At 43.8% G+C, this 287,740-nt stretch overlaps 7 protein-coding genes across 10 annotated transcripts in view; 4 read left to right on the forward strand and 3 right to left on the reverse strand.

The window, feature by feature from the left end:
- Nucleotides 1–80,291: 80,291 nt before the first annotated feature.
- Nucleotides 80,292–89,320, reverse strand: CDNF (cerebral dopamine neurotrophic factor). The gene is made up of 4 exons (XM_083366370.1): nt 88,996–89,320; nt 83,537–83,664; nt 82,259–82,400; nt 80,292–81,285 (listed from the first exon to the last, which is right to left on the reverse strand). Exons 1-4 carry the CDS (start codon nt 89,129–89,131, stop codon nt 81,107–81,109), a joined length of 585 nt encoding a protein of 194 aa, XP_083222496.1. The 5' UTR covers nt 89,132–89,320; the 3' UTR covers nt 80,292–81,106.
- On the forward strand, nt 89,234–104,183 carry HSPA14 (heat shock protein family A (Hsp70) member 14). Its single transcript, XM_083366303.1, has 14 exons — nt 89,234–89,404; nt 90,660–90,740; nt 90,828–90,910; nt 91,265–91,313; nt 92,606–92,699; nt 92,787–92,877; nt 94,027–94,131; nt 94,822–94,983; nt 96,889–97,044; nt 99,268–99,370; nt 100,624–100,836; nt 102,030–102,206; nt 102,995–103,065; nt 103,854–104,183. The coding sequence occupies exons 1-14, from the start codon at nt 89,348–89,350 to the stop codon at nt 103,936–103,938; spliced, it is 1,527 nt and encodes a 508-aa protein (XP_083222429.1). The 5' UTR covers nt 89,234–89,347; the 3' UTR covers nt 103,939–104,183.
- A 1,457-nt stretch (nt 104,184–105,640) lies between these two features.
- DCLRE1C (DNA cross-link repair 1C) lies at nt 105,641–125,524 on the reverse strand. Of its 2 annotated transcripts, none has more exons than XM_083366275.1 (14): nt 125,401–125,524; nt 123,486–123,537; nt 121,862–121,946; nt 121,631–121,690; nt 120,711–120,766; nt 118,852–118,953; nt 116,642–116,714; nt 115,745–115,885; nt 113,554–113,655; nt 112,403–112,539; nt 109,935–109,989; nt 108,648–108,736; nt 107,722–107,822; nt 105,641–106,862 (listed from the first exon to the last, which is right to left on the reverse strand). In XM_083366275.1, exons 1-14 carry the CDS (start codon nt 125,507–125,509, stop codon nt 105,883–105,885), a joined length of 2,142 nt encoding a protein of 713 aa, XP_083222401.1. In that variant the 5' UTR covers nt 125,510–125,524; the 3' UTR covers nt 105,641–105,882. The 2 variants fall into 2 exon arrangements, with proteins under 2 accessions (XP_083222401.1, XP_083222402.1); XM_083366276.1 differs by having other exon boundaries at nt 105,642–106,862; nt 125,255–125,479.
- Nucleotides 125,525–126,345: 821 nt separating this feature from the next.
- Nucleotides 126,346–135,811, forward strand: MEIG1 (meiosis/spermiogenesis associated 1). The gene is made up of 4 exons (XM_083366374.1): nt 126,346–126,473; nt 129,953–130,088; nt 130,941–131,106; nt 135,508–135,811. The coding sequence occupies exons 2-4, from the start codon at nt 129,961–129,963 to the stop codon at nt 135,634–135,636; spliced, it is 423 nt and encodes a 140-aa protein (XP_083222500.1). The 5' UTR covers nt 126,346–126,473; nt 129,953–129,960; the 3' UTR covers nt 135,637–135,811.
- Nucleotides 135,812–150,277: 14,466 nt separating this feature from the next.
- Nucleotides 150,278–164,027, forward strand: TMEM243 (transmembrane protein 243). The gene is made up of 5 exons (XM_083366375.1): nt 150,278–150,379; nt 153,032–153,341; nt 160,484–160,534; nt 162,933–163,037; nt 163,789–164,027. The coding sequence occupies exons 2-5, from the start codon at nt 153,264–153,266 to the stop codon at nt 163,909–163,911; spliced, it is 357 nt and encodes a 118-aa protein (XP_083222501.1). The 5' UTR covers nt 150,278–150,379; nt 153,032–153,263; the 3' UTR covers nt 163,912–164,027.
- Nucleotides 164,028–165,176: 1,149 nt separating this feature from the next.
- Nucleotides 165,177–199,508, reverse strand: DMTF1 (cyclin D binding myb like transcription factor 1). 2 transcript variants are annotated; one of them, XM_083366269.1, is made up of 17 exons: nt 198,991–199,508; nt 192,783–192,923; nt 190,923–191,045; nt 189,936–190,030; nt 189,642–189,756; nt 188,273–188,349; nt 186,372–186,529; nt 185,041–185,073; nt 182,981–183,090; nt 180,086–180,314; nt 179,610–179,761; nt 177,282–177,497; nt 174,908–174,993; nt 174,428–174,586; nt 168,623–169,000; nt 167,135–167,276; nt 165,177–165,392 (listed from the first exon to the last, which is right to left on the reverse strand). In XM_083366269.1, the coding sequence occupies exons 4-17, from the start codon at nt 189,996–189,998 to the stop codon at nt 165,283–165,285; spliced, it is 2,028 nt and encodes a 675-aa protein (XP_083222395.1). In that variant the 5' UTR covers nt 189,999–190,030; nt 190,923–191,045; nt 192,783–192,923; nt 198,991–199,508; the 3' UTR covers nt 165,177–165,282. The 2 variants fall into 2 exon arrangements, with proteins under 2 accessions (XP_083222395.1, XP_083222394.1); XM_083366268.1 differs by having other exon boundaries at nt 192,807–192,923; nt 198,991–199,079.
- Nucleotides 199,509–232,213: 32,705 nt separating this feature from the next.
- Nucleotides 232,214–287,740, forward strand: part of ELAPOR2 (endosome-lysosome associated apoptosis and autophagy regulator family member 2) — a 102,825-nt gene continuing 47,298 nt past the window's right edge. For both annotated transcript variants that reach the window (XM_083366243.1, XM_083366244.1), the window contains exons 1-4: nt 232,214–232,528; nt 274,592–274,712; nt 283,471–283,666; nt 285,428–285,575. In XM_083366243.1, the coding sequence (XP_083222369.1) occupies nt 232,421–232,528; nt 274,592–274,712; nt 283,471–283,666; nt 285,428–285,575 (573 nt within the window). In that variant the 5' untranslated portion in view covers nt 232,214–232,420. The remainder of the gene's footprint in view (nt 232,529–274,591; nt 274,713–283,470; nt 283,667–285,427; nt 285,576–287,740) is intronic.

Consider the following 287,740-nt stretch of genomic DNA (forward strand, 5'->3'; position numbering starts at 1 on the left):
GCTGAGGAATTTTGGGAGTTGAAGTCCACAAGTCATAAAAGGGCCAAGTTTGAAGACCCCAGTCCTAGATGCTCAGTCAGTCAGTTGTAACTCAACGTGTTATTTTATTCATCATGTTGCTTCACTTTTAGTTTTTGAACTTTTAGTTTGAACTAGTTCCACTGAGGCAGCTTTCTTTCCTTCAGGACCAGAATCTGCCAGTTCTCCTTGGAAAAAAAAAGCCTTGGGAGTCGATCGGCACCATCAAAGGAAGGATCGATCATCAAAGTAAACAAAGAAGGACAGACAGACCATCCTCAAAAGAGAAGCTGGATGCCAGTGACATGATGCCCAAATTTATTTTATTAAATGTGGAAGGTCAACCAACTCCCAAATGACTCTGGGAAACTTACTTTTAAAAAAAAAGAAGAAAACAATTAAAAAGAAAAGCACACACACACACACGCAGAAACTGTGTGCGGTTTCCAGGAACTCAACCAACCAGCCAAAACTACAAGCGCAGCTAAATTTTTAACCATTTGCAGGAGAGTTGTGCAACTATCCAGAGGGATCACAAATATCCAGAAGGCAGGTGCAACTAGAGGAAAGGTGCAAGTGAAAGGTCACACTAAACAACATTGTTCACTGGAAGGATACCAGAGCATTCCCATTTCTGGGAATGCTTTCTGGGTTAGCAAAAACGTGATCTGGTGCTAAGCAGAAGCCTTTAGTAGAAAACTGCTCCATGCTAAGCAAAACATGAAAGTATATTCGATTGTGTGATAGCAGTCGGTACTCTGGTGTTTCTCAACTGGGATACTGGTGTGATGTGACCAGTGATGGGATTCAAATATGTAAACAACCGGTTCTCTTAATGGATGCAGGCCTGGGCCTCCGAGGCCTAGAACATACTTCCAGAAGTGGCATCCATGCACTTTCAGCAGGCCATTCTAGGCCTGGGAGGCCTCCTCCAGGCCTCTGAGGCCTAGAACGGACTTCTGAAAGTGGGATCCATGCAGTCCAGTGGGCTGTTCTAGACCTGGGAGGCCTCCTCCAGGCCTCCGAGGCCTACAATGGACTTCCAGAAGCAGTGTGCCTTCAGCCAGTTCTCCAAACTCAGCAAAATGTAGCTACCGGTTCTGCCGATCCGGTGCAAACCGGCTGAATCCCACCACTGGATATGACTCATTGCCTGAATCTATATATGAAAAAAGGCCAAAATACAAGAAGGGAGCAAGGCAGCTGTGTGCTGAGGCTGGTTAATTTGTGAACCATGGCTGCAGTAGTAGGCAAAACCACAATACAGGAAGTCCTCAACTTACGACCACACAATCAAGCCCAGAATTTCTGTTGCTCAGCGAGACAGCTGTTAAGTGAGTTTTGCCCCCATTGTATAACCTTTCTTGTCACAGTTGTTAAACAACTTACTGCAGTTGTTAAATTAGTTACACATCTGTTAAGCGAATCTGGCTCCCCCATTGACTTGGCTTGTCAGATGATTGCAAAAGGGAACATGTGACCCCGAGACATTGCAACTGTCATCAGTACATGCCAGTTGCCAAGCTTTCGAGTCTTGATCACATGACGAGGATGGCGAAAAATGGTCACTCACTTTTTTCAGTGCTGTTGTAACTTTGAATGGTCACTAAGCAAATGGCTGTAGAGTAGTACAGAAGTCCCCAAACTTTTGGGCATCAGGGACCGGTTCCATGGAGAGAGGTTTTTCCACAGACCGGAGGGTGTGTAGTTTTGTGTAATGCCTGCATCCCGCGGATGGGGCTTTGTTTGCTTGTGCGGACTAGCTGCTGGCAGGCCGTGGCCCGGTACTGGTCCAGGGGTTGGGGACCCCTGGTATAGTGTTTTTTGCTGTAGCAACTGGGAAAAATCTCTTAGAAGAAGAATAAGGAGGAGGAGGAGGAGGAGAAGGAGAAGGAGAAGGAGAAGGAGAAGAAGCAGGAGAAGGAGAAGAAGGAGGAGGAGTTGTTGGAAGGGACCTTGGAGGTAATCTAGTCCAACTCCCTGCTCAGGCAGGAAACCCTATACCATTTCAGACAAATGGCTGTCCAGTCTCTTCTTAAAAACTTCCAGTGTTGGAGCATTCACTGCTTCTGGAGGCAGGTTGTTCCACTGGTTAATTGTTTTAACTGTCAGGAAGTTTCTCCTTAGTTCTAGGTTGCTTCTCTCCTTGACTAGTTTCCATCCGTTGCTTCTTGTCCTGCTTTCAGGTGCTGTGGAGAATAGCTTGACTCCCTCTTCTTTGTGGCAGCCCCTGAGACATTGGAACACAGCTATCAGGTCCCCCCCTCGTCCTTCTCTTCATTAAACTAGACATACCCAATTCCAGCAACCGTTCCCTGAATGTTTTAGCCTCCAGTCCCCCGATCATCTTTGTTGCTCTTCTCTGCACTCTTTCTAGAGTCGCAGCATCCTTTTTACATTGTGGTGACCAAAACTGGATGCAGTATTCCAAGTGTGGCCTTACAAATGCTACCACTCTTAGTTTGGATAGCTTTCAAGGAAGAACGTGAAATTATTCTAGCCCGTTTGCTCATTTTCATAGCTCCCCCCCTTTTTTAAATTTTTGTATGGCTTTATAGATGCAGATTTTCTGTAATGGGAAAAGGTTTGTGGCGTTTTGGATACTGCCCTCAGAATGCCATAATTTGGAATAAAGGCTGAATAGTCTATTGCAGACATGTCGAACACAACGCTCGTGGGCCAAATCCGGCCCGCGAAGTGGTTTCATGTGGCCCGCGAAGGCATCCTGGAAACAGTGAGGGAACGGCCCCCACTGCCTTGGCCCTGGCCCAGAGACCCTCCTCCTGCCAGAGACCCTCAGATCTGTCCCACTCCTGCCCAGGACCCCATAGGCACCCTTGATGAGAATGATGTAGAGTTGGCCACGCCCACCCAGTAGGCCATACGCACTTTAGCCACGCCCACACAGTAGGCCACGCCCACCCAGGCCATACCCACCCAGCCCCCTGAGGGCAACCCCAATGCTGATGCAGCCCTCAATGAAATTGATTTTGACACCCCTGGTCTACTGTTTCCCAAAATCTCCTGATCTGCACATTTCTGGCGGTTAAGTAAGAACTGAAAAAGGATTTAATTTTGACTAAGAAAAATGCACATGTCATGTATTATGTTCCTCTGGTACAGTGAGATTTTTTTCTTTTCTCTTAAGGAAAACGCTTCTGGGCACTGAGCTATTTTAAAATAGTCAAATATATATATATATATATATATATATATATATATATATATATATATATATATATATATATATATATATATATATATATATATATATATATATATATATATATATATATATATATATATATATATATATATATATATATTCACTGAGATTCTACTTGGTGAAAGACAACCCCAAACATCTCCCTATGAAGCTTGGATTATTTTCACATCTCTCCTTGAGAATATTCCATAGCTTTGTGTTTTATAGTCAGTAAAATTACTGCCAGCAGTATTTTTTAGATACTTAAAGCCAGCAGCAAGCAAAACACTTATCGGAAAGCCTGTAAACTTACGAGTGCTCTTTATTTTCTAATATCCTTGTGGATCAAAATCTGCTTTTTCATTCTGTCCTTACAGATTCCAGGATTATATATATTTTTTAACAGAGGAATTGGTGAGGCTTCAGAAACAAAGAGGCTGAAGCCATAATGTGACAGCTTAGAAAACTATCTCAGCGAACAATGTTTGAAGCATATCATTATTAATTCTGTAAAATGGATATAGTCAGGCTAATAATACATTGTGTGGGTTTATAACAAACTCAAAAAAAATGACTGCAGAGAGATTGTAGCATTAAACTCAGCAGGGCCGATAGAAATATTTGGCCAGCATTTCCTGGCCAAAGGAATTCCAGAGGTTTGAAAGCCAACTCTTCCAACATCTGTAATACCCTGAAAGTAGAAGTGAACATCCCATGGAAAACTCAGTCCAGAAGGCTAACTGAACCTCTGCAAAAGGGCTGAGTCACTAGGACTCTTTTCGAAATTCATCAAAAGGGATTTGCAAAAGCCACCTGTCTCCTCAAAGAAATTAAAACAACAGTCAAGAAGCTATTTTTTTTCAAGCTCAGCATTACCATGCAAGAATGAATTCATGAATTACACCTCAAGAATAACAAGCATCCATATTGTTGATTAAACCAATATTGCAATGCTTAATACAATAACCCAGGATGGTCAGGCAGAGGAAGCTGACAATCCCCTCAATAATACATACAGGAAAACTTCTGGTCAACATTTATGGATGTGCTGTTACCTTTAGAACCAGTAGGAAAGGGGAAAAAATATCCCAGAAGAATTACAAGCCCAGCTGTCAATGGAGATTCTCAATCGCCCAAGTCACGGTTGTCCCAAAGGTACTTTTTCAAGAGGCAACTGGACTTCCTTGTTTTTCTTTGAAGGCATTTCGCTTCTCATCCAAGAAGCTTCTTCGGTTCTTTTTTATTTTTTTTTAAATTCCATTTATATCCCGCCCTTCTCCGAAGACTCAGGGCGGCTTACAAGCTTAGCAGTAGCCTTCATTCTATGTATATGCCTGCTTGTTAGGGCTTTCACACACACACCCCAGCGGCATTATTACAAAGTCAGCTTAATTGCCCCCAACAATCTGGGTCCTCATTTTACCTACCTCGGAAGGATGGAAGGCTGAGTCAACCTTGAGCCTGGTGGGACTCGAACCTGCACTAATTGCAGGCAGCTGGTGTTACTTAAGGAGGCATTAGCCCACTGCTCCACCAAGGCTCTTAGCCAAAAGACATTCATTTGACCCCTTATTCTGAATGTGATCTGCTTGTCTGGATCATCCTTGTTGCACGTATGGTTTGCGTGGGATCAGGGAGAGAGAATTACAGCACCTTTGGGGCAAGCCGAGCTAACATTTCTCATGCCAATGAATCACCCCATTTGGCTTTGTTAAGTAGAAAGCAACATCTTAGAAGAAAGTGAAGAATAGCTGCAGAAACATGCCACATTACGAAAGCCAATGATGTCTCTGATTCTATCCTGATGTCTAGGATTCTATTCCTACACCCCAGCGCCATTCATTCATTCATTCATTCATTCATTCATTCATTCACTCATTCACTCCCTCATTCATTCAGTTCATCAAGCAAAATGTTCAAATTTGAGCAAACAAAATGAGAAGACGAAAATGTGACAGGGGGTTAATGCATCTATGCACGCCCACTTAGGAACCTCTTAGGCATGGGATGAGGTCCACAGAAGCTAAGTTGGCATTAGAACTGTGAAAGTTAAGTAGTCCATACTCTGACAGCTCTGTTAAAAAACAATCAAATTCTTTTACAACCGAGTTTAAAGCAATTTACATTCAGTTTCAAGCAGCTATTCGCACATGTTACATTACGATTAAAACTAAAAAAAAATCATTTACAGGTAAGATGTTGGCATGAAACATTATTACTCTGCCAACTGCACGAACTGTCAAAGAAGGTCTCATGCATTCCAGAAACTCAAGTTTCGGCTACCCGCTAATTGTATGAAACAAGAATGCTTTGCGAGTTTTCAGAGTCTGTGCAAGACTTTAGAACTGGTTCACGCCTACATCCTGCTCAATGAAACATTTGCATGGAAGTCTCTGCATCTCCAGACTTCCACTTTAATCCTGAAGTGCTCTGCAGTTACCAAGTGCCATTGTCTATCTTCATGAGCTTGGAATGGCAGAAAAAAAAGAGGTTCCTAATCCTGACCTTTGTCCTATTAAACTTGAGCATTATCTACAAACATGTGCGAGAAAAGCTACAAAAGATCAGCTACAAAATTCATGTTGTAGTTTAAATTCAATTGGACAGAAGGCTTCATAGCTCCATTACTCTGTGTAATTATTGAGTTTATTATTATTATTTCATTTGCAGACTACGTCCTACTATCTCACACGAAGTGCCTTTGTTTACTGTACGTGTGCTTGTAATTATTTAAAACGTTTTGTAAAAATGTAACCCCGAGTAAAGAAAATAATCAGAATGAACTTTTCCCAGTTCTACCCAAACTGTGATTTAGAAGTTAATCCCACGGAGCAGATGGTTACGAGCAAAGAAATGTCCCCTTCTGAAACAACAAAATCATTTTTCTTCAAAACAAGGCAAGCCTTGAACAACCTTTAGACCTGTGCACTTATCTGTGGATCTTTATTATTTATTCAAAACAGAGAAAAAAAATATAAAGCTGAAAGGCAGACATGAGCATATGCAAAGCTATTAGGGAAAAATATATTCTTTCTAACTGCTGGTTTTCTGCTTACAGGGAATTATACTATCCAGAGCAAACTAATGGAAATTCAACAAAAGAATTTCCCTTTGCAAGTTTAGACGCTGAGGATTTTTGGATCCCCTTCTCCAGTTAGTACTTTCATTTTTTTTTTGCAGGGACCAGATTAAAAAAGTTACAAAGAAGACTACCAAACAGTATTGAAGTTTCTTTCAAGACATATCTGAGACCATCTGTCCAATAATATGGGGTAAATTCATTCCAGAAAACAATAATCAAACATAACTGCACAGAAAGTGGGACTTTGACAGGTTAGGATCCAACTCCAGCATCCAGAACATAGCAAAAACGTAGCTTTCCAAAGCAGTTCTGCCTTAGCTAACCCAGGCAGCTATTTCAAGCCTATTACATATTTGGTAGTGATCCCTGCCCTATCATTACAGGCACAGAATGTCCAAAATTATGACCACAAGTGGGAAATATTTTCATATTTATCAACTTAATATAGAACAAAAAGGGCTCTAAAATAGAAGGCATAGAGACCAAGGGCAATGTTCCAGACATTCAGGAAGAATGTCAAAAAAATAGCAGCGGTTCTCAAAAGCAGAGGTCAACTAAAGAAGCTGATTTTTGCACTGGGGTGGAAGGCCTAGTAGTCATTCTAGGGAAATAATTCAAACTTATTGCACGGATGAGAAATGGTGGAAAATGCATAGAAATATTCAGAAATGTGTGATCACAGTGTGATCAGTCGGTCACATAACCAGCCAAAGTGACATTGCCACCAGATGACCCTCACAGGGCGTGACCAGTCGGTTGGTTACATGACCAACTTGCCACATAAGATCTATAAAAGCAGAAGAGAATCTAGTCTGATGATGAAATGTTCCTAAACTACATAACCAGCACGGAGAACAAACTACTAGCAGCGTTATTACAGAGATGCTGGACCTAAGCACAGGAGGCTTTTAAGAAGAGGTTGGATAACCATTGGTATGCAGGGATAGGCAACCTTGGCTCTTTTACGCCTCGTGGACTTCAACTCCCAGAATTCCTGAGCTTGGAAACCTCTCCCTTTTCCCTCAGCGTGGCTGGCTCAGGAATTCTGGGAGTTGAAGTCCACGAGTCATGAAGGGGCCATAGTTCCCCCATGCTGGCTCAGGAATTCTGGGAGTTGAAGTCCACGAGTTGTAAAAGATCCAAGGTTGCCTACCCCTGATATAGGCTCTCCTGCTTATGCAGAGCATTGGACTAGACCAGAGATCCCCAACCTTTTGGGCACCAGGGACCAGTTACGTGGAGAGAAGTTTTTCCATGGACCAGAGGGGGCGTATTTTCGTGTGCTGCCTGTATCTCACAAAAGGGGCTTTGCTTGTTTGCAGACCAGTTACTGGCATGCCGCGGCCTGGTACTGGTCCACAGACTGGGGGTTGGGGACCCCTGGACTAGAAGACCTCCATGGGGTCCCTTCCAACTCTGTTAATCTGTTAGTGACAGCCTGGGTTTTAAGGCATGCAGGCCCTAGAAAATAGGTGTATTTGTTAATTTGAAGTCCCAGCTTATGTCTCTGATTGTATAAACTGCTCCTTGGATCATAGATACTTAGCCAGGATTTCATAGTTGGAAAATACAAATTTGCATCCATTGTGCTGCAGAATGAACAAAGAATGCACTGCAAGGAAACCTATTCTATATGAACTTGGAAATGACCGAACCGGTAGTACTTCTGAGTGACAAGTCCTGAAGCGCCAAAGGATGACACATCTCAGGATGAGCAAGACCGAGTAGTTTCAACTCCGGCGAGCAAGCTGAATGAATCATTCTCCGAAAAGATTTTGCTGCTGTCACAGCAAACACTTCAGTGTGGATGGAAGATTATAGAGCACAACAGGCTGAAAAACACACTTTCCTCGCCATCATGGCTACAAATAGTCCTCGATTCACAGCAGTTCGTTTAGTGACCGTGCTATGTTACAACTGCCCTGAAAAAAGTGACTTATGAATTTTTGTCACACTTATAACCGTTGCAGCATCCCCATGGCGAGATGATCAAACTTTGGATGCTTGGGGACTGATTCATTTTTAGGACAGTTGCAGGGTGCAGGGTTCGTGTGATCATTAAGAGCCCTGGTGGCGCAGTGGTTGGAATGCAGGATTGCAGGCTAACTCACTGCCCACAGCCAGCAGATCGATCCTGACCAGCTCAAGGTCAACTCATCTTTCCAGGGTCACTAAAATGAGGACCCAGATTGTTGGTGGCAATAGGCTGGCATTCGCTTAGAGAGGGCTGTAGAGCATTATGAAGCAATATGTAAGGCACTATTGCTATTCTTTTGTGACCCTCTGACCAGCAAAGTCAATGGGGAAGCCAGATTCACTTAACCATGTTACTCACTTAACAACTGCAGTGATTCACTTAACAACAGTGGCAAGAAAAGTCGTAAAAGGGGACAAAATTGACTAAATAACTCTCCTACGTAGCAACTGATCAGGGGAGTGGAGGCTAAAATATATAAAGAACGGTTGCTGGAATTGGGTATGTCTAGTTTAATGGAGAGAAGGACAAGGGGGGACATGATAGCAGTCTTCCAATATCTCAAGGGCTGCACCAAAGAAGAGGGAGTCAAGCTATTCTCCAAAGCACCTGAAGGCAGGACAAAAAGCAACGGATGGAAACTAACCAAGGAGAGAAGCAACCTGAAACTACGGAGAAATTTCCTGACAGTCAGAGCAATTAACCAGTGGAACAACCTGCCTCCAGAAGTTGTGAATGAACCAACATTGGAAGTTTTTTAAGAAGTGACTGGACAACCATTTGTCTGAAATGGTATAGGGTTTCCTGCCTGAGCAGGGGGCTGGACTAGATGACCTCCAAAGTCCCAACATTACTATTATTATTGTTATTATTAACTGAAATGTTGGGCTGAATTGTAGTTGTAAGTTGTAAGTACAGGACGACCTGTATAAGAAACACAGCACTGGATTGTGTTAGCAAATTTATTATTATTAAAGGAAACACATCCTTAAATGAAACAAATGCCTGAACTGAATCAAAGTCCAGAGAGATGAAACTTGCTTCTCCCAAATACCTTACGCAAGGCTGCGTGGTGACTTTTGAATGTGGGATGCGAGCCACTCTTTACGCAAGGGACCTGTTGCTGTTTTGCACACACCTTCACAGTTGTTGCTAATCCAAGAAGGGAACAAAATATGGCTGGCCTCCTCTGAAGTCATCTTACTCCACCCTCCTTCCAATCTACCTGTCTGAGTTCAATAATAGTTAGCTGTTCCTCGGAACTTAGCAATTACATTACAATAAGGAAATGTGAGGAAATGTCAGCCCTCTGTATACATATTTCTCAAAGGTGTGGCAATTCTCACTTATCTGCCTTCCTGGCTGACTTCTACACTTCCTTTCCAGGGAGGTGAACATTTTGCATACTGAGAAAAACAACAGTTTGCCAGAAAGAAAAAAAAGAAAAAGATCCACAATTCGAGCAGCTGTTGTCTACAATATTGGAGAACGCACTGTAAAGGAACCAGAAAGTTATGGGACTCATGAGACAACACAGGCTTAAATCAACTTTGGGCACCTGCTGTTCAGCACTAAATATTTAATGACAAACCACATTTCTTTAGAAACCTTTTCCAGCTCAGGGCTCAGTCTAAATTAAAGCACGCCCCATTTCTGTTGCATAGTCTCTGCCAGCCACCAATCTCCTTCCTTTTTCTGGACTGCTGATTCACTTCTGTTTTGCAGTCCAGCAAGAAAACCCAACAAACAATCTTAAAAGGAAAAAAAATAAGTGGGTGTATTTCTCTTAGTGTTCTTGGGACACGGCATCAAGGAACATTTTTATTTAAACAGTATTACCGAGAGCAGAAAGTTAACACGCGAGTGACTTCAAGCCAGCACACTTAAATCATGATTCTTTAGGCTTCCTATTGGGGTTAAGGACAAAGCTAACCTGTTGTGAGAATCTCCTCAAGCAGGACAGAAGGAGTGTCAGGACCCACCTCAATCCACATCTTAGGAAATAAGAACTCTTGGATGCAAGTTTAGTCCAAAAGGAAAATGTTTACTAGGATGGAATCGATTGTGGCAATACAAGACGGAATCTAACAAAGTTACATTTCAATCCTATATAAAGCATTCCCATTTCATCCCCTCCCCTCATCCATTTGGTCAAGCTCTCATCATTTGCTTAGGTGTCAGGCCCTTCCGTGGGAAAGGGAAACTCTCCTTGGTTTTATGGTTATTGCTTTCCTTTTCAGTTGTAAATGAAGATGCAATCCAGATCTGTCTCTCCCCCTCCCTCCCCCAGTTCAAATGTTCCCTGTTGTTAGAAGATCACCTTAAGTCTATCCTCTCCCCCCCCCCTTCGGAGAGATGGCAGAATCCCCAGAATAAGCACATTGTTCTACCTATATATTTATGAAATGTGATATAAATGGATTCTGACAAGGAGTCTCTGGGCCAGGCTCCCACATAAAATGATAGCCAATGTGCATCCCTCTTAAAAATGAACAAGAAAGAACATTCGGATGAAATAAGGAAGCAAACATATATTAAAAAAATAATTCAGTGAAGTCCTTGGCGCTCTCCGAGTACGGTGGTTTTCTTACAGACATTTCATGACCCAAGTAGGTAACATCTTCAGTGCTACAACGGAGAAGGGGTTGGCATAAAGGAAGAGGAGGACGAGGACTGCACGATCCTTGGTGCGCTCCAAGCTTGGTTGTTTTCTTACAGACATTTCATGGCCTAACTAGAGAACATCATCAGTGCTAAAAGGCAGCAAGGTGTGCAGAGAGGAAGAATAGGACTAGGGGGTCCTAGGTGCTCTCCGAGTTTGGTGGTTTTCTTGCAGGCGTTTCATAACCAACTAGGTAACATTATCAGTTTTTAAATGTAGGGTTTTTCAAACTTGGCACTTTAACCTCCGTACATCCAGTCCTCTTCAGTGAGCAACTGAGCTACCAAATTAATGTTGTGTCGACATTTTGCAAAGGTGGTTCCTTTTCCTGGTCCTACCCTCTCCACCTTTATTGTAACGATGACTTCAGGTTCAAATATTGTAAAATATGAAGAGAGATCTCCATAGCGTGTTTGTGTATCTGCATCAAGTCTTCTCAGACTAACCTCTCTCCTAAAAGCTTAAGACGGGAGCACATTTCATCAGTAAGAAGCTGCTCTTGATCATTTGGGCTTTGCATCTTCTCCAGATGCAAATATATATAAAATATCTCAGGAGGCTTTCAAATGCCTCAAGGAAGCTGTGGGAAGCAGCTTGACTGCACAAAAAGGTGCAGCAGCAGCAGACAGTAAAACGGCAACTGAAAAACTTGGGAAGAACTTTTGAAGAATTTCTAAAGCATATAGTCAAGGCCATGGTCTTCCCAGTTGCAATGTATGGCAGTGAAAGCTGGACCATAAGAAAGGCTGAGCGCCAAAGCATTGAAGCCTTTGAACTATGGTGCTGGAGAAGACTCCTGCGAGTCCCTTGGACTGCAAGGCGATCAAACCGGTCAGTCCTAGAGGAGATCAACCCTGACTGCTCTTTAGAAGGCCAGATCGTGAAGCTAAAACTCAAGTACTTTGGCCACCTAATGAGAAGGAAGGACTCCCTGGAGAAGAGCCTCATGCTGGGAAAGGTTGAGGGCAAGAGAAGAAGGGGACGACAGAGAATGAGGTGGCTGGATGGAGTCACTGAAGCAGTAGGCGTGAGCTTAAATGGACTCCATAAGATGGTAGAGGACAGGAAGGCCTGGAGGAACATTGTCCATAGGGTCGCGATGGGTCGGACACGACTTCGCAACTAACAACAACAACAACAAAGCATCCTAAGAGAGAGAAATACAGACGGGGGGGGAGGCCCGTTTCATCTGGAATTTCTTGATGACACAATGTTAGTGCAAACATGGGATAGGTTTGGCTGAGATCTAGAATCACCGATCTGTGGATTAGGAAGGAAAGGCAAAGGTCACCTAGGTCCACTTCCTTTCGAAAATTATTTTGAATAAAAGAAGAACCTTACGGCAGCTTGGAAAAAGCAACTCTATTTTCAAGGGAAAAATCTACCGCAGTTCATCGCTATGGAAACTTTCCCCTCTGCTTGAGAATGCTTGGGCGGCACTATTTCTGTAACTGACACAATCTAAAAATGAACTCATCAATTAAGAGTGGATGGCAGAAGTGGATGAAACCCTGGAACTAAATCTCAGTCCTCAAACTAAAAAAAAAAAAGAAGTGAAAAATTAAGTTCAGATGATCAAACATCTGGGCAGGGGCGGGGCGCCCACAAAGAGTGGTCAGAATCTCCTAGGTGATAGATGGGAGATCATGACTGGTGCTAGATACAGGTAGTCCTTGACTTATGGACTGCAAGGTGATCAAACCGGTCAGTCCTAGAGGAGATCAACCCTGACTGCTCTTTAGAAGGCCAGATCCTGAAGCTAAAACTCAAATACTTTGGCCACCTAATAAGAAGGAAGGACTCACTGGAGAAGAGCCTAATGCTGGGAAAGTTTGAGGGCAAGAGAAGAAAGGGACGACAGAGAATGAGGTGGCTGGATGGAGTCACTGAAGCAGTAGGCATCAGCTTAACTGGACTCCAGAAGATGGTAGAGGACAGGAAGGCCTGGAGGAACGTTGTCCATGGGGTTGCAATGGGTCGGACACAACTTTGCAGCTAACAACAACAAATAACCCAGTTCCTAAGTTCCAATGGTTGCATCTTCCTCACGCAGTCATGGAAAAGTATTTTGGGCACTCCGCACCCCAGAATCAGGTTGGTCATGTGGGTGACCCGCTTAATGAGCATAATGAGCAGACTCCATTACTGTCATATTTTGAGGACTCCCTGTATACAAAGAGGCGGGGCTTCCATTGGAAATCCAGACCCACTTTCTGGCATACGTGGACACCCTGTTTGGATAGCCCCAGGTACTGACCCAAAAGGAAACCTGCAACACAACCTACTTTATGCAGGGTGTTGGACTAGAAGACCTCCAAGGTCCCTTCCAACTCTGGCTGAGGAATTCTGGGAGATGAAGTCCACAAGTCATAAAAGGGCCAGGATTGAAGACCCCTGACCTATAGTACACCTGTGCATTTGGTTTTTCTTGCCTAAATGTAGAAGAAAGGTAGAAGAGTGTGTCTTCCTCAAATGCGGCCCTCGTTCTATTAATCTCCAACATTCAGCAAGCTGGGAGAGTAGCAAGACTCCTAATTTCAAGACATGCTTGAGTTTAATTTTAACCTCAAGGAATTAAATCTACTTAACTATTTGGTGCTTTTTAAAGAAATTCCCCCAAGTATTATTTTTGCCCCCCTCTGAAAAACCTCTAGAGGCCTGGGGGCCGGATCCGGCCCGCGAAGTGGTTTCATGTGGCCGGCAAAGCCATCCTGGAAACAGTGAGGGAACGGCCCCCACTGCCTTGGCCCTGGCCCAGAGACCCTCCTCCTGCCAGAGACCCTCAGATCTGTCCCACTCCTGCCCAGGCACCCCATAGGCATCCTTGATGCGAACAATGTAGAGCTGGCCACGCCCACCCAGGCCATACGCACTCTAGCCACGCCCACCCAGTAGGCCACGCCCACCCAGTAGGCCACACCCACCTGGCCCCTTGAGGGCAACCGCAATGCTGATGCGGCCCTCAATGAAATTGAGTTTGACACCCCTGCTCTAGAGTCTCAGCTATTACCCCAGAGTGAAAGAAACAAAGATTTTAGCAATCTTATTCACAGACCAAGCGGCCCTTCTACCAAAAGATAATAAAGACAACGGGTAAATAAGTTTGAGATGAGAAGGTCACCTGGCTGTGTGTCTCCATGTTCTCCTCCTATTGGGGCTAAAGTGATTGTGGGGATGAAGGCAGGAATATCAATGAATCAGAAAGCAGATGAAAGGGAACTAAGAAAGACAGGCCAAGCTATCTGCCAAATTTATCAGCAATGAGGAAGATCAGCCCAAAGTTTAATTTCGTCTCCCACAGGGAACTTTCCCTCTGAAGGGTCCTTGGTGCTCTCTTGAGCTTGGTGGCTTTCTTGCAGACGTTTCATTACCCAAACTAGGTAACATCGTCAGTGCTAGGCTAGTTTGCGTTATGAAATATCTGCAAGAAAACCATCAAGCTCAGAGAGCACCAAGGATCCCAGTCATCCTCCTCCTGCAAACACCACTCGCTTCTAGCACTGATGCTATTTCCTAGTTGGGTCATGAAACGTCTGCAAGAAAACAACCAAGCACAGAGAGCACCAAGGACCCCACAGTTCAAATCTCTGAGCAAATTCCCCTCCCTTCTAGCACTGATGGTGTTACTTAGTTGGATAATGAAACATCTGCAAGAAAACAACCAAGGTCAGAGAGCACCAAGGACTTCACAGTTCAACCCTAACTACAAATATTCTCCTTCATTGGTATCTATATTTTTATTTTTATATCTATGTCCAAATCTATATCTATATCTAATCTATCTCGATAGATAGATAGATAGATAGATAGATAGATAGATAGATAGATAGATAGATAGATAGATAGATAGATAGATAGATAGATAGATAGATAGATGGATGGAGACAGACATAGAGAGATGGATAGATGAATGAAGTAATGGATAGATGGATGGATGGATGGAGATAGATAGATAGATAGATAGATAGATAGATAGATAGACAGAGAGATATGGATGGAGATAGAGATAGATAGATAGATAGATAGATAGATAGATAGATAGATAGATAGATAGATAGATAGATAGATAGATACCCAAACTACTCTAGCACTAATGTTATGATGATGATGGACCATATTTATATATATTTCTCTCTCTCTCTCTCTCTCTCTCTCTCTCTCTCTCTCTCTCTCTCTCTCTCTCTCACACACACACACACACACACACACACACAAGATTGTTCTTGTATAGGTTTCCCATGGAAAATCACAGTCTGAAGCATTTTTCCCAGGCTGTTGGCCAAATAGTAGCTGGCATAAGATGTCTTGACAGGCAGACACTATCCCAAAGGGAGCAACTGATCTCTAATCTGAGGTTATCAATTTCCCAGGGTTTATTATTTACCGGTATTTATTTTCCCTGGGATTCTTTGTAGCCTTTTACTTTCACGGTGCCTCTGTCAGGCAGTCCTCATTCATGCAATTCATAAACATTTCTGTAGCTAAGTGAGACATTTGCTACGTGAGTTTTGCCCCATTTTACAACCTTTCCTGCCACAGTTTTCTGCAGTTCTTAAGGTCGTAACACGGTTGTTAAGAGAATCTGGCTTCCCCACTGATTTTTCTCGTCAGAAGCTTACAAAAGGGGATCGCGTGACCTTGGGACACCATGACAGTCGTAAATGTGAATCAGTTGTCAAGCACCTGAATTTTGTTCATATGATCATGGGGATGCCCCAATGGTCATAAGTGTGAAAAATGGTCATAGGTCCCTTTTTCCAGTGCTGTTGTAACTTCGAACAGTCAGTAAATAAACCGTTGCAAGTCAAGGACTTACCTATAAATTGTTAAAATGAAATGAAAGCTTAGATAAGCAAGCCAGAGGGAGTATTGTCCCCAAATGCTTGACCTCAGCTACAACTCTAGTTAATTTTTAATAGTGCTTTGGGGCAAAATGATTAGAGGAACGACTTTTATCCTTATGCACAAGCACTCATGAAGTTGACGTCCCCTCCAGAAGACAAACTCATGCACACAACCCTCTCACATTGTCGTTCCACGACTGAGCTGAGAAATAATCAAGGAAACTAATCAAGGAGAGAAGCAACCTAGAACTAAGGAGAAATTTCCTGACAGTTAGAACAACTAACCAGTGGAACAACCTGCCTCCAGAAGCGGTGAGTGCTTCAACACTGGAACTTTTTAAGAAGAGACTGGACAGCCATTTGTTCGAAATAGTATTTCCTGAGCAGGTGGTTGGACTAGATGACCTCCAAGGTCCCTTCCAACTCTGTTATTCTATTCTAATTTTTATTAAACTTTTATTCATTAAACATGAATCTGTCAACTGAACACTCAAATTGACTGGCGCTGATGGTTGACACGGGTTGCTGCCAGCATCCTAGGTATCAACCAGGTATCTCCTTAAAATGTAAGATGTTCCGAGTAGCGCAGTTTTTTGTAGCTTTGCTGGAGTTATTGCAGGAAGCTGCAGTTTCTTGATGTATTTTTGCAAAGTTTTTGGACATAGTTCCCAGTGCCCCGATGACAATGGGTATCATTATTACACGTTTCATCCATCATCATCATCATCATCATTATTACTATTATTATTATTATTGCATTGACAATATGAATTCAGGCCATCACCTGCCTCTGAGTGACTCCTCAGCCATCACTGGGGTCTCTATTCTTCCTCAGCACACATTTTTGCACCAAAGAATGACGTGTTTTTTCCCCATCCTGTATCTCATCATTTCCTTCCCAAAATCAACTGTCTTTGAAATCACAGTGATTTCTGGTCAAACAGCCATTCTTAGCTTCGGCCTCTATTAAAACACAACAGGACTTTACTTCACGCAAGTCTGTTTATGTACGAGACTGCTTATTAAATGCTCTAAGTATTTGTGACAAGGAAATTTAAAAACCGCTTTTGCTAAAATTAATAGGCCCATTAACGGCCAAGGTGTCCGTTAGCAAGCATGTAGAGTAATCCCATTCTTTGGCCCAGAATCCCATTGTTTTAACCTAGCACAATGTTTGGAAAACTGTAATGCAATAGAAAAATTGTACTGTAGGCCCCGAAGGAAGATTGTCTGTGGCAAAAAAAAGTGAAGCTGAATGAACTGCCATGGCAAAGGCAAGCTGCATTTGAAATTCTGAGTGTCCCAAAGGTGCTTTTTTCAAAAGGCAACTAACTGGATGTTCTTATTTTTTTTTCCCCTTGAAGAGGTTTCACTTCTCATCCAAGAAGCTTCTTCAGTTCTTCAAGATCATCTTTAAGAACTTCTTGGATGAGAAGCGAATCCTCTTCAAGGAAAAATATATATATATATATATAAGAAAGTCAAGTTGCCTTTCGAAAAGCACCTTTGGGACAACTATGACCTGGATGATTGAGAATCTCCATAGAAATTGTAATAAATAAACAAATGCAATTTTCTAATGCCAGACAACTGCCTAATTTTATTCACAACTTACTTTAATTAGTGTATTTATCCCAAACCTTTCTGTAAATGTTTAAGCATTGTGCCAGCTTGAGGCTACAGATGGATATTGTTCAACATATACAGTGAGGACTTCTCCTACCCATGTCTATTTTCAGGATAAAAACAATACTGTAAGCAAATAGTGTTGTACTATATTATACAAAAGGCATTGTAAAAAGATTGTGCCATGCATATAGTTTATATACCATATTGAGCTGGGCCAGTCAATGGCTATTTTCACGAATGACTTCCAGAATGTCTAGTAAGTGGATCTACTATCTATTATCCTCAGATACTCACTGACTTACAACTACAAGTAGTCCTTGACTTATAATTACAGTTGGGAGCAGAATTTTCATTGCTAAGTCTCTCGCCCAATTTTATGACCGTTGGGCCACTGTTGTTAAGCGAATCACTGCAGCGTTAAGTAATCATGTGCTCATTAAGCAAATCAAGCTTTCTCCATTGACTTTGTCGGATTTCACCTGGGAAAGGTTGCAAATGTGATCACATGACCAAGAACACAGCAATCACCTCTAATTGCACGGAAGTTGCCAAGCATTTGAATTTTGATCAGATGGTCATGGAGAATTCTGCAATGATAATAATAATAATAATAATAATAATAATAATAATAATAATAATAATAATAATAATAATAATAATGAAGTTGGAAGGGAGCTTGGACGTCACCTAGTCCAAACCATTGCTTGGGCAGGAAACCCTATACCATTTTGGACAAATGGCTGTCCAGTCTCTTCTTAAAAACCTCCAGTGTTGGAGCATTCACCGCTTCTGGAGGCAGGTTGTTCCACTGGTTAATTGTTCTAACTCTCAGGAAGTTTCTCCTTAGTTCTAGGTTGCTTCTCCCCTTGGTTAGTTTCCATCCGTTGCTTCTTGTCCTGCCTTCAGGTGCTTTGGAGAATAGCTTGGCTCCCTCTTCTTTGTGGCAGCCCCTGAGATATTGGAACACTGCTATCATGTCCCCCCTATCCTTCTCTTCATTAAATGAGTGGTTATAAGTGAAGGGCTACTTGCAATAAATACAGTTAATACCATAAAGCAGATTAGAAGCCAAGAGTATCATATTTCTGGACTGTAATGCTTTAGGTCCACCTGGGAGAATTCCGTTCCAAGGTTACTTGATTTGAAAAACCTAAAGTGAAAATAGGAAAGACTTATGCATGTAGCTTCCTGCAGCTTTCGGAAAATCCTTCTATTTTTTTTAATCTCTATTTGTAAATAAATGATTCTTAATTCAAGAACTCTAGGAAATAAGTTAACATTTGTATCGCATTTGTAACTTCAGGCACAGATTATTTCTGAAAAGCCTTTTTTTACTTCTGTTACAAACTAGCTTTATTCTGCTTACGTTGTTACAAGCTGCATTTAAAGAAATTAACTGTTTTTCATTCCTTTCCCTTGCTGTTTTTTCTCTAGGATGGTATAAGGCAGGCATCTCAAACTGCTGGCCTGCAGGCCGGATGCGTCACGCCAAAACCGCGCCCACCCCATTGCCGGCAATGGGGGAAAAGTCCCAATATGTTGAGCGACGTCACGTGACGTTGTGAGTTTGACATGCCTGGTATAGGGAAAGGATACCTTCAGGAAATCTCTATGAAAATGCTAAGTCTAGCAGAGACGTCTGAAGAGACACCAAAAAAGACACGAGGGCATCTCCAGTTGTAATCTTGACATTTTTCCCCACTTCCTCTCTTTTCTGGTGGACATCCATGCTTCCATAATTTGTCTTCTTTCAGATATGTTGGGACTGTAGTTGCCAATTGCACAAAATTGTTTGCAATGTGTTAGTTGGGTTTTTGCTTCCTGGCATGATCCAGATTGAAACTGCTTTTGTGTATACAGTACAGCTTTTCAGTGAACAGAAACTGCTGCTTAGGTATAGTCTGCATACGTTTTGTATGGGAAAATAATGCACCTTGCATCAAAACCTAAAGAAATTGTGGGTTCCAATCTTATTTAAAGCTCACCCCAGAAGGTAGAAAACCGCCTGCTGAGAATGCTTTAATGTGCATTCCTTTCCTGAACTGGAAATTGGGCTGGATGACTAAATAAAAGAAGATGGCTTGAAGATCCTGTTTAGATTTGTACAATTTAGGGATTAGCACAAATATTGAATATTCCCTAAGGGAAAAGTGAGCCAGGTGAGCTAGAAGAAGCCTGCTTTTTCTGTTGGGGATCTGCTTGTGAAGATAAAGCAAAGACGGAAGATCAGAAAGTTTCTAATCCTCAGTTGCTTAAAAGAGCCTCAACTACATATTAGGTTGTACGTAACAAAGGAGGCCAAATATTTGAGGCAAGATGAGTGGCAGACCAATTTAACAAATAAAACTAAATAAATATTTTCAGATATTTTGAAAAGACTGGAGCTCAAGATGAGCTAAGAGAGAAGGGAGATGGTTTAAGAGAAGAACATTTTGGCTAGGAATTCAGTGAACAGAAACTACTGCTTAGGTATAGTCTGCATACGTTTTGTATGGGAAAATAATGCACCTTGCATCAAAACCTAAAGAAATTGTGGGTTCCAATCTTATTTAAAGCTCACCCCAGAAGGTAGAAAACCGCCTGCTGAGAATGCTTTAATGTGCATTCCTTTCCTGAACTGGAAATTGGGCTGGATGACTAAATAAAAGAAGATGGCTTGAAGATCCTGTTTAGATTTGTACAATTTAGGGATTAGCACAAATATTGAATATTCCCTAAGGGAAAAGTGAGCCAGGAGAGCTAGAAGAAGCCTGCTTTTTCTGTTGGGGATCTGCTTGTGAAGATAAAGCAAAGACGGAAGATCAGAAAGTTTCTGATCCTCAGTTGCTTAAAAGAGCCTCAACTACATATTAGGTTGTACGTAACAAAGGAGGCCAAATATTTGAGGCAAGATGAGTGGCAGACCAATTTAACAAATAAAACTAAATAAATATTTTCAGATATTTTGAAAAGACTGGAGCTCAAGATGAGCTAAGAAAGAAGGGAGATGGTTTAAGAGAAGAACATTTTGGCTAGGAATTCAGAACAGGAAGAAAAGTCTCTGTCCCTCACTTCTTTACAAAGGATTTGTACCTTTCTTGGACTTTGCCACTCCACTCTCACACAATTGTAGTGGGGCTGCAAATGCTTTTAAAGAAGTCTTTTGGCACTTGCATGAAGAAACACCCCTCTCTGCTACTCATTAAAGCAGCTGTGTCCTTTTTTTCAGGTTTACCCATGAGCCTGAAGAAAACGTATCTGCTTTAGCGAGTCCACTAACGCAACTGTTAAAGTAGCTGCCTTGTCAGGCTCACACAGAATCCTGAACAAAAGTCACAACTGCTTTAAGAGCAGCGGTCAAAAGCTGGACCCACCATACCAGTTCAGAAGTATTTCTCCTAAAGGATTTTCAAAGTATGTACCATCGTAATTGGTAATCTCATTCCTAATCTGCATTGTTTCAACCAGGATAATGCTGCAGTACTTGAATATTGGCTCCTCGATTAAGGGTACAACATATCCAAAAGGCAACCATTATCAAGGAGATGGCAGCAAAGGAATCAAACATGAAAACCCATGAAGCACACATGTAGCATGTCTCATTTAGAGATGGGTAGTATATTTATCTCCATTTTTTTCCACGAAGACTCTCACTTAAGGCCTCTAATACGTACCCTCCAACATATTGTCTTCCCAAGGGGATGCATCACAAATTTACTACAACTGAGATTCCAGAATTCTCTGCTCCTGATAATTGTTTCCACCATCCCAATCGGAATTCCAGAACATCTCGAGAACACAATTTGGTGCAAGACTGCACTCAAGTTATCCATTCACTTAGACCTATTGCTGCTCAATAAATCTGCCCTAAACCTTGAATTGAGTTTCTTCTGCCTAGTAGATTTGTTCATTCTCAGGTCCAAAACTGATCTTATTAAACTCAAACTCAAGCACTGATTTTCCTATAAAGTGCCCACAGGTTTTAGTGTAGGTTTTAACCGCAAGCTCACACAGGAGCAGAACAAGTATTTTACCACCGTTAGAGATTTTATACCACAATTCCAATACCAAAAAAAGAGACCATTTTCCAACTGTGATCAATCTAATGGATCTTCCCGACACTCTGTTTTTCAAGAACCTTCAAAGAAACTCTTTTAAATCAAATCATTTATGGTGCGGTTGAATATCAAAGAAGAATGAGAATCGAAAAGGGAATGTTGGATTCAAAATCAATGGTCGCAAGCCTAAACTAGGATGAACTTTATAAAACCCTCAGCTTTTGTCAATAATAGCCTATCAATGCAGTAAATCGTCATTTAACTTGTTTTGCATCTCTTGTTTTAGCCAGCCAATTGGCAGATCAGCATTTCTAATTGCATCCCTAAAATGTTTCCTCCATTCTAAGTTTGAACATCCACTCGATATAAGCCTGTATGACATCTATGTAAGATAATGCCACCTCTCACAAACACTGGATACCTTATTTGCATGATACTAAAAATAAAAACATGGCCGATGTTTGCGGCAAACAGCCATGCTACGCTCGGGGCAACTGAATTAGACAAAAATGTAAGTGTAAAAAAGATGTTGAGACTCTAGAAAGAGTACAGAGAAGACCAACAAAGATGATCAGGGGACTGGAGGCTAAAACATATAAGGAACGCTTGCTGGAATTGGGTGTGTCTAGTTTAATGAAGAGAAGGACCAGAGGTGACCTGATATTAGTGTTCTAATATCTCAGGGGCTGCCACAAAGAAGAGGGAGTCAAGCTATTCTCTAAAGCGCTCGAAGACAGGACAAGAAGCAACAGATGGAAACTAATCAAGGAGAGAAGCAACCTAGAACTAAGAAGTTTCCTGACAATTAGAACAATTAATCAGTGGAACAACCTGCTTCCAGAAGCTGTGAATGCTCCAACACTGGAAGTTTTTAAGAAGAGACTGGACAACCATTTGTCTGAAATGGTATAGGATTTCCTGTTGGAGCCTGGGGTTGGACTAGATGACCACCAAGATCCCTTCCAACATTATTATTATTATATAAAAATTTTATTCATAAAACATGAAACTCAACTGAACATTCAAATTGACTGGCACTAATGGCTGACACAGGTTGCTGCCAGCATCCTAGGCATCAACCAGGCATCTCCTTAAAATGTAAGATGTTCCGAGTAGCCATCTTGGCTTTACGTGGGAATCCTCAATTATATTATTATTATTATTATTATTATTATTATTATTATTATTATTATTATTATTATTATTATTATTATTATTATATAAAGCACCTGTATGGGCCAGAGTTAACTTCAGTTGAAAGGCAGAGCTTCCAATTCAGCAAAATACATTCAAGCTGTTAGGAAGGAAAATTTGCCAGCGAATTGAAGAAGTGGGTATTCAAAAGAGCTGATGGTTTAGCCTCTATAGCTCTTGCTTCAGAAGTTCCGGTTGGTTCTCTGCTTGCACAGTATACCACATATATATTAATTCATTTCCTGTCTGCACATCTGCTTCCTCTAAGCAATCATGCTTGCCGTTTTAAAATACCCTTTGCAACTTAAAGAGGCCACAATGATGAACCACCCTGTGCCTAGCAGTTCTGATTCTTCCATAGATAACTTTGCTTCCCTGTAGCTCTTTTGTGCGTACACAACTACAATTCACAGTTTCTCCCATCAAGATCAACCAAAGGGTGTGGCTGGATGGTGTCAAAGCCCCAAGCTTTGAACAAGCCTCTTTGCAATAAAGTGAATACAGAAAGGTTTCTCCAGCGGTCGTTAATATATATATTCTTCCATCCTTTTTTTTAATTTGAACAGGCACAGGCTGGAACAAAATCATTGCAACTATTAATAATAATGATAAAGTTACGAAGGAGGAATAATTGATAGCTTTTGCTTCCCAAAGGACAAACTGACTTGTCATTTTTGACTTTCGGCTAATTAAAGCTTATTTTACTTTGGGGAGAGGAAAATAGGGAACAGAAGACAGGGACAGAAACCACAAGAGGCTTATTTGTTTGAAAGTGAAAGAAATACAGAATCATTTTACTATGACTGATCTGCACCAGCTCCTGATAAAAAGGCAAAATGCTATTTCATGTCATGGCCAACTAACAGCCCATTAGCTCAGCCTGGCCCCCGTTGAGTTCATGGCTACAATATGCAAACAGCTTTTTTTCCCTTTCTCAGGGATGTTCATTGTAACTACAGATAGTCCTCAACTTACAACCATTCATTTAGCAGCCAGTTATGACAGCAGTGAAAAAAAAGTAACTTACCATCCTTGAAAATTACAAGGTCATAGCATCCCCACGGTCATGGGATCAAAATTTGGGGGTTTTTTTGCAGACTCCTGGGGGGGGGGGTCACGTGATCCCCTTTTGCAAACTTCCCAGCTGTTTTATGACCAAGTCAACAGAGGAAGCCAATTTTGCTTAACGGCTGCTGTGATTCACTTAACAACGGTAGAAAAAAGATCGCGAAATTGGGCACAGCTCATTTAGCAACAACCTTGCCTAGCAATGGGAATCTGGTCCTAAATGAAGTCATAGGTACTCAGTCCAGCTTACGAACAGTCTAGCATTTCCTGGTGGTCTCCTTTCTAAATACAAGCTAGGTCTGTTCCCGTCCAGCTTTTTGAGCCTACAATGTTGGAAAGTGCAAGGACACTTCAGTCAGGCAGATCACGATCACCAAATGCAATGATGAACAACTTTCACAGGGGGGGGGACCCCAGACTAGTGCTAGATTACTTGGAAGTTGTGGGTCCGTATTATTTCAAACAAGAGCTACAAAATACAGGTAGTCCTTGACTTACAACCACAATGGAGCCCAAAATTTCTGTTGCTAAGTGAGACATTTGTTAAGTGACTTTTGCCCCATTTTACCACCTTGCCACAGTTAATTGAATCACGGCCGTTGATAGGTTAGTAAACACAGTTGTTAAATGAATCTGGCTTCCCCACTGACTTGATCAGAAAGCCGCAAAGGGGGATCACGTGACCCCGGGACATACAACCGTCATAAATTTGAGCCAGTTGCCAGGCTTCTGAATTTTGATCACGTGGCCACCGGGATGCTTCAACGGTCGTAAATGTGAAAAATGGTTATAAGTCACTTTTTTAAGCGCCGTTGTAACTTTGAATGGTCACTAAATGATCTGTTGCTAAGTCAAGGACTAGCTGTGGTTGGAGCCTTCAGAGCACAGTCATCTTCTGATGCAAATCTCCTGCAAGCAGGAACCAGCGGAACGTACAAATCTGCCATCATGAAAATATTAGAACAGTCCACAATCTACAGATCCAGAGACAAAGGAAAATCCAGACGCAGCCTGACTTCCAGGATGGGAGAAGCAACTGGATTAAGGGACAGTGTTCTGCCGCGCTTGGCTCCTGCTGTCCATATGCTCAACACATGTAGCAATTAATCGCTTCATATTTGGAGTCCATATATACACACACCCACAACTCGTCACATCCAAAGTCCAAATTAAGTTCAAATGTCTTTGATTAAAGGGGGGAGGGGGAGGAGGGACAGGGAATAAGTTCCATTTAAGATTTTACATTTGGGACCCAGTGCAGAACCACCGACTCCTTTTTCAATGAATGCTCTTTTTTCTGTTGTTGTTAAAAAACAACAACCAAAAACCTCCAAAGCAGTCAACGAAGGAAACCCAGAAAAACATGTAAGGTTCAGAAGTTAAAAAAAAAAACAAACAAACCTCGATGGATGATGGCCAAGAGAACAAGAAGACTCTGCTCACAGGTGGTCTTTGCCAAATGAGGACAAAAAAAACGGGGGGGGGGGAGAATGCGAGATTGGGAGAAATAATGCATTGGGGGGGGTTGTAGGGAAAGCAGCCTCTCACCCCACCCCAGAGCCTCAAAGGATCCGCGCTCCTGACCGTTGGGATCTCTCCTAAGGTTCTTGGATCTTTCCAGTGCGTAAAAGCGCAGCTCCCGTCTGAAGTTTTTGTTGTTGGTTTTTTTTTCCAAAAGGGTGAAAGGATGAAGGGTCCAGCTCCGAATTGGAGGATTGAGGAGTGTGTGCGTGTGTCGGGGGGGGGGGAAATATTTGAGCGCCTAAAAAGGCTCTTTAAACTGGCGAGGGAGCAGGAGCCACAAGAGGCAGGGAGGAAAGAGAACTTCGCCCCGGAGGGCTGGCAAAAGGGATCGAGGAAGCCAGCCGTTTTTGTTTTTTTTTTTTTTTTTCGTTCAGACGCGCCCCAAAGCCAAGCTAGGAAACTCGCCACGTTTGGCGCAGGGCCCCGCCGGCCGGCACCCCTCGCCTTTGTCTCCACCGGCTTATATATCGGGGGGGTACCCTCCCCCACCCCATAAGAGGCGCCCCCCCCGCCGACAAAGCCCGGGGAGCGGCGGGTCCCCTGGCCCCGCAGCCGGTGCGCCTGGGCTGGGGAGGAGGGGGTTGGGTTTGAAGGAATCCGAGGGATTCGGAAAAGCAGCGACCACCGATTTTCCTCCCACCCACCCCCCAAATCCGGGCTGGTCCGTTCCCATCTCTGGCCAGCCTCGAGTCCCTTCCCCAGCCGCCCCCCCCCGGTTCCAGCCGAGCGCCAGCCTTTGTGCGCAAAGGGAGAGAGAAAGACCCCCCCTACACACACACACACACACCGGGCCGCCCCCTCCCGCCAGCCCCCCTCCTCAATTCGCAGCAGCTCAGCCCTACCGGGAAGCAGAAGGAGAAAAAAAAGGCAGGGAGGGCAAAACTTCTCCTCCTCCCCCCGAAGCGAGCCGCTGCTCCTGCTCCTGCGGCCCGGCTGGGGACTCGCTCGTGGGTGGGTGGGTGGGTGGGTTAGCTTCTCCTGGCCGCTGCCAGCCAACCAGCCTACCTTCCTCCTCCTCCTCCTACCCGGCCGAGACGCGCCTTGTAAGGGCTGCGGGGCGGAGCAGCGCCGCCCCCCCCAGCTGAGTCACGGGCCAGGGACCTCCCCTTTCTTTCCCACCCCCCTCCCACCCCCCCACCCCCCCACCCCCAAGCGGGCAGCCTCCCACTCATGCCTTCCTCCACTCGCTCGGCGGCTCCGGAGGTTTTGTGTGTGTGTCGAGCCGGGGGCGCCTTTTGTTTCCGCGGGCGCTGGGGAGCAAGAAGGGGGGTGGGGTGTGGGGGGGCTCCTGGGGTTTAATTAATGGGAGGTGGCCAGCTGCCGCCGACCACCCCTTCCCCTGTGACGCGTGGGAAGCCCACGCGGAGGCTCCGACCGAGGCAGCGGCTGCAAGGAGGTCCCCCTTTGAGTTGCACGCGTGGAGCCCGGGAACAAAGGCCCACGCAGATCGGGGTGGGGGTGGGCAGGCTTGGCAGGACCCCCCCCCTTCCCTCCCCGCACGCCAAGTCCCGACGACGGCGATTGGCACCTTCCTCTGCTGGAACCTGTCCTACTCCCGAGGAAGCCTGCTTTCCCCGTCCCTGTTGTTCCTTGGGCGACCACGTGTCCGTGAATTCTTAAAGGGCGCTTCAATTATTGGGGCTACCCAAGAACCAATTTTATTTCCCCCCACCCCCAGTGTTTGAATGTCATGAAACGCAGCTGGATTCACGTCTTGTAAGCATCTGGAAAGTGGTGGTTGTTTTTTTTTCCCCCTCCCCTGAATGCAACCTGGCTGCTTGCTGGGTGATGGGGCTTGTTTTAACAAGCCATGGTTAGTCCTGGTCTAGCATGATGGGTGAGCCTAGCCCAGGGGTCGGCAACCTCGGCTCTTTTATGACTCGTGGACTTCAACTCCCAGAATTCCTGAGCCAGCTATGCTGGCTCAGGAATTCTGGGAGTTGAAGTCCACGAGTCATAAAAGAGCCGAGGTTGCCGACCCCTGGCCTAGCCACTGTGGTTGGCTTTTCAGCCCTCACACGTGAGTCGGATTGGATGGAGACGCCTTTTTTTCTTTTTTTGAAGAGCCCAGAGGATGCCATGATGAAGATATTAAATAATTCCCTCCTTAACAAAAGGGCTTGGGTAGGCCTCTGCATGATCTCACGACGGTATTATTTTATTTGCAAACCAGTGATGGGTAACACAGTCGTTCTTGTGATCTAATCCAGTTTTTCGTTAGATAATGGGATTAAGGAAGGGAAGGAAATTGCTGACCAGTTTGGAATACAGGTAGTCCTCGGCTTATGACCATAACAGCCCCAAAATTATGTCACTAAGTGAGAAATCTGCTAAGTGAGTTTTGCCCCATTTTATGTCTCTTCTCACCACATTTGTTAAGTGAATACTGCAGTTAGTAACGGTTGTTAAGTGAATCTGGCTTTCCTCCTTGACTGCTTGAAGGTTGCAAAAAGGGATCACACACACACACACACACACAACATTGTAACTTGTCATAAATATGAGTCAGTTGCCAAGTGTATGAATTTTGATCCTATGACCATGGGGCTGCTGCAGTGGTCACAACTCTGAAAAATGGTCATAAATCACTTTTTTCAGTGCTGTTGTAACTTTGGTCCCTAAATGAACTATTGTAAGCCAGGCTTAGCAATTTTTAACTTACCGGTATATAAGTTTCATTTATGGCTCAATTTACACTCATTGACTAAAAGAATAGTAACGGCTTAGCTCTATGTTTTTCAACCTTGGCCATTTTAAGATAGGTGGACTTCCCAGCCAGCTGTGCTGTGCTGACTGGGGGATTCTGGGAGTTGAAGTCCACCCATCTTAAAGTGGCCAAGGTTGAGAAATACAGGTTAAATACTCAGGCTACCTTCCTAGTAAATCCTGGTGGTCGCCCATCTAAACACAAACCTATCCCTATTCCAGAGGTCTTCAAACTTGGCCCTTTTATGACTTGTGGACTTCAACTCCCAGAATTCCATGCCTGGCTGAGGAATTCTGGGCGTTGAAGTCCACAAGTCATAAAAGGGCCAAGTTTGAAGACCCCTGCCTGTTCCCTACTTAGCTTCCGAAGGGGCTTTTTGAAAAGGCAACTGGACTTTCTTGGTTTTTCCTTTAAGACAGGGGTGTCAAACTCAATTTCATTTAGGGCCGCATCAGCATTGGGGTTGCCCTCAGGGGGCCGGGTGGGTATGGCCAGGGTGGGCGTGGCCTACTGGGTGGGCATGGTTAGTGCGTATGGCCTACTGGGTGGGCATGGCCAGCTCTACATTGTTCGCATCAAGGGTGCCTATGGGGGCCTGGGCAGGAGTGGGACAGATCTGAGGGTCTCTGGCAGGAGGAGGGTCTCTGGGCCAGGGCCAAGGCAGTGGGGGCTGTTCCACACTGTTTCCAGGATGGCTTCGCGGGCCACATGAAACCATTTCACGGGCCGCATCCGGCCCCCGGGCCTTGTGTTTGACATGTCTGCTTTAAGATGTTTCGCTTCTCATTCAAGAAGCTTCTTCAGTTCCTCAGTTCAGAACTGAAGAGGCTTCTTGGATGAGAAGCGAAATGTCTTCAAGGAAAACCAAAAGTCCAGTTGCCTTTTCAAAAAGCACCTTTGGACAACCATCACCTAGATCAGGGGTAGGCAGCCTCGGCTCTTTTATGACTCATGGACTTCAACTCCCAGAATCCTGAGGCAGCATAGCTGCCTCAGGAATTCTGGGAGTTGGAGTCCATGAGTCATAAAAGAGCCGAGGTTGCCTACCCCTGACCTAGATGATTGAAAATCTCCATTGACAGCTTTCAGGGGTTTTTCCTCACCTATTTTGCCACTGTTTAGAGGTAAAATAACAATTCTTTTCCTTCATCATTCTCTAGAGTATCCTACTTTATAATTGATGTTTTGTCTTGGGCAACGAGAGAATATCGACTTCTCTAATGAGTAAGATTTCCTTTGAGATGGTGAGGCTGGTGCTGGAAAGGGGTCCTTTTAAGCTAGCAGATCTATGTGGGCAAAGAAAAAAACAGACTGGCTTTTTAATTAAGATTAGTTGGCTGATATACACGGAGTAAGGAATTCTCTGTAATGGCCCCCAGAGTTAGCGGTTCAGTTTGGAGAGTGGCCTTAGGGAGAAAGAGCCGGTTTGGTCTCGTGGCTATGGCAGCAGGCTAGAAAGCGGAAAATGGTGAGTTCTCCTTAGCCATGAAAGCCAGCTAGGTGACTTTGGGCCAATTGCCAGGAGTTCTACTCCCCATGAAACCAGGGGCGCAGAGTTCTAGTCCCACCATAGGCATGTACAACAGCTGGGTGGCTTGGGCCAATCACCAGGAGACACCAAGTTCTAGTCCCCATGAAACCAGGGGCGCAGAGTTCTAGTCCCACCATAGGCATGAACACCAGCTGGGTGACTTGGGCTAACCACCAGGAGATGGTGAGTTCTAGTCCTGCCTTAGCCATGAAAGCTTCCTGGGTGACTTGGGCCAATCACCAGGAGACACCAAGTTCTAGTCCCCATGAAACCAGGGGCGCAGAGTTCTAGTCCCACCATAGGCATGAACACCAGCTGGGTGACTTGGGCTAACCACCAGGAGATGGTGAGTTCTAGTCCTGCCTTAGCCATGAAAGCTTCCTGGGTGACTTGGGCCAATCACCAGGAGAGACCAAGTTCTAGTCCCCATGAAACCAGGGGCGCAGAGCTCTAGTCCCACCATAGGCATGCACTCCAGCTGGGTGACTTGGGCTAACCACCAGGAGATGGTAAGTTTTAGTCCTGCCTTAGCCATGAAAGCTTCCTGGGTAACTTGGGCCAATCACCAGGAGACACCAAGTTCTAGTCCCCATGAAACCAGGGGTGCAGAGTTCTAGTCTCACCATAGGCATGTACAACAGCTGGGTGGCTTGGGCCAATCACCAGGAGACACCAAGTTCTAGTCCCCATGAAACCAGGGGCGCAGAGTTCTAGTCCCACCATAGGCATGAACACCAGCTGGGTGACTTGGGCTAACCACCAGGAGATGGTGAGTTCTAGTCCTGCCTTAGCCATGAAAGCTTCCTGGGTGACTTGGGCCAATCACCAGGAGACACCAAGTTCTAGTCCCCATGAAACCAGGGGCGCAGAGCTCTAGTCCCACCATAGGCATGCACTCCAGCTGGGTGACTTGGGCTAACCACCAGGAGATGGTAAGTTTTAGTCCTGCCTTAGCCATGAAAGCTTCCTGGGTAACTTGGGCCAATCACCAGGAGACACCAAGTTCTAGTCCCCATGAAACCAGGGGTGCAGAGTTCTAGTCTCACCATAGGCATGTACAACAGCTGGGTGGCTTGGGCCAATCACCAGGAGACACCAAGTTCTAGTCCCCATGAAACCAGGGGCGCAGAGTTCTAGTCCCACCATAGGCATGAACACCAGCTGGGTGACTTGGGCTAACCACCAGGAGATGGTGAGTTCTAGTCCTGCCTTAGCCATGAAAGCTTCCTGGGTGACTTGGGCCAATCACCAGGAGACACCAAGTTCTAGTCCCCATGAAACCAGGGGCGCAGAGCTCTAGTCCCACCATAGGCATGCACTCCAGCTGGGTGACTTGGGCTAACCACCAGGAGATGGTAAGTTTTAGTCCTGCCTTAGCCATGAAAGCTTCCTGGGTAACTTGGGCCAATCACCAGGAGACACCAAGTTCTAGTCCCCATGAAACCAGGGGTGCAGAGTTCTAGTCTCACCATAGGCATGTACAACAGCTGGGTGGCTTGGGCCAATCACCAGGAGACACCAAGTTCTAGTCCCCATGAAACCAGGGGCGCAGAGTTCTAGTCCCACCATAGGCATGTACAACAGCTGGGTGGCTTGGGCCAATCACAGGAGACACCAAGTTCTAGTCCCCATGAAACCAGGGATGCAGAGTTCTAGTCTCACCTTAGGCATGAACACCAGCTGGGTGACTTGGGCTAACCACTAGGAGATGGTGAGTTCTAGTCCTGCCTTAGCCATGAAAGCTTCCTGGGTGACTTGAGCCAATCACCAGGAGACACCAAGTTCTAGTCCCCATGAAACCAGGAGACAGTGAGTTCTAGTCCCACCTTAGGCATGAACACCAGCTGGGTGGCTTGGGCCAATCACCAGGAAACAATGAGTTTAGTCTCCATGAAATCAGGAGATGGTGAGTTCTAGTGCTGCCTTAGATATGAAAGCTGTCTGGATAACTTTGGACCAATCCCTCTCTCTCAGCCCAACCCACCTCACAGGGTTGTTGTGGTGGTGGTGGTGGTGGGGAAAATAGGAGGAGGAAGGTGTGTTGGATCTGTTCACCACCTTGAGTTGTTTTCAAAAATAATAAGCGTGGGATACAAATAAATAAACAGGGGCAAGACTCATTATGGATATCATCTGGCAGGTGTGTTTGGGGTTCTGAGTCCGTTTTTTGACGCTTAGAGGCTGCCTGTATAAAGTGCCTGGAGTTTTCTTGGCCAGGTTTGTTTGTTTAGAAGTGGGTTGCCTCCTCTTGACAGGCCTTAGTTCACCTGGATGGCTTCATGCCTGAGGTGGGACTAGAACTCTCGGCCTCCCAGCTTCTAGCTTGGTGCCTTAACCAACAACACCCAATCACCTCTCATTCCGTATCAAATTATGCAAATGTTTGGATGGGTGCAGTGATATCACAATGCACACAAGGTGATGGCGGCTTGCCCTAAACGCGGATGGAGTGAGCCCTGACTGCTAAGCCATTTCCTTCTGTTATGGAGACAGCCTAATCAAGATTTCTTCCATCTTTTCCTAATTACTCCTTTCTGCTCTTATTGTCTTGTTTAGACTTTACTCTGGTTGCAGTCATGCGACGGATTCCTTCTGTGCATTGCAAAGAAAGTAAAAACAAAGAACTCGGAGATCCTGTTAGATAAATTATTAGTACAACTGTAGCAGATGTTGATTTTATTTTTTTATTTTTTTGGAGAAGAATTTAGTCATAAAATGCTATTGTGCAATCAGCAAGGTTTTTCTTTTTACTTGCTAATTGCACAACAGCATTTTATGGGTAAATATCTTGCTTTATTTATTCTCTTCTAAATTATATCTTCCCCTGTGAGTTTAGGCTATTCACAGTCCATAGTATTCAGATAAAAACCACAAGTTAAGTCCTTCAACTTCCCAAACAAGAGCCTCTAATCAGAACGGTGAACAATTAGTGGGAAAATATATGTAAAAAACAATTACACCAAGTTTCTATTTTTTTCTCCCCATTCATTATGATGATATTTAAAAAGGAGAAGAAACAATACTGATGCAGTCCCTGATTTAAAACACTAGAAAATATAGTAAGGAAGGAGAAAATACAGTATCAATAAAATCCAAGTGGATAACCAACAAATCTTGAATAATCAACTTATTATTATTATAATCAGCAGCTGTAAAATATCACATGGCTAATATATTCTACTCTCTTAACAGAACATCATAAGGTGCTTCATCACCCCATTTCTAGCCAAGAGACATCTCTATTAAGCTGTAAAATCATTTGATGAGCAAAACTCAATTCAATGAAGGAGAGAAGGAAAGCTATAAATAGAATATATATATTGTTTGGGTAGTTGGTTGGTTGGTTGGTTGTTTGCTTGGGTGGGTGGGTGGGTAGTTGGGTAGTTGATTGGATGGTTGATTGGGTGAGTGGGTGGCTGATTGTTAGGGTAGTTGTTTGGTTGGTTGGTTGTGTAGTTGGGTGGGTGGGTGGGTAGTTGGGTAGTTGGTTGGATGGTTGATTGGGTGGGTGGGTGGATGATTATTAGGGTAGTTGGTTGTTTGCTTGGTTGTGTAGTTGGGTGAATGGGTGATTGGATGGTTGTGTGGGTGGGTGGGTGGATGATTGTTAGGATAGGTGGTTGGTTGGTTATTTGGATGTTTGGTTGTTTGGGTGGCTGGGTAGTTGGGTAGTTGGTTGATTGGGTGGGTAGGTGGGTAGTTGGTTGGATGGTTGACTGGGTGGCTGGGTGGATAGTTGGTTGGGTGGTTTGTTTATTTACCTACTTATTAGACTTGTGTGCCACCCATCTTACCTGGAGGTGACTTTGGGCAGCTTACAAACATTCATAGCCAATAAAAAGGAATGGAATCCAAACCCTGCTCAAATTTAATTCATAAATTCATGGAAAGCATCATTTTGATTTTCCTAATTTTTAAAGACGATCCCTTATTTTCTTTTTTATGTTTTCAAAAAGTAATTTTGTGCAAGCAAACAGCCAAGCTCAGAGAGCACCAGGACTCCACATTTATCTTTTGAATGAAAGATGTCTCAGCTAAGATGTGATGCAAATAATTATCTATCTATCTATCTATCTATCTATCTATCTATCTATCTATCTATCTATCTATCTCTATACCTATCTATTATCTATCTATTATCTACATATCTATCTGTTCATCCATCTATCTACCTATCTACCATCTATTAATCATCTATCATCTATCAATCAATCATTATCATTTATCCAGTGCTTTTTTTGTAAAAGAAAAAGGTGCCGGAACTCACACATGTCATACAACCCGCCTTGCCTACCCTACAAGGTTCCATCCAAAAAAGGTGCCGGAACTCCGTTCTGAGCGTTCTATGACAAAAAAAGCCCTGCATTTATCTGTCTGTCTGTTGGTCTATCTATCTATCTATCTATCTATCTATCTATCTATCTATCTATCCATCTGCTTATCTATCTGTAACTTATCTATCTTTTCTTCATGTTCTTAGCTGATAGAGGCAAAAGGCCGTTTTGACACCCCTTCAAAGTTTAACATCCACCTTCCTTGGTGTAAATCGCTGGCAATCTACATTAAAGCTTTCACTGTAACCTCCATTGAAAGCATCTGCTGTGCTACAACCTCATTAGAAAACTGACCTAATCTTTCATGCCTCATGCAATTATCCACCATTGCCATCGAAAACACGGGCTCCTGAGTGTGCATGACTAAGATTCCTACAAGTGTAAGAAACAGGAAACACTCAGGAGTCTGGTAAAAAAAATCTCTCCAAGCCAAGGAAGCCACATACGTTGCTCTCTGATATGACTCATCACTGCAACTGTCATTACCTAACTTTCTTTTTCTTTTTTGTTGTAGCACAAATCTACCCCGAGTTCAGGACATCACGAATAATTCTCAGTGCCAAGGAACAAGCATTCCCAAAATAGATCAATATGTGGATGTAAGCCAAGGGAGTCCATTAAGAATGTTTCCTTGATTCGTGACTCCAAGTGAGACAATCAAAGTCAATCAATCAATCAGGCATAAAGAGTTGCTGGACACAGTAAAAACGATCACATGTGTGTCATTTGCACAGATGGACAGACATCACCTCTCGATGACTTGCCTCCAGAAGTTGTGGGTGCTCCAAAACTGGAAGTTTTTAAGAAGAGACTGGACATCCATGTGTCTGAAATGGTATAGGGTTTCCTGCCTGAGCAGGGGGTTGGACTAGATGACCTCCAAGGTCCCTTCCAACTCTGTTATTCTGTTATTCTCTTCAGCATCATCCTATTTCAAGCTTTGGAATTTATGGATAATGTTTGGTGTTAGGAAGTGATTCTATTATGCAGGTAGTCCTCTAGTTACAACAGTTCATTTCGTGACTGTTCAAAGTTACAACGGCACTGAAAAAAGTGACTTGTTTTCACACTTACAACTGTTGCAGCATACCCGTGGTCGCATGATCAAAATTCGGATGCTTGACTCATATTTATGATGGTTGCAGCGTCCCATGGCCTTGTGATCCCCTTTTGCGACCTTCTGACAAGCAAAATCAATGGGGGAAGCCAGAATCACTTAACAACCATGTTACTAATTTTTAACAACCGCAGTGATTCACTTAACAACCGTGGTAAGACAGGTCGTAAAATGGGGCAAAACTCACTTAAGAAATGTCTCACTTAACAACAGAAAATTTGGGCTAAACTGGGGCCATAAGCCAAGGATTACCTGTCTTAGCTTAAGAGGAGCATCCATCGGATGCATCTATCATTTGGTCCTTAAAAAGAAGAAAAAACCTGTTATTTTATAGGGCTGGCTATCACTCTATAAATCAAACCAAATTTCAAAGGGGCTTTGCATCTGCCAATAGGCAGCTTCCTCTCTCAATGAAAAGCTTTACCTATTTAACTAACATTTTATTTATTGGGTTTGTGACCTGCTTTTCCATTTCAAAAGAGTCAATTGAAACCGATAGCGACAACAGAGAAAAATAAATTAGAAGCACAATTAAAAGGTGATTTAATCGGGAGATAACCAATATGTTTCATCAGTAAAATTAGACAGCTAAATTGAAGCAACTGATGGTTCAGTCATCTGCTCTAAACGCTACCACTGTTTTACGAGCCGTGGCTTCATTTTCTATATGCACTTACATTAGAAACAATATTCTGCAGGGAGATTTCATATTTCCCAGTAATTGCTAGCAAGGAAACGGCCATAATGAATGTGTCGTGTACTGGGTTTCTTGCAAGCAGGAGAAGAGGCGAGAGAGTTCAGGCAGGAACATTGCTTTATTGAATAACAGGAACTGAGCTAGTAACCAAGGCTTCTACGCAGCTATTTACACAGCTGGCCACTAGGTGGTGGCCAATAGGTTTGAAGGAAACTATTCCCGCCCTAGAGCCAACCAATGGTGGTCCTGGAGACTGCATGTCTGGGCAGCCAGCGACCGTTACACAGACTCCCTGATTAAGCAGTCTCAAACAGCATTCAAAGACAGGTGGAAAAAAAGTTCAAGTAAAAAAGGCCCAATACCTTACAGAATGTTTTGTGGGAATTTTATTATTTATTACATTTATATTACATTTATATCCTGCCCTTCTCCGAAGACTCAGGGCGGCTTACAAGCTTAGCAGTACAGAGTCTACTGGTGTTCTTTTGTTGTTGTTAGCTGCGAAGTCATGTCCGACCCATCGCGACCCCCATGGACAATGTTCCTCCAGGCCTTCCTGTCCTCTACCAGAAGATATTGCAAAGCAAACGGTTTCGTGGAAATGCATATTGATGACACTGCAGCTCAATTATTATCACCGTCACTTATAAACCATTGAAATGAGTCTTGGTTTGGTGAAACTTTTAGCTGCCGTGCTCTGGAGACTTTGGGGAGCATTTAGACTTTCCCACAAAGTGGTGTGGGCTGAAAGGCAAAGTCTTTCTCAAGATTTTTTGATTTGAGTCGAGTCGTTCCACAGTCCTTCCACCATAACTCATGCCATAAAATTTTCCAGTTCTGTCCTAATTGAAGTGCCTATCCTTCTCATGAACCAATGAGGTATAATCTCCTGATCGATCAGGTGGTTGGACTAGAAGGAAGACCTCCATGATCCCTTTCAGCCCTGTTATTTCTACGAGGGCGATTCGGAAATAAACCTCCGTTTGGTTATCGATGACAGACACTCGCAGATGAAGAACTTTTATTATGCACATTAGAAGACTACAACATGACATTACTTTTTGACATAATCGCCTTTCAAACTGAGGCACTTGTCACAATGTCTTAGACTTACAAGGTTTGAAATTCCTTAGTCATCATCGCTTGGCACCAAATCTGGGCTATGGGGGTGGGGTGTGATCAAAAACATCCCAACGGAACGACTTCAAAAGTTCTTGGGTGCATCTATTGGTGTGCAGACGAGCATGATCGTGAAGCAACACCACACGAAGTCAGCATGCCCCGATGCTTGTTATGGATGGCTTGTCTGAGTTTTTGTAATGTTTCACAGTTGTGGTCTGGATTGATGGTCGAACCATACTCCATGAACTTCACTAGCAGTTACTCCTTTGGCATTCCAGAATACTGTTGCCATAACCTTTCTGACAGACAATGTTTGCCGAGCTTTTTGGGGTTTCTTTACTGAGTGTGTATGACACCACACCATTGATTGCTCTTTGCTTTCAGGGTTCACGTACAGCACCCAGGTGTTCTGTACCAGCCTGCTACCGGCCCTGCAGAAAAGGCAGGGACAACCCCTTTTACAAGAAGGCAAGAGGCTGGAACTAAGCCTGCCAAATTTATGGATACAAAAGCAAACAGAACAAGACACGAACCATGAAACAGGAGCTATTCAAGTGGTTGCCTTCAGGAAACCAGCCCTCCCACGCATTCCCCTTTTATACAGTTCAGGGCGTGGCTTCTCTCTGCCTCCTTCCGAGGTGCCCCATTGCCTTCCTCTGTTTACTCCTGATTGACTGCCTCCTGCGTCGGGCATCCTTGAACAGGGCCAGCTGTGGGTCATCTTCATCCACGCTGTCAGGCTCACACAGCTGGGTCTGCGTCGTGACTAGGTGGGAGGGGCCTGGCTGAGGGCTCTCATCAGCAAGCTCTCCAACCCCCTCAGCAACCTCTCCAACACCCCCCTCCTTCTCCTCTGAGTCGTCCGACCCAAATGCCGAACCCACAGGCTGACCCTGAATCACAACACCAGGTCTCATCGCCAGTCTGTTAAGAAATTGTCCTCCTCCCTAGGCACAATGTGTGAGAAAGTCCAAAGCAGGACCCAGATTTGGCGCTGAACAACTGCCACTTCATTTCAAACCTTGTAAGACGTGATGACAAGTGCCTCAGTTTGAATGGCGATTATGTCAAAAAGCAATGTAACGTTGTAGTTTTCTAATGTGCATAATAAACATTCAGTATCTGCAAGTGTCTGCTATTGATCACCAAACGGAAGTTTATTTCCGAATTGCCCTCGTATGTTCCAGTCTATGTTCTCTAAGCCAGACGACCCAATTCTCAACTTTCTTAGGAAATAATAATCTTTAGGAAATAAGGATGCTGTGAAGCAAAACGTGAAGTTCTAGCATTATCTTTATCTACCAGAATGCTCAAGAAATTCTATTTTCTAGGAGCGACAGATGGTGATTGACTGTGGCTTTGTCTGGAACATATCTATTTGCCAAGAAAAGAAGCACCAAGACCATCCAGGGCGCTTACAGGGAACAATATGACCAGGCGATGGGTGCCAGCCATTTTTCTTATGGTACCTATAATATCTTATATTCCAGATACATTCACCATTCCGAAAATATTGTCCTCCTTTGTTCAAAGGCCAGGTTGGCATACGTTCACTCAGAGGAACTCCAAGAAGTAAAGGAGAGGATAATTCAAATATAAAGATTTAAGAAACGGCCACTGATTTTTTTCTTAATCATCAGATGCAAGTAAACACAAGTTTCTTGAACTATCAACTGTATAAACATATATAAAGCTAGATTTAGGTTTTGAGGGGGAGGGAAAAAAAATCACTTGAGCTTCTTCCCGTTTCTGGACTTCCAAAATAAACTTGGACCATGGCCTGGAATAAGAGTGATACATATTCTTCAAAATATTTACGCCATAAGTTCATCATAGATCAAAAGACAGAGAAGACAGGCTCTTGAATTAAGCAATTCCCAAATACAGTAGAAGAAACAGACTTCCCCCCCCCCGCTCTTTTTCCTAATCAGGACTATCATTACATTTGCATCTATGGTTACTGCTCATGTACAGGCTCTTACAGATTCAGAATAAGAAAACGGCACGTGAGGTTGGAACACCCTCCAACTGATTTAACGTTTCTTCAATTTTATGTGCAACAAACTTATTAATAAAGATGACTGATTCATTAGCCTTCCTGTAAAATAAGCCAGGTGAAAGCAATTCCATAGGTCAATAAATGCTCTCAGCCAACCTTCTCATCTCTCAGGTTGATGCTTGTTGCTGCGACTGTATTCAACAAGCAAAGGTGCCTCTCTCCAAGCATCCGAAAACTAGGATAATTCTCTCTCGTCAAGGCAGGACAGGCTTAACAAAATATCTGAAAGCTTGAACACTTGAACGCTTTCAACGTTGAGAAACGTGGTTAAGGAATCACATGGCCTGGCTCTCTTGAAGTCAAGGTAAGAGCCAGAAGACCGGAAAAAAACCAACAAAAAAAACCTAGAACTAGCCTCAGATGCAGAACTTACACATCACTGCCAAATAACAACCAGCTGCCGTGCATCAATGTGTACATATACACAGTCCTTTTTCAGAGACCATTTACAACGTGGACCGACTGAAAGTCTTCAGTGTTCAATAGCGGGGTAACAGGTTAGCAATCAAGAATATCTCCAGAGAATGTTCCAAAAATTCGAGATAATCATCCCAATTTTGCAATCAAAACTTTTGACTGTTTTTTTATGTGCCACACGCATAAAAATGGGAAAGCTCCCATCGTACCAGGGGGGCTACCACCTTCACATTTTGGACTACCCCTGCAGACACCCCTCTTAATAGCTTTAAGGTTTGAGAATCTGTTGAACTGAAGCAAGAGAGCAAGAGGAAGGTGACCAACTGTCCCAAAGATGTTTTTTCAGGAGGCCACTGGAGTTTCTTGTTTTTCTTTGAAGACGTTTCGCTTCTCATCCAAGAAGCTTCTTCGGCTCTGACTGGATGGTGGGGAATGGAAGGATTTACACTCCTTGCAGACAGCTGGTCATTTGACTTCTTTTAGAGAGTCGTTGAGCCACGTGGGGCTTTGTCTGTCTCTGTTTCTTGAAAAATAAGGAAGTCCAGTTGCCTCTTGAAAAAGCACCTTTGGGACAACCATGACTTGGATGACTGAGAATCTCCATAGATATTGAGCTATGCCCTTTGGGATGAACACCCTTCAAATGGTGCGGGAGTATGAACAGATTTGCAGAAAAATTGCAGACTACAGAAACCATTTGCGCTTCAGTTTGAGATACAGACAACACAGTCTCCTCCCCAACAGCCTGCGCCAGTCTTCAACCATAAAGGGACGCAAAGCAGAAAACATCCTGCAGAAAACACAGCTCTACAATACTGTCCTTTCATCAATTTTATTATTTATTGGGTTCTGGAAGCAGGAAGGACGCCGAGATGATGAGTACAGCATGGCAGATCTTTATTGGGGGGAAGTGACTGTACTGGGAGGTTAGGGGGTACTTGCACTCTTTATATACCTTTCTGAGTAAACAGCCAAACAATCAGATTGAACCTAAATCTCCCGCCATAAATGACTGCCGCCAAAACGGTTACAATTCAAATGCATACTGGTAGCGGCTGTGTACAATGCTTGGGTGTTTCTTTAAATGTCAATACACAACAAGTTCCAAGAAGGCTCCATCCACACCCATTTGCATTACTCAGGTGATCCTGAGGACACAGACAAACCTCCAAGTGGCCTCAACGACTCTTCGGAAAGAAGGCAAATGACCAACTGTCTGCAAGGAATATGAATCCTTCCATTCCCCCACCATCCGGTCAAAGCTGAAGAAGCTTCTTGGAAGAGAAGCGAAATGTCTTCAAAGAAAAAGAAGAAAGTCCAGTTGCCTCCTGAAAAATCACACCTTTGGGACAACCATGACCTGGATGGACTGAGAATCTCCATAGATATAAAGGTGACGAACTGTGTAAGGAAAAATCCAGGACTTCTAGCAGGTGGGAGGTAGGGGAAAAAGAGAGATAAATGTTGCTGAAAACTGAAATAAAAAACATTTGGACCAAAAAAAACCCCACACACCGTGCAATAAAATTTGAAGTGGTCTCCCACAGGCATGTGCCAAATAATTAAAAAGGACCTGGTTGCACCGAATGCTTTGCAATTACTGGAAAGGGAGCTAAATGCCTCTTATAAATTCAACATTATTTAAATCAAATTAAAAGAAAGCATCCAGCCCCCTCTTTTTCCAACATAATACCTCCTACTGGAAAGGACCTCACAGGGAAGCTTGCAAACTCTGTTTTCCCAGATCCAGAGCGCAATCAAGATTTAGAAACATCCTATCACATCTGGCTGGAGCTGTTCATTATGTGTGAAAAACTCCCACACATGAAGGTGGGAGGAATAGAAAAGGCTTGAGATTTTTTTCAGAGCTGGTTGCTGCAACGGATTAAAAATTTGGCTGTAGCTGCCCGTTTCAGCAACACTGGATCCGACAAGTATGATTCATATCAATTTAAAGAGTCATCCCTCCTGAGGTCAAAGGTCCAAAGCAGAGCGGTGCCATCATGACACCACGTTCATCATGTTGCATGCACATATAAAAGAGGCAGAGTTTGCACTGAATGCCACAAATGCTTTTGACATTTTAATAGAAAAGCAGAATAACAGAGTTAGAAGGGACCTTTGAGGTCTTCTAGTCCAACCCCCTGCTCAGGTCGGAAACCCTATACCATTTCAGACAAATGGTTTGTCCAGCCTCTTCTTAAAAACATCCAGTGTTAGAGCATCCTGGAGGCAAGTGGTTCCACTGATTAATTGTTCTAACTCAGGAAGTTTCTCCTTAGTTCTAGGTTGCTTCTCCCCTTGATTAGTTTCCATCCGTTGCTTCTTGTCTTGCCTTCAGGTGCTTTGGAGAATAGTTTGACTCCCTCCTCTTTGGGCCAACCGCTGAGATATTGGAACACTGCTGAAATGTCACCCCTAGTCCTTCTCTTCGTTAAACTAGACATACCCAATTCCAGCAACCGTTCCTTGTATGTTTTAGTCTCCAGTCCCTTAATTATCTTTGTTGCTCTTCTCTGTACTCTTTCTAGAGTCTCAACATCTTTTTTATACTGTGGCGACCAAAACTGGATGCAGTATTCCAAGTTCGGCCTTACCGAGGCCTTGTAAAGTGGTATTAACACTTCACGTGATCTTGATTCTATCCCTCTGTTAATGCAGCTTAGTACCGTGTTAGCTTTTTTTGACAGCTGCAGCACATGGCTGGCTCTTATTTAAGTGATTGTCCACTAAGACTCCAAAATCCCTCTCATAGTTACTGCTATTGAGCTATTTTTGATGACAGCTTTGGATCTTGGGAACCCCTCTGTCAATTTCCCTCTTTCCTACATGTTTTGTGTTTATTTGGGGCTGCGGGGGACATGGTTAAAATAGTAAAATTGGCTTTATGCCTATTTTGAAGGCCTGGTTTCAGCAAAATTCAGGCACTGGGAGGCAGAAGGAGGGGGAAAGATCTCTCAGCTCCCTGGCCACAGGAAAAAAAAATAGTTTGGGTTCAAATGAAAAAGAAAAGGCGAATATGAAAGTGAAGCGGTGAAGAGGCCATCTCTTGAATTCTTATTATATTTAGATATGTTTTTAAATAGAATCAATAATAGAAACAAATAATTGCACTGTTTTTTGTTTCAGCCTGTCATTAACATCCATTCTAGGTAGTCCTCGGGTTATTGGATGCAGTTATAAAGTGTGACATGAAACCTTGGTAAGGCCCAAAGGTTCTTTTTCAAGAGGTAACTGGACTTCATTTTTCTTTGGTTCGAAGAAAAACAAGGAAGTCCAGTTGCCTCTTGAAAAAGAACCTTTGGGACAACCGTGACCTGGATGACTAAGAAGCTCCACAGACACGTAGATAGAGGCCACACCTGGAACACTGCATCCAGTTTTGTTCAGCGCATTACAAAAAAGATGTTGAGACTTTGGAAAAAGTGCAGAGAAGAGCAGCTAAGGCGATTAAAAGTCTGGAGGCAAAAACATATGAAGAACGGTTGCAGGAATTGGTATGTCTAGCTTCATGAAAAGAAGGACTACGGTGACTTGATGAGAGTCTTAAAATATTTGAAGGGCTGCCACAAAGAAGAGGGAGTCAGGCTCTTCTCCAAAGCACCTGAAGGCAAGACAAGAAACGATGGGTGGAAATTAACCAAGGAGAGAAGCAACCTGGAACTAAGGAGAAATTTCCTGACTGTGAAAACAATCAACCATTGGAACAGAAGTTGCCTCCAGATGTTGTGAGTGCTCCATCACTGGAGGCTTTTAAGTCTTGTCCGGAATGTCCAGAATGGCACAGGGTCCTCTGCTATAGCTTCCAGCTCTATTCTGAATTGAATTGAACACCATGTAACAAGATCGCTTTGCACTCCTGGTACTCCATCAACACTGAGGCCAGGTAAAGTGTCCTGTCCTGTCCTGCCCAGCCATGTTCTGCTCTGTTCTAACCAGGGACTATGTGCATCTTCATACAGGAAGAGGCGGGACTCTCAGACACCTGGGCCAGTAGGTGAGAACTGTGCATGAGAGCTACTGGCGGGTGATGGGTGCTTCTGGGCCTGGATTCATCCTCAAACATTTTCCTTGGCACCCGTCAGGTTTTATGCACCCCTTGATTTCTTAGAGATTAATTTTTAAAAAATGAATTGAAATATGCATTTCCGGAACTGCTTCGGGCGCTCTTTTTTCACTCGATGTGTTAAGACACGAGGGCTGCAAGGCAGGGCAATGTTTTCTTGGGAGTGTTCGTACTTGCCCAGAAAACTCAACATGAAATACAAATGGGGATTTGCAAGATGTTTGTGTGAATCAGTATTTAGTGAGCTTGGCAGTCCCTTGTGAGAGTGCCTGTAACATGATCTCAAAAGTCCAGATGTGCTCAGCAACAGCTTTGATTTATTTATTTTTTTAATCCCATTTATATCCCACCCTTCTCCGAAGACTCAGGGCGGCTTACAATCTAAGAAGCACAAATCAATGTGCTTAGCAATAGCCTTCATTCTATGTATATGCCTGCTTATTAGGGCTTTCTTCCCCCCCCCCCAACAGCATTATTACAAAGTCAGCTTATTGCCCCCAACAATCTGGGTCCTCATTTTACCTACCTCGGAAGGATGGAAGGCTGAGTCAACCTTGAGCCTGGTGGGACTCGAACCTGCACTAATTGCAGGCAGCTGGTGTTATTTTGGTGGGTAACAGCTTGAATGGGATGCTAAGGAACACTCCAGCCTTCGTATCTATCAGCCTTGATCGCCTTTACATCAAATGCACACCCTCAGTGGGTCCTTCTTCATCAGAGGAGTGGGAACACATCATCCTTGAGAGATTGGTGCACAAGTGCTTCTCAGCAGAGTCCCCTGTTGTGCAGGCTGCCAAGAACTGTAGCTTAGCAACATCTGGAAGACCAAAGCTTTCCTGTTTCTACAGAATATTGTGGGGATTATTTTATGTAAAATATTTAGATTCCTCTTTTTGTTTATATAAATGCCTAAGTCCACATTTCTTACAAGTGCCTATTCCAAACACATCGAAGGAAGGAAGGAAGGAGAGGGAAAGAGAGGGGAGAGGAGGAGAGGAGAGGAGGGGATGAAGAAAGAAGGGAAGGACAGGTAGTTGTTTTTTAAAAAAAAAACAACCCCAACAAACATTTTAATAAGTAAGCTCTTGTAGCCAGATGCCTAAAAGACAATATTGAGGAATCCTAGAAAGAATGTCCTACAGAAAGACCACACAACAGCATTCTTTTTGAGGGGGAAGACTGGGCCTTGAGGCACGATTTGGAAATGAGCAGACGTATGTACAAATTCAGGTACCCCTTACTATTTTAGAGAAAATACTTGCACTCCTATTTGATTATGGTTTCGAGTCTACCATACACTAGAATGTGGTGAAAAGTAAACTCCAGGATCCGAAATTATTCCAACTGCAGCAGCCTTAAAGGTGCCCTTGACTTTGACATGCTACAGAATTTTTGATAAAGGAAAAATCAACCACCATGCTCATTCATTTAACACCTCCATAAATCATTTCCCTTGTCTTAAAATAACAAGAGTGGACCTTTGACCGTGATCAGGTAAATTGCAGGCTCAACGCTGCCCGGCCTGAATTCATTTCTAGAAAACTATATGTTCCATTGAGGCCACTTTGTGTTTGTATAACCAGGGAACTCACTGCAAATGGGGACTGTAGCCAAGAAATTAAAAGACGCTTGCTCCTGGGGAGGAAAGCCATAGCAAATCTAGACAACACACTAAAAAGCAGAAACATCACCCTGTCAACAAAAGTGCATGTAGTCAAGGCTATGGTCTTCCCAGTTGCAATGTATGGCAGTGAAAGTTGGACCATAAGAAAAGCTGAGCGCCAAAGAATTGAGGCCTTTGAACTCTGGTGCTGGAGAAGACTCCTGCGAGTCCCTTGGACTGCGAGGCGATCAAACCGGTCAGTTCTAGAGGAGATCAACCCTGACTGCTCTTTAGAAGGCCAGATCCTGAAGCTAAAACCCAAATACTTTGGCCACCTAATGAGAAGGAAGGACTCACTGGAGAAGAGCCTCATGCTGGGAAAGGTTGAGGGCAATAGAAGAAGGGGATGACAGAGAATGATGTGGCTGGATGGAGTCACTGAAGCAGTAGGCGTGAGCTTAAATGGACTCCAGAAGATGGTAGAGGACAGGAAGGCCTGGAGGAACATTGTCCATAGGGTCGCGATGGGTCGGACACGACTTCGCAACTAACAACAACAAACCAGGGAACCCAAATAGACAAAAAGTCAGAGCTCTATTTCGCTTCAGAAAACAACAACAACCAACTCAGCAGAACAACAACTGATCAAAATCGTAGTATTTGAGGAGTAGTGAACTCTGCCCAGAATTTATTTTTGCCAGAAAGATCCCACCTAGTGGTCTAAACTTTTAAAAATAATTTGTTTTTTTTTTACAGAGAAGCAGAGTTTGTTTTTTTTACAGAGAAAAACACTTGGACCAAGAAAGTTACATCCATTGCCAAGGGGGTTTGCTTTAAAGAAATTGAAAACTGCTAGTTGATAGAGATAATTCACTCACACAATGCTGACAGCCAATCCATGCTTTAAGATGTGTGGACTTCAACTCCCAGAATTCCCCTGGCTAGGGAATTTGTGGGAGTTGTACTCCACACATCTTAAAGTTGCCAAGTTTGGAAAAAAACACTGATGTAGACCATTAAAATGTCCCTTTGCTCAGTTCATCAGTCAAGGAGATCAAAAAATCAAGAGGGCAGCACGATCACCCAACTCAGGGGTAGGCAACCTTGGCTCTTTTATGACTTCTGGACTTCAACTCCCAGAATTCCTCAGCCAGCCATGCTGAGGGGAACAGGAGAGGTTTCCAAGCTGAGCCATGCTGGCTCAGGAATTCTGGGAGTTGAAGTCCACGAGTCATAAAAGAGCCAAGGTTGCCTGCCCCTGACCCAAATGAAGCTTATGCAGGTTAAAAAGGGGTGGAGCTTTGATCACACAATTGCATCCACCATCACGATTTATTTATTTATTTATTTTGGACGCTCCTGGCAATAGTCACACCTCAGGTGGCTGTCTAGTTCCTACTGAAACACATTCACCAGTTCTCCAAATAATTGGTTCCAATACCAAACTGGAAGCAAGTTTAATCACTCAGTGAAAAATGCATGGAAAATAAGATATTCTAAGAATCCAGTGTAGAAAATGTTGAATGTTGGACCCATCTAATATCTCAGTTAGCTTTCAACTGAAGACCCACTGAGCTACATTATAGCAGTGACGGTGGTCTTAAACCCACATATTCTCTCTCTCTCTCCACGTATCTGTCTTTCTCTCTCTCTCTCCTTCTCTCTCTTCCTCCTTCTCTCTTTCTCTCACACCCTCACTGGATGTTTGTAATTTGATTATTTGGGGATTTGCAAAAGGGCCTGATGCCGCTGATTTCGTTAATGAAACTACTTCCTAAAAGTCATTTATTCCACTGAAGCCTCACACATTGAAAGCAATACAGTACGTTGTCTGATCTTTAAGGAATTTAAGTGGGGCGCTACAGGTTTCTCCCTTTGCATCTGGACCCGCTTTTAATGCAGTGAAATTCCCTGGCTGATCTAAGCCAACCGCGTTGGAAATTGGTCACCAGCCGTAGCAAAGGACACCATCAGCATCTTTCAAGGGTTGAGAACAGGCATTCCTTGCAATGTGTGCATGATATAATTGCCGAACAATAAATATTTAATAGATCGTACCTGTGGATAGATCATCGTCGGAGGATGGGAAGCTGGAAAGCTTGAATAATTCCACTTGTTTTCTATCTTGCTTTTCCTCTCATATAGTTACCAATGGTAACAAGGAAGAGAGAGAGAGAGAGAGAGAGAGAGAGAGAGAGAGAGAGAGAGAGAGAGTTAAAAAAAGCAACATGTTAACATAATTGTTAAACAATTAAGAAAGGCAATCAACATTGTTCTTGACTTCAGGAATTAATATATTTTCAATATACGGTAACCTTTTAACATCTTCTCTCCTTTTAAGCTTGAAGAGCGTAAAAATATTGTACTTTTTAAAGTTTTAGAGCCACGGGGTGTATACTTTTTTCCTCTTATGCATGTGAGCTAAATTTCTTCAGGAATGATCTGAGTGCAAAGTGAAGAGAACCATTGGGGCGTGAACCAGTTACATTTGTTGGGAGATGTTATCATTCAAATTTATTAGACAAATAATGCAGGCCATCTGCAACCTACACCTACAAATGGAATCAGAATTTCCAATGCTAAGCAAAGTGGATGCTCAGTGAGACACCCCTGATTTTATGACCTTTTTTTGCCATGCTTGTCAAGCAAATCACTGCAGTTATTAAGCGAATTATGAGGTCGTTAACGCAATCCGGCTTCTCCGATTGACTTTGCTTAGTGTACAACTTTGCGGCTGGGAAGATCGTAGATGGCAATCGTTGACCTCAGGATGCTGCAACCATTGTAAACAAATGTTAGCTGCCAAGCATTCAAATTTTGATCACGTGACAGACACACACACACAGCCAGATGTGACAGCCTTAAGTGTGAGAACTGATTGTAAGTCACTTTTTCCAGTGCCTTTGTAATTTCAGGTGATTGCTGTAAACCACGGGTGTCAAACTTACCGCGTCACGTGACGTGTCGTCACGTATCACGCCTTTTTTTGCATTGCCTGCGGGCTGGCGGCTTGACACCCCAGCTACAAACAAAAAATTGTAAGTCAAGAACAGTATGTAATGTTCTCCACACTGGCAAAACAGTGTTGTTGTTGTTTTGTTTCATCACTAAAAATAGGGAATTTAGCTGACACCATTTAATTCTTTGTTGGGTATGTCTAGTTTAATGAAGAGAAGTGCAAGTATTCCAATATCTCAGGGACTGCCACAAAAAAGAGGGAATCAAGCTATTCTCAAAAGCGCCTGAGGGCAGGACAAGAAGCAACGGATGGAAACCAATCAAGGAGAGAAGCAACCTAGAACTAAGGAGAAACTTCCTGACAGTGAGAACAAATTAACCAGTGGAACAACCTGCCTCCAGAGGTGGTGAATGCTCCAACACTGGAAGTTTTTAAGAAGAGACTGGACAGCCATTCATCTGAAATGGTATAGGGTTTCCTGCCTGAGCAGGGGGTTGGACTAGAAGACCTCCAAGGGCCCTTCCAACATCATCATCATTATTGAAAAAGTTGTTATGTATCTCATTCATTGTACCAAGGGTTTGTTATGTTTTGCCTGGTATCAGAATGTATGCTTATATACAATGCTATTGCTTTGCACAAGGCAATAAAAGGGATGAATCCTATACAAATTCCCAGAGGCCGAAGCCCTTGGAATCAATAGGGTGTGATTAAGCATGGATTTGCTGTCCAAAATGATCTATTTTATTATGTCATTTCTCTTATGAGTAAGTTCATCATATGAATACTGTGGCATGATAATCTGACCTGCTCCATTTCCAATCCTGGTCAGTTCGCCCCTCTCCATTGGGAATCATCATTGATTGATGGCAAACTTAATGCAAACAACAACTAGGTCCTGGACCATAAATAAAATACAATTTAAAAAAAGCAAAATCCTATGAACTCTGATTTGAGTTAATTCAGTCTTCCGACCTAGATCTATTAGGATTTACCTTCTGATTTCCCTTTTCCTGAATCTACTAAAAAAAAATAATACGACCCCCAATAGAAAATCAATCCTCCTTCTTTGCTTTTTGTTTCCATATAAGCACAGTTTCAGTTTTCTGTTTGTTCATGTAACTGATAAGCACCTACTACTGATACGATAATGATCACAGTATCCTATGTTCAAGTTATTTGGAATACCGTATATACTTGAGTATAAGCCGAATTTTTCAGCCCACTTTTTGGGCTGAAAAACTCCACTTCGGCTTATACTCCAGTCAACAAAAAAAAAGAACTGTCCCTTCGTTCGGAACAGGCTGCTGAGAGAAGCTGCCTCGCCTGCTGCGCCCCCAACAACCGCCGCTGCCGCTTTCCCCCCCCATCGCTCACCCGCTGTCCCCGAAAATGCCGCTGCCGCTTCCCCCCCATCGCTCACCCGCTGCCCCCAAAAATGCCGCTGCCGCTTTTTCCCCCCCATCGCTCACCCGCTGCTCCTGAAAATGCCGCTGCCGCTTTTCCCCCCCCATCGCTCACCCGCTGCTCCCGAAAATGCCGCTGCCGCTTTTCCCCCCCCATCGCTCACCCGCTGCTCCCGAAAATGCCGCTGCCGCTTTCCCCCCCATCGCTCATCCGCTGCTCCCGAAAATGCCGCTGCCGCTTTTCCCCCCCCCATCGCTCACCCGCTGCTCCCGAAAATGCCGCTGCCGCTTTTCCCCCCCATCGCTCACCCGCTGCTCCCGAAAATGCCGCTGCCGCTTTTCCCCCCCATCGCTCACCCGCTGCTCCCAAAAATGCCGCTGCCGCTTTTCCCCCCCATCGCTCACCCGCTGCTCCCGAAAATGCCGCTGCCGCTTTCCACCCCCATCGCTCACCCGTGCTTTCCCCCATCGCTCACCCGCTGCCCCCGAAAATGCCGCTGCCGCTTTCCACCCCCATCGCTCACCCGTGCTTTCCCCCCCCATCGCTCACCCGCTGCCCCTGAAAATGCCGCTGCCGCTTTCCACCCCCATCGCTCACCCGTGCCGCCTCGAAAATGCCGCTGCCGCTTTTCCCCCCCATCGCTCACCCATGCTTTCCCCCCATCGCTCACCCGTGCTTTCCCCCCATCGCTCACCTGTGCTTTCTCTCCCCATCGCTCACCCGTGCTCTCTCCCCATCGCTCACCCGTGCTCTCTCCCCATCGCTCACCCGTGCTTTCTCTCCCCATCGCTCACCCGTGCTTTCTCTCCCCATCGCTCACCCGTGCTTTCTCTCCCCATCGCTCACCCGTGCTTTCTCTCCCCATCGCTCACCCGTGCTTTCTCTCCCCATCGCTCACCCGTGCTTTCTCTCCCCATCGCTCACCCGTGCTTTCTCTCCCCATCGCTCACCCGTGCTTTCTCTCCCCATCGCTCACCCGTGCCGCCCCGAAAATGCCGCTGCCGCTCGCCCACTTGCTCGCTTCCTCGCCCGGGGACCAGCACCAGCCAGCCAGCCCGCCGGCGAGAAGCCCGGCCCGGAGGTGAGGGGAGGGAGCGGAGTCGCTCACCCGTGCTTTCCCCCCCATCGCTCACCCGTGCTTTCTCTCCCCATCGCTCACCCATGCTTTCTCTCCCCATCAAAGATCCTTGGAAGTAATGGTTGGAAAAGTTTGCAAGTCTTTGGGAAAGTTCAAGAAGTGAAAGGAATACCCTCCTCTTGAAAGACCAGATAAGGCAGACAGGGAGATGAAGAGTTCAACCGAGTTTCCTCTTTTGTTCAGGCATCTGCACCCGCTGCTTTTAAACTCGCCGGGCGCTGCAACGGCACCCGTTTTCCCCGGCGAGTTTTCCCTACCTGGCCCCTGCAGAATCGCGGCGGCGCCCCCGGAGAAGCCTACCCCGAGGCTGCGGCCGATTTTTCTTTCTCCAAGACTCTGCCGCCCAGAGCGTTGTTTCTCCCCCTCGTGCGTGCGTGGGATGAGGCGAGAAACCAACAGCCTGCGTCCGTCTCTCTTTATGTATATTTCTGTATATATCTTATCTCGGGATCTAGACCTTTCGAAGGAGAAGGGGCGGCTGGAGTTCGTGAGTTGCTGTGGGACCCAAGGGTTGGGGGAAGAGAGATGGGAGGGAAAAGGGGAGAAACCTGCCGCTGGCTAGTTCTTTGTCTGATCGGGGAGCCTGAACAAAAGAGGAAACTCGGTTGAACTCTTCATCTCCCTGTCTGCCTTATCTGGCTTTTTGAAACGCACCACCGGCTGCTCCGTCCAGAAGCCCAGATTCGGGAGGGCTGCTTGGCTTCCACTTGAGCCCATCTATGTCCGCGGGCCCCCCCCACTACCCCTAGACCTCCGCCGCCGGCGGAGGCTGGATCCGCGCTCCGCAGCGGCAGGGCGCGGATCCAGCCAGCAGCAGAGGCTTGTGGAGCACGGATCCAGCCTCCGCCGGCATGCAGGCAAATCCTGCTAAAGGGCTTTCCCCCCCCACTGGATCCGCGCTCCGCAAGCCTCTGCCGGTGGCAGGGCGCGGATCCAGCCGGCGGCAGAGGCTTGCGGAGCGCGGATCCAGCCGCCGGCGACAGAGGCCTGCCTGCTTCTTTCCGCTGCGGAACGAAGCAGCCTGCCTGCTTCTTTCCGCTGCGGAACGAAGCAGCCTGCCTGCTTCTTTCCGCAGCGGAAAGAAGCAGGCAGGCAGGGCGCGGAGGTCCGGAGACCTGCCGACGTTTGGGGAGGTTTGGGGAGGTGCGCGCGCACCTCCCCAAACCTCCCCAAACTTCGGCAGGTCTCCGGACGGCGACGGCTTGGGAGAGGTGCGCGCGATCCTGGAAGCACCGAAGCCTCGGCCGCGCGCAAGTCCTTGGTAAGCTCCGGGCGGTCACTTGCTTCGCGTCTCCTGAGGGAAGGGGGGTCGACTGGAGCGGGCGTGTTTCCTCGCCTGCTGGGCGCCGCGATTTGCCCGGGGAACGCGCGGGCCCCAAATGGCAGCGTGGAGCGAGGAAGCGGACAGCCAGGGCTTCCCCGAGAGCCGCGGCCACACAGGGTATTCCTGTGTATTCAGGCTTGCAAAATGGCGGATCGAGCCTCTGCTGGCGGCGGAGGCTTGCAGAGCGCGGATCCAGCCTCCGGCGGCGGCAGAGGCTTGCAGAACAGCGGATCGGCTTATACTCGAGTCAACAACTTTTCCCAGTTTTTGGGGGTGAAATTGGGGGTCTCGGCTTATACTCGAGTCGGCTTATACTCAAGTATATACGGTATGTGAAACGCACATGCCTGCATTTTTATCTGGGACTCATCCTGTTCTGAATCAAATACCTCTTTGCGTTTTCACCACCGAGATCTCTTCTGAGGGTTAAAAAAAAACAAAGGAGGAATAAAGTTTCTCTCTTCTACTTGAGTTCTTGAATCTTCCTCAACTATCCATTGTTCTGAAATGTGGGATTTTGCTGAAAATTGAATTGTCTCTGATGGTTTGATCAATCTCCAGGGAGGTGTAGGATTCTAAGATCTTAGTTTTATCATAACACAATTCTCTTCTCTTTCCTTCAATCTATGAAAAGTGTGAGTGTGTGTGTGGGGGGGGAGCGTGTTGTCTTCTTTCACACAACAGCCTGGTATCCATAATACGAATCCTTCTTCCCTGTATTGGATAATCAATACCTAATTGGTATTGAGACTGGTAATTTATTTATTTTCATTAAATTTATATGCTGCCCATTTCGCTGTCAAGTGACTCAGAATGGCTTACAACAATATGAAAGCACAATGTACAGTGATAAGAAGCATTAAAAACATGAAAAAGCTTCAACATTAAAATTAACCAAGAACAAGATCAAAAGGGACTGATACGAAAATAGGGTGGAGATGGGATAGTCTCCTAATCTACTCATGATATTGGAATGGTGCAATAGTGTTATAATAACACAATTGCATGGTGTTATTCCTAGCAGTACTGTTGGGAAAATCCTGACCATTTCTAAAAATTATTTCAAGTTTGAGACTGTCCCCAAGGGTGGATATCCACAGGCTAGTCAACATGACAGCTGTGGCTGCATGATCAAAGTCACATTCCGTTTTGACCTGCAACAAGTCATGTGCTAAGGTTTATTTATTTTCGTTTAGCGTTCTGTGAAAAACCATCCATTGTGTCAGGCCCCAAGGATCAGGGCCACATATTAAGTTGCAATTCAAAAGGTTTATTGCTCAAGCCTATACACAAGGATCTAGTCAAGTAAAATTCAGTATTCAATTGGTGCCCAGTAAGGGTCAGTGGAATTCAAGAGGGGTTAGATTTGGATCGTTTGTGGCAACATGAGGATTCCAAACTGATGGCCTACTTAACTCCACCCACTCCAGCTCTCCTGCTCTTCTTCTACACATTGCACTTTATTTGTAGTACATTCTGGACTACAGTTGTTCATTATTAACTAGGGACAAACATATCATGAAATCTTGAGATGTGCAAACCCTCCTTAAGTCTGAATCCAGCGTGATGCCTAGAATTTAGTGCCTGGAGTCATTTTTACCCACCCTACTAGCCTCTAGATATCTATATAGGCATTCTTAGCATCCCAAGCCAGATGGGACTTGTAGACAACTGCAGAAAATTGGTCCAAATCCGATGAAAAAAATTATTGTACAGATGGAAGAATAACCAAACAACATTGGGTTCTCATATATCCTTAACACTTTAAATGCCCTTGTGATGGTTCAGCAATGAAGCAAAATTAATACCAGAGATTGACAAAAAAAATGGAGCTAGCACTGTTGTTTTTAGTCCAAGTCAAAGGAAAAGAAAGAACTCCATCTTCCACCACAAGGCATGTCTTGTATATTTAGCATTTTTCAAGTCTTTTTCCCATGTCGTTCATTTCCTGTCTTCACAGGGAAATATGACGTCTGTGGAAAACGTGGTATGGCTGAAGAAAAGAACTGAAGTCGGATAGAATTTTAAAAATATTGCTGGATTCCCACTTCTTTTTTTTAACTGGAGAATGTTCTAGGGCTGGCTGTCCAACTTTGGCAACTTTAAGACTTGTGGACCTTAACTCCCAGAATTCCCCAGCCAGCCTCAAGTCTTAAAGTTGCCAGAGTTGAACACCTCTGTTTTAGGCAAATAAAGAGAGACAGCAAGAGAGTATATGTATAATTCTGTATCTACCTTTGCTTGCAAAATGATTTCCTGAACAAAACAACTTTTAAAATCCAGTTAGTTCAGTATTATCAGGGCAGCAGTTCTGGCCAAACAAGCCTACGCCTCTCACTGTTTGTGTGTGTGTGTGTGTGTGTGTGTGTGTGCGCGCGCGCGTGCGTGCGCATGCACACAGAGTTCCAGGGAGGCATTTTGTCTGACAAAGCTTTGCTTGGAGTTGAGGTTGAAAAGAAACAGCTGAATCGATAGGAACTGGGGATTTGAAGCATTGCATTCAGTTCCGGAAATGCAAAGAGCTCGTCCATGTTTGTGAGTAAAAATGTGAGCACAAATGTACAAAACAGCAGGCTAAATGGAAGAGGCGGGATGCAAACTTCCAAATGTCTGCTTTGATCGGCATCAAAGCAATGCTTCAGACTGGATTTCAGCCAATCGATGGGCCTGCACTAGATTTTGGCCAGGATGGTTCCCTTGAAAGAAAGACGACCAGGTCATTTCCTAGTAGCCATGCTCCATGCATTAGATGAAGTGAGATATCAGTGCACAGAAGTGTAGGTCCTTCAAGAACACGTATGTATCTGAAAAGTTGCTATTTGTAACCCAAGGGTGCTTTTTCAAGAGGCAACTGGATTTTCTTATTTTTCTTTGAAAATGTTTCCCTTCTCATCCAAAAAACTTTTTCAGCTGATTGGATGGTGGGGAATGGAAGGATTTATATTCCTTGCAGACGGCTGGTTAGTTGCCTTCTTTTTGAAAGTCTTTTAGACGAATCCTGGTAGATTTGATTCCCAGGAAAGGCTTACATAATAGTGACATTTAATCAGAGTTCTTCTGCCTGGAACGGAAATAAATTTGGGATGGGAAGAGTTTAGAACAGTTTGTGGAATGGAAATTCCTGCTTCTTGGAATATTGCTTCAGGCCACACACCATAAAGAAGTTATTTTCTATTGATATTTTGGTACTCTAACACAAAGGCTGTTGTCTTTTTGTGGCTCTTGGTCTGAATAAAGCAAACACAAACTAAGAAAGCTGCTCTAAAAATATTGTACGGCATTTCTGTACGCTGCACATCTGCCTTGATTCTTGATCAAGATGTGTGTGAGTTTTTCTCAACATGGATGCAGCTGTAATTAATCTCCCAACTTGTCAGTAACTTTAAAGATACTCGAGAATCTAAAAAAATATTGAGTTCTGACTTTGGGGATTCTACAATGCTGCGAACATGCTTTATACTTGTCAAACACAAATAAATCTGCAATGAAATGAGTTCATAAGTTTGTTCCTACATCACTATACACAGTGCTTTTCCAGGATATCTACACTTCTGGAGTCCCTTAATACATTTGCAGGGAAAACAAAAGATACGCTAAACAAAATAGCTGGAAATGACAGGTATGTTGAATTAACTAGTCTTCCACTGGAGTGGTAACCCCCAAATGTCAAACTTTTAGCCAATTGCATTGCATATGAAGGAGAAAGAAATACAGAGATGAGATTTAAGAAGTCATTGCTACATATTTGCACACGCACACAAAAAAAAGCCTGCTAAAAGACACAGTGGTAAATATTGTATCAATGTGTACGTGTCACAACGTGTTTGTTTAACACGTTGAAATGGCCATATTAAAGAGCCTTGGTGGAGCAGTGGGCTAATGCCTCCTTAAGTAACACCAGCTGCCTGCAATTATTGCAGGTTCGCATCCCACCAGGCTCAAGGTTGACTCAGCCTTCCATCCTTCCGAGGTAGGTGAAATGAGGACCCAGATTGTTGGGGGCAATAAGCTGACTTTGTAATAATGCCGCTTGGGGGGGGGCGAAAGCCCTAATAAGCAGGCATAGACATAGAATGAAGGCTATTGCTAAGCACATTTGATTTGTGCTTAGATTGTAAGCCGCCCTGCATCTTCGGAGAAGGGCGGGATATAAATGGGATTAAAATAAAAAAAAATAAAAATATTCTTTATTGTGACATCTGCAAGTGGTTTTGAGGACTTGCCATTTTTTTTCTTTTTCAAAAATATTTTCTCTGTGTTTTACATTATCGTTCCCCCGCTAGCTAACAATATCCAAAGCCTGTCTTTCCTCTATTTCTTCTGCAGGCAGCAGATTCTTTTGTTCAACTCCTGTCAAGAAGACAACCCATCCTCTCTTCCTGTCCCATCTGCAAAGTATTCCCAACACAATTGAAACCCAGTTCATGTTTTTCTGATTCTGCCCTCCGCAAATGGAAGACGTCTCCAGCCTGGGGCTGGTATTATGCACGGAGGCCTGGAATTCGCAAAGAGAACCAGGCCCGAGCTTTAGCTAGCAAAGAACATCTTCAGAAAATGCAAACCAGAGGTTGTCTTCTCCACTCGAAATGTCTCCCAGTTCCTGAGATCTCTTTGTTTAAGGTTTTACTTTGAGATGAAATTACAAGAACAGATAGTCCACGACTTAACGACCATAAGTGAGCCCAATGTTTTTGTTGCTAAATGAGACATTTGTTAAGTGAGCTTTGCCTCATTTCACGACTGTCCTTGCCACAGTTGTTAAGTAAAATCCTGCAGTTGTTAGGTTAGTATAGCTCCGTGGTGGCGAACCTATGGCACGCGTGCCACAGGTGGCATGCAGAGCCCTCTCTGTGGGCACGCGTGCTGTCGCCCCAGTCCTAGGCCTTTAGCTGGGTTTTATAAAACCTTTTTGAATAGGCCTCCACTGCCGTCTGCAAAAAAAAAAAAAAAAGTTCAATCAATCAATCAGTTTCAACTTCTCATGGGAAAAAAAAAGATCTCACAAAGTTGGAATTGATTGATTGAACTTTTTAGTCCCACCCAGTCTGCCGTTACCACCGCAGCCACGCCCACCAAATGAGTCACATCCACCCAATGGGCCACACCCACCCAATGGGCCATGCCCACCCGGCACCTGACAATACATAAGTGGGTTTTGGGTTGCAGTTTGGGCACTCGGACTCTAAAAGGTTCACCATCACTGGTATAGGTGGCACCTTGCTCAAAAGTAGTAACTGTGAAGCCCTAGTGGACAATCACTTAAATATGAGTCAGCAGAATGCTGCAGCTACCAAAAAAAGTCAACACAGTGCTAGGCTGCATAAACAGAGGGATAGAATCAAGATCCCATGAAGTGTTAATACCAATTTACAATGCCTTGGTAAGGCCACACTTGGAATACTGCATCCAGTTTGGGTCGCCACAATGTAAAAAAGACATTGCTTAGACTGATTTATAGATCTTTTAAGTTCAGAGTACAGAGAAGAGCAACAAAGATGATCAGGGGACGAGGTTAAAACATATAAGACATGGTTGGTGGAATTGGGTATGTCTAGTTTAATGAAGAGAAGGACGAGGGGGGACACGATAGCAGTCTTCCAATATCTCAGGGGCTGCCACAAAGAAGAGGGAGTCAAACTATTGTCCAAAGCAGCTGAAGGCAGGACAAGAAGCAACGGATGGAAACTAATCAAGGAGAGAATCAACCTAGAACTAAGGAGAAACTTCCTGACAGTGAGAACAATTAACCAGTGGAGCAACCTTCTAAAGTATTATAATTAAAATCAAAAGAGATGGTAGCACGGAGCCACACTTGGCTGATCTTAAAAAAATTAAGCAGGCTTGCAGCCGTTGATACTTGTATGAAGAGTCCATCAGCAGACAATCTCAGAATTGTAGATTGGAACATATATTTTAAAACATCCCCAAATAAGTCAATAGTAAACTATTTCTGCATTAGTTGTATCCAAAACCACACCAAGAGACAAGCTGAAGCTAAAGGAAGGATGATCCACTTTTGACACTGTCCACATATGGGTCAAATAAAAAGAGACATTATCTCAACATCAGTCCAGGAAAAAGTCACAGTTCCTTTGGCAGGAGAAATCTCTGCAAAAAGGAAGAAAGAGATAAAGCCAGACTGGGACATATTCAACCTGGGGAAGGCTGGCAGGAAGGAAACTGACGTATGTGCTCAGTTCATTTTGAAGGCATGAAGATTTAAAAGGTAAGCGGCAGAACATTTTGTTGGTAGAAAACCATTTAGTCATTTGTCAACGTTACAGCACAATGTATTGGAGCAGAAGACTGGTTAAACCCAGCCAAAAAATTACATTGAATTTTCCACATTAGATGTTGTTTTAACCAGTTCTGAGTATACAACAGCCTCTAGTATGGATGCAAGCTTTCTTATATGATCTCTTGAACTGCTTCAAATAGAGCAGGGACTTCCACCCTTGGCAATTTTGAGCCTTGTGGACTTCAGCTCCCAGAATTCAGCTGGAGAATTGGCTGAGAAAGTCCACAGTTCTTAAAACTGCCAAGGTTGGACATACCCGAACTAGGTTCTTGCTACAATCAGACCCAATCAGCAGGATTCAGTAAAGAATCAGCAGCAGCAGCAGCCAACAACTAGACGCAGGGGTGTCAAACTCAATTTCATTGAGGGCCACATCAGCATTGCGGTTGCCCTCAGAGGGATGGGTGGGTGTGGCCAGGGTGGGTGTGGCTACTGGATGGGTGTGGCTAGAGTACACATGGCCTACTGGGTGGGCGTGGCCAGCTCTACATCGTTGGCATCAAGGGTGCCTATGGGGGCCTGGGCCGGAGTGGGACAGATCTGAGGGTCTCTGGCAGAAGGAGGGTCTCTGGGCCAGGGCCAAGGCAGTGGGGGCCATTCCCTCACTGTTTCTAGGATGGCTTCGTGGCCCGCATGAAACCACTTTGCGAGCCGGATCTGGCCCCCGGGCCTTGTGTTTGACATGTCTGAACTAGAGTCCTTTCTTGCCTCTTCCTGCTTCTTCTGCTTCTTCAAAAAACCTCTTCAAGTTCTTGTTTAGTGTTCCTTGCTTTGGAGTTTCTTTGAAGGGTTGAACTCTAAGGATCTACAGTATAAAGCAGTCTAAGCAAGAGACTTGGGTTGCTCCATCTCATACAAGCCTGAAAGGAATGTGTGATACGGGATCATTCAAGTCTATCCCATGATGTCTTGGTTCAAACTAGGGCAGTGATGGCGAACCTTTTAGAGACCGGGTGCCCAAACTGCAAACCAAAACCCACTTACTTATCGCCGGGTGCCGGGTGGGCGTGGCTGTGGTGGTCATGGCAGATTGGGTGGGTGTGGCATGGTCACCTCAATGTTGCTCGTGGGGAGGGACACCTGTGGGGAGTGGGCAGGGATGGAGAAGATCCAGGGGGTCTCTGGCAGGTGGGGCGGTAGGCAGGAGGCTCGTCCTGCAGGGTGAGGCGAGGCAGGGCGGGGGCGCCATTGCCATGGGGCAAGGCAAGGGCCGGGGCGGCTGCTGCCTGATACTATTGGCCCCCGCACGCAGAGGCCAGCGAGCGCACGGGGGCCGACGGTGTCTGTCAGTAGCCACAGCCTGCTGGCCCCTCGACCAGCACACTCTAGGGCTCCGCAGCCCACTGCCAGCAGTTCAAAGAAGCCGCCTCTGAGCTGGGTGGCCAGCCAACAGCTGAGGAGGCGATGCAGTGGGTCGTGCCCAGGAAAAGGAGAGCATTTGAGGCCAGGAGGGACGGTACAGGGGGGAAGGAAACCAGCCGTGCCGGGATGCATCTGGCCACATGGGACTTTGGTGAGTTAGCGGGCGGCTGCTTGAAGAGGGATGGTTGCCATCTCCGCGGCATGGCGAGTGTGCCCACAGAGAGGGCTCTGAGTGTCACCACTGGCACGCGTGCCATAGGTTCGCCACCACTGACCTAGGGTCTAGTGAGGTCCTAAGTAGAAATATAATTCTTCCACAACAGCGACTGATCTTGTTGCAAGCTTGCTTGCAAGGAAATGCTCCAAAAATCTGCAATTGTAAAAGTCTGTAATTGAAATCCTGTTCCTGAGAGAAGGTTAGTTCCATTAAAACCTCTTGAAACGAATCCAAGTACGTATATCGTGATGTTATTTCATGACTGAGCCAGGGATTATGCAATGCTCTTAAATCATCCCGGGTCACGAATCAGAATGATACTAAAAATAAGGAAAGCAATAGAAGGAAAGTAATTATTCAAGTGAAAGATAATGTTCATTTGTTTGGGAAGGCAACGTGATGTGTGAAGTATAAGGATATGCGTGTCATTTTCATAAAACATTATACAATGTGTTTCCAGATGCTGAGCACCAGCTAGTGAGGAAAACAGCTAATACAGGTAACACACATTTAGTGACCATTCAAAGTTACAACAGCACTAAAAAAAGTGACTTGTGTTTTTCAGTTACGACTTTGCAGCATCCCCATGATCATGTGATCAAAATTCATTTTACCAATGGCTAGAAAAACGGGATAGAGAGTAGGAATTTAAGATGCATTATCAAGTTTAATATGTGAACCCAGACAACACATTGTTTACTAAGCACTAAATATTTGTAATTATAAAAAAATTAATAAAATATTGTTTTTTTTAAAAAAAATCAAATGCTTGGCAACTGGTCCATATTTATGACTGTTGCTGTGTCCCAAGATCAGGGGATCCCCTTTTGTGACCTTCTGACAAGCAAAATAAATGGGGAAGTTTCATTTAACAACCAGGTTACTCATTTATCAACTGCGGTGACTCACTTAAAAAATGGTGGGAAGAAAGATCATAAAATGGGGCTAAACTCACTTAACAAATGTCTCACTTAACAATAGAAATTTGGGGCTCAACTGTGGTCATAATTCGAGGAAAACCTGTACTCCTGATTATATATTAGAATTCTAGTGTTTAGCTCAGAACACTGCTTTTATCGTTCCTCAATATTTTTCTCAAGAATCGAGTTTCTGTTCATCTATCTTCTTGCTTTTCCTCCAGATAATACTTTGCATTGCTTTTATCTGGCTGTTCAGTCTAATAGGACTCTGTATGGATTATCCTGACAATATATTTGAGCAAAGTCAATTAGAACAACAACAAAAAAATAAAAGACATTCATTGTGAACTCATGTGAACCTGTGGGGTTTTGCCATAACGTTTTCATTAGTGAAAGTAATCATATTAGGCAATAGTGCTATATGTCAACTCTTTCATCCAGTGCCAGGAGATTATCCACCTTGAGGTACAAATGTTATAAAGCAAAATACTGTTTTTCCAGTCTCTGGATGGATGTATGTTCATTTTTGCATGTGTCTCTCTGGTGAATAGATTTTTTATTTATTTATTTATTTATTTATTTATTTATTTATTTATTTATTTATTTATTTATTTATTTATTTGGATTTGTATACCGCCCTATTTCCGTAGGACTCAGGGCGGTTTACAGGGCAGTTAAAACCATGAATAGAAAAAATTAAAAACAAATAAAACAATTAAATTAAATTCAAGCCCCAAGAGTAAATCTAAAACCCCATCGAAATTAACAACCCCACAGTCTGGACCAAACAGATCGAAGAGCCAAGTTTTCAGGTCCCGGCGAAATGAGCGAAGGTCATATATATTCAGAATTTGGCTGAGGCATGTGGTCCTCAACTTACGATTGTAATGGAGCCTGACCATTACAGTCATAAGTTGTAAGGGTCTTATCTTAAAACAGATTATCCACGTGATTGACCTGTTTTGTGGAACTTTTTTTGCAGTGGTGGTTTAAGCAAACGCAGTAGTCCTAAAGTGAATGCTATGGGCATTAAGAGAATACCATGGTATTTAAGCGAATCTCTTGTGTGCTGCAGGACATTTTTACCAAAAAACAGAAATAAATGTTGGTTTTCAGCAAAAAAAATTTCATAAATCATGGACACATGACCAAAGGATGCTGCAAACACGTATAAAAAAGCAGGCTGGTTACTGAGCATCCAATGTCACGTCATGTGACCGGGGGGGGGGGAGAGGTCCAGCTATTGAAATTTCAGAAATGGGTTGTAAACAGCACTGGGGAGGTTTCTCCTAAGTTTAAACAATCATTAAGCAACCAGTCTTAAGCTGAGAACAACCTATACTTAAACAACCCACATCTTTAATAAAGATAGCATTATTTCTGTGTCTTCTATGTAGAGGTCTCAACCAGAGGAAACTAGAGGCTCTAGAGGCCCTTTCAAAGCTGGAAAGGGGCCAAAATGCTCAAATTGACATTTTGATGAACTTTTTTCTTTTAGTACCCTTGGAGTGAATCCCAACTCAGGAATGAGATTCTCAATGGAGCATCTTTCTGATCACTTCCCTGCATTGATTCCACCTTCAGGCGGTGTGCAAAACTTCAAAAAGTCTTCTCTCTAATTTTTCAAAATGAGACCCGCCTTTGATGTAGTCTCTGCTGTATTTGCCATTTGTCCACCAAGGAATTAATTCTTTAGTATATAAATGCCTTCTCTTTAATTAAAGGGCTTACTATATAACATGAATGAAAATTATAGTCAATCATCTTGATGGTAATTTCTACACATGGAGACCTGATTGCTGCTTATTACGTGCTAGCAAAAGGCCCGTAATGATGGGATGTGAAACGGAGGGTGGCCTTCCTCTTTCAGACCACCCACTATTTCAGAATAAGTGGCGTGTTGTGCACTCAGAAAGTCTCCTAATTCTATGAATCACAAGATATAAGCAGCTACCTGCCTTTCCTTCCCACCCTCTGCCTCTGAAACAGGATGGACGAAATGTTAGAAAAACAGCTCAGTTTCATGTGGAGAAGAACCAGTTTTGACTAGAGATGAAGGCTAAAAACCAGAATATTCTGAGTTCTAGCTTACCTTAGGCAAGAGAGACAGCTGGGTGACTTTGGGTCAGTCCCTCAGTCATAAAGATAAGGCTGTAGGATCTCACTCAGTACACAGCTGTAGCACAGCTGTCACACTAGCCTTGGTGGAGCAGTGGGCTAATGCCTCCTTAAGTAACACCAGCTGCCTGCAATTAGTGCAGGTTCGCGTCCCACCAGGCTCAAGGTTGACTCAGCCTTCCATCCTTCCCAGGTAGGTAAAATGAGGACCCAGATTGTTGGGGGCAATTAAGCTGACTTTGTAATAATGCCGCTTGGGGGTGGGCGAAAGCCCTAATAAGCAGGCATATACATAGAATGAAGGCTATTGCTAAGCACATTGGTTTGTGCTTAAATTGTAAGCTGCCCTGAGACTTCGGAGAAGGGCGGAAAATAAATGGGATTAAAATAAAAATAAATAAATAAAAATACACCATATTTCGAATCTCATTCAGCGCTGAAAAAAATCTGTAGATATCACACAAGAGACAAACTTCACCATATCCTGGTTAATCATCGATACGGGGAGCTATTTTTTAGGGAACTATCTTCCAGTTGCGGAGTTTATGAGAACTGCAATCTCTAGCAGTTAATATTTCCTACTGCAATTAATCATCCTCCACAAGGAGAAAGTGAAGAGCATTGGGATAAGGATGCAAATATGGGTGAAGTTACTGACTGGGACCTTCTTCCCTCTGGATCACATTTCCAATGTATTGAATGAAGAAAGTTCAATAGTCAAACGATTCATTTTTGTGAAAAGGAGTCAGGATGTTGAACTCAAAAACAAGGATGATGAAAGCAGGAGAAATATGAAAATACACTGAGGAAAAAAATGGTATGATGTGTACTCTCTTCTGGTACAGTTGGTGGGTATGCAATTTTCTCTATTAAAGTAAAGGTAAAGGTTCCCCCGCACATGCATGCTAGTCGTTTCCGACTCTAGGGGCCGGTGCTCACAGTGGCGTAGCGTGGGGGGTGCAGGGGGGGCCGGCCGCACTGGGCGCAACATCTGGGGGGGCGCGCTCACACTGAGCTGCTCAGGGAGCCCCAAGGGCTGCACAGAGTTGGCTTGGCGTGACAGCAACACCATATTAACACTAAAAGCACGCGCGCTGCCCAGCGTGCAATCGTATCTGTAACAGCCGTTTTGTTCTCTTAATAACAGGAATAATTACACCCCGCACCTTTGTCCCGAGAGACACGTGGTCTCGATTGTGGCTTGCAGTAGACTCGCGGCGGGGGGCTGCAGCACACCTCGTCGTTTACCAGCCCTCGGAACTGTTTGGCGGAGTGTCCAGCGCTGCTCGCCGTTTGTAATAAACAGGGGTCTTCAAACTTGGCCCTTTTATGACTTGTGGACTTCAGCTCCCAGAATTCCTCAGCCAGGCTGAGAGGAGCTGAAGTCCACAAGTCTCCTGGGAGCTGAAGTCCACAAGTCATAAAAGGGCCAAGTTTGAAGACCCCTGGTAATAATAAAGAATGAGGCCCGCAGACGGCGAGAAGGCTGAAAACGGCGTCGCTCCTGGGTGTATCTTCTGCTCGGAATTGCGTCTCCCGAAGGCAAACTTAAATCTTCCTTGAGCTGGTTTTCGCTGCGCACGGGCGCGCGCAAAAGAGAGAGAGAGAAAAAAGATCTCCGAAGGGAACCGGGGAGGGGGAGGGGTGGCCTGGCGGAATGCGCCTTGTTCTAATTGTGGAATATAGGGCAAGGCTTCCGTTCCGCCCCCGCTCCGCCCCCGCCCCCCCCCCCAGCCTGAGCCTGCCTTGCGTGGCTGGTGGCTCTCCTGTGGTAATTGCAGCAGAATCCCAAGCAGACATTTCTTCCTCTAGGGCAGCGTTTCCCAACCTTAGGAACTTGAAGATGCGTGGACTTCAACTCCCAGAATTCCCCAGCCGGCTGGCTGGGGAATTCTGGGAGTTGAAGTCCACGCATCTTCAAGTTCCTAAGGTTGGGAAACACTGCTCTAGGGAATGTGGCGGAGTTTTCTAACCTCGCGGGGAAGGGGTAAATCGGACCTCCTTTGTCTGCTTGGTGTGTTAGGACCAGTGGCGTAGCGTGGATAAGCAGCGTCTGGGCAGAAAATAGGTCGGGCGCCGCAGCAAGTATGAATTCCTGGGGTTCAGCCTAAGCAGGCAAAGCTGCAGGGTGGGTTGGTTGGCTTTTCCGGCTTTGGAATAACCTTGGGAAGCTGAGGCATTGTAAGTTGGAAGTCATTGTTTGTCGCCTAACATGTTGGGTCAACCCCACGCCACATGCTAAGCCATAAACCGTGGTTGGTATCCAGGGTTTAGGACAAGATGGAGAAAACTAGCCAATTGTGGGATCATAAATCCTGATGAAGCCCATCATCGCTCCATGTGATGTATGCACTCAATCTACAAACGTAGTCCAAGCCTATTCACATCTGTTGTAAGGTCATTCTCTCGTGGGGTTTATCCTGACGTCCACTAAGAGTGGAACAAACATGCCCCATTAACCATTTTCAACGCCATGTCCTCTCTTTGTCTCATCCTAAATCACAGCTGAGGCACCTTAAAGTTGCCTTGTTTCAGTTTTAAACTAGCATTTTCCCTCTTCTCCAGAGACCCTTTTTTGCCTTGAACCTAACTCAGGGGTAGGCAACCTTGGCTCTTTTATGACTCATGGACTTCAACTCCCAGAATTCCTGAGCTAGTGGAAGAGACTCGAGTGCTAAAATCCACAGGTTAGGGGGTGCAAATTACTTGCCTTGCCCCGGGTGCTGACAACCCACACTACGCCACTGGGTGCTCATCTCCGTTTCACAGCCGAAGAGCCAGCGCTTGTCCGAGGACATCTCCGTGGTCATGTGGCTGGCATGACTAGACGCCAAAGGCGCACGGAACGCTGTTACCTTCCCACTGTAGTGGACCCTATTTTTCTACTTGCATTTTTACGTGCTTTCGAACTGCTAGGATGGCAGAAGCTGGGACGAGGAACAGGCGCTCGCTCTGCTATGCGGCACTCAGGATTCGACCCGCCAAACTGCCGACCTTCTGATCGACAAGCTCAGCGTCCTAACCCACTTTATCCTCGCAATCCTTTTTAAAGGCATGCATGTTTTAAAAGGCTACTGCAAATTTAAAACTCCCTTATTTAAAGCTCCTGAAGATGAGTTGGAAAGTCATTTTATATATTGGGGAGAATAATTCATGAAGCAGGAGATATACCTGAATGAATTTTGACTGGTTCAAACTGAACAATCCTGAAAATTCGCAGAACTGGTGGGTTAAATCTGGTTCAAGAAAAGAAAGAACAAAAAGACATTTCTGCAGAATGCTGTGACAATGAAACTATTCCAATGGTTCTTGAAATGTTAAAAAGAGATGGAAAGGAAGCAAGATATTCTGTAATTGCTTGTAAGGAAGGAAATCCTGTGGTTGAGCCAGAACAATTAGAATCAGGAAAGAATAAATCTATTCTTACATTAATTCAAGCATCCTCTATGATTCTAGCCAAGGAACAATAGGAAGATGCCTCCAGCTTGTTTACAAAGCATTAAATAACTCAGGACTTAACTACTATGTTCAAGTAAGTGCATTTTTTTTGGAGGAAATCCATTATGATGATGTGTATCTCAGTTTTAACTTTAAAACAATCAGTCTGGCTTAGGGATGGGATAATATTCCATCAGACATAAAAATGTATTCAATAAGAGAACAGTACCAATCGAGAGCACAAAAACGCAGTTTAAAAACCACAGTGGAAAGTGTTTTAAGCATACCGAAGGCTCCATACACAGCAAAATGTCTCAGGGTGTTAGCTTTCCTTACACAATTGTGCTGTCATTTTCATGGAAGTTTGTGAGGTCTGGGTACCATTGTCTTCCACTTGCAACTTTTTCCAAAGTTGTCATCTTTTGTGTTTCCAGAAAAATAAAAATAAAAGCCATCAGGGTGAGAAGGTGAAATAGCTGCCTCTTGGACTTTAAGCCATCTGCCCAAAATGTCCACTTAAAGTACATTAAATAGGACAGACTGAGAAGGCCCCATCATGTTCCCGTCCATTTTATTATATTGTTGAGACAGAATCAGGTACTCCAGATGCAATGTAAAGAACTGGTGTGGATCCTAGTATTTTAAAGTAATTTCAGAAATAAAAATGGTCAGGGAACTGCGCAGCAGGTGTCCAAATGAAGTCAGAAGTGCTGACCCGAATTTGTGGTTTTATATACGGTAAATACAGGTGATCCTCGACTTACAACCATATCTGAACCTAAAATTTATGTTGCTAAGTGAAATGTTTGTTAAGTGAGTTTTCCTCTATTTTATCACTTTTCTTTCCATAGTTAAGTGAATCATTGCATTTGTTAAGTTAGTAACACAATCTGGCTTCCCCCATTGACATGGCTTGTCAAAAACTCACAAAAGGGGATCACGTGACCCTGGGACACTGCAACCGTTATAAATATGAGTCAGTTGCTAAGCATCTGAATTTTGATCATGTGATCATGGACATACTGCAACGGTTGTAAGTGTGAAAAACTGTCATAAGTCCCTTTTTTTCAGTTCCATTGTAACTTTGACCGGTCACAAAATGACCTTTGTAAATTGAGGACTTCCTGTAAATGTATTTTGCATCTATATTTGCAGCAAATAAAATAGTCAGGCAAACAGGAGCATCGTGAGGTAAATCATGAGGTAAATCACAGAGCACACAGGGCACACAGAAGAAAAAAGGTGGGACAAAAGGGAAACTCACCCTCCACACCCACAGCAACCAATCACAGCACAGATTGCCTCATGCAGCAGCCATCATTCTCCAACTGATCAACCACAACTGTGTGTTTTGGCTCACTGCATGACCCCACTGCTCCAGCTACTAAATTTAAATATCTTAACAAAAATAAGGTTGGAATTAAATAAAAAGTGGGTTGCTTCATTTTGCAATGATTGAATACTTTAATTTTTAAAGAGACCATTGCACAGAACTACCGGTAGCTTGGAAGTGACTAGGAAACGGATCCTGGCTCTTGTCCCATAAAAGTTGCAGTTATCAAACTAACAAACATTAGGAAAGACAGTTTTGCATTCCACCAAGCTCAGTATTCAAGGAAAGTAGATAACAAAGGATCAGGAGTTATCTCCAAGCTATCCCTATCTTCCTACAGAGACAATACCACATGCCTTGAGCAAGTTGCCTATCTCCTAAGTAAATAACAATTGGGTAAATCATCGTCTATATTCCTACCAACAACTGATCTGGAAAAGAACTAAACAGGACCAGATTTGGTCAGTATTTTGATAGGAGACTGTCTGAAGATTGTATGGCTGGAGGATAGATTGGGAAGTAAACAACAACAAAAAAACCAATGAACAAAACTCCAGAACATGGCAACGAGAAACCGCTTCAATCTCATGGCTAAGAAAACCACCTGGACATTTTCTGAAAGCCACCCTCAGTCAACACCCACACGGCTTGGTCAGACAGTCTAAGACTGGTGGAAATTTAATAATTCAAGTCCTAATCAAGGATCTAAGGATTATTGTAGCATCTAAGAACATAGGCAGTTCTAAGAGGAGTGGGTTTTTTGTAGAATTAGGGTGTTTTTGCTGGATAAGTTCAATATTTCCAGATATTGAGGAAGTCCTTTAGGTATCGCTCCAAGAGCTTCAGTCACGATTGATATAATAATGGATTTCTTTTTCCATAAGCGTTCATCTTCAGTCTGCGAGTCCAAATAATTCATAATTTTTTCCAATTGCTTCTCAATCCTAGCATCATCTGGAATATGAATCAATGATTCAGACTTCCATCTTTTCAATAAAAGTTATATCAGCCTGTTATGAACATGCTGCCTTCTATTTGGTTGTACAAATCCTATAAGATCTTAATCCGCTCATTATCCAAAACCTCCACTTGATGATCCCAGTAGTTTTTCCTACATTTACTGCATCCAAACCTCTGGCCAAGTTTCCAATGAATAACTCTGGCAACACGGTCATGATGCTGCTTGTAGTCAGTTGGTGAAGTTTTGCTGCAGCCACTGATAAATTGTCAATTGTTCCCAGTGCTTTTTTTGTAAAAGAAAAAGGTGCCGGAACTCACACATGTCATACAACCCGCCTTGCCTACCCTACAAGGTTCCATCCAAAAAAAGGTGCCGGAACTCCGTTCTGAGCGTTCTATGAGAAAAAAAGCCCTGATTGTTCCATGCTTTTTACTATAAAGTTGACATCTGCTGTTGCTTGCTACATGTAGACTTTTCACCTTCATGCAGTTAGGTGGCAAAGTTTGTTCTTGAGCTGCTAAAGTAAAGACTTTGGTTTCTTTCTTTAATACTCCTGATCTTAATCAATTCCATGTGGGGTTTTTTATCAGCTTTTCCTTCTATATCACAAGGGTCAAACTCGATCGCATCACATGATGTATCGTGATGTATCATGACGTTTTTTTGCCTTTGTGGAGCCGGGGTGGGCATGGCCTGTACGTGATGCATCCGGCCTATGACCCACCAGATTGACATCCCTTGACTATATCTTTCAAGTATTTCTATGCATATCCTTCAAGTTTTCCTTATACTACACCCTTCAAGAGTTAGGTTTAGGGTTCAAATTATTTTCAGTATTCATCACAACAATAGTATTATGATGATAGATATAAAAATCAATGCAGATAACAGAATGACAAAGTTGGAAGGGACCTTGGAGATCTTCTAGTCCAACCTCTGCTCAAACAGGAAACCCTACTATATAAATATACGTCTATAAAACTGGTAAGTTATGTATTCTATACTTCTTTCATATGCTGTGCTATATATAATATTTATATATTACATTATTAAACTAAAAAAGGGAAAAAGATTAGCTACCTTTAATGACATTCGCAAAAGAAATAGCATTGAAAAAATGGAATTACAGTTAGTGTTTCATGGCACAAGGTTAATTTCTAACTGAAATATTGCTTATTTGGGCAGGGCTTAAACTACAGTTTAAACTTTTGAAGTTACAACTTGGAGTGGACTTAAGATGGATGACATCCCTAACAGATGGATGATGGTCCTCGTCTGTCTACAAGGAATAATTGGGCAAATCCCAAATCCATCCATCCCCATTGCAATCCTAAATCTTTGAGAACACGTCCCCCTGGAATAAGTCAGCTGGACGATCTGGATAATTGCTTTATTACACCTTTAAAGGTAGATTTCACGTCCCTTTGAAATGAATTTTAGAGTGAGCCAGTGTGTTGGGGGGAGAGAACACGGGGCGGGAGGCTCAGCTAATCTCAATGTACACATGTTGTACTTTGACAATAAAGGTTTATTATTATTATTTAGTTCTGAGGAAAACAGACTAATGAATGATGCATGACTGGAAAAAAATGGGAAAGGAGCTTATGTTGACAAAGCTCCCAAGAGTACCTGGCTGTTAAATTATTGTTGCTCTTCCTAATGGTAATATATTAGTACAATTCTGTTATTTCTTGGCAATGAAAATTGAGAAGAACGTCATCTTTGGTTGACTGTAGCCCTTAAAATTCCCCAGAATGGGTTAAAATGCAATCTGCCTCACTGCATGTCAAGTTTAATTGTGTGTTGTGCTTCTCCCTATCCTCCCAATTAAGAATTTCCAGAGTAGCAAACCCTCGAGTCTTGATGTTTTGCACATTCCCACCAACCTCGTCCAGTTTAAATATTCAGTCCAGCAGCAGAATTCAACCTACAGCAGACACAGACCTCAAAACAACAGCTGGATGGTTTCCATTCCTGCTCCCAGATGCTTTCTAAGGCTTTAGCTTTTTTTTTTTTAAAAAAAAACTTTGGCTACTGGAAAGAGATGTGGAACAGGCATGGCTGGCCAGAAAATTAGGCCAGTCTGAAAGGAGAAGACTTTTTAATGTGCCACAATAATAGAAAGTTATTATTATTATTGTAGAATCATCATCTCCGTCCATCAGAATTAAACTGCTTCTTGTTGTGTTCCATTTTACAGATAGCCCTTGACTTACAACAATTCCTTTAGTGTCCTTTCGAAGTTACAAAGGCACTGAAACGAGTGACTTATGACCGTTTTTCACACTTATGACCGCTGCAGTATCTCCATGGTCACATGATCAAAATTCAGACCCTCGGCAACTGATTCATATTTATGATGGTCGCAGTCTCCCAGGGTCATGTGATCCCCTTCTGACGAGCAAAGTCCATGGGGAAGCCAGATTCTCTTAACAACCGGGTTACTAATTCCACAACTGCAGTGATTCAGTTAACAACTGTGACAAGAAAGGCCTTTAAAATTGGGCAAAACTCACTTAACAAATGTCTCGCTTAGCAACAGAGAATTTAGGCTCAACTGTGGTCATAAGTCCAGGACTTCCTGAAATCGATCTGTCGCCATGCAGAGTAGGTAAGCATTTAATAACCATTTCTAAAGGTAAAGGTAAAGGTTCCCCCGCATATGCGTGCTAGTCGTTTCCGACTCTAGGGGCCGGTGCTCATCTCCGTTTCAAAGCTGAAGAGCCAGCGCTTGTCTGAGGACGTCTCCATGGTCATGTGGTCGGCATGACTAGACGCCAAAGGCGCACGGAACGCTATTACCTTCCCACTGTAGTGGTCCCTATTTTTCTACTTGCATTTTTACATGCTTTCGAACTGCTAGGTTGGCAGAAGCTGGGACGAGTAACAGGCGCTCACTCTGCTACACGGCACTCGGGATTCGACCCGCCAAACTGCCGACCTTCTGATGGACAAGCTCAGCATCCTAACCCACTGAGCCACCGCGTCACCATTTCTACAGTGAAATAAACGGGACTGAACATCAATCAGTTGTGACTTAACAGAAAAAGAGAAACAGAGAAGAGGAAAAATGATTTTGTCAACTTGAGGTAGAAAATGATCGTCAGGTCTTGGTGGAGCAGTGGGCTAATGCCTCCTTAAGTAACACCAGCTGCCTGCAATTACTGCAGGTTCGAGTCCCACCAGGCTCAAGGTTGACTCAGCCTTCCATCCTTCCGAGGTAGGTAAAATGAGGACCCAGATTGTTGGGGGCAATTAAGCTGACTTTGTAATAATGCCGCTGGGGGGGGCAAAAGCTCTAATAAGCAGGCATATACATAGAATGAAGGCTATTGCTAAGCACATTGATTTGTGCTTCTTAGATTGTAAGCCGCCCTGAGTCTTCGGAGAAGGGCGGGATATAATTGGGATTTTTTAAAAAAGGTCTTCTGGCTAGCTTTTGAATTTGTTCCCGATTCATCGATCTCCCTTCTATTTGTGGCAGGACCTATCCTCCAGTTTAGCAAGGAGAAGACTCCAAAAAAAAAAAAGGTCAAGAAGATGGTCACAGCCATTTGCTCACAGCCCTGTCCTTTTTGTTGTCGTTACAACAGAGGTAAAAGGAGTAGCGCTCTCGTTATGTGGTTGTGTCCATATCTTCAGTTATCAGAAGCCCCTCCCTGCAAATGCTGCTGGCAGACTTCCCAAAATAACATGATGCTTAAAGTCCAAACAAATAAGATTTTGCAAGGCTAGGGTTACATTTTTTCCCTCCCCCCCTCTTAAAAGAGGAAACAGCTCCTCCCCTGGGATTTTATTTGTGTGGGATTTCAAGTGTTTCCTACGGTTCATTTAATATGCACATAAAATCAGTACCACATTAAAGTCTAATTGGCAAAGGGAATATTTAATGCATGCAGATAAAATAAGAATTCTTAGTACTGTATAACACTGACATGGAATCTAGCGGGAAGCCTGCACTGAATGAAGAAAAATAATATTTTGGTGTTCCTCTCTGGGTAGTTTTATCATTAAGACATGGCTGGGTGCATGTGAATATGGATGAACTACCACGGACCAAATATCTGCACAAGGTTTTCAGAGCAACTGTTCACATCACGTTCTTCCCCTGAGTGAGGTTAGGTTGCACATCCGAGTGTAAGATAACTAAAAATGAGGATAAAATGCCTGTTATATTAATGGAAATACAATGGAATATATGCATGAGGATGATAGCGCAGAATTGAAATGCTGAAGTGAAAAGCACTATTAATTTCCTGACATTATTAAAATGCCACTTAATGTTCTTGCTTATGACAAAATTCAATAGGCAGTTATGAGGATTATTCTTCTTATTCTGGTTTATTAGAAATCTCAGTCAGACTTTGGCCCAGTGTTAAACTTCATGAATGTATATTAGCTGGTTTAGCTAGTATTCTTGTTCTAATTTAAAACCTAAAAACAAGAGGTTTGCCCGTTGTCATCTTCAGCTTTCAATTTTTTGCAAATATGTCAAGTTCAGTTTGAATTTTTTTAAAAAAGCCTGTGCTATCATTTGCATGATTTTAGGACAAATTGGCCTCATTTGTGCATTTTTATTCACAATTATGCCTGAGTGTGCAGTTTTTATATTTATATTTTGTGTATATATATATATATATAAAAGTGAGAGAGACCTTGTGGCTTAGAGGCAAATAACACTGCCTAGTATGCAATCAGCCCAGGTTCGAATCTCAGAAGGGTATAGCTGACTGATGAAGACTAAAGAGTCAGAAATGCATCTCAGTTTCCCTTTAAATTCTTTGTTAGTAATTTACACAAATATATGAACTGTCCAGTGTGACTACAGCCTGTTCGATGGCCTTCAAGATAGGCTGAAAACAGGAAATAAAGATTTGCTCCATGTTTGGGGCCTAGCAAGGTAATCTAAATAGTTAACACTTGAAACATATCTTCCCTTGCAGAAAAAAGCTAACAAAAGCGAGAGAGACCTTGTGGCTTAGAGGCAAATAATATATATATATATAATATTTTAAAATAATCTGTATATATTTCTATATATATTTAGAATATATTTATACATATGTAGGAAAATATTTATATCAATATATATTAGAAATTAGGGGGATTTCTTCTTATTAGGAAGATTTGGAAAAATCTTATTAGGAAATTGCCAAGTTCAATTTATTTGAATTGCTAAATTCAAAGAACTAGTGAATTTCAAATGATGACTAAACTTCCATTTATACAATGGATTGAAAAGTGGAAAATAGTTAAATCCACTTTTGTGTATGAACTAAATACTTTCTTCTCCATTCATACTGCTAACTGAATCAAGGAGAGAAACTATATATTTTTTTCTATAAATATCGGTTTTGTCCATTTCTTTTCCAGAGCTCTTTAAAGCTAATGAATGACTGGGTCAAATTATTATTTTTTCCATTGGGTGATGTACATCAAAAGACAAGCATAGCTTTGATGGCACTGATGGGGCACCAATTGTGACTTTTATAATCATACCCTGTGGATACTCTTCTTCTCCATGATCTTAATTGCACTGAAGATGATTATCTGAAATATCCACCCTTCTTTGTTTTGTTTGTTTAAAAAGCCAAGGATAGCTGTTTAGCAGGAAAAGTGGAAGCCAAATTGAACAATATAACGGAATGAAATCTAAGCCCAAAAGAATTACTTTCTCCCATGATAAACAATTCATACACTTGTCCCAAAGGTGCTTTTTCAAAAGGCAGTTGGCGTTTCTTTTTCCTTGAAGACATTTCACTTCTCATCCAAGAAGCTTCTTCAGTTCTGAACTCAGGAACTGGAGAAGCTTCTTGGATGAGAAGTGAAACGTCTTCAAGGAAAAACAAAGAAAATCCAGGTGCCTTTTCAAAAAGCAGCTTTGGGACAACCATTTTTATTTTTTTATTTTTTATTTTAATTCCATTTATATCCCGCCCTTCTCCGAAGACTCAGAGCGGCTTACAAGCTTAGCAGTAGCCTTCATTCTATGTATATGCCTGCTTATTAGGGCTTTCACACACACCCCAAGCAGCATTATTACAAAGTCAGCTTATTGCCCCCAACAATCTGGGTCCTCATTTTACCTACCTCGGAAGGATGGAAGGCTGAGTCAACCTTGAGCCTGGTGGGATGCGAACCTGCACTAATTGCAGGCAGCTGGTGTTACTTAAGGAGGCATTAGCCCACTGCTCCACCAAGGCACCATGACCTGAGTGACTGAAAATCTCTGGAGACAATTCACACACTTCTAATATAGATTCCTTGCTTGCATTTCCCACCTAGCCAACATCAAAAACCTAAATATAACCAAGTAGCAACCATTCCTTTTATGGTGCTACAGCTATGTAATTCTTTCCTGGCAAATTCTGCTCCAAATTTGCCTAGTCAAGGATCTGAAGGAATGTATATCATATAGCCATCATATATTAAAGCATTCGTTAGTTTTTCTGGGTAGTGGAAGATTTTCAACTCCTGCTACAATGTAGTGAGGGAAGATGAATGCGTTTGTTCCTAATAATTGTCTTTTGTCTAGGTTTATATAATGACGTCATCAAGAAATCATATTAATAAACTATGGCTTTGATACAGAAACATTTACAGCAGGCATGTCAAACACAAGGCCCGGGGGCCGGATCCGGCCCGCGAAGTGGTTTCATGCGGCCCGCGAAGCCATCCTGGAAACAGGGAGGGAACGGCCCCCACTGCCTCGGCCCTGGCCCAGAGACCCTCCTCCTGCCAGAGACCCTCAAATCTGTCCCACTCCTGCCCAGGCCCCCATAGGCACCCTTGATGCAAACGATGTAGAGCTGGCCACGCCCACCCAGTACACCACACCCACTCTAGCCACGCCCACCCAGTAGGCCACGCCCACCCAGGCCATACCCACCCAGCCCCCTGAGGGCAACCGCAATGCTGATGCGGCCCTCAATGAAATTGAGTTTGACACCCATGATTTACAGCATCATTCTTTGCTGATATATGTGGTCCATGTTGGTATTAGTTGGGACGTCACAGCAATGTTTATCCCCCACGATTGAGGAATGACCTATTTTTTTAATGATATATTATGTTTTCTTTTTTTTTTCTGGAGGGGATGATGGCGTTTCAAATTTAAAAAAAATCAGTCACCCAAGCGATTTAGTTGAAAAGACTGAATTTTATTTAGTTCCATTTTTGTTCAGTCATTAAGAAAATAAGGCAGATCATATGAATGGCATCAAAAGGTCAGAATTTGCCTGGCAACACTCAGTGTGAGCTACCTGAGGGAACTGTACACCTTGGCTGGTTAAAGATGTTCTTACCTTTGGCACTTTGATGATGGAGGGTCTAGGGATTTGTGTAAGAACTGCGGTTGTGTCATGTCCCAAGCTTTCATCAGGAAACAGAGATGAATCCAGAGGCGTAGCCGTGGATGGGACCCCAACACGTTTGCTGGAATTGCGATTTGCGGTGTTGTTTCTCTCTGCACACTTGTCGGGTCTGAAGACTGAATCTTTGTGGAGCCTCAGAGAATCGGTGTGCCTTGCAGGTACTGGCTGATCACAGACGGTGACCTCTGGCTCCAGCTTTCGTTGTTCTTCAGGAGTTAGGCAGGTGGGCTGACTTTGATCGACAGGTGTGCTTTCTGTCACACTTCCAAAACAGCTGAGCAATGTCGAGCAAGGAAACGGATGCATCACGAATGCGGGAAGACTGCACAGTTTATCCCATAGTAACACTGGCATTCTTACCACGGGCTCAACAATCCTAAAAATGGCTGTAGAAGGAAGACTCCAAAGCAGGCAATTGACAAGGTGTCTACCGTAACTCTTCCATAATGTGAAATCCAATATATTTCATTGCATTGGAAACGGTGGGTGGAGAGCCACAGGATTCAACCGTACGGCTGGCATGTCTTCCTTGGACAGAAGAAGCATCAGAACCAGGAAAAGGTTTAGATTTCAAAAGGTAGATAGATGCAGGTTGTTCGCTGCGTTCCTAACAGCCTCCAAACAAGGAGCTTTCATAAAAAAAAGCCATCTCTCCAGGAAGGTCAGGTTACAATCCACAGCCGAACAGATGCTACTTGAGGAGGTAGGGGTTACTCAGTGGGTGCTGGAATCTCAAATTACGTAGCTGGAGTGGCAGAAACAAACAAGCAAAGGTAGCCTGATCTGTAAGAGCTTCAATGTTTCTACCTTTGACAACGTGACAATAGCATAACTGGCTCTGATTTCACAGCTCGAAGGTTGATTTAGCAAAGAAAGATCAAAAATGGTACTTTCCAGAGTCCTGTGGTTACTGAAGAGAAAGTGGTAACTAATTTTTTTTGTCAAGATGAAAAAAATGATGAAGATTCTCCCTGCTCATCATTTACATGAAAAGATTCTTTCGTCTTCAATGCAGCGTAAAGAAATAGGAAATAAAAATAAATGCGGCACACACGTTCAACAGTCTTCTCTTTCAAACTTGTCTTCCTGCAGGGCAGGTAGAATATGATTACATAATATGATCCTTGACCTACAACTGTTCGTTTAGTGACCGCCCAAAATTACATTGATGGTGAAAAAAGTGACTTACTTACAGTTGGGCCTCCCACTTACGAGTGTTGTGGTATTTCCACGGCCAAACAAATTTAGGCGCTTGGCAACAAGACATGTATTTACGATGTTGGAGCATCCCATGGACACTTGATCACCACTTGTGACCTTCCCAGACAACTTCCAACCAGCAAAATCCATAGGGAAGGCTAGGTTTGCTTAATGATCCTGTGATTCCCTTCACAACTGTGAGATTCATTTAACAACTATGGCGAAAGAAAAGATTGCAAAATCAGGCTTAGCAATTGCTTTCTGTAGCAATGAAAACTTTGGTTCCAACTGGGAGTTGTAAATTAAGGACTATCTGTATTGTGATGATGGCTCCTTTTCCATAACTCATTACAAATCGTTGCTTGTTTGTCCAGGTCTAGATTGTCAAAAGCCATAGAGAAAAGATCAAGGCTGTTTAAATTCCAGACGGACTTCCATGGTGTCTGTAAGAATAACTCAGCTCTTTTTCAAACGAGATAACTTTTCTCTTTCCTGTCTATGGAGATTCTCAGCCATCCAGGTCATTGTTGTCCCAAAGGAGCTTTTTCAAAAGGCAACTGGACTGCCTCGGTTTTTTCCCCTGATAACATTTCACTTTTCATCCAAGAAGCTTATTCTTTCTCCACACATATTCTTGTGCATCATCTCGGCATGTAGATATTTGTGGAGGAGAAAATAAAAATAAACCCTTAGCTTCTTAGTGAATCTATTGCAGCTGTTTGTTTGGCTAGAGTCCAAAGGATCTGAGCTATACTTTCAATACTGGAGAACCCTTAATCAATTTACACTTTAAAGATTTTTTTTTTAAAAAAAAAAGATCTGTAGAACCGAAACTGAAGCAGGTTCAGCTTCCTCCCTGTGAGCCTTGATGGCACAGTGGTTAAAATACAGCATTGAGGGCAAACTCTGCCCACTGTCAGCAGTTCAATCCTGACTGGCTCAAGGTCGTCTCAGCCTTCCACCCTTCCGAGGTCGGTAAAATGAGGACTCAGGTTGTTGGGGGCAAGAGGCTAAACCTGTAAAACTGCTAAGAGCAGGGTTCCCCAACCCCCAGTCTGTGGACCCGCACCGCGCCGCGACATGCCAGAAACCGGGCCACTCAAACGAGTGCAGCCTCATCCGCGGGATGCAGGCAACATGCAAAACCACGCCACCCCCTCCTGTCCGTGGGAAAAACCTCTGTCCACAGAATTGGTCCCTAGTGCCTAAAAGGGCCACTGGCTTAAAGAGTACTTAAAACAGTATGAAGAGGTAAGTGTCAATGCTGCAAACATTGACATGTTTCTGCACTGACAATATAAGAAACTTTAATTTACTTTACTTTACTTTACTTTACTGTTACTTTAATTGCTTTGCTTGGGAGGGGAAAGTTAACCGGATGTTTTGAGAAGATAAGAAAGCCCACGTACCAGAATGGGAAGTGAAACTTCATATGTAAAACTAATTGGATGATGTGATTTATGACGTGTAGATAAGGGCGGGCATTGTGTGTGTGTTACGATGGGTTTGGGGGGAGGAGATTTCAGATTCTGGCATTTTCAGATAAACAATGCTTGCATTTTGTTTGAACGGTCTCATTTATCGGAACCATGACAGTAAGTGCTATTGCTATGATAATAGCAGAACCTTTCTTTCCAAGGGCAAAAATGCCCCTTGGTAAATGCCATACAGCCCTGCCCATCCATCCTTCCACCCTTCATCTTGCTGTTTCTTGTTGGGTGAGGACAGGACAGTCCTGGATTATCAGCAGAGACTTGGCTGAAGAAAACTGGTTTGGCCCAAGGATGAGAGGGTTGTGGCTTCAGAAGTTGCGTCTGGGATCTGTGGAGAGCTGCCCTTACCACTTTTTAAAGTATGCTAATATTTAAAATTCCCCCTCTAGTACAGAATAAGCAAGCTATGGGTTTCTTTGATGTACTCTAAAGAAAAGAAATATGAAAGAACTCTACCTGGGATCCCTAAACAGATTGCAAAGGCTACCACTAGCTTGTTGATCTGCTCTATCAAAATTCCGCTCACATCACGGTGATCTAACATGATAGGAATGCAACAGTAGTGAAAATATTTCACTGATTTTTCTCATTCAAACCTCACAGGCTTTCTCACTGTCTCTTCTGGAGGTGCGTAACTCAACAAATGACATAATTGTTGCAACCTGAATGGACTTCACCCTCTTTTAATGGAGGTTCTTTGTTCATGTTTCATGATCTACTCATCTCTGACAAAACTGCAGGTCCATACAGGTTTTCTCACCCTTTGGAAAATTGCAAACTGGAATTCTTAGATTGATGTTCTCAAAGATGGGATTTTAGCAGCTGTCCTACATCTTCCAAATCACGTTCAAATAATTTTGAAATCACTCTCGGTCATTCTTTGAGAACCATGAACTTTTCATAAAGTACAGGTTAATTATCTCTGACTTTGGACTACCGCAAATAAACTTGAATGCTGCTACTTCCTGCAGACTGTCCAAGGGTTGAAAAATTACTCTCCGCAGAGGTAATTTTTCTCCAGGACACTGACATTTTAATATTTTTCTTTACATTTGATCAACTGAAGACTACAAGCATTAGGAAATTCAAAGAGATGAACCAACCCACTTTCTTCTACTATTCTTTTTTCTCAATTGGCTGGTAAATCCATAGGGTTAAATAAAGCACTAAATACTAAAGAAATTTCTCTTTTGAACCCAGTTTCATAGGGTGGGGAACTCATGGGAAACTTGGATAATGTTCAATGACAAAGATCTGAAGAAATTCACAATTCCCTCCTTGCTTTTTGCCTTCAATGGCTGTTTCATAGGGAGCAGCTTGGCTGCCTGCCCAGGTTAGTCAGCAGTTGAAAGGTGAAATGTTGGCCATCTCTCTCTCTCTCTCCCTCCCTTCTCTGTCTTTAAAATGGGGTAATTGATAAGGGTTCTGCCAAGTTTCTCCTTCAAGACCAAGGATTCTAAAACTGGTGATTGCTGCTTTTTTCCATTACACAAAAGACATTCCCACGGAAGGGAAAGGTGGCATTTGTTCTCCGGGCAGGGGCACCTTGACCAGATGGTAGATGGAGTGACACCTTGCAAGCTCCATCCTCTACAAACATGCACATGATGCCAACACCCCACATAAGTGAGAGGACCTGCATTGTAATATGCCATCTGACTTCCAGCTGATTTTGATCTCCTTCTTTCTCTCTCTCTCTCTCTCTCTCACACACACACACACAACAAGATCAACATTTCCTGGCAAGACAGGAGGAGAAAAGGGGACTCCATCAATCCAGGACCACCTTAACTGAGAACCAAAGAGATCATTAGGCCATCACCCAGACAAGGTGGAGGTAGGGACTGAAATCTTCAGAAAGCATTTATTTTGAGCTCTACCCCCCCAGCAAGTTTTCCACTGTTCTTCAAGTCTGGGTCTGATAATCAAATTGCAAAATATTCCACTACGTTTTCCTGTGCTTTTACGATGGAGAAATCTTTCTTCACCCAGTCACTGATTATGTCCATCTACTGAATTTTGCTTTACTGCAAAAGTCCTTGCAATCCATAGCGTTCTAGTAGCAATTTCTTAAGTTTCTTCGGAAGCGTCCTGGTGAATGAAATCCAGTCAGGATGTTGTTGTGATTCAGGGTCAGCCTGTGGGTTCGGCAGTTGGGTCGGACGACTCAGAGGAGGAGGGGGGGGGGTGTTGGAGAGCTTGCTGAGGGGGTTGGAGAGCTTGCTGATGAGAGCCCTCAGCCAGGCCCCTCCCACCTGGTCGCGACGCAGACCCAGCTGTGTGAGCCTGACAGCGTGGATGAAGATGACCCACAGCTGGCCCTGTTCAAGGACGCCCGACGCAGGAGGCAGTCAATCAGGAGTAAACAGAGGAAGGCAATGGGGCACCTCGGAAGGAGGCAGAGAGAAGCCACACCCTGAACTGTATAAAAGGGGAATGCGTGGGAGGGCTGGTTTGCTGAAGGCAACCGTTTGAATAGCTCCTGTTTCATGGTTCGTGTCTTGTTCTGTTTGCTTTTGTATCCATAAATTTGGCAGGCTTAGTTCCAGCCTCTTGCCTTCTTGTAAAAGGGGTTGTCCCTGCCTTTTCTGCAGGGCCGGTAGCAGGCTGGTACAGATGTCATGCCTAAGGCTGTGTGGAAAGCATTCATGGGCTCATGGTTAAGTAGCCTCCATCAAAGGTCAGCTTTAGCGGGGGGAGCTGTATGCTTGGGAGCAAGCTCCTTAATCAGGTTCACAAACTCCCTTTTTTCAGCACAAGCTCTGCAAACTTCTCCCCAGCCATCCAGGATCTTCTTCAGCTCAGCCACTCTCATCTTGGATAGATCTACCGAAGTTAAATCAAGTTGTCTTTCTGTAAAAGCAGATAAGCCAAGTCAGATATCTACATCTACATTTATATACCAAACCAACCTACAAAGGACCATTGCTGGAATTGATTTTACATAGCTTCTATCTTAGAATAATATCTGGCTATCTGCTTAAGGACCTCTGGGTCTTACTGCAGTCATGGGTGAGGATGCCAGTGAAAAGGAGAACTAGTGATGTGGTGCATGATGGGTTGCTGGTTGTAAGAAAGCCATAACTACTGTCATGGCAAGTGAAAAAGTTTCATGATGTTTAATGCCTCTGATTATCTTTCTGAAGTAGCAGATCTTCTGTTTATGCACCTTCTGTTCAAACCGTCTCTGGGATTTTTCTCCCAAACAATGGGCAATTTTAAATTATAGAGTATGGAAGGGAAGGGCCATTAGCAATTAACGTTTTTTGTCTCCATAGGACCAAAAAAAAACATGTTGAAGGTGGGAACCTGGTGGAATCTGAGGGAGGGCTAGCAATCTAGGTTTTGTGGTTTGTTTAAGGATTTTGAAATTGGAGTCAAGGTATAAAAGGGTGGGAATGTTCAAAAGAGAAACTGCTGTAAATAATTACTGTCACTTATTAATAGTTCAACCATCTTCTTGTTGTGTAGATTAACCCATTGATCTTCAGCAAGGCAATTATCTTTACAGGATAAGAATTTTGGTGTGACGCATATTTTAAAAAAAAATCAGATGGAGCATTGATCAGACGGTTGAAGCCACCATGTTGACCTCTTTGAGGACATCCCGGCCAGCACGGATTCGTTGGCTGGCTCATGTCTGCAAGGCCAAACCATGGTTACATGATGGTTTTCTGTGTTACTCACAGACATAATTATGCCCGTAAAAGCCCATGTCTTTAGGAAATCAGGATTCTCTCTAGCTTTTCAAGGAGTAACACATAACAACTAGTGTTAAAAGGTTCTTAATCATATGCTTAACTGCCTACATTAGTTGATTTCATACCATATTTGAGTTCACAAATCTGAATATCTCCTTTCTTCAGTTTCTCACAGATTTTTGCCACAGGGATGTGAAAGCTCATCGGACGGCTGACTTCAGTGAGGATCTTGGTCGCTGCATCTTCCGTAGCCCCAAGATAATAGCACTATGAAAAATAATACAAATGTGAAACCGATGCTTAGGGACCAGGGCATCCGTTTTCTCTTCTCTGAGTTTTCATAGCCGGAAGTCTTTAAACAAAATTATCTCAAGGACTTAGAAGCTACATAGTGAGGGGTCTCATTAGTGGTTGGATAGGGCAGGGCTTTTCAACCTTTTCACCCATTGTACCACTTTTAGGATATGGCAACATCCGAGGACCACCAGTCGCCTAGCAAGGTGTCAAAAACTTGATGACCAAAAAAAAAAAAAAAAAGAAAAAGGATGAAGTACAGGTAGTCCTCGACTTACAACAGTTCGTTTAGTGACTGTTCAAAGTTACAATGGCACTGAAAAAAGTGCCCCCCAAACCACAGCCGAGGAAGACACCTGCCTGCCCGCCTGGCGGTGCTCTTCCTCCGGTCCGAGGAAGGAGGTGGGGTGGGGGTGTTTGATTTTTATCCCCCCCCCCGTCTGCTGGGTGGTTGCAGCAGGTTTTGGTCACTTCACAGGACCCTGGGACACTGCGAACGTCATAAATATGAATCAGTTGCCAAGCATCTGAATGTAAATCACAAGACCCTGGAGATGCTGCAACATTCCAGCTGATCGGCGCTTCTTCTGGGCTCAGAAGCGCCAGGTTCAGCGCCGAGCTCCAGCTGGAGTTTGGCGCTGATCCCAACACTTCCACTGAGCCCTGACAGCCTGGAAGCACTGATCCTGGCGCTTCTGCTGAGCCCTGACAGCCCTGCAGCTCCAGCCATCTCTCGCTCAGGCTTGTGCGGTGCTGCCACCGGTTCAGCTCATTCCCCTCCCCCGCTATCACTTTTCTAGGAGGGCCGCGTACCACCTGCCAGGTGCCAATGTACCACAGGTGGTACCCGTACCACTGGTTGAAAAGCCCTGGGATAGGGGACAACTAAAGGAAAGCAGAAAAACCAAGGGTACCAGTTCAAACAAAAGTATTGGGTAAAAATCCCACATACACTCTGGAAGAAAGAAATTGCAAATCAGGTCTGTAGTATTGTCAAGAAAACTGCATGGCTGTGGGGGTGAATTTACTAGGGGTCAAAATGGATTTGAAGGACATAAATTTTTACCTACAGTAAACTGTGTTGATGGAAAGAAGAAGAGAGGTCATACCAAGCGGTTTTCTTTGCCTTTTGTATTCATGCAAGTCTTAATTAATTCCTCCTCTATAGAAGCCATGGAGAAATCAGAATGTTTTTCTTTCAAAGAACTGTAAAATCTTTCCAAAAAATCTTGACACACTGTAAAAAGAACAAGAAGTGAAAAAGTAAACACACATAATGCACAAAATGTGTAAGTTAAACAAATGGATCACCAAAACCTTCCAACTTTGACTTGAAGGATAGAATTCATTAGTATTTCATAAAATGAAAACACATAAAAATAAAATTCGTTTTATGTTGAAATTATTCTCCCTCCCTTCCTTCAATTTTCAGCGTCTATGTACAGACATGATCATACAATAATGCAGTTTTATTATCACACTCCATAAACATAGGCTATTCTCCGCATTTGTTAAATTTATATTTATATTTATTAAATTTTTATACCGCCCTTCTCCCGAAGGACTCAGGGCGGTGTACAGGGCAATAAATATTAAAAACAAAGTACAAAAGTTAAAAAACAATTAAATATTATGCTCGATATATACAGTAATTAAAAACCATTTTAAAACCCCAACCCCAACCCCATCAAACCAGGCCGGATTGCTCAAATAAATAAGTTTTTAGATCCCGCCGGAAGGAGCGAAGGTCGGGGGCCATCCGGAGCTCAACCGGCAAGCGGTTCCACAGGTCTTGCCACAGTTATTAAGTGAATCACTACAGTTGTTAAGTTAGTAACCCGGTTGTTAAATGAATCTGGCTTCCCCCTTGACTTTGCTTGTCAGAGGTTTGCAGAAGGGCATCACATGACCCCAGGAAACTGCGATTGTCATAAATATGAGTCAGTTGCCAAGCATCCAAATTTTGATCATGTGACTATGGGGATGCTGCAACAGTTGTAAGTGTGAAAAACAGTCATAAGTCACTTTTCCCAGTGCCGTTGTAACTTTGAATGGTCACTAAATGAACTGTTGTAAGTCAAGGACTACTTGTATTCAAATATTAAACAGCAAGGGCTCCTTTAAAATGCATTGGGGCCTATGTCTACAGAGATTCTCAGTCAGGGGTCTTCAAACGTGGCCCTTTTATGACTTGTGGACTTCAACTCCCAGAATTCCTCAGCCAGCACGCCTGGCTGAGGAATTCTGGGAGTTGAAGTCCACAAGTCATAAAAGGGCCAAGTTTGAAGATCCCCGTTCTAAGTCATCCAGGTCCTGGTTCTCCCAAACGTGGTTTCCAAAAGGGAACTGGATGTTGTTGTTTTCTTAAAGAGGTTTCGCTTCTCATCCAAGGAGCTTCTTCAGTTGTGGTAGAGAAAATATGGTATTTCATTTAGTGAACGGAAAAATAAAATCCAGTTACCTCTTGAAAAAGCCCCTTTGGGTGCATTACGGTCCTGCCGACTTTGGCACAATATTATAACTGACAGAAAGTGGAAGGTGCTTTTTTTCACGAGGCAACTGGACTTGAAAAAAAGCACCTTTGAGATCTGGATGACTGAGAGTCTCCATACACATGGAACAGTTTGAGAAGATCTGTGGGTGAATCTAAACAGACGTTTCCTGCTAAAAACCTTTGGTGGGAATAAGGCAAGGCCATCAGCTGTGGCTGTGACTGATACAGCAGTGAGAAAGAAACGGCTGGGAACGTGCAGAAATTGTAGGGAAGCCAGCTGGATAGGAGTGCCCACCTTCCCTTATTCTCATTCTCCATGTACCATGCATATGTCCGCCATTATTTGCTTACCCCTCCCACAAAGTGAGATCAAGCCCACATGTATGCTGCACAATATTTTTAGATACTGCATTTAGAGATTTGAATTTCCAGGAATCACGAGTCTGAAATCTGATCCTGCATTCCAAATAGTTTGATATTCAGAAAAGGACATACATTTTGGAGGCATGGCTGTTTTGGGTACTCTTGCTGTAATCAAAGCCAGCAGCTCCGTGACTCCTGATAAAGATAAAACAGGACTTTTCCTACACATGATAATAATTTTTGCAGCAAGTCTCTCCTTATTCTGGTAATGTTATGATGGCTTTATGCCACCTACAGGAAACACAAATGTATTCCAAAGTTCAGGATGCAACAGGGAGACCACACTAACTTCGGTTGAGGGTGCCCAGTTAATTGTCCTCGGCTTACTTGCTTCTTTTTCTGTAACTAGGGTGAGCTAACTTGATATTTATCTGAATTGAAATATCATTTTCATGAGTATAGCTAGAGTTCAACTGGGCCCAATGTTTCTGTTGCTAAGCAATACAGTTAAATTGAGTTTTGCCCCATTTTGCCCCTGCATAGCACGTCTGCAAAGGTGAATCAATATTTGCAGTATTTGAAAGGGATCTTGGAGTTGAGAGGGATCTCGGAGTTCTCTAGTGGACAATCGCTGAAATATGAGCCAGCAGTGTGCTGCAGCTGCCAAAAAAGCCAACACAGTGCTAGGCTGCATTAACAGAGGGATAGAATCAAGGTCATGTGAAGTGTTAATACCACTTTACAATGCCTTGGTAAGGCCACACTTGGAATACTGCATCCAGTTTTGGCCACCACGATGTAGAAAAGATGTTGAGGCTCTAGAAAGAGTACAGAGAAGAGCAGCAAAGATGATTAAGGGACTGGAGACTAAAACATACAAGGAACAGTTGCTGGAATTGGGTATGTGTAGTTTAACGAAGAGAAGAGTAAGGGGTGACATGATAGCAGCGTTCCAATATCTCAGGGGTTGCCACAAAGGAGAGGAAGTCAAGCTATTCTCCAAAGCAACTGAATGGAATGGATGGAAACTAATCAAGGAGAGAAGCAACCTAGAATTAAGGAGAAATTTCCTGACAGTTCGAACAATTAATCAGTGAAACAGAAGTTGCCTCCAGAAGTTGTGAATGTTCCAACACTGGAGGTTTTTAAAAAGAGACTGGATAATCATTTGCCTGAAATGGTATAGGGTTTCCTGCCTGAGCAGGGGGTTGGACTAGATGACCTCCAAGGTGCCTTTTGTTCGTTATTATTATTATAAAACTTATAAAACTTTTATTCATAAAACATGAAACTCAGGTCAACTGAACACTCAAATTGACTGGCACTAATGGTTGACACGGGTTGCTGCCAGCATCCTAGGTATCAACCAAATATCTCCTTAAAATGTAAGATGTTCCGAGTAGCGCAGTTTTTTTGTAGCTTTGCTGGAGTTATTGCAGGAAGCTGCAATTTCTTGATGTATTTTACAAAGTTTTGGGACATAGTTCCCAGCGCCCCAATGACAATGGGTATCACTGTTACACGTTTCATCCATAATCATGCAGTTTTGATGGCCAGGTCACGGTATTTTTCCACTTCTTTTTCTTCGACTCTGGCAACTCCCGGTACAGCGATATCAATCAACTGTACGCTTCGGTTCTCTATGACTGCGATATCTGGCATGTTGTGTTCCAAATGGTGATCTGTCTGTATTTGGAAGTCCCACAAGATCTTCACCCTCTCATTCTCGACAACTTTTTCCACCCTATATTTCCCACGACTTTTCAGACACAGGTAAGTTGTATTTTTTACACAATGCCGAGTGGATTAGTTTAGCAACTCGGTCATGTCTAGTTTTGTAATCAGTTTGCGTGATTTGGCTGCACTCACATATTAAATGTAAAACAATTTCAACTTTGTCGTTGCAAAGTCGGCAATTTGGATTGTCAGTAGATTTTTGTATCTTCGCTTTCATGGCATTAGTTTGTAGTGCTTGTTCTTGAGCAGCCAGTATTAAGCCTTCTGTTTCTTTCTTGATGGTTCCTATTATTATTATTATTATTATTATTATTATTATTATTATTATTATTATTATTATTATCTTAAGCCATGCCCATGTCAAGTTGTTATCACATTTTCCTTCAATATTTTTCAAATGCTGTCCATGCAAAGCTTTGGTTTTCCATCTACTTACTCTGTCATCCAGCAGTTTTTCCTTATATTCTGCCTTTGTTTCTGTTATTTTGATAATGCTCTGTTTTCACAGCCTGCAGCAATTTTTCTGTACTTTGATTTACATAGTCATTCAAACTTCATTCTTCCTTCTTCTACAGTTTGGTGGGTTTGCAGTAGCCCTCTGCCCCCTATTCTTCTTGGCAGGTACAACCTGTTGATGTCACTTCGTGGATGTAGAGCACAGTGCATATTCAAAAGTTTACAAGTTTTTTGGTCTAGCTGTTCCAATTCAGCCAAAGTCCAGTTGATAATTCCAGCTGGGTAGCGTATCACTGGGACTGCCCATGTATTAATGGCTTTAATTATATTTCCAGCATTCAGCTTTGATTTTAGTATTTTGCAGACTCTCCTTTTGTGTTGACTCTTTGACTTTTCCATTCAAGATGTTACCTGCTTCCAATACGCCTAGGTATTTGTAACCGTCACCCTTTTGCTAGTGCTTTCATAATACTGCCGTTTCCCAGTTCTATTCCTTCTATTTTTCCCAGTTTTCCTCGCTGCATGGATAACATAGCACATTTTCCAAGTCCAAAGTCCATTCTGATGTCGCTGCTAAACAGTTGAACTGCGTTGAGTAGATTCAAGTTCAGTGTGGCTTTTCATGTAAGGTTTTAAGTCAGGGGTGTCAAACTCAATTTCATTGAGGGCCGCATCAGCACTGTGGTTACCCTCAGGGGGCCGGGTGGGTATGGCCAGGGTGGGCGCGGCCTACTGGGTGGGCGTGGCTAGAGTGCGTATGGCCTACTGGGTGGGCGTGGCCAGCTCTACATCGTTCGCCTCAAGGGTGCCTATGGGGGCCTGGGCAGGAGTGGGACAGATCTGAGGGTCTCTGGCCGAAGGAGGGTCTCTGGGCCAGGGCCAAGGCAGTGGGGGCCGTTGCCTCACTGTTGCCAGGATGGCTTTGCGGGCCACATGAAACCACTTCACGGGCCGGATCCGGCCCCTGGGCCTTGTGTTTGACATGTCTGTTTTAAGTCATCCATGTATATTTTTTTTATTTTAATTTTAATTCCATTTATATCCCGCCCTTCTCCGAAGACTCAGGGCGGCTTACAGGCTTAGCAGTAGCCTTCATTCTATCTATATGCCTGCTTATTAGGGCTTTCACACACACCCCAAGGGGCATTATTCCAAAGTCAGCTTAATTGCCCCATGGTTTATCTTGCCATGCTGGCTTGAGACGCGGTATCCCAGTTTTGTGTTTCATAATATTATTGTCAATGGAATTAATGCGATGTTGAACAGTAGTGGTTATTATTATTATTAATAATAATAATTAATATTATTACTATTACCGTGCAGGAAGCAAAGGCAGACAATTCTCGTGGGAACGAGTGTGCGAGGTTAACTTTAAAAAGTGCAAGCGCTCACAACTCCACCCAGTTTGCAAAAAACGGCTGGTCTTCCAGTGCATGCAAGCCGTGCTGGAATTCACACGTTAATTATAACAGCAGCTCGCACGCGGTGCAACACCCGCCCTGGCGGGAGCGTCCTCACCTTCGCACCGAGCTTCGGCGCCCCCGGAGGCGGAAGGTGCCCCGACAGTCTCGGGGCTTAAACAGAGCGCCGCCACCATCAGGGCTGCTAAAATGCAACCGTGCAACGGCCAGGAAACCCCGCCGCGACGCGCCATGCTTGCAAAGTAAATCGACGCCGCTCCTTGCAAGAGAAAACTTAGCAGCTGCTCGGGCTTGCTGGGCGAGAAAATCTGCCCCGGTTGCTAGGTGGAGTGATGTCACGCCAGACTCTATTTTGATTGGCCACAGAGCCTGGCAAGCCGCAGAGAAAAAGAAGAAGAAGAAGACGGGACGGCGCTCCCGGTGCATTGTGGGTATTGAGCGCGGCAAAGATGGCGGCGATCGGGATCCACTTGGGGAGCAGCTGCGCCTGCGCGGCCGTTTATAAGGTGGGGAGGGGGCTCGGGGCGGCCGGGGGGGGGGGACGAGGTTTACTGGGGGGGTCGTTTTTTCCTTAAAGAAATATGAAACGGAAGTAAAACCTTCCTTGGAAGAAAAGGGAGGGTCCCGGAGGCAAAGAGTCCCTGAGATGCTAGCTTTCTACGCGAGGGGACAGGGAGAGAGCCAGGCCTCTGGGGTGAGGTTGGGGGGGGGGTTCTTTCTCCTGGGTTGGGTGCATGGCTCTCTTCCATCAAAGTGAATGGAAAGGATATAATTTACAAAAAAAAGGGCAGGGTTAGAGAAGGATTAAGGCTGAGATACTAGCTTTCTGCTTCCAGGGAGGTCTTTTGCAGGGCGGGAGAGGTTGCATTTTGAAGCTGGGGGGGGGCTTGAATTAAGACTTATGAGGTCTAATGCAAAAGTTTTTTTTTGGGGGGGAGATTGCAAAAGTTTTATTTTTTTTTGTTTTGTTTTTGCAGTTATGTTTTTGATAATTTGCACCCCTCTGTTGAATTGCTGCCATTTTTACAACGTTCCTTATATTTCCTTAATCCAAAGCAGAAAAGCCATAAAATATGCTACTCATAAACTGTCCGCACACATGTCTTCCACGTAGATGTAATGGGAGTCTGGTTTTTAGGGAATGGTGCTTATTTTTAACGGGGGTTTTAATGATCCTGGAAATGTTTTCCAAGCTTTGCCCTGCTTTGATGTGGGATCCGCTTTCCTTTCATCCTTCAGCACCTCTGGCTTATCTTTAAAAAAAAAAGGCCAATATTAAAGGGGGAAAATGATTTCTGGTGGGTTTTCTTGAGAACTGTGTGTAATAGCCTTCCAGGAAAAAGAAATCACATCTGTTTATTTACAAAACATAAACTATTTTTTGCTGCGACTGAAGAATAGAGAGTATTGGATCAAATTATTAACTGGTGTGATGCACTTTGCTGTGCCTGTACTCATTGAGTTTATTTCTGCTACATTGAGTTAGGCTTGTAGTATCTTATAAGTACTTACTGAATTGCAAAATGGACTTACTAAATTTGAATCGGATTGGTCTATAAGGATTTCTCTTTATTTTTCCCCCCTACCAAAGTAAAGAAAATCAGTCACAGTATCTTTTTGAACAGATCTACATTTGTGCCCTTATACCTTCTTTGTAAATAGAATATTAAAACCTGGATCTACCACTGAGCTTTCCTTTATAACTTTAGAAAACGGAAGGCCTTTTTTTCCAGTCTTAATAAGTGTGTTGATGTGTTGTAGGATGGCCGTGCAGATGTTGTGGCTAATGATGCTGGGGACCGAGTAACTCCTGCAGTTGTTGCGTTTTCTGAAAAGGAAGAGGTAAATTTTTTTTTTTGTTAAACACTTAAGGTCAGACTCAGCTAACTTTTTTTCCTAAAAAAAAGCCCTCTTTAATGCTTTTTTTAGATTGTTGGTCTGGCAGCAAAACAGAACCGGGTGAGAAATCTCCCAAATACCGTAGTGAAAGTGAAACAGATCCTTGGAAGAAGGTATGGATTATGCCATAAAATACCCTCTTAAAGGTTACTTTGTATTCCATTAGTGGGCATCTGAATAAATTGTTACCTTTTAAAATGTAATTATTGACTGATCTGTTTTTGGCTATGCTTGTAAGTCTCAGCATTGTTGTTTAGAAAGTAGCTGGTGTTGATTTGTTTTTTTCCCCATCTGTTTTCTTCCCCATTATTTAAAGAAGTACAGAAATTATACTGCTTAAACCAGGAATGAAAGCGGAATTCATGAAAGTTGACTCCCTTACAATGAAAATAAATAGAAGTAATATTTTTGTTTGTTTTAAGTTTTAATATTTTTGAAGTACCTTCCAATTTTGCTTCTTTTCTCAGCTCTGGAGACCCACAAGCGGAAAAATACATCGCAGAAAGTAAATGTTCGGTAAGTGAAAGCATGCTTTGTCATATTTTTCCTATAGGGAAAATTTATGACTTTGTGTCCCAAAGGTGCTTTTTTTTCCCCCAAAAGGCAACTGGACTTCCTTTGTTTTTGCTTGAAGGTGTTTCGCTTCTCATCCAAGAAGCTTCTTCGCTTCAGACTAAATGGTGGGGAATGGAAGGACGAAAAGTGAAATATCTTCAAGGAAAAACCAAGAAAGTCCAGTTGTCTTTTGAAAAAAAAAGCGCCTTTGGGACAAGTATGACCTGGATGACTGAAAATATCCATAGACATTTATGAATTTTTGAATCTATTTATGAAGTCATCTACTACGGTTTTTACAATTCACTTATTCGCTATATAAAGGATACAAGTACATATAGAAAAAGTACATTTTTAAGGTCACTAATGATTCTGTCCTGTATTTTTTGTACATATCTGTTCGAAAAATACAAGATAATTAACAAGGAAATGTCAGAGCAATATTTTTCTTTTCTATTTATTCAATCTGATTGATGTTCCAGAGAAAAAAGGGCAATCAGAGTAAGGGCAAGTGAATTAGCACATTAATAGAGCAAAATTAAACAAAACAAACCTGATTTATTAAGTTCAGAAATTTGACAGAATGGAAATAATTTTAAGCTTCCCTGAAATGCATATGTTAGGTTGAATAACAAAATAACAGTTCGGAGGGACCTTGGAGATCTTCTAGTCCAATCCCCTACTCAGGCAGGGGACCCTATACAATTTCAGACAGATGATTGTCCAATCTCTTGAAAAATCTCCAGGGTTGGAACACCCACAACATCTGGAGACAAGCCGGTCCATGGATTAATTGTTCCAATTGTCAGGAAATGTTATCTTTAGCTATCGCTGCACAATATACTTATAATTAACGAGATGCTTATGGTAAAAAAAATAATAATGCATGAGGTTAAGTTGCAAAATTGTCAGAAGAATGTTCAGGGTTTTTTGTTTTGTGGGGAGTAGTGATATTTGTGGATTTTTCACATGCTTACTGTGGTGCAGCTATTCAACCACCATCTGGACTTCAATTTCCTCAATTCCTAGCCTTGTAGCCAACAACACTTGGAGGTGCTGGTTTAGAAAGACTACTGTAAAATGACTTCTTAATTTCTTGTTAATATAAACTAACTGGCATTGTTGCGTGGATCAGAAATGCTGAGATTGTTTTCTTAAGCAAAAGACGACCGGGGGGGGGGGATGTGTGCATTGAAAATCTTCTCTCATAGTCCACCTAACCTGAGGAACACCTGGTGTTGATTTGTCTGTAGGTCACCGAAAAGAATGGAAAACTTACTTATGAAATAGATGGCAAATTTGTTTCTCCAGAAGATGTGGCAAAGTTAATCTTCAGGAAAATGAAAGGTACGTTATCCAAGTTGTGGAAAAAAAAAGTTAAGTTCTAGGAAATGGACTAGCTTTTATTGTTTATGTTGCTTTACGTTTCTCTAGAAACTGCTCAATTCACATTGGGTTCTGATGTCAACGACACTGTTATTACCGTGCCTTTTGATTTTGGAGAGAAGCAGAAAAATGTCCTTGGGTAAGTGTGGTTCCATGTGCTTGTATGCCGTGAATACATTTTCTGGAGTTAATGGGGTCAGATCCTATGGACAGAGCGTTTTGCCTGGATACGATTTCCATTTGAAATCCCAGCTCAGCCACACAAAATGTCAAGAGGTGGATATTCTGGTTTCTCCTGTTGTCCTCGTCTTTGGGAAGAGAAGTCACAAACAGTGACAGCTGATCTTGAATTTTTTCAGGAGAAAAACCAGAAAAGCCAAACTAGAAGTAATTTTAACTGTCATCCTGTTCGGCTTTTCTTCAGGATAGATACAAAAAGAGTTTGTAAAATAAGGATACTTGCGTCCTGAAATGAAGCCCCAAAGGCATATTTCATCTAGCTTGGCCAGGAGTAGGCAACCTTGGCTCTTTTATGACTCATGGACTTCAACTCCCAGAATTCCTGAGCCAGCCATGCTGAGCTGGGCTATCACTTTCAAGTACACAAGTACCATTAAAACACCTGATCACATTTTCATCTATCGCTAAAGCAACTGCTCTCATATTTGGTGCTTAAATATTGCTGTTATTATAGCCGTTATCGCATTACTGAAATGCGAATATGTTAAAAGTAGATGCAGATCTGAAATGTTGTGAATTTGGTGCAGAAGTGAAAATAAGCACAAACTTTATGCTAGCCTCCCTTTTTCTGTTACGAGTTGATGTAATATATGAAATAAACATTTCCCCAATTGCATAAAATTGCAGCATGGTGATACTGAGACACCTTATATCTGGAATAGTTCAAAAAGTATTTCCCAATCCTGGTAACCTGAAGCTTTGTGAACTCTAAACCCCAGGTGTCTCTGCCAAGGCCATGCTGAGTTGTGAAATTCTGGAAGATTATCATTTTTTATTTTATTAAATGTACAGAACCACTCCACTCACCTGGTAATTCTGAAGCTGATAATTTATACATCTAGAAATTGACACGAACGGGAATCACTAGTTTAGATTTACCTAGGCCAGGGGTAGGCAACCTTGGCTCTTTTATGACTCGTGGACTTCAACTCCCAGAATTCCTGAGCCAGCCAAGCTAGACAAACCCAAACTATCTTGGGTTTGTCTAGCGAAAGAATCTCTTAGGGTTATGTCACTATACTGATTTTTGTGGTCATATTTGTTGCAGAGAAGCTGCTAAAGCAGCTGGACTTAACGTTCTTAGACTAATTCACGAACCATCAGCAGCTCTGCTGGCTTATGGAATCGGACAAGATTCACCCAGCGGAAAAAGGTGATTAAGGTTTTCTCAACTACGGGAATTGTGGTAATTTTTACACTGAAAGTAAGACTTAGAATAGCCTTTTTTCTGCATTTATTTCAACCCTGTCTGTTGCAGATAAATAAGCCTTTTTTGCGATTAACCATGATCAGAAAGGGGCACCCTTCAGCTTGTATTATATATTGAATTTCTAAACGGCATTCATGACAGAACTATAATCCGCCTGAGACTACAGATAGTCCTCGATTTACGACAGTCCATTTAGTGATCATTTAAAGTTATAACAGCACTGAAAAAAAGCAACTTACGAATGTTTTTCACACTTAACGACCGTTTGCAGCAGCCCCACGGTCACCTGACGAAAATTCAGACGCTTGGCAACTGACTCATATTTACAACGTTTGCAGAGTCCTGGGGTTCAAGCGATCCCCCTTTGGCGACCATCTGACAAAGCAAAAGTCAAGGGGGAAGCCGGGTTCACTTAACGACCGTGCCACTAACTTTAACAACTGTAGGGATTCACTTAACAACCGTGGCAAAGTTTGTAAAATGTAAAACAACACTCGCTTAACAACTGCCTCACTTAGCAACAGAAATTTTGGGCTCCATTGTGGTCGTACGTTGAGGGCCACCCGTACGGTTGTTAACACTTTGAGAAAAAAAAGAGATTTTTTTTCCCCATTTATGTTTTGCAAATGGAAGCTACGTGCTGGTGTATAAACTTGGAGGTGCTTCGCTTTCCATCACGGTCATAGAAGTGAACAGCGGGCTGTATCGGGTGCTGTCGACCACCACCGATGACAGCATAGGTGGGACCTGTTTTACTGAAGCGTTAGCGCAACACTTGGCTTCGGAATTCCAGAGGTAAATGGTATAAAATCTAGAACACCGTTCGGTGTGACGCTTAGGGTGTCAGACTAGGGAATGTGGAAACTTGAGGGGTCCAATCGGTGCTTGACAATGGAAGATGACTGGTGAGGCAGCAACTCTCCCTCAACCCAGAGAATGCTATATATATATGTATTGTGATTCCTCGCAAGCCAGTGGATCTGGCAGCTGAGTCTGAGGACTCAGAGGAGGAGGAGGAGGAGGGGCCTGGAGTGACATCAGAGTCAGAGGAAGGCTCTGAGGAGCTCCAAGACTTACCGTCTGACAAGGAGCCTAGCCCCTCTACTCGCACTCATGCTGAGACACAGCTGTGCTGGGAGCCTGAGTTGGACAGTGATGAAGCACAGCTGTGAAATATTCAGGGTGCATGAATGCGCAGACAAGAGAAGCGAGTAGGACAGAGGAATGCAATGGGGCGGCTCCAAAGGCAAAGGAGAAGGCATTAGGAAGCCACGCCTTGGCTGAACAATAAAAGGGAAGGTGTCGGAGGTGCTTGCTGCCGAAGGCAACCGTTCGTGTTGAGGATTGAGTTTCTGTGAACTGTGTTTGCCTTGGACATTGACTCAGGTCTGTGAATAATAATTGTTTTTTCTTGCGGTTCCTGCCTGTTTCTTGGAAGAGGGGTTTCTCCTTGTGAGCATAACAAGGGCTCACGTAGGCTGGGACAGAACAATATGCTGCCTTGACCTCCTAAATGGAACGTGAAATATAAATCTAATAAGGTTTTATACACTGCACCATTATCAGCAAAACTGGCCACATCTGGCCTTTTGGAATGACATGAGCAGCTTTTCAAGGTAACTCTGAACTTATCGAAACGTAGCTGGAATCCTCCAGAGATTGCAAATTGAAGATGGCTGTTAATTCACCCTGATTAAAAATCTTGAGTTTAGTGAAGAACAGCTTGCTTGTTGGGAAAACTGCCTCTACGCCAGGGGTGTCAAACTCGCAACGTCATGCGACGTGTCGCAACATGTCACAACTTTTTTTTCCATTGCCGGCAATGGCAAGGTTTCGGCGTGATGCATCTGGCCCGCGGGCCGGCGGTTTGACACCCCTGCTCTATGCGGTCAGGCAGATTTTTTTTCTCCCCCCTAATGGTGATTTTGTTATTGTTGTTCAGATCAGCTAAAAATAAGTTTTATTGCCCTTAATGGTCTCAGTAGGATAGCATGAAAGATCCTTTGTTCCATTTTAGGGTTTTGAAAGAGCCTGTCATTTCTAATGTGCATTTCCCTGAGAATACTGAAGATATTTTATAGCTGTTATTAACTACGTCTATTAAACTGCCTGTTTAAGGAGCACAGAGGAAAGATATAAATAACTTGAAAATTTTCAGTCTGTAATATCTGGCTTAGATGCAAACATATCTGTTCAGCTGTTAATGTCAGCATCGTGCTTGATTTGTTTACGCTTAATATTGGAACCAAAATATTTTATTTTAATTTTTTGATGTTTTTATTTTATTCTATTTTATTGCATTTCTGGACTGCCCATCTCCCTCAAACATCCAGGATAAATAGTTGCTAGCTTAACTATATGTTTTTTTTTATTGAAAATTTTTAAAATACAGTTTTCCTTTAAAAAACCCCCCTTCCCCCTCCCTATACCCCCCCCTACCTCCCCCCAGCCTCCCTCCCTCCCCCCCTCCCTCCCCCCCCTCCCCCCCCCCGACTTCCCAGAGCTAAATACAAGGTATATATATATAAAAAGGCAATCATAAACAACCATATACTAACAACTATAAGTTCTAAAATCCATCACTCTCTAGCTTATATAGGATAAAACACACCTTAACAATATTAAATATATATATATATATGTTTTGTTGTGATTAATAACTGTGTTATTATTATTATTATTTTTTCAAAAAAAACCCAGATGCTATAGAAATGATGTGAGAGGAAATCCCAGGGCTATGATGAAGTTAATGAACAGTGCTGAAGTTGCCAAACATTCATTATCCACCCTGGGCACCGCAAATTGTTTTGTGGACTCCCTCTACGATGGGATGGATTTTGACTGTAATGTTTCCAGGTACGTTTTGATATTTTCCTGACCTCAGGGTGGGCATCCTTTTTCTTTCATTTTCACAGGGGAGGCTGGTCAACAGGCACGCGTAAAACGTTTTGAATTGGAAGCTGGCAAACATTCAAAGCAGGCCTTTTCCATCCTTGTGTTAGCGTTTTGAGCTGGAAGCAGCTATTTCAAATTTAGGCGCTTGTTGAATAGTTAGGAAAAGCTGTTTTCAGCTCAGAGCATGTCTTTGAAGTTCAAAACTGTTCCAGTATTTAATATAATAGTAATAATAATAAAAGGGACGCAGTGGCTCAGTGGGTTAGGAGGCTGAGCTTGTCGATCAGAAGGTCGGCAGTTTGGCGGGTCGAATCCTGAGTGCCGCGTAGCAGAGTGAGCGCCTGTTCCTCGTCCCAGCTTCTGCCAACCTAGCAGTTCGAAAGCACGTAAAAATGCAAGTAGAAAAATAGGGACCACTACGGTGGGAAGGTAACAGCGTTCCGTGCGCCTTTGGCGTCTAGTCATGCCGGCCACATGACCACGGAGACGTCCTCAGACAAGCGCTGGCTCTTCAGCTTTGAAACGGAGATGAGCACCGGCCCCTAGAGTTCGAAACGACTAGCACGCATGTGCGGGGGAACCTTTACCTTTACCTAATAATAATAATAGTAATAATAATAGTAATAAAGTTGGAAGGGACCTTGGAGGTCATCTAGTCCAACCCCCTGCTCAGGCAGGAAACCCTATACCATTTCAGACAAATGGCTGTCCAGTCTCTTCTTAATAACTTCCAGTGTTGGAGCATTCACAGCTTCTGGAGGCAGGTTGTTCCACTGACTAATTGTTCTCAGTGTAAGGAAATTTCTCCTTAGTTCTAGGTTGCTTCTCTCCTTGGTTAGTTTCCATCCATTGGTTCTTATCCTGCCTTCAGGAGCTTTGGAGAATAGGTTGACAACCTCCCCCCTTCTGTGTGGCAGTCCCTGAGATATTGGAACGCTGCTATCATGTCATATCAGTTTGCATATTCCTATTTTTCAACACCAGGTCCTGCTGGAAATGGGTAGATGATTAGGTTGGAATTAGTAGAACTAGTAGAAGACACAGCAGTCTTTATCCCCTGCAGATGGTTCGTGTTATGAATGGCATTTCTAGACTGCCGAATCCCTAAAACCGTTTGGCAGTTCAGAAGATAAAATAAACGAGAAACAATATGCACATGGCTCAAGAACCAAGTCTGAGACGTGGATTACTTCTGAATGGTTTCTTTATCATTGCTTGCCTACAGACAGAATCTTGCCAGAGTAAGGCAATTATCTGTCTAACTACAGATACACTCTGGGAATTTTTTTCCGGAGAAAAAAGGAGGAACCTGCCCCACTTTACATTGGAGAGAACTGTGTAGAGAGAGTTTCCTCCTTTAAATTTCTGGGAGTCTACCTCTGTGAAGATCTGACCTGGAAAGTTAACACAACTCAGGTGGCTAGAAAGGCCCAACAGAGGCTTCACTTTCTTAGGGTTTTGCGGAAGAACAAGGTAGAACAACAGCTAATGACCCTCTTTTACCGGTCTACTGTAGAGAGCGTCCTCTCGTATGGTATTGTGGTCTGGTATGCTGGTCTGACAGCCGCGGATAGGAAAGTATTATAGAGGGTAGTGAGCACAGCACAAGACATTGTGGGCTGTCCCCTGACACCACTGGATGACATCGCCAGGGCTCGCTGCCTTGGAAGAGTGAGGAAGATTCTCAGGGACGACTCACACCCTGGACGGTATCTCTTTACTCTCCTACCATCCGGTAGGAGATATAGGAATGTAGCCAGCCGTACCAACAGGCTGAAAAATAGCTTTTATCCGTGGGCTGTTAGGCTTTTAAATAGGACATAATCTTATGCAGAATTGACTTGGGAGGCCGGTGTGTGGTGTAGTTGGTTCACATAGTGTGGTGGGATGGAGGGTTTGTTGTCACTGTGTGTTGGGGGGAGAGAGCAGGGGGGGAGGCTCAGCTAATTTCAATGTACACATGTTGTACTTTGACAATAAAGGTTTATTATTTGCTTAGAGAGGAACCATCTTTCTCTTCCTGCCCACCGGACAGTCCAATCCCGGCTACCTCTTTGTCCTCTGGGAAGGAGCCCCTCCCTCTGGGAATCCAGACTCTGTTCCACACCACAATACGACAAGAAAAGTCTGCAGGAAAAGGTTGACAAACTAATGATTTTTTTATTATTTTTAATTACACATCAGGGCCCGATTTGAACTGATTTGTTCTGCGCTTTTTGTTAAGTGCATTGAAGCAATCAAAACATTGTTGGAACAAGCGGGACTTGGGACGGATGACATTAGCAAGGTGAGGGTGTCCTTTTATTCATTTCCCCCCCCCCTCATTTAATTTCTAGATTTTGAAGGGTTTAGGGAGGTGGGGGGTTTCTTGGTGTAGGTGTAATGAGGAATCCTGGCTTAATACTGAAGTCAAAGAAAAGCTTTTAGACATAACACTTATTCCAGAATGGATGCATTGCTATGTTTCAGATCTTTGACCCGATGTCAGAATGGGGCCAATATTTGCAGGGCTCAAACCATGTTGTTGTACATAAGTAACTATAAAATGTACAATCTTGAAATGAGGGACAGAAATAGGGATTTGTCCTTGTGAACCTGTAAATGTCATTACAGGTAGTCCTCGGCTTATGACCACAGTTGGGACCAGAATCTGCCGCTAAGCGATGCGGTCATTAAGTGAGTCGCTCCTGGTTTGGTTTTGTGGTGGGTTTTTTTGGCCTTTTTGCTTTGGTCTTCTAAGCAACTCCAACTTGCCTCAATCACTTTGCTTGTCAGAAGCCCATTGAAGGTCACAAATGGGGATCATATAAGCCTGGGGTGGTGCAGTGGTTGAATATTCAGCCAGTTGAATTTTGATCATGTGGTCGTGGGGATGCTGCAACAGTCCTCAGTGTGTCTGGACTGGTTGTAAGTCACTTTTTTCAGCGCTGTCATAACTTAACAGTTGCTAAATCAATGGTCATAAGTAGAGGACTACCTGTAGAATGAGGAACATTACAATATTGAGTAAAATGTTCATACAGTAACGATTGTCTGGGTAAGACCAAGCATGATTTACAAGGTGACTAGTTGTGTTTAGTTTTGATGCTGCTAATTACACAATCGCTTAATCATTTATTTATGTCTTGGAAATGAACTAGTTATGTTTATGGTTGCACCATTAGTATCAGCATTGCAGAAATCTAGAAAAACACTAGATGGCACCAAAGTAATACAAAAAAACCCCTTAATTAATTTCTGCGGCCCAGATAGCCTTATCTATTTCTTCTGTTCATTTGTGTTTTGATTCTCTGAGACTGCTTGGACCCTTGTCACTCCTTGCAATTTTCTTGGCAAGTATTTTTTCCAGAAGTGGTTTTCCATTGCCTGCTTCCTAGGGTTGAAAGAGTGACTGGCCCAGGATCATCCAGCTGGCTTTATGCCTAAGGCAGGACTTGAATTCCCAGTGTCTAGCCTGGTGCCTTCACCACATCAAGAAACGCTTGTCTAATTCTCATTTAGCTTTCGTGTCTTTAAAAAACTTGCTTCACTATCTTCTAGGTGGTTCTCTGTGGTGGATCAGCCCGTATTCCAAAACTCCAACAGATGATCAGAGAACTTTTCCCCAATGTTGAATTGCTAAACTCCATCCCTCCCGATGAGGTCATTCCTATTGGAGCGGCCCTAGAAGCAGGAATCTTGCTTGGAAAAGAGCAGATTTTTTCAGATGACATGCTGTCCATTGAATGTTCTGCCAAGGACATATTAGTCAAGGTAAGATGGTTACAGAGATGTTGCAAATGTGACATCCCTAACTTGACCAATTTTTTTTAACAACCCTGTAGTCCCTTGCGATCAGGGTGGAGTTGGGGCAACTGAATGGAACTGAGCATTTACTGGCTGGATGCCCTTCCTGACACCTATGCAGGGCTCACAGCAGATATTTTTCCCTTTGCGCCCAGAGAGAAAAATTTCTGCCGCTACGTAGGAACTCCCAGCCTCCTGATTGTGAGACGAGGGTTTTCACCTCTAAGGCCACCACGCTGCTCACTGACCAAAATTAAATAACTTCAAAAACCCTTAGGATAAAAAAGACAAAATATTCTGAACAGAGGATAAGAAAAACTAAAGCTAGGTTGCAACAAACAACAACGGGATTAACATAAATTCAGCTGCTTGCACGGAGGTCATCTCTGAAGTGTCTGCTAGGAAGGAAAGAACCAGATTGGCAACTTCTTTTTCTGTCATGGCTACAGAAGTGTCATTTTAAGTTTTTGAGCTAATTTTAATAAGGGGCAACTAAGGTGGATGCGTCAACTTCCCTCCGCCTAGTACGCTCCCACAGAGAGGGCCTCCTCGGTGCCACCGGTCAAAGAATGCCGACTGGTGGCCCCCAGGGGGAGGGCGTTCTCTGTGGGCGCACCGGATTTATGGAACCATCTTCCAGTCGAGCTCCGGATGGCGCCTGACCTCCGCTCCTTCCGGCGCGATCTTAAAACCCACCTTTTTGAACAAGCCGGCCTGACCTGATGGGATGGGGTTGGGTTTTATAAATTAACTTAACTTTTAATCTGTACTAATTTATTACGGGCATCGTTGTTTAATTGCTTTTAATAATTTTTAATTTTTGTATCTTGTTTTTATTATGTATTGCCCTGTTCACCGCCCTGAGTCCTTTGGGAGAAGGGCGGTATACAAATTAAATAAATAAATAAGTAAAATAAAATGTATGTTATTCGGTTTCCTCCAAGGAATAAGGGCACAATCTTGACTCATTGTGTCACAAATCAGTACGAAATATAGATTTCGGCCACTGTCACCTTCTACAATCTTTCTGACCGTTCCATGGTTTTTCCACCCACAATTTGTTAAAAGATTGTCCGGTGGCGCTGCCCTTTTTGCGTCTGTCGGAGACGGATCTCCCATAAATGAGTAAAACTTCTTCAAGGCTTTTTTCATCCTTCCAGGCAGTGGACCAGTTGGGGGGGGCTGACAAATTCCTCGTGGTGTTCCCATCAGGAACGCCTTTGCCAGCTCGAAGGCAACACACTCTGGAGGCCCCAGGAGAAATTTCCTCCGTCTGTCTGGAATTGTACGAGTCTCTGGAAAAAGGTCCCATCAGACAAGACGAGAGATTTGCACAGGTAAAGAAAAACATGTGAATTTTTAGACTGCCATTATATACCTGCTCAGAAGGAAATTTCTGTTTTCAGTGAAGCTCACTTTTTGAACTTGCAGGCCTATGAATATTTTACTGATCGAGTTTCATGCTTGAATTATGTTTTTGTGTTTTTTTTTTAAACTAGAAACCTGAGATCTATGAACTGGAATCTGGGATATAAAAGGCACGATTTAGAATGACCCCAATAATTTGCTCGGGAAATAAGTGCTTTTCAAAGCTGTTCTTACACAAAAACTTCATGCTTGGTTCCTTCAAATTTATTTACATTTCAGCATTACTATTTAGGGTTTAGTTATGGGGATTTTTTTTAAGGATTGCAATCTTGTAATATCACAGGGAGAGGGTGAGATTTAAATGAAGGCTGTTTTTCCAGCCTTTGGGCGGACGGACACGGATTTCCACTGAAATACATCTTTAGGGGGGAAATAGTCCTGTTTTGGTTTTTTTTTAGAAATTTAGGGTTGTGTTTTTTTTTAAGGTTTGCTATGTATCTCATATTTTTCTGATAAAATTTGACACTGATTTCTCAAATCCCCAATTTTTTTTTTAAAAAAATGGAATTTTCCAGCATAGCTTGCTGAAGTTCCATTGCTGTTGACCTTAAACCTCTGTGAAAAGAACTGATATCCTTTGTTATTTAGTCCAAGTGGTGGGTTAAAGCAAACCTCATCCTTAGAAGATTTCCTTAATAATAATTTCAAAACCTTCTTTTAGCTGAGTGATATATTTGTGGTTGCTTGTTTTTAACAGATTGTGCTCCAGGATTTAGATGTCAAAGAAGAAGGTCTGCATCATATATTAGCTATCCTTACAATGAAGAGGTATTGAAAATGAAAATCTTATTCTGTGGGTCAGAACCATGAGTATTTATGGACTTTACATCTCGGGACGATGATTTTCATATTGACATTTGTGGGGGAAAGATAACAGAATATCTATCTATCTACCATCTATCTAACTATCTATCTATTGAACAGAGGTGTCAAACTTGCCGGCAATGGCAAAACTGTCCCAATATGTTGCACGACGTCACGTGACGTCGCAAGTTTGACATGTCTGGTCTAGAACTTGATCACAGGGCACTTGACAACCAGTTATAAGTACAAACAGGGTTACGTGACTGGGGGGGAGAACAGTGCCACATTGTGTAACAGCTCAGAAATGCTCTATAAGCCATAAAACCTTTGTTCTGTGGCTGTTGAAACTGATCGTAAGTCAAGAACTACCTGTGGTGGTTCTCCTTTCAGCTGCAACATCCTTGCATGGATGAATAGTTCCTAGGAGGCTGTTGCTTTTAAGAAAGAAACGAAGAATAATGAGGCCCTTCCTGAATTAACATATATAAAAGCCAGATATACAATATAGTGTCCTTCTTTAGTCCCTCTCACACCAATTTCTGGGACCCTAGAATTTAACCAAACGTTTTATGCTGATCCATACACCATTGCTGTTGCAGAGATCTAAATCGTGTCCAACTTTGGCCACTTTAAGACCTGTGGACTTCAGCTCCTGGGAGCTGAAGTCCACAGGTCTTAAAGTGGCCAAAGTTGGACACCCCTGATGTAAACGTTTAGGAAGTGAGGATAAAATTCCTGTTTTCTTTTCTCAGAGATGGATCATTACACGTCACCTGCACAGATCAAGACACTGGAAAATCTGAAGCCATCACTGTGGAAGTGGCCTCACAGGCGTAGTTAGAAAGCGCCTTTTCTCAGTTATAGTAAATTTTATTTTCACACAACCGCTTTGTGTTTCATTCTTCAGAGGAACCAATAATAGCTGGGCGTCTTCACAAAGAACTGTAAACTGTCTTGATGGAGAAGTACACATACCTACAAATCCATAATGGCAAATTGGCTTCATTCCTGTTTGTGAACTGTGTACATCAGAGAATCTATTCCGTTACTTGTGAATAATAAACCCTATGTTTTTATATTCACCATAAGACTGTCCTTGGTGACTGAACTCGCTGAAGTCAAAAACAGCTAACTAGAAATTGTATTCTGAGTGACTCATGATCACGAGGGTGGGCTGAACTGAGTCTCCCAATGGGTTTTTGCATGATTAAACCCTCGGTACAGTACATTAAAAGGTTATTCATTAACTTAATAATCGCTTCCAGTTTCATATAGGCATAATCCTGGGAGCTTGTTCAATCTTACTTCATATAACAATAGGCCACAAACGACACGGACCTTCATTGGGAAAGACATGGGGGGAAAAAAGAACTGCAAACAGACGACAAAACACAGATGATATATGAACGAATGAACTCTGGGAAATTCTTTTACGGATGAACATAAGTGTATTGTAGAAAAGAATTTGGCAGCAGTCAGTCACGCCTCCGTTAACGTTGGTTAAAGGAGAGGTTTTGACGCCTGTCTGGTGAGGTGATTTAAAGGCAGGAGAAACAAACTTTGAGTACATGATAGAAGCTGTAGAAGAAACGGGCAGAGGTTCCACCTAACATAGGCAGAATTATCACACAGTGGTCCCTGGTCCATTAGTAAAGCAGAGAACCAGCTCCTTAAACACCATAGCAACATTTGTGCACGGGAAGGCATTCAGCAGGCCCATTCTTTTCTTGCCATTCAAGAACTGGAAACCTCAGAACTTAAGAATATTAGAAAATGGTAGCCATTACATGGAAATAAAACTGGGAGGGGAGGCTGTCCTGCCTGCAGGTCAAGGAGCTCGGCCCAAAGGTCTAAGCTTGGCAATTTTGGGGTGAAGGCAGCAGGCCAGGGGTTACTTATGAAGAGAAGGAACTTTCAGGATTCATCAGAAAGCTACAAGCCAACGGCCAGTGGTAGAAAAACTCAGCTGTGGAAGATGCATCTTTAGATCTGTCAAGAACAGAATCTAGTTAAGACCTGGTAGAACTAAGCTTCTGACGGGCTACTGAGTAACAAACTGGAACAAAGCATGGATTTTTGCCAACTGCACACTGCTAAAACAATAAGTTCAAGGCTGCTAGCCTTGATTGGTCTCTTAGCTACAGCTGGTGGGCTCCACAAAGGGCAGAAGAGCCACAAAAAGCCTCACGAAATTAGGCTTATCCTCTTGTTGCGATGAAAAGATGAAATGACAAAAATGCCATTTCGTTCCTTGTTGCAACAGATGTCCAAATGCTTCACATCAACATCCGGCGGGTCTTTCTGAACAACAACAACAAAAAAACATATGTTCATTTGGAACCCAAAAACCCAATGCCTTTAAAAATAAATAAATAATTGGATGGATACTGGCTTTCAGTATTCCTAAGTGAGCAGCTCCTGGAATTTAATGGTTGCACAGATACCTAACTCAGGGGTAGGCAACCTTGGCTCTTTTATGACTCGTGGACTTCAACTCCCAGAATTCCTGAGCCAGCATGGCTCAGCTTGGAAACCTCTCCCTTTCCCCTCAGCCTGGCTGGCTCAGGAATTCTGGGAGTTAAAAGTCCACGAGTCATAAAAGAGCCAAGGTTGCCTACCCCTGACCTAACCTCAAAACGATACGAAAAAAAGAGTCATTTTGTGCATCTGGACCTGCCGCCAGTTTTTCAATAAAACCTAAAATTGGGCCCGAATTAACATTTGAGGGAGGCAGGCCAGAATAGTCAAAAAAAGCTTCTAGGTCCCGTTGCTCTTTCCTGGTCAGTGGACGTTTTCTCCAGCTGCCAGCTTTTGGTACAGGCTGCAGAGTTGCTCAGGTTTAGGAATCTCAGCCCCGGGAGTAGGTGGGACTTCAAAATCTGAAGAGCTTTGGGAGTCAGTTTGGACCTCTGGATTGAGTGTTTCCGGCCTGGCTTCTGGTTGGGTCTTCTCATCTGATGGTTCAGTTTGACCGGGAGCTGCTGTGTCCCAATATCTCACTTTGCGTTCCAAGTGATCTGCAGAAAGTGCGCCGCCATCTAAAGGCTGGCTATTTGGCGAGACTGTTTTCTTGGCGAGGAGATGAGGTATGTAGGTCGTCATTCTTTCAGCTCCCCCCTTGGAAGGGCTAAACTCCAAGTTCCTTCGCTCTTGGGAGGAAATGAGGACAGTGTCGGCTTGACTGTCCCATCCTTGGCTACCCTGTTCAGATAGATGGGTTGACTGAGAAGAATTCTGAGAAGAGATATGAGTTGAGTCACTCAGATCGTCATCGTCGTGGCAAGGAGAACGCGGCTCGGTTGAGTCTGTGCAAGGTTGGTGGTCCTCGTGGTCCGAGGCCTCTGGATCTTCTGAAGGACGTCGAAAGAAACTATCCCATTTTGGCACTTCCAAGTTAGTTTGCTGTTGGTCTTCACTGTGCTTCCCGGTTGAACCCACAAGGCTCTTGTGGGGCCTCAGCGCTGCAATGGAGTCTGTCCTCAGCAATGGAATTTCTGGAAGAGCTGTCACCTTCTCGTGTTCTTCCTCCTCTTCCTCTTCCTCGTCCTCGTCCTCATCCTCATCATTAGATTCTTCACACTCCACAAAATCAACCTGGAAAGAGGCAGGCATCGGAGCGGCTTTACAACTGTTGTCTCCTTCGCGATTTGGGAGAAGCGGCTTGCTCTCCGCGGGCCCCGCCTCTGGCAGTAATTTGGGAATCTTGTTCTTTGTGGGAATCAGTTCGGAATCAAAGAGATCCTCATCATCGCTCCCACCATCTGTCAAAACGAAAAACAAAAAAGCAAATTAATCTTTTTTTAAAAAAAAGTCCCTTTCAGGATTAATTCAGAACTCAAAACCCTCATTCGGGCGTGCTAATTTTCTGCACGGGGGGGGGGGAATTTTTGAGTTTGCAAGTTTTCAGTATTCAGCAGTTCAGGATTCTCCCGGATATGGAGAACTGAATGGTTGGTAGCTAAAGTATTGGTGGGTCTTGCAGAGGCCCAGTTTCTCATCCAGCCTCCGCCACAGAAACTCATTTAAGTGATTTGGGGCCAGTCATCACGTCAGCCCATCCCCATCACACAGGTATATGGGAGAAAAAGTGGAGGCAAAAATCAAATTAATAGAAGATTATGTCTAAAACCCTGTTTTTAAGCTGACCCTGGGACGTCAACTGCCAGAATTCCCTAGCCAGCACTACAGGCTATCCCCTACTTACAATCGTAATTGAGCCCCAGACTTACGTTGCTAAGCAAGACACTTCGTTAAATGAGCTTTGCCCCATTTTGCCACCTTTCTCGCCATAGTTGTTAAGGGAATCATTGCAGCTGTTAAGTGAGTAACGTGGCTGTTACTAACAGCGTTGGCTTTGCTTGTCAAAAGGTCGCAAAAGGGGGGGATCACGTGACCTCGGGACGCTGCAACCGTCATAAATATGAGTCAGGTGCCAGACGTCTGGATGGAAATCACGTGGCCACGGGGTTTCCACAAGGGTACTAAGTGTGAAAAAAAGGTGGCGAGTCATTTTTTAAAATCTGACGTCGTAACTTCGAACAGTCACTAAACGAACCGCTGTAAGTCGAAGTCCACCTGCACGTATTTTTTTTAAAAAAGAAAAGCATCCTTTCATCTTACTGGCGTTGAATAGCTCCAAGGCCCTTGGTCTCTTCAACACGCCGAGAGGTTTATACGTCGGCCCGTGATTTTGCCTGTACATTCTGCAGAAGGGCTTCAGGCTTAGGAGGGTAAAAATGACACAACTTTACAAAAGTGAAAATCTTAAAGGGGACGGAAGCGGGGGGTGGGGGTGGGGGGGACGTGAAAGACACTGGACTGGAAACGAATCACGTCGTCTTACTTAATTTTAGATAAATTTAACATGTGAACACAAGTCAAATGTAGATTACATCGGTTTAGTAGATTATATCTTATTTATTAGATTATATCTATTATATGCTCCAATTTTGGGAGTCAATCCGTTTGGCTTGGAAAAACTATCCTTATCTGAAAAGGTGGCAAGCCATTATCAAAGTATTTTTTGATGCAACTATCCAATGAAGAGGTTCATGAAGGCCAGCTTGATGTCGATTCCAATACAGACAGTCCTCGGCTTACAATTGTTTATGGAGTTTTCCATCCCGGTTGCAATTTGTGATGGTCATAAAACGACCCACCCAACATAAAACGACCCACCCAACTCTCTCTCTCTCTTTTTGCAGGGGTCGATTAAGTGAACACAGCAGTCCTAAACCAAACCAACACTTTGTTGCCGTTTTGCTGAAAACGAGGTAAACACTAGCTTTCAGGAAAAAAAAACATCATAAAATGCAGTCAGGTGACCGTCGGACCCGGCAAACGGGCATAAAGGTGGCCCAGTTGCTGAGCACCCAAAATTTGATCAGGCAACTACGGGGTGGGGGCACCAATCATTGGGACTTCAAATTTGGGGTTGTGAGTAGCTTCCCGGGCAGGTCTGTTGTAATTTTGCATAGTCACTAGCTGACCAGTTGTAAGTTGAACACTATTTGTATTATACAGGGGGAGGGGGAAAGAACCCTTACTTTTCTTCAACTCGTTCCTTGTTTGATCCCAGTGGAATTACATTGGGGTAGACGTTCACTGGGCAAATGTAGCTCAGGAAATCTTGGATCTAGAACAGCGGATGGAAGGGGAGGAAAAAAAAAGATGCATTGATAATATTTAATGCCTCGCCTTGATTTCTCGTATCATGATTTACAACAGCATGAGAAGTACTGCTAGACTTACAACAGATTGCTTAGCGACCGTTCAACGTTAACGACAGCACTGAAAAATGTGACTTATGACCGATGTCTAGGGCAGTGATGGCGAACCTTTGAGAGACGAGAGTGCCCAAACTGCAACCCAAAACCCACTTAAGTATCGTCGGGTGCTCGGTGGGTGTGGCCCATTGGGTGGGCGTGGCTGCAGTGGTAACAGCAGACTGGGTGGAACTAAAAAGTTCAATCAATTCATTCCAACTTTGCGAGATCTCTTTTTCTTCTCGCAAGAAGTTGAAATTGATCGAACTTTTTTTTTTGCACACGGCGGCGGAGGCCTAAAGCAAAAAGGTTTTATAAAACCCATCTGAAAGCCTAGGACTGAGGCGACGGCACACGTGCCCACAGAGAGAACTCTGCGTGCCACCTGTGGCATGGGTGCCATAGGTTCGCCACCACTGGTCATGGTTGTGCCAAAGGTGCTTTCTCAGGAGGCAACTGGACTTCCTTTGTTTTTTCCTTGAAGACGTTTCGCTTCTCATCCAAGAAGCTTCTTCAACTCTTTCAGAACAAATTCAAAGCTGAAGAAGCTTCTTGGATGAGAAAGCGAAATGTCTTTAAACAAATCAAGAAAATCCAGTTGCCTCCTGAAAAAGCACCTTTGTGACTTATGATCATTTTTCACATTTATGACCTTTGTAGCATCCCCACGGTCAGGCGATCAACATTCAGATGTTTGGCCACTGTTTCATATTTAGGACCTTTGATATGTCCTGGGGTCACCTTAACCCCTCTTGTGACCTTCTGACCAGCAAAGTCAATGGGGGAAGCCAGATTCCCTTAACAACTGGCTAACTAACTTATCAACTGCAGCGATCGACTTAAATGGGGCAAAACTCTTTCAACAAATGTCTCACTTAACCACAGAAATTTCGGGCTCAATTGTGGCCACCAACTGGCTGCTTGTAATTTGCAGTGTGTGCAGAATGATTTTTTTTTCAAAAGGCGAGATGAGGAACGGGCCTCTATCCAATAAATAAAATCTTTTGCCAATGGCGGTTGCGTTGTACGGGGAATGCAATTTAACAAAACAAAACTGGAACTACGTACCTCGCTGTAAGAAGAGTGAAATGAAAAGCAAGCTCTGTAGGAACTGGTTCCCGCCCTAAACACAAGGCATAAATTACATTCATTTCCTCTGCTGTTGATCAACGCAAGATTAAAACAGCTCAAAAACAAAAGCTGTAAACCATAGTCCCACGAATCTGTTCTAAGGAATAAGAGAATGCTCTGTACAGCCATCTTCCTGAACCCCCTCTCCTTCTGAAGGAATTACGGTGTCCCCTTGAGGACCATTACTGAACCCACATCTGGAAGACTACAGAAGATTCTTAGTCAGTCTATGACATTCAGAAGTAAAAGGAACTTGAGGTTGGATGTCCCCTTGAGGACCATTATTGAACCCACATCTGGAAGACTACACAAGATTCTTAGTCAGTCTATGACATTCAGAAGTAAAAGGAACTTGAGGTTGGATGAAAAACGGAGGGGTTCTTGGTGTTCTATGAGCTTGTTTTCTTGCAGATGTTTCATTACCCTTGTGGAAAACAAAAACATTGGCTATTGTTCTTTTTATGCAAGGTTTAGGCCCAGGTGAACCAAATCAGGCCTCATGGACCAAGTATTGAACCAAAGTCTGTGCTATGCTTCATTTTGCAGTTTGCAGTTGTATTTTATTTAATAGGATTTTGCTCAGCTTGCTTGTTTCAAATATATTTAGAACATAAGGACTGGAACAGTAAGACACAGGGAACTGAAAGTAGCTGATGGAGGCGGGTTCCAATGTACCGGGTATATGTGGAAAGTTATGTTCAGCAGAAAGTCAGTAAAAAGTCAGCAAAGGTCAGCAAAAGTCAGCAGACCATCTGACTACAGTCTCAGAACGAGAAAGGGTGTAGAGGGTGGGGACTGGACCTGATTGATTTGCCATTGGCCTATAGCTGTCCTTTTGGAATCTGCTAGGCCATATGGTCCTCATTGCAATGGGTTATTCATGTAAGTGATGTTGTGTTATTATGCTTGCTATGTTCCAAATCATTAGCAAAATAAACCTCTGGATCTTAAAGTAAGAATTATTGTTTTGTGTTGCTGTCTCTTGTCTTTTCCATTGGGTTATTCCACGATGCCCTAACTAGGTAATGTCATCAGTGCTAATAAGGAGTGCTGTTGTCTGTCAGTTTATATTCTGGTGTCTTGTCTGGGTGGGTGTTAGGGACTCTTTGTTTGGGCTGTTTACTAATGGCTCTCCTAACAAGCTTCTAACAAGCTTCACCTTATAGATGTTCTAACAAGAAGATGCAAGGATGAACCATAAAAAAAGCATCCATCACTAGCCTGCACTTGGAATCTTTTAAATCTTTTTTTCAGGGCAATTTTTAATGCTTAGTATTCTCTAAAACTCCCAGATATCAGCACTCGTACAAGTGACGCATTCAAAAAATATTTTTTAAAAAAATCCCCTTTTACACTCTGCCTTCTCCACAAATAGAAATAAACCCCATGTATATTGTAAAGAGCAGGATGAAATGACAGACAAAAAAAAAACAAAAAACCAGAAGCCCTTTTTACTTTGAATCAATTTAAATTACTAGAACCCCCTGAACTGCACCCCAGAGTAGCGAAAGAAACAGCTGGAAATGAAGCGAAATTATTTCAGCCAGACCAGGGGTGTCAAACTGCCGGCCCATGGGCTGGATGCATCACAGCGAAACCGCGCCGACCCCGTTGCCAGCAATGGCAAAAAAGTCATGATATGTCACGACACGTCACGTGGCGTTGCGCGTTTGACACCCCCTGAACTAGACCTTACTTAGGTTAACTGACAATAAAAGAAGTGCCAAATGAATGCTTCTTAGGTTGCTAGGAAAAGCATCAATGAGAGAGAAATAGAGATACAATGCTGATTTTGTGGGGTCCTTGGTGCTCAAAAAATTGGTGGTTTTCTTCCGGGCATCTCATTACCCAACTAGGTAACATCATCAGGGTTACAAGGGAGTGGGGTTTGCCCCTTCTAACACCGTTCCCTAGTTGGGTAAGGAGATGCCTAGGAGAAAACTACCAAGCTCAGAAAGCACCAAGGATCTCAGAGTTCAACCTTGAGCTAGGTAAAGGTAAAGGTTCCCCCGCACATGCGTGCTAGTCGTTTCCGACTCTAGGGGCCGGTGCTCATCTCCGTTTCAAAGCTGAAGAGCCAGCGCTCGTCCGAGGATGTCTCCGTGGTCATGTGGCCGGCATGACTAGACACCAAAGGCGCACGGAACGCTGTTACCTTCCCACCGTAGTGGTCCCTATTTTTCTACTTGCATTTTTACGTGCTTTCGAACTGCTAGGTTGGCAGAAGCTGGGACGAGTAACAGGCGCTCACTGCTACGCGGCATTTGGGATTCGACCCGCCAAACTGCCAATCTTCTGATCGACAAGCTCAGCGTCCTAACCCACTGAGCCACCGCGTCCCTTAACCTTGAGCTACAAAGCTTCTAATGCTAATTTGAGGAAATTAAAATGTACCCTACTCTCACCTCATGATCACCTTGCTTTTCTGTGTCCTTTCTCCAAACCACATGGTGGATGGCTTGACACTGATAACACGCAGCTCATTTCCATTCTGAGAGGTCATTCCACAAGGCAGCCGGTTTCTGCGGAACATTTCGTAATCCTAATGGACAGATAACACCCGGTCAAATTGTGACTAAAAGTCTATGGAGGTTTCTCAATCATCCAGGTCCTGGGCTGTCCCAAAAATGCTTTTTCCTTTGTATATATATTTTATTGGTTTTTAACAACGGCAATCTCCAGTGCCTGGTGTACAGTGTGTTGTCTCGGTTTACATTTTAAAAAGAAAAAGAAAAAAAGACAATGATAATCAATTAACATCAGTAATGATTAAATTTGATAACCCCAAAATTAGTATATTAATAATATCTTTCTTTGATCTTCCCTTTTCCCATCTATATTTCCCTTCGTCAATCTTAAACAAAATGTGATCCTTAATATTTTCAGTATATGAATGATTAAATGTAGACATTTTTTATATTTATGCAGATAACAATCTCTATGTATAACAGTTTTTTTTATCAGCTTATATTATTCCATCTCGTTAGTTCACCCTGCATCCTATTTTCGTGGTTTTTGTTTAAGATTAATTTCCCTTTTATATTCGAAATGTTTTTTTTCCTAAAGGCAGTTGCGCTTCCCGAGTTTTTGTCTTTGAAAATGTTTTGCTTCTTATCTGAAGTTCTGAAGAAGCTGCTTGGAAGAGAAGCGACACGTCTTCAAAGAAAAAAAAAGTCTGGTTGCCTTTTCGGGGGGAAAAAAAGCACCTTTGGGACATTAGTACAATAATGGCCTAATAGCCATTGTTAAATGATTGGTTTTCATTTCATCATCGCTAAATATCTATGGAGATCCTCAGTCATCCAGGTCAGTTATCCCAAAGGTGCTTTTTTTCACGAGGCACCTGGACTTTCTTGTTTTGCTTTGAAGACGTCTCGCTTCTCATCCAAGGAGCTTCTCCAGTTCTTTGAAGCGAAAACACCTTCAAAGAAAAACAAGGAAGTCCCGTTACCTCGTGAAAAAGCCCCTTTGGGATTTTTTTTCTCCCTACCAGAAGGACCCCTTTCATTAATTGACAGGAAGCAACTCTCGTTCTTTTTATAAAGAAGATACATACCCTGGGATGGCGACACGCGTGAATCTGGGTATGCCGATTTGTGGTGACATGGTAGAGGATTTCTGGCATGTTTTGAAACATGTCCAACTTGTTCACATGCACCTAGGCCAAGAGGTTCATAAAAAGGTTCTTTAGACAACTCAGAAGAGAGACAGGAGAGAAACTTTGCAGTCCCTTTTTCAGCAAATTACTGTCATGGTTCCGACAGATGAAACTCTTCAAAGAACTTGGAGGCATTGCTTACCTTAAAGAATCTTTATTTGAGTAGCGTAACGTTGGCACTTACATAGTCAAAGCCAAAATCTGGATTCCCCTCCCCTGAGCACAGAGTATCAAAGCACAATTCCCTCCTTTAATTAACAGTCATAAATCACATTCTCCAATTAGTTTGAAATGCAGGCTTGCCCTCCAGTTCTCTAACCCGCCAATTCTTATCATCTCTTATTTCAGTAATCTTGGTTCGCACACCAGTCACAGTATTGTTGTCTAACTAAACTCCCATGCACATTTCTCCTCCTCCCCCCCCAGTATCATCTAAACACAAGAAGGAAAATGGTTGCAACTCCATACGTTGTCAAAGCAAAAACATTCGATGTTAGCAGCGATGACAATTACTTGGAAGAGAATTTCTTGGTTCCTCCTCTGAATTGCTGGAGAATGTAGAACAGGGCTTTTCAACCTTTTCACCCACTGTACTACTTTTAGGATATGGCAACATCTGAGTACCACCAGTCGCCTAGCAATGTGTCCAAAACTTGACGATCAAAAAAGACCCTGGAGATGATGCAACATTCCAGCTGATCAGCACTTCTTCTGGGATCAGCACCGAGCTCCAGCTGGAGCCTGGCGCTGATCCTGGTGCTTCCGCTGAGCCCTGACAGCCCCGAAGAAGCGCTGATCCTGCCGCTTCCGCTGAGCCCTGACAGCCCTGCAGCTCCAGCCGTCTCTCGCTCAGGCTTGTGCGTTGCTGCCACCGGTTCAGCTCATTCCCCTCCCCCGCTACCACTTTTCTAGGATAGCTGCGTACCACCTGCCAGGTGCCAATGTACCAGAGGTGGTACCCGTACCACTGGTTGAAAAGCCCTGATGTAGAATGTTATGTAGAACTCGAAGGCAGGTTACTGAATCAGCCGTAACTTTTTGTTTTCATCCCATGGACTAAAAAAAAACAAAAAACCCCGTGCAACTTGTCTTTGAGACGCAAGTGATCGAGACCAATCTGTAACCCGAGGCTTGGCCTTGCGAAACAAAGCTTGATGCTCTCTCAAGCTTGGTTGTTTTCTTGCAGATGTTTAATTACCCAATTAGGGAAACATCATCAGTGCTACAGCCTCTGGGTAATGAAGGCCCTGCAAGAAAAAAACCGCCAACCTCAGAGAGCACCAAAGATCCCACAGTTCAAACCTGAGCTACAAATATTCTTTTCTGTTGGTAAAATATCGTCAACCTGAACACTTGAAGGAAGAAGACACCCGGGAAGCATGTCTTAAAAAATCAACCGCTAAGAAAAAATAAATAAATCTTGAAATAGCACTGCTGTGTTCATACTCTACATGAGAATTTCAAGACTGCCTCTGATTGATCATACAGGACAGGGTTTCCAAACTTTGGCAACTTTAAGCCAAGAGCCAGGGTGGCGTAGTGATTAGAATGCAGCATCTAATGCACTAATGCAGAATGCACTGTTCGATCTTGGCCAGCTCAAGCCTTCCATCCTTCCCAGATCGGTAAAATGAGGACCCAGATTGTTGGGAGGGGAGGGAGGGCAATATGCTGACTCTGTAAACCTGCCAGAGGGTGCTGTAAGGCACTATGAAGCAGAATATAAATCCAAGCGCTATTGCTATTAAGATGTGTGGACTTCCTCCAGGGCTAGTTGAGGAATTCTGGGAATTGAAGTCTACACATTTCCTGTTCAGAAAGGAATAACCTAGTTCAGGGGTAGGCAACCTTGGCTCTTTTGTGACTCGTGGACTTCAACTCCCAGAATTCCTGAGCCAGCATGACTCAGCTTTGAAACCTCTCCCTTTTCCCTCAGCGTGGCTGGCTCAGGAATTCTGGGAGCGGAAGTCCACAAGTCATGAAGGGGCCATAGTTCCCCCATGCTGGCTCAGGAATTCTGGGAGTTGAAGTCCACGAGTCATAAAAGAGCCAAGATTGCCTACCCCTGACCTAGGGGATGTGGTCTTACCTTCATCCCAAGCTCTTCGCTGAGATTTGTGAATAAATACTCATATCCATAAGCTGCTTTGCAATTCAGCCACACCACATGGTAGGGGCTCTGGACCACCCAGCTTCGCACTAATTCCATCATGCCTTTCATGCATTCTTCCTGATATGAAAAAGAGTACATAGGATGGTTTTAATTTAAATGCAATGTTACTACACTCGAGTTAAATTCTACACCACCCCCCGAATGAATGCAGGTCAGCATCACATGCCTGCTTCTCAATATGATGTCACTTTACTACAATCGTAAGTAAAATCTCCTTTGAAATAAGCTTGATGTCTACTCTAAGTGACCGTAAAAACGTCCTTTTCAAGCCGGCAAAACCAATCTGGTATCTATTTGGAGATTCCCAGATAATTAATAAGGAATAAGAAGTATGGACAAGAGGCAGGCTCCATCATCTAGAATAAAGCAAAATTTAGCTATAATCGTAATTCAGAGACTTACGATATTTGGCAAGCTGAAACAGAATAAACCTGAATTAATTATGTTAAATTGGAAACGGCCTAAATTGGCTAGATGGCTGCCCAAGTCATTAATTTGTATAGACGGAACTGAATGTAAGAATTGCCAGGAGTTTCAAGTGGAATTATGACAATCAGCAGCATGGCAAGAAAAATTACACCAGAAATAGGAAGGCAAATGAAGCATTATTGCTATCCATGTTGGTTAAAACAAAATGGGCCCATGTAATGTATTTCATAAGCTTAATGCATTTATGCTTCAAGGTTATCATCATTAACCTTCATGCATTTATGCTTCAAGGTATACCTTTTATCATCATGAACAAATGGTAGAATGTATTAATTTACATATTTTAATTACATATACATAATGTTATTTTTTCATGCTACTCACCCGGCTTGGTATTTGATAATATTTGGGATCAAAGAATGTGGTGTCTAAATAGACACTCTGGATGTCTTTCACTCTGAAAAGAGAATGGCACAGTATCGGTACAGTAGTCCTTGACTTATGACCACTCTTAGGACTGGAACTTCAATTGCTAAGCAAGGTAGTTGAGTTCTGCCAGATCTTATGACCAGTTTTGCCCCTGATGTTAAGTGAATCGCACTGTCATTAAACAAATCTGGCTTTCCCCGTTGGCTTTGCTTGCTGGGAGCCAGCTAGGATGGTCGCAAATGGTATTGTCGAAAGAAAAATCTTCCATCAGGGTCCAGTCCAAGCCGGGAATAAACAACATGGAGACTGCTTTAGAAAGAAGGTTGTAGTTTATTGAAGAGGAGAGCCAGACAGAAAGATGGCTCTGGGAAAACTGAGCACGTGCAGTAGGGAGTGGGTTTTTATACCTTCTTGGGCTTTTGTTTGGAGTTGTTCCTGTGTCATGAACTTTGACCTGAGCCTGAGTGTGCCTTTCTGGTATTCCGACGGGGGTGGGTTAATCCTATTTATGTCCCAAAGGTCATATCCTGCTTTCCTGGGGCTGGGGCTGATGACTGTTGGATTTTTTGGTATGAGGAATAGTTGATTTTAGGGATCTTTATCTTTCTAATCCCAGCTTCCTGACTCCAATCTTTCCGACAAGTTTATCACACCTGCATTTCTGCAGACCTGGTTTCTGTCTGGGGCAGAGAGACTGGGGGGGGGGGTTGTTGGTGTTGGTTTCTGCCTTTAAAATCCTTTGAGGAAATATATTCTGCCTTTTTAATATTTCCCAAAATATTATTTTTCCCCCCTCTGGATTCTTCCCACAGTATCACATGCATCTGAATTTTGATCATGGGAATGCCGGTAGTAATTGTGAGGACTAGTCATTAAGTCACTCTGAAAGGTCGCTAAATGAATGGCTGCACTATCCATCTTGCGTCGGGCATATTTATGTCAGCTACACATTCATTCATAAAGTTTATGCCAGGATCTGGAATATTATATTTCCTTTTACAAAGTCATTTAATTTCTCAAGAAGGAAAAGCGGGACATAAATTCATTTCCAAGCTTCTCTCAGCTGAGATGAGAATCGGAAGCCACACGGACGCTGTTCGAGGACCCAGATCTTTAGTAGGTAATTTTTTTTATTATTATTTTTCAAGAGCCGGGAAAGCCATTGAGAAAGAATTCTGCTATAAAATGCAAGCCCAGTTGATAGGAAAATCAACGGTCCACTCTCGCACACCTTTCTCCCACCTGCGTGAGGCAACAGGTTGCAAACCTCAGCGTGCTGGTGGGTAGGAGGGACAGTTGCCCCTTATCCCTTGTTACTGGAACAGACTAGATAAGACAAATAAGCTTTATTGTCACTTTTCTGTGTACACAACGGCACACGTTAAAATGAAATTCCAACGACTTCTGACCTTGTCAGAACTGACCCTCTCTGGCTTATTATAGACCAGTGATGGCGAACCGTTTAGAGACCGAATGCTCAAACTGCAACCCAAAACCCACTTATGTACTGTCAGGTGCTGGGTGGGCGTGGCCCATGGGGTGGGCGTGGCCCATGGGGTGGGCACAGCTGCGGTGGTAACGGCAGACTGGGTGGGACTAAAAAGTTCAATCAATCAATTCCAACTTTGTGAGATCTTTTTTTTTTCCCCGTGAGAAGTTGAAATTGATTGGTCTTTATTTTTTTCCCATACAGCGGCGGAGGCCTAAAGCGAAAAGGTTTTATAAAACCCAGCTGAAAGCCTAGGAGTGGGGCGACGGCATGTGTGCCCACAGAGAGGGCTGTGCGTGCCATAGGTTCGCCACCATGGTTATAGACTGTGGCTGTGTTTGCGGGGAGCAGCATATGGATCCCTCAGCTCTGAAAATTCAGCAACTCCTCTGCCAATCAATCAAATCAATCAACCGCAAGTGCAGAAAAAGCACAAAGGTGGATCCTCCAAGGGCACGTAAGAGGCTTTGGGTTTCTCATTTCATACGATTGCTGGGGAGTAAAGCATCTTTCTCCAGCTAAGTTCAAGACATTCCGACATGCTAAAGAGCTGAGTTCATTCCTCCACATTGCCCCCACGCACGTTACCGAGGACACAAAACAGGGACAATATCCACCTTTTTGTCACAGGCCTACTACGGGTGTGCCATGGTGAATAGCCAGGGGTTTGCCTCACCTGCTTCCTGAATGCAAAAGTTCCATTCGGGCTACTTCTCCTCTGGCAAGTCGGAAATCCCCCGTGTACAATACCGTCCCATTTTCCCCTTGGAAGAGAAACCTAGTTGAAAACATATCTGTTTATTATTCATATTCAATAATAATAATAATAATAATAATAATAATAATAATAATAATAAGAAGAAGAAGAAGAAGAAGAAGAAGAAGAAGAAGAAGAAGAAGAAGAAGAAGAAGAAGAAGAAGAAGTTGTTGTTGTTGGAAGGGACCCTGGAGGTCATCTAGTCCAACCCCCTGCTAAGGCAGGAAACCCTATACCGTTTCAGACAAATGGCTGTCCAGTCTCTTCTTAAAAACTTCCAGTGTTGGAGCATTCACCACTTCTGGAGGCAGGTTGTTCCACTGGTTAATTGTTCTAACTGTCAGGAAGTTTCTCCTGCTAAACAACCCATTCCCTGCTGAGTTTGCCCGCTTTAGAATGGGCCCGGTTGCAGCCATCTTTTTCCTTCTCATTCCTAGTTGCTGCACAGCATGGAGGGAGGGGGGTTTGCCAAGTGTTGCGCTAGCTAGACAAAGCTAGACTTTTTATCTCGGACTTTCTCTCACGGGAACCAAGGTCATCGGCTGCTCCCGGGACTGCAGGGTGGGCGTTTCATGAAAAGCCCACCAACAGGCTGAGTGGGGATACGTAGTTGCTTGCATAGCTTTGGGAATGGGATTTCTTAACTTAATAACAATAACAACAATAACAACAATAAAGTTGGAAGGGACCTTGGAGGTCATCTAGTCCAACCCCCTGCTCAGGCAGGAAACCCTATACCATTTCAGGCAAATGGCTGTCCAGTCTCTTCTTAAAAACTTCCAGTGTTGGAGCATTCACAGCTTCTGGAGGCAGGTTGTTCCACTGGTTAATTGTTCTAACTCTCAGGAAGTTTCTCCTTAGTTCTAGGTTGCTTCTCTCCTTGATTAGTTTCCACCCGTTGCTTCTTGTCCTGCTTTCGGGTGCTTTGAAGAATAGCTTGACTCCCTCTTCTCTGGGGCAGCCCCTGAGATATTGGAAGGCTGCTATCATGTCCCCCCTCGCCCTTCTCTTCATTAAACTACACATACCCAATTCCAGTAACCGTTCCCTATATGTTTTAGCCTCCAGTCCCCCAATCATCTTCGTTGCTCTTCTCTGTACCCTTTCTAGAGTCTCGACATCTTTTTTACATCGTGGTGACCAAAACTGGATGCAGTATTCCAGGTGTGGCCTTACCAAAGCATTGTAAAGTGGTATTAAGACTTCACATGATCTTGATTCTATTCCTCTGTTAATGCAGCCTAGCACTGTGTTGGCTTTTTTGGCAGCTGCCGCACACTTCTGGCTCATATCTAAGTGATTGTCCACTAGGACTCCAAGATCCCTTGCACAGTTAGTACTATTGAGCAAGGTACCACCTGTACCCAATACTTCAGACTTGGTTTCACTTTTGAAGTACCGATACTCTGTATCAATAAACATGTTCTTTTGAGGAATTTGCAAGCCCCGGAGTTCTGGTTTACTTGTCTCTGTCGATCGGAACCATGACAGAGTCATAGTTTCAGAGATATTTCCTTACCTAAGCAAAGAGCAGGACAAGTTCTGATTTCCCGCTGTCTTCCCCATTGCATTTACTTGTGGGAAGCTGGAAGGGAGTGTCAGAAATTCCTCTCTTCCTCCCTCCCTCCCTCCCTCCCTTCCTCTCCCTAATGGGGATGAATTGGGCTAATTACACTGGGATCCTCATGAAAGGTAAAAGAATTGTGGCAGAAGTAAACAAAAAAAAAAACCACATTTCCGCCATTGCTGTTAATTGTTTGATAGAAGAAAATGCATACATAACTGATCCTGGGCAATGGCCAGCAGGCAGAAGTGTGACCTCTATATCTTCTTTCTGGAAGGAAAAGATGGAAAAAGAGCTTCAAATTCATTAGATAACAGGACAGTGGAAAACAGCACGGAAAACTCTCGATGTTTACACTAGTATCTGGTTCCCCAATTATCGGTCACAGCTAATAAGGAACACCTGATTAGACCTGTTTGCCTGTTTGTCGAGGGGGCAAAACAATTTGAGCTCAAAGTCTTCCAAACCTCCCCTTCCAATCCTATCGGAACTGTTCCAAATTTTACAAATAATGTGACCTCTGAATTGTGTGTGTGTTTTTGATAGGCTTCTTCTGTTAATGGTGAGAACAGTCGTAAGAATAAGCATTTATTCTTGCATTTAAGATTTTCAACCAAACGGCTAGAAAAGGAATTAGGAGTAGCCCCCGACTTACGATTGGTTGCTTGGCAACCAAAGTTATGACCAACATACAAAAGGAGACTTAAGACCTGGATTTCAGTGGTTACCCACACCCCCGCCCCATCCTTTTGGGTGCTCCATTTATGACTGTTTTCAGTCCTGCATCATGATATGGCGTTTTACAATGGGTTAGGCAAAAACCAGCAGTTACTTATGGTTTTCAGCAAAATCATGCCTCTATTGAAGCATGATTGGTTTAACGACTGCGGTCTTCATCTTACAACTACTACATTCACTTAACTGCTGCAGAAAACATTGTAAAATCAGGTCAGTCACATGGTCAGGCTGCATTCTGGTTGGTAACTCGGGGACTACTTGTAAAAATAAATAATTCCCCCCCCCCCAAACGACAGTCTGTGGGGTTTTGCAAGGATTGAGGGTTAGAAAGCTTTAAAGCCAGGCCCACATTTGGATCCAAGAGATAAAGCATTGAGCTTCAACGGAGCATCCCACCTCGCCTGATGCTTCCTCAATGAGAGAAATTTGCGTCGGTGTTTCAACTTCCAAGGTGACCTAAATCATAGAAACCACAATAGACAGATCAACGCTGAGAAAAGAGATATATTTGTGACACTCCCTAGTGTGGAAATATTTATGACAGGAAGATGTAGGGGGAACTAGAGTTTCTTATTGCCTTCGTAGCATTTATAGGTAATAAACGTGTAGAAGAAATGGGTAACTTACGATGTAATTTTCCCAGAATGTGTATCGTGGGCTGGACAGTAGCAATTCTTTCGTCACAGGGGAGCAATACAGGCGGAGTTTCAAACTTGTAAGATAAAACAAAACAAAATAAAAAAAATACAAACATACCATATAATGTGCTGCATATTTCAATTTTGGGTGCTGAAGTCCACACATCTTAAAAGTTGCCAAGGTTGAGAACAATAGGAAAAACAATAATGGGAGTTAGCTCCATTTCCTGCTTGTGAACTGCATAGATGAGGAAGAGAGATTTCTGTCTTCTTAAAGCATTCCGATCTCTTAAGCAAGCTATTACACAAGACATGCAAGCCAACATAGCAATAGCACTTAGACTTAATATACCACTTCACAGTGCCTTAGAGTCCTCTCTTAGCAGTTTAGAGTGTCAGCATATTGCCCTCAACAGTCTGAGTCCTCATTTTACCAACCTCAGAAGGATGGAAGGCTGAGTCAACCTTGAGCTGGTTAGGATCGAACTGCCGAACTGCTGACAATCAGCAGAATTAGTCTGCAGTATTGCATTCTAACCACTGCACCATCACAGCAATCATATCCTCTACAACTGTAAGGGAAATTTGATAATTGCGCGTAATTACTACACGTGCTCTTTTTTCCCCCAGAGCTATATTTCTGTCTGGTTCTCCTTTTCAATAAACTACAACCTTCTTTCTAAAGCAGTCGCCATGTTGTTTATTCCCGGCTTGGACTGGACCCTGATGAAGATTTTTCCTTCAACAGTAGAGAAAGTCTTGTTTGGACTTCAGCGCAAACTTGAAACTCCTTTGCTTAGAAGTAAAGAATCTTCCAAATGGTGCTTGCAAGGTTCAGATGTTCTCTAGACCCCATTCATCTTTACCAAAAGTTCAATACAGCTAGTCCTCGACTTACGACAGTTCATTTAGTGACTGTTCGAAGTTACAACAGCACTGAAAAAAGGAACCTATGACCGTTTTCCACACTTACGACCATTTCACCATTCCCTTGGTCATGTAATCAAAATTCAGACACTTGGCAACTGACTCATATTTATGACGGTTGCAGTGTCCCAGGGTTATGTGATCTGCTTTTGCGACCTACTGACATGCAAAGTCAACGGGGGAGGCGAGATTCATTTAACAACCATGTTACTAACTTCACATCTGCAGTGGTTCACTTAACAACAGTGGCAGGAAAAAAGTTGTAAAATGGGGCAAAACTCACTTCACCAATGTCTCATTTAGCAACAGAAATTTTGGACTCAATTGTGGTCATAGGTTAAGGAACACCTGTTTGTCAAATTCTGCAAGGCAGGCCAGCAAGGATCTTCTCTGATTACTTTTTTATTTCACTTAATATCCTTTCTTGTTCTCCACTGCGTTTAAAGTTTCAACAGCCCCAGTCAAATGCAATCTTCTAATCAATTCTAAATGTTACTAGCAGTTCTGGAGAAAAGATTTTTCCACAAGGAAAAAAAAAGGAAAGAAAAATGACAGGGCAAAACCCCCCCAGTATTGTAATATTCTTTTCAAAGACATTTGAAAAGAGGTGATTGCAATTTGATGCTCCTGTCAGATGCTACTAAGTCTGTTATTCTAGCAAAATTTAACAGAAGCAGTTCTTGTACCTGCATGCCAACCGTCTTTTCATAGAAGGGGCTCTCAAGCCTTTCATGTGATCTGAATAAACAAACCAACAGGATACGAATTAAAATAATCTCCATACAAATCATTAGAAAATTAACACATTAAATACATCATTGTGTTCAACAAGTTTTCCCCACTTGTACGATAATCGATACCTGATTGAAAAGCAGGGATCAGCCTCTGCTGGGTCTTTTAGCAGCCTGTATGTACCTTTTGCTTAAAAAAATAGTTTAATTTAAAAAATAACCCCAAAAAAAGCATCTTCCAAATTCAACTCCACTGCTGGGGATTTGTGGCAACAAGACACAAATAGACCCAATTAGCCTGGATATTAGCTTCAAAGGTAGAGGTGACTTCACACTAATGGTTTACTTGGTAGGTCTGTTAGTTAAATTTATTTAATTGCTTGTTATGGAGAGCCCACCCGTTGGGCTGGCCTTCTTCAGGGTGTTTTTTCCCCACACTAGGGGTGGTGCCTGCTTTCAAATTGTGATGCTGGAGACTGAAGCCAAGACATAGAGTAGCTGACTTTTTTTTCTCCTGGTCTCCTCCTTTGACCAACTCTTAGTAACTCCACACAGGCTTTCGAATTTTGGTGCTCAAGAAGACTCTTGGGAGACCCAATCAGTCAATCCTAAAGGAAGTCAACCCTGACTGTTCTTTGGAAGGACAGATCCTCAAGCTGCAACTCAAACACTCTGGCCACCAAATCAGAAGACAGGACTCCTTGGAAAAGACCCTGATGTTGGGAAAGATGGAAGGCAAAAGGAGAACGTGGGTCTGGGCAAACGTCTGGGAGAAAAGCGGAGGAGAGGAAAGTTTGGTGTGCCATGGTCCATGGAGTTGTGAAAAGTCAGAACCTAGTGACTAAACAACAACAAATCCTAAGATCATAGAATCACAGGGCAGGAAGAAATCTTGGAGGTCTTGTCCTTCAACCCTCTGCCCAAGGCTGCATCCCGGACAAATGGCTGTCCAATAAATAGATTTTTTTTCTTGGAAGAAGTGTGTGTGTATAAAAATAAAATATTCTTCTTGCACCTCATAAAAGGATGTTGACACTAGCAAACTCTGGGTGCTCAAAATATTCTCAAAAGTCCTAGGAAAGTTAATAACCCTTCCCAGAAATGCTCAGGCATGTCCATCAAAGTAGATATTGAAGCAGCTGGAAATGTTTTGTTGAACTTCCCTCTATACACCAACTAATGATCACTTAGATACATGAGTAAGCATAATTTGACTTTCAACATTTAATCGCTACCTGTCCCCATATTTTTCTGTTATTCAAATCTCACCCTTTTCTGGCCAGATAGGTGGACAAATACAGGGAGTCCTCAACTTACAACAGTTCATCTAGTGACCGTCAGAAGTTACAACGGTGCTGAAAAAAAAGGGACAGGACTGCAGCATCCCCATGGTCACATGATTCACATTCAGATGCTTGACAACCGACTCATACTTATGACGGTTGCAGTGTCCCAGGGTCACAGGATCCCATTTTGTGATCTTCTGTCAGGTGAAGCCGATGGGGAAGCCGGATTCGCTTAACAATCGTTACTACCGTATTTTCCGGCGTATAGGACGACTTTTTAACCCATGAAAATCACCTCAAAAGTTGGGGGGTCGTCTTATACGCCCAGTCGTCTTATACGCCGGAAAATACGGTAACTGAATATCTGCAGTGATTCACCACAAACCGTGGCAAGGAAGGTCGTAAAATGGGGCAAAATTCACTTAACAAATGGCTCACTTAGCAACAGAAATCTTGGGCTCCATTGTGGTGGACCACCTGGAACCGCCAGACACACGACTCAGTGCCTGAACAAAAGAGGCAGTGCTGGGATCTCCTGGTGGTCTCCTTTCTCGCCCCTTCTCCCACCGGGGGCCCCCGCTCACCCTTATGGCAGTGGGAGAGGAAGTAGGCGCGGGCGCGTAGGTTCTCCCGGTCGAAGCGGTCGATGGAGAGGTGCGGATACTCACGCATCACCCCGCCGAAGCTGCTCATGCTGCCGTCAGCGCTCTTCCGCTTGGCTCTTCCGCCAGTCTCTTCCCGCCGCCCTCTCATTGGCTGGGGCGGCGCCAATCACAGGCAAGACTCCCCAGACGCATGCGCAAACGGGAACTCGGAGGGCGCGGCGCTGCTCAGTCCTGGATCTTAAAGGGACGAGGAGGCTCCGCCCAGAGCGGGGCGCCACGCCTTCCGAGTTCTCATTTACGCATGCGTCCGGGAAAAAAAGCCTTCCCTGTGATTGGGCGGCGGCTCAGCCAATCGCAGAGAAGCCTCGCACGTGCTGGAGGCGGGCGAGGGGAATCTACGAGCGGCTGGGTCCTAGCGCGGTTTCATTTAGTGGTGTGGAGAGTGGTTGTGCCTGCATTTTCTCCTTTTATTCTGACTAAATCGTATTTACTCTGAAAAAAACAAAGAAAGGGAAGGCTGCCCCAGCCAAAAGTGCAAGACGCGTGTCTTCCTTCGTCTTCCCTTGCATGCAACAGTTTCTATATGAAGGTTCTCTTAACTACTGAAGCTCTCGTTGGTAACAATGATAAACCAACGAAGAAACTGCACAGCCCATGTTTTTGGACTACCGTTCCCAGAATTCCATCAGGCTGCTCGTGTTTGGTCGAGGTCCTAGAATCCACCGATTGGCCCAAAGAGACGAAGAGCCCGCCTTTCGGTAGAATTTGACTAGTCCTCGCGGGCAGCTCCTATTGGCCCGTACCCTGGAACCTCGGGGTTGCTAAGCAACCGCGTAACCGCTGCGGGGGCGGGGCGTTTGCGCGGCGTGCGTGGAAAAGCTCTGCTTAGGTAATTCAGGGCCGGCCGGGGCGGCGGGTCGAGGCTGGTTCCCCTTCCGAGGAGGGAAACGCTGCAGGCCCGGACAGGGGAGGAAGTCGGGGATGGAGAAATAGGGGAATAAGCATCTCCCCTCGCTTTCTCTCCCTCAGTAAACAGCCCTTCGGATTGGTTGGTATAAAAGCCCCGCCCCTTTCCGGGTGGCAACTCTGCTCCAGGGACTAAGTATCGCGATATTTGGGCTGGTGCGGCGGGAATAGGGGCTCTGCACGTGTGCGGGCAGTTTGTTCACACGTTGGAGGGAAAAGGAGGGAAGCGACCCGCGAGATCAAACCTTTTGGGGGCTTTTCAGGGGCAAACGGTGCGCATCTTAGGAGGGCTGCCCCTTATGCTGTGCGTGGCCCACAGTTGGCTCAGAGATTCAAGTACAGAGTCATATATAAATAGATTCTATAAATATATAGAAATATTGTTTGAATTTCCAATCCAAAACTGGGAACTTGAAGATGGCAGGTCGTTTGCCAATCAGGATACCAAAAAGTAACTAGTAAATTAATACAATAAGATAGTAATAATAGTGTTATATAATATATATTATGCCAGTATAATTTATACATATACATGTACATATACATACACATACACATATTATGTATAAAGGTAAAGGTTCCCCTGCACATGCGTGCTAGTCGTTTCCCAACTCTAGGGGCCGGTGCTCATCTCCGTTTCAAAGCCGAAGAGCCAGCGCTTGTCCGAAGACGTCTCTGTGGTCATGTGGCCGGCATGACTAGACGCCAAAGGCGCACGGAACGCTGTTACCTTCCCACCGGACTGGTCCCTATTTTTCTACTTGCATTTTTTTTTTTATTGAAAAGTTTTAAGATACAATTTTCCTTTAAAAAACCCCCCTTCCCCCTCCCTCCTCCCCCCTCCCTCCCCCCCTCCCTCCTCCCCCCCCTACCTCCCCCCCTCCCTCCTCCCCCCCCTACCTCCCCCCTCCCCCCCCCGACTTCCCAGAGCTAAATACAAGGTATATATATATAAAAAAAAGCAAACATAAACAACCATATACTAACAACTATAAATTCTAAAATCCATCACTCTCTAGCTTATATAGGATAAAACAAACCTTAGCAATATTAAATATATATAACAAACTAAAATAAAAAAAGAAACACTCTCTAGCTTATATAGGATAAAACAAACCTTAATAGTATTAAATATATATTAAAAACAAAAAAAAAGAAAAAAAACCACAAGATAGAAAGAGAAAAAGAAAAAGAAAAAAAAGAAAAAAAGAGTTATTCAAATACTACATAATACTTCTCAACCCTATACTTATCCTAAATAGACTCCATCCATTTTGTCCATTCCATGATATAACGTTCTTACAGATAATCTTTCAAATTAACCAAAATCTTCGCCACCTCAACCAAATCAGAAAACTTTAAAGTCAACTCTTCTATAATCGGCCGTTCCTCTTCCAGTGCCACATCTCTAATTATTCCAAACAAAAAAAAAGATTGCGAACAAAACTTTAACCTCCATTTGAGAATCTTCTGTATATTCCACCAAACTTTAATCCAAAAAACCTCACCCTTTCCACAAAACCACCACATATAAAAATATATTGCGTCTACACCCAAACCTTTTCCCACCTCCCATACTTGACTATAAATACGTCATAGAAATTCCATAGACTTCTGCAAATCCTGCTATTTTCTCTTCTTAGATCGTTTTGCAGCAGCACGCGTCACCCTCTGTTCTATAGGATCATCCGACGAAGTTATATCTTGATCTCCTCCAACACCGTTGTCTTCTATCTGACCATCTTCGGCCTCTTCATGCACTCCTTCTCCAGATCCCTTTTCAGCTTCCAGAAGTGTTAATGGCGTTGCATTTAAAACATTATTGTAGAAATCACGCGCTTGCATCACAGTAACCAGACGGTACCTTTTACCTTCGTGCGTCACCATCAACCCAACTGGGATCTCCCATCTGAACCTTATATCTCGTTGCTTGAGCTCTTGCACCAGAAATGTAAAATCCTTCCTTCTTTTTAAAATCTTTGGAGGAATTTCTTTTAAGACCAAAACTTCTTGATTAGCAATCACAACTTTAGTATCATAAGCAGCTCGTATAACTTCATCTCTAGTTTCCCTTTTTGCAAAATATACCACCACATCTCTAGGCAACTTTCTCTGTCCAGCAATCCATGAATTCACACGAAACACTTTATCCATGCCTCCTTTTATTTCAGATGCTGGCTGTTTCAATACTACTTCGAAAGCCTCAGAAACCAGCTGCTTTAGATCTTCCTTAATATTCTCCTTTAAGCCTCTAATTCTAATGGCAAACTGCATCTGGTAATATTGAGCAAGACTCAGTTCCTTTTCCATTTTATCTTCATTCTCCAATACTTTTGCTTCTAATATAGCATTCTTTTGAGTCAAATCTTCTAGCTTTTCCTCCAATTCTTCCACACAACGAGCCACTTTACACACTGAAGACAAGATGTCTACCTTCATCACTCTGAACTTCTGTTCCATCCTCTCCTCCATTCTCTCCTCCAATTTCTCCAATTTCTCCTCCATCTGTGCAAATCTATCATTAATTGATTCCAAAATTACCTGGGTGTGTTTTTCAAGAGCATCTTGTAAGTCCTTTGATGTCAATACATCAGGAGGATGCAGCGCCTGCAGTAATGATTGTTGCACCGGAGAAGTTCCAGCACTCCGAAGAGTTTTAGGGGGTGGTTTAGCCGCCATCTTTTACCAATTATGACGCACTTTCACTTCAGATTTATAATCCAAAAAAGTCCATCAAGCTGGAGAGTAAAATATAATAATCCTCTTTACCTTTTCCTCTTGAATCGCTCTGCCTGCTCCTTTAATCCATAGTCATTCCTTCAGGCAGGGGTGGTCGCAGACGCCTGGCTCTGCTCCAAGAAATCAGGAGCAGAGGCGCTGGCCAGCTGGGAGCAGCCCAGGCTACGGGGGAGTTCAATCCTTCAGCCGCCCAAGCCATAAGCTCAGGCGGCCCTGGAGAACTCTACCCCTACCTGGGAGCTCGCCCCCTCCTCTTCTCCCGAGGAGGGGGCTTCAAATTCGCCCGAACAGCTGATCGGCGCTGTTTCGGGCGAAAATAACTCAGCTGAGCCGCGGGCAGCCCGGGGAGGCTGTCTTCGGCGCCGCGCCGCCACCGGAAGTCCCTTCTACTTGCATTTTTACGTGCTTTCGAACTGCTAGGTTGGCAGAAGATATTATGTATATAGTTATATAATTAATACTTTGATTTTCTCACTAAAAATATGAGCCATTTATTTTCACTGTGCTAAGAAATTTGCAAACTTTTTTTTTCTATTCCAGCTCATTTTGATAACAAGCTGACTTGCCTCCTCTAATTAGCTTAGGAGATGACTTTAGATTACAAAGTCTGGTGATAAAACTGCAGGCTACAGTATATATCTATTCACAACTGGTACACAAAGCCCATGCGTATCTTCTTTAGCAGAATGACAGAAACAACAAACTGTAAAAATGGCATACAGACCTCAGGCAAAACCGTGAAGATGTTAAAAAATCCTTTTTAGCTAGACTTGCGTTTTCATATTCCTGATAATCAGACTTGTTTTTTTGTTTTTTGTTTTTGCAGAAGCTCCTATGGAAAATTCAGCTCTGTTTATGGACAGTAAGAATATAACCTGTGCATCTTTCTCCTCTGGAGAAGCACATATGACAGATAAGCCTGGTACGTCCTTCAGTAGAGAAGCAGATAGCCCTGAAGACATGTAAGTGGCGATCATGCAGGGTCTTCAGGTTGAGATTTGAATGAACCTTGATTGTCAAAAGTACAACCATGTATACATTGAGATTGGCTGAGCCTCCATCCCGTTGATTGAGGATTTTATTCATTTGAGCATATAGATTGAGGAATTGTAATCTTATCATGTCTCAAGAGGTTGGGGGGAAGGAAGGAAGGAAGGAAGGTTTTTCCATGGTATCAAGCAGCATTTCACAAATTAAATTGGTGTACTACTGGTAGCAAGTAGAACCAAAGACAGGACAAGGCTAAGCACATTGATTTGTGCTTTAGATTGTAAGCCGCCCTGAGTCTTCGGAGAAGGGCGGGATATAAATGGGATTTTTTTTAAAAAAGGCAAAATGGTGCTCTGCAGATGTATTTATTATTTATTTATTAAACTTATTTGCTTGCCTATCTTGCCGTGAGGATACTCGAGAGGGCTTCTTGGGAAGCAAAGATCTTTTCTTCCGCCTTACTTTCTTTTTGGAAGCAAAGGGACAAATCTGGATGTATACTCTAAATACGTACATATTTAGGCTGGGGGGCGGGGGGGGGAAACAAAGGAGAGAAAATCTGGGTCTAAAGCCATGATTATTTATTCCCTTTTTTCATTAGCAGCTCTGCTTTTCAAAAGTATAGCTGCTTTTTTTGTCAAAAGCAATCGGTAAGACTTTTTGGGTGGTATCAAAATAGTTTATAATACAGTTATGGCTTTAATCGATTATGTCCTTACATTTAGTTGCAACATCTTTTCATGAATATTTTGATGACTTTTCCTCTGGTTTTTTTTATGCATGAAAGTTTATTTTTTTAAAAAACAAAAAACATGTACTTTCAGCAAATTAGCCGGTGATGTCTCTGGAGCAACATCCAGTATTGACCTGAAGCCAAAGTTCATGCAGCGGGCCAAAACATGGTCAGATGAAGTTGAAGATCTATACAGATTTCAGCAAGCTGGCTATAGAGATGAAATTGAATATAAGCAAGTAAAGCATGTTGCTGCGGTAAGGCTTAACAGATTTTAAGAATTGCACATTTTCAAGATATGAATAATCTCCTTAGGCTTGTGGTACTCTTTCATTTGTCTCGCCTCCCGGCATGATTTGTGGCTCTCATACACACACACACACACACACACACACACACACACTCATACTCATATATATCTTGAGTGTTTTGAGCACCTCGTTGGCCCAAATATGGGCGAAATCTTGGCTGACTGATGAGAGCAAAGAAGCTTGAAATGGCTGTGTGTGTGTGTGTGTGTGTGTGTGTGTGATATATAAAAATAAATAAAAGGTAAAAGGTTCCCCCGCACATGCGCTCTAGTAATTTCCGACTCTAGGGGCTGGTGCTCATCTTGGTTTCAAAGCCGAAGAGCCAGCGCTTGTCCAAGGACGACTCTGTGGTCATGTGGCTGGCATGACTAGACGCCAAAGGCGCATGGAACGCTGTTACCTTCTCACCGTAGTGGTCCCTATTTTTCTACTTGCATTTTTACGTGCTTTCGAACTGCTAGGTTGGCAGAAGCTGGGACGAGTAACAGGCGCTCACTCTGTTACGTGGCACTCAGGATTCGACCCGCCAAACTGCCGACCTTCAGATCGACAAGCTCAGCGTCCTAACCCACTGAGCCACCGCATCCCATATATATTGTTAAAAATGTGATTTGCTTCCCTTTGCTCTCCCAGGGTATTTTGCTAATAATAATAGTAGCTGAATTAGTGTCTGATAAGCAATAGAAAACTAGTGCAACATATATTAGGCATTATGTTACCTTGTACATTTTTCCTTTTTCCTATCAATCACCAGAAGGAATGATAACCATTTATTTAATTTACATGATGTCTTTTACCTTAGAGGGCTTTTGGGGTGGCTAAGAAGGCAAAATCTGAATAAAGGCTGTTAAAAATCACTCTCGGTGAAAAGATTTTGATTCGTCAACCAAAATCAGAAAACAGGCTAAGCACATTTAATAGGCTTGGGAACGGCACGAGGTACTTTTCATGTGCGGTCAAAAATAGACTTTAGAAAGAGTATTTTGCTAGTTTTAGTGTCCAGTTGCATTCATATTGAATTACATGGCCCTGCAGCCAGTTTATTTGCTTACAGCAAATGCTTTTCTGCTGGTTCCATCATGGGTCCAGTTGGAATCCAAGCTATTTAGGGCTTTAAATTTTCGATTGGGTCCAGAAAATAATATTTAAGTTACTTTAGTGTGCATGACTATGTTACTTATTTCCATTGGGAGACTCTAAAGCAGAGCTGAGCTGATTTTTATCCCTCGCCATTTCTCTCTCTCGAGTCTCTACGCCCTGCCTTAACTCCATGGTTACTTCATGGGCCCGGAGTGCTGGCTTCAAAAGAGCTCTTCTCTGTTTATTCTTTGCCTTCTGTCTCCAAGGAGAGAAGCAAAGGGGGAGAGGTGGGCTACCTCCTGTTAGCTCCCCAGTCTCCAGAGTAGGGATTTTGTGGGAGAGGAAAATGGGATTTCCATTATGTAGAAACACTCATCAGTGAGGGATCGAAAAATGTTGAAATTGGGTAAAAATAGGCCGCGGTGTTGCTGGAGATTATAGGAGAAGCACTTCCTAAGCACACTGCAATAGGGGGAGGGAGGGGCAGCAAATATGCTCAGGCTGCAGGCATCCATCTGACCACCCATATTGTTTTTTTTTAATCTTGGGTTTTTTTCAGGGATTGATGTAATTTTTTTTAATTGTTTTTAACTTTTGTATTTCTTGTTTTAAATACCCTGTAAACCGCCCTGAGTCCTTCGGGAAAGGGCGGTATATAAATCTAATAAAATAAATAAAATAAATAAAAATAAATAAAAAAGTGCATGACACATAACAGTCATTGGCTGGCATGCAGAGCGCTAATCCAGAAAGCTTCTCTATTGGGACAGAAGCTTCTGAAAGCCAGCCAGCCACCTACTTCATAACAAGTCTGCTTTTTTTTTTTAATCTCTCTCAATTCTCAGGAGCACCTGGTGATACGGTATTGTGGGCAGGCCCCAAGTTGCCTGGCCATCAGCCCGGTCAAAGAAACCATGAATTCCCACTAAATTAGGCCTAAACCTTGGAACAAGTAATTGGTTCAGCTACCCGGATAAGGGCATAAAGGATACAGGATGAAGGATCCATGAGAAATAAGATTTTCTTGCCTTTCTAGAGAATACTGACTAACACATTGATGGACAGAACAAACGGAAGGCTATGCCATCCTTGTCTAATCAATAGGACTTGCCTACGTAACAAAAAAAAAGGAGCATTTAGGGATCACAGCTGCATCTCCTGTGTGCTCTTGGCTGCCTCAGCACAGCGTGACTTTGAGCCAAGAAATTGCTGGCAGAGATGCCTTTCCAGAAGGGACCTGTGCCAGTCCCCTTACAAAGAGGCAATTTGAATGATGTCTTGATGCTGAGATTATATTTGTGTTACCTCGTTCAGACTGTGCAATGAAAATATTTTTTCCCCCCTCCTAATCTTCAGAAAACCTAGATTCACCCTGAGGGTCATTTCATCCTGAAAACAGCTCTTCACCTCTGCTCCCTTTTCCCAATTGGTGGAGTCACTTAATGCTGTATAAAAGGACTGAGTTGGTCCTTTTTCTGCTTATTCTAAAAAACTCCCCCCCCCTTCTAATCGCATTGAAAACATCCGCTAATTTGTGTTCTTGCCTTCAGCCAAATCTGCAATGGTGGTAAATTTGATGGTCTTCCTCAAAACTTCGTGACTAATCCTTTCTCCCTGATAAGAGTGAATTTTGAGAGCATGGAAAACACTCATATTTACTAATGAAAAGCCTCAAAAGTATCTCTTAACGGAGTCTTTTGGTCAAGACTTCTGACTGGAAGTTACTGATTAAGGCTACAAAATACGCGCAACACAAGAAACCTTAAGCCTCGGTTGAATCTTTACAAGAATAAAGGGACAGGAGAATTCGTGCTCAAAGCCAGCTTTAAGTCAACTGAGCCCTGAAACTCAAAATGTTCCCAGTTGAACAGAATGAAAAGTCACAGAATTCCATATCAATAAAATTAGCTGGGAGAGATTGTGAAATCCTTGGGAGAGATTGCGAAATCCTGAATTTCTTCTATCTGCATTGTCAACTTTGGATCAGGTTTGGGATCCTGTGATCAGCATGCCTGGCCGCCGCCTCCCATATATTTCTCTATGGTATAAAATATGTAGCCCTTTTTTTGGGTCACATAACAGGTAGTCCTCGATTTACGACCACAATAGAGCTCAAAATTCCTATATATTTTTTTGGTAAAAATTTTATTAATTTTTTCCATACAATTCAATAGTACTCATTCAACAACATGTTGTCTGAGTTTATCATTCACTAATACGAATTTAATTCCTAATCCTTTATTCTTTTCTCCAGCCCCTGATAAAATAGGTCCCAAGTCTGACAGTATTCTGTTTCTTCTTTTTCTTTCAGCCTCATAGTAAGTCTGTCCATTTCTGCCCATTCTAATATTTTTTTTAATTATTTCTTCCTCTGATGGCAATTCTGCCTTTTTCCAATATTGTGGCAAATACGATTTTTGCCGCTGTTATCACAGGTAAAATCGAATATATACTTTGGTTTATCAATCTTTTCTGGAATATAGTACCTAATAAAATAAAAATTCTATTGTTAAGTGAGACGTTTGTTAAGGTGAGCTTTGCCCCATTTTACGATTTTTCTTGCCACCGTTGCTAAGCGAATCACTGTGGTTGGTAAATTAGTAACACCGTTGCTAAGTGAATCTGGCTTCCCCCCTCGACTTTACTTGGTCGCAAAAGAGGGAATCACGTGACCCCAGGAGACACTGCGACCGTCATAAATATGAACCAGTTGCCAAGCCAGCCTGAATTCTGATCACATGGCCATGGGGGGGGGATGGTGCAAAGGCGGTGGTGGCGTTGAAAAAACGGTCACAAGTCCCTTTTTTCATTGTTATAACTTTGAACGGTCACTAAATGAACTCATGTAATTCGAGGACCACCAAGGAGCCTTGGTGGAGCAGTGGGCTAATGCCTCCTTAAGTAACACCAGCTGCCTGCAATTAGTGCAGGTTCGAGTCCCACCAGGCTCAAGGTTGACTCAGCCTTCCATCCTTCCGAGGTAGGTAAAATGAGGACCCAGATTGTTGGGGGCAATTAAGCTGACTTTGTAATAATGCCGCTTGGGGTGTGTGTGAAAGCCCTAATAAGCAGGCATATACATAGAATGAAGGCTACTGCTAAGCTTGTAAGCCGCCCTGAGTCTTCGGAGAAGGGCGGGATATAAATGGGATTAAAATAAAATAAATAAATAAATAAATAAATTTAGGTTTCACTAGCAGGATCTGCAGGTAAGCTCAGCCATTCCAAGAACCCACAGGCACTTCCCTTCTTCTTGTTTGCATGCAGGTGGAAAGGTGGCCAGAAACCGGATTTGTGAAGAAGCTTCAAAGGAAGGACAACACGTTCTACTATTACGATAAGGAAAGAGAATGTGAGGACAAAGAAGTCCATAACGTTAAAATGTATGGCTACTGATCTCTGTCTCATCCACTGTTTTTAGAAATGATTTTTTTTGCATTCAATAGAATGGGACCCATTAAAAGGTTTTGAAGAGTCACTTGATCTTATTTTACGTATGGCTCCACTCTGTGGGGGAAAAAACAGCAAAATTGAAGATGTTTTTTAATGAGCAATGTAAAAATAAATTGATTTTGAGATCCCTGTTAGTTTGTGTGTTTCTGTGTGTGTGTGGGGGGGGGGTCACTCTGAAGGCTGTGAAGATATATCTGTTTACCTGGAGATGGAACGACTTGGCTTGGCCTACTTCATATATTTTAATGTATGTTCTGTGTAATGTGGTTGTAACTTTCTCCCTGGCTCTCCAGTTCCATTTCACTTCAGTTTCAGTAGGTGAATTTTGTAAGAAAGCTTTAGCCCTAACCAAAGCCAAATTGCTACCTTTAATGCTTTAAAAGGGAAAGGATGAGATTGTGAGGTCCTTGGTGCTCTCTGAGTTGGTGGTTTTCTTACAGAATTTCCTGACCCAACAAGGGAACATCATCAATGCTAGAAGGGTGTGGTGTTTGTGGGGAGGAGGAGGAGGAGGCAGCAAACTGTGGGGTCCCTATTGGTCCCTATTTTTCTACTTGCATTTTTTACGTGCTTTCGAACTGCTAGGTGGGCAGAAGCTGGGACGAGTAACAGGTGCTCACTCTGCTACGCGGCACTTGGGATTCGACCCGCCAAACTGCCGATCTTCTGATCGACATACCTAGGAAGTCTTTAATGCACGATTCGTTTCTATATGATAAAAGGTGCTTTCCTGAAAATATATTACGTGTATTGTATGTTGCTACTCTGAGGTGGAACCTTTATTATTGTTTATCTTGAAGGTCAGTAGTTCCCCTTTATGAGATTTATGCTACCATGTGAGCTTTTTTTGATACGTCCTACCTAAATGGGAGGTGCCTACCTTCCTTCAGCAGTTTGCACAGAAAGGAAAATCGAGGCCTTCTCTGAATTAAGAGTGGAAAGGCCCGGATAATTAATTTGCCGGCACTGGGCTTTTGTATTTCTTTTGCTTTCCCCCAGGCACGGCAATAACAACAGGCAAAAGTGGACCTTTCCATTGCCCTCCCAATCCTCCCTTGCTGTTCCTACCTGAAAGCAGAAGATGCCTGACGGACCGTCTGTCATTTAGCAGAGACCGAGAACGAAGTACAAACGTACCCAAGCGGGCAGGAGATCTTTGGATCGGGGCACTAGGCCATTTTGGTAGCCAGGTCTGGCATTCCTCACGTTCCTTATCGCGGGGTCCTCAACTTTGGCAACTTTAAGACTTGTGGACTTCAACTCCCAGAATTCCTCAGCCAGCAAAGCTAGGCCATTTTGATAGCCAGGTCTGGCATTCCTCGCGTTCCTTATTGCGGGGTCCTCAACTTTGGCAACTTTAAGACTTGTGGACTTCAACTCCCAGAATTCCTCAGCCAGCAAAGCTAGGCCATTTTGGTAGCCTGGTCTGGCATGCCTTACGTTCCTTATCGCGGGATACTCAACCTTGGCAACTTTAAGACTTGTGGACTTCAACTCCCAGAATTCCTCAGCCAGCACAGCTGCACCATTTTCATAGCCAGGTCTGGCATTCCTCATGTTCCTTATTGTGGGGTCTTCAACCTTGGCAACATTAAGACTTGTGGACTTCAACTCCCAGAATTCCTCAGCTAGCAAAGCTACGCCATTTTGGTAGCCAGGTCTGGCATTCCTCATGTTCCTTATCGCGGGGTCTTCAACCTTGGCAACTTTAAGACTTGTGGACTTAAAGAGGAATTCTGGGAGTTGAAGTCCACAAGTCTTAAAGTTGCCAAGGTTGAGGAGCCCTGCCTTATTGTGCTCTTAATACAAGAAGCTTCCTCAATCTCTACCTTCTTCCAGATCTGCTACCAAGTTCCAGGAGAAAGGTCCATACAGTCTGCCTGAAGGGTGCCGGTTAAGGGGAATCGTTTGCCTCCATGCAGCTGTAGTACCAATAAATCAAATATTTGCTAAAAGGTGAGAGTGACCTCTTTAATAGCCGGAGTTGGGCAGCCATAAGCAGATTAAAAAGTACAAAACAAATGTAATATCAGATTCCACATTAATATAAAACAGCACAGCGACATTCTAAGTGTTTGGAGGTCTCTGGGGCAAACCTATGTTGTCCTGGAGGAACAAAATAAGACAGACGGGCGCTGAGCTTTTATGGGAACGGAGAGCAGGCAGAGACATCCTTTGGCCTTCTGGTAATTTAAAGCTAGCTCGCTTTCTTTCAGCAGGATACCTGCTTGTTTGGATGTATCAAATTTCACTGCTGAATATAAGAGGGGCCTAATGATGAGATGTGGGAGAAATAAGAATACATAAAACCCACTTGCCTGCATGTATAATGAGATTTTGTTAGCTTTGAACCTCCGGGTTCATTGCTGGATCCTTACCAAGAGAACAATTGAATTCTTTGAAGGAATATTCTGTCTCTACAGATTCTGTCTGTAACGATTCCTTTTCTTATATAAAGTTTTGTTAGAGGTTTTTACAAATCACATAAAAACTAACGGACTAATAAAGGGCAGAAACAGGAGAGAGAGAGAAAGTAAAAGCTCGGAGAACAAAGAATTCAAAAGAAAAATGAGGAAGCAACAGCTTTTTGATGGGGAACAAGATTGGAAAAATAAAAGCTTTCCAGGGGAGGCGCATAGCTTAGTGGCAGAATTTATTTGTTTTCTTGCAAAAGATCCAGGCTAGTCCCTGAATTCTCCAGCCGAAAAAATTCAGCTGCCAGAGCTGAGGGAGGCCAGTATCCATTGCAGTCCATTAAGGCAGACTTTGATGGATTAAGGCATGAAGACAGCATGAAATGACCCACCAATTCCATGATTCTTTAAAATGTATATTGAAACCACATTATTCAATGTGTACTGCACTGTAGATTTCTTTAGTACACCCTTAGGACAAAGAACAGTACCAGGAAATCAACCTCTAAACAATATTAGCCGGTATCATAATGAAATGCAGGTAGTCCTCGCCTTACGACCAGATTTGAGCCCCAAATTTTTGTTGCTGAATGAAAATTTGTTCAGCGGATTTTGGCCCTATTTTAACTACCTTCCTTGCCACAGTTGTTAAGTGAATCACTGCATTTGTTAAGTTAGTAACCCGGTTGTTAAGTGAGTCCCCCCATTGACTTTGCTTGTCAAAAGGTCGCAAAAGGGGGTCACGTGACCCCCAGGACACTGCGACCGTCATAAATGTGAGTCAGTTGTCAAGCATCTGAATTTTGAACAGGTTACCGTGGGGATGCTGCAAAGGTCGTAAGCATGAAAAACGGTCATAAATCACTTTTTTGCAGTGCCGTTGCAACTTTGAACAGCCACTAAATCAGGGGTGTCAAACTCAATTTCATTGAGGGCCGCATCAGCATTGCGGTTGCCCTCAGGGGGCCGGGTGGGTATGGCCAGGGTGGGCGTGGCCTACTGGGTGGGCGTGGCTAGAGTGGGTGTGGCCTACTGGGTGGGCGTGGCCAGCTCTACATCGTTGGCATCAAGGGTGCCTATGGGGGCCTGGGCAGGAGTGGGACAGGTCTGAGGGTCTCTGGCAGAAGGAGGGTCTCTGGGCCAGGGCCAAGGAAGTGGGGGGCCTTTCCCTCACTGTTTCCAGGATGGCTTCGCGGGCCACATGAAACCACTTTGCGGGCCGGATCTGGCCCCTGGGCCTTGTGTTTGACATGTCTGCACTAAATGATCTGTCGTAAGCTGAGGACTGCCTGTAATACAATTAAGACATTTCCTAATTTAATACAGTAGTATAAACAATTCTTGGTACAAATTTGGGACAATTACAGCAAATGAGATTGTATGTGACCAGTTTTATCCTATTCGGGGCTCATCACATGTATGTAGCTAGGAATCTTTCAGTGGTGTTCAAACGTTTCCTGTATCCGAATTGAATTTATTAAATTTATGGGCTTTTGCACTGACCCGCCTGCCAATCTGAAGCGTGGAATTTCAGCTTTAATCCCAAGGTTGTAATAATAGAATCGGAAAATAATTCCAACTGAAACCAATAAGTCAAACATGCATGCTGAGTTAGTAGGACTCAACTTACTCTGAGAAGCGTTTGTTGATTGGACAGGATCAAACACAGTTGGACTATTGCCTAAATCGGGGGGGGTTGGCAACCTCGGCTCTTTTATGACTCATGGACTTCAAGAGGCAAAGTTGCCTACTCCTGGCCTAAATAAATGCCCAATAGTCCTTTTTGGAAGGTTTGGGATGCTTATTTTTGTCCTGTTCAGTGACCCCTGCCTGTTCTGTTCCAGCCTACGACCGGCCCTGTTTGAATGTCAGGGACAGCCCCTTTTTACAATCAACAGGAAAAAAACCAACCAAATTTATTTACAAAGAGTTCAAACAAAAGTTAAACGAAAAGTTCAAACAAGACTTAAACCAAAAGGTTAAACAAGAGTTAAGCAAAAATAACAGACCAGGACTCTAGCAGAAGATCTTCAAACGGTTGCCTTTAGCAACCAGCACTTCCAACACATTCCCCTTTTATCAGCAGTCCCAAGGTGTGGCTTCTCATTGCCTTCTCCTGAGTTGCCTCATTGCCTTCCTTTGTTCTGCTCTGCTAGATTGCCTCCTGCTCCTAGCGTCCCTGAACAAAGCCAGCTGTGGATCGTCTTCTTCCAATCCTTCATGCTCACACAGCTAAGTCTGAGGAGGAACAAGACGGGAGGGGCCAGGCTGAGAGTCCTGCAGTGCATTAGAATCTTCCTCTGACACCTAACCCCTCCTCCTCATCTATCTATCTATCTATCTATCTATCTATCTATCTATCTATCTATCTATCATCTATCTATCTATCATCTATCTATCTATCTATAAGACCTTTTTTGCGATCCAGTCAAGGCTGATGTAGCTAACCTGGGCAGCTCACTCAGAGAAATGATGTGCTTTCTTAAAAAAAGAAGTGTCAAATAAAGGCGAAGACTCCCTCCAGTCGGGCTGTCCTTGTGGCTTTTTTGGCCCTAACATAGAACTAGCTTCTACACAGCTACCTGCTTCTGCTTTTATATTCCCATCTTGCCCGCAGCCCTGGCATGGTCTCACATTAAAGGTAAAGGGTTCCCCCTGCACATGCGTGCTAGTTGTTTCCGACTCTAGGGGCCGGTGCTCATCTCCGTTTCAAAGCCGAAGAGCCAGCGCTTGTCCGAGGACGTCTCCGTGGTCATGTGGCCGGCATGACTAGATGCCAAAGGCGCACGGAACACTGTTACCTTCCCACCGTAGTGGTCCCTATTTTTCTACTTGCATTTTTACATGCTTTCGAACTGCTAGGTTGGCAGAAGCTGGGACGAGTAACAGGCGTTCATTCTGTTATGCGGCACTCGGGATTCGACCCGCCAAACTGCTGACCTTCTGATCGACAAGCTCAGCGTCCTAACCCACTGAGCCACCGCATCCCTAATTGGTCTCACTTAATCCCACTTAGCCTCTTGTCATCTCAGCCCAGGTTGGCTTGGCGCTGCGCTGCCACCCGTTGAGGACTTGAAGCAAGCCCAGCTTTCACCCTTGGTGACGCTCAGTTGCAAGGAAGCCCGGGGGGGGGGGGGGAAGAGATTTTTGCTTTAGAAGGAGCGAGGGGGCTGGTCTTGGCTAGCATGTTCCCTTTGGAAGGCTCCTGCGTCAGGCTTGCGTTCTGTACCACTCTGGGGCAAATCTGGGCTGTCCCCGTTTCTTGCAGAAGGTCCCCAAAGGTGGTTTTTCAGGAGGCAACTGGATTTTTTTTTTTGGCTTTCCTTTGAAGACGTTTCGCTTCTCGTCCAAGAAGCTTCTTCAGCTCTGACTTGGATGGTGGGGTCCTGGGATGAGAAGCGAAACGTCTTCAAAGGAAAACAAAAGGAAAAACAAGAAAGTCCAGGTGCCTCCTGAAAAACCCCCTTTGGGGCAACAATGACCTGGATGACTGAGCATCTCCATGGACGTTTCTTGCAGAAGGTTTCTTGCAATTCCAAATGAGTTTCGTACACCTGTCCAGAAGGGGCAGCCTGGATGCCACGGGCGTTGCTGCCACGCAGATCGTTCCCCTACCAGCAAAGCCTGGGACGGAGGAAGTGGCAAATTCTGTCGCCTCCCCTTCATTTGGGGCCAGGGGCTCTTAACCTACCCCTCCACACACACACACACACACAGAGAGAGACACACTTTCCCTCAGTTCACTTTCTCCTCATCTGGGAACAGCAAATCTCCAACCGAAACAGTGGATATGTTTGCCTCCCCACCTATTTCTTTCCTGGGATGAAAGGACTTTTTAACTTTATTTTTCCATCCCGCTCAGGCTGGTATAGATAGTCCTTGGCTTACCACAGTTAAGCCCAGAATTATTCTCCTAAATTGTGCTGTCGTTAAAGCGGATCACCAGGTGAGGGTGCCTGGTTTTACGACTTTTTCCCCCCTTTGGCGACGGTCATTAAACACGGTGGTTAAATGTCTCGGTTGTTAAGTGAGCCCATTGTAATCAATGGGTGTTTGGGTTGGAAACCAGGCCAGTTTAAACAGCATAAATTGCAGCCACAGTGGTTGTTTTGAATGCAGGTGAATTGCCAATCCCGTGACCACGTTGTGTGTGTTGGTGGTGTGTACTTGTCAACCATTGGAACCTTGAAAGTGGGTCGTAACTAACTCTGGGGGTCCACTGTAACCCTCAACAGTCATCCAGTGAAGGTTGCAAGTTGCTAAGTTGCCAGGTTGGGATGATGAAAGTTACCATCAAAAGGACCAAGATGAGACATACTTGCTTTTCAAATCTTTTTTAACTGTCATGGCTCCTGCTGTGGAATCATCACAACCTGAAGTTCTATCCTGAAGATGTGGCTTTTCCAGTGACTGATATTCTTCTGGTGCTCTGGAAACTACAGGTCATCCTGGATCTTTCGGGGAGGTGGGGGGAAAGGAAAACGAGGGCAACTGCCTGTAGAAGGTCCCAAAACAAGGTATGATTAAACAAGGTGTGGTTGGTTCTTGTAGAACTATTCAAAATGTAAACTCAAGAGCGTTCTTGAAAATTCGGCTTTTCGTCACTAGACTTGAGGTCTCCGTAGAGCTGGCAGGTTTTGCCACGAGCATCCGTCAGTAAATAAAAATAAAACCTTGGGCAAGCTGGCATTAAGAGATCAAGGCTCCATCTTCAGATGTTTGCATTAACTTAGTTCAACAAAGGTGAGCTTTGATTTGAGCTAGAAGGATTTAATATTTCTTTTAAATAATAGTTTGGGCTTACGTACGGTTGGCTTCATATGTGGATTTTAAATTGCTTCTCATGTGTAAGTTAAAATATGCATAGGTTTACACAACTCATTCAACTAAAAACGTATCTATTTGAGCAATCTGACCTGGTCTGATGGGTTAGGGTTTAATATGTCTTAATTATTGTTTTAACCTTGGGCATTTATTTAATCGCTTTTAACTTTTGTATCCTGTTTTGTATTTATTGCCCTGTACACCGCCCTGAGTCCTTCGGGAGAAGGGCGGTATAAAAATATAATAAATAAATAAATAAATAAATAAATAAATGGTATAAAAATATAATAAATAAATAAATAAATAAATAAATAAATAAATAAATAATGTTCCCCAGCTGGAGTTCTCTAGACCAGCATCAGATACAACAAAATGTTGGTCACCTCTTAAAACATGATTTAAAATTATGATGAGGAATATTGGGAAATACAGCATTTGGGCTTTGCTATAGTCCTCTGTGACTATGAGTGATAGAGACCTTTAAAAAAAACCCATCAATTTCATAGCCACCGTAAATTCTCAGAAAAGGAACATTTCAGATGACAAAATGAGAAGCAAAACCGGTCTTCGCTTCTGGTTACTTCTTTCCAAAGAATCCTGGAAACGATGGCTAGGAGAAGAATTTGAATGGGTTTACTTAGAAAATGCATAAAACTACAGTTTACAGAATTCCATGACAGTTAAGCCATTTTAATCCATACAGAGCAAAGTCCTCACAACTTGTTCCAATGTTAACAATGTCGAAATCAATGGCGCTGTTCAAAAATTGCCAATGTAGACTGCCTGTTATTTGTCTTTTAACCAATCAAGATTAAGAGGAAAAAAGGAATAACGTTTCAACTATTTTATTTCATTAATGTTGCTTATTTTGGATATGCCTTTCTTCTTCTTCAAGGATTCAAACGCCTAAAGAGGGTTTATATATTTTCTGCTTTGGAAATTAACTCAGGTTGGGCTAATGTAGAAAAGATTCTTTGGAGATAATTATTTTGGGTCCCCCTTCCCCCTTTTTGTTTTACACATCACATAAAGATTCTCCAACATTTTTGATGAATATTTTGTTAGATGCAACGAACAGTAGAAACGAAACTTTTCTGTAGACATAAATAGAATTATTTTTCAAAGATACTGTGGTAAGAATGTGGCTGTTTCTGCTTTCTGTTCTGTGCTGTTATGTATGTGAAGGAAATTATGACTAGCCCCAAAGCTCAGAAGATAACCGGTGACCAACCCAGATGGGATTCTACCAAAAACAAAATTGGTATCGACACAAAACCGTTACCTCCCTTACGTTTCTGCATCCAGGAGGGAAGGAGGCTTAGAAAGAAGAAATTGCAGCATTTTTGGCTGCTGCCCAATTGCCCCCCCCATCCCTACCCCCATGCTGGCTTCTCTGCCATAACAATAACCAGGTTTGGAAAACCTGTTAAGATCTTGGAGTGTAAGGTAAAGGTAAAGGTAAAGGTTCCCCCGCACTTGCGTGCTAGTCGTTTCCGACTCTAGGGGCCGCTGCTCATCTCCGTTTCAAAGCCGAAGAGCCAGCGCTTGTCCGAGGATGTCTCCGTGGTCATGTGGCCGGCATGACTAGACGCCAAAGGCGCACGGAACGCCGTTACCTTCCCACCGGAGTGGTCCCTATTTTTCTACTTGCATTTTTACGTGCTTTCGAACTGCTAGGTTGGCAGGAGCTGGGACGAGTAACAGGCGCTCGCTCTGTTATGCGGCACTCGGGATTCGACCTGCCAAACTGCTGACCTGACTGACAAGCTCAGCGTCCCAACCCACTGAGCCACCGCTCAGTGTAGTGGGGGAAAAATGGATGTCAAGAATTCAAATACTTTTATTGTTACGTGGGAACCGCTTCTAGGCTTTGTGCTTGAGGCGGAAAAAAAGTGAAATTTTGATTTTGGGTTTTACCAATTAGATAGACTTGATGTTATCGAAATGACTGGTTTATATTCTTTTGTAAAGGTAAGAAGTTGAGGTTTGATGTTGATATTCTAATTTACTGCCCCAAAGGAAGTCAGAAGTCAATGCCTTTTTTTCTTTTTTTTCTCCCTTACCTTATTTCTTTACTCCCTTTCCCCTTCCCTAACTTTTCCGATATTTGCTTTTGTATTTTCATTGCATCGTATATTATAAACTAATAAAACTTTTGGAACAAAGAATTCCAGGGACATCATACTGGGGACATTCCTATTATGAAATGATTCTATCAATCCAGTAAATCGGTGGTTTTCTACTTTTCCAGAGTACAAACAAAACACTTCTCGTAAACGGGTTTCTTTTCCTACCAAACTGGTTTTGTTTTCTTTTTCCCCTGGCCAGATTAAAATATTTAATAATTACTTGATCTAATCTTGAGTGGTCCTCAAAGAGACTCTATGAAGTGCTTGTTAAACACGGGAAACTCTGCAGCTCTTTATTTGATTGATTTCAAAAAGCTGGAAAGCCTTTCATATTTTGATTTTCCTTCCCGTCAGACAGTATGTTTTTTTCTCCAGGTGCTCTATCAATCCGACACAAAGCTGTTCTTCCCCCATCAGATTTCAAAAGCATAACTTGGCTGAATAATGTTCTCCGTGCAAGGAAAAAAAAAACACTTGGGAAAAATACAAAGACTTCTTCACAAACTATAGAGGTTGGATGGGAACAGAATTTGGGTCCTTAAACTCAATGAGTTCCAGGTTCAAGAACTTTTTAAATGGCGATTTTTTTTGCTGCTAAAATGTGAGCTAAACCAGAAATTGTTTTACTGTGTTATGCAGAATATAAAAGCACGGGACAAAAGTCACTGCTGTAAAAGGAACAAGGAAGAGCATTAAAGCAATTGAAAGGTGCATAAAACCTATCAGATATTTTTCAACATACATCTTAATTTAAACTGTTCAAAGGATGTACGCCACACTGCATTCACCGGGGTTAAGGCCGGTCAAGAAATAAATGAAGCCATGAAAAAAGGATATGAAACTTTAATCCTGCTGTTTTGTCTTAGGCTTACTTTTATCAGCACAGTTCATCTTTAGCTTTTTAACACTGAACGAAACTTAATTTACACCCCACCTTTATTATTATTTTTATAAATAAGTCAAGATGGCAAACATCAGTACCTTATTCCTATTTTCAAAGCGTTCCCTTTTGAATGCCCCAGGCATTGAAAATCACAAGTTAAAAGTACTGAATGCCACTAGTTCATACTCCTTTGTAACAGAATTAGTGTTGGAAGGCACCTTGGAGGTCTTCTAGTCCAACCCTCTGCTCAAGCAGGAGACCCCCGTATCATTTCAGACAAATGGTTGTCCAATTGTTGTTGTTTTTTTTAAAAAAACACCTCCAGTGAGCAGCACCCACAACCTCTGGAGGCAAGCAGTTCCAATGGTTAATTGTTCCCACTGTCAGGAAATTTCGCCTTAGTTCTAGGTTTGCTTCTCTCCTTGATTAGTTTCCATCCGTTGCTTCTTGTCCTGCCTTCTGGAGTTTGGGGAAATAAGTTGAAACCCCCACCCACCCCTTATCTTTGTGGCAGCCCTTCGAATATTGGAACAATGCTATCATGTCACCCCTAGTCCTTCTTTTCATTAAACTAAAAGGTAAAGGTTCCCCCGCACATGCGTGCTAGTCGTTCCCGACTCTAGGGGCCGGTGCTCATCTCCGTTTCAAAGCCGAAGAGCCAGCACTTGTCTGAGGACGTCTCCGTGGTCATGTGGCCAGCATGACTAGACGCCAAAGGCACACGGAACGCTGTTACCTTCCCACCATAGTGGTCCCTATTTTTCTACTTGCATTTTTACATGCTTTCGAACTGCTAGGTTGGCAGAAGCTGGGATGAGTAACAGGCGCTCACTCTGCTACGCGGCACTCGGGATTCGACCCGCCAAACTGCTGACCTTCTGATTGACAAGCTCAGCGTCCTAACCCACTGAGCCACCGCGTCCCTTCATTAAACTAGAGTTACCCAATTCCTGCAATCTTTCTTCATATGTTTTATCCTATATACACTCCAGACAAAATAATACACAAACTCATTAGAAGTTCGCAGTGGGTGGCAAAGTATGTAATTGCTGGGCATCTTAAGACAGGTGGCTCAGGCATCTTTTGAAATCTGCTCTGAGCTAAGACTGCTGCCTGCTTGTCGTGGCAAAGCCGGTATGAATTTTGGCAACGTTTTTGCTTTGCCTGTACAAAGCCTGACCAGCTCTGCACCAGATGTCTCCACCCTCCTCTTGAAGTGCTCATTACCCAGCATTTGAGAAAGGACCGTCTTAATTCATTTTACTCTGTGGGCAAAGATTACGGGCCTAGGCACCGCAGAAAGCAGCAGAAATGTTCGGAAAAAGATTTACACCAGATGCGATCTGCAAAAATCCAAATGACTACTAGATGTTATCTGGAGATAACGGAAAATAGTTACCCCTTGGCTGCCACTCAGCACAGATAGTCCTCGACTTACGAACACAACGGAGCCCCAAATTTCTGTTGCTAAGTCAAAACCTTTGTTAAGTGAATTTTGCTCCATTTTACCATTTTTCTTGCCACAGTTGTTAAGGGAACTCCTGCAGTTGTTAAATTAGTAACAGGGTTGTTAAGCGAATCCGGATTCTCCAGCTTGGCAGAAGGTCGCAAAAAGGAATCACATGAGCCCTGGACGCTGTGACCATCATGAATATGAGTTGTTAACCATCCAAATTTTGATCATGTGACCATGGGGAATGCTGTGAAGGTCGCAAGTGTGAAAAACAGTCATAAGTCACTTTTCCCAGTGGCATTGTAACTTTGAACGTTCACTAAATCAACTGTTATAAGTCGAGGACTAGCCGTATTGAACTCTTGGTATAGATGGATGGGGGGGTCTAGAGAACATCTGAACCTTGCAAGCACCATTTTGAAGATTCTGCACTTCTAGCAAAGGAATTTCAAGTTTGCACTGAAGACGAGACTTTTTCTACTGTTGAAGGAAAAATCTTCATCAGGGTCCAGTCCAAGATGGGAATAAATAACATGGCGACTGCTTTAAAAAGAAGGTTGTAGTTTATTGAAAAGGAGAGCCAGGCAGAAAGATGGCTGGAAAAAAAAGAGACAGCACATGTAGTAGGGTGTGGTGGGTTTTTATACCTTCTTGGGCTTTTGTTTGGAGTTGTTCCTGTGTCATGAACTTGGACCTGAGCCTGAGTGTGCCTTTCTGGTATTCTGATGGTGGTGGGTTAATTATGTCCTGTCTTAAGTGTTTGGTATGTAGATTTTAACTCTTCAGCTTCTAGCTGGAGGGCCCCAACCTTCTTGAATGATTACATCTGCATTTCTAAAAGCTGGTTTCCGCTGAGTTGTCTGGTTGTGTGTGTGTGTGTGTGTCTGTGTGTAGATGTTTCTGCCTTTTTAAAGATCTTCTCCGCTATTCCTTTGGGGAAATATATTCTGCCTTTTTAATATCCCCCAAAATATTTCTTTCTCTGGATTGTTCTTACACTACTCTGAGCAGCATTTTCCCAACGGTTCCAATCCTAGCTTAAGGTTAAGGAAGCTAACCTTGTTGTTGTTAGTTGTGAAGTCGTGTCTGACTCATCGCGTGCCATGATCTTGGTTTTTTTAATGTTTAGTTTCAACCCAACTTTTGCACTCTCCTTCTTCACCCGCAACAAGAGGCTCTTTAGCTCCTCTTCAGTTTCTGCCATTAGAGTGATATCATCAAGCTAACCTTAAAAAAGTGCTATTTCCTTGCCAGGCAGCTCATCTCCAGATTCCCTCACAAGTTGCTGCCATTCTACAGTCACATCATCAATTTCAGGTCCTGACTTAAGAGCCCTACGACAGGGGTAGGCAATCTTGGCTCTTTTATGACTCGTAGACTTCAACTACCAGAATTCCTGAGCCAGCATGGCTCAGCTTGGAAACCTCTCCCTTTTCCCTCAGCATGGCTGGCTCAGGAATTCTGGGAGTTGAAGTCCAAGAGTCATAAAAGAGCCGAGGTTGCCTAGCCCTGATCTACTATTGTACTGTAAGTCGAGGACTAGCTGTAATGGCAGGCAAAATGATGTCCAACAGCAGGGGTAGGCAACCTCGGCTCTTTTATGACTCGTGGCCTTCAACTCCCAGAATTCCTGAGCCAGCATGGCTCAGCTTGGAAACCTTTCCCTTTCCCCTCAGCGTGGCTATCTCAGGAATTCTGGGAGTTGAAGTCCACAAGTCATAAAGCGGCCTAGGCCTAGGGTAGGCAACCTCGGCTCTTTTATGACTCGTGGCCTTCAACTCCCAGAATTCCTGAGACAGCATGGCTCAGCTTGGAAACCTCTCCCTTTTCCCTCAGCATGGCTGGCTCAGGAATTCTGGGAGTTGAAGTCCACGAGTCATAAAAGAGCCGAGGTTGCCTATCCCTGCCCTAGGAAGTTAAGTGCAAGGCAGTGGCGCCGCAGGAGCGCCCAGGATGCTGGAGGAGAAAAGCGCCCGTTACCCGAGGCAGGATTCGGCCCTTCGGTGCCAACAACAGCTGCGGCTTCTGGGACCGCGGTCACGTCTTCGACTGCCTCCCCGACGCGTCCAACCGAAGCAGCCCCGAGAAAGGCAGAGCAGACTCCAAACTCAACCGAGTCTATCTTCGCGGGGAGCCCGCGGGGATTAAATCCATGCGCGCACTAAGGCACAACTGACCGCCTTTCTCCTCCTCGGCCAGGCAAAGATAGACTGCTCCCGAACCTGGAGGTTTCACTGTTAGCACCGGGCAGCTGGCTGGTAAGGCAGCAGAAAGAAGCCCCCTAACCACCACCACCACCACAAAAAAAAATTGTTATTTTTTTATTTTATTTTAATCCCATTTATATCCCGCCCTTCTCCAAAGACTCAGGGCGGCTTACAAGCTTAGCAGTAGCCTTCATTCTATGTATATGCCTGCTTATTAGGGCTTTCGAGGGGCCCCAAGCGGCATTATTACAAAGTCAGCTTAATTGCCCCCAACAATCTGGGTCCTCATTTTACCTACCTGGGAAGGATGGAAGGCTGAGTCAACCTTGAGCCTGGTGGGATGCGAACCTGCACTAATTGCAGGCAGCTGGTGTTACTTAAGGAGGCATTAGCCCACTGCGCCACCAAAAATGAAAAGCACCCTTTCTCGTCTCGGGAGACAAAGCAGAGCGTTCGAGCCGCCCTGGCTCCGAGGTTGCCCGCCAAAAGCCGAGGCGAAGGAAGCCGCGCCTCCCAGCCAGCCGCCGGCGCAAGGCGAACGAACCAGCCCAGGTTTGCAGCAAGGTGCGGCGTCGCCTGCTCCGGGATTGGCGAAAGCGGGCCAATCAGCTCGCAGGGGAAGGCGGCAGGGATTTGTGGTAGGCGGAGGAAGTCTGGGGTAGTTTGCGACAGTGGCCCAGAGCGAGCGCCTAGGAGCCCCTGCGGAGAGCAGGAACTTGGCGGCAGCCGCGCTCCGTGGCCGTCCGCCTCGGAGCTCGCCGAGCATCTTGCAGGAGGTGAGGGAGCGCGGTGGGACGTTGGCGTCGCCGGGGTTCCTTCTTGGAACCTTCGCGTCTCCTGGGTTCTTTCTTGGAACGTTTGCATCTTCGGGGTTCCTTCTTGGAACGTTGGGGGCATCCGGGGTTTCTTCTTGGAACCTTCGCGTCTCCGGGGTTCTTTCTTGGAACGTTTGCATCTTCGGGGTTCCTTCTTGGAACGTTGGGGGTATCCGGGGTTCCTTCTTGGAACGTTCGCGTCTCTGGGGTTCCTTCTTGGAACGTTCGCATCTTCGGGGTTCCTTCTTGGAACGTTCGCGTCTTCGAGGTTCCTTCTTGGAACGTTGGGGGCATCCGGGATTCCTTCTTGGAACGTTCACGTCTCCGGGGTTCTTTCTTGGAACGTTCGCATCTTCGGGGTTCCTTCTTGGAACGTTGGGGCATCCGGGGTTCCTTCTTGGAACGTTCGCGTCTCTGGGGTTCCTTCTTGGAACGTTCGCGTCTCCGGGGTTCTTTCTTGGAACGTTGGGGCATCCGGGGTTCCTTCTTGGAACGTTGGGGCATCCGGGGTTCCTTCTTGGAACGTTCGCGTCTCTGGGGTTCCTCCTTGGAACGTTGGGGCATCCAGGATTCCTTCTTGGAACGTTCGCGTCTCCGGGGTTCCTTCTTGGAACGTTCGCGTCTCCGAGGTTCCTTCTTGGAACGTTGGGGGCATCCAGGATTCCTTCTTGGAACGTTCGCATCTTCGGGGTTCCTTCTTGGAACGTTGGGGGTATCCGGGATTCCTTCTTGGAACGTTCGCGTCTCCGGGGTTCCTTCTTGGAACGTTGGGGGTATCCGGGATTCCTTCTTGGAACGTTCGCGTCTCCGGGGTTCTTTCTTGGAACGTCGGCGTCGCCGAGGTTCCTTTGGGGAACGTTGCGGAGGCGAGTTTCCCGGGCAGGCAGGTAGAGGCATTTTGCAGGTGGGGCCGATCCGGCGCGGCGTGGGTTTGTTTTCCAGGGAGGAAGAGGAGGAGAAGAGAGTCTCGTCCGAAGGGGGGGGGGAAGAATGAAAATTGAGGGTGGGGGGGTGGGGGTGGTCGATTAAAAAAATAAAAAATAAAATCGGAACTTCCCTATCTGGGGATCCAGGGCGTCCTAGATACTTGGAAAGAGAGTTAAGAATTGCCATATTTGGGGGCGGGGCGGGGCGGGGAGCCAAGAGACGAATGAAGCCCGCAAACCAACTTTAAAGTCCGGTCGGGTCGAAGGAAGAAAGAGTGGTGACTTTTTAAAGTCCCTCCAAGGATGCATTTAATGTCAGGCGGTGCAAATTCAGAAGCGCTTCCCCCACTGGGCAGATTTCGGGGCTTTGAACTTCTGGGGCAGAAACTAACCTGGTTTCTCCGAAGTCCTTACTGCAATCAGGCCTTTCTCTGGCTTGCCACTAACCAGCCCAGGTGCTGGCCTGCTTAAGGGGTTCACTGCTGGCCTCGGCCGGACACCCTTCCCTGGAGGCAGTGTGGGATGAAGCAGTGTGCAATCTGTCCGATCAGTGTCACACCTTTGTGGCCACTTCTGAGACAGGTTAAAGGCTTGTCCTACCCCTGAGGTCCCCAAGGTCGCCAAAGAGTTCCACCTGGAATTGCCCAGCCGATCGACTGCATTCCCACGGCAGGCTTAACCAGGTTACGGAATTGTTTTATTTTCTCAGTTTGGGGTTTATAGCAGACTAAGCACCGCAAAAACAAAGCAAACTAATTGAGATGAATCCCCTCCAAGTTCAGCATGTGGAAGAAAGGATAGTAAAACTTCAAACCATGGCGAGGATGTCACTATTCCTTGTTTGGAAATTTCTCATCAGCTAAAAAATTGACATGTTATTTGCGGGCAGTGGATAATGCTAGAGAGAATGCCAAATTTCATTTCCTCCTTCCCTCCCTCCCTATTTTCCTTCCTTCCTTTCTTCTCATTCTCATTTTCTTTCCTTCCTTTCTTTCCTTTCTTCCTCCCTTTCTTCTCATTCCCATTTTCCTTCCTTCCCATTTTCATTTTCCTTCCTTCCTTCCTTCCTCTTTCTTCTCATTCCCATTTTCCTTCCTTCCCATTTTCATTTTCCTTCCTTCCTTCCTTTCTTCCTTCCTTCCTTCCCTTCCTTTCTTCCTCACTTTCTTCTCAATCCCATTTTCCTTCCTTTCCTTCCTTCCTTCCTTCTTCCCTTTCTTCTCATTCCCATTTTCCTTCCTTCCTTCCTTCCTTCCTTCCTTCCTTCCTTCCTTCCTTCCTTCCTTCCTTCCTTCTCATTCCCATTTTCCTTCCTTCCTTCCTTCCTTCCTTCCTTCCTTCCTTCCTTCCTTCCTTCCTTCCTTCCTTCCTTCCTTCCCTCCCTCCTTCCCTCCCTCCCTCCCTCCCTTATCTTCTATTGTTTTATTGAAACCTCAAATACAATTATTTGGGAAAAAAGAAGAAGAAAGAATTCCAGGCAGTGGTCCCACGTCTGCAATCTCTCCTCTTCATCTCTTGGGCTGTGAAGATCAGGGATCTGGTCTTCCAGGGGCAAATGAGCTGGGTAGCCTGCCCCTCAGCCTGCCCCAGTTGCAGCCGTGATCAAATCAACTGCCTTAATCGATTGGGCAGGCCTGAGGGAAGCCTGTCAGCCTGCTGACTGCTGCTCTGTTATTTCTCTCCTCAGCTGCTGATCATGAGGAGGAAAGTTGAGGTTTGGAGGAGAGGCCCGGATCCCTGGCGTTGAACCACAACCGGCTTGTAGCATCCAGCGCCGCAAGAGAAATGCATTTCTCATAAAAGTTGGATTTGCCCTGCCCGACGCTCGGCCTGCCCCCTGGGGCTTCAGCCCTCCTGGGAACAAGGGATGACTCTGTTTTGAAAGGCGCGCGGCTCTTCAGATTTGGACTTGGGACATAATGGAGGACTTCACGACCAGAACGTACGGGACCAGAGGCCTGGATAACAGGCCTCTTTTTGGAGAGACGTCACCAAGGGTAACGGGAAAGAGCGTGTCTTTTGTCTAATGCAGGCTTTCTCAACCTTGGCAGCTTTAAAGATGGGTGGACTTCAAATCCTAGAATTCCCCAGCCAGGAATTCTGGGAGTTGAAGTCCACCCATCTTAAAATTGCCAAGGTTGAGAAACGCTGGACTTTAATGGGTCTTTTGCCCTCCAGGGAAGGACTTGCAGTCAGGCCAGAGCAGATGTCTGTCCCAGAAGGCAGCAGAGATTTATGCCTGACCGCCTGGCTCCCAATGCCTCTTGCAACTGGGCTCCAGAGCTGGCACACTACAGGGCTGAAGATCCTGGAGAAGGCCCTAGGGCAGGGGTCTTCAAACTTGGCCCTTTTATGACTTGTGGACTTCAACTCCCAGAATTCCTCAGCCAGCATAGCTTATGTAGAAGGTGAAGAAGAGAGTATTGAGCTTCAGATTCAAGTTCTCAAATTTGCCAATTTTAAGATATGAGGGCTGGCTGGGAAATTCTGGGAGTTGAAGTCCACACCTCCTAGAGCAGGGGCCTTCAAACCTGGCCCTTTTATGACTTGTGGACTTCAACTCCCAGAATTCCTCAGCCAGGCATGCTGGCTGAGGAATTCTGGGAGTTGAAGTCCACAAGTCATAAAAGGGCCAGGTTTGAAGGCCCCTGCCCTAGGGGTTCACATCTGATCTTGGACGCCAACGTTTCCTGGGAGAATTAGGACAGTCATTCTTTCTCAGCCCAAACACCTCCGAGGCGGGTGCTGAGGTGTTGTCAGCGCCACTTTGAGTTTCTGAGGTGTTGTCAGCAGTGAGAGGGAAAGGAAATAGCGTAGGTGAAGTGTGGCTGTGCCTGCAATCTGGGAGGTCTACAGCTAGTCCTCGGGTTAGGACCGTAACTAAGCCCAAATTTTACATCGTGAAGTGAGACATTCGTTAGGTGAATTTTGCCACCTTTTACCACCTTTCGTGCCACAGTTGGTAAGTAAACCATCGCACTTGTTAAGTTAGTGACCCGGTTGTTAGGTGAATCTGGCTTTCCCCATTGAGTTTGCTTGTCAGAAGGTCGCAAAAAGAGGATCACGTGACCCCGGGACACTGCAACCGGCATAAATATGAACCAGTTGCCAAGCTGGTCTGAATTCTAATCACGTGACCATGGGGATGTTGCAGCAGTCATAAGTGTGAAAAAAAACGATCCTAAGTCACTTTTTTCAGTGCCGTTGTAGCCTCGAACGGTCACAAAATGAACTGTTGTAAGTCAAGGATTATCTGTATTCGGCATTTGGTTTCAATGTATCTGGCCAAGCCTGACATCTTTTCAAAATGGCGGCCTCTGCTCAGGTTTTGTAGCTGTGGAGGTTGCATCTTTTCAAAATGGCGGCCTCTGCTCAGGTTTTGTGGCTGTGGAGGTTGCATCTTTTCAAAATGGCGGCCTCTGCTCAGGTTTTGTGGCTGTGGAGGTTGCATCTTTTCAAAATGGTGGCCTCTGCTCAGGTTTTGTGGCTGTGGAGGTTGCATTTGAGTCTAGACTGCATTTTCTTAACGTACCAAGCCACTGCAGAGACACGTACGAGTTGTCCTTTTGAGTAGTGCGATGGAGCAATACCGCAATTGTGTAATATGTGCACAATGGCAGGCCTTTAGCCTGCAGTCTTCTAAAACCTTTGCTTACTCTGTTGGGGTCTTCTAATAAAGAGCTCTTTGTGTTGCACAACCGCCTCAGTTGTGACAGATTTACGGTGGAATTTCCTTGGGTTTGAGGGGATTATTTCAATAAACTTTCCAAGATTTTTGCCAGGAGAGGGATATTGACCCTCTGGCTTAAATGCAAATGTGACACTTTGAACTTTAATTTACCTGGCGTTTTCATATAATTTGCCATGCCCGTTTTATCGGCTGTGCAATGAGTAGCTTATATTTTGGAGTTAGAGGACGTTTTCTATCCTTAGTTGTGATGGATTTCTTCGTAGGATTTCCCCATAAACGGCTCTTATAAGCCATAACACATTAGGTAGACCATTCTTCCTCCTGTTGATGGCCTCCAAAGAAATTGGATCACACAGTTATCAAAGTCCCAACCAGCTTGGTATGTTTTAGGACAGGGGTCTTCAAACTTGGCCCTTTTATGACTGGTGGACTTAACTCCCAGAATTCCTCAGCCAGGCACGCTGGCTGAGGAATTCTGGGAGTTGAAGTCCACCAGTCATAAAAAGGCCAAGTTTGAAGACCCGTTTTAGGAGATTAAGGTCTTCCATGTTGATGGAGATGTGGATTCATTTTTCTTGTTGCACCAGCTTTGTTGTGTTTCCCTCTCACACAATCTGACATTTGCAATAAATAGCTTAAACTTTGAAGTTTGTTAGAGGAAGTTTTTATCCTTAGTTGTGATGGATTTTTTTCATAGGACTTTCCCATAAATGGGTCTTACAAGCTAAGCTCTATATAGACTTCTCTCCTGGCTGATGTCTTTCAAAGTTGGACTAAATGTTTCTCGAAGTCCCAACCAGCTTGGTATGTTTTAGGAGATTGAGGTCTTCTGTGTGTTAGGGGTAAGACATTTATCAGACTGCCCCTACCCACAAGCGTGCATTGGAAGCATTGAGTTGTGTGTTTGTTTGTCAACTGTTCCCAGCGAGAAGTAGACAGATTCCAGGTCTGAATCCTCGGTAGATAATCTAAAGATTATTTCTCTCAGTAAATCTTAACAATATGGAGTCGACAGGATCAGTTTATGTGTGATCATAGAGGTATATCTTGGGTGTCCATTGCAATTTCCACACTGGCACTGATGATATTACCTAGTTGTGTCATGTAAAGTCTGCAAGAAAACAAGCAAGCTAAGCCCCAAGCCTCATGTCAACCCTGAGCTACAAATATTCTTTCATTAGCAATTTCCCGAAGAATGTTAAGAGGGTGCTAGCCAGATTCCAACAAGAGGATGGTAATGGGCAGAGGGTATTTTTATAATGCACATGTTCTATTGTTAGAGCTCTGAAGAACCCAAAATTTGCAGTTTTGGTACCCTAACATTTTTACTTGATTTTTTCCCCCCCTGTGCTTTTAAAATTGCAACGAACTTCATCTGTCTTTTCCTTCCTCAGCTGTATTATTCTGACATGCTGAGAAACATCTGTTATGTCAATACCAGATTGCATATATGGAATCAAGGGTGTAATTATATGGTGGGGTAATCTCTCTCTCTCTCTCTCTCTCTCTCTCTCTCTATATATATATATATATATATATATATATATATGTGTGTGTGTGTGTGTGTGTGTGTGTGTGTGTGTGTGTGTGTGTGTGTGTGAATTACTAACAAAGAATTTACACAAATATATGAACTGTCCGGTGTGACTACAGCCTGTTCGATGGCCTTTGAGATAAGGCTGAAAACAGGAAATAAAGATTTGCCCCATGTTTGGGGCCTAGCAAGGTAATCTAAGAGTTAACATATGACATACACACACACACACACACACACGTGTGTGTGTGTATGTGTATGTGTACACACACATATAATAGAATTAGGCAATCTTTTGTTCAGCGTGACATTCTGGTGAGTGGGTTAGTGTGACTAAGTCTTCTGGATTAATGGATTTGTAGTTGAACCTATCAGATCTCAAGCTGAGTAAAGGATGGTTTTGAAATGTAGGGACGATTGGATTATGGGAATACTTATATGGAGTCCCAATCTGCTGAAATACATTTCGGGACAGAAAAAAGAATTAACAATAAAGGGAAGAAGAGGAGAAAGGAAGTTCTAAGCATCTTTATAAATGGGCCTTGTTAAGAATACAAAGCCTCAGCTTTTGAACTGTGTTCTGAAAAACATCCGGTGCCCCTGTTATTTTTCTTCTTCTTAATAATCCTGCTTTCAGTGCTCAGTCTTTAGTACTTTCTAATCTAGGCCTGTTGACATAAAAAGTATATTGAGAAACTAACCCTTTGGAACTGGCAAAGGACCAGGTGGATCAAACTGACAAGGAATAAAAAGTGGGCTCTGAGTTGGTCTTCTCTAGGACATATTGGCCTGCAGTGAGTAGATACAGTAGTTGTAAGAGCCAAAACTGGTTGTAAGTCTCATTTTTTTCAGCACCGTTGCAACTTTGAACAGTTGCTAGACAAATGGTTGTAACTTGAGGACTGCCTATAAAGATTTGATTAATTCAGAACTTTTAACAGAATGACAGAGCTGGAAGGGACCTTGGAGGTCATCTAGTCCAACCCCCCCTGCTCAGGCAGGAAACCTTGTAGCATTTCAGACAAATGGCTGTCCAGCCTCTTAAAAGCCTCCAGTGATGAAGCACCTACAACTTCTGAAGGCAAGCAGTTCGACTGGTTAATTGTTTTCGCTGTTAGGAAATTTCTCCTTAATTCCAGGTTGCTTCTCTCCTTGACTAGTTTCCACCCACTGCTTCTTGGTTTGCCTTCAGGGGCTTTGGAGAACAGCTCGACTCCCTCTTCTTTGGGGCAATTCCTCAAATGCTGAAATACTGCTATCCTGTCAATCCTTGTCCTTCTCTTCATTAAACTAGACATGCCCCACTCCAACTGGGCCCTGGGCAATCCCAGCCTCAAACCCTGGAAGAGGCATCCGGTTGGAGAAGGCTGTGATGAGGTTGGCTTTCCACAGTGCAGGTAGTTCTCGATTTATGACCATAGTGGACCCCAACATCTCCGTTGCCAAGCGAGATAGTTGTTCAGTGGGTTTTGCCCCATTTTACGACCTTTCTGGCCACCATTCGTAAAAGTGAACCACTGCAGTTCTTAAGTTAGTAACACGGTTGTTAGCTAAGTCCGGTCGTGAAGTGGATCTGGCTTCCCCCATTGATTTTGCTTGTTGGAAGGTTACAAAAAAGGGACCACACGACCCCTGGACACCGCAACCGTCATAAGTAAGAGTCAATTGCCAAGCGTCTGAATTGTGATCACGTGACCACGGGGAATGCTGCAACGGTTTAAAGTGTGAAAAGTCGTAAGTCACTTTTTTTTCCAGTGCCAACGTAACTCTGAACAGTTGCTAAATGAATGGTTGTAAGTCGAGAACTACCTGTATATAGTGGCATTTGAATGGAGGACATATTCCTAAAATGGAGGGGGGGGGACATTCATGCTTTAAATCAATTTCTACCCTGACACCTCTTGATTTACATCCCCAGTCAGTCTCCTAACTTGACATTCACAGTATTTTAACATTTTTACTATACTTTCCCTTAACTGCTTCCTCTCCCCCCCCCATCCCTTACTTTGCTCCTGGCAGTAAAAAAGAAGTAAAACTAAAGCCTTCAGTGGGTCTTGCCTGGCAGTATAAATGCCATCTGCAGAGATGACTAAGGGGGGGGGGGGAAGAAGGAAAGGCAAAGGGCCAAAGAAGTGGAGGAAGAGGAGGAGAAGGGGCTTTTCTCAGCAGAATTGAGGAAGCCGAAAGATGCTTTTTCAGGAGGCAACTGGAGTTTATTTTTCTTTCAAGACGTTTCGCTTCTCATCCAAGAAGCTTCTTCAGCTCTGACCATCTGGATGGTGGGGAAATGGAAGGATTTATACCTCTTGAAGACAGTTGGTCATTTGAAGCCCCTGGAGCAGGGGTAGGCAACCTTGGGTCTTTTATGACTCGTGGACCTCAACTCCCAGAATTCCTGAGCCAGCCAGGCTGAGGGGAAAGGGAGAGGTTTCCAAGCTGAGCCATGCTGGCTCAGGAATTCTGGGAGTTGAAGTCCACGAGTCATAAAAGAGCCAAGGTTGCCTGCCCTAGGCCTAGGCCGCTTTATGACTCGTGGACTTCAACTCCCAGAATTCCTGAGCCAGCCACGCTGAGGGGAAAGGGAGAGGTTTCCAAGCTGAGCCATGCTGGCTCAGGAATTCTGGGAGTTGGAAGTCCACGAGTCATAAAAGAGCCAAGGTTGCCTACCCCTGCTGTAGGACATCATTTTGCTTGCCATTACAGGTAGTCCTCGACTTACAATAGTAGATCAGGGGTAGGCAACCTTGGCTCTTTTATGACTCGTGGACTTCAGCTCCCAGAATTCCTGAGCCAGCTGTGCTGAGGGGAAAGGGAGAAGTTTCCAAGCTGAGCCATGCTGGCTCAGGAATTCTGGGAGTTGAAGTCCATGAGTCATAAAAGAGCCAAGGTTGCCTGCCCCTGCTCTAGGCCTAGGCTGCTTTATGACTCGTGGACTTCCAACTCCCAGAATTCCTGAGCCAGCCACGCTGAGGGAAAAAGGAGAGGTTTCCAAGCTGAGCCATGCTGGCTCGGGAATTCTGGGAGTTGAAGTCCATGAGTCATAAAAGAGCTAAGGTTGCCTACCCCTGCCCTGGAGGCTTACCTGTTGTCATCAGGATCACCTGAGTAGTGCAAATGGCTGTGGAGCCTTCTTGGAACTGTTGAAAGGGCCGTGTTGTAGACTGGGCATAGGTAGTATCCCTTCCCCTCTTTTGAGAGAGGGCTGTTCAATTTTGACACAGATGGCCTCTTTGACCCCTCTTTCAAACCAGCTGCCCTCTCTGTCCAGAATGTCCACATTCTCTCTGTCCAAAGTCCACATTCTCAGATGACCCTGGCGACACAGAAGCTGAAGCTTCTCGGATGAGAAGCGAAAGGTTTTCAAAGAAAAACAAGAAAAGTCCGGTTGCCTCGTGGGAAAAAAAGCACTTTCGGGACAACCATGACTTGGATGACTGAGAATCTCCAGACACAGCCGGCGAGGAAAGGAAGTCCAACTGCAAGAGAAGCCAACTTGGGGAATTGGGAAAGGGATCAAAGTCCCCAAACAAACTTTCCTTTTTAAAAATGTGATTTTAAAAGGGGTTTAGGAGGCAAACTAAGTGACCTTAAGCCACGAGGCTTTGTTAGATGTGTTGCTGCGTTGACTGCAAAGTGATAAGACATCGTTGTTTATTAAATTTACTTAAATATGAGCCTGTTCACAGTTGTCTTCCCAGATTTTGGTTAAATCGGTTTCCTAGCATCTCGGGATTCCTTTTCTTAAATTCTGAAGACTCTCAAAAGACTTAGAAGCTGCATGCGGTTTATTTGCTCTGTCACATAACTGGCACCAATTGTCTGCCATTTTGCAATTGGGCCACTAGTCTGTATTCTGCAGAATACAGAGCGCAACATGCCTTAATTTATTTATTTTAAATTTTCTTGTCTTTCAGGACAGAATAATCAATCTTGCAGTTGGGATCGTAGTTTCCTTGTTGCTTATAGTAAGTATTCCACTTAGCCCTGAAAGCCTAATCCCAGAAGATGGGAGGTCCTTGGCTTTTAGGATGTTTGATTCGGTACCTGAATGTTTCAGATCAGATCAGGTTTATCTTCTAGCAGCCAGTAAGGACCTATTAATTCAATATGTTTTTCCAGGGAGTAGCAAAACATTCATGTCGTCCATTCTAATACCTTTTATAAGGGTGTGGATATTTTGGGATTTTTTTTCTTTCTTCAAAACCTTCCGTTTTATTTTCTGCAAACGCCGATACTTCCATTTTCTTGGCTGCTGTTTATAAATATTTGATTTATGTATTGCAGCTAAACACACAGATCAGACCACTTTAATAAAAGTGAGGACACTCTGAATTGGTAACCTCTGCCTTTAGACTGCCAAAGCAGCCAAATTTGGCTGCAGCATGCTCAGTTGTTAGAGCAAGTTAACTTTCCATTGGAAAATTAAAACACGATTGGAGAAGGACTAGAACAGGCTGTTAGCTTGTTGCCCACGTGAAGAAGAACATGGGTGTAATGTGGATAATGTCCCATCAGAATTACTTGCTAAGAAGTTAGGAATCCAGGAGATTCAGAACAAAATCTCCAGATCTGTGGACTTTTCCAGCCCTCCCTTTAAAGGTTTCTTAATTTGCAATGCTTTGTTACCAGTCTCAGTATTAAACTTTGGAGGTTTCGTCATTGTATGCATGAGTTGGTTCTCCATCCTGATTTACTGTCAGGTTTTTCTCACTTTTTCATGAGTTGTTCCCCCCCCCCGCCCCCAAACCTCTGAACATATTGGATTTTTCTCACTGGAAATTGCTTTCTAGCCCTTGCTAATTTTAGTTTGCTCTTGTGTTTTACAAAGCTCCAGAAGCAAGCATCATTAAAGTGCAGATAATTAATAAGGCCCTCTGGGCATGGGTTAAGTGCCTTGTGTAACAGCTGAACTTTTAGCACTGTTTATTATAAGTACTGAAAGGTTATTATACCTTCAGAGAGTTGGGCAGGTGATTAAGGGAAATATGTTTTCTTTTAGATCACGGATTTAAAAACAAATGCAGTTAAAAGCCCCTGTGGACTGCTTGAATTAATATTCTCTAACTTGGAATTTTCCCCCCTCCCCTCAGCCTCAACAGGTATGTTAGCACCTAGCTGACCTGACCTGAGTTTGGAAACCAAGCAGGATCAGGCCTAATATTTGCACGGGAGACTTCTGGAAGTGTAGGCTAGACCGAAACGTAAAATCAGGAACATATGGTCCCCTTGGGAAAAAAGAAAAGTCAAGAAAATGATAGGGACCCTGTCTGTGAAATCTTCAGCAGTCAAACACAACAAATTATGGTCTTCAACACACCCAACGTTCAGGGGTGAAGCTGCTGTGTTGTGCTCATTCAGTGAGAAGATGGCTAACAGGACCATCGTGCGGTTGACATCTTGAATCTCCAAAGGAATCCAAGGATGATCAGAAGATCTCAGTAGAGTTTAAAAGTGGAGAATTGATGGGTCCACCGACTTTCCCTTAGCTAGCAGTTGCGTTAGTACCCCAGAGAGTCCTTGACTTACAACCGTTGGCTTAGCAGCCATTCGAAGTTACAGCGGCACTGAAAACAGTGGCTTATGACTGATCCTCACACGTACGACCTTTGCAGCCTCCCCACAATCAAAATTTGGGTGCCTAGCAACCAGCACGTATTTATGATGACTGCAGCATCCCTGGGTTAAGTGGTTGCTGTTTGTGACCTTGTGGGAGGGAGGCTTCTATCAAGCAAAAGCAAAAGGGGGGGAAACCTGGTTCACTTAAGGACCGCACGGTTCACTCAAGAACTGCAGTGATTTGCTTAACAACCATGGTGAAAAGGGTCAGATTTACTATCACCTTACTTAGCCACAGAAATTTTTGTCCCAGCTGTGGCCGTACTGCCAACCAAAGTCCAGCTCTAAGGAAATATAGGGAACTTAAAAGTGGTGGAAACACTCAGGGGGAATCCAACGGAGGACTGCGGTTGCCCTGGGCGAAAATTGGTCCTGAAAAAACAACACTTTAGACATCTCTTTTAACAATGGTTGCTTCTTTTCACTCACCTTCCCTCGCCCGAGTGTCAGGCAGCTGGCCAACACGTCTGAACCCGCGTCACCGATTCCCCAAGCTAGGCAGAAACATTAAATGCCAGGGTGTTGCATCAAACCGTAATGGTAAAGAATAGCTATGCTAGCTTGATCAAACTGTATTCTGACTTAATTTATCGTTTTATCTTGGATTGAAACCCTTAAGGAGAATCACATTCCACAAAAGTTTGTTTTCTATGAAGATAACGCCTGAATTTATTCTCTCTTTTTTTCTTTTTCTCTTTCCTTCCTTCTTTTCTTTCTCTTCTTTTTCATCTCTTTCTCTCTCTGCAGGTCACTTTAATCAGTGCTTTTGTCTTTCCTCACCTACCTCCAAAACCAATGAATATATTTTTTGCTTTCTGCATCTCCTTGAGTTGTGTTTCGGCTGGCATTCTTGTAAGTACTGTGTTTATGTTTGCAAAGATTAAGCAGATTTTACTCAGATTAGGGGAACAATAGTCCTAGCTACCATGGACAGCTGTAAAAATATTGCAAGGCCCAAAGTAAACAGGGATTGAAGTCCATAAAGGATGTCTTTAATTATTTGCACTAGCTAGCAAGCACGGGCCCCAAGCCAGGTTTTTTAGACTACCTTGCAGTGGCAGCTTTGTCTAGTTTTAGGATTCCCATTTTTGGAAAAAAATGAAAGAGCCCCAAATTTCCTTCCTGCAAATCCTTCTAAAGGTTTCATGATAATCCACAGGGTGAAATAATGAAATGCAGGGCTATTTTCAACTGAACTTTTAATGAGGTTTTGATTTTGTCTTGGCCAGACTCACTTTGAGGAACGTGGCCTGCTGTGCCAACATGGCCCTTATCCCATAGCGTGCGCCTCTGATCAACGTCGTCACCCAAGGAAATGACACACGTCAGAGCAGATGCCTACAAGGATTGTGATTGTGAAAATATGGCCTACCCTTTTGGGGTCTTTGATATCACACCCCTACACATCCCATTAGAAGCAAATCCTCCACTGAGTTCAGTTCCCATCACCAACTAGCTCAGGTGCCCCACCGTCTTTTGTCAATCTTCTTAGAGGAGAACATCAACCCTAGAAATATCTCGGAGATGATCATGGGTTCTTCTAATAAGATGATGGCGTCCATCTCCTCTTACGTTTTGTTCCTCCCTTCTCTTCTGCCTCCAGATCTATTGGTATCGACAAGGAGACCTTGAGCCTAAATTTAGGAACCTGATCTACTACATTTTGTTCTCAATCATTATGCTTTGTATATGTGCCAACCTCTACTTCCATGAAGTGGGGAAATGAACTCTCCTAGGACAAAGGTTGCAACGCATCCAGAGGGTCCGAGGTGGCGTTTCCAAGATGTGCTTTCTGAAGAGAGGGCAGGACTGCTTCCAAAAAAACGCCAAGACGTCACCGGAACAGATGTTGGAAGGAAGACCTCAAGGCTCCACAGAGGTGTATTTTAACGGTTCTTCTTTCTGGTGAGGTGAAGTAGTGCAACATAATAGAGCATCTGCTTTAGGGGTGGGTGGGAGCGAGCCACAGAATCGCTATTAGTGCACTTAAATGAACATTCCAGTTGTACGCTTGTGTTTTTCCAGAGTGGCACACCTTTTTTTTCCCATTGTGAAAAAAAAAAAACACGGCCTTTTTTTATTACACTGTACAAAAAAACTGCAGCACTGCAAATGTCTATACTACATTATAAATAAAAAGGCATCTACTATTACAGAAGAGAAACAGTATCTCACTTGTATTAAACTGGGCACTGGTGAATTCCCGTTCCTTCCGAAAGCCACCGGCCGTTGCGTTAACTACAAATTCATGGTACGTGAACAAAGCCACTTTGCTTCGGAGGAAGCTGATAATTACAGAAGTCAATACTGATTTTGAATCGTTTTTTTTTTGTTTTTTACACCGCCTTCGTAGTAGGGAGCCAGGTTGCCTGCCCAGGTTACACCGAAGTTCAGCTCCGTGTTTCGGTGTGCAGAGCCTTGCCCGTAGATGGAGGACTCACAAGTCATCCATTGCTCAGCTCGTTCAGATGAACATCTCTGAAAAGTCTCATCCGAGCTGGGTTCCTTTGCCAACGTGGCTTTTAGCTTCTGTAATTTGATTTCTGAATAAACAGGAGGTGGTCTTCTCGGGGGTTTAAACCGACTCCTAAATTTATTGCAGCTTGAAAGTCCTGATGCTACACTCGGGGTTCTAACTGTAGTATTTTAAGAATTGCATCTGATCGTTCTGGCGCGACATCCCTTGCCAGCAGCAGCTTCTTTAGTTTCAAGGAAGACCTTGATCCAGCAATGCTCTTCTGCTGCTTCAACAGACTGGAACCATTAGAAAAAAAATGAAGCTTTTCTAATGTACCTTCTTGCTCTCTCGGTAGTTACGACACTGTAACTATATTCTATCCTGAAACAGGAGGATCAGTGCAAATTCTAAACGGTTTAACCTCTGTCTGCACGCTCATTTACCACTGTGTCAGTAGCCCAAAGCATTGAATTTCCTCACTGTCCCAACACAAGACTTCTTGAATGTAGAAACTGGGGAGGGGGAGGCAGCTGTGACTGTCACCGTGTGAGATCTGAAGAGAGCAAAAAGTTCCTTTGGTGAGCCCCGCCAGGCTGACGCCCCTTTGACCAATGGAGGAGTTACAGACTGGGAACGTCCTCAGTGACAGCTTACTAAGTTCTCCATGCCCTTGGAGTCTTCAGAACTAGGGCTATCCAAAGAAGAGCCGATAACGTGAGAATTCTCTCCGTGGTGTTGTAAGATAGGATCTAGGGAGAACCAAGATACAGCAGGTTGTTACACAGATACAGCTTTTGTGTCAGGACCCACCCCAAACCACGTCTTAGGAAGACAAAATTCTTGGAGTCAAATCTATTCCAAAAAGAATCTTTACTATAACATGCTTGGTTGTAGGAACGAGACAGGACTTAATATTATTCCACAAAGTAAACCCTTATAAAGAGTTCCCGGTTTAACCCCCCTTAACCCCATTTGGTCAGTCCCCCATCCTTTCTCTCGTATCATCCATCTCGTGGGAAAAAGAAAATTAGGACCCTTCATGTTTATTGCTGTCTTCCGTGACACAAGCCAGATGCTAGCCCCCCCTTTTGTTTCCCCAGTTCAAAAGGCTTTTCCTTTCCTTTGAAATGCCTATTGCCGGTTCAATACACATCTATTCTCTTCTCTTCAGGAGATGGCAGAATCCATGGAATACTGTTTGAAACATTCCATTTATGAATATGATATAAATGGATTCTGACATTTTGTCTCCTGTGCTGGCTAACGTGAGCTATAACACGTTTTAAGGTTAGCTTCCTTAACCTTAACCTGAAATAGCTAGGATTGGAACCATTGGGAAAATGCCGCTCAGAATGGAAAAAGTCTTATTAATTAACCCACCACCATCAGAATACCAGAAAGGCACACTCAGGCTCAGGTCCAAGTTCATGACACAGGAACAACTCCAAACAAAAGCCCAAGAAGGTATAAAAACCCACCACTCCCTACTACATGTGCTCTCTCTTTTTTTTCCCCAGAGCCATCTTTCTGCCCGGCTCTCCTTTTCAATAAACTACAACCTTCTTTTTAAAACAGTTGCCATGTTATTTATTCCCACCTTGGACTGGACCCTGATGAAGATTTTTCCTTCAACAGTAGAAAAAGTCTCGTTTTGGACTTTGGTGCAAACTTGAAACTCCTTTGCTAGAAGCGCAGAATCTTCAAAATGGTCCTTGCAAGGGTTCAGATGTTCTCCAGACCCCATTCATCTTTACCAAAAGTTCAATACAGCTAGTCCTTGACTTACGACAGCTGATTTAGTGACCGTTCAAAGTTACAACGGCACTGGAAAAAGTGACCCATGACTGTTTTTCACAACTATAATCACTGCAGCATTCCTGGGGTCGCAGGATCAAAATTCAAACACTTGACTCATACTTATGAGGGCTCGCAATGTCCCAGTGTGTGTGTGTGTGTGTGTGTGTGTGTGTGTGTGTGTGTGTGTGTGTGTGTGTGTGACGTGATCCCCTTTGGCGGCCTTCTGCCAAGCAGAGTCAAGGGGGGAAAGCCAGATCCACTCAACAATCACATTCCGAACTTAACAACTTCAGTGATTCACACAACCACTTTGGCATGAAAAGTCGTAAAATGGGGCAAAAACCAATTTCTGGCTTGGCCACCTCCATTTTGGGCTCAGTTGTGGTGGTAAGTTGAGGACCACTTGTACTGAGGCAGAAGGGCGCACAGAACTCGGAAGAAACCAACTCTCGGCTCTTTTGCACGCTTCGGTCAGGAGCACAGCAGGCTTTGAAGCTCCCCCCAAATGCTGCTTTAACGCTAAACAAGAAAAATTGAGGGGAAAAGGAGGAGGAGGAGGAGAAATGTGTACTGGAGACGTTCGCCATCTTCAACTTATTTGTGAAAATGGTAAAGGAGAGGATACAAAAATAAAAATAAAAAGACATCCCCTCTCCCCGAAAAAACCGACTTCAGATTTAGAAGCGTTTGTTACCTGTTAAGCTTGTCAGAGGCAGCACCGATTCACCATCTATATCATCGGATGTCTGGATAAAACTTTGGGGAGAAGGCACGAGAACAGCTCCATCCAGGGCGGACTGCTCCACTCGTTCTTCGGCTGTGGGAGAACCCAGATCCTGTGTAACAACCAACAACAACTCTGCTAAGCCATTTCGGCAGAATGTTTTTAATATATATATTTTCCAAAAATCCGCCGCCCCAAATCAAAGCCGAGCGACGCTTCTTGCTAGAGGCAAATTCCTGCAAATAGAAGTTGTGTCCACCAGGTGAAGAGGCAAAGCGTGATGGCTATTAATAACGTAACATAATAACACCTAACTCCCACGGCACTGTCTTGTGCCTAAAAATATTTAGCCACGTAGTAGGGCTGTATTGCCGTTATCCTTCTGGCCTTCTCATCTTGCCTACTGCTTTCTCCTGTTGGAATCTTTTGGTTTATCACTTCTTGTTTGTATCTTATGATTTGTAAGTATGACTTGGGATCTGTGACTTACCACTCAGTTGTACATGCTTACACTGAGAGCTTCTGCACTGGAGACAAATTCCTTCTGTGTCCACTCACACTTGGCCAAATAAAAGAATTCTAACTGCTTGGTAGGAACACACACTTTTTTTAAATGCATGGCGGAGATCAACTAGTCAAGGAGCTGAACTAGGTTAAGAGGGATTTGATTTTCACACTATTCTAACATTTAACGTCAGTTTCACATTTCTGCTGGATTTGGAGAACCCTTTCTTCTGGATTCATAAACTTCAGCTCCGAGGGTTTACAGGTGGGTTTTCTTTTTGTAAAGTTTTATTATTTTTTCAGGCAATTCAGGAGTATTTATTCAACAAACGTGTTGTCTGAGCTTATCATTCACTAATACAAATTTAATTCCTAATCCTTTATTCTTTTCTCCAGCCATTGATAAAAATAAGTCCCAAGTTTGAAAATATTCTGTTCCTTCTTTTTCTTTCAACCTCAAAGTACGTCTGTCCATTTCCGCACATTCTAGTATTTTTTTTTTTTAAATTATTTCTTCCTATGGTGGTGGTTTCTTCACTTTTCCAGTATTGTGCGAATGTGATTCTTGCCGCTGTTATCACATGTAAAATCAGGTATACACTTTCTTTAACAATCTTTTCTGGCATTATACCCAATAAAAAAAGTTCAGGTTTAAAATCAACATGTTTTCCCCAACATCTTTTCTAGCTAAGTACGTATTTTTGTCCAATACCTCTTTGCTTTAACACGTGTTCCACTACACAGGATAGTAAGTACCTGACTTGTGTTTGCATGTCCAACATGTATTTGACATATTTTTAAACACTTTCGCTAACCTTGCTGGTGGTGAGTGCCATCTATAAAACATTTTACGTAGGCTTTCTTTGTAAGACGTTGACATTGTCAATTTGTAATTTCTTTCCCTAAAAGTTTTCCCATTTTTCTAAATCTATATTGACGAGTGGGTTTTCTTACCTCGGAAACGTACGTGGCGGCCAAATCTGACGGACGACTTTCTTCCCGCTTGAGATCCGAATTCAGAACGTTGACTCCTGCACTTCCCATGAGCTCCGGGCTGTTTCGGCTGCCAAATTTGGAGGAGCTGACTGCGCTGAAAGGAGGGGGTTCTTCTTCCCCTGGAAGTTTGGAGGGCTGGAGGTCATCTGGGAAAGAGTCCGTTTCCAGGGAGGCTGGCGTGTCCGCCAAATCGACGGGCTGCATGCCCGAATCGACGCTTAGTTCTGCCTGGCTGATGGGCGGAGAAATGTCTTCGGCTGCCACGGTGCGGATGATGACACTTGGCGTGTGACACTGCACGGTGACGTTCTCCGTTGTGTTCAGCAGGTGCTCGGGCTGTGGGAAAGGGTGGTTTTGTATTTGCAAAGGTGGCAAAGAAATTGCAAGGCTGCCTTTTATCTCCTTTGGCAAGCTGGATACTGGCTGCTCAGCGCCAGGTTTTGTTTTTTTAAAGCAAAGGAATATTTGTAGAAGAAAATGGAAACTGGGAATCAGCCACCTCATCTCTCACCTTTGCTCCAAAGGAAGGCAATTCCCCCCATTCACCAAGGAAGAAAGGAGAAAAAGAGATGCAGATCAAACCAGCTTCCTTTCCTTGTGGGTTTGGACTGTCACCTTCAGCTGCATCTAATCTTGGAGAAACCCCACCACTCCAGCATGCGAGGGACATACGTGTCTACTTACCTGCCAGAAATGACATCCACACCGACATTAAAAGGCAAAGCGCACACAGCAATGAGCAGGCATCGACATAATTGCTGCTGTTGTTCAGTCCCTAAGCCGTGTAACTCTGCAGCCCCAATGACCACAGGACGCCAGTTTCTCCCCCCCCCCCGTTCTCCACTCTCTCCCAGAGTTTGCCCAAATTCATGTTGTGTTGCCACAAAGAGGAGGGAGTCAAGGTCTTCTCCAAAGTGCCCTGAAGGCAGGACAAGAAGCAACGGACGGAAACTCATCAAGGAGAGAAGCAGCCTAGAGCTAAGGAGAAACTTCCTGACAGTTAGAACAATTAACCAGTGGAACAACCTGCCTCCAGAAGCGGTGAATGCTCCAACACTGGAAGTTTTTAAGAAGAGATTGGACAGCCATTTGTCTGAAATGGTATAGGATTTCCTGACTGATCAGGGGGTTGTACTAGAAGACCGCCAAGTTCCCTTCCATCATCATCATCATCATCATTATTAACCATTATTCAATTTCTTGCTTTCTACTTGTTGTGGAAACTGGAAGCTACTTGCATTTCTTTTTAATTTTTCTTCCTGCTTTTTTCCTTCCTTCCTTCCTCTCTCTCTCTCTTTCTTTTCTATTCTCCTTTTTTTTCTTTCTCCCTCCCTTTTCCCCTTCCCCCTTTCTCCCTTCCTTTTTTCTTTCTTTCTCACCTTTACCATCAAAAGCACTTCACTCCAGAGGGGGGGGAACCCCAAAGGTTTTTAATTGCTTTGGTCCAAAGGACATTTTATTACGCAACGTATCAAAAGGACAGGTTAAAAAAAAATCAGCCATGTAATTTTTCAGACGCAAGCGAAGCCTCCAAGAGCGAAGCGGTCAGATCCCTCTATTTTGGGCTGGGGCAAGGGGTCGCGGTGAGCAAAGAAAGCGGAGCCAGGCAGCCGACCAGGCGGGAGTCTCGCATCCTCAACCGTGCGGGGAGTAAGGAGTAAGCGGCGCATGCTGGGGAAGAAGAGCTTTTTCGAACGTTGCAGGCAACCAACCACGCGACAGCTCAGGCGAGCCGGGCTAGCCGCCCGTCCGTCCTCTTCCGATAAGCGAGCCGGTCGCCTCTCCCCAGCTTCTCTCTCTTCAGCAAGAGACCCTCCGAAGCCAGAGAAGGGGGCGGAGCTACGCTGCCGTGGAGCCCTGGTGCCTAGAGAGGTCGAGCCCACTTCTTTTCCCGGGCTTTTGCTTCCAGCGAAGTAGGGCCGTCAGCTTAGCCAAGGCTCTGGTGCCCAGCGCTCCCCGCCAGAGAGTCTTGCAGCACCGCTCTGCCCGCGGCTGTTCCTCCTCCTCCTCCTCCTCTCACCTCTGTCTCCTAGGTCAGTGTTTTTTCAATTTTTCCCACGGCACACCAGGCAACATCTCGCGGCACACTAGTGTGCCGTGGAACAGTGGTTGAAAAACACTGGTCTAGATGACCTCCAAGGTCCCTTCCAACTAATATTATATTATTATATTATATTATATTATATTATATTATATTATGTTATGTTATGTTATGTTATGTTATATTATTATATGATATGATATGATATGATATGATATTTATTACACCATCTAACCCAGGGGTCCCCAACCCCTGGTCCATGGACCAGTACCGGGCTGCGGCATGCCAGCAACCAGTGTGCACAAACAAGGAAAGCCAAATCCATGGGATGCAGGCAGCACAGAAAACCACGCACCCTACGGTCTGCGGGAAAACGCTCTCTCCACGGAACCGGTCCCTGGTGCCCAAAAGGTTGGGGGGGCCTCTGATCTAACCATCTCGTCCTCTGTTGTCCCCTTCTCCGTTTGCTTTCCATCTTCCCCAACGGCAGGCTCTTTCCTTTGGCGGCCAAAGTATTTTGAGTATTTCGGCTTCAGGGTCTATCCCTCCAAAGGAGAGTCAGAACTGATTTTCCTTTAGGATTGACTTGACCGGATCTCCTTGCAGTTGAAGGGACCCTCAAGAGTCTCCTCCAACATGACCGAATTAACTAGAGACAAACATTAGTGGCTTACAAAATAAGGCACCTCACTTACAGCGGCATCTACAGAAGGGGATAAAGGCAGCCAAGATGATAGGAATGGCCTTGCCATTCAAGCGCTGTCCCTTATGTGTGTTTGTGTATGTGAGACGCAGAGGTTTATTGTGGTGCCCCCACTGCCCTCTACCTGTATTTTAGTTGCTTCTGCCACCTGTGATTCCCAAATTCGCTGATCTGTGTGCCCCAACCACTTCCAATTCAGACCATTTTTACTACACAATCCTTCCCAAGCAACCTTAATCTTCCACGCTCTGCGGGGGCTCATTTGCATGTAATCATGTGCATTTCCTGCCGTTTCCTTTGTTTTCAAAAGCTTCTCCAAGTCTTCTCAGTGAATGCAAAGTGGCACAGATAATTATTGCGGACAAAAGGTTTGCCTCCCTACTGGGTAAATACGGTTTTGTGACTTTATAAAGAATGATAATGATGATACCACTATTTCAGGCAGAAATACGGTAGCAGATCTTAGCAGCAGAGTTTTGAAACTAAACATTAAAAAAACCAAGATCATGGCATCCGGCCCTCTCAATTCCTGGCAAATAGATGGGGAAGAAATGGAGTTAGTGACAGATTTTATTTTCCTGGGAGCCAAGATCACCGCAGATGGGGACTGCAGCCAAGCAATTAAAAGTCACTTGCTCCTGGGGAGGAAAGCCATGGCAAATCAAGACAGCACACTAAAAAGCAGAGACATCACCCTGTCAACAAAAGTGCGTATAGTCAAGGCTATGGTCTTCCCAGTTGCAATGTATGGCAGTGAAAGTTGGACCATAAGAAAGGCTGAGCGCCAAAGAATTGAAGCCTTTGAACTATGGTGCTGGAGAAGGCACCTGCGAGTCCCTTGGACTGCAAGGTGTTCAAACCAGTCAGTCCTAGAGGAGATCAACCCCGACTGCTCTTTAGAAGGCCAGATCCTGAAGTTGAAACTCAAATACTTTGGCCACCTAATGAGAAGGAAGGACTCACTGGAGAAGAGCCTAATGCTGGGAAAGGTTGAGGGCAAGAGAAGAAACGGACGACAGAATGAGGTGGCTGGATGGAGTCACTGAAGCAGGAGGCGTGAGCTTAAATGGACTCCAGAAGATGGTAGAGAACAGGAAGGCCTGGAGGAACGTTGTCCATGGGGTCGCGATGGGCCAGATACGACTTCACAACAACAACACAGTAAATGGCATTTCTTTCAGTGAAACGGTACACTCCGCAGAATTTCTAAGGTCAGATTTGAACACGCATCCGTTCCTTGGCTCTAAACAAGGAAACACCGTGGCGTTTCACTAATTAAATAGCGAAATACAGGAGCGCAGTTCTGTTTATTCAAGTTTTGCGTTCATGGATTTTAATACCTGAAGCCATGGGAAATTCATGGATTTCAACCCCAAATGCGCTGAAATATATTAAAAAGATGAAGGGACGATAATGGTACATATAACTTCCACCCGTCAAGCATTTCTTAATTCGGAATTACAAGCATCATGTTTCATTGCGCTGTTTCATATTGACCGATTTGTTACATCCTTCGAGAACATTGCAGGTGAGGAATACCGTAGTGGCCAAAATTGTGGAAACCTTTTGGGGAAAGTGTATTTTTGAGGTTTGACGGCTAATAAACACCACTTTTTTGGGGAGCAGTACCATAAAATTACATATCAATGGAAAGATAATTTTAATCAAGAATGTAATGCAACATGGTTTGTTCAATTATCTGTACTGTATTCTACGAAAAGCTGTAGCCAAATAGCCAGAAAAAGGAAGCACAACTTGCTTAGCTTGATATCAGGTAGCTTTCCTCCATCTGATTGTAGCCAATGAGCACGAGTGCTTAGAGAGCCAATCGGGTGTCGCCTTGTTTTGGCAATGAGCCAATCAGATCACGGCAGGATTCAGTTATTGATGTCACGTATTGAAGCTGAGAGGAGGACATTTGTCGGCGTGTTATTTGATGGCTATCAAGTTGGTTGGGGTTTTTTTGTGTCCTTTCAATTTAGTGAGCTTGTAAAATGTAATAAAATTAAAGTAATGGTGCAAAGAATTGACTGGTTGCCCAGAAAGTGATGTAAAATAGTATTATTAGGTGAACAAGGCTACAATTATAAAGAAATTAGAAGAAAAATTGGTGTACACTAAGGTCTACTGTACACTAAGGTTTCCACAATTTTGGCCACTACTGTATATTGGCTAGCAAAATGCCATCCCTTCTGTTAAGAGTTGGAATGTTGCCTAATGGCCAACGTGACTCTCTGCCAAGGCTGTACTTTGGGCCAATCACCAGGAGACACAGAGTTCTACTGTAGTCCTGCCTTAGCCATGAAAGCCAGCTGGGTGACTTTGGGCCAATCACCAGGAGACACGGAGTTCTACTGTAGTCCTGCCTTAGCCATGAAAGCCAGCTGGGTGACTTTGGGCCAATCACCAGGAGACACGGAGTTCTAGCCCCGCCTTAGCCATGAAAGCCAGCTGGGTGACTTTGGGCCAATCACCAGGAGACACGGAGTTCTAGCCCCGCCTTAGCCATGAAAGCCAGCTGGGTGACTTTGGGCCAATCACCAGGAGACACGGAGTTCTAGTCCCGCCTTAGCCATGAAAGCCAGCTGGGTGACTTTGGGCCAATCACCAGGAGACACGGAGTTCTAGTCCCGCCTGAGCCATGAAAACCAGCTGGTGAATCTGGGCCAATCGGCAGGAGACGGTGAGTTCTGGTGCCACCTCAGGCATGAAAGCTAGTGGGTAACTTTGGGCTGGTTATTCTTTCTCAGCCCAGTTCAACTCACAGGGTTGTTGTGGGGGAAAAGAGGAGGAAAATGTGTTGGATATGTTGGTTGTAAAAATAATAATAATAATAAAAGGCAGGATATAAACAAAGAAGCAAGCTGCAAAGCAAAACGGATGCACCCCGGATGTTCTTTGGTGACACTGCTAGAAATCGGTCACAACTAGCCTAACTCACTAAACACGGCTCTTAAGCCACCCGCCCTCCGTCATCCCCTCTTCCCGGGTCCCCGTGGTCTACTGTTTCGATACGTACGGACAAGGCGTGGACTATGATCTGGTCTGGCGAGGCTGGGGCTGCAGCGGCCGTCAGGGTCACAGTGGGGCTGGTGGTGAGGGTCAGAGGCAGGCCCTGGGATGAGCTGGTCTGGAGTAAGTAGGTGCCTGGAGTTCCAGTTGGTTGTAGATGAAAAGACTAAGAACGGAGGTGAGAACGGGAAGAGAAGAAGTCATATGTTTAATGGCCGTCCCGGCGAGGTTCCTTCCACGTGAGACATCAAAAGAGAAATTGCACTTGACAAAAGTTATAACAACGTAACTCAAACAAGGTATGACAAACTAGGTAATTTATACTGCCTACCAGTTGAGGATTCTGGGACTTGTATTCCCAATAAATCGGGTGAGAGTATCAGAATGGGAGATGCTGTTCTATTTTTTTGCACCAGGGCTTTAAGCGTATCGGTCAATATCTTTTCACTGCAAAAGGATAGAATCAAGCCAACTCTGTACTACTTACTGGCAAAATCTCAAAAGTCTGCAAAGTCCCACTGTTTAGTGTGATAGTTTCAGAATCAACAGAAGCAGCGGGGGAGTCGGCAGAAGCTGCACAAGAAAAAACAAAAACGGGAGCAAAGATTCAAATCAGCAAATAGGTTCTAAGCACGGTAAACTGCAAGAGAATGTAAAACGGAACAGGCACCTGGGTTGTCAAAGCAGGAATAAGGAAAACAAGATTGTACATTAAGAAGCTACCGTTGCGAAAGCTTGGAATAGTCTGAACAGGTCTCTGGGAAGACTCCCACCACAAATTGCTCCATGGGCCAGATCTTGTTAGCTTCAGAAGAATAACTAAATTGCAGTCCATCCTCAAAGAAGGATCAGCAGTCTGCCTTGGCTAATGGAACTATCCCAAGTCATTTGAGTTCCACCTATGGCTCTTTTCCAATGCTCTCTCTGTGCGCATCTGTGCAATGCTGTTCTCCACTCAATAAATCTTCAGGGTCTCCAGAAATCAATTCACTAACTACAAAGGAAAAGGTCAAAGCCACTGTTAAAATCGAGCTCCGCTCTGAATAACTTCGGGACCGCGTTTGTGTCATCTTCTTGGCAATACGGAATGCAGGGGCGTTAATGAATATTAGCAATGGGGCCATGTAGGATAGGGTTTTAAAGACGAAACTGTTGTGATTCAGGGTCAGCCTGTGGGTTCGGCAGTTGGGTCGGACGACTCAGAGGAGGAGGAGGAGGGGGGTGTTGAAGAGCTTGCTGAGGGGATTGGACAGCTTGATGAGAGCCCCCAGCAAGGCCCCTCTCATCTGGTCACGATGCAGACCCAGTTGTGTGAGCCTGACAGCGTGGATGAAGATGACCCACAGCTGGCCCTGTTCAAGGACGCCCGACGCAGGAGGCAGTCAATCAGGAGTAAACAGAGGAAGGCAATGGGGCTCCTCGGAAGGAGGCAGAGAGAAGCCACGCCCTGAACTGTATTTAAGGGGGAATGTGTGGGAGGGCTGGTTTGCTGAAGGCAACCGCTTGAAAAGCTCCTGTTTCTTGGTTCGTGTCTTGTTCTATTTGTTTTTGTAGCAATAAATTTGGCAGGCGTAATTCCAGCCTCTTGCCTTCTTGTAAAAGGGGTTGTCCCTGCCTTTTCTGCAGGGCCGGTAGCAGGCTGGTACAGAACAGAAACAAACATTGGCCAGGATTAGGTTTGCAACGGATTCATATCTTGTTCTTCCCTCAGTCTCGGTGAGCCAGAAAGATTTAGTCCGGAACATCACAATGTTTTTCGTTTGCTTACGATCACCCCTGAGTAGGACGATCAGGGTTCTGACCCAGTCCTGGTTATTCATTAATCCATTCTAAGGTCTACCCAACAGATGCCTTCAAAGAACAAAGGAGGAACCACAAGTTTTGTCTGTACCCAGGAAAGATTCTGCAGAGAGACCCAGAGGCTCAAGCGAATCTGAAAAGCCACAGCATAAAATATGCAAGGCTATAAGCTTGCACAGACTAAAAGCAACGGGAGACAGAAGTGCTGGGTGATGCACTGCCGCATTTTTAAGAAAGAATGTATGTTCGCACCACGTCGGCTGGAGAGAAAACACGGAAAGGAGACTGGACGTGGGGAATGTCTGCATTCCCAGCATTATATACATGGGAAGCATGGGAAAGTTTGACTCTTGTAGATTTGTGCACAGGTAGTCCTGGACTTACAACCCCAATCAAGCCCAAAATTTCCATTGCTAAGGGAGACATTTGTTAAGCGCATTTGGCCCCCCGTTATGACCTTCCTTGCCACAGTTGTTAAGTGAGCCCCTGCAGTTGTTCAGTTAGTAACACGGTTGTTGGGAGTGGATCTGGCTTGCCCATTTGACTTGGCCTGTCGGAAGGTCGCCAAAGGGGATCACGTGCATCCCCGGGACACCCTGCAGCCGTCATAAAAAGGAGTCGGCGGCCAAGCGTCTTGTGTTTTGATCCCGTGGCCCTGGGGATGCTGCAACGGTCGTGTGAAAAATGGTCACGTGTCACTTTCCCCCCCCCCCCAGTGGCACTGTAACTTTGAACGGTCAGTAAATGGACTGTCGTAAGCGGAGGTCTGTTTGTACTGCCTTTTCCCCCAGCAGGAAAGCAGTAAAACTAGATTGGCCTGAAAAATGAGCCTTGTCCGAAGGGAGCCCCCATGGCTAAAGATCAACCCCTTCGTCCTGACCCCTCCCTGGATCTCGTTCGTTTGCAATGAGTGAAAACGTGCAATCCTCGTTCAATGCAAAACATGACCGCGGTTAGCGCCGTGCAAGATAAACCAGCGACATTTGTACTTTATAAACGTTTCTGGTTTAACCTCTCCTGAACTGAACACCAGTAAAAACTGGTGAGTTTTGGTGACTTACAGACGTGGGTGATCTGGAGTGGGATCTGTAAGGCTGCCACGGAAGCAGGTGGGCAGACCGAGCTTTCTTCTAAACGGGCCACGCGAATCTGGACGTGCTGAACCCCAGAACCAGCGTGAGGATTCGGCAGCCCAGGCAAAGATTTCGCCTCTGAAAGTTGGTGTGCCGGAGCGTTTTTCTGGCTTTCGTGCAGCTGCTTCAGACCTTTTATAAGAACTGGAAGAAAAAGTCATTCAAGGCTGCTGGAAACTAAAATCAAAGTAAACGTTTGTTAATAAAAATAAATAAATGGGGACCAAGAGCGATGAAGCCTACATTACATATTAGGGATAGCAAGTTACAGTGAAGAGGATCCGAGAGTGGTCTTGTATTAATAATAATAATAATAAAGTTGGAAGGGACCTCGGAGGTCATCTAGTCCAACCCCCTGCTCAGGCAGGAAACCCTATACCATTTCAGACAAACGGCTGTCCAGTCTCTTCTTAAAAACCTCCAGTGTTGGAGCGTTCACCACCTCTGGAGGCAGGTTGTTCCATTGGTTAATTGTTGTAACAGTCAGGAGGTTTCTCCTTAGTTCCAGGTTGCTTCTCTCCTTGGTTAGTCTCCATCCGTTGCTTCTTGTCCTGCCTTCAGGCGCTTTGGAGAATGGCTTGACTCCCTCTTCTTTGGGGCAGCCCCTGAGATACTGGAAGACTGTGGTATTCAACCACTCAGTCATCTGATCAGTTCTTTCAGCATTTCCCAAGCTTGGCAAATTGAAGAGGAGCGGATTTCAACTCCCAGAATCCCCCAGGCAGCATGCTAGCAGGGGAATTCTGGGAGTTGGAAGTCCACCCATCTAAAAGTTGCCAAGCTTGGGAAATGCTAAAAGAACTGATCAGATGACTGAAAGACTAGTTATTTTATTCACCTATCTTCAAGTTAACCAGAGGGAAGACCCAGCTTCTCTCTAAGGCCGAGGTCAATCTTTCAAATGGCAACTCTCCCACAATTTTAGAAGTCTTGATTCAAGCTCCAAAGAATTGTTTTGAGTTTGAAATGGGGTGTTTTTGGTTGTTTGGGGGGTGGGTGGGTGGGGTGTAAAGCTCAGAGGCCTTCCATGATCATTGAGACGGCCCATTTAAGCGGCCAATTTTTTCCCCCAGCTAGAAACAGAGTCGTTGGAAGTGTTCAGATGGAGGCTTCCTTTGCAAGTTAACTCAACTTTCAAGGTCAAATCAAACAAAGCAAGAGAAAGCAACAGCTTCTTGGAGGAAGAGGAAGCACCTTAACTGGAACAATTCCCCCAACCCTGAATTGTTAGCAACCGGAGGAGACATCCAAAGTTCTCTCTATAGAGAACACGTCAGGACTTTCCACAGAGAGGCGTGAATCCTCGAACTCTCCAACTAAAGCAGAAGGGCTAAAAATCTTCCTGAGTCTAAAGTCTCAACCTTCTTTTAGTTATCTCTTTCCCACTTTAGCAGTTTCAGTCACAACTGGGGCATTATTCAGTGTGGACTGTGATGGGAGAATGTTGTGATTCAGGGTCAGCCTGTGGGTTCGGCAGTTGGGTTGGATGACTCAGAGGAGGAGGGGGGTGTTGAAGAGCTTGCTGAGGGGGTTGAAGATCTTGCTGATGAGAGCCCTCAGCCAGGCCCCTCCCACTTGGTCACCACGGAGACCCAGCTGTGTGAGCCTGACAGCGTGGATGAAGATGACCCACAGCTGACCCTGTTCAAGGACGCCCGATGCAGGAGGCAGTCAATTAGGAGTAAACAGAGGAAGGCAATGGGGCTTCTCGGAAGGAAGCAGAGAGAAGCCACGCCCTGAATTCTATATAATGGGAATGTGTGGGGAGGGCTGGTTTGCTGAAGGCAACCGCTTGGATAGTTCGTGTTTCTTAAAGCTCCTGTTTCTTGGTTCGTGTCTTGTTTGTTTTTGTAGCTATAAATTTGGCAGGCGTAATTCCAGCCTCTTGCCGTTTGTAAAGGGGTTGTCCCTGCCTTTTCTCCAGGGCCGGTAGCAGGCTGGTACAGAACAGAGAATTTAAAAATTGGGGCAAATGTTGCAAAGAGAGAGACTGGCCAGGCCAGGAGGAAGAGTCAAGAGAGGAATTAGTCTGGAATCTTTATGTAGGCACAATAGGGCAAGGTCCACCACGCCCCCCCTCCCCCAAACTTGAATGCCACTGAACCTTATTTAGTCTGGCCCAGGTGCCGTCTGCCTGTCTGGGAAGATTCCTACAAGACAGGCACTGTGCAAGAAAATACTGATTAAACCCCTCACTTGTGGATCTGGCCAACCGGTCCGACAGCAAGCCAAGAATAGAGTTATTAGAAACTTTACCGGGAAACGAAACCTCTTTGTGGTTTGCAATCTGCCTCTTGACGGTCCACCATTTGCTACGAAGCCATTGGGGTGAGCGCACGCTGCTCCAGCCTTCAGCCAGCAAATCCCAATTGATGTCGTTTTCATCAGAGACTTCTAGCTCTGCTATTCTGACAGGATAAGGCAGAAAAAAAAGAAATGATTCCTTTTTACAAATATTAGCCTTCACGGGGCTTTCAAAAATAGATAAATAAAAAAAGATTGGACAACGCATATAAAAGGAAGGGCAAGAATTGTATTTGCACAATATTGGAAGAACGAAGGAACACCACCAGAAGAAACAATAAATAATAATAAAAAATACTAGACTGCGCGGAAAGGGTCAGACTTACTTTAAGGTTGAAAGAAAAAAAAGAAGAAATGGAATATTTTTCAAACTTGCGACCTATTTTGTCAACGGTTAGAGAAAAGACGTAGGGATTGGTGGCACAAACCTAAGAATGAGGTTGATTTCGTCTTCCTTGGTCCACTCCGTGCCTCCACTCTGCTTCCAGTTGAGGTAGTTGAGCCATTTGGAGCGGCACTGCTTCTCTGACCGGGTGCCCACCCGCTCTGCCACCGCGGCCCAAGAGACCCCTTGCGTGACGGTGTCCCCAGGCTCGGTGCTGGTTAATTCGTGGACCACTTCTGCTAGTCTCCTCTCTTCTTTCTCGGTCCATTTCCCTGAATTGGAAACCATAAAAGGGATGACGATTTAATGCAGGGCACGGGGGAGAAAAAAACCCCCCACACCTCTGACTCCAGAACTGAGCCCCTTATCTTATGTTAGGCTTATTGGGGAAAGGAGATGAGAGCAGCGGTGGGGTTCAAATAATTTAACAACTGGTTCTGTTCACTGTCATGTGATGCACCTTGCATACTTGTCATCGCCGGCGTGTGATGCACCTTGCATACTTGTCATTGCCGGTGCAGTGCGCCTCGCACTGTCACCACCAGCACGATGAACATCACATTGCTGTCATCACCGGCGTGATGCACCTCACACTGTCATCACTGGCACAACACTTGCCGCATTGATGTCAGCACTGGTGCGACGTGCATCCCATTGACATCATCATTGGTACGACGCGCCTGACAAGATTTATTGTAACTGGTTCGCCGAACTGAAGAAAAAATTAGGCATCGGTTCTTCCGAACCGGTGCAAACCGGTTGAATCCCACCACTGGGTGAGAGGATGGGAAAATAGAGAGGTTCCTATGTCCACCCAGAAAACTTTCTGGCTTGTTGATCAGGACCCGCTGTTCAATAGAAGCAGTGACTGAGACCAAACAGAGTTGGGGAAAAAACAAACACCAATAGGTGAGGTACAAATGGACTGGTTCCCCCTTATTTAGTGTCACTGTGACACTGAAGAGTCACTGAATGAATCAACATAACCCGAGGGCTATTTGTACTTTGAACGACGGCTCCCACAATCCCTTGCCGTTAGCTGATCAGGCCAGGGCCCACAGAACTCAAGAGCTGCCAACTCTATCTACTTTACTCTCCTCCTGTTGACAATTGGTAATATAGCCAACTTCTAAATGGCACATTTTTGTATGCTGCGATTTTTAAAACTGTTTTAAGAGGTAACAGTAATCTAGATCACGTGAAGTGTTAATACCATTCTACAATGCCTTGGTAAGGCCACACTTGGAATACTGCATCCAGTTTTGGTCACCACGATGTAAAAAAGTTGTAAAGTCTCTAGAAAGAGTGCAGAGAAGAGCAACAAAGATGATCAGGGGACTGGAGGCTAAAACATATAAGGAACAGTTGCTGGAATTGGGTATGTCTAGTAGTCTAACGAAGAGAAGGATGAGGGGGGGACATGATAGCAGTGTTCCAATATCTCAGGGGCTGCCCCAAAGAAGAGGAAGTCAAGCTATTCTCCAAAGCACCTGAAGGCAGGACAAGAAGCAATGGATGGAGACTAATCAAGGAGAGAAGCAACCTAGACCTAAGGAGAAATTTCCTGACAGTTAGAACAATTAACCAGTGGAACAACCTGCCTCCAGAAGCGGTGAATGCTCCAACACTGGAAGCTTTTAAGAAGAGACTGGACAGCCATTTGTCTGAAATGGTATAGGGTTTCCTGCCTGAGCAGGGGGTTGGACTAGATGACTTCCAAGGTCTCTTGCAACTTTATTATTATTATTATTATTATTATTATTATTATTATTATTATTATTATTATTATTATTATATGAAATGCTTTATAGGAAGCAACAGATCCCAGTGGAAGCCTCTTTGTGATCTGTAGCTGTAACACAAGGAGGTTTCACCGATCTATGGTCGGATCAGATTAGATCAGAAGGATATGCCGAAGAACAGCAGACTGATAAGAGGGGCAAGGAAGGACACAGCTACATGTCAGCACCCTCCCGCATGATAAGGCCTTCTCAGGCACCCTGTGCAGTGGGGAAGACGGGCGGTAACAGCAACCATGTTTCTATCAGACAGCAAGCAGAATGAATTCGGGACATACCATGGACAGCTCCTTGCAAACCAGCAATGTTTGGGAAGGGAGGACACTGCAGGAAGACAAGTAAGTGCTTGCCAACACACAATTCAGAAGACATGGAAGAAAATCTTTCGCCAGAACCAGATGACAGAACCCTACACCCTAATATTTAGAATTATATTTAGAATTTTTAATTTATTTTTAATTTTTAATTTTATTTTTATCTTTATTTCTGTACTTATTATATGTTTTGTTGTTAGCCGCCCTGAGTCCTTCGGGAGATAGGGCGGGATATAAATCCCATCAATAAATAAATAAATAAATAAATAAATAAATAAATAAATAAATAAATAAATAAATAAATAAATAAATAATATCCTATAATAAGCCAGCAACCTAAAACATGTAATTTATGAAGAGTGTGCAAAGCATTCCAAGGAGGCCTTTTGCAAAGTTTCATCTGGAGGAAACTCCTCTTTCCTAATGGTTGTTTAAAAAGCCGTTGTGCGTTTGGGATATTTCGCGATTTCTTCGCAAGGGGTTCCCTGGCTTTCCATTACCTGAAAGTTTATGCCAAATTTGGCCCCCTCCCCCTGGCAGAGACACCCGGGAAAAGGGTTTTTTTGAAGCCGCTGCACTGTCCGTGCAAAAGAGAAATAGCTGCCTTAATTCCTTGAAAAGAGGTGCCTTTTATGCAAGCACACATTGCAAAGCGTCTCTTTCCCAAGCTTTGTTAGTTGCTTGGTAAATAAATCCACGAAAAAACATCCTGCAGCCTGTCACGCTGAGGCTTAATTTTCTTTAAGCCAATGGATATGCCTAGCATGCAAAGCCAGCCTACCGGTATAACCAGGTTTCCCTTGGCTATTCTTTTAAGGCTTCTACCTGTGTTGCAAGTGTCCTTCATCAGTCTGCACCGGTCTTTCACGGAGGAAGCGCTACGGCCGAGAGCGGCTCCTATCGTCGCCCAGTCATTCCCGTGCTTGATTCTTAAACTGAAGGGAAAAAAAAGCGCTTAGTGTTGCTCGGGACCAGGACTATGAAATCAACGTCTATGGAGATTCTCAGGCATCCGGCTCAGAGTCACCCCAAAGGTGCTTTTTCCAAGAGGCAACTGGACTGTCTCGTTTTTCTTCGAAGACCTTTTGCTTTTCATCCCAGAAGCTTCGTCAGCTCTGACCGGACGGTGGGGAAATGTATAAATCCTTCCATTCCCCACTCTCCAGCTTCTTGGATGAGAAGCAAAACCTCTTCAAAGGAAAAGCAAAGTCCAGTTGCCTTTTGAAAAAGCACTTTGGGACAACTAGGAACCCGGAGGACTGAGAATCTCCACAGACACGGAATCAAACAGAGAAGGATTGTTTCCCCCCTCCTCACCCCCCCGGGGTGTGTGTGTGTGTGTGTGCAGAATCCTAAGATTCGGTAAGAACTTGATGGCGTTCCACAAAACAATAAAAGCAATAGACAAGCAAGTAAAATACTTGGAACGGAGTCAGTTTTCTATCGGTAGAACGTTGCCCCTTGCTCAGGGGTAGGCAACCTTGGCTCTTTTAGGACTCGTTGGACTTCAATTCCCAGAATTCCTGAGCCAGCGTGGCTCAGCATGGAATCCTCTCCCTTTTCTCTCAGCGTGGCTGGCTCAGGAATTCTGGGAGTTGAAGTCCACAAGTCATAAAGCGGCCTAGGCCTAGGCCAGGGGTAGGCAACCTTGGCTCTTTTGTGACTCGTGGACTTCAACTCCCAGAATTCCTGAGCCAGCATGGCTCAGCATGGAAACCTCTCCATTTCTCCTCAGCATGGCTGGCTCAGGAATTCTAGGAGTTGAAGTCCACGAGTCATAAAAGAGCCAAGGTTGCCTACCCCTGCCTTTGCTCAATCATCCAGGACTATTATTTGGCTTAGTTCTGCACCCTGAAAAGCTTGAAGGCCTCTGACACTGACCAGGTTGCTGCTGACCCCTGGAGTGGGCGGGGGGGGGGAGGGAAGGAGGTGCCTCCATATTGAAAGTTGACACAGGAGTGACATCTCCTCCATTTTCCAGGATTCCTCCCACAGTGCTGCGGGGATGAGGCAATCCCATCCCATGAGGCAACTTTGGGAGGGAGATGAAATGGGATGCCGGGGGGGGGGGGGAACACTTAAGGTTTAGATTGAGCCACAGTAATCAGCTGTTCACAGGGCATTCTTGTAACCTCCCTCTTTTCACTTTTGAGCAGTTGTCCGTATTGCTTTTTTTAGATATACAAGCATGATGGCTGGTGAGCAACGTGGTGGCTTAGTGGTGAAGACGCTCGTCTCCCAACCAGAAGGTTGAGAGTTCAATCCTAGCTAGTGGCAGATGTTTCTCTCTCAGGGCACACAAAAAAATTGCTCTGAACTCCGTGTATGCATCAGGAAGGGCATCTGGCCGGTAAATGCTTAGGTCCATCTAGTCATATCCCAACTCTATCCCGAATTAAGGGGTTATAGAGTCATAAAAAGGGAGGTTTTTTTTTAAAGGGTGATGGCCAGTCTCTGTATTCTTGACATGCATTAATGAGAGCTTTGGGGGTATTTATACAGCCAGTATCAAGTCAGGCCTCTGCAGTAGGGAGCATTCAATTTCCCACTGAACAGGGTGCCTGATCTACTTGATCAAGGGGGTTAGACTAGAAGACCTCCAAGGTCTCTCCCAACTCTGTTATTCTATATGACATAGAGCACAGATTTAACAAAGCCTTTCTAATCAAGTTATCTGCACCAAATAAAGCTGAAAGCTCTCCCCCAAAGTCCTGTGCAAATGAAGAGGCCTTGGGGGGAGCATTTAATTCACACAATCCATTTTGTTGTTCTTTTTCTCTCTTGAATATAAATTCACGAATCTTCATTTGTCCACCTAAGATGAAACCAAGTTTCCAGAATGGGGTATGAACTACTGGCAAACGTCTGCTTTAAATAAAACTTACTCTTTGAGCTTTTCGATCTCTTCCGGAGTATACCTGTTAAATAGGTAAACAGCATATTTACTGAAGATGTAAATGTACACTCATTATACAAGTTCATCTTGGTCCACTGTCTTGAGGAGACTCTTGGGATAAAAGGGAAGAAGAACACGAGGTCTCCTAGGCTCCACCATCGTGCGTGCCATTAGCTAGTTTCCGATTGTTGGAAATCATGATTTTAATCAGGATCACCAGGAAAGGAAGCTGTGTAACTTGCTCTTTATTACTATAGGACAGGGGTCTTCAAACTTGGCCCTTTTATGACTTGCGGACTTCAACTCCCAGAATTCCTCAGCCAGGCATGCTGGCTGAGGAATTCTGGGAGTTGAAGTCCGCAAGTCATAAAAGGGTCAAGTTTGAAGAGTTGAAGTCCACAAGTCATAAAAGGGCCAAGTTTGAAGACCCCTGCTATAGGATGAAACTAGCAATCAGTTCTTCACTACCTTATGGTCATTCAAACCACAGTTTTCAGAATTTCAGAATATTACACATTGATGGTTTTTTTTAGAAGAACACAATCGTACTTAAAGTACATTTATTCATTGTTTATTTAGTTGTAAAATTTATTACCTGCCCATCTTACCACGTGGTTCTCTGAGCTGCTTACAATATTAAAAGATAAAGCTATATAAAACCCAATAATACAAATACAACACTACAAAAACTCTCCTAGCTAAAAAGATGGGGAAGGAGGGAAGATGATGAGAAGGGGAGGGGACCTGCTATTAATCTATCATCCGCCCCCCCCCCAATGTGATACCCCTCCATTAGAGCCCCAAGCCAACTGGCAGAGCCAGGTCTTTAAGCCTTTATGGAAAGTGAGAAGAGTTGGAGCTGACCTCACGTGAAGGACGATTCATCCATGTGGAGACACCACCAATGAACCTCGCCTCCACTTTGCCCGGATTGATGCTCAGGATATTTTATCAGAAATGGGTAGAAGTTAAATTTGAATCTACCAACAGATCTTCAGATAGAACTTCAGTACATGAGAAAATATCTCTGATTCCCAAACGTTTAGCCTTATCAGTAATACGATGAGGTGCTATGGAAGATGAAGGTCTCAGCTGGAGATTCACTTCACTTATGAACGTTGGGGATTTTGAATCACAGCTATAGAGAGGGTGGTTGTTGATGCTTTTAGTAATTTTCTGGTCAGCTCCTTCCTATGACACCATCACTGTCCCAACATTTTAGGGCTCTACTCTTCAAGCTAGAACCTGTTGACCTGACCATCAAGCTGGTTGACAACTCAAAATCCTACCATTGAGGTCAAGCCTCAGGAAGGTTCATACTTGCCAACGTGGTTTCGGTCGTCGTACATGCGAAGGACTCGTCTATAAACAGCAAAGAGAGGCCGGTTCAAACCCCACGCAATGGTCCTGTAGAAATCTTTCCTTTCATCTTTTGACATCTCAAAAATGATCTCGGTGGCATCTTTGATTCCACGAGCCTGGTCACATTAAGAGTGGGATGACAATTTAAGTTTCCCATCACTTGACAGTGAGTCAAAACTGATTTTGCTTTTTTTTTCCAGGACAGCCTTCCCAAAATAAGTAGGGCGATTCAAACTCTTAATCCAGGGCTCTTCAAACTTGGTCCTTTTATGACTTGTGGACTTCAACTCCCAGAATTCCTCAGCCAGGCACTCGTGCCTGGCTGAGGAATTCTGGGAGTTGAAGTCCACAAGTCATAAAAGGGCCAAGTTTGAAGAGCCCTGCTCTAATCAGCCAGTTCCAGTTTCTGATGGTAAATGGGAGTGGAAAACCATCACCTCTGGAAAAATAAGGCAGGATCTGATTTTGCAGGTTTAAGATGGTGCTAAACAACCAGGAACCTATACTATTGCTTAGTTATGCAATATAACAACTATAATGTTTAATGCGAGATTAAACTGAGGTGGCAGCAATATTTTTTTTTCCTTTTTGAAAAATAACAACTAGCAACCAGGAAAAGGTACAAAATTTATTTCACTCGAAATCAAGATGGAGGAAACGACCTCCGTTATTTCTAATGGATTTTAAAATCGAAACAAGGTTGTTCGAATCCGTAATCTTTTTTTTCATAACTACCGTATTTTCCGGCGTATAAGACGACTTTTTAACCCATGAAAATCATCTCAAAAGTTGGGGGGTCGTCTTATACGCCCAGTCGTCTTATACGCTGGAAAATCAGCGAGCCCGGGAAGGCACGCCCTCCCCTCTCACTTTGGAGGAAGCAGGGCAGGCTGGCGTCTGGCAGGAGCCGGCAGGGCAGTCCTGCGCATGCGCGCGCTCCCCAGCTGTTAAGGAGCACTCCTTAGCAGCCGGGGAGTGCGCGCGTGTGCAGGACTGCCCTGCCGGCTCCTGCCCGACACTCTTCCCTTTTGAGGCAGCATCGCTCCCCGGCTCCTAAGGAGTCCTCGGGGATGCTGCCTCAAGAGGGAAGAGCGTCGGGCGGGAGCCGGCAGGGCAGTCCTGCACACGCGCGCACTCCCCGGCTGCTAAGGAGTGCTCTTTAACAGCCGGGATGCGCGTGCGCAGGACTGCCCTGCCAGCTCCCGCCAGACGCCAGCCTGCCCTGCTTCCTCCATAGTGAGAGGGGAGGGCGTGCCTTCCCGGGCTCGCTGATTTTCCGGCGTATAAGACAACAAATCTTGAAAATCATCTCAAAAGTTGGGGGGTTGTCTTATACGTCCAGTCGTCTTATACGCCGGAAAATACGGTACAAAATGAAATCGATTATAAACAAATATGGCTAAAAAAGGTTCTGTGTAGCTCTCTCTATTTGGGAGACAGGCTGATAAAACGAATTGGAACGAACGGCCTTCTCAGGTACTTTTAAGAAGAGGCTGACTCGGCGTCAGTCAGGGACAAGCTGAGGTTTCAGGATGTCCCAATTTAAGATTCATTGGCTTCATGCCAACCACTGAGCCTTTGATTTAAGGCTGTAAGAAGGACAGACAATCCCACAAAAGCACCATTTGCTCATTGGTTAAATAGGCAAGTGAATAGGCTGGGTGTTGCTTAACCAGATCCACTGCTATAAAAGCTCCGGCAAACTTAGGTCAAGAGCACAGTCTCTTTATATACGGAGCTAAAGGGACCCATCTTTACAACAACAATGGAAAAACTCTATGGAATCCCACTGATGAAAACTCTGAAACCCATCAGACAGAAGAGACCCACGTCGGAGGCATATTGAGAGCAACACAAACCTTCAAATAACGCTCAATGTTACTCATCAAAATCTGAATTTCTTCCTTCGACCACATGCCCTGTTTCCACTTATGACCTTAAAAATGGAAAAGAAGCCATCACATAAAGACACCCTAATAGTAGTTCAACTTATGGGGAACAACTGGCACAGGGAAGCGGAGACAGTTTATTTAGATCCACTTCTAATCAAGCAGATAAATTTTAGCCGTCTGCAGCCACCACAGCATTATTTTTTTTAGTACAAGCTGACAGAGAATGGCAATTATTGGGTGGCTTAAAACTTAATAAATAAGAGATGACCATTAAATCACAGTATAATTTTTTTCAATGCTTTTCAGCAAAGTGGTTTTAAATCTATGCACCCAATTCCACAAGCAGTAATCTGTTATATTTTCATATGCACAACAACTTTAATCGTATATGTACACCAATGTTTATTTATTTATTATTTTGACTTCTATACCACCCTATTCCCGTAGGACTCAGGGCGGTTTACAGGGCAATTAAAACCATACAAAAGTTAAAATAAATTTAAAACAAGTAATAAAATTTAAACCCAAAAATTAAAACTTTAAAACCCAATTAAAAACCCCTGTCTAGGCCAGACAGCCTAGACTATGTTGACGTTTAGCACTGATAATGAATGCCTCAAAATGGAAATGAAGAGTTTCTATTATTTCTAGACAAGAAGTGTGTGTGTGTGTGTGTGTGTGTGTGTGTGTGTGTGTGTGTGTGTACGCGGTGGCTCAGTGGGTTACGACGCTGAGCTTGTCGATCAGGTGGTCGGCAGTTTGGTGGGTCAAATCCTGAGTGCCGCGTAACAGAGTGAGCGCCTGTTACTCATCCCAGCTTCTGCCAACCTAGCAGTTTGAAAGCATGTAAAAATGCAAGTAGAAAAATAGGGACCACTACGGTGGGAAGGTAACAGTGTTCCGTGCGCCTTTGGCATCTAGTCATGCCGGCCACATGACCACGGAGATGTCCTTGGACAAGCGCTGGCTCTTCGGCTTTGAAACGGAGATGAGCACCGGCCTCTAGAGTCGGAAACGACTAGCACGCATGTGCGGGGGAACCTTTACCATTTATTTATATTTTTATATATATAGATGCATGCCAGAATGGCAGGGAATCCAATAAAGTACAAGTTATAATAATTTAGCCATAGGCTAAATAAATAATAAATATAAACATTCGTTAGCTCTCATTGCAAAAAAAGCTAGCATATTGTCCGCAAGTTATTTTAATAAAACGGATTAATTTCTCTCAAAACAATGTCATACTTTTCTGTCATGCACCGAATATTCACAGGGATTCCCCCCTGTGGAAGACACAGAAATGCCCTCTCCAAAATAGAAAATGTAAACTTGCCTTTGTTTGTTAAACAATCCTTGTCTTCTTTGGTTGTAAACCAGGCCTGGCTGACTGCAGACACTTCTTCGTTGGCTAGAGAAGAGATTTCATCCAGTTGCTCATTCTGAAGGATCTGGGAGAAGGAAACAGGAGAGGAGACCTTTAAAGCAGTGCTCCTCAACTTAAGACAATTTTCAGAGGCTTCAACTCTCAGAATAAACCCATTGCTCTGATGGCAACCGTTTTATATTTTCAAATCCCATGCAGCCGTGCCCCAGGAGTGGACGGGACACCACAAGAACTGCATCGTACCTGAATCTGAGTCACCGTTCCTTCGTTCACCTCATGGTCAGCTACTTCTGTAGTTGCAGTCATGGTCACCTCAAAGCTTGGATCACTTTCTGAAACTGGAAAACACATAAAGGGTTAAGCTCGTGTACGACTGGTTATCTTCGTTGTAAATATTCTTCTCACATATGCACAGGAGCCACCGGGCTCAATGAATATGTTTCAGTCAGCTCTGTCTGCTATTTCTGTTTTGCCGTCCATTTTCTTGAGGCATTCAGGGCCAGTTTGGTCTAGTCTAGTGATAAAAGCGCCTGGCTAGAAGCCAGGAGGCGGTGAGTTCCAGTCCCGCCTTAGCCATGAAAGCCAGCTGGATGATCTTGGGCTAGTCCCTCTCTCTCAGCCCAACTCACCTCACAGGGATGTTGTGGAGAAAATAGGAGGAAGATGTGTTGCATATGTTTGCCACCTGGAGAGCTGTTCTAAAAATAATAAAGGTGGCACATGAATGAAGGAAGGAAGGAAGGATGGTGGACTCACTTCAACAGTAAAACTAAAATTCTCTTGCCACACATTCCCACAAGCCCTCCTGGTCCACCTGTATGTTTTTACTGTAGCCGGTTACATCTGCAGATCCTTCAGAAGAACCACTTACGTCAGACATGTCAAACACAAGGCCCGGGGGCCAGATCCGGCCCACGAAGTGGTTTCATGCGGCCCGTGAAGCCATCCTGGAAACAGTGAGGGAACGGCCCCCACTGCCTTGGCCCTGGCCCAGAGACCCTCCTTCTGCCAGAGACCCTCAGATCTGTCCCACTCCTGCCCAGGCCCGCATAGGCACCCTTGATGCGAACGATGTAGAGCTGGCCACACCCACCCAGTAGGCCATACGCACTTTAGCCACGCCCACCCAGTAGGCCATGCCCACCCTGGCCATACCCACCCGGCCCCCTGAGGGCAACCGCAATGCTGATGCGGCCCTCAATGAAATTGAGTTTGACACTCCTGACTTACGTGGAACCGCGACGACAGAGATGCATGGAGGGTTGCCGTCAATGCTCTGATCATCTTCTGACGATAAGCAAAGCCTTTTATGGGGAGGTCCGATGCTGCCTTCGGAGCCTATTTCGTCTGCCTCTAAATACGCGTGCAAAGAAGGAGAACAACAGCCATGAAAACTCAGAAGGGAACCACATCTGACGTTATTTCATGCTGAACTGCCTAATGCAGATCATTCAAGGACACTCAGCTGGAACTCCTAGGGAGAAATGTAGTTATTGAGAAAAGGCCAGTTTTGTTTTAAGTTCCTGAAAAATATTCACATTTTAGCTGTTGGTCTGGGGTGTGCAATCCACTTTTTTTTTGACCCTTTAGTCTCTTTGTTTCGGGTTGGAGTTGGAACAACTGGATGGAGCTGAGCGTTTACTGGCCGGATGCCCTTCCTGATGCCTACATGGAGTTCATAGCAGATATTTTCTCTTTGTACCGTGATAGAGAAACATCTGCCGCTGCCTAGTCTCACTCTCAACTTTGTGTGAGACAAGCATCTTCATCTCTAGGCTGCTCACGGGGTCCACAATCCATGGCCCTCTTGAAATCCGAGACCTCTTTTTCAATCCCCAGAGATCAGCAACTAACATTTACTGGTGTGATTCTTCCCTTATAAGGGAAAAAATAAAATTAAAAAAATGCCTAAAAACAATACTTTGTCCACAATATCATTAAAATAAGTTTTCTTTAATCCAATTTTCATACACATTAAAGTTGAATGGTTCCAAGAGTCGTTGGTCTGCAATAATCAAACCAATAAGGAACCATTTGTCATTGGTTTGCATAATTCCAACAGAAAGTCATCAAACCTATTGTGCAATTGTGGTGCAATTAATTACAGCTGTGGGTAATTGATCTGGTCTAGTTCTCCCACATCCAATTCCAGGCTCAAGCAATTTGAATTCAAGTAGTAAAATGGTTCAAAACTCCTGAAGACACCCCCCCCCAAATGGTTTTTTTAGAGGGAAATGTCCAGATTGGGTCAGGGTTTTGCACCATCGTCATGCTTCAGCAATGGCTGAATGGGTTTGATGGCTCAGTGGTTAAAGATGCTGAACTTGTCAGATGGAGAGCTGACGGAATGGGTTCAAGACCCGAGCGCCCACGATAGGGTAAGCTCCCGTCGTTGCTCCAGCTCCTGCTCAAGTAGCAGTTTGAAAGCATGCAAATGCGAGTAGATAAATAGGTACCACTTTGGTGGGAAGGTAACAGCGTTCCGTGCGCCTCTGGTGTATAGCCATGCTGGCCACATGACCAGGGAAATTGTTTTCGGCCAAGAAAGAGAGATGAGCACAGTGTCCTAGAGTCAGACATGAGTGGACAGAGGGAAACTTTTACCTTTTACTCTATGCTTCAGCAGTGTGATCATGGTCTATTTTGAGGGGTGGGATTCTGTAAGTGAAGTTGGTGTCTTAATGAAATGCCAGTCCTAAATCAGGGGTAAGCAACTTTGGCTCTTTTATGACTCGTGGACTTCAACTCCCAGAACTCCTGAGCCAGCCACAGTGAGGGAAAAGGGAGAGGTTTCCAAGCTGAGCCATGCTGGCTCAGGAATTCTGGGAGTTGAAGTCCACGAGTCATAAAAGAACCAAGGTTGCCTACCCGTGTCCTAAATCATTCACTGCGGAACCTTGAATGTTTTAAAGGACATTCCTGAAATTCCTCTAGGAAACTCAAATTCCAGTGAAAATGTGACACTAAAACCTCTCTCTCCCAAAATTTTATTACAAAACTATGCCACCCACCCTACCCAGCTGTGCAACTAAGTCCCATATCTTGGTCTGAGGAGTGATTATAATTTGAAATAATATGGAGAAAGCATACAGTCAAATAACAGGTGTTCTATACCATCCTGAGGGCAGTGAAGAATAAGGTTGCCTTGAGTATCTTGTGTCAGAGTTACAGAATTCACGGTTTCTACTGTCACTGTGTCAGAGTCTTCTTCAACTGTGGTCATAATCAAATCTACAAGAGAATAAGCACCGATTAGCCGTAAGGTCATGATTTATTGATAAAAGGGAATGTTTGTAACTCAAGAGTTGAAACAAGGAGAACTTGGTGCTCTGTGGTTGCTTTCTTGCAGACGTTTCATGACCCATTGTTGGTAACATCATCAGAGGTAATCTTCTGGCACTAATGTTTGTTAACTGGTTTGGGTCATGAAACGTCTGCAAGAAAATAAGCAAGCTCAGAGACCACCACGAACCGGGCCATTATTTACTTGGAACCTACAGCCTCCTTATTTAGCTCAGAATCAAATGCAGAGTAAGTAAAACAGCCGTGCTATAGACCTAGACAGAAGACCTCTGCTTCTTGTTTAAGGGTGGCCTTTAATTTCTTGTACCTTCTCATTCATAACTTCAAAAACAAACAGTTGGATTACCAAGAAGAAACTCACATTCTTCAAGGAGCAGAAAGTTGAGGGACAGACACGTGGAGTCTGTAAGTGCAAGGGTTAGTTAGGATTTTGAAGAGTATCTGGTCCACCCCCTTGCAGGCGTCCACGACAGAGGGCTACCCCCTCTCTGTTCAAGCAACTCCAGGGAAGTTCACTGGATCCCGAGGAAGTCTGTTCCGCTGTTGACCACCTCTTACCACCAAGAACGTTTTCCTGACGTCCAACTGAAATTTGCTTTCTTGTGATTTTAAGTCACCGCTTCGTGCCTCGTCTTCGGGAGCTCTACCCTTCTCTTCCTATGTTCAGATACCAGAAAAATGGCTCCTGGGTTTCCCCCGTCTTATAACTTTTGATTTTTATTAATCAAAGACTTTGTATTTCATCTGGCTGAGATTCACGTTGTGGCTCGCTGCCCATTGTTTTGCCAAGCTGAGGTCCTCAGGAATCTTGATTAAGTGCGGTCTAAGGTCTTTTGCTATTTTTGCTTTCCTCCCTGTGTGTCAGCCCTGCGAGGTGGCCCAGACAAGAAGCACACTTAGGAGCACAGTTCTAGCTTTATTGTAACCTTACACAACAGAATCTCGCAAGGCTGGAAAGTGTCTCTCTCCCCCTTTCCTTTTACTCTCTGGAAAACTGGGGGGGGGGGGCTTCTGACATGCTGCCCATATGCCTCTTCTCCTTCAATGACCTGAGAAACCTTTCACATGCTGCTTATCCGGACTATGAATGTCAGGGCCTACTTCAAGCCCACATCTTAAGAAAGCAGAACCCTTGGAAACAGTTTCTTCCAAGCAGGAACTTTTATTAAGAATAGGAGATAGCAGGCATAATAAGACAGGATCTGAGGGATTCCCTTACAGATCGATATTTTAAAGTGTCTCTAAGCAAACCCCACCCCACAGTTCATCCGGATGGTTCAGACCAGCCAATCCCCAGGTGGTAAGTCCACTGCGGGAAAGAGAAGAGAACATCAATCCGGTTCCGTTTGCAGCACGATCATTCCACAGCTCTTTCACACCTTCTTTTGAGGACGGGGGGGGGGGGAGAAATAAACCAGATCCCGGAGGTTTGTATCTCTTCCCCACCCCCGCCCACCCCCTTTTCCTAGCTGCCCGGGTAAGGGGGAAGAAGTTCAGAGAGATGCATAGTATAGGAGGCAATTTGTTACATTGTAAAAGGTTACACTGTGGTTAATAGAGGAAGTGAAAGCAATAAAACCCACATGCATATCCCCCCTCCCCCTTGGAAGTATGGCAGAATCCAGGGGAAAGTGGGATTTGGTTTTAGATCAGAGGAGATAGTTAGAAATGAAATATAAATGGATTCTGACAACAACTCTCCCTTCTGCCTTCCAAGTTCATTCCCACGTACCATTACACTGTCTTTGCGACATCGGCAAATTTGTCGGGTTGTCGACGTGGCTAAGTGTGGATGAATGTGTGCGCGTGCAACTGAGAAACAGCAAATGGGAACTGGAGCCAGTAGAATTTCACGGTTACCTTAAATTCCACTGGGTCACCGTGTATTCCAAAGAACCTGTTGTGCCTCATTGCTCAGCTGTGACTTTGGGGTGTCCCTTCCTTTCCTGGCTATTGACCTGTGCTGTATCTGTCCTGTGTTAGCCACACCTATCTGGAACACCCAGGTGGACAGCAAGGGAGGCTTACAAGATCCACGTGCCTCAACAGGCAGTGCACGTGTGCATGTGTGACCCTAAGCTGAACTGTTAACACACTCAGAATATTTAGCCCTTTCGTGAAATGCAGAAACCTCAGAGATGCAAATAATGCCCGTATTCTCAAAATCCTCATGGGAGGTACGGGCCAGGCTCCTGGTTGATGCCTTGCTCAGCAGTTTTAGCAGAAAGAAAAGCAAGCCAGCAAGTGAATAACCCAACAGGGGTGGAAAAGGAGGGCTGCAACCAGCAACCCTACCAACAGCCCGAGCGTGTCTTCTTAAAAGAACAGAACTACATGTGATCCTGGCACCACGTCGGAAAGAAGGTACGTGGGACAGAAAAAAGTGCCTCTACGCCGTGAGGTTGAACACCACAATGCTGAGTCATGACAATGGCTGATGAGTTGTTGCCCCTGTGAGGACGATGGGCAAAAACTCATGATAGATTGAGTTGACCACCGCTCCTTACAGGCTGTTTGGGTCGTGCTGCCAACCTCTGCGTTTTCTTGGGCTAGAAGACCTCCAAGGTCCCTTCCAACTCCATTATTCTGCCATTCTTCCGCCGTTTGTATGGTGTGAAACTACCGATGGGTAGAAGACATCTCGCAGCAGCTAGTCAGAATGTGAAAAATGTGCCAGCATGGAAAATTCCGATCCGCGAAGGCTTTTGACCTTGAAACTAGATGCACAAAATATTATGGAAGTAGTTGAATCCTGAAACTGGCCCCAGAAAAGTTTAAAATTTCCAAATTTGACCCCTTCTGGACCCCTTGGAATCCCCCTGCAATGAGATTAAAACATTCGCCGACGGGATAGTTTCCACCTCCATGGATTATCATGGCAAATTATAAATTTAGCATTAATTACTGCTGCGTGTCGACTCATGCTCCTTTGCCTAATCCCAGACAGCATTCTTGCTCCAAGGTTAGACCTGTTGCTATTTTAATGGGAGCTGCAAACCAGACTAGTTTTGGTTTGCAAACTGAAGTATTCGTCTTGCAAGGACCATCGACTTGAGGCGGAACACAGGTAGTCCTCAATTTACAGCCACAATTAAGCTCAAAATTTATGTTGCTAAGTGAGGCATTTGTTAAAGGAGCTTTGCCCCACATTACCACAGTTTCTTGCCAGAGTTATGTGAATCACTGCAGTTGCTAAGTTAGTAACTCGGTTGTTAAGTGAATCTAGCTCGGCAGCTTGCAAAAGGGGAATCACACGACATAAATATGAGTCAGTTGCCAAGCGTCCGAATTTTGATGACGTGACCACAGGGATGCTGCAGTGGCCTTGTGAGAAATAGTTGTCACTATTTTCAGCGCAGTTGTGACTTTGAATGGTCTCTAAATGAACTGTTGTAAATCGAGGACTACCTATGTATCATTCCTACAATATTCACAGTGTTCCGATAATGGGATTTTCTTTGTCCTTCATTGCTTGTTAAGTCCCCCATTGCCTACAAGTCATTTTCAGCAAGTTGGCCTTTAATTATAATGTTCATTTCAACAACGTATGTAAAGGTAAAAGAAGATTAAAAAAATAATAATGGTCCTCTCCATAAATCTGTCTTCAGAGCCTACAAAGTTGTTACAGCGGATGGCATATTTGAAATTCAACATGAAGCAATGTTTTGAGGAGCAAAGTTGATCTACCTGAGGACTGAAATGTATTTTGGAATGGTACTATGTATTCTGTGCAGGTGTAAAATTAAAGGACAGCTTTGAAAACACAGCGGAATAACATAAGACATTTTGAAAATATCTTTTATTTGTCAAAGCATCAAAGTAAGTTGCGTACTTTATCTAAACACGCCAAATGGAAAGATGGAAGCAATTTATTTCAGAGTATCAGTGGTAAAATATCCATATAGGTATTTTTCAAATTCAGGGGAGGATTTGTTCTATGTTAAAATACCACTGATATAAGTCGGAGGGAGGGAGGTGGGAGGGAGGGAGGGAGGGAGGAAGGAAGGAAGGATCATCTATGCCAGCATTTCCCAACCTTAGGAACTTGAAGATGCGTGGACTTCAACTCCCAGAATTCCCCAGCCAGCATAGCTGGCTGGGGAATTCTGGGAGTTGAAGTCCACGCATCTTCAAGTTCCTAAGGTTGGGAAACGCTGATCTATGCAGGCAGAATATGAGAGCATTCATTTGCTGTAGTGTAGATACAGTTTGTAAAACTACCATTTAGGGGTGACTGAGCAGATTTAGCAATCATCATCATTTAATTTAGCAAAGTAGAGTACAAAAGCGCTGGCCCTTTTTGGTGCCGAGGTTGTTATTAAGGAATATCATTAGACCAGGGGTAGGCAACCTCGGCTCTTTTATGACTCATGGACTTCAACTCCAGGGGTGCAGTATAAGAGGAAAGGGAAGAAGAGCGAAAAGGAATTCATCTTTTCAAAACTGGGACAGTCCTAGGTATTCCCTCTTAGCCTGGGAACTGAATTGGTTCAATTTTTTGGTTCATACCAAACACCGAATCACCAATTAACCAAGCTAAAGCACCCCTCCTTGCAAAGTTAACTCTATGCCAGTCTAACGTGCTGTGTGAAGGCAACCACCAGGCAGCTTCTTAAATTAGCACAGCAGATTGTGTGAAAATTATATTGCATCTCATTCCTCCATATCCCCACCACCCCCCATTCATTACTCTGCCCTCTTCTGCCCTCTCATAGCTTATTCTGGCCTCCCCGCCCCCACTCCAAATGCATCAAGGGAATGAGAGGGAAGGTATAATAAATAAATAAACAAGAGAATTAGGAGAGGCAGCAATGGGATAGAGGGACAATGGGGTAAGAAGGAGAAAAAGAAGCAAGTTATCATAGTTGTGATGTAGAAAAGAGAAAGGCATTTTCTATAAAAATATGTTGCTCCACATTATATTATATACATGAGACACATACGGCCTACAAGAAAGTGTGTGTGTGTGTGTGTGTGTGTGTGTATCCACATAACTAACTACATTACACAAACACATATAAATACGTTCACCCTTAGATACAATTTCTGAACGATCTAGATCTATATGGAATACATGTAGGGCAGACAAAAAAAGAGACATCTTTACCTATTAATATTATACCTTGGCCACACACACACACACACACACACACACACACACACACACACACACACACACACACATATATATATATATATATATATATATATATATATATATATATATATATATATATATATATATATATATATATATATAAAATTTATTTATTGGGACTTATATGCCGCCCTATCTCCCGAAGACATATAATAAATACAGAAGTTAAGATATACACACACACACACATATATACATACTTACATATATATATACACGTAAACATACATATACACACACACATATACATACACACACACACATATGCAAACGCAGCAAAGGTCAGACCCCATAGGCAATTTATTGCATAAACTATATTAAATGTTCCAACTGGCGACCATTTTCTTTAAAAAAAAAACTTTCTTACTCATCTGATGCATGACCTCTGAATACTCCTAAGTACAATACTGCATGTATGTATGCGTATGCACGTGTATGCATGCATGCATATAATACCCACATATTATATCCCATTTTCTCCTCTGACGGGGACCCTCTTTTATTGCACAGGATGTTCTATTCTATCTCGCAGCGGGACACAGGCGAGATCTGTCTCTGGGCGGCCTAAAGACACCCCCCCACACACCGAAAAAAAGCCCCCCCAAGGGGGAAGCAGCCGAGGGGGGAGGAGCGAAGAGGGCGGGGTCTCTCCCTCCTCCGCCCCGCCCCCTCCCGCGTTCCAAGGAGCCCCCCGGGGCGACCTCCGCCCCCCCCCGTCCCTCCCTCCGACTCGGCTTCCCCTCCCGCCGGTGGCTGCGGAGGACGGGGCCGGGCCGGGGCCTCTCCTCTCCGGCTCCAGGGCCGGTCGCTCCGCGCAGGCCGGTCCGCGGCACTTACTTCCTGTTTTGGGTCCGGGCACTTGAGAAACCAGGATGGAGGCTCCGAAATGCCAGGATGGAGGAAATGCCCGCCGAGCGCCTCAGCAGAGAGCAGCAGCGGCGGGGGCAGCACAGCGGAAGGGGCGGTGCCGGGGGAGGGAGCAGCGAGAGGAGCGGGCAGAGCGGAGCGGAAGCGCCGACCCGGGGACCTTTCCCCCCCCCCGCTTCACCTCTCTCTCTCTCTCTCTCTCTCTCTCTCTCTCTCTCTCTCGTCTGCTCTGCCTGGCGGTTTCATCCTTTCCTTTTGAATTTCTTTCTTTCTTTCTTTCTTTCTTTCTTTCTTTCTTTCTTTCTTTCTTTCTTTCTTTCTTTCTTTCTTTCTTTCTCTTTCTTTCTTTCTTTCTTTCTTTCTTTCTTTCTTTCTTTCTTTCTTTCTTTCTTTCTTTCTTTCTTTCTTTCTTTCTTTCTTTCCTCCCTAGTCTGTGCTTGGATGGGAGACCATAAGGAGATCCTAGGGATGGAGAAGATGACCTAAATAAAGTTCTTTCTTTCTTTCTTTCTTTCTTTCTTTCTTTCTTTCTTTCTTTCTTTCTTTCTTCCTCTAGTCTGTGCTTGGATGGGAGACCATAAGGAGATCCTAGGGATGGAGAAGATGACCTAAAGAAAGTTCTTTCTTTCTTTCTTTCTTTCTTTCTTTCTTTCTTTCTTTCTTTCTTTCTTTCTTTCTTTCTTTCTCTCTCTCTCTCTCTCTCTCTCTCTCTCTTTCTTTCTTTCTTTCTTTCTTTCTTTCTTTCTTCCTTTCTTCTCTAGTCTGTGCTTGGATGGGAGACCATAAGGAGATCCTAGGGATGGAGAAGATGACCTAAAGAAAGTTCTTCCTTCCTTCCTTCCTTCCTTCCTTCCTTCCTTCCTTCCTTCCTTCCTTCCTTTTTCCCTCCCTCCCTCCCTCCCTCTCTTTCTTTCTTTCTTTCTTTCTTTCTTTCTTTCTTTCTTTCTTTCTTTCTTTCTTTCTTTCTTCTCTAGTCTGTGCTTGGATGGGAGACCATAAGGAGATCCTAGGGATGGAGAAGATGACCTAAATAAAGTTCTTTCTTTCTTTCTTTCTTTCTTTCTTTCTTTCCTAATCTGTGCTTGGATGGGAGACCATAAGGAGATCCTAGGGATGGAGAAGATGACCTAAAGAAAGTTCTTTCTTTCTTTCTTTCTTTCTTTCTTTCTTTCTTTCTTTCTTTCTTTCTTTCTTTCTTTCTCTCTCTCTCTCTCTCTCTCTCTCTCTCTCTCTTCTTTCTTTCTTTCTTTCTTTCTTTCTTCCTTTCTTCTCTAGTCTGTGCTTGGATGGGAGACCATAAGGAGATCCTAGGGATGGAGAAGATGACCTAAAGAAAGTTGGTTGGATCTTTCTTTCTTTCTTTCTTTCTTTCTTTCTTTCTTTCTTTCTTTCTTTCTTTCTTTCTTTCTTCCTTCCTTCCTTCCTTCCTTCCTTCCTTTCTTCCATCCTTGCATCTGTGCTTGGATGGGAGACCACAAGAAGATCCCAGGGATGGAGGAAACGTTGGGGGGAAAAATCCTGCAAGAAGGCAGTGGAGAATATCTTCTGTATATAGAGACCTATGCCTGGACACTTTATCCTAACTAAATTTGCAGATCGGTGAACACGTGGCCTCGGCAGATGACATATGCTAAATAAATGATAATAAAGCTATGCCTGGAGTCTCCAGGAGGTGGGCTTGGCTTGAAGGAGAGGGCATTGCTGTCCCCCAAATTCAGGTCTGGTGCCAAAGCCGATGAAGAACACCAGACACGAGCTGCAACATTGAGTTCCTTTTATTGAAGTGCTTCAGCAAAAGGGGTCCCAGACAGCAAAATGCCAGGACCCAGAACAAGGATTCAATAAGCTTTTATACAGTTTTTTCAACGTGGAATAAAGAAACATTGTCTAATAGGCTTTTTGAAACTTATTTAAAGGGTCCTCTATTGGCTCCACGCCATCCCTATTTCTAAGTCTTAACTAATAAACACTTTCAAAAGTTATCCAGCAAGTATTTTATTGGCTCTACTTCAACCCTATTCCTAAAAGTTAACTGTAATAGGCATCCTAGAAGACTTTTAGCGAGTCTTCTATTGGCTCTGTCTTAGCCCAATTCCTTATCTTAGCTTATCCTCAGACAAGCGCTGGCTCTTCGGCTTTGAAACAGAGATGAGCACCGGCCCCTAGAGTTGGAAACGACTAGCACACATGTGCGGGGGAACGTTTACCTTATTTTTTTTTAAATTATTCTTTAATCTCTTCAAAAAGAAAAAAAAACCCTAAATTTTCTTCTCTTGTTCCAGCATCCAGTGGTGACTCTCCTTGCAAAAGTGGCCTTGTTAGCCTGCGAAAGCCAGGAAGTGTCCAGACGTGCCATAAACTGTATTTTCTGTGAATAATTTATCTCAGGCTACTGTTCGCTTTTTACTATGATTTTCCCATAGACGTTTACTAGGATTAGGTTATCTACCGCCTTGTAACCACCAGATGGCGGACTTCTCCACCTTTGGGCTTTTCAGCTGGGTAATTTCCTAAGAGGCCTTTTTGGATTCTTGCTTTTATTAAGGTTCCCTTGAGAACAAAGGTATCACACCAGTGGTGGGATTCAGCCAGCTCGCACCAGTTCGGCAGAACCGGTAGCTAATTTTTTGTTACCCAGGCCCAGAATTGGATTTCCGGAAGCGGCATCCACACCGAGAACCGGTTGTTCACAAATTTGAATCCCACCACTGTATCACACCCACTGTCCATAGAACGTGCTGTCTAAAATACTTGGTACTGAGCACCTGTTCTGTACCAGCCTGCTACCGGCCCTGCAGAAAAGGCAGGGACAACCCCTTTTACAAGAAGGCAAGAGGCTGGAACTAAGCCTGCCAAATTTATTTAACATAAAAACATAAACAGAGCAAAGAGAGCAAACACGAACCATGAAACAGGAACTATTCAAACGGTTGCCTTCAGCAAACCAGCCCTCCCACGCATTCCCCTTTTAAACAGTTCAGGGCGTGGCTTCTCTCTGCCTCCTTCCGAGGTGCCCCATTGCCTTCCTCTGTTTACTCCTGATTGACTGCCTCCTGTGTCGGACGTCCTTGAACAGGGCCAGCTGTGGGTCATCTTCATCCACGCTGTCAGGCTCACACAGCTGGGTCCACGTCGTAACCAGGTGGGAGGGGCCTGGCTGAGGGCTCTCATCAGCAAGCTCTCCAACACCCTCAGCAACCTCTCCAACACCCCCCTCCTCCTCTGAATCGTCCGACTGCCGAACCCACAGGCTGACCCTGAATCACAACAGCACCCAGCCTACATGGAGGAGGGATACAGTGTGGAGGTAGCCTGGAATCACAAAGGGGCAGGGATGACCCACCTGCATGCCTTGGAGCCTTGTCTAATTGTTCCCAGGAGTAGGTTTTCAGGCTGGGAGATTCCTGCATTATAGGCAGAAGATAATAAAGATAATAAAGTAAATTAGCTTGAGCCCTGCGCGTCTGGGGCTGGTTGTTTCTTGACTTGCTGAAAAGACCACTCTGTTTTCTGGTTGCATATTGTTTTGTTTATATATTTATTATTACATGGATATGCCACCCATCTCCCAGTGGGAGGACTCTTATGCTTGTTCTACTGGATTGCTATATCACAACAGCCTTTTAGACATGCTTCCAGATAATCAGAAGTGAGAAAGCAGTAGCAAAAGGGTAAAGGTTGCCTTGTATTCAGTTTGGCTTCTATCCAACACAGGAAAATATCCAGTAGCAGAAACATGTTTACTATTACTGCATTCTTGGGTTTTGTTTTTTTAAAAAAATACTTCACAGACCAGCCTATCGGCCTGTCATTTCCTGGTGGTCTCTCTTCCGTTCATCCTGTAGGGCTATGTACCCCTTGAAAGTCATTCGGAATGTGTTCTACAGGTATTGTGCCAGTGGTATTCACAAGTCTTTCCAGGGTTCTGTGCGCACTGGAAATGTTCACTCCCAAATCCCTCCTATTGTGGCTTCATGTGGCAGAGAGGGTTCCCCAAAGATAGAATCTGTGACCCCATTTCCTGCTTCTGCAAGAAACCACGGCGTGCTGGACATTCAGTAGGGTTTGTTGAAGAATAGGACTGTTCAGCTGATTAGAAGCCAGGGACTGATGCTGCCCATGAAAATGGCTTTCAAAAGACTGGAAAGAAAAGCAGTGGCTATGGCATCACGCGTGACTCTCCTATGTTCTAGACTTGAAACGAATGGATTGCAAAGCAGAGGTCACGATAGTGTGGGAAGAATCCAGAGAAAGAAATAATATTTTGGGAAATATTAAAAAGGCAGACTATATTTCCCCAAAAGATTTTAAAGGCAGAAACCAACCCCACTCCACAAGTCTCTCTGTCCCAGACAGAAACCAGGTCTGCAGAAATGCAGGTGTGATAATCTTGTTGGAAAGATTGGAGTCAGGAAGCTGGGATTAGAAAGACAAAGATCCCTAGAATCAACACACCAAAAAAATCCAACAGTCATCAGCCCCAGCCCCAAGGAAGCAGAATATAACCTTTGGGACATAAATAGGATTAACCCACCCCCATCAGAATACCAGAAAGGCACATTCAGACTCAGGTCAAAGTTCATGCCACAGGAAATACAAAGCCTCAAACAGGGACAGGAAACAACCTCAAGAGCCCAGAAGGTATAAAAACCCACCACTCCCTGCTCCATGTGGTCAGTTTTTCCAGAGCCATCTTTCTGTCTGGCTCTCCTCTCCAATAAACTATATCTTTCTTTCTAAAGCGGTCTCCATTTTGATTATTCCCAGCTTGGACTGCACCCTGATAAGGATTTTTTTTCCTTCAGCAATAGATCTAGGCAATTATTGTTGACCCTATGGCTCTTTGTTTATTATTTTCTTCCCACTTTTCCTTGAATTTCTTTTTCTAGACCACCTGCATAATTACTGACAGATAGGTCAACTGCTACCTCTTCCCTCCTAGGGGGTTGTTAATGAGAGTTGTGCTGAAATGTGATTATTTCTGCAGGGGGACTTCTACACCTAGGGTAAAATAAAGATGCCCTCGAATCCAGCTTGACATTGGTTTCTTTCAAGACGTTTCTTTTCCATTTCCCTCCCCTCTTTTTAATAAGCTTTATGGAAGATATTCAAAAAAGGCAAACGAAACAACACAAAGAAAGAGAAAAGGTAAAGAAAAAAACCTTTAAGGCAATAAAGAGAAAAAAAAGTAGAAAAAGAAAATTGAAAGTTACTTAAAAAAACAGGTTCCACTCTTTTTCACAGCAGCTATAAATATATTTAAAACTGTTTCTCCCATTCAAAATGATACAATATGGTCCCCTTCTTTCTTTGTTCTGCCTATAATTAATCAGCAAATCCAGAAATCACCGGTTCATTTTTATCTACTTTCAGCAAAAAGTCCATGAAAGGTTTGCAGTTTTTTTTATAAAAGTAGTAGCCGTTTTCTTCCTAGTCCAGGACATCAAATTAGCCATTTCCAAGAGTTCACCCATCTTCACTATCCACTCCAGCATTCTTGCATTTTTGTGTGCATATAATAACCTCCTGCTCATTACCACATATAAAATCAATCCTTTTCTAACTGACTATCCATATGTCCTAACAGAAAAAAGTTTCTGTTTTTTTGGTCTGGATGTTATTTTTTAAAATTCTCTGCCTCGTCATAGGCTTTGTGTCCAATATTTTTCTCACAAGTCCATCATGCATGGGGAAATGTCTGTCATGCTTTTGACACTTCCAACAACGATTTGAATATTCTTCTGCACCTTTCTTTCTTTCCAAAACTGGACTGGCTTAGCTTCTGCCAAGTTTAGCGCTGCCACCCACAGAAGCTCAGGTATAAAACAGCAGCTGGATGTTGTATCCCAATCCAAATCTTCTTTCTGCAGAATATGTGCTTGCTATATTTGGAAACAGCTCAGTAGCCTGGCTTCCCAAGAAATGGGCAGTGTTCTAGGAGACTGTAGCTGAAATTTGTAGCACCTTCCTGCATTTGGGCTCATTCAATTTTTTTTTTTAAAAAATATCTCAGTCCAGTCGTTTAGAATCTTTGAAGAAGGGGGGAAAAAGTGTCCGTCACAAAGAAGAAGCAGTCAACCTATTCTTCAAAGCACCTGAAGGCAAGACAAGAAGCAGTGGGTGGATGCTCATCAGAGGGAGATCCGACCTAGAACTAAGGAGAAATTTACTGACAGTCAGAACAACGAATCAGTGGAACGACTTCCCTCCATAGTTGTAGGTGCTCCAACACAGGAGGTTTTTTTAAGAAGAAACTGGATAGTCATTTGTCTGGAATGGTATAGGGATTCCTGCCTGAGCAGTGGGTTGGACTAGATCAGGGCTTTTCAACCAGTGGTACGGGTACCATCTGTGGTACATTGGCAGCTGGCAAGTGGTACGTGACCATCCTAGAAAAGTGGTAGCGGGGGAGGGGAATGAGCTGAACCAGTGGCAGCACTGCACAAGCCTGAGCGAGAGACGGCTGGAGCTGCAGGGCTGTCAGGGCTCAGCGGAAGCGCCAGGATCAGCGCCAGGCTCCAGCTGGAGCTCGGCGCTTATCCTGGCACTTCTGCTGAGCCTAGAAGAAGCGCCGATCAGCTGGAATGTTGCAGCATCTCCAGGGTCTTGTGACTTACATTCAGATGCTTGGCAACTGATTCATATTTATGACAGTCACAGTGTCCCAGGGTCATGTGAAGTGACCCAAACCTGCTGCAACCACCCAGCAGAGGGGGCGGGAATAAAAACCAAACACCCACCCCACCTCACCCCCGCTGCCAATCCTCAACAGAAATGCTCACAACAATGAGAACCTCGGAGAGGAGAAAGAGCGCCGCCGGGCGGGCAGGCAGGTGTCTTGCTCGGCTGTGGCTTGGAGGGCACTTTTTTCAGTGCCATTGTAACTTCGAACAGTCACTAAGCGAACTGTTGTAAGTCGAGGACTACCTGTACTTCATCACTTTTTTCCTTTCCTTTTTTTTTGGTCATCAAGTTTTTGACACCTTGCTAGGCGACTGGTGGTCCTCGGATGTTGCCCTATCCTAAAAGGGGTACAATGGGTGAAAAGGTTGAAAAGCCCTGTCTTAGATGACCTTCAACTCTGTTATTCTGTTATTTTTACCTGTAAATGACTCTTCCCTATGTGTCTTTTGGTCTATCTGCCACTACTTGCTCTTAAAAGCCTGGATGTGCTTGTGGATTCCAAAGATCTGGGATTTTGGAAATGGGTTTTGTGAAAACACAGGCAGTTGTGGCTGGTTCAGCAATCTGAAGTAAACCTCAGGCATGTTTTCACTGCAAAAACAAACAAACAACAACAACAAAAGCCTTCTTTTTATTTTTTTATTGAAAAGTTTTATAAAAGTTACATTATCCCATCCCCAACCCACCCCTAAACCTCCCTCCCCCTCCCCACTTCCCAAAGCTGATTACAGGGTTACAAATATATAATAATCCTAATCTAACTAACATTAACCAACTATCTGAATAACCAAATACATAATGCACTTTAACCCGCGTATAACATAATTACAAACAATCTCAAAGTATCCAACTTATACTAATACAATACTAATACCGTGTAATATATATATTATTATAACTAATAATAAAAAGAAAAATTTAAATTATAACAATCTAAAATTTACTCATAAGCTAAATGGAACTTTTTAGTCCCATATTTTTCCTGAATATAATCTATCCATCTTCTCCAAACCGAAATGTATCTTTCTTGTGAATGATCCTTCAAGTAAGCAGAAATCTTGGCCATTTTTGCTAAATTTGACACTTTAAGCGTCCATTCCTCTATAGTAGGCAGGCAATCCTTCTTCCAATATTGCCCTACCAATAACCTTGCAGCTGTTATCAAATTTAACATCAAGTTAATTTCTTTAGCATCACAGTCTGTGATAACACCCAATAAAAATAATTGTGGGGTAAACTTTATCTTTCTCTTAAAAATCTTTTGGATGTTCCACCAAATTTTAATCCAAAAAGCTTTTATATTTCTACAAGTCCACCAAATATGAAAGTAAGTAGCATCCAAACTACCACATGTCCAACATTTGGGCTGTAAATTGGAATACATACAAGACAGCTTTTTAGTATCCAAATGCCATCTATAAAACATTTTATAAAAGTTTTCTCTTAAATTTTGGGCTTGAGTAAATTTTACATTTCTAACCCAAATTACCTCCCAAACATCCAATGGGATCGATTCTTGAATATTTTGAGCCCGCTTTACCATGCAGTCTTTCACTAATTCCATTTCCGAATCCAATTCTATTAAAGCATTATAAATTCTCTTTACATGCGCTCGAGTTTGATCTTTAATCTGTTTTACCAAATTTTCATCCCTCAGTGTCAAACCAACCTTCTGATCTAACTTCCACCTAACTTGCCGTTGAGCATGCTGAAACCAAGACTGTACGATGTTTTCTTGTTTTAACTCAGCTAACGACCTTAATTGCCAATCATTCCCTACCAATCTAAGTAATGGCTTATAAGAAATCATATCCAAATTCACACCCATAGATACTCCCTCTATCGCGTGTCCAGGAATCCCCCAAATTGGTATTTTATAATTCAATTTATAATAATACTTTTTCCAAACACGCAATAAAGCACTTCTCAAAATATGAGATTTAAAAGCCTTAACAACAAAAGCCTTCTGATGCTCAGAAGGGCAGCTGAAAAGTCTTGGAAAGAATGCTAGGATGGCACCTGAAAACAGATTTGTAAGCAGGTGCAAGGAGCACGCAGGAAATAAATGCAGGTCAAGTTGGAAGCTGAAAAACTTCCCAAAAGGTCTTTGGAGGAAAATCGATGTATATATAAAAGAGGAGAAGGATTGGCAGGGGGTTGAGAGCCGTCTAAGATACAAGAGAGAGAAAGTCCTGAGGAGGCTTAGCTTATGGGTTTAATGGCCCGGTGACTGTCAGCAGTGACAGGAAAAGACCAAGAGGTCAGCCAGCAAAATCTGAAGACTTGACAGTCTGTGGTTTCCTTCCTCTCAGTTTGACCTCATTTCTTCCTTTCTGCCCTGGCGGGTAAATTGACATCAGCACCAGAATGCAGTGGAGATCACAGAAGCTGTTTCCAGAAAGTCTCAAGAGCAAGTTTTCTTGCTCTTCCATCACTTCCGGAACAGATATCAAGACGATAGAAATTTTTAATTGCTGCATCTTGCAAACAGCAGGCTTATTTTGCCAAATGATGGAGGCGTTCATCAAAATTTTTTACGGCTGGGATGGAGAAACTCTGTCAAGAAGAAGGAGGTGGGTGGGAAACCCTGGAGTGGGGAAAACGGCTGTGGCATCCACGTTAGAGAGGATGCCTTTGTTGTGATTCAGGGTCAGCCTGTGGGTTTGGCAGTTGGGTCGGATGACTCAGAGGAGGAGGAGGAGGGTGGTGTTGAAGAGCTTGATGAGAGTCCTCAGCCAGGCCCCTCTCATTTGGTCACGACGCAGACCCAGCTGTGTGAGCCTGACAGCGTGGATGAAGATGACCCACAGCTGGCCCTGTTCAAGGACGCCCGACGCAGGAGGCAGTCAATCAGGAGTAAACAGAGGAAGGCAATGGGGCTCCTCGGAAGGAGGCAGAGAGAAGCCACGCCCTGAACTGTATTTAAGGGGGAATGCGTGGGAGGGCTGGTTTGCTGAAGGCAACCGCTTGTAAAGCTCCTGTTTCTTGGTTTGTGTCTTGTTCTATTTGTTTTTGTAGCAATAAATTTGGCAGGCGTAATTCCAGCCTCTTGCCTTCTTGTAAAAGGGGTTGTCCCTGCCTTTTCTGCAGGGCCGGTAGCAGGCTGGTACAGAACAGCCTTTATAAAAATGTAGATTGTTGTTCTTTGGTGGAGGGGGAGGAAGCCGTGGGAGGCCAACACTGCAGGGTTCTCAGTATTATCCTCCAGGCCAAGCACTTCTCATTGAGCGATCCCTTCAAATATGTTAGAAAACTTTCCAAATTTCTAGAAGTGACAAGGGCACTTCCAGGGCACTTCTTGTTCCTGGAAGTTGGGGAGGATTTTTAAAGGTCAGGTTAAACTTTGCATCCCAAAGGTGCTTTTTTCAAAAGGCAACTGGGTTGTTGTTGTTGTTGTTGTTTTCCCTTGAGGAAGAATTTCACTTCCCACTGAAGAAACTTCATCAGCTTCATCAACTGATGAAGCTTCTTAGATGAGAACCAAAAGGTCTCCTTTTACTTTCTCAAAAACCAAACAAAACCAAAAAAACCCCTGTCCAGTTGCCTTTTGAAAAAGCATATTTGAGGTAACCACGACCTGGATGACTGAGAAACTCCAGAGGTTTCAAACCACGGTTTGTACTTTTTAGGCAACACACACAACAGGGAGAAAATGGCAGGTCCGAAAACAGGCTCTTTTGCTGCCAGATTTTAACAGTTCTACTTGTGGATGCTCCAGACCTGCAAAATGAGAGGTGGAGCCTGCATGTACCAGGCCACCCAACCCTGCAATTGGTATCCTGGCACCACCGCTTGTGGCATTGCTAGGTTGTACAGTGGAAACCTATAAGTATCTGCCAGTGGAGATGGTTAAAGGCCTGGAGACTAAAATATATGAAGAACGGTTGCAGGAACTGGGTATGGCCATTCTAGAGAAAAGATGGACCAGGGGGGACATGATAGCAGACTTCTAGTATTTGAGGGGCTGCCTCAAAGAAGGGGCAGGGGTCAACTTATTTTCCAAAGCACCAGAAGGCAGGACAAGGAGCAATGGGTGCAAACTAATCAAGGAGAGAAGCAACTTGGAATTGAGGAGAAATTTCCTGACTATGAGAACAATTAACCAGTGGAACCACTTTGCCTCCAGAAGTTGTGGGTGCTCCATCACTGGAGGCCTTTAAGAAAAGATTGGACAGCCATTTGTCTGAAATGGTATAGGACAGGGGTAGGCAACCTTGGCTCTTTTATGACTCGTGGACTTCAACTCCCAGAATTCCTGAGCCAGCCATGCTGAGGGGAGATTTCCAAGCTGAGCCATAGCTGGCTCAGGAATTCTGGGAGTTGAAGTCCATGAGTCATAAAAGAGCCAAGGTTGCCTACCCCTGCTCTAGGCCTAGGCCACTTTAGGACTTGTGGACTTCAACTCCCAGAATTCCTGAGCCAGCCACGCTGAGGGAAAAGGGAGAGGTTGCCATGCTGAGCCATGCTGGCTCAGGAATTCTGGGAGTTGAAGTCCATGAGTCATAAAAGAGCCAAGGTTGCCTACCCCTGGACTAGGCCTAGGCCGCTTTATGACTTGTAGACTTCAACTCCCAGAATTCCTGAGCCAGCCACGCTGAGGGGAAAAGGAGAGGTTTCCAAGCTGAGCCATGCTGGCTCAGGAATTCTGGGAGTTGAAGTCCACGAGTCATAAAAGAGCCAAGGTTGCCTACCCCTGGTATAGGATCTCCTGCTCGAGCAAGATATTGGATTAGATGACCTCCAAGGTCCCTTCCAAGTCTGTTATTCTATGTGTATCCCTCCTTTGCACCAAGTTCTCAGGATTGTAAAACTGTGGAAAAGGGAAAGCTGGATGTTGCAGCTAGTTGTAGGGAGGGGGAGAGCAGTGTTGGAACAGCTAACACTTTCTGGCAGTGTCCGGATCTCCCAGAAAAGCAGAGAGGGTTTCCTCTTAATGACTTTGTTATTTTCACATTTCATACCTGCAAGTCCTCCGTGCCAAATGGGGCGAGCTTTTTTCTCGCGTCTGAGGAAGGTGTGGGTTTTGATCCACCTAAGGACGAATTAAGAAAATTTCTGGCACGGATGCTGCCGCGATCGGTAGCACTTGTTTTTTTTCCCTCTGGAGACGAGCATCTGCTGAAAGACACAATGATTGCTGGCAACTGTCAGAAGACAGATGGGCTGATCTATAAATCGATTAAATATTCTATCCTCTTCCCAGGCTTTTCGTTCTTAGGGATGGTTTATCGGCAGAAGAATAAAAGTCCATCGACTTGCATTGGATTGGGTGCTTTCCTTCTGCAAACATGCCTGAATGCCACTCGAAATGAGCTATTCAGGAGCTATTTGTACCCTTCAGACTATTTGTATCTGGCAATCACAGGGTTTTATTTGAAAAGCAAGGCCCTTTCAGGTTTACATCTTTATGATTGATTGATCCTGCTGCCTGCAGGTTCATGACACAGAAGGGATGGTGAATAAGTTCCGTTCCCTTGCTTTCTGATTTTTGTTTTGGTTGGGGATGAAAAAATCAAGGCCCATCTTGTATCCTACTGTGTTTAAGACTCTCTTATTCCATCTTCTTCCATCCCAAATTCTTTCAGGGGATTGAAGAGAAATAACACATTGCTAATACCGTAGGAGGTAGCTTCCTTCCAGCTGTCAGGTCTGGGCTGAGAAAATCTGGACTTCCAAGAAAGAGAAACAAAGTCTTTTCTGCTGTACGTTGGGATTGATGCCTTGAGAAATGTAAGGTCCCAGTCCCTTGCGTGAACTTGAACTTGAGATACCATATCTATCTAATCAGATAACCCAAGTGGAGGCTTCTTCATCAAGCAACACTTTGTTTGATCAAATTAAGCAGCTGGGTGGCCAACAATCTGGAATGCTGGCAGAGTTACGTCCAGAAGTGCCACACCTTAGAAAGTGGGTAGCATTGCTTTATAAACTTGGTTAGCCAAAGAAAATCAGACAACAGAGCCATTGCATCATAAGGAAGACATCGATCATTCCTGAACACTCCCTTATTCCCTGCTTCAGTACATCCCATCCATGGACATGATTCTCACGCTTGCGTGAGATTTTCCTGGTGCAAAAGCTGATTACAAAAAAGGCAGAAAGCAACAGTTAGTTAGATTAAACAATTTCCATTTGTTCCAGAACCTTTCGGACCCAAGAGCCCCAAATTAAATCTGCCTATCAGAGGGACGCGGTGGCTCAGTGGGTTAGGACGCTGAGCTTGTCGATCAGAAGGTCAGCAGTTTGGCAGGTCGAATCCCGAGTGCCACGTAACAGAGTGAGTGCCTCTTACTCATCCCAGCTTCTGCCAACCTAGCAGTTCGAAAGCACGTAAAAATGCAAGTAGAAAAATAGGGACCACTACGGTGGGAAGGTAACAGCGTTCCGTGCGCCTTTGGCGTCTAGTCATGCTGGCCACATGACCACGGAGACGTCCTCGGACAAGCGCTGGCTCTTCGGCTTTGAAACGGAGATGAGCACCGGCCCCTAGAGTTGGGAAACGACTAGCATGCATGTGCGGGGGAACCTTTACCTTTACCTTATCAGAGATGGGGAAACATTTGTAGAACAAACAGAAAGATACCAACCAAACCGAGGAGGAGACATTACTGTATTTGAGACCCAACATATTTCAAGGGGATTCAAATCAGTTTCAAGCATGAATACAGTAGCGTGAATAATAAGGACTACATTAGGGATGGAATTTCTAAAACATAGAAACTGGTATAATCTCAGTTTTGGTTCCAGTTTCAATTTATTGCAATCAAAGAGCCTTGCTGTCTGCATTTTCCTCAAACCTGGTTTCTTAGCATGTAATTGCCGGTGGGTAACACCCAGGGGGAGGGCCTTCTCAGTGGGTGCGCCTGCCCTCTGGAACCAGCTGCCCACGGAGCTTAGGACTGCCCCCGACCTCCGTTCATTCTGCCGGGACCTGAAGACCTGGCTCTTCGAGCTCTCTGGCCCAGGCTGAGAATTTTTTTTTTTTATTGAAAAGTTTTAACATACAATTTTTTCTTTAAAAATCCCCCCTCCCCCTCCCTTCTCCCTCCCCCCCTACCTCTCCCCCCTCCCCCCCTCCCCCCGACTTCCCAGAGCTAAATACAAGGTATATATATATAAAAAAACAATCATAAACAACCATATACTAACAACTATAAATTCTAAAATCCATCACTCTCTAGCTTATATAGGATAAAACAAACCTTAGCAATATTAAATATATATAAAAAACTAAAATAGAAAAAGAAAAAAAAACGAAAGAAGACTTATTCGAATGCTACATAAAACTTCTTAACCCTATACTTGTTCTGGATAAACTCAATCCATTTTCTCCATTCCATAATATAGCGTTCTTGCGAGTGATCTTTCAAATAGGCCGAAATCTTCGCCATCTCAGCCAGGTCGGAGACCTTTAAAGTCCACTCTTCTATGGTCGGCAGTTCCTCTTTCTTCCAGTACTGAATTTTTAATTTTAATTTTAATTGGGGTTTTTTACTTTTTCAGGGACTGTTGTAATTATTTTAAATTGTTTTTAACTTTTGTATTTCTTGTTTTAAATTACCCTGTAAACCACCCTGAGTCCTGCGGGAAAGGGCGGTATATAAATCCAATTAAATAAAATAAATAAAATAAATAATTCCTTACCTCATTTCTGTAAAGTGACACCATGACTCTCTTCTTTCTACAATCTATCTAATCAAAACCATAAATCATACGTTCCAGGTTTTTCACGAAAAGTCCATAGGGGGTTTTCAGACAGCAATAAACATAGATTATTTCTTTAATCAAGCAAGTCAATTTGGCCATCTCAGCAAGTTCTAGCATCTTCACCAATCATTCTTCCATTGCAGGAATTGCCAAATCTTTCCATCTTTGGGCAGACAATAATTTTGCTGCAGCTGTCATACACAAAGACAAAGTTCCATGACTTTTTGTCCAACTGTTTCTCCATCAGTGGAAGACTGCCTGGATATTAATTGGGAGATTAATCTTTAATGAAGATTGGATATTAAGAATTGCATATTAAACTTTAAAATCCTCTGAATCAGTGTATGCATTTAAATCCAAAAATTTATAGCTTTTTTACACATCCACCATGCATGATAAAATAACCCTTTGTAGTGTATGCCTTTAAAGCATACACGGAAATGTCAGCACAGCAGGGGGCTGGACAGCTCCAGGCTATAACCGCTTTGGCGGGAAAGCCTGAATAGAGCGAGTCGTTGGGCATGGTCAGCTCTGGCGGGAAGCCAGGGTTTAAATCCATTGGCCACCTGCACTGGCGGGAAGCCCAGGTTCAAATCTATTGGTCACCATTCACCTGGGCAGGTATAAAGAGACGCCAGGTAACCCCTTTTGCCCCAGTTTCATTTCTGACTCAATAAAGAAGTACTACCCAGCTCAAGTGTCCGTCTCTCCGTTCAACCACGCGACATTGCACCCTTCTTCTTGTTTACTTTTTCAACCTCAATTTTAAGCACGTTTTTAGATTGTAGATTAATGTTCCTGTGTCCCATATCTTTGGGATATATCATTTTATAAAAGTTCTCTTTAAGATGATAACACAGTGCAAATGGCGCATATTTTCCCATTGTTCAATCTGTGTATTATAAGCAAAAGAAATTAGCCCACTTTATCATACGTTCTTCCACTTGTTCTCTGGTAGAGATGGTTACCAGCATCAAATTCCTGGGTGTGTAGTTAACAAGTAGGCTGGCTTGGTTGCTCAACAGTGAGACACCAGTGAAGCGGGCACAGCAGCGCCTGCATTTTCTGCGTCGCATGAGAAAAGCACATCTTCCTTCCCCTGTCCTGACCACTTTCTACAGGGGGACGATCGAGAGCATCCTGTCATACAGCATCACAGTCTGGTTTGGAAGCATCCCTGCTTCAGACAGGAAGGCGGTGCAGAGAGTGGTGAGGACAGCAGAAAAGATCATTGGCAGTTCCCTCCCTCCCATCCAGGACACGGCACACAAGTGTTGCTTGAGCAGGGTCATTTAAGATTGTCTGGGACACTACACATGCTCTTCATGACCTGTTTTCCTTGTTACCTTCTGGGAGGAGGCTTCGTGGTATCCGAAGCAGAACATCCAGATTCAGTCACAGTTTTGTTCCATACAGTATTAACCTTGTGAACTCTAAAGCTTCCTCCTTCCGTTATGCATTTTAGATAGACAATGATTAATATTTACATGTTACTTATATGTAAGAATGTAGGTCTATATATATGTTGTATATAGTATGTTTTAAATGTGTGTTATGTGTGTGTACACTTTGAGAGCAAGCAACTAAATTTCATTTTTAATGCGTGCTGTTGTGCCCACAGGAAAAAATGACAATAAAGGTTATCTATCTATCTGTCTATCTGTCTATCTGTCTGTCTGTCTGTCTGTCTGTCTGTCTATCTAACATATCTATCTCATTCTTTGTCCATGTGAATCAATGAAATGTAGGAATAATCAGCACTGACATGCTGGCTGGGGAATTCTGGGATTTGAAGTCCACAAATTTTTAAAGTAGCTAAGGTTGACCAACCACTGGGCTAGAGGAATATATGAAGAATTGCAAGAGGCCAGAGTTATCCAGAAGACACAGGGGGAAAAAAGAAAGAGGGTGACCAGGATGGTCCAAACACATACACATATATCAAACCTTAGCAACTTTAAGATTTGTGGACTTGTGCTTATGTAGAAGGTGAAGAACAGAGCATGGAGCTTCAGATTCTAGTTCTCAAATTTGCCAATTTTAAGATATGAGGGCTGACTGGGAAATTCTGGGAGTTGAAGTCCACACCTCCTAGAGCAGGGGCCTTCAAACCTGGCCCTTTTATGACTTGTGGACTTCAACTCCCAGAATTCCTCAGCCAGGCACGCTGGCTGTGGAATTCTGGGAGTTGAAGTCCACAAGTCATAAAAGGGCCAGATTTGAAGACCCCTGTCCTAGAGCATCGCTGGATGTCAATCTTGCTGCCAGATATGAGATTCATTGGATTTGTCACTCCTGACGGGCACCAGAGCAGAGCTGTGTCTGAATGATGAATTCTGTGTCTCAAATTCTACACAAATGACCCTGGCAATTGATAGGTTCTAGTTTTTAGGGAAGCCACAGATTGTAGTATTCCTGCTTGGGCCTTTGTAGCAAGGGAAGGAGAAAAAAAAAAAGAACACCCTGGTTGCATGCTTTGAATTATTTCACTTTAAATATTAACTTCTCAGTAACAGCTTGGCAGTGCCGGGAAATCTTTGCATAATAAAATAGCTTACAGTATAAGCAAGTCAGTGTTCTGAACGGATGGGAACCACAGATCATGTTTATCTGTAAGGCTGATGCATTTATTTAAAGTCTTCCATTACTTTATAGCAGCCGACAGTGAGTTACCTATAAAGGAAATTCCTTTTTCATCTTTGCTGTCAAAGGCTTGTGAGAGACGTCTTAAAATTGGAATTACATTTAAATGGGAATTCACGAGGGAGCAAGCTGATACCAGGTGTCAGGAATAGCAAACAGAAGAGGAAATTAAATAAAACATCTTTTCCAAGTGAAGCACAATCTCTTTAAAAGCTTTTCCTACGTACTAAGCTGCCAGGATGGATTTCTGAAAAGGAGATTGCTAAAAGGAGATTGCTACCCATTTTGCTAAAGCTTATATTCCCAGCACAGTTCTCATATTCAGCGGAATATTCTCCCTCGTATAATTGTATTCTGCATCAGAAGTTAAGAGGACAATTTGCCTTTTGGTGTTTCAGGGAATTAAATCCTCCAGCGCATAATTATGAAATCGTATCAAGAATAATCAAGAATAAAAGCCTGCTTTTCCTTCAAGAGCTCTTGTTACAGGCCAATGCAGGCTGCTTTCCGATAACGCAGGATGTGGATATACAGCGCTTTCCCCATTCAGAAAATTAGCCGGGTATTAATCGCATTTGAATGCATTACTTTTCATGAGTCACTCTCTGCCATCACGACCAAGGAAATAAGAGGCAGAAGGCAGGTTGTGAGGCACACAAAACCTGTCCTTTAAGGATGAAGAATACTCCGAAAGTTCAGAAGATCTTGCCAAGATCTTCTACCTTTGACTATCTCAGCATCAGCCCATAAAACCTTAGGCCGTGTGTGTGTGTGTGTGTGTGTGCGCGCACAACTTTGGCAACTTTAAGACTTACGGACTTGTGGGCTGGCAACAAAGAAGTGTGTCAGTATCAGGTGATCTCTCTACAACTGTAGAGGGACCCCTTGAGATCATCTCCAGGAGAAGAGTTTCATAGAGGAAGAGGTCTCCTCTTGAACCACCTGCAGCTGAGCCATGGAGGACTTCAGAGCTAATGGCCAATCCACGAAACCAATTGGTGCAGATATATTGTGGTCTCTAGGTTTCCTAAGAGTGGACCAATGGTCAAGTCATGTCCTAGCTGAAGTTTCTCTGACTAGACACAATGACAGCTCCAGAGGACATTGTTACAGTCAATGCTGGGATATTTGAAGAGTCTATATCAGGGGTAGGCAACCTTGGCTCTTTTATGACTTGTGGACTTCAACTCCCAGAATTCCTGAGCCAGCTTGGCTCAGCATGGAAACCTCTCCCTTTCCCCTCAGCATGGCTGGCTCAGGAATTCTGGGAGTTGAAGTCCACGAGTCATAAAAGAGCCAAGGTTGCCTACCCTTGGTCTATATACCATAGTCTTAAGGGTGTTATCTTGCAGGAAGGGGTGTAACTGGATCAGTTGAAGCTGATCAAAGCACTCTTGTAGCTGGGATACTAGAGAGAAAACTGAATCCAGAGAATTGAGTCCAGAGGTAGCCTTAAACCAGGGATCTGGTTTAAGCCAGCATGCTGGCTGAAGAATTCTGGGAGTTGAAGTCCACAAGTCATAAAAGGGCCAAGTTTGAAGACCCCTGCCTTAAACTATGGACCTGCTCTTTTAGTAATCCTATTCACATCAGAAAGATATCTCTGGAGTTTTGGCTTCCAAATGGACAGCTCCATCTTGTCTTGTCTGTAATTTCACTTCATTATCTTCATCCAGCTCACTTCTAAATAGGAATTACTTCGTTTCCTGAAGATGACCCTGAGAATTAAATCTAGTTTTCACAAGCCTACTCACGGCATTCAATTCCCAATCTCTTGAGGATCTATCCTAGCAGTTTGTGTGTAGATACTGAAAAGCTTTAGAGAGCGATTGGAACCAGATATTAGCTCCATTGTTTGTGGTAGACCTATAAACAGATGGGGCCCATTATGCATTTACCTAACAAATGATGAACATAAACAGTGGCATCTTGTAGGAGAGATGGACCAAGAAAAAAGATTGGTCCCAATTGGAACACCCTAGTGAAAGACTGAATGCGATTTAATTATCCCACTTTGGACTGGGAGAATTAACAAAGTCAACATGACATACTTTTAAAAAAGGCCTTTTCCAGCCACCATCTTGGGTTTGTTTCTTTTTTTTTTGACACCCCTCTATAGATCCCCTCATCCTAGGCTATGGACTGAAAGTTGCATCTCCTATGCTAAGATCCTTTATGAATGCTTTCTATAATATGCAGAATAACAGAGGGGACCTTGGAGATCTTCTAGACCAACCCCCTGCTCAAGCAGGGGACCCTATACCATTCCAGACAAATGGCTATCCAGTCTCTTCTTAAAAGCCTCCAGTGCTGGAGCAGCCACCACTTCTGGTGGAAAGCTGTTCCACGGGTTAATTGTTCTCACTGTCAGGAAGTTTCTCCTTAGTTCCAGGTTGCTTCTCTCCTTGATTAGTTTCCATCCGTTGCTTCTTGTCCTGCCTTCTGGTGTGTTGGAAAATAAGTTGACCCCCTCCTCTTTGGGTTAGCTCCTCAAACACTGGAAGACTGCTACCATGTCACCCCTGGTCCTTCTCTTTGATACACCAGACATACCCAGTTCCTACAACCACTCGTTGTATGTTTTAGCCTTCAGCCCCCTAATCATGATTATTCATTTCTCGTGGAACAAATCAACTTGGCCTTGCTTAGATGGCCCAAATGTTCTGGCCTTCAGACCTTCCTTCCTTTTACTTCCCTATATATGAATGGGGCTCCATTGTCCCCTGTTTATTCTGCTTGCACATGGCTTGTGAATGGAGCTTTGTTTTGTCCATGATTCAGTGTTTCATTAAAGTCTTTTAGGGCGGCGGCTTTTAGCAATGGCCTGCAATGAAAACATAATAGCTGAGCACCCAGAGAAGCATCAAATCCTCTTATTCGCTTTAATTTTGCTTCATTTCCCCCTCCCCCAACAAAAAAAAACCAACCCCAGAAAAACAAGAGAGATAAAACAACCACTATTATCTGCTGATCACCCAGCTTTCTGCAGTTTGCAACTTGAAGGTGATTTTGTTAGCTCATTTATAACAGAAATCAAGCAAATCTCAGACAGAGTCCAAGCCTCTGAAGACTCTTCTTGCCTCTCCTTTTATCCTTGGAAAGAGCAGGCAAAAATTACATTCACTGAGCATTAATCTGTCACTGAGTTCTTCTATTGTAACAATCAGGGCTTTTTTTTGTCATAGAACGCTCAGAATGGAGTTCCAGGACCTTTTTTGGATGGAACCTTGTATGGTAGGCAAGGCAGGTTGTATGACATGTGTGAGTTCCGGCACCTTTTTCTTTTACAAAAAAAGCACTGGTAACAATCATTTCACAAACAGGCGACCTGGGTTTGCTTGCCAAACAAATGAGGAACGTTGCTCCAGACTGGACAGACTGTCTAAGGGTCCACACTGCTTTTTAACAAGGGAAATCATCCCATCATAACCCAAGGGGTTTGCGAGAAAGAAGAGGGGGGGGGTCCACCTATTCTCGAAAGCGCCTGAAGGCAGGACAAGAAGCAACGGATGGAAACTAATCAAGGAGAGAAGCAACCTGGAACTAAGGAGAAATTTTTCTAACAGTGAGAATAATTAAATCAGTGGAAAGGCTTGCCTTCAGAAGTTGTGGGTGGTCCATCGCTGGAGGCTTTTAAAAAGAGACTGGACAACCAGTTTCCCAAACAGTATAGGCTCTCCTGCTTGAGCATGGGGTTGGACTGGAAGACCTCCAAGATCCCTTCCAACTCTGCTCTTCGGTAAACAAATGCAGTGCACCGATCTACCACATTACTCCCCAATCTGCAGTTTGCAACCCACAAGGAAGGAACAGGATGGTTAATCAGGTCCCACCATTGCAAAGCAAAGGACAGCTGTGCGTGTGTGTTCTAGGAGAGCGTAGAAAGTAGAGAAATAGGTCCCTGACAGAGACATGCAGAAACTATTTCCTAGGGCTAGGGCAGGGGTAGGCAACCTCGGCTCTTTTATGACTCATGGACTTCAACTCCAGCTATGCTGACTCAGGAATTCTGGGAGTTGAAGTCCATGAGTCATAAAAGAGCCGAGGTTGCCTACCCCTGGGCTAGGGCCAAGGGAGATGAGTAATTTTTTAAGTCCAAAACAAGATAACATTCTGAAGCAGTTCAGGGACATGACTCTTGAAGTCTATTGAGGAGCTACGATCTGAGGTTCAACAGGAATAACAGAATAATGGAGTTTGAAAAGACCTTGGGTGTTGTGATTCAGGGTCAGCCTGTGGGTTCGGCAGTTGGGTCGGACGATTCAGAGGAGGAGGAGGGAGGTGTTGGAGAGCCTGCAGAGGATAGCCCTGATGCTTTGCAGAGCCCTCAGCCAGGCCCCTCCCATCTGGTTACGACGCAGACCCAGCTGTGTGAGCCTGACAGTGTGGATGAAGATGACCCACAGCTGGCCCTGTTCAAGGACGCCCGACACAGGAGGCAGTCAATCAGGAGTAAACAGAGGAAGGCAATGGGGCACCTCAGAAGGAGGCAGAGAGAAGCCACGCCCTGAACTGTTTAAAAGGGGAATGTGTGGGAGGGCTGGTTTGCTGAAGGCAACCGTTTGAATAGCTCCTGTTTCATGGTTCGTGTTTTGTTTTGCTCTGTTTTATGTCAATAAATTTGGCAGGCTTAGTTCCAGCCTCTTGCCTTTTTGTAAAGGGGTTGTCCCTGCCTTTTCTGCAGGGCCGGTAGTAGGCTGGTACAGAACATTGGGCATCTTCTAGTCCATATACCATTTCAGACAAATGGCTGTCCAATCTCTTCTTAAAAACCTCCAGTGTTGGATCCCCCACCAGTTAATTCTTCTCACTGTCAGGAAATTTCTCCTTAGTTCTGGGTTGCTTCTCTCCTTGGTTAGTTTCCATCCATTGTTTCCTGTCTTCTGGTGCTTTGGAGAATTAGTCAATTCTCCTCAAATATTGAAACACTGCTATCATGTCACCCCTGGTCCTTCTTTTCACTTGGCTAGACGTAACCTATTCCTGCAATACTCCGGTAACATTTATGTCGGATAATCATTCATGACATGTTGCGTTCTTAACCAAGGAACATTTGGCAAAATGCTACTAGTAGAATGCTAGCAGAGATTTGAACATTTTTTTAAACCGATGCTATGATTTTCTGGCTTAAGTAGGTTCCCTTGACTTTGGATGATGAGCTGCTTTGGGCAACATTTGTAATGAAGAGGCAGGACATGCATATAATGCGTGAATGTTTTTTCCTCCAGCTCAGTATCACAATTCTATAGAGATATTTCAAGGAACCTTCCATTGGCCTTCCTTTCTGCAAACTCTTAAGTTTAGCAGATCCTGCTGATATCTGCTCCTTTTTAGATGCCTTCTGTAACTGACAGAGCGCAGAGAAGAGCAAGAAAGATGATTAGGGGACTGAAGGCTAAAACATATAAGGAACGGTTGCTGGAATTGGGTATGTCTAGTTTAATGAAGAGAAGGACGAGGGGTGACCTGATATTAGTGTTCCAATATCTGAGGGGCTGTCACAGAGGGGTGGGGGTGGTGAACCTATTTTACAATGCACCTGAAGGCCAGACAAGAAATAATGGATGGAAACTGGTCAAGGAGAGATTCAACCTAGAAATAAGGAGAAATCTTCTGACAGTGAGAACAATCAACCAATGGAACAGTTTGCCTTCAGATGTTGTGGGTGCTTCATCACCGGAAGATTTCAAGATGAGACTGGACTGCCATCTGTCAGAAATGATGTAGGGTCTCCTGCTTAAGCAGGGGATTGGACTAGATGAGCTATAAGGTCCCCTCCAATTATTCTATTCTGTTCTGTTCTGTTCTATTCTATTCTATTCTATTCTATTCTATTCTATTCTATTCTATTCTATTCTATTCTATTCTTCTATTCCATTCCATTCCATTCCACTCCACTCCACTCCACTCCACTCCGTTCCGTTCTATTTTCCAATATTCTAATCTGTTCTGTTCCATTCCATTCCATTCCTCTATATTCTATTCTATTCTATTCTATTCTATTCTATTCTATTCTATTCTATTCTATTCTATTCTATTCTATTCTATTCTATTCTATTTTCCAATATTCTATCCTATTCTGTTCTGTTCTATTTTCCAATATTCTAATCTGTTCTGTTCTATTCCATTCCATTCCTATCTATTCTATTCTATTCTATTCTATTCTATTCTATTCTATTCTATTCTATTCTATTCTATTCTATTCTATTCTATTCTATTCTATTCACCTGTCCAGGTAATAGCATTGCTAGCCAGTTGAGAGAGCACTCCATGCTTGCTGGATAATGTGCTTGTTATAAGGATGTAGACCAGCCGCAACCCGATCACAACAGGCAGCATTTATTATCTGCCCAGACAGTTTCAGCAGGGATGCAAAATACACAGTGAAGATTGCTTTGAAAGGTATCTTGGAAAAACTTCTCTGGAGGCAAACACATTAATTAGGCCATGTTATAAATTGTTATCTTCTCTTCGTGATGAGTGAGTAGAGTCTGGAGGGTAAAACATTTACGGCCTGTTGTAGACTGGCTGAGGAGAGCGAGAGTTGAAATTAACCCAACACCTTGGAGACGTGTTGCTTACCCCATTCTGCCCATTTAAAACTATACAGGTAGTCCTTGACCTACGGCAGTTCATTTACAGTAGTAACTGTTCAAAGTTACAGTGGCGTTGGAAAAAGTGACTTATGACTGTTTTTTTCACACTTATGACCGTTGCAGCATGCCCATGGTCACGTGATCAAAATCTGGGGGACCGATTTGTATTTATGATGGTCGCAGTATCCTGGGGTCACATGATCCCCTCTTGTGAGCTTCTGACAAGCAAAGTCAACTGCAGTGATCCACTTAACGACCGTGGCCGGAGAGCTTGTAAAATAGGGCAAAATTCACTTAACAACTGTCGCAGTTAGCAACAGAAATCTTTGAGCTCAGTTGAGGCTCGTAAATTGAGGACTACCTGGATGTGTGTGTCTGTGCATAAACCATTCCTTCTACGCACAGAGGTTGTTTTTTTTTTTAAAATTCTCATGGTTTTTATAGCCGTGTGGTTATTTTTCCAAGGAGTAAATTCTATTGTGCTGAAGGAGACTTTTTTCTAGGATAGGATCATGGAGCTGCAGGACCAGCCCAGAGAGGCCATAATTTCAGCCCCAGAGAATTAACAATGCCACAACAAAGAGCCATTCAAAAGCCTCCAAATTTCATAACAACACAATGGACTTATTGAAGTGTCCCTGGATACTGCATTCATCTCCAGAAACTATTTAAGTAATGCTGGTATCCAGGTAAATATCAAAGGTGACTTGACTCACGGGCTACTCAATGATTCAGTGTTGCCTTTGTGGCAAGCACATTTATTTTTAAGAGGGTTAATCAGCTGTCTGTTTGCCTTGTGAAATGTAAGCTTAAGGTGGAGTTACTCAATGATAACAAAAGACAGGACTGTATGTTCCAGCTTTATCCACACTTTCCTCTGAATAACAGTTAGCAAATCCCATCAAACCAGATAATATTAATATGGCTGAGAAATTCTACTCCTGACAATGGCACATGGGATTGGGTGATTTGAGAGTCAGGGTAGCACCTCTTGAAAACCATATGCATTGACAAAATCCCCATCCGTCAATTGCAAAAGGCAGCTTTACTCAGAACAGCTGACAAGACCTTTGACATCATTAAACAACAGCATCTGTCTATCCCAGGGCCTTTGGGAAGGACTCATTAAGTGGAACAAAGGCCAAATTGTGTGCGATCAACCTCCTCCTCCTCCTCCTCCTCCTCCTCCTCCTCCTCCTCCTCCTCCTCCTTCTTCTTCATCTTCTTCGTTATCAGCACACTGGTGCCATACCAAAAAATCCTGGACAGTACATAGAAGATATGCCCATTGTCAAAATTTCCGTTACAAAAGGCCATGCTGCTTGGATCTGCATATATACTACAGCAATACAGGTTGTTGGGAAGAACTTGATGCATATGAAGGCCAACACCAGCTAAAAAATTGGCAGCTATGGTTTTTACATTGATGTGTATATAATAGTAAACAACAACAACAACAACAACAATAATAGACAAATGCATACAAAACCATAATTGAGAAGATAGCAACAGACAGTAACTGCCACCTATGCAAAGAAGCTGAAGAAACAGTGGACCACCTGCTAAGCTGCTGCAAGAAGATCATCCAGACTGACTACAAGCAGCGGCAAGACAAAGTAGCAACAATGGTGCATTGGAAGATCTGCAAGAAATATCTGGTGGGATGATAAAATAGAGAAAGTCATAGAAAATGAAGAAGTTAAATTGCGCTGGGACTTTAGAATTCAAACTGACTGGCATCTGCCACATAAGATCCTGGACTCAACAATTACTGACAAGAAAGACAAAAAAAGTCTGGATAGTGGATGTTGCAGTGCCTGGAGACAGCAGAAAAGAAGAGAAAGAACTGGAGAAAATCTCAAAATACAAAGACCTGCAAATAGAAATAGAATTGACTGCGGCAAAGGCAAGCAAGGGTAGTACCGATATTCATAGATGCCTTGGGTGCAGTCCCAAAACATCTGGAGCACCCCTGGGACACCATTGGCATTGACAAAATCCCCATCAGACAATTGCAAAAGGCAGCTTTACTTGGAGAAGCTTCCATCCTGTAATGGTACCTTTAACACCATCAAACATCAACATCTGCCTGTCCCAGGTCCTTGGGAAGGTCTCAGTAGGTGGACAAAAAAAAATGCAGATCCAGTCTGAACATCTGGCTATCATTCTTCTTCCTTCTACCTTTATTACGGCAATTGTTGCCTAAATGTGATTTGTGCTCTTCGTAAAACTAGTTTTCTATATTCAAAGAGAAACAGCTTAACTTTCACAAATTCTTGGGCACTGCTAAGACACAAAGGTAAATTTTGACTGGTGGAGAAGAGGCAGCTTACAAAAATGCTTTTCCAAATGGGTGCCCTTGCTTTCCAACTATTTTGGCTTTAAGGAAGCAGCGGATAAACAAAATGAGTTTTGTTTAAATTGCTTTTATAGAGGAATACACACAGCATTTGCAGAACAGGAGCAAACTTTTATAAGTTAGTTATTTGCTTAAGGAGACAGCGTGAAGTGTTGTCCAAATATTAGGTTTCCAGATTATATGGGCTGATCTGCCCTTCCTGTCTGTCTCATTGAGGCAATGGGCCACCTGTCAATTTGACTGGGGAAAAATGGATGACGCCATTCTCAGACAGCCCTTAATCTGCCAGGAAGGTGTCCATCACCGGAGGTTCCTTTATCTGTAAGAAAATTAATCTTCAACCCTCTCTGCTGGTGCAAATGGGACAGTCCATCAAATACGTTGCAGTTCCTTTTGTCTTGCACAAATGTCTCAGTTGCAAATGACATATATGTCCTTGACCCCTTTGGTCAATGATCTCTGCCTTCTCTGGCCATTTTGTGCTTTCATGTATGGTACAGAAAGCTGGACACTTGCTAGCTAGCAATCTCAGTCTGTCTGTATACAGGATCAAGTGCTTAAAAGACCATACTTGGAATACTGCATCCAGTTTTGGTCGCCACAATGTAAAAAAAAAAGATGTTGAGACCCTAGAAAGAGTACAGAGAAGAGCAACAAGGATGATTAGGGGGCTGGAGGCTAAAACATATAAGGAACAGTTGCTGGAATTGGGTATGTCTAATTTAATGAAAAGGGATGCGGTGGCTCAAAGGGACGTGGTGGCTCAGTGGGTTAGGACGCTGAGCTTGTTGATCAGAAGGTCGGCAGTTTGGCGGGTCAAATCCCGAGTGCTGCGTAACAGAGTGAGTGCCTGTTACTCGTCCCAGCTTCTGCCAACCTAGCAGTTCGAAAGCACGTAAAAATGCAAGTAGAAAAATAGGGACCAGTACGGTGGGAACAGAGTTCTGTGTGCCTTTGGCGTCTAGTCATGCCGGCCACATGACCACGGAGACGTCCTCGGACAAGCGCTGGCTCTTCGGCTTTGAAACGGAGATGAGCACCGGCCCCTAGAGTTGGAAACGACTAGCACACATGTGTGGGGGAACCTTTACCTTTACCTAATTTAATAAAAAGAAGGACTGGGGCGTCATGATAGCAGTCTCCCAATATCTCAGGGGATGCGAGAAAGAAGAGGGGTGTTACTTAAGGAGGCATTAGCCCACTGCTCCACCATGACCTCCTCACCAACTGCCCTCCCACTAGTATAATGTATTTTGCACAGACTTACCTTTGTTGTAGACCCTTTGGGAAGGTACAATTGGTCTACAGTGCAGCTGTTAGCAAGCATCTGTTGATCTCAAAATGTTGCTATTGTGCTTTGGGTTCTTCACTGGCTCACAGTAAGCTTCCAAGTGCTATTTTTGACACTAGGATATTGCAAGAAGACCTGTCTCCACCAACTTCAACCTAATCAAGGAGAATATTTGTAGCTCAGGGTTGACATGAGGGGTCCTTGATGCTCTCTGAACCTGCTGGTTTTCTTGCAGATGTTTCATTACCAGACTAGGTAACATCTGCAAGAAAACAAGCAAGCTCAGAAAGCACCAGTGCTTTTTTTGTAGGAAAAAAGGTGCCGGAACTGACATCTTGTTATCTTTTATTTTAAAAAAATTACACATTCAGTTCTTAGCAGGACCGGCAGTTGAGAAGTAATTAGTAATTTTTTTTCATTCTTAAAATTGGGGATCACACTTTTACACTAAAATTTTTAAAAAGATTTTCAATTCACCAACAGTTTTTTTAAAATAAAGAAATTATTTACCTTTTGCACGTTGTCAATCACTCTACACACACCTACACACATCAGTTGTGTAATGAAACATAATGGTTGCCGTCCGCAGTAAGCACTCAGCACACGACCACATGACCAATCAAAAGCCGAGCAGTGCCACAAGCCGAGCAGCGCCATCACAACCAGCGCGGATGAAGTATGCATCCGTCGAATTTGACACACAACCAGCTCGCATGCACCGTTTTAATGAGTTTGCCGCCAACCTGCCATGCTCGACAGGGCGATTGAAGTCCATGTGGACCAAACATCAAATTTTCAAGAGTTCCTTTTAAAACTTGGAAAATCCGTTGAAAAAAGGTGCCAGAACTCTGTTCCGGTGCGTTCTATGACAAAAAAAGCACTGCAAAGCACTAAAGACCTCTCAGATTCAACAGTTCATGAGGTAAGTGGGGGAGGGGCAGAAGCTTGTAGATGACCCTTTTCTCCGGGTACGTGTCCATTTTGGAATGGACTTCCTCCAGAAATTCAACCTGCTCCCACTTTATTAACTTTTTGCAAGCTATTGAAAAAACAAATTATTTCCAAAAGCCTCTGGGAGAAGAAGCTGACACCACCACGAACTGACTTTTGATTGTGTTGCTTTTGATTAATTGTCCTTATATTCTTTTGGCTGAGATACTTTATTGCACTGCTGTTGATGTACAGTATATGAAGAGTCTCTTGGATTGTGGACTATAAATCTAATAAATAAATTCACTGGTGGGGGGAATGTGAGTAAGTGGAGTAGATTTATTTGCAAAGTAGTGTAAGATCTCTTCATATATATGCTTATCTTTGGGTATTTGTACTAAATATACTGTATGCTCTAACTTTTCTGAATGGAACAAAAGTTAAGAGAGGTCAGTGTTCCAGGATGCATCCATTCAAGTATTAATTATATTACCGTAATAGCTAGATTCAAGGCACTTCACTTATGGGCAACTATGTGGAAGTGGTTTACCAATGCTTTCAAGCTACATGCTTGTTTGTATTTTGCACTTTAGCCTTCAGCTCAGAAGTCCCTGTGAACCCCATCCAAGTTTTAACCAGGTCCTGTGTTAGCAACTACTAGCAGTCATTTCATGGTGTATATTTTGCTGACAGGGAAACCTGAGTTAAATTGTTACAAGCCCCAGATTTTTCTATATTATTGGCTGTACGTCACAAACAGACTCAAACATATTAGAATAATGTTTCACTGATTAAATGGATGTTAGTCCCAGAAAGGTTAAGAAATATTAGTAGGTTTCTTTGAATGTCTGCTTTTGTTTAAATAGTGAACATTATTACATTGCAAGACCTTTCTAGGGAGTCAAAGGAGAAATTGTTAAGACGAATGACTATGAAGGTGATTAAAAATAAGATCCCGTTTTCTATTTTTTTTTCTCAGTATTGCACCACAGAGAAAAATATATATGTTTATTTAGCATTTCTTTTGTGACGGATTGCAGTTGTTTTTGCAAACATTAACTTTATAGCCAGATCTTGCTGAGCATGCGAAGACTGTTCATTTACTATTCGATTTTCATTGTACATACACTGAAAATCTAACATTCTACTTTATGCCAACATCCAAATATATTCTGCAAAACATTTCAAAGAATGAGAATCACATGGGAGCCGTAACCATGGTGAACTAAATCCTGGTTCCCTCCATTAATCCAATTTTATAAGTCTGCTCAACACCCTGAACCATAAACTAAGAACTATGTTAGCATAACTAGGTTGCCACACAGCAAGCTGAACTTGATTAGTGTTAATCTTGGTTTGTTGTCTTGAGGCAGGAGGGACTTTGAGCAAACATAGACTATTCAATTACTTTATAGTGCCCTGGGCTCAGAAAAGCAGGTTTAATTAATAATCCTGCAAATGCAGCTTTTCTGGATAGGAAATAAAGTTTTGCACTATCCACTCTGGTGATTCCGGTATTATCTTACCAAGGCAATAACCATTTTACAATGCCCTGGTAAGGCCACACTTGGAATACTGCATCCAGTTTTGGTCACCACAATGTAAAAAAGACTCTTTTAAAAAGTGCAGAGAAGAGCAACCAAGATGATCAGGGGACTGGAGGCTAAAACACATAAGGAACAGTTGCTGGAACTGGGTATGTCTAGTTTAATGAAGAGAAGGACGAGGGGGGACAGGATAGCAGTCTTCCAATATCTCAGGGGTTGCCACAAGGAAGAGGGAGTCAAGCTATTCTCCAAAGCGCCTGAAGGCAGAACAAGAAGCAACGGATGGAAACTAATCAAGGAGAGAAGCAACCTAGAACTAAGGAGAAACTTCCTGACAGTTAGAACAATTAACCAGTGGAACAACCTGCCTCCAGAAGTGGTGAATGCTCCAACACTGGAAGTTTTTAAGAAGAGACTAGACAGCCATCTGTCTGAAATGGTATAGGGTTTCCTGCCTGAGCAGGGGGTTGGACTAGATGACCACCAAGGTCGCTTCAAACTTTATTATTATTATTATTATTATTATTATTATTATTATTATTATTATTATTATTATTATTATTATTATTTAAAGCTTTTATTCACAAAATATGAAACAGTCAACTGAACACTCAAATTGACTGGCACTAATGGTTGACACGGGTTGCTGCCAGCATCCTAGGTATCAACCAGGTATCTCCTTAAAATGTAAGGTGTTCCGAGTAGCGTTTTTTTGTAACTTTGCTGGAGTTATTGCAGGAAGCTGCAATTTCTTGATGTATTTTGCAAAGTTTTTGGACATAGTTCCCAGTGCCCCGATGACAATGGGTATCACTGTTACACGTTTCATCCATAATTGTGCAGTTTCAATAATAATAATAATAATAATAATAATAATAATAATAATAATAATAATAATAATAGTATAACTTTTATTCATAAGGCATGAAACTCAGTCAACTGAACACTCAAATTGACTGGCACTAATGGTTGACACGGGTTGCTGCCAGCATCCTAGGTATCAAGCAGGTATCTCCTTAAAATGTAAGATGTTCCGATTATTATTATTATTATTATTATTATTATTATTATTATTATTATTATTATTATTATTATTATTATTATCATCATCATCATCTTAGGATTCGAAGGTATCTTGTGAACATGGGAATCTGGGATAATCCCTCCTGGGGCTCAGCATGTGGTGTCAATTTACCATTCCCAGCCCAGACCTCAGTTAGAACTGATGATGTTTCTTAGTTGGGTCATGAAACGTCTACAAGAAAACCAGCACCAAGGATCCCTTATTTTAACCCTGAGCTACAAATACAGGTAGTCCTCGAGTTACAACAGTTCGCTTATTGACCATTTAAAGTTACAGCAGCACTGAAAAAAGCTTGTGACCGTTTTCCCCACTTATGACCGTTGCAGCATCTTGGCAACAGTTGCAGTGTCCCGGGATCATGCGATCCCCTTTTGCGACCTTCCGACAAGCACAATCAACGGGGGGGGGGGGGAGCCAGAAAGCTGGTAAAATGGGGCAAAACTCACTTCCCAATTGCCTCGTTTAGCAACAGAAACCTTGGGCTCCATGGGGAGTGGGGGTGGTGGTCGTACGTCCGTATGAATCGTCAAATAAAATTGTCCTAGGCTCCGGGGGTTTATTATTATTTGGGGTTCCCGGTGCAGGGAGTCTTTGACTTACGACCACAATAATGAAAAAAAATCAACACTGCACCCCTTGATCAGTACCAGCCTCCTCTGAGCCTTTGACTAGCATAGAATGGAGCTGGAAAGGACCTTTTTTTAAAAAAAAAATTAATCCCATTTATATCCCACCCTTCTCCGAAGACTCAGGGCGGCTTACAGTCTAAAGCACAAATCAATGTGCTTAGCAATAGCCTTCATTCTATGTATATGCCTGCTTATTAGGGCTTTCGCGCCTCCCCCCCAGCGGCATTATTTATTTTATTTATTTTTATTTTTATTTATTATATTTATTTTTATATCCCGCCCTTCTCTGAAGACTCAGGGCGGCTTACAAACTTTAGCAGTAGCCTTCATTCTATGTATATGCCTGCTTATTAGGGCTTTCACACACCCCCAAGCGGCATTATTACAAAGTCAGCTTAATTGCCCTCAACAAACTGGGTCCTCATTTTACCTACCTCGGAAGGCTGAGTCAACCTTGAGCCTGGTGGGACTCAAACCTGCACTAATTGCAGGCAGCTGGTGTTACTTAAGGAGGCATTAGCCCACTGCTCCACCAAGGATCACTGCTTGTCCAAAACTTCAATACACAGACAATATCACCAGAAACCATCCTGGCCCCTTCAATAAACGTTGCCATTGTTGTTCAGCTCACCAGGGAAAACACCACACCCTGTCATGTATATACCAGGCCAACTACCCATTACAAAGTCAGCTTATTTGGTGGAGCAGTGGGCTAATGCCTCCTTAAGTAACACCAGCTGCCTACTGCTAAGCTTGTAAGCCGCCCTGAGTCTTCGGAGAAGGGCGGGATATAAATGGAATTAAAATAAAATAAAATAAATAAATTATTGCCCCCAACAATCTGGGTCCTTATTTTACCTACCTGGGAAGGATGGAAGGCTGAGTCAACCTTGAGCCTGGTGGGACTCGAACCTGCACTAACTGCAGGCAGCTGGTGTTACTTAAAGAGGCATCAGCCCACTGCTCCACCAAGGCTCCAAGACCTTAGAGGTCTTCTAGTCCAGTCCAGAGAGACTGGAGCCCCCCCCCCCACCCTGCATCCGGCGCATCCCCTCCCCCCCCCAAGCTGTCACAAGCGGGGCCAGATCCTGGGGAGCACTAGTGTTGGTAATGACCTACAAAGCCCTTCATGGCATGGGTCCGGAATACCTTGGGGAGCACCTGCAGCCGGCGTCAACTTCCCTCCGCCCAGTACGCTCCCACAGAGAGGGCCTCCTCAGGGTGCCAGCGGTCAGAGAATGCCGACTGGTGGCCCCCAGGGGGGAGGGCCTTCTCTGTGGGTGCCCCGGATTTATGGAACCATCTTCCGGTTGAGCTCCGGATGGCGCCCGATCTCCGCTCCTTCCGGCGCGATCTTAAAACCCATCTCTTTAAACAAGCTGGCCTGGCCTGATGGGACGGGGTGGGATTTTTTATAAATGAACTTTAATTTTAAATTTGTATTAATTTGATGGGCATTGTTCAATCATGTTTTAATAACTTTAATTTTTGTATTTAGTTTTTATGTATTGCCCTGTTCACCGCCCTGAGTCCCCTGGGAGAAGGGCGGTATATAAATTAAATTAATAAATAAATAATAAATAAATAATAAAATAGCCTCCCCCACCACTCGCGCCTGCGCACTGTCAGGGTCTCCTCTCTCCCTCCCTCCCTCCCTCCTCCCTCCCTCCCTCCTCCGGCGGCCCCGCCCTCCGCCGGCTTCTCCCTTCTGGCTGCTCAGCCGCCTAGCAGCTGGCAAGCGAGCGGCTTTTGCCCGGCCGGGAGGGCAGCGGACTGAGCCAGGCCCGGGACGCGACGGAGAGGAGCCGGGCGTTTGCAGGCAAGGGGGAAGCAACCTCCGGAACAGCAGCGGCGGCGGCGGCGGCGGCCGGGCGAAACTCCGCCGGGAGCGCGGGGAGAGCTCCGCCGGGGACCCCGCCTGCCCTGGGCGATGATCCGGCTGCGGGGCGCGCTGTGGTGGCTGGGCGGCTGGGCGCTCCTGCTGGGCTGCCCGGCCGATGCCGTGGCCGCCAGCCTGCAGCTGCCGCCCTGCCGAGAGGTGAGAGAGAGAGAGAGAGCCACGCGCGTTCGCGGCGCCTGCCAGCCTCCCCGGGGTTGCAAAAAAAAAAAAAAAAAAAGGTCCCGGGGCGAGCCAAACAGGGTCTCCTCCCTTCCCCTCCCGGGTGGGGAGGGGGGCTCCGATTCCTTTCCGCCGTGGGGGTGGGTGGGTGGGTAAAGCCTTTGGGTTCCTCGACTTCCCCGGAAAGCGGCGGTGGAGCTCCACGCATGGCGGGGGAGAGGGGTTTTTCCTCCTCTTCCAGTTTCCGCCGGCTTTCTCTCGCTGGTGAACCCTGGAAAGGAGACCACCAGGAAACCCCAGCGGTGTTCACTTACACGGGGCGCTTGGAAAAGGCAGTCCGGGCTAAGGCAAGGGCGCTTGGGCGCTTCTGATTTCTTGCTGAGAAAAGCTGCGGAGGTTTGGACAGTTCCTTTGGGATGGATTGCTTGAAGCTGGAGAGATTCCCGAAGGGCTGGATAGGTGGATGGGGGCCTGCTTGTCTTTCCTGGCCACAACCACAGCCACAACAATCTCTTGGCATTGCGAAGGACCAACAAAGGTGTTAGGGCATTAGCTGGCAAGCGCAGAGATTAGATGGCAATCTTCTTGGCTTAGATGTGTTGCACCTGGGATTAAAGCCCCTGTTTGTCAGGAACGAGATCGGCTGGTATATTTTCACCAGAATTCAGAGTTGGTTCTAGAAAGAGCTCATTTGTCAAGTTCACACGGTAATCAAATTCTTCTTCCTTTTATTAAATACCTCTATTTGCACAGCAACAGTGAGTTAACCTGCAGTTTGTTGAAGCCGAAACGGAAGAAAATAGACTGGATGCCTACAACGTTCCTACAAGCCCACTTTCTTACAAACAAAGTTAATCCTAACTATCCCTAGCAGTTTTGTGTTGTTGTTGTTTTTTGCATGTTTTATTCCTGCCCTCTTTCTTAGTTGTGGATATGCGACTTTTGTGGACTCAGAAATGCAAATGATAGTCTGAAGGTGCCATCCTGTTGGCGGTGGGGGAAAGTCGTCATAATAATAATAATAATAATAATAATAATAATAATAATAATAATAATAATAATAATAATAATAATAATGTTGGAAGGGACCTTGGAGGTCATCTAGTCCAACACCCTGCTCAGGCAGGAAACCCTATACCATTTCAGGCAAATGGCTGTCCAGTCTCTTCTTAAAAACCTCCAGTGTTGGTCTTTTCCAAAATGTCTTCCTTGAAAAGCTAGTTTGGGATTGCATCCGAGAATCGAGAGGGTTTCCCGTTCACATTCAGAAGAGCATCGAAATGCACACAGAGATGAGCTGTCAGAACTAAATATGAGCCCGGGAGCGGTTTAGTCTCTGGAGATGGCCAGGAAATATTGGAGTCTTCTCCAAGAAATTCTTCGCTTGGTGATGCCATAAAAATATGGTTTAGAAAAGTTTGATTCCTGCTTGTCTCTTCTATTAAGGGAATGGATTTGCCTCCGTGGGATCTATTTTTCTTCTTCTCGGTCTTGGGTTTGATGATCCCATCCTGCTTAGTTCCTCGTGCCAGGACCAACCAGGATTTGATTCCTGCCCCTTGTATTGGGATGCAGTGACCTTGTTCTCAACTGATCTAGAATCCGATGGAGTAGAGAACATAAGTGAAAGAGGGAAATGTTTTGTCTGGCTTTGGAAAATCCAAGGAAGCGTATCAAATATTCTCTTCTCATTTTCTCTCTTGTTGCTTTTTATCATTATCTTATGGTTAATGACTGTAACTATGAGTTATGATCTATGACCTATCACTTTGTTGTTCTGTGTGTGTACACCGAGGGCTTATGCACCGGAGACAAATTCCTTGTGTGTCCCTTGTCCAACCACACTTGGGCAATAAGGTATTCTATTCTATTCTATTCTATTCTATTCTATTCTATTCTGTTCTGTTCTGTTCTGTTCTGTTCTGTTCTGTTCACTTGCAAGTGCTTTTTGTGCATGAAAGAAAAAAATCTTCCATGCCAATTATCCACAGTCAGGTTGAATTAAAATTATTTGCTCTGTAACTACAACGCAGTGCCAGCTCTTGCTTGCTGTATCTTGTGAAATAGTCTTGTTGTCAGACCTGGTTGTGCTGCATGATCCAAGATGAACATCTGCCGCGATCCTTAATTGAGCAGCCTATAGGTTGCAATCTCCCTTCTGCAAGAAAGTTCTCCAACCTGATTTCTTCAGGGGTGCTGGGATCACAACTCCCCCAGTTCAAATTTTGTTGTCTCAGTCCTCCCCCATGATGAGGTTGCCTTGTATTGTTGCAAATTATTCAGAGGCAGGTGCTCCAGGAACAGCTGAGCATCTTGAATTTTTTGCTCATGAGCTTCAGCCATTGTGGATCTAGGCTGGTTATTTTCATTGGCTGGATGAAGTGAAGAAGGGAGAAAGTTCTGCTACCAGAACCTGCTTGCTTTGTCACTTCTGATCCTCTTCTAGCACACTGTCGGTGTGTGCTAGAAAATCTGGCTTAGACCTTCAACTTTGGGTTGGGGTTGAAACTGGTTTGATCTCTGGTTTATTGTCTAGGACCACATTATAAAACAGGAAGAGGCAGGATGGAACTGTTATGGCATCAGCAAAGAAAAAAGCTAAGGCCGATACATTTGAAAGTTATATTTGAATAAATTAACCATGATTAATATCCTTGTCTCCCCTGTGCAGCTCAGCATTTTTCGTTCTGTAGCAGCGTCTCTGTCAGTGGCCTCATTTGCTGACTTTAATGCATCTTGAAATAAAACAAAGGTCAATCTGGTTTAGCATCTCCATGGAAAAGCAGAAGGAAATTCTAGAGTAGACCCTTTGGGAAGTGGATCAGCTTTGTGAAAGAGGGCACTTGGGAGTCCTCAACTTATGACCACAATTGAGCCTAACATTTATGTTGTTAAGTGAGACAGTTGTTAAGTGAGTTTCACTTCCTTTTACGACCTTTCTTGCCACAGTCGTTAAGTGAATCACTGCAGTTGTTAAGTTAGTAACCCGGTTGTTATGTGAATCTGGCTTCCCCCATTGCCTTTGCTTGTCAGAAGGTCGCAAAAGGGGATCAACATGGCCTCGGGACACTGTGACCGTCATAAATGTGAGTCAATTGCCAAGGATCCTAATTTTGATCACGTGACCATGGGGATGCTGCAAAGATCATAGGTGTGAAAAAACAGTCCTAAGTCACTTTTTCCAGTGTCGCTGTAATTTTGAACAGTCACTAAATGAACTGTTGTACGTCGAGGACTAGCTGAACTGCCTAGGAAGCGATGTGACTATGCCCATGGAGGCAACTGGGGTCAAGATTGACTTGAAGGTGTTTTTCTCTTTTGGTCGTAACAAGTGGCAACACTTACTGTAGCTTTAAGGTTAATTAATTTATTAATTTAATTTTTTGCCCACTTTTAGCTCTTTATGAGTAACTCAAGGCAGCGAACATACCTAATACTTCCTCCTCCTCTGCTTTTCCCCCCACAAGAACAATCCTGTGTGGTGGGGTTGGGACGAGAAACAGTGACTGCTCTAAAGTCACTCTGCTACTTTCATGTCTAAGGGAGGGACTAGAACTCACAGCCTCCTGGTGATTGGCCCAAAGTTGCCCAGCCGGCTTTCATGGCTGAGGCAGACCTAGAACTCACTGTCTCCCGGTGATTGGCCCAAAGTCACTCATGGCTGAGGCAGACCTAGAACTCACTGTCTCCCGGTGATTGGCCCAAAGTCACTCATGGCTGAGGCAGACCTAGAACTCACTGTCTCCCGGTGATTGGCCCAAAGTCACTCATGGCTGAGGCAGACCTAGAACTCACTGTCTCCCGGTGATTGGCCCAAAGTCACTCATGGCTGAGGCAGAACTAGAACTTACTGTCTCCCGGTGATTGGCCCAAAGTCACTCATGGCTGAGGCAGACCTAGAACTCACTGTCTCCCGGTGATTGGCCCAAAGTCACTCATGGCTGAGGCAGACCTAGAACTTACTGTCTCCTGGTGATTGGCCCAAAGTCACTCATGGCTGAGGCAGACCTAGAACTCACTGTCTCCCGGTGATTGGCCCAAAGTCACTCATGGCTGAGGCAGAACTAGAACTCACTGTCTCCCGGTGATTGGCCCAAAGTCACTCATGGCTGAGGCAGACCTAGAACTCACTGTCTCCCGGTGATTGGCCCAAAGTCATTCATGGCTGAGGCAGAACTAGAACTCACTGTCTCCCGGTGATTGGCCCAAAGTCACTCATGGCTGAGGCAGAACTAGAACCAGTGGTGGGAATCAGCCAGTTCGCACCAGTTCGGCAGAACCGGTAGCTAATTTTTTGTTGCCCAGGCCCAGAATGGACTTCTGGAAGCAGCATCCACACAGAGAACTGGTTGTTCACCTATTTGAATCCCACCACTGACTAGAACTCACTGTCTCCCGTTGATTGGCCCAAAGTCACCCAGCAGGCTTTCATCCTAACGCAGGACCAACTCACCATCTTCTTGTGATGGGATGGTGCAATGAGTTTTTGGTTTATCTCTTGTCCTGCCGAAGAGACAACTGTGAAGGATGCTTAATCTGGATTGATGGCCTGAAAACCCCTTTCCAGTTGTAAGGTTTGGCTTAAAGATTCCTGAGCATATTCAGGAAGTTATTAAGTGTCTGGTTATAGGATGCTTTGTCTTTTGTGGTACCTAATCTTTCGGATTTCACCTTTAGGGAGAGTGGCATGGTTTTATTTCTCTTTTACATTTTGGAGAGAAAATAGGACACTCTTACTTCACAAACAAACAAGCCTCTTTTTTTGGATGGAAGAAGAAGAAGCAACATACTTTGCAGTTAATTTTGACATGCTGAGTTATTCCGTTGCAGCTTTGCCTTCTGTCATAATTCCATTATGGTCTTTTGCTTAGAAGACTGAGGTTTTAAAAATCTAGCCCCTGGGCCTGTCTTTCTGCTCCTACGTAGACTTTCATTTTTTTTTGTTTTTTTTGAAAATGATATTTACTTATTTATTTTTAAGGAGCTGGAAGGCCGCCAAGCTGCAAAAGCTGAACCGTTTTACTTTTATTTCCAAAGACATCTCCGGCCACCGTGAAGGTATCAGGAACATGCTTAAAGACTAAAAATGGAGGGCTCAGCCAGAATTGTCCTCATCCAGGAAAAAAAAACCCAGCAAGAATATGGAAAGGAAGACAGCAAAGATTGCTGGGGACTGGGCTGGAGACTTTAAGCTATGATGATGATGATGATGATGATGATGATGATGATGATAGATTTGATACAAGTTAGTCTAATATTAGGCTGTTTTCTTTCCTGTTTGTTTGGGCAGCTTTTTCACTTCCTTGTGTGTGTCTCTTTCTGTGAGCAATTCCTATTGGCTGCGAGTAAAACAATATTTTTCTGAGCTTTGCAGTGGGCCTGAGTTAGGATTCCAAGCCTGTTTCTGCCTTTTGCATTGTTTCCCCCCCCCCCCCCCAGATTATTTACTCCCTTCTCTTTTAAGGTCAGCCAGGGCATAAATGTGCTCTGGCAGCCTTTTTTTTTCCCTTCTCGCTGCATCTCTGTGCATCATCTCGGCTCCAGCCCCTGAGTCAGACAGGCTGAAGTCGTCCTGAGCTGCAATAGGATTCAGTTAACATTTTCCCCTCTGTTTCCCCAGTGAGATGCTTCGAATCTGCTAGGCCAGGGGTAGGCAACCTTGGCTCTTTTATGACTCGTGGACTTCAACTCCCAGAATTCCTGAGCCAGCCATGCTGAGGAGAAATGGGAGAGGTTTCCATGCTGAGCCATGCTGGCTCAGGAATTCTGGGAGTTGAAGTCCACCAGTCATAAAAAAGCCAAGGTTGCCTACCCCTGGCCTAGGCCTAGGCCGCTTTATGACTGGTGGACTTCAACTCCCAGAATTCCTGAGCCAGCCACGCTGAGGGAAAAGGGAGAGGTTTCCAAGCTGAGCCATGCTGGCTCAGGAATTCTGGGAGTTGAGGTCCACGAGTCATAAAAGAGCCAAGGTTGCCTACCCCTGTGCAGCTAGGCTTTGTCACCCAGGTCCCTGGAGGAAATTCAGGAGTCGGCCTGCATCTCAGTGGTATTATCTACACAACAAAACATGGCTGCCTGTCCTTTAACCGGTGTTCCCAAAGATGCTTTTTTGCGAGGCAACTGGATTTTCTTGTTAACAACAAATCCAGTTGCCTTGTGAAAAAGCATCTTTGGGATAACTGTGACCTGGATGACTGAGAATCTCCACAGACATTTAACAGGTGTTGGCCTGTGCAGGCCTTGAGTTTCACCCAAGAACCTGGGATGTCGTCCAGGTAGTCCTCGACGTATGACCACAATTGAGCCTCAAATTCCTGTCATTAAGTGACACATTTGTTGAGAATTCTGCCCCATTTTATGCCTTTTCTTGCCACAGTTGTTAAGTGAATCACTGCAGTTGCTAAGTGCAGTAACCCGGTTGTTAAGTGAATCCGGCTTCCCCATTGACTTTGCTTGCCAGAAGGTCGCAAAAGAGGATCAACATGACCCGTCATAAATATGAGTCAGTTGCCAAGTGTCTGAATTTTGATCACATGATGTGGTGATGCTGTAAAGGTCGTAAGTGTGGAAAACGATTGTAAGTCACTTTTTTTAGTGCCGTAACTTTGAACAGTCACTACATGAACTGTTGTAAGTCGAAGACAAACCGTAATGTATCGGCGTAGCCCATATGTGGGTCCAAGCTGGGTGGCTTTTTGCAACTGACAGATGGAGATTTTGTCGACGCACAGATTTTCCAAGTGTTGTCCAAGATTTTTTGGAATGCCGCTCAGTGTGCCCTAAGCCAGGGGTAGGCAACCTTGGCTCTTTTATGACTCGTGGACTTCAACTCCCAGAATTCCTGAGTCAGCTATGCTGGCTCAGGAATTCTGGGAGTTGAAGTCCACAAGTCATAAAAGAGCCAAGGTTGCCTACCCCTGCCCTAAGCTGCAGAGTCAGTTTAAAAAATAGTTAGGATGGTAGCCACGGAGCTGCTGTGGAAACTGTGATGTTTTTTTTTTAATTGCAACCCAAACCCAGCAGACTGAAGGTGACTATGTTTGAACCTCTGCTGGTCCTGGCTGATGTAGAGGATGGGTGGAGACCAGCCCTTGTCTCTAGTAAGTAGGTTATCAAGGCTTGTTTATAGGAAGGGGAATTTCCAGAAGTCCTGAAGGAGGCATCTGAAGAAACCTTGTTCTCTTCAGACCAACTCTCTTCCTCCAACTTGGAGGAAACACAGGATCTTAGAAGAAGCAGATTAACTACTTGGCTGGCTGGGCAATTCTGGGAATTGAAGCTCCACTCATCTTCAACCTGACAAGTGTTGAAGTGGTCTTCAAACTTGGCCCTTTTACGACTTGTGGACTTCAACTCCCAGAATTCTTCAGCCAGGCATGCTGGCTGAGGAATTCTGGGAGTTGAAGCCCACGAGTCATAAAAGAGCCAAGGTTGCCTACCCCTGAGTTAGGCGGTTTGAAAAGGCTGAAGGGAGAACTTGCAAAATTTTGGGCTCACTGATTGAGAAGGACATTATCTAAGACAGTGAACCCAGAGGTTGGTTTCCTCTTTTTCTGAGGAGCAAAAAGAAATGGCAAATTAGGAGGAGCAATTCAGCGTGGTGTATCGGCCCATTACAGCCACAGTGAAAAACTAATTACCGTGAGCCTGAATTAGCCCAGATTGGTTTCCAAAGTGCAAACTGATGTCCGTTACCAAATGATCAGAAACCAAGGCCTCCTTCTTTGTGTCTCTCTCGGTGCTCGTCTTTGCCAGAAAAAGGAACAGCTCAGGCAAACACCTATTTCAGCAGAGTCCCATGGCTGGTTTTGTGTGTCTGTGGAAATGTTCATGCTCTGTTCTTTCAGGGCCTCGAAGTGCCAAGTTCGAGAACTGGAAGCCTGGAGAGAATTTTAGAGCGTCAGGAAGTCGTAAAGATGTTCAGAGCTATCAAGGGGGTGGCGGGGGGGGGGAATCTTTTAAATCTCCTAGCTGCCGTTACCTCTGGTGCGGGAGTTGAGCCCATTTATTTTCCTCTGCTGCCTTTTGCTCTTAGAAGCCCACCCCTCTTTTGGCTGAAGGGAAAGTGGTGGAGAATATCCCTGGAAAGAGAAAGGGAGTTAATTATCCATGCCACCATAAGTAAATGAGGCATTTTACAATACTTATTGAAATGGTGTCTGTTTTTGCCTTGAAGTTAGTAGTTGCTGAATTGTTTTGGCAGGCAGGGAATTTGTGTCTCTCTCTGTGTGTGTGTGTGTGTGTGTGTGTGTGTGTGTGTGAGTGAGTGAGTGAGTGAGTGAGTGAGAGAGGAGAGGAGAGGAGAGGAGAGAGGAGAAGATAGATGATAGATGAAAGAGACAGTGGGTAGATGATAGACAGAGGGAGGGAGATAGATATTGTAGATAAATGATAGGTAGACAGACAGATGATAGATAGATAGATAGATAGATAGATAGATAGATAGATAGATAGATAGATAGATAGATAGAAGATGATAGAGATAGACAGATGATAGAGATAGACAGATGGTAGTGATGGATAGATACAGATGATAGAGATAGATAGATGGATAGACAGATAGACAGACAGACAGACAGATAGATAGATAGATAGATAGATAGATAGATAGATAGACAGACAGACAGATAGATGATAGAGATAGAGATAGACAGGATAGACAGATGGTAGTGATAGATAGATACAGATGATAGAGATAGGTTGATAGACAAACAGACAGATATAGAGATAGATAGATAGATAGGTAGATAGATAGATAGATAGATAGATAGATAGATAGATAGATAGATTAATAGAGATAGACAGATGATAGAGATAGATAGACAGATGGTAGTGATAGACAAATAGATATAGATGATAGAGACAGACAGACGATAGAGATAGATGGATAGATAGACAGATGATAGAGATAGATAGATAATAGAGATAGATGTTAGAGATAGATAGACAGACAAACAGATGATAGAGATAGATAGATAATAGAGATAGATGTTAGAGACAGACAGACAGACAGACAATAGATATAGATGGACAGACAGATGATAGAGATAGATAGATAATAGAGATAGATGTTAGAGATAGAGAGACAGACAGACAATAGACAGAGATAGACAGATAGATGATAGAGATAGCTAGAGGGAGAGAGACATAGAGAGAGAGAGACAGAGACAGACAGACAGACAGACATTTAATGAATTTTATACAGAGTCTTTCTGGTCCAAAAACTAGCGAGTGTTTACACAGAACCAGGGAGTGTTTACCCATTGGAAATGTTTTGCTCCTTTGCTTGCTGGAGCTGGTAAACTACTCAGAAGCCTGGCAAGGATTACCATCTGTCTGCTTTGTAGGCTGGCTTGGCATGGGAAGGGGAAACCCTGGCACTGCGGCATAGGTAAGGATTAAACCGGCATTTGAGTAAGTGTAGATAAAGATGCAGATTATCAATTGCTGTTGTATTAGGAAAGTCAAAGTCTCTAATCAAACTTGTGAGTTGTTTCATTTGTTCTAAGAATAACATGTTATACTGGCTTGTAACAAGCCGATGCATCCAGACCTTGTCTCTAATCACCCTCAAAGTTCTCCTATTTCCCTAACTTTCTGCCCTTCACCTTGATTTAATACAAATTGCTTTGCTCTTACTGTTCCTCAAGTTATTCAGATTTGCTCCAAAATTACAGTATATAGGCTATCCTTTTTTTTTACTCCTTTTCTGAATTCTAAGGCAAACGTAGAAGATTCCAGAGATTAAAATGATGGGTATCTGTTCAAGATCATAGGATGACCGCTGGCTGGCTTTGTTTTGCTTTGACCTGGGAGCTGCACGTAAGCAGTTCATGATGTGTTCCATAGTTGGCTCCTGGTTATGTCTCTGCTGTTGTTGCTGATACCAATAATACAATCAATTTAATTTCTATGTACTGTGTTGGGTGACGTCCATGATTACATGCATCATTTGAAGAATGAGTTGGCAGTAATTGGATTGGCAAAACCAGTTCAGTCCTTCTCCTCTTCACGTCTGTTTCCCAAGCCATAAAACTCTGTTTTCCTCCATAATATTTCCATCTTTGCCATTCCAGTTTCCAGCCATAAACAGAGTATCTTGCTTGCATTATCTGTCTACTTAAACTGAACCTGATCATAACCCTCATCCGCTTCTTCTCCATCAGTGGTGGGACCATAAATGGTCATGCAAACGGTCATCCCTAAAGTGGGCTGCACTTTGCCATATTTTGGATTAGGAAGTGAAAAGATGCTTCAGAGCCGATGGCTTTGTAGCATGTGTCTACCAAGACTCCAAACAAACACACTTTTTCCCCAGGATCACGTGTGATTGCATAGGAAGAGACGCAATTGCCTTGTGCAGTTGGAAGATGCATGCGGCAAAGCTTCTTTTTCACCTCCAGCCTCCGAAGTGCTCTACATCCTTACAAATGGTTCCTATTCCCATAGCATCGGGGACTTGGTCATGGGATAAGTGGAGAATTTTCAAGTGAACACCACAATCTAGACCAGTGGTGGCGAACCTATGGCACGCGTGCCAGAGGCAGCACTCACGAGTGCCCTCTCTGTGGGCACGCACACTGTTGCCCCAGCCTCGCCTTCCCCCGTGGCCCCCTCCTCACCAGCAGCACCCCCAGAGGAGAGTCGACCCTGGGCATGGCCCATGCGGAGCAGTGCAGCCAACAACATGGCAGCTGGGCAGTGGGGACAAGACTCCGTCCTCACGCCCCATCGCATGCAGATGATGCTGCAGGGCGCAGGCGGAGGCCGCGGCCACCATGGCACTGCTGGGCCAGGTGGGTGATCTGCTGTGGTGGGCCTGGGAGGTGGTGGGTGGCCCTGCGGGTGGGCGGGGACGGTGTAAGGCGGTTTTGGGGCACTCGGTCTCTAAAAGGTTTGCCATCCCTGATCTAGACCCAAGGTCCCAAAGATGCTTTTGCAGGAGGCAACTGGACTTTCTTGTTTATCTTTGAAGACCTTTTGCTTCTCATCTCATTCAGCTCTGACTGGGAGTGGAAGGATGAGAAGTGAAAGGGGTCAAGGCTGCTAACATCGGATGTTTTTGCATTGACAACAGATGGAGAGGCAGCCATTTTCTTCTTTTTTGCTTTTAGAGTTAGATGATGCTGGGGAGGGAGGGGGATGGTGCAGGAGAATCTAGCTAGACATAACAATGCTGAACCTAGTGTGAGAACCAAGGTTATTGAAATGAGAGATGATAAAGAATTGGCGGGCTGCGGAGCTGGAGAGGAAGCCTGCCGCTTCAAGCTAATTGGGGAATGTGATTTATGACTATAAATGGGAGGAGGGAACTGTGCTTTGATACTATGTGCTCAGGGGAAGGGAACTCAGTTTTTGGCTTCGATTATGTTAGTGCCGATGCTATGCTACTCAAATCAAGATTTTTTAAGGTAAACAATGCCTCGAAGTTCTTTGGAGAGTTTCATCTGTCGGAACCATGACCAAACGTCTTCAAAGAAAAACAAGGAAGCTCAGCTTCTTCCTGAAAAAGCACATGACCTGGATGACTGAGAATCTCCATAGACATCTAGACCCAAGAGTTTCTATGCTTTTCCAGAGCCCAGAGATTGTGCCCTGCAGTTTGTTTGTTTGTTTGTTTGTTTGTTTATTTATTTATTTATTTATTTATTTATTTATTTATTTATTTATTTATTTATTTATTTAATGGGACTTATATGCCGCCCTATCTCCCGAAGGACTCAGGGCAGCTAACAACAGTAAAGTACAAATAAAAATACAAATATTAAAAATTAAACTATATCTATAGCCCCAACTACAACAATAAAACCTTAAAACCATATTAAAAACCCCTTATCATCAGTCCAGGCCGGCCTGTTGGAAAAGAAATGTCTTAAGGTCACGACGAAAGGACCGGAGGTCTGGGGTCATCTGGAGCTCCAGGGGAAGCTGATTCCACAGGGCAGGTGCCCCCACAGAGAAGGCCATCCCCCTGGGGGTCGCCAGCCGACATTGTTGAAGGAAAATCCATCCATAACCAGGGCAACGTCTAACTAGGTCAGCTCCTTTGTACAAACACAGCTGTCGCCTCTCTCTTTTTCCAAGCAAGATCAAAACAATCCCATTTTTTCCCAAGTTCTTGTTCTCTTATCTCATGTTCCATCTGTCTCTCTGAATGGCTTCAGTCTTGGAAACCTACCCCGGACTTGATGGGCTTCCAGGAAAGAACGTCAATAGACTTCCCAATGTGATTGGTCTTTTCAGGTAGTCCTCGACTTATAACAGTTCATTTAATGACCGTTGAAAATTGCAACAGCTCTGAAAAAAAGTGTCATGATAGTTTTTCACACTTATGACCGTTGCAGCATCCCCCTGGTCATGGGATCAAAATTCAGACGTTTGGGAACGGACTCATATTGATGACGGTTGCAGTGTCCGGCGGCCGGGGGGGGGGCATGTGGTCTCCTTTTCCGACCTTTTGACCAGAAAAATCAATGGGGAAGTCAGATTCACTTAATGACCAAGTTAGTAATTTAACAAATGCAACGATTCACTGAACAACTGTGGCAAGAAAGGTCGTCAAAATGGGGCAAACTCACGGAACAAAACGTTTCACTAAGCAACATCAATTTGGGGCTCCGTTGTGGTCGTAAGTGGAGGACTACCTGAATATCTGATCTATTTCCCTTGACTTCTTACCTTAAAAGTCTAGTTTGTCTGTTCAGCAGATACATTCCATCGGGCATGTATCAGTATCTGTTTATTTTTACTTATTGACATTTTTATACCACTCATCTACAATGCTTGCTATGTTAACGTCAGCATCATACAATATTAATAACCCGGGAGAAGTGAATTGCATCAGTGGGAACAGCGAACTCATTATTACTATGGATAGAAAGGACACTATTTGTTGTGATTCAGGGTCAGCCTGTGGGTTCGGCAGTTGGGTCGGACGACTCAGAGGAGGAGGAGGAGGGGGGTGTTGAAGAGCTTGATGAGAGCCCCCAGCCAGGCCCCTCTCATCTGGTCACGACGCAGACCCAGCTGTGTGAGCCTGACAGCGTGGATGAAGATGACCCACAGCTGGCCCTGTTCAAGGACGCCCGACGCAGGAGGCAGTCAATCAGGAGTAAACAGAGGAAGGCAATGGGGCTCCTCGGAAGGAGGCAGAGAGAAGCCACGCCCTGAACTGTATATAAGGGGGAATGCGTGGGAGGGCTGGTTTGCTGAAGGCAACCGCTTGAATAGTTCCTGTTTCATAGCTCCTGTTTCATGGTTGGTGTCTGTTTTATGTTAATAAATTTGGCAGGCTTTATTCCAGCCTCTTGCCGTTTGTAAAGGGGTTGTCCCTGCCTTTTTTGCAGGGCCGGTAGCAGGCTGGTACAGAACACTATTGTTGTGTGGATCTTTTGCTAGGGAGGACGGGCATCCACGGGGACTCGAAAGAGGCTGGATCTTGATGGTGTAGTCACATCCCGACTTTATGACTCCTTCCACGGATGCTCCTGGCTCCATCTGGTTTCAAGTCACCTCTTTTGTTTGTAACTTTAGAGCCTTTCGGATGTTCCTTTCTAGTTGCAGCCCTGAGAATGAGGATTATAACCCCAATCCTTTTCTAGTTTATTGTTAAAACATGGAACATAGAATCCTAGGACTGGAAGGGGACCTTAGAGGTCTTCTAGTCCAACCCCCTGCTCAAGACAGAAGACCTTAGACCACCCCGTCCAATGGTTGTCCAGTCTTGAAAATCTCCAGTGATGGAGCACCCAAAACTCCGAGAGGCAAGTTGTAATCAAAGTATAATCATTGTTGAGCTTTTAACTGGAAATGGTAAGCGAGAATTATTATTATTATTTTTTTATTTTAATTCTATTTATATCCCGCCCTTCTCCGAAGACTCAGGGCGGCTTACAAGCTTAGCAGTAGCCTTCATTCTATGTATATGCCTGCTTATTAGGGCTTTCGCGGCATAAGCGGCATTATTACAAAGTCAGCTTATTGCCCCCAACAATCTGGGTCCTCATTTTACCTACCTCGGAAGGATGGAAGGCTGAGTCAACCTTGAGCCTGGTGGGACTCGAACCTGCACTAATTGCAGGCAGCTGGTGTTACTTAAGGAGGCATTAGCCCACTGCTCCACCAAGGCTCCTTTCTTAGATACAGGTTGTCCTATACAGTATAGTGAATTTCTTTAGATGGCCAGAATGACAATTCTTGGCATTGGTCCAGGCTCTCTTCAGCTCACCAAGGTTCTTTGATGGAGATGTCCAATTAGGAAGACTTACCCTGGAGACAGGCAGTTTTGCAAACACAATTACAACTGATTTGCTTTGCATTTTGCCTAATTGCAGTTGATCTATTGGCCCTGCTGTCGTTTTTGGTTTTGGAAGTAGGACAGTCTTTAGAATAGAGTTAACATTTTTCAGCATGTTAGCATTTTAGAGACCTCGGTTGCAAAACCAAATAAAAAAACACACAATGTAACGGTAAACAAGCTTTATAAATTGACTATGGATCAAGTGGGAAATGAGTGAAGAGCCACATTCTGATTTTATATCGATTAGAGCAGGGGCCTTCAAACTTGGCCCTTTTATGACTTGTGGACTTCAACTCCCAGAATTCCTCAGCCTGTGCCAGGCTGAGGAATTCTGGGAGTTGAAGTCCACAAGTCATAAAAGGGCCAAGTTTGAAGACCCATGGATTAGAGCATAAATTCCATTTAAGTAGATGTTTGATGCTGAAACCAGACTAACAGAAGTCAAAAGTATTTTGAGATCTGAATTCTGATATTTTCAGGAATTGCTGTTGTGCTGGTGACTTTGAAGGACAAATAAAAACATGGTGATTTTTTTTCTTTTTAATAAAGCTTTTCCTTTATTAAAAACAAAACTCATTTAATTTTTATATCTGTTTTTTTTCCCCTTAAAGATAATGGCCGCAGTCAAGAAAGTTTTCTTTTAAAAAACTACTGTTTATTAACAGAAAGTTACTTTCAAGAAAGGCTATTTACAAATCCCCTGAGAACGTTTTATGCTTTCTACCATGACAGAATTGCCAATATTTTGCATATCTTATCATAAAAGGCTCATTTTTTTTCCCTTAAAGCCAAGTTTCCTGTTTTCGAATTTGAGATGCTGGTGATTTTTTAAAAAGTGAAATTGCCGATCATAGTTGTTAGCAAAGATCTAACCGGTAACACTTTATTTTAAAATAGAATAACATTTGATGTTGTTCTGGCCAGCAGCTAGGATTCTTCTTTTTTTTTCCAGCTTTTCAGAAGCTGCAACTTTTGCTGGCTTCCATTTCTGCTGATATTGCAAGGGGCAAGCCAAGGACATCCCCCTCCCTCCCCCGCCTCCGATCTGAGGTGGCCTTCCTTTGATGCTCAGAAGATAATGCAGAGTTGGATTTATTTATTTATTTATTGCAACTTGCCTGCAAATTATTTTTAATAATAGCCAATAATCCTCTAGGGCAGGGGTGTCAAACTCAATTTCATTGAGGGCCGCATCAGCATGGCAGTTGCCCTCAGGGGGCTGGGTGGGTATGGCCAGGGTGGGCGTGGCCTACTGGGTGGGCGTGGCTAGAGTGTGTATGGCCTACTGGGTGGGCGTGGCCAACTCTACATCGTTCGCATCAAGGGTGCCTATGGGGGCCTGGGCAGGAGTGGGACAGATCTGAGGGTCTCTGGCAGAAGGAGGGTCTCTGGGCCAGGGCCAAGGCAGTGGGGGCCTTTCCCTCACTGTTTCCAGGACGGCTTTGTGGGCCACATGAAACCACTTTGCGGGCTGGATCCGGCCCCCGGGCCTTGTGTTTGACATGTCTGCTCTAGGGAGATTCGTTGATTGGAGTAGATTTGATGCACCAAGGTTGAATTGTGGCTTGGTCACATAGAGGAAGTGCAGGAGCTTGGTTAGAAGCATTGGCAAGGGAGAGAGAGGAAACCATGGATGGAAACTTATCAGAGGAAGATCCAACCTAGAACTAGGGAGAAATTTCCTGACACTGAGAAGAAGTTAATCATTGAAACAGCTTTTCTCCAGAAGATGTGGTTGCTCCATCACTGGAGGTTGTCAAGAAGAGATTGGACAATCATTTATCCAGAATGGTCTCCTGCTTGAGCCGGGGGATGATGATGATGATGATAAATAATAATAATAATAATAATAATAATAATAATAATAATAATAATAATAATAATAATAATAATAATAATAATAAAGTTGGAAGGCACCTTGGAGGTCATCTAGTCCAAACCCCTACTCAGGCAGGAAAGCCTATACCATTTCAGACAAATGGTTTTCCAGTCTCTTCTTAAAAACTTCCAGTGTTGGAGCACTCACCGCTTCTGGAGGCAGGTGGTTCCACTGATAGATTGTTCTCACTGTCAGGAAGTTTCTCCTTAGTTCTAGGTTGCTTCTCTCCTTGATTAGTTTCCATCCGTTGCTTCTTGTCCTGCTTTGTGGTGGTTTGGAGAATAGCTTGACTCCCTCTTCTTAGGGGCAGCCCCTGAGAAATTGGAACATGGCTATCGTGTCACCCCTCGTCCTTCTCTTCATTAAACTAGGCATACCCAATTCCAGCAACCGGGTTTGACTAGAAGACGTCCAAGGTCCCTTCCAACTCTGTCATTCTGTTATTCTGTCATTCAGTTGTAATTCAGAGGGATATCTAAACAGGTTAAATCATGGCAACTGGACTAAAGTTTATTAAAACAGACGTTTCCTTACTCATCCAAGTGACTTCTTCAGTCAATATGAAATTTTTAGAGTTAGGCAGAGAGTCAGAGAGATTGTTGGCATGTACTAACTCTTGCCATACTGACTGCAAGGGTTTCTCCCTAGAATGAAATGCAATATGAAGACTCAATCATCGAGGCCAAAAGTATCTAAAAAGGTTAAATTATGGCAGCTGGACCCAAGTTTATTAAAACTGAGATGTTTCGTTACTCATCTGAGTAATTTCTTAGTAATTTCAGAGGAACTTTGTTAAGAAGGATGGGGGACCCTTTGTGATCACAATTGGGGCCAGGGTTTCTGTTGCTAAGTAAAGACAGTTAAGTGAGGCGTGCCCAATTTTATGACTTTTTTTGCCGCAGCCATTAAGCGAATCACATGGTGGTTCAGCAAAGATGGGTTCCCTAATAACTTTGCTTGTCAGAAGCTTCCTGGGAAAGTCACAAAGAATGTTCGCGTGACCTTGGGAGGCTACAACCATTGTAAATACATGCCAAGTGCTCGGATTTTGAGCATGTGACCGTGGGGATGCTGAGACCGTCATAAGTGCAAGGACTGATTGTAAGTCACTTTTTTTAGTGCCATCGTAATATGGAACAGTCACTAAACAAATGCTTGTGTCTCAAGAAGTACCTTTATGTTCCTGTGGGGACTGAAAAAAAGATTGTCAACGCTGCTAAAATTGGATGTTTTTTATTTGACAACAGTTTTTTATTTGACAACAGAAATGCAAACATTTTCTTCCTATGTTTTAGAGTAGATGATGCTGGGGGCAGGAATGTGCATGAGAGTTTAGTTAGACATAATAATACTGGACCTAGTGTGAGAACTAAGGTTATTGAAATGAGAGATGATAAGAATTGGCGGGCTGGAGAACTGGAGGGAGAGCCTGCATTTCAAACTAATTGGAGAATGTGATTTATGACTGTTAATTGGAGGAGGGAATTGTGCTTTGATACTATGTGCTCAGGGGAGGGGAAATCCAGTTTTTGGCTTCGATTATGTTAGTGCCGATGCTATGCTTCTCAAATAAACATTCTTTAAGGTAAGCAAGGCCTTGAAGTTCTTTGAAGAGTTTCATCTGTCGGAACCGTGACAAAGATGTTCTTTCCATGTACTTAAAAACTGGGTTTTGTGTCTGGTTCGCTTAGACAAAGAGCAGCATCTGTGCCTCTATGTGTTATTAATGAGAAATTGGTTTTACTTAATTATCAGCGCCAAAGGGAAACAATCCCTTTCGCTAAGGGCCATCTCCTTTCCAATTAGCTCAACAGGATAATGAGATCTCTGCATTTGGTTAACGTGGTCCCATTACGGATGGGTTACATTACAGATGGCTAATCTGCTAGCACGGAAGAAGCTTCTCTGAAAAAGGGAGAAGTCTGCAAAATGACTGTCCCCACGCGGCTACAGACAGCGGCTCAGCATGAATGATTTTGATTAAATCCGACTTGATTCACAGCTCAGTTAAGTTGGCATGAATATATGCTACTTGGAGCACATAAAGGAGAAGCGAGATATCATGCTTAACAAATACAGCTCTGGGTTAATTTTAAAAAGGCGAATGAATAGTGTCTGTTTAATGTAAAGAAAAGATCGGCAAGGTAATCTTGTATATTTAATGCGTCTTGTCTCAAAAAAAAATAAATAATCATGGATTTCTACGTTTCGTTTCCAATCTAGAGAGCTTAGCAGTCTTTCGAGATGGGGCACATGAGGGCAACTGCTTCTTAGATTTCAGATTAATTTACATTTTTTGATAATTTTATTCCTGTCACCCACCACATGTCTCCTTTCTTTCTTCTCTCCCTTTGTACAAACTCAACTTTCTGCCGTTAACTGAAGCAACAGGGACGAAACTTTAATGTGGGCGTTGAAAGAAAATTTTTAGACTCAAAACGGCTGCTTCTTGCCGTTGTAATTAGGATTTGGTTTCTGCAAAGTGATCTTTGTATTAAGCAAGAGATTTTAAAGACATTTGTTCAGTCATTCCCTCCAAATTATAATCCTGTGTTTTACGGAACAAGTCTGGAGCTAAACGGCAGGGGAGAGACTTTGCAGAACTTCATAACAAGCAGAAGATGCCAAAATACAGTTAGCCATCTGTTCAAAAAAAAAAAAACCACAGGAGAAATACAACAAGCTTCTGGTGAGGAAGATTGTAAATTTCATGGTATAAAGTTAGACTCTCCCGATTTATATATGTACAGTATATCCAAGGACAACATCAATTGAGCTCCGGATGGCTCCCGACCTTCGCTTTTTCCGCCGTGATCTGAAAACCTATTTATTTGTACAGGCCGGCCTGGTTTAAGGGTTTGGGGTATTTTTAATTATTTATTGTTAGGGTTTAATTAATTTAATCTTACTTTTAACTTTTGTACGTAGTGCTTTTATTGCCCTGTACACCGCTCTGAGTCCTTCGGGAGAAGGGTGGTATAGAAATTCAATTAAATAAATAAAATAAATCAATCAATCCTTATAAAACCTTAGTAAGGCCACACCTGCAATACTGCATCCAGTTTTGGTCACTGCATTACATAAAAGAGGTTCAGAGTTTGGGAAAAGTGCAGAGAAGAGCAACTAAGATGATTAAAAGCCTGGAGACTAAAACGTATGAAGAACAGTTGCAGGAATTGGGTTTGGCTAGTCTAGAGAAAAGAAAGACTAGGGGTGACATGATAGCAGGTCTTCCAATATTTGAGGGGCTTTCACAAAGAAGAGGGGGGGGTCAACCCATTTTCCAAAGCACCTAAAGGCAAGACAAGAAAGAATGGATGGAAACTAACCAAGGAGGGAAGCAACCTGGAATTAAGGAGAAATTTCCTAACAGCGAGAAGAAATAGCCAGTGGAACAACTTGCCTTCAGAAGTTGCGGGTGCTTCATCACTGCAGGCTTTTAAGAAGAGACCGGACAGCCACTTGTCTGAATTGGCATAGGGTCTCTTGCTTGTGCAGGGGGTTGGACTAGAAGACCTCCGAGGTCCCCTTCCAGCTTTATCCTGATTGCTTGATTGAACATTTGGCTCTTAGATATGCGTTCCTTTGGAAAGAAATGTGTTTGTATCCAACACGCAGATGCTTTACGCTCAAACCATTGCTTTCAGATATTGAAATCAAATGCATAGCTTAATGAACCTTATCAAGGATTTTCCTTCTTGATTAGGGTGAATGTTTGGAACGCATCCCTTGTGGGAATTGGAAAAAAAAATAATGTAATGAGATTATACACTGCCTGCCGTGGTCGTCGGGGCGGAAAGTATTTGGGATTTAAAAATCGGTTGCAGGAAATTGAGGAAGGAAATCACTGCAGCTCAAGGAAGCTGATAAGATTTCTGAGCCCGGAGTAGAATATTATAGACGATGCTTAGGCATCCCGACTCTCTTCTGGTCTGACTGAAATAGCCTTGCTTTGTATGATGGCTACTCAAAATCACGTCATAGGTATCAGAGGTAAAAAGCTGCTTTGGCTTCATAAAATGAGACACCTGTTGGCCACCTTGAAGTAAATGAATGTTTGGGCTGGATGGCGGTGCAGAAATAGATAGCAGGTGGAGTTGAGACGTAGAGTGTGCCGTGGATTCAGCTTGCGAAGGTGGAGGATGTAGGAATGTGGTTCCAGGTGGTCCTTGACCTATGAGCATTTATGACTGAAGTTACAACAAACTTAGAACAAGATTCACAAACAAGGAACTTTAGGACCAGATTTCGAAGTTAAGATGGGGTTGCATGCATCCCTGCAGTCATAATAATAATAATAAAGTTGGAAGGGACCTTGGAGGTCATCTAGTCCAACTCCCTGCTCAGGCAGGAAACCCTATACCTTTTCAGACAAATGGCTGTCCAGTCTCTTCTTAAAAACTTCCAGTGTTGGAGCATTCACCACTTCTGGAGGCAGGTGGTTCCACTGGTCAATTGTTCTAACTGTCAGGAAGTTTCTCCTTAGTCCTAGGTTGCTTCTCTCCTTGATTGGTTTCCATCAATTGCTTCTTGTCCTGGCTTCAGGTGCTTTGGAGAATAGCTTGACTCCCTCTTCTTTGTGACAACCCCTGAGACATTGGAAGGCTGCTATCATGTCACCCCTCAACCTTCTCTTCATTAAACTAGACATACCCAATTCCAGCAACTGTTCCTTATATGTTTTAGCCTCCAGTCCCCTGATCATCTTTGTTGCTCTTCTCTGTACTCTTTCTAGAGTCTCAGATGTGATCCCATTTTGGGTGCTGGCCAACTGGCTTTTCTTTATGACTGTTTCCGGTGCCCCACAGTCCTGTGACTATGATTTTGGACATTTTTTTTGCCAGTTTATTTAATTTTTATCTACATGTCCTGTTTAGAAACTGGCCATATCCCTCACAGAGTGATTCTGGGCTCTGGCCTTTAGTTCTGGTTTCTGGCAAATGGCATTGTATCATTGGATATAATGCATTCACTTAACGACCCCTGCATAAAATGTAGTAAAGTTGGGTCTGGTCGCAGGGTGGCCTGCTTAACGATCGCAATGGCTGAGAACCATAATTCTGGGCTCAGTGACGTTCATAAGTCGAGGACTGCCTGTGTAGTTTTATTTGCAACACTTTGAAGCACCCACGTCTTTTGCCGGGATCAAACAACTGCCCAATTTTAGAGACTATACTTTTAAAAGGTTGAATGTTCTTTCTGCTTCTTCTTTTCAGTGCAAAAAAAAAAAGGGTCCAAGATTATTTGGACGGAGAAGATGTTGACTTGCTAAAAAATGTAGCCGGAAGTGCATTAATTGTGACCTTCAGTTTTCCGGATGGTCGATATCTTAATTAGTGGCAAAGACGGAGAGGAGGGTGATGGAAACCCTTTTAGGAGACTCTGAACTTCAGTAGCGGGGAACCAAGCTCTGGTTTTTCATCTTGAGAAAGTAATGTTGTATTATCTCTCTCTCTCTTTTTTTAACCTTGGGTTAATATCCAGCAAGACCGAAGTAAAATAAACTTCTTTTTTTTTGCAGCTTTTAAGCAAAAAGGAAAAAGAAGTGTTCAGCCAAAGGCGCCTTCCCCCCCCCCCTCAAAAGGCAACTGGACTGCCTTGATTTATTTCTTTGAAAACCTTTCGCTCCTCATCCAAGAAGGTTCTTCAGTTCAGTCTCGGTCAGAACGGAAGGAGCTTCTTGGATGAGAAGAGGAATGTCTTCAGAGGAAAAAAACACACACAAGAAAGTCCAGTTACCTCTTGGAAAAAGTACCTAGGGGGTGTTCAGCACAAAGCTTGCTTTTCTGTGAGTATATGATCACCTCAAGAAGTAACTTTAACATCCAACCGGGCTCTTTAATGCCACATAAATGCCTTGTATGAAATTGACACATCTTTATTTAAACATTTAATTTTTCCCACCTTCATCCTTGGCATCATAGTGTTAAGGTGAGAGCCACTGACACTCCCCCTAAGTGTGGGTCCAACTCATGCCACTAGAATAATGTTTAATAATAATGATGATAATGATGATGATGATGAAAGGGACCTTGGCGGTCTTCTAGTGCAACCCCCTGCTCAGGCAGGAAACCCTACACCATTTCAGACAAATGGTTGTCCAATCTCTTCTTAAAAACTTCCAGTGTTGGAGCATTCACAACTTCTAGAGGCAAATTGTTCCACTGGTTAATTGTCCTAACTGTCAGGAAGTTTCTCCTTAGTTCTAGGTTGCTTCTCTCCTTGATTAGTTTCCATCCGTTGCTTCTTGTCCTGCCTTCAGGTGCTTTGGAGAATAGCTTGACTCCCTCTTCTTTGGGGAAGCCCCTGAGATATTGGAAGACTGCTATCATGTCCCCTCTCGTCCTTCTCTTCATTAAACTAGACATACCAAGTTCCGGCAACCATTCTCTATATGTTTTAGCCTCCAGTCCTCTGATCATCTTGGTTGCTCTTCTCTTTCCAGAGTTTCAACATCTTTTTTATATCCTGGCGACCAAAACTGGATGCAGTATTCCAAGTGTGGCCTTACCAAAGCATTATAAAGTGGTATTAACACCTCACATGATCTTATTTACATAGGCTTTCATGTAGTCCCGGTGTGTTTCTCCATGTCTCCAGTGGTCCTGCTTGAAACAGCCATTTGATGTTCTCATGATTACAAACATAAAACCTTGGGCAGTTTTTCCCATATCTGCATTTTCACACCTTTGTTGAACATTTCCTGAAAAAAAAATAAAAAGAGAGAAAGAAGAATGAGAACACAAGGTTTCTCTAACCTGTAACTGTAATTCATGATAGCAAGTTAATGAATCAAAGACAAGAGTTCTTTTTTTTTTTACTTTAATGTCCTGTATTCTCCAAGCTGACAGTGAAGAACAAAGCAGGCAGATACAGAAAAATGACAGATCAAAATGAATTTTAAAACCACAAAGAACATCACAAGGAAAAAAACGCTTAGACAACTCATTTTTCCTTTCTCTTCCATTGTCCGTAGATACTAATCACATTTGAAATGTTTGTACTTTTCTTGCTTAGGTTTTTGAAGTGTTTTTGTCTATTTTTAAAAATTGATCTTTTAACTCTTCGTTATACATTGTACTGAAACATCTAAATGCGTCTTGCTTTGTAATTTATGGATATGGAAGCCATTCTAGCTTGAATGTAGGCTTAACTACATTCAAGCTAGAATGGCTTCCATATCCATAAATTACGGATAAATACAATTAGTTTTGCCATCTCTACATAGTCTCCATTTTTCGCCATCCATTCTTGTGTTCTTGGCAGGTTTTCTTTTTTCTAATCTTGTGCCAAATTGGTTTTTGCTGATTTTTCTTAGTAGATTGTGATACTTGTTGTTTATCCTCTCTGGAATTATTCCTAGTACTTTAAAAATATTTGTGTTTTTCACTCATTTTTTTATTAATGGTTTGATCTATTCCCTTCCACTAGCCTTGGTTGTTTTTAAACAAACACCATGTGTGCTGGAGTGTTCTTTCTTTAATATTGCATTTCCAACCTTTCTTATTTTAGAATTTGTTCATGTGGTTTATCACTGACAGGGTTACATCCCATCTATATAACATTTTGTGCTAATTTTCTCTCAAATTCTAGCTAGGGGTGATTTTTTAAAATGATTTTTCCATTATTTTTCCCATTCAATTGCTTCTTTGGAATTTTGCATCCATTTTGTCACTTTTTTTAAAAAAAAATTGTTCTGTTTCCGTGACTTTATTTCAAATGCAATTTATAGATGTGTCCCGGTTGATTATCTTAAGCTGGACATGTTTCAGATTTTTTTTGTCATCTTTCTCAAATTTTCCTTTTTTCCCTCAAGATCTCTTTTTATTCTTCTAGTAATTTGCAGGTACCCTAACCATTGTAAATTCTTACTTCCATTAAGCAATTCTTGCTGTGTCTTTTGAATCTCGATATACCATATTGACACACAAAATTACATTTCTTACTATCTTTGGATTGAGAGCTTTCATGCATTACATTGAAAGCTGAGTTACTCCTAATCCACATTAACTGTTCAGTTTCAATGCTTTCTGATTAACGTTAAGGGAAAACTATATTTAACAGAATAACAGAGTTGGAAGGGCCCTTGGAGATCTTCTAGTCCAATCCTCTACTCACGCAGGAGACCCTATGCCAGGGGTCTTCAAACTCGGTCCTTTTATGACTCATGGACCAACTCCCAGAATTCCTCAGCCAGGCATGCTGGTTGAGGAGTTGTGGGAGTTGAAATCCATGGGTCATAAAAGGGCCGAGTTTGAATGAATGAATGAACCTTTATTGTCAAAGTACAACCATGTATACATTGGGATTGGCTGAGCCTCCCTTCGTGCCCCCACCCCTAACTCACAGTGACACAAACCCTCCATCTTATTACACCATGTGAGCTAATTGCACAAGACACCGGCCTCGCAAGTCAATCATACATAAAGTTATTTCCCGTTCAAGAGCCTGACAGCCCATGGATAGAAGCTGTTCTTCAGCCTGTTGGTGCGGCTGGCTATACTCCTATATCTCCTACCCGATGGTAGGAGAATAAAGAGATATCGTCCAGGGTGTGAGTCATCCCTGAGAATTTTCCTCACTCTTCCAAGGCAGTGAGCCCTGGCGAGGTCATCCAGTGGTGTCAGGGGACAGCCCACAACGTCTTGTGCTGTGCTCAGCTGTCAGACCCCTGCCCTACACCATTCCCGACAGTACTTCATGATGTTCATCCGTTGTCATTTCGAAGTATCTTTCAAAAAGAAATTGATACAAATCAAACAGGTAAAGATGTAATGAGATCCAGAAATATTAAGACTGCAAAACCATTCTGGCTTTCCTGTGGAATGTGGAAATAAAAAAAAAGCTGAAGAACCCGCCTTATTCACATCAGCACCATGTTCAGGGCATCCACAAGTTGTCATGAAAAATGTCAAGATGGTGGCTTGTAGAATTAAGTCAGCCTGTTTATGGGGGTCACATCTGCTTCTGTTGTATCAATTCAGCTGCTACCTTCATATTTTTGAATCATGCCTTGCAGACAATCCTGACCACTTGGTTCCCCCAAAGCCAACTTGAACAGTGGTGCCTTCACTCCTTCTCCCAGCTAAAGAAAAATCAAAGTTCAAGAGACATTTATAAGTTATTGTCAGCACACTACAAGCTCCTCTCTTTGTAAAAGGTAGAGTAGGATAAAAAAATATAAATTATTCACTGGAAGGGAATTCTTAAATCTTAATATGTCGCATTGAGGTTCCTAGTGAGAAGATGCTTCCTGATCTTCTGATGCTTGATCATCCATCTCGTCTTCTCTTATTTCTGCGCTCTTCTAAGCCATCATTTTCACTCCTTGAGTTGCTATGAAGGATCTAAACAGAATTCTGTCTGTCTCTACTTCTGTTCAGTGGCCTCAAGTCTTCTTCAAGTTCCAAAAAGACTTTGCAAAAGCTCTGGAGACCCTTCTTTAAGCAGAAGATGGCTGTTGTTGGAAGTCCTGGAAGGTTCTCTGATTTAATAGGAAGTAAAAACAAGGACAAAGTCATATTGGAGCATTTAAACCTCACAGGCTAGCCCAGGGGTAGGCAACCTTGACTCGTGGACTTCAACTCCCAGAATTCCTGAGCCAACACGGCTCAGTATGGAAACCTTTCCATTTCTGCTCAGCGTGGCTGGCTCAGGAATTCGGGGAGTTGAAGTCCACGAGTCATGAAAGAGCCAAGGTTGCCTACCCCTGGCCTAGGCCGCTTTATGACTTGTGGACTTCAACTCCCATAATTCCTGAGCCAGTCATGCTGAGGGAAAAGGGAAAGGTTTCCAAACTGAGCCATGCTGGTTCAGGAATTCTGGGAGTTAAAGTCCACGAGTCATAAAAGAGCCAAGGTTGCCTACCCCTGGGCTAGTCTATTGCGACTCTCAAATTGACCATTTTAGAAAATAGAGACTTTAATAGCACTATGGAGCAAGAGATTGCTGAATTCACACATATCAGAAGGTTTCAGGTTATCTCAAAAGGTTTCAACAAACCCAATGGATTTTTAACCTATTGCAGTGGTAAAGTGGATTAGTTATTTTTGATCTGCCTCACTGCAACCTGCATTGGCACAACCACTCTTTTTCCCCCTCTCTCCATTCTCCTGAGCCCGTTTTAAACCCTACATCAGTCCATCTGCACTATGCATCGGTTAATCAAAGCTTATATCTTGTAATAAAATGTGTTAATCAGAAAATGTGCTCCCAGACTCCTCCTGAAGATTACGATTTGCACAGATGAATATTGAGTAGCATAATTCATTTCTAGGAGCTCACAAAACATTTTTGAATGGGGAGAAGTTGTTTTGGAACCGAAAGAGGTTGGTTGAACCTTCCCAGAAGTGTTAAGATGATGCCCCAACCTTTGGGGAGATACTGTGAGGTCAAAACGGTTCAGCCTCATGCTTGTGACATCTTCAGAGTAACTGTTGGACACTTGGAATAGAGCAGTGATGGCGAACCTTTTAGAGACAGAGTGCCCAAACTGCAACCCAAAACCCACTTATGTATAGTTGGGTGCCGGGTGGGCGTGGCCCATTGGGTGGGCGTGGCCCATTGGGTGGGGGTGGCCAATTGGGTGGAGGTGGTCCATTGGGTGGGCGTGTTTACGGTGGTAATGGCAGACTGGGTGGAACTAAAAAGTTCTGTTCTGTACCAGCCTACTACCAGCCCTGCAGAAAAGGCAGGGACAACCCCTTTACAAAAAGGCAAGAGGCTGGAACTAAGCCTGCCAAATTTATTGACATAAAACAGAGCAAACAGAGCCAAACAAAAACACGAACCATGAAACAGGAGCTATTCAAACGGTTGCCTTCAGCAACCCAGCCCTCCCACACATTCCCCTTTTAAACAGTTCAGGGCGTGGCTTCTCTCTGCCTCCTTCCGAGGTGTCCCATTGCCTTCCTCTGTTTACTCCTGATTGACTGCCTCCTGCGTCGGGCGTCCTTGAACAGGGCCAGCTGTGGGTCATCTTCATCCACGCTGTCAGGCTCACACAGCTGGGTCTGCGTAGTGACCAGATGGGAGGGGCCTGGCTGAGGGCTCTGCGAAGCATCAGGGCTGTTCTCTGCAGGCTCTCCAACACCCCCTCCTCCTCCTCTGAATCGTCCAACCCAACTGCCGAACCCACAGGCTGACCCTGAATCACAACAAGTTCAATCTATTAATTCCAACTTTGCGAGATCTTTTTTTCCCCCCAAGTTGAAATTGATTGATTGATTGAACCTTTTTTTTTTGCACACGGTGGCGGAGGCCTAAAGCGCAAAGGTTTTATAAAACCCAGCTAAAGGCCTAGGACTGGGCCATAGATTCGCCACCACAGGAATAGAGGTTTTCAAACTATATATGGAGAGTTTTGACTTTATGTTTTGAACCTTTCATAGACTCAGGGAATCTCCAGAATTTTTTTCTCTAGTGGGTTCAAAATACTTAGTTTTTATTGAAATTGTATTTTTTTTTAGTGTGTTCTGTAGTAAACTACTCGAGTGCTTCAAATGCTGGGTTAAGGATTCAAATAACAGCCTGGAAGGAGCTTCTACATAAATACAACTTTCATCCTAGAAAGGAGAAGGCAGTCAGGAAGAAACTCAAGATTGTTCCACCTTGATTCTCTTTGGCATGGGGGGGAGAGGGGGAGGCGTTCTGGATTCTGTTATCATCCCCTTTAACAATAAATAGAATTCTAGCAGCCGTTGTCCCAGAGATTCTTTTTCAAAAGGCAACTGGACTTGGTTAGAAAAACAAAGCCCAGTTGCCTTTTGAAAAAAACACCATTGGGACTACCATGACCTGAATGACTGAGAATCCTCGTAGACATCTGGAAGCTCTTGTGGTGTCTGTTTCCTGACCTGAAGGGCTAATGGTGACTGTCCTGAAAAATTAGCCTAGGTCAGACATGTCAAACACAAGGCCCGGGGCCCGGATCCAGCCTGCGAAGTGGTTTCATGCGGCCCGCGAAGCCATCCCGGAAACAGTGAGGGAACGGCCCCCACTCCCTTGGCCCTGGCTCAGAGACCCTCCTTCTGCCAGAGACCCTCAGATCTGTCCCACTCCTGCCCAGGCCCCCCTAGGCACCCTTGATGCGAATGATGTAGAGCTGGCCACGCCCACCCAGTAGGCCATACGCACTCTAGCCATGCCTACTCAGTAGGCCACGCCCATCCTGGCCATACCCACCCGGCCCCCTGAGGGCAACCACCATGCTGATGTGGCCCTCAATGAAATTGAGTTTGACACCCCTGGCCTAGGTGATCTTGTTGGATTCACAATTTCCCCTCCTGTCCATTGCCAGTACTTCAATCAAATGAATACTTGCTTAGTCCTCACTTAGTTATTGCTAACTGGGACCGGAAACTCCGTTGTTAAGAGATGCAGTCATAAGTAAAAAAATAACTCTGTGTGACTGTGTTGCTTAGCCCTGGTAGTCCTAACGGCCATCATTAAGCGAAGAGCACATAGTTCATTAAGTGAGGACCTCATGTGTCTGCAACGTCTGACTTCCTGCTGGCTTGCCCAGTGACTTTGCTTGTCAGAAACCAATAGTGAAAGTCACAATTTCTGATCATGTGACCATGGGAAGTTGTATTGGCCATGAGGACGGATCATAAGTCCCACCCATTCAGAGGCATCATAAGGTCAAACAGTTGCTGAACAAGCAGTCATTAAATCAGCATCTCCTGTACTGCCTTAAGCTCCACAGAGGCACAATTTAAATGGATCTTGGAGTCTTTTCACAGATTCTGGGCCGGAATAGAAGAGGTTCCCAAGATTATAGCGAAGAGTTGATGCAGCTGCAGCCGAAACATTAATATTTTTTTCAGCAGCACTTGCTCAGATCGTGAATGGAAAAGTGAGGTAGCCTTGTAATTTGTGCTTTAAGATGCTGAATTAGCAGGATTTGACAATCTGCTGTTTGGTATGTGCATTTGCATCCCTCTTGTTGTTTTTCTTTCCCTGTCTAGACCACATTAACCTTGGACAGGTTCCCCGGTGCTGCCTAGGAGAAGAAGGATGGCAAGGGCTGTTTTCTGCTCACGGGTGTCACAATCTGGATCTTGCTACACCAGCAAGCCCTGGAGAGTGAAATAAAGAGACCTTGCTCACCTTGGCCGTGTGTGTTCACTCTTGACCTGCCTCAAATGCCCTCTAAGCAGCAAGGCAGAGACAGCTGAATTAATTACTGCAACAAGCAGAGAAAGCATCTCTTAATACAGGCAAAGGTGTATTATTTCAGCTATAAAATAGTAGCTAGTATTGTGTCGGATACTATCTTGTTGAAAGAAAAAATCTTCATCAGGGTCCAGTCCAAGCCGGGAATAAACGAAATGGAGACTGCTTCAGAAAGAAGGTTGTAGTTTATTGAAGAGCAGAAACTACAAGACGTGTGGCTCTGGAGCAGCTGACCACATGTCGTCTGGGAGTGGTGGGTTTTTAGACCTTCTTGGGCTTTTGTGTTCGGAGTTGTTTCTGTGGCATGAACTTTGACCTGAGCTTTTGAGCAGGTCCTTTTGGTATTCTGATGGTGGTGGGTTAATCCTGTTATGTCCTAAAGGTCATGTCCTGCTTCCCTGGGGCTGTGGCTGATGGCTATGTCCTGTGTTGGATGGGGGAGGGTTTGTTGGTTCTAGGGATCTTTGTCTTTCTAATCCAGGGGTGTCAAACTGCTGGCCCATGGGCCAGATGCATCACACCGAAACCATGCCCACCCCATTGCCGGCAATGGGGAAACAGTTCCGATACCTCGCGCAACATCACTTGACGTTGTGAGTTTGACATGTCTGTTCTAATCCCATCAACTCCAAGCTTCCTGGCTCCAGTCTTTCCGAAATGATTATCAAATCTGCATTACTACAGACCTGGCTTCAGCTTGGGGTGGAGAGACTTGGGGTGGTGGTGGTTTCTGCCTAAGATTTTCAATTATTACTATTATTCTGCTTTTTCCTAATATCCCCCAAACTATTTCCTTCTCTGGGAAGTGGGGGAGGTGCTGTCTTCCTACACTTTCTTGTTGCGAGTAAGACAGGGCAGGATTCAATCATCCAGAATAGAGTTGAAGGTTAGAGGTCTTCTAGTCCATTCCTCTGCTCAAGCACCTATACCATTTCAGACAAGTGACTGTCCAGTCTCTTCTTAAAAGCCTCCAGTGATGGAGCACCCACAACTTTTGGAGGCAAGTCGTTCCGTTGATTGATTGTCCTCACTGTCAGGAAGCTTCTCCTTAACTCTCGGTTGCTTCTCTCCTTGATTAGTTTCCATCCATTGTTCTTATCCTGCCTTCTGGTGCTTTGGAAAATAGGTGGACCTCCTCTTCTTTGTGGCAGGCCCTGAAATATTGGAAGACCTGCTATCGTGTCCCTCCAGTCTTTCTTTTCTCTAGACTGGCCATACCAATTCCTGCAACTGTTCTTCATACATTTTAGTCTCCAGGCCTTTAATCATCTCAGTTGCTCTTCTCTGCCCTTTTTCCAAAGGTGGTAATAGTAGTAGTAGTAGTAGTAGTAATAACAATAACAATAACAATAATAATGTTGGAAGGGACCTTGGAGGTCATCTAGTCTAACCCCCTGCTCAGGCAGGAAACCCTATACCATTTCAGACAAATGGCTGTCCAGTCTCTTCTTAAAAACTTCCAGTGTTGGAGCATTCACCACTTCTGGAGGCAGGTTGATCCACTGGTTAATTGTTCTAACTGCCAGGAAGTTTCTCTTTAGTTCTAGGTTGCTTCTCTCCTTGATTAGTTTCCATCTGTTGCTTCTTGTCCTGCCTTCAGGTGCTTTGGGGAATAGCTTGACTCCCTCTTCTTTGTGGCAACCCCTGAGACATTGGAACACTAATATCAGGTCATCCCTAGCCCTTCTCTTCATTAAACTAGACATATGAATGAATGAACCTTTATTGTCAAAGTACAACCATGTATACATTGAAATTGGCCCACCACATACCCAATTCCAGCAGCCGTTCCTTATATGTTTTAGCCTCCAGTCCCCTAATCATCTTTGTTGCTCTTCTCTCTACTCTTTCCAGAGTCTCAACATCTTTTTTACATCGTGGTGACCAAAACTGGATGCAGTATTCCAAGTGTGGCCTTACCAAGGCATTGTAAAGTGGTACTAACGCTTCACGTGGTCTTTGTTCTGTCCCTCTGTTGATGCAGCCTAGGATTGCATAGATGTGTAAAGAGTTGAAGTAGAAAAGAACAGCATCATGTATGTTTTATATAGATCGTACATATAATTGTCAAGGGGTGTCTGAACACGGGAGAAAATTTTCCTGTTTTTTTCTCTCTGCTTTACTGATTTAAGATTCAGGTTAGTTTATTTAGGTGGTCGTTGACTTATGACCATTTGTTCAATACTAACATAATTTGTTTTATGACAGCCTCGGAAAAAGCGATTTATGACCTATACGTGCTCTTGTGATTGTCGCACCAACTCTAAAGTCATGTGTTTGCAGTTTGGTGTAATTTGCAAAGCCGGCTCACATTTATGATTGGTTGCAGCATCCCGTGGTCGTGTGATCATGATTTGCAACCGTTTCTGCCTATTTTCTGCCAAAAATATCCGTCGGGGAAGCTGGATTTGCTTAATGGCTGTGTGATTTGCTTAATCACTCTGGTGATGTGTTTAATGACTGGGATGATTTGCTTAACGACCGCCGTCAAAATTGTTGAAAAATCAGTTCTGACTCAACTTATGTCCGCAACGACGTGCACCGCAAATTCTGAGCAGGTAAGTGACGTGTGGCGAATAGATTGCTGGAGGAAATTAAGGCTAAGCCTCACACATCAAGTTTCTGATAAAAGACCCCCTCCCAGCATCTATTGTGCCAAAAATGCAATTACATTTTTTTTGCAGTGGATGAATGCGGTCTTAAATTTAGCTAAGCCTTGAGGAAGACATGGGATTCTTGTAGAGATTATTAAGAGAGGAGGGGTTTAATCACATGGGACTTGCTTTCCTCTGTGTCGAAAGGCCACAAATGGGAAGATACACATTTGCAGACAGAAAATTTGACATTTCATTGCCAGCTGTGGAGACAGAAATAAGGTCCATGCTAGGTTAGGAATGCATCTCTGCTGCTGCTCTGGCACACTTTTATAATGCACGTTTTGCATGTGATATTAGCTGGCACTCAGCCAGGAACCCTTTGAGGCCTCAGTTTCTCTGTGGCTTTGGAAGAATTGCAATTTAATTTTCAGCTAGGTTTGCCAGGACAAAAGGGATTCATTTTGTTAGGAGGGAGTATAGAAGAAAGTAATTTTCAGTCGTGTGGCTTCTTCAGCAAGTGAGGAATCTGAGAATGAAAAAAAAAGTATAGCGCAAATGTTTATTTTAAATATTTACCAACCTATCTTCTTTCAAAATGTACTTTTTGCATCTCTCTCTCTCTCTCTCTCTCTCTCTCTCTCTCATTTCTGTTATCTGTCTGTCTGTCTGTCTATCTATTTATCCATCCATCCATCCATCCATCCATCCATCCATCCATCCATCCATCTATCCATCTATCTATCCATCTATCTATCTATCTATCTATCTATCTATCTATCTATCTATCTATCTATCTATTTATCTGTTCATCCGTCCATCCATCCATCCATCCATCCATCCATCCATCCATCCATCCATCCATCCATCCATCTATCTATCTATCTATCTATCTATCTATCTATCTATCTATCTATCTATCTATCTATTTATCTGTCCATCCATCCATCCATCCATCCATCCATCCATCCATCCATCTATCTATCTACCATCTATCTATCTATCTATCTATCTATCTATCTATCTATCTATCTATCCATCCATCCATCCATCCATCCATCCAGCCATCCATGCATCCATCCATTTATCCATCCATTCATTCATCCATGCATCCATCCATCCATCCATCCATCATCCATCCATCCATCCATCCATCCATCCATCCACCCACCCACCCACCCACCCACCCATCTATCTATCTATCTATCTGTCTATCTATCTATCTATCTATCTATCTATCTATCTATCTATCTATCTATCTCTATCTATCTATCTATCTATCTATCTATCTATCTATCTATCTATCTATCTATCTATCTATCCATCTGCATTTATTTTTATTTAGTATTTATACCCGTCTTTATTATTTTAATAAACAGCTCAAGGCAGAAAACGTATCTCTTTCTTCCTCCTATATTCCCAGAAAAAGCGCCCTGTGTAGTAAATTGGGCTGAGAGAAAGACAGAGGGGCTGGCCCAAAGTCACCCAGCCGGCTTTCTTGCCTAAGATGAGACTAGAACTCACTGTCTCCCGGTTTCCAGCCAGATTAGACCAAGCTATCTATCTACACGAGAAGCCTCCAGAAATAAGGGAGGGGGGGGGAAACCAGTGGTGGGATTCAGCCGGTTCACCCAGAATGGACTTCCGGAAGCAGCATCCACGCAGAGAACCGGTTGTTCACATATTTGAATCCCACCACTTGAAGGAAAAAACCCTTATGATTGTCTATTTGTGATTAAGGAGGACTTTGTTTAATCATTTATTACAGATAAGTGCCAACATTTTTCTTGTCATTTTGCTTGTCATGGATTAAGCAGTATGTGTGGAGACTTAATGAACAGGACCATATAATTCATTAATATAATTAATTCTTCGGGGAAAATGGAATGGACAAAGCCCTAAAGCAATTGCAAGATAGAGTAGCGTGTTTTAAGAAAATAAACTTACATTAGAGACTTATCTTAAAATGTACATTAGATACTTTTTGATCTTAAAACTTAATTCGATACTTATCTTAAAACCTATATGAGATACTTATTTTAAAACTTACATTTAGATACTTATTTATCTTAAAACTTAGATACTACTTTTTATTTTAAAATGTACATTAGCTACTTATTTTTCTTAAAATGTAGATGCGGTAATTATTTATCTTAAAATTTAGATACCTAGGTAACTTAAAATATACATTAGATATTTATCTTAAAACTTATATATTTATCTTAAAACTTAGATAAACTTAAATTGGATACTTATTTGTCTTCAAACTTATATTACATACTTATTTACAGTATCTTAAAATTACATTGGGTACTTACCTTATTTATTTATCAGTAGGTCCCATCAAGTTCTAGGAGATTAGAAGTAGCACATTAAAAGTTCTTCTTTACATCTGCAAAGACACTCACTTGATCCCTCATGACTGGTTGCCCAACATTTGATGAATTAGAAGTACCGTAAACAAAATGCTGATTGTGTATTTAAATCTAAATCTATTTCAGTCATGAAGAAATATGGAGATAAAAGCCACATTTTTTTTTAAAGCCAGAGGAGTAAATATATAATGGAATTGGCTTCTTATCTGGTTTAGAGACTGGTGTTTCTCATCCCAAGCAAAATCAAGATATGTGGACCTCAACATGCTGGCTGAGGAATTCTGTGGGTTAAAGTCCAGATATCTTAAGGTTACGAAGACTTCAACTCCCAGAATGAACAACTATTTGATAACTAGAGAGCATTTTGTTGTCAAATTTAGGAAACCTGTACTGAAGTTTTCCGTGTGTGCAGTCAAATTCAGATCGTTTTCTGCTAGAGTCTGCAAGACCTTCTGTTTAGTTTGTGGAGGTTGGTGACATGTTTGTGGGGGAGATCTACCAACTGTTCCCTCTAATGTTCAAAGTGTAAAAGAAGAAGTGTCTAAACAAGATTCCAGTCATCTAGCCTTCTGTGCAGATGGCGCGGCTGGTGCATTGTGTTTCTGTAAACACAGAATCATCATTAACGAACAGTGTGAAAGAACAATGCTTCTCATTGCATGCCTCCTCAACTTCTCATAATTTCAGACACGTTGGTGGTGCAGCTGTCTATGAATCTTTTTGTGCACTGTGATGGTTTCCCCCCCTTTTCCTTACAGGTAGAAGTGTATGTCGTACATCCATTCATCAAAATAACAGAACAAATTACCCTGAAAATAGATTCAGTATTATCAACAATGAAAATCCATGGCTGTTCTTTTATTCCAGGTGGAATTTCACAAAGATAGCAATTTTTAAAAATAAATTTGTTTACATGGGAAACAGGGTCCCAAATAGCCTGAGAAACCCAGTTTGGTGGACTAGAGAGGAATCCGGAGATAACCTTGAAGAAGGGCAAATAGGAATGGTGAAAGCAAAACAAATATGCAACTTGGTCTTGGGAAATAAGGTGCGAGAACAATACTACTCTGAATAACCCATCCTTGAATCAGTTTGGTGAAAGAGGTGCAGACGGAAACTGGCGGCAAAATAACATTTGTGTAATCCTTGTATTAAAAGGGACGCGGTGGCTCATTGGGTTAGGACGCTGAGCTTGTCGATCATAAGGTCGGCAGTTTGGCGGGTCGAATCCCGAGTGCCGCGTAACAGAGTGAGCGCCTGTTACTCGTCCCAGCTTCTGCCAACCTAGCAGTTCGAAGGCACGTAAAAATGCAAGTAGAAAAATAGGGACCACAACGGTGGGAAGGTAACAGCGTTCCGTGCGCCTTTGGCGTCTAGTCATGCCGGCCACATGACCACGGAGATGTCCTCGGACAAGCGCTGGGTCTTCGGCTTTGAAACGGAGATAAGCACCGGCCCCTAGAGTCAGAAACGACTAGCATGCATGTGTGGGGGAACCTTTACCTTTAATCCTTGTATTGAATGTGTAGATGACTCTTTTTTCTTTTTGTCTTCTTGGGCTACTGGATCTTTTGGTTTACTTAGAATGTTTTGGAGAACTTTTAGTGCTATTGTCATGCTGTGTGGTTGTAATAGTCTATGGGCTTGTTTCTGAGAAGGTTTTTTAAAAAATAAATGTTTTATTAATTTTCTATTTTCACAAACAAGTGCCCAATAGACAATGTGATGACTGAGTCCATTAGTGATTCTGTGGTACATATAAACTTCTTCCAACTAAGTCCAATATTACACCCTCCAGTACATCTCCTCTTCTTCTAGTATTAACCATTTTTCCACACTAAGCAAACACCATTTTTATTATTGTTAATATACCATTGCATATCAACATTTGTTACATTTTTCTAATAATGTCAATAATATCAGTTTAAAATATCTTTTCTAACCAAAGCATATCTTAATTGCATTTGCACTCAGTTTCCATTTATTTAATCCATATCCTATTTTCACTTTTTTTCACTTTTAGTTTTTCCCATCCATGTTCAAAGTAGCCCAATCATTTATAATTTCAAAACAAGTTATATTTGGGCAACCAAAAGCATCCCTTATTCAAAGTTCTTAGCATATTCTTATTTCCCTTTTCATACCAAGATACAAAATTCTGATTACAAATCTTAACTGTCTAGTTATAATAATACTTCTATTTCTGAGAGGTTTTTGATGTAGGGCAGTGTTGTCCTTTTCATAACTTGTGTTGTTTGTGCTGCAGTGGGTTGAGTGGCCAGGCACTCTTTGATAAAGTGGCACGTGTATCTGCTTCGTTGGAAGGTGTTGCGTAGCCAGGCTGTTCCTTTTTTCTGGTATTCAGGATTGCTGCGGTGTGTTTGTGCTCTCCTAAATAATGTTTTTACGCAGCTTCTCTTATAGGAGGTTGGGTTGGTAACTTCAGTAGTGAATCATTTGGTAGTGTGGGTGAATGTGGGTAGTGTGATCCTTCTTAAGGCATCAGGTTTTTTTTTTACCACAATTGTACATTAGTGATGGAATAGAATAAAATCAAATAGAATAGAACACAATGTGGGATGGGATGGGATGGAATGGAATGGAATGGAATGGAATGGAATGGAATGGAATGGAATGAAATGGAATGGAATGGAATAGAATAGAATAGAATAGAATAGAATAGAACAGAATAGAATGCAGAATAGAAAAGATTAGAACAGAACAGAACAGAACAGAACAGAACAGAATAGAATAGAATAGAATAGAACAGAACAGAATAGAATGCAGAATAGAAAAGATCAGAACAGAACAGAACAGAACAGAACAGAACAGAACAGAACAGAACAGAACAGAACAGAATAGAATAGAATAGAATAGAATAGAATAGAATAGAATAGAATAGAATATCTTTATTGTCATTGTGGATGGATCCAACCTTTCAGAATCTGGTTACTCATATCATTTGCTCTGCAAAAAAACCATCCAGACTTTAATGAGAGAGCACACAATGGTCCCTTTTGACAGCCAAGGAAAACCACAACACCTTGCCTTAACATCCTCCTAGAATGAGGAGACATGACTAATGGGTGTTTCTTGAAATGTAGAGTTATTGTACTCTGCTAATGAGTCCTGTTCTTCAGCTGCTGGAGGGGATTATTAGGGTTATCGTGAATGTCTATATGATTTGGATTCGTAGCTGGCTGACAGGCCGTATTCAGTGTGTGGTCCTCAATGGAATTGCATCTACATAGAAGGAAGTGTGTAGTATGTAGTGGGCTGCCCCAGGGCTCTGTTCTGGGCCCAGTGCTCTTCAACATCTTCATCAATGATTTGGATGAGGTGATAGATGGGGAACTCATCAAATTCGCAGATGACACCAAGCTGGCAGGAATAGCCAATACTCCAGAAGATAGGCTTAAGATACAGGAGGATCTGGACAGACTCAAACACTGGGCACTATCTAACAAAATGAAATTCAATTGTGAAAAAGTAAGGTTCTACATTTAGGCAGGAAAAATCAAATGCACAGGTATAGTATAGGTGGTACCTTGCTCGATAGTAGTAACTGTGAGAGAGATCTTGGAGTCCTAGTGGACAATCACTTAAATATGAGCCAACAGTGTGCTGCAGCTGCAAAAAAAGCCAACACAATGCTAGGCTGCATTAACAGAGGGATAGAATCAAGATCACGTGAAGTACTAATACCACTTTACAATGCTTTGGTAAGGCCACACCTGGAATACTGCATCCAGTTTTGGTCACCACGATGTAAAAAAGATGTCGAGACTCTAGAAAGGGTACAGAGAAGAGCAACAAAGATGATTGGAAGAGACTGGAGGCTAAAACATATAGGGAACGGTTGCTGGAATTGGGTATGTGTAGTTTAATGAAGAGAAGGGTGAGGGGTGACATGATAGCAGTCTTCCAATATCTCAGGGGCCGCCACAAAGAAGAGGGAGTCAAGCTATTCTCCAAAGCACCTGAAAGCAGGACAAGAAGCAATGGATGGAAACTAGTCAAGGAGAGAAGCAACCTAGAACTAAGGAGAAACTTCCTGACAGTTAGAACAATTAACCAGTGGAACAACCTGCCTCCAGAAGTGGTGAATTCTCCAACACTGGAAGTTTTTAAGAAGAGACTGGACAGCCATTTGCCTGAAATAGTGTAGGGTTTCCTGCCTTAGCAGGGGGTTGGACTAGATGACCTCCAAGGTCCCTTCCAACTTCTTCTTCTTCTTCTTCTTCTTCTTCTTCTTCTTCTTCTTCTTCTTCTTCTTCTTCTTCTTCTTCTTCTTCTTCTTCTTCTTCTTCTTCTTCTTCTTCTTATTTAGGTTTTGATGTGAAAATTGTGTTGGGGCTAAAGGAGAGCAATTTTACAGTTTCGATGGGTTTGGTTTTTCCTCCTGGCTACTCAGGAGCACCATCCCGATTTCAGCATTGTTGTCCTACCTGAAAGAGCTCTCTCGTTGCTGCATTTTTGAGGTCATCGAGTGATCAATTTCTGTGTTGGTGTTATATAGTGAACAAACATGAACAAACATGGTTGCCTCCGATTGCCAGAAATTTTTGATCAGGGGTTGATGAAAGAACTGTATCTCTGCCAGGTGTTTTTGCTTAACTGTGGTCCTTGTTAGCTAGCGGTGCTTTGTAAGAATTGCTTATTGAGCCTCAGGCTTGCACAAATATTTTAGGGCACAAAATGGTATCGTTTGAAGCCAAGTGGGAGTGGAGGCAGAAGTCAACCATCTGTATTGCATGGCTTTCAAGGGGAGATATATTCAGAAGTCCAACTGAATGTCCACTTTTGTGTCATAAGTAGTCTGCTCCAGAATGTAGACCTGGGATCTCAATAGCTCTGATACTGTAATGCACCTTAGTGTGGAGTTTGCCAAGCTAGGCAGGCAACTGTAAGATGTGTGGACATCCACTCTCAGAATTCCCCAGCCAGGCATTTGGACTTAGACATTGGCTCAGTGGGTTAGGACACTGAGCTTGTCGATCAGAAGGTCGGCAGTTTGGCAGGTCGAATCCCAAGTGACGTGTAGCAGAGTGAGCGCCTGTTACTCGTCCCAGCTTCTGCCAACCTAGCAGTTCGAAAGCACGTAAAAATGCAAGTAGAAAAATAGGGACCACTACGGCATCTAGTCATGCCGGCCACATGACCACGGAGACGTCCTCGGACAAGCGCTGGCTCTTTGGCTTTGAAACGGAGATGAGCACCGGCCCCTAGAGTTGGAAATGACTAGTACGCATGTGCGGGGGAACCTTTACCGTTACCTTTTAATGATTGTAGGCTGAGTCCTCTCTTGATGCCGCCTCCAGGCTCTGCCTCTTCTTTTCCTGCAGATAAACCATGTCTGTATTATGCAAGAAAGAGAGAGTATATGAATGGGTCCATGAAGTGATCACCTGCCTTTGGAAGAGGCTTTCCATCAAAGGGGAAAGAGGTCAGACAAATCATGGTGGCAGCTTTGATTTGCATTGTTGTAGCTCCCGTCTTGGTGGCATTTTGAAAGTCTCCCTCGCGGACAACTCGGCTTTACGCATTTACAGACCATAATTAGGGGAAATAGAGAAGAGTAAAGATGAGTAAAACCCCCTTTGCATTTGGCAGGCAAAACGGATTGGAACCACAGGGCACAAATGAATCATGACAATTAGAAAGAGAATGATTTGCACTGCAGCCGCTCACACTGAGCGGTTGACGGATGAAGGCTAAATGAATCAGCCACCACCGTGCATTCTGCGAAAGGATTATGTCTAATATAACTCACCTAGGCAATTAGGCCAGCCAAATAGGTAGCGATCATGAATAATTCTGCATCTCCCATCATTTCCATTCCGCAGTCTTGCTAAGAATCTTCAGCCTGATTTGTGAGCATCTTCTTTTCCTGCTATCCTGAAACTCTAAAAATAATGCGACAGTGACTAGACCTCCTTAGGGGGAGGCAGGAAAGAAGGAGAAGGTTGCATAAATGTCTGTGGGTGTGGGTGTGAAGCTAGAGTTCCTGCTTGTGAGGGAACATATCACCCACAGACTCTGCAGAGTTGTCTCACTTTTGATAAAAAGACCACCTTTGGGGTGTCTTCAGACTAACCTCAGCTAAGCCACCAGTGTCAAATGAGGACCCAGATTGTTGGGGGCAATAAGCTGACTTTGTCATAATGCCGCTTGGGGGGGGGCGCGAAAGCCCTAATAAGCAGGCATATATACATAGAATGAAGGCTATCGCTAAGCACATTGATTTGTGCTTCTTAGATTGTAAGCCGCCCTGAGTCTTCGAAGAAGGGTGGGATATAAATGGGATTAAAAAAATAAAAATAAAAAATAAAAAAAAAACATGAAGTGACTAAACAGCCGTAAAGCTGAAATGGTTCCCAGTGCCCTAGTCTGGAAATCCCCTTCACTTTGAAAAAAAAAATCACCATTATAATATTAACCTTGGTGGAGCCTTGGTGGAGCAGTGGGCTAATGCCTCCTTAAGTAACACCAGCTGCCTGCAATTAGTGCAGGTTCGAGTCCCACCAGGCTCAAGGTTGACTCAGCCTTCCATCCTTCCGAGGGAGGTAAAATGAGGACCCAGATTGTTGGGGACAATTAAGCTGACTTTGTAATAATGCCGCTTGGGGGTGTGTGTGAAAGCCCTAATAAGCAGGCATATACATAGAATGAAGGCTACTGCTAAGCTTGTAAGCCGCCCTGAGTCTTTGGAGAAGGGCAGGATATAAATGGAATTAAAATAAAATAAAAAAAAATAAACCCTGCTCAGTACCTCCTACTGTATCTCTGTGCCTCATCGCTTGAGGAATCTTAAAACATTTTTAACTGTGTCCATTGTTGGAAAACAGATGCCTTTTCACTATCAGGATGTGTGGAGGATCAGGGTGTATGGAGGCAAAGGTAAAAGAAAATGGCAGAGGTCAAAGAATTACGCACATATATACTGTATATATTTTACTTTCTTTGCTATGTTGCTATTAACCTTTGTAGTTGAGCCTAGCAAAAATGGTTAGGACAGGCTTTCTGGAATACTTTGAAAATATCAGTTTTCTAGATGGATAGATATATGATAGATGGATACTATAGATGATAGAGAGATAGATGATAGAGAGATAGATTATAGATAGAACACACATTAATTCTTTCCTCTCTCTCTCTCTCACACACACGCACACGCACATGCACACGCACACAGAGACAGAGAGAGAAATGAAGATATATAAAAGGCTAAAGCAGTAGGTGGATTTTTAATAGAGATATTCACCTTTTGACTCTGACCTAAAACCTCAATCTTACTGCAGGCATTGGATAAAGTCAGAGGCTTGGTAGGTTGCAACCCGGATTTGAGTTGTATCTCTGAGATTCCTGTGAAAAGAGCCATACGTCAATTATGTTGTTTTTTTTCTGCCAACCCCTTTTCGAAATCTGCTCTTCTTTTCTTCACCCGTTGATCCAGTACCAAGATCTAAGCCGAAGTTGTTGAATAACAAATGTTAGTGTGTTGACTTGTAAAAAGCAGCGGCCCTGTTCGATTGTGTTGTGGATGTGGCAGAAAAAACAGCAGTTGAATAGGTGGATATATAGTCCTTGGCCATCCTTCAGGAGGCTCTTAACAAGGTAATTTTGTGACCGAGTCTCGTAAATCTAACCTGACCTAAATGAAAAACTTATTTAAGGGGCAAAAAAACTTTGGTTTTTTTTTTAAATTATTTCTTGCAGGCAGACTACCATTTTGAGTACACCGAATGTGACAGCAGCGGATCCAGATGGAGAGTTGCAATCCCAAATCCAGGAGCCGAGTGTTCTAGCTTGCCTGATCCTGTCAGAGGGAAAGAATGCAGTAAGTCTTTCCATATTTAAAAATTAAAGATAATAATAAATTAGGAAAAAAAATAATTGATTTTTTTTTAAATTAAAAATTTAAGAGTAGTAATAATAACGAGGTCGCGAATCTCTTACGGACCTTGCCAGTCCTTTTCGCTTCTGTTTACAGGCTATGTTCGTGTAAAAATAAAAATACAAAGCTGAACTTAGAAACGGGGCCAGATTTACAATGGGATCACGTGGAGGATGCGTGATGGATGGATTCTGAATCCGTACCCATAGTCCTCAACTTTGAACAGTTTGTTTAGTGACCATTTGAAGTTACAATGGCACACTTACGACTATTGCGGCGTGCCTGTGAACCTACGATCAAAATTCAGAGGCTTGGCAACTGACTCATATTTATGACGGTTGTAGTGTCCCAGGGTCAGGTGATCCTCTTTTGTGACCTTCTGACCAGCAAACTCAAGGGGGGAAGCCAGCTTCGCTTAACGACCGTGTGACTAACTTAACAACTGCAATGTTTCACTTAACAGCTGTGGCAAGGAAGGTCGTAAAATGGGGCAAAATTCACTTGACAGCTGTCTCACTTAGCAGCATAAATTTTGGGCTCGATTGTGGTCGTATGTTGAGGACTACCTGTACATGCAGAGGGATGTTGGAAGACCTGAAGTGTTCAGACTGAGGATACAACATCCTGTAAGGATAATGTCATGGTTCCGACAGATGAAACTCTTCAAAGAACCTCGAGGCATTGTTTTACCTTAAAGAATCTTTATTCGAGAAGCATAGCATCAGCACGTACACAGCCGAAGCCAAAACCTGAATTCCCCTCCCCTGAGCACAAAGCATCAAAGCACAATTCCCTCCCTTTAATTAACAGTCATAAATCACATTCTCCAATTAGTTTGAAATGCAGGCTTTCCCTCCAGTTCTCCAATCTGCCATTTCTTATCATCTCTTATTTCAATAACCTAAGTTCTCACACTAGTACAGCATTGTTATGTCTAACTGAACTCTCGCGCACATTCCTCCTCTTCCCCCCACTATCATCTAACTCTTAACTCTAAGAGTAAAACATAAGAAGGGAAATGGCTGCATCTCCAGTGTTCTCAAAGCAAGAACATCCGATGTCAGCAGCGTTGACAGATAATCAGTTATCACATCTAGAGGGAAACAGCCTGGTGAAGACTTTCCCCATTAGTCCTGATAATAAAATTCTAAGAAGCATTTTAGGGCCAAAACATTTGAATTAAAAAAAAACCTGTTCTTTTCATGATGGAAACTTCTGACTATACTGTATAGATACAGGCAGTCCTCAACTTATGAGCCCAACGTTTCTGTTGCTAAGTAAAATATTTGTTAAGGGAGTTTTGCCCCATTTTACGACCTTTCTTGCCGCAGTCGCTAAGTGAATCACGGCAGTTGTTAAAGTGATAACGTGACTCTTAAGTGAATTCAGCTTGCCAGAAGGTCGCAAAAAGGAGATCACGTGACTCCGGGACACTGCGACCGTCATACATGCAAGTCAGTTGCCAAGCGTCCGAATTTTGACCACGTGACCACGGGGGATGGCTGCAACGGTTGTAAGTGTGAAAAACGGTCATAAGTCACTCTTTTCAGTGCTGTGGTAACTTTGAACGGTCACTCAATGAACTGTTGTATGTCAGGGGCTAGCTGTAGCAGAATTGAATGGGATCACGTGGGAATCACCTTGGAGAAAGTTTCTCAGGTGGTAAAAGAGACAGTGGGACATTTGTACTTTTAGATTATATTTAGAAAGCTACATTTTGTTAATGCAGCTTTGCAATGAAGCAGAATCAGCTCGCCTGGTTGTGATTCCTATCTGGTTGATACCATGAAGCTGACAAGGTCTGATCTCAAAAAGAGCCCTTTAGAGGGATGGTACGAATTGTCTGTTTAGTATCTGAGGTTGGGAAGACGTCTAGCATAGAGGTCCCCAACCTTCTGGGCACCAGGGACCAGTTACGTGGAGAGAGGTTTTTCCGCAGACCGGAGGGTGCGTGTTTTTGTGTGCTGCCTGCATCCTGCAGATGGGGCTTTGCTTGTTTGTGCAGACTAATTTCTGGCATGCCGCAGCCCAGTACCAGTCCATGGACCGGCGGTTGGGGACCCCTGATTTAGCAGACTGTAGTGGCCCCTAAGCATGGGAACTCTTAACCTTAAGAAGCATGGTGGCTAAACTGCAGCATCGCAGGCTGACTCTGCCCACAACCTGGAGTTCGATCCTGACCGGCTCCAGGTTGACTTAACCTTCCGTCCTTCTGAGGTCGGTAAAATGAGGACCCAGATTTTGGTGGTGGGGGGTAACAGGCTGACTCTGTAAACCACTCAGAGAGGGCTGTGAAGCACCAGGATGTGGTATATAAGTCTTAGTGCTATTGCTAACCTAAGTATCTGTGTCTGGAGCCCTACATGTTTTCTTCATTATGGGCCCTGTTCAGTGGTGGGATTCAAATATGTGAACAACCGGTTCTCTGTGTGGATGCCACTTCCGGAAGTCTATTCTGGGCCTGGGCAACAAAAAATTAGCTACCGGTTCTGCCGAACTGGTATGAACTGGCTGAATCCCACCACTGGTCCTGTTTCACAGACTTCTTTCAGGTTTTTGATCTGTTTCCTCTTTTATTAATTGTTTTTCGGTTATAAATGTTATTGTTCTTATCGGGCTGCCTGTTGCCAGTTGTTAGTGGAGTTTTTGCCTCACACTGTTCTGTGGTTTACTCTTTTTTTTTTATTAAAGAATTTTACAAAAAAAGATTTTACAATACATATCCCCAAAACCCACCCACCCCAAACCACCCCCCTTCCCCCCCACTTCCCAGAGCTAAATACACGGTTATAGATATAATAATCATATTCTAACTAAAAATTATCCATAATATAAAATTAACCAAATTCATAATGTGCTTTAACTCCCCTTTAACATAGATACATACAAAGTACTAACACTAAAATTAATAACAATATCCCTCTAAAATCTACTCATAAGCTAAATGGAACTTTTTAGTCCCATATTTATTCTGAATATAATCTATCCATCTCCTCCAAACTGAAGTATATCTTTCTTGTGAATGATCCTTCAAATAAGAAGACTCTTAACCACCTTGATATTTTAAGTGAAAGGTGGAAGGATATAAATGTGCAATTAGGTGCCCAGTGTGGTTTTTCTACCAGCACAGGAGGGAAATGCAATTTCTTTTGATGTAGTTATGTATTGCTAATATTTTAGTAGAGCAAAAGCATTTGTGGTTAATGGGGCTTAACGATTTTGCTGGGTATTTTCCTTGCCCAGTCTGATCATAATTTAGCAGGAAAGTGTCAGCATTGTTCCCAAGTTAAAATGCTTGTTTTTCAGATAGATGGGCAGTGTGTAGTGGGGTGCCCCAGGGCTCTGTTCTGGGCCCAGTGCTCTTCAATATCTTCATTAATGATTTGGATGAGGGGATAGATGGGGAACTCATCAAATTTGCAGACGACACCAAGCTGGCAGGAATAGCCAACTCTCCAGAAGACAGGCTTAAGATACAGAAGGATCTGGACAGACTCGAACACTGGGTGCTATCTAACAAAATGAAATTGAATGGTGAAAAAAGTAAGGTTCTACATTTAGGCAGGAAAAATCAAATGCACAGGTATAGTATAGGTGGTACCTTGCTCAATAGTAGTAACTGTGACAGGGATCTCGGAGTCCTAGTAGACAATCACTTCAATATGAGCCAGCAGTGTGCTGCAGCTGCCAAAAAAGCCAACACAGTGCTAGGCTGCATTAACAGAGGGATAGAATCAAGATCACGTGAAGTACTAATACCACTTTACAATGCCTTGGTAAGGCCACACCTGGAATACTGCATCCAGTTTTGGTCACCACAATGTAGAAAAGTTGTTGAGACTCTAGAAAGGGTACAGAGAAGGGCAACAAAGATGATTGGGGGACTGGAGGCTAAAACATATAGGGAACGGTTGCTGGAATTGGGTATGTGTAGTTTAACGAAGAGAAGGGTGAGGGGTGACATGATAGCAGTGTTCCAATATCTCAGGGGCTGCCACAGAGAAGAAGGAGTCAAGCTATTCTCCAAAGCACCTGAAAGCAGGACAAGAAGCAATGGATGGAAACTAGTCAAGGAGAGAAGCAACCTAGAACTAAGGAGAAACTTACTGACAGAACAATTAACCAGTGGAACAACCTGCCTCCAGAAGTGGTGAATGCTCCAACACTGGAAGTTTTTAAGAAGAGACTGGACAGCCATTTGCCTGAAATGGTGTAGGGATTCCTGCCTGAGCAGGGGGTTGGACTAGATGACCTCCAAGGTCCCTTCCAACTTCTTCTTCTTCTTCTTCTTCTTCTTCTTCTTCTTCTTCTTCTTCTTCTTCTTCTTCTTCTTCTTCTTCTTCTTCTTCTTCTTCTTCTTCTTCTTCTTCTTCTTCTCCTCCTCCTCCTCCTCCTCCTCATTATTATTATTATTATTATTATTATTATTATTATTATTATTATTATTATTATTATCATCATCATCATCATCATCATCATCATCATCATCATCATCATCATCTTCTTCTTTGGGAATTGGATAAAATTGCCTGGACTGACTAGTATTAATTTAAGTTTCTCTGCTATACCATAAACAATAAGTGGCCTAATTAAGGCTTTTAGAATTCTTTCTGGAATAATCTCTGTTGAGTCCTTCACAAAGAAGTACATAAGATTAATCCAAAGGTGCTTTTCCAAGAGGCAACTAGACTTTTTTTGTTTTGTTTCTGAAGATATTTTGCTTCTCATCCAAGACGCTTTGTCAGTTCTGACTGAATGGTGGCGGATGGAAGGATATATACTTACTCTTATACTTACTCTTTTTGTGAGTCATTGCAGCCACTTGGAGATTTATTTGTGGCTTCAAACCGGCCTCAACCATTCGCAGAAAGAGTGCTAACAGCTAAAAGACTACAAGGAATATAAATCCTTCCATCCTCCACCATTCAGTCAGAACTGAAGAAGCTTCTGAGAAGTGAAACGACTTCAAGGAAAATGTCGATTGAGGCTCTCAAGTCATCCAGGTCATGGCTGTCCCAAAGGTGGTCTTTTAAGAGGCAACTGGACTTTCTTGGTTTTTTTTGAAGATGTTTCGTTTCTCATGCAAGAAACTTCTTCACTTCTGACTGAATGGTGGGGGAAGGAAAGATTTACATTCCTTGTAGACAGCTGGTCATTTGCATTCCTTTGGAGAGCTGTTGAGGCCACTTGGAGGTTTACCTGTGTCCTCAGCGTCACCTGAGTAGTACAAATAGTCTTCTTGGAACCGCTGAAAGGACTGTGTGCTGTGGAGCTGTGCTTTCTGTATCTCACTGGCAGTTGTAAAAAAATTCCAGTACTCTCCTGCACAAGGGTTCATGGGCCCTCCATTACTTCCTAGAGATATTTGAAAAAAAGTGATTTTTCACTCAGAGTCCTCGGAGACATTAATAATATTTGGCTGAGTTAGTGGTTGACTGGACTAAGTATGTAAAGAAAGGAGTCAACCCGATGTTGGATGGTGAATAAAATGGCTAAGATTTTCATTTTGTACAAGAATGGGGAAAGCTACAGCACTACTTCAATAATTAAACATCATTCAGGGTGGATGTTCTGCTGATTGTCATTTTACAGGACCAGAACTGGTAGCTAATTTTTTTGTTGCTCAGGCCCAGAATGGACTTCCGGAAGCGGCATCCACACAGAGAACTGGTTGTTCACATATCTGAATGCCACCACTGGACCAAAGTATACCCCGTACTTTTCATGATTGATATAGGTTGCAGAATTCTATTTTAGAACATACTATATTGAAAAAGATTCAGCTTCAGGGGCTATGGGAGTTTATTTTTAATTTTTATTTTTATTACATTTATATCCCGCCCTTCTCCAAAGACTCAGGGCGGCTTACAAGCTTAGCAGTAGCCTTCATTCTATGTATATGCCTGCTTATTAGGGCTTTCGCCCTCCCCCCCAAGCGGCATTATTACAAAGTCAGCTTAATTGCCCCCAACAATCTGGGTCCTCATTTTACCTACCTCGGAAGGATGGAAGGCTGAGTCAACCTTGAGCCTGGTGGGATGCGAACCTGCACTAATTGCAGGCAGCTGGTGTTGCCTGTTGCAAAACCAGAATGACGAGATTCGAGAGAGAGATCAGCATGGAGAAAGCCAATAATGACTTGATCGCCCATAATCAGTCAATCAACCATCAAAGCTGACATCAGCCAGAGCATAGAACAGGGGTAGGCGACCTTGGCTCTTTTATGACTCGTGGACTTCAACCCCCAGAATTCCTGAGCCAGCCACGCTGAGGGGAAAGGGAGAGGTTTCCAAGCTGAGCCATGCTGGCTGAGGAATTCTGGGAGCTGAAGTCCACGAGTCATAAAAGAGCCAAGGTTGCCTACCCCTGGCATCGAACAAGTCAGAGAAGCAGTGCAAGATTGGAAGATGTGGAGAGAGCTGACTCACAGAATCGCCAAGAGTTGGGACACAGTTGAATGGATAATATCATTATCGTCAATCCATCAATATGGAAAACAGATCTTACTGTTTATATTCTATGAAATTCCAGCAACATTTCCAGCACTCTCCTTTTGGGGGAAGCTGAAGCTTTTGGGAAGTTTTGAGAGTTTGTTTTTTCCAGGGAGAAGAGAAATAACATGAGATTACGTTTTCATGAAAGGCAGCTTAGCAACCACGATCAGGTGTATCTCTGATGCAAACTCACCTGGGAACCAGGTGTGTATTCTTGGTCTCCCCAGGCAGTCATCAGAAGCCCAGAAGGCGTATTCACCACACCGTGCTAACCCAGTGGCCCAGCTAATTGCACTGTGTGAAGTCTTGCTGAGGAGTCTGAGAGAATAACAAATTTAGTTACAAATCAAGTCTTCCAGTGATTCCAGATATCCAAAGTGATTCTTTTGCTATTAGTGGCAATCGGCTGCTGATTAAACCAGGCAACAGCTGGCATTCTCAGAGCAATTCCTCCTTATGGACACATGTACTATTAAGGCAACAAACACACAGCCCTGGATTATGGAAAGAATAGGCTAAGCTAAGCGATCAAAGGATGTTAATGAAGCAGCAGAGAACTTTATCAATGGCCTAAAACCAACCTTGGTTCTAATTCATTGCATGTTCAGCTGAATGTATATATAAAAATTCTGTGCCTCTCTGCTGCAGGTCAGGAATGAGTTAGGAGAATGTGTGCATTGTGGTCAAACCTGAAAGACAAGTTTGGTCAGAAGGCATATTTTCCACTCCTAGGTAGTTCCTCCTGGTAAGAGGCCCATCACAGATAAACATTGCAAAGAAAAGACCATTATGGAAATTGTGTGTTATCTTGTAGATGAATTATGAGTAGAAAATCAGAAGATGACCTAAAGAATGTTGGTTGGATCCTTCCTTCCTTCCTTCCTTCCTTCCTTCCTTCCTTCCTTCCTTCCTTCCTTCCTTCCTTCCTTCCTTCCTTCCTTCCCTTCCCTTCCCTTCCCTTCCCTTCCCTTCCCTTCCCTTCCCTTCCCTTCCCTTCCCTTCCCTTCCCTTCCCCTCCCTTCCCTTCCCTTCCCTGTCCTTCCTTCTTCTCCCCCTCCCCTGCAGTGTTAGAACACAAGGAATAAATTCTGGTTAAACATACCAAATTATATATTTATTTTGAGCTTCAAGAAGCAAGCCACCTTTTATATAAACCAGCTACAGGGGCCACATATCTCTAGCCAGATGTTATGATCCCTCTCTGGTTGCCTTGAGAGGTTTTGGTGGCAAAGTTCACAACTTCAGCCACACAACAGGCAACAAGTTACTACCCAAACTGTTGAAAAAACAACAACACCAAACCTCAGCAGGAAAATGTTTGTCCCATGTAACAAATTCACTGCGTTGCTGTTTCACTTTCAGTGACTTTGAAGTAAGAAGAGAACGTGGGGTCTGCAACCAGCCACTCCTCACCCTAACCATTCCCTACCATACATAGTTAAAACATGAAGGTCCCTGAATGCAAAAAACGGGTGGATAGGTCTGTTGAAGGAAAAAAAATCTTCATCAGGGTCCAGTCCAAGCTGGGAATAATCAAAATGGAGACTGCTTTAGAAAAAAGGTTGCAGTTTATCAAAGAGGAGAGCTAGACAGAAGCGTGGCTCTGGGAAAGCTGACCACATGTAGTAGGGTGTGGTGGGTTTTTATACCTTCTTGAGCTTTTGTTTGGAGTTGTTCCTGTGGCATGAGCTTTGACCCGAGTCTGAATATGCCTTTCTGGTATTCTGATGTTGGTGGGTTAATCCTATTTATGTCCCAGAGATCAAATCCTGCTTTCCTGGAGCTGGGGCTGATGACTGTTGGATTTTTTTTCAGTGTGAGGGATTGTTGATTCTAGGGATCTTTGTCTTTCTAATGCCAGCTTCCTGACTCCAATCTTTCCGACAAGATTATCACATCTGCATTTTTGCAGACCTGGTTTCTGTCTGGGGCAGAGAGACTTGGCCTGGGGGCGTTGGTTTCTGCCTTTAAAATCCTTTGGGGAAATATATTCTGCCTTTTTAATATTTCCCCAAATATTATTTCTTTCTCTGGATTCTTCTCACAGGTCTATGGAGCAATTTAGTGCAATTCCCCAAATTGCTGCTACCATTGTTGTAAGCGAATAGTGCGATCAATGCTTTTTTTAAAAAAAAAAATGTTGTTAGAACGTCCAGTGAACGACTTGCCTTTTGCCACTAATGATTTGTAAATGTTTTTCTTCTCAGCTTTCTCTTGTGCTTCTGGGGAATATCTGGAAATGAAGAACCAGGTCTGCAGTAAATGTGCTGAAGGGACTTACTCGTTGGGAAGTGGGATCAAGTTTGATGAATGGGATGACCTGCCGGCGGGATTCTCTAATGTAGCAACGTACATGGACAGCATACTTGGCTCGGCCGAGAGTAAAGCCGACAGCTGTGCCAAGTAAGAATCTTATGGGTCTTCTGGTCTCCAGGACCTCATTGAGAGCTAGTCCCTCTTCTCCTTGTGTATGTCAAGGCTCCAATAGTAGCCAGAAGATGCCAGTTAGAGAATGTAAACAGGCACCCACCTACCTGGCAATAATCTGGTGTAGGTTTAGCATTCAGAAGGCCAAGATTCTCCTAGCGATCAGTAAGAGAGCATGAGGATGTATTACAAAAATCATTGAATGCAAGAGTCAGGAAGAATTGGAAAGTAGCTGCTCTGATCTCTGTCCAATGCAGGGATCTACACATTCCTGACTGAGGGTCATCATCCAGCCTTTATTCAAGCATCTCTAGCAAAGGAAGGTAGTGTCATGAACTTGAATTTGGGCAAACTCCCGGAGCCCCTGGAGCAGGGCTTTTCAAGCAGTGGTACGGGTACCACCTGTGGTACATTGGCTCCTGGCAGATGGTACGCGACCATCCTAGAAAAGTGGTAGCGGGGGAGGGGAATGAGCTGAACCGCTGGCAGCACCGCACAAGCCTGAGCGAGAGACGGCTGGAGCTGCAGGGCTGTCAGGGCTCAGCAGAAGCACCAGGATCAGCGCTAGACTCCAGCTGGAGCTCGGCACTGATCCCGGCGCTTCTACTGAGCCTAGAAGAAGTGCCGATCAGCTGGAATGTTGCAGCATCTCCAGGGTCTTGTGATTTACATTCAGATGCTTGGCAACTGGTTCATATTTATGACGGTCACAGCGTCCCAGGGTCATGTGAAGTGACCAAAACCTGCTGCAACCACCCAGCAGATGGGGGGAATAAAAACCAAACACCCCCACCCCCCGCTGCCAATCCTCAACAGAAATGCTCACAATGATAAAAACCTCAGACAGGAGGAAGAGCGCTGCCAGGCGGGCAGGCAGATGTCTTGCTCGGCCGTGGCTTGGGGGGCACTTTTTTCAGTGCCATTGTAACTTCAAACAGTCACTAAGCGAACTGTTGTAAGTCGAGGACTACCTGTACTTCATCACTTTTTTCCTTTCCTTTTTTTTTTTTGGTCATCAAGTTTTTGACACCTTGCTAGGCGACCGGTGGTCCTCGGATGTTGCCATGTCCTAAAAGTGGTACAATGGGTGAAAAGGTCGAAAAGCCCTGCCCTGGAGGACAGGGGGCCTGTCCCACCACCATCTCCTGGAGTTTGCCCAAATTCATGGCATCAATGACCCTATCTAACCATCTCCTCTTCTGCCGTCCCCTTCTCCTTTTGCCTTCCATCTTTCCCCAACATCAGGGTCTTCTCCAAGGAGTTCTCTCTTCGGCTTCAGGATCTGCCCTTCCAAAGGAGAGTCCGGGTTGATTTCCTTCAGGATTGACTCATTGGATCTCCTCGCAGTCCGAGGGACTTTCAGGAATCTTCTCCAGTGCCACAATTGGAAAGCATCCATTTTTTTTTCAGCGCTCAGCCATTCCTATTGGGGGGGAAAAACACACCATAGCTTTGACTGGAGAAGGAAATGGCAACCCTCTCCAATATCCTTGGCCAAGAAAACCCCATGGACAGTATCAAAAAAGAAAATGAATCCATGAAAAATCTTTTCGATTGCCTTGTTTAAAAAAAGGGAGCTCTTCCCAAATTCTAGCAGTTTATTAAAAAACTGCCTATTGTCATGCGCTAAATAAATAAATAATTAAAGAGCCTACACGTTAACAGTTTGTCATAAATCTAAACTCAAGATGCCTGGCGGGTATAGAATAAAGCTTGTTTCTCTTTATATTTTTCCAGATCTTCCTGGACCCCTCGTGGGAATTACATTGAGTCCAATAGGGATGACTGCACCGTCTCTTTAATCTACACGGTCCACCTGAAGAAATCTGGTTCTGTCTTCTTCGAGTATCAGTATATTGATAACAACATCTTCTTTGAATTCTTTGTAAGGGAAACTTGTGCACTATATCAACCTTAGAGTCGGTGGAAACTAAGGCACGATATTCCAAACAGAGGATAATTTTAAGATAGTTTCTTGGCATTCTCAGCTGTGTTTTCTTTAGGGCTTACAAAGACATGATTCTTCCCCACAATAAGGCAGACCTCCTTATTTGACTCAGAGGTGCCAGATCTGATTGGCTGCAGTTGTCCAAGGTCTCTCAGACTTTGATGCCCACCAAACTGGCTTTGCTAATGGAAAGGTGGCCCACCTAATGACTAATGCAACTTGTAACCTTGTTAAGGCAGACATTCTAGACTTCAGCTCTTTGAGGGTAAATTCACATGATTTTGGGTGCTCTGGTTGAAGTCTTTGGCTTGGTTCCTTTTGTGCCTCATGATCAGGTTGAGATAGTTTAGAGGTTAGGGTTGAACTGGGTAGGTCATTTTTTGGCAGCAATATGGAAGTGATTTTCCATTGCCTTTCGCCCCCCCCCCCTTCTTCCATGGTCCTGGAATTTTCAGTAAAATCACCATAAACTTGTCACGTTACTGAACGTGACTTACTGTCTTCTTCAGTAAATGTTAACTTACTGAATGTCAGAAGGGATATAGTGACTAGATTTGTGAGTGTTTGACTTGGCTGGGCAAAAATGGCCCACTCAGAGATTGAGCCGGGATGGTGCAGTGGTCAAAATGCAGTATTGCAGGCTAAATTCTACCCACTGGCAGGAGTTCGATCCTGACCGGCTCAATGTTGACTCAACCTTTCATCCTTCCAAGGTCAGTAAAATCAGGACCCATATTGTTGGGGGCTATATGCCGACTCTGTAAATGGCCCAGAGAGTGCTGCAAAACATTATGGAGCGGTATATAAGTCTAAGTGGTAGTGCTATTGCTTGTTTGACAACTGTAGAAGACCATCTGCATTCATTAGATTTTTCACCCATTTCATTGCGTCATTTGAGGTCTAGGTTTGGTGCCTTTTCAGCTCAAATGGTAGAGCCCATGGCTGTGTGTCAAAGAACCTCCAGACTCCAAATCTTCATTTTTTTCCTACAGCTGCAAGCCATATACATGTGCCCTCTACTTGGTGTTTAGCAGATGCTTTGATCTAGGATCGCTTCCTCACAGCCTCTTCTGGTCTCATTCTTGGTAGTCCTGCATTAACTTTGCAGCATTGGGGAATGTCTCTACGATGATGTCCTTCTAGATGCTTGGTGCATGTAGCATCTCTACCTTCATACCTTTCCCTTATGATTGTCGCTTCTCACTGGGATGGAAAGTGTTAAGTTCTGACCAAACAGTGCACAGGAGGGGTGTTAAAACTATCTGCCAAGAGATGGTGGAGGGTGAAGGGATGGAGGGAAGGCACAGTAGACCTTACCATCCAGAGGGAGAGACGATTGTCCCAAGAGATGGGATGAGATCAGCTCCAGAGGAGATGTGGTAAGATTGATTTTTCTGGATCTCCTCTCAGCGGTGGGATTCAGCCGGTTTGCACCAGTTCAGCAGAACCAGTAGCTAATGTTTTCATTGCCCAAGCCCAGAACGGACTTCCAGAAACGGCATCCACACAGAGAACCAGTTGTTCACATATTTGAATCCCACCACTGTCTCCTCTCTATCAAGAGACAAGCCATCAGCTCACCAGTTTGGCTTCCAAAGACCTACAGCATTTTAGAGCATAGAAGGGCAGTACTAATCTCAAGTCAACGTCCAAAGGAGACAAAAACTTTGTCTTCTTTCTAAGACAATCCATGTTTCTCACGAATGAAGGTAAATCTATGTGTCCCAGGATAACGTTGCAGGATCCAATCTGGGTTGGTCACTGGGACCAGGGATTTTGTCTTCCGAGCTTTTGGACTTGTGGAGCCCATCGGACTCTGAGCTGGGGGCCTCGTGCTGGAGCAGTGCTAGAGAGAAGTTCCCTGAAATGTGGCTCCAGCAGGAGTCCAAAAGCTTGCAAGAGAAAACCTCTGGTCCCGTTGACCAAACCCAGATTAGTTCCTGCAATCCAGGTTTGTCTTCTTGCTCAGTTATGTAGAATCCAGGTTGATGTTTCTGCGCGTCACGAAATCCTCAAGGGCCTGAAATTCTCAATTCTTCCTTGCGTGCCAAGCAAAATTGTGACGGCTGACACGGACCTGGATAGACGGTGCAACCAAAACC

Source organism: Vipera ursinii (genome assembly GCF_947247035.1).
Source record: "Vipera ursinii genome assembly, chromosome: 6".
Lineage (NCBI taxonomy): Eukaryota > Metazoa > Chordata > Lepidosauria > Squamata > Viperidae > Vipera > Vipera ursinii.

Bases quoted from the DNA above. Each gene is read 5' to 3' on its own strand.
- CDNF (XM_083366370.1), bottom strand. From the start codon at position 89,131: ATGGCGCGTCGCGGCGGGGTTTCCTGGCCGTTGCACGGTTGCATTTTA. The intron at 83,665-88,995 runs GTGAGGACGCTC...TTCTTTTTACAG, and splicing joins CGCCGAAGCTCGGTGCGAAG to TGTGTCAAGATTTTTTGGAA. The intron at 81,286-82,258 runs GTATGAAATCAA...CTGCTTTTACAG, and splicing joins GATTTGTGAACTCAAATATG to AAAGACAACTTGATTTAACT.
- HSPA14 (XM_083366303.1), top strand. From the start codon at position 89,348: ATGGCGGCGATCGGGATCCACTTGGGGAGCAGCTGCGCCTGCGCGGCC. The intron at 89,405-90,659 runs GTGGGGAGGGGG...GATGTGTTGTAG, and splicing joins CCTGCGCGGCCGTTTATAAG to GATGGCCGTGCAGATGTTGT. The intron at 97,045-99,267 runs GTACGTTTTGAT...ATTACACATCAG, and splicing joins TTTGACTGTAATGTTTCCAG to GGCCCGATTTGAACTGATTT.
- TMEM243 (XM_083366375.1), top strand. From the start codon at position 153,264: ATGGAGGACTTCACGACCAGAACGTACGGGACCAGAGGCCTGGATAAC. The intron at 160,535-162,932 runs GTAAGTATTCCA...CTCTCTCTGCAG, and splicing joins TAGTTTCCTTGTTGCTTATA to GTCACTTTAATCAGTGCTTT. The intron at 163,038-163,788 runs GTAAGTACTGTG...TTCTGCCTCCAG, and splicing joins GTGTTTCGGCTGGCATTCTT to ATCTATTGGTATCGACAAGG.
- MEIG1 (XM_083366374.1), top strand. From the start codon at position 129,961: ATGGAAAATTCAGCTCTGTTTATGGACAGTAAGAATATAACCTGTGCA. The intron at 130,089-130,940 runs GTAAGTGGCGAT...ATGTACTTTCAG, and splicing joins GCAGATAGCCCTGAAGACAT to CAAATTAGCCGGTGATGTCT. The intron at 131,107-135,507 runs GTAAGGCTTAAC...GTTTGCATGCAG, and splicing joins AAGTAAAGCATGTTGCTGCG to GTGGAAAGGTGGCCAGAAAC.
- DCLRE1C (XM_083366275.1), bottom strand. From the start codon at position 125,509: ATGAGCAGCTTCGGCGGGGTGATGCGTGAGTATCCGCACCTCTCCATC. The intron at 113,656-115,744 runs GTAAGACCACAT...CTCTTGGCCTAG, and splicing joins GCGAAGAGCTTGGGATGAAG to GTGCATGTGAACAAGTTGGA. The intron at 112,540-113,553 runs GTATGTATCTTC...TCTGTCCATTAG, and splicing joins ACGCGTGTCGCCATCCCAGG to GATTACGAAATGTTCCGCAG.
- DMTF1 (XM_083366268.1), bottom strand. From the start codon at position 192,915: ATGACCACAGTTGAAGAAGACTCTGACACAGTGACAGTAGAAACCGTG. The intron at 183,091-185,040 runs GTAAGTTTTATT...TTTTCCCTTCAG, and splicing joins GAGATCGAAAAGCTCAAAGA to TTTAAGAATCAAGCACGGGA. The intron at 165,393-167,134 runs GTAACAAACGCT...GGTTCTCCCTAG, and splicing joins GCCTCTGACAAGCTTAACAG to ATCCTATCTTACAACACCAC.